General features: G+C 61.7%; 2 protein-coding genes and 2 long non-coding RNA genes across 20 annotated transcripts; 2 read left to right on the forward strand and 2 right to left on the reverse strand.

The window, feature by feature from the left end:
- Positions 1-1,328: 1,328 nt before the first annotated feature.
- On the reverse strand, positions 1,329-63,604 carry SARDH (sarcosine dehydrogenase). Of its 6 annotated transcripts, none has more exons than XM_045470271.1 (24): positions 63,587-63,604; positions 62,427-62,540; positions 61,963-62,013; positions 59,911-60,270; positions 58,432-58,610; positions 57,199-57,378; positions 56,143-56,266; positions 55,848-55,948; positions 47,985-48,089; positions 46,743-46,872; positions 46,276-46,359; positions 44,191-44,277; positions 43,790-43,880; positions 40,414-40,555; positions 37,326-37,409; positions 35,499-35,612; positions 30,515-30,653; positions 28,765-28,878; positions 23,539-23,686; positions 19,288-19,381; positions 6,697-6,859; positions 6,035-6,203; positions 4,264-4,399; positions 1,329-2,815 (listed from the first exon to the last, which is right to left on the reverse strand). In XM_045470271.1, exons 4-24 carry the CDS (start codon positions 60,239-60,241, stop codon positions 2,690-2,692), a joined length of 2,841 nt encoding a protein of 946 aa, XP_045326227.1. In that variant the 5' UTR covers positions 60,242-60,270; positions 61,963-62,013; positions 62,427-62,540; positions 63,587-63,604; the 3' UTR covers positions 1,329-2,689. The 6 variants fall into 6 exon arrangements, with proteins under 6 accessions (XP_045326227.1, XP_045326226.1, XP_045326228.1 ...); XM_045470270.1 differs by lacking the exon at positions 63,587-63,604 and adding an exon at positions 62,629-62,743; XM_045470272.1 differs by lacking the exon at positions 63,587-63,604 and adding an exon at positions 61,555-61,746 and having other exon boundaries at positions 62,427-62,726.
- A 5,272-nt stretch (positions 63,605-68,876) lies between these two features.
- LOC123593535 lies at positions 68,877-69,903 on the forward strand. Its single transcript, XR_006710369.1, has 2 exons — positions 68,877-69,178; positions 69,418-69,903. It is a non-coding gene; the product is annotated as an uncharacterized LOC123593535 (long non-coding RNA).
- Positions 69,904-71,817: 1,914 nt separating this feature from the next.
- On the reverse strand, positions 71,818-236,865 carry VAV2 (vav guanine nucleotide exchange factor 2). Of its 12 annotated transcripts, none has more exons than XR_006710367.1 (30): positions 236,536-236,854; positions 204,765-204,881; positions 149,629-149,687; positions 130,270-130,338; positions 114,103-114,205; positions 112,326-112,340; positions 111,204-111,302; positions 109,170-109,238; positions 107,813-107,913; positions 100,281-100,380; positions 99,237-99,332; positions 98,540-98,608; positions 96,780-96,866; positions 94,912-94,997; positions 94,056-94,188; positions 92,259-92,273; positions 91,172-91,281; positions 90,174-90,275; positions 89,657-89,745; positions 87,428-87,444; positions 86,552-86,573; positions 85,962-86,089; positions 85,118-85,192; positions 83,746-83,798; positions 82,740-82,856; positions 80,525-80,612; positions 79,473-79,596; positions 78,708-78,760; positions 77,625-77,779; positions 71,818-74,100 (listed from the first exon to the last, which is right to left on the reverse strand). XR_006710367.1 is itself a non-coding variant. In XM_045469541.1 (30 exons), the coding sequence occupies exons 1-30, from the start codon at positions 236,737-236,739 to the stop codon at positions 74,053-74,055; spliced, it is 2,634 nt and encodes an 877-aa protein (XP_045325497.1). In that variant the 5' UTR covers positions 236,740-236,854; the 3' UTR covers positions 71,818-74,052. The 12 variants fall into 12 exon arrangements, 11 of the variants coding, with proteins under 11 accessions (XP_045325497.1, XP_045325496.1, XP_045325501.1 ...); XM_045469541.1 differs by having other exon boundaries at positions 78,708-78,794; positions 111,204-111,299; XM_045469540.1 differs by having other exon boundaries at positions 78,708-78,794.
- On the forward strand, positions 199,790-202,231 carry LOC123593534. The gene is made up of 3 exons (XR_006710368.1): positions 199,790-199,952; positions 200,589-200,758; positions 200,947-202,231. It is a non-coding gene; the product is annotated as an uncharacterized LOC123593534 (long non-coding RNA).
- Positions 236,866-244,492: the final 7,627 nt, after the last annotated feature.

Genomic DNA, 244,492 nt, shown 5'->3' on the forward strand with positions numbered 1-244,492 from the left:
TGCCCCCCCCACCTCCCATTTGCAAATGGCCTGGCTGAGGCCCAGATGAGGCATGATCCTGGCCCTGGTCACGCGGCAGGTCAGACCCACCCCAGGACCTTAGCACACGATGGGCTCCTCGTCCACAGTCACTCGGGGTATGATTCTAGCGCCTCTCTTTCCCCAGCACGTCCGTTGTCCCTTCTATCTGCCGTGCTGGAGGGAGGAGGGCGCGTGCCAGCTCCGGGCATGTGAGGCATCTGGGAATGGAGTGAGCTGGGGGTCACCCGGGCATTCTACTGCCAGGGCCATTGGTCCCCCCTGGGGAGGCGGGCACCTCCTCCCTGCCAGCTGGGCTCCTCCCCACTCGCCCCTGGAAGACCAGAGGTGGCGGGCCAGCCGCCTGACGCACGAGCCACTGCAGACCCGAGCCGTCTCCGGCAGCCCAGCAAGACCGGCACATAAGCGGGGGCCTCCCCACCTGCCCTCCCGGGGGGGCACTGCGCCCCCCCCCCCCGGGGCCCCCTGAGCTCCAGGGATGGCTGGGGCCAGCACACAGGTTGAGTCTGAGGGCCCCTCTCCTCTCGACTCCCAGCCAAGCTCAGCCCAGAGTTCCTGCAAGGCGGTGCTCAGCCACCGTGAGGGCCATGGTGTCATCGTCCAGTAAAACCTTCAAAAACAGGGCAACAGGTGTCTAGACCGGGGGTGAGAGAGGACTGGTCCGGGGACACTGGCGTGGGAACGCACGCACCCTGCCCTAAGCCACCGAGGCAGCACGCCCGGGGCCGTGGCCCCGCCTGGACCTTCCTGCGGCTGGCAGGAGAGCCTGGGAGGTGGCTCCCTGGCCTCTCCCACGGGGTGACCCGATGCCCTCCCCGGAGCGGCCGCATTATTTCCCCGCGGCAGAGAAGCAAACGTACCAACAGCGAGGGCTCGAGTCAAAGCTCCTGTCTCTGAGCTCAGCCCCTGAGGGAGCGGTCAGAGGGGAACTTGGATCGCCCCCCGCCCCTCACACTTAGCCTCCCCCTACCCAGGACAGGCTGTGGGGGGAACACGTATATCCCGGCCCAATCCAGGGCTCTGGGGCCAAACTGCGGAGCCCGGGGAAGCAGGCCAGGCCTTCTGGGAAGCTGTCTCCCCTCCTCTCCACTTCTGGCCCCTCGGCGTCCACTGGGCTTCCCCCAGACTCTCTCACGCGGGAGCCAGGCCTGCGTGTAGGCCGGGAGGCTACAGGTCTCTGGGTCTCCTCTGCCAGAGGCGCGCAAAACCCCGGAGGCCCAAGCTCCGCAGCCTGTGGTCTGGCGAGGGGGCCGAAGAGCTTTCCAAAGGCCATGTGAAACCCAAACACCTTCCCACGACTTCGACTTTATTAGCCTGACCTGTTCCAGCGCGGTCCACGGTGGGGCTGTGTACTATGTGGGCATCTGAAAGCAGCCGGGGCTCGCCAGGGACTGCCCCCTACCCCAGTGACCGTGCAGCTTCTGCGAGCATCTGCGGGGACCCTGTCCTCCTTGTCCCCCGCACGCCCGCCACCTCCTGCTCCCTAGAGGGTCAGGCATGCCAGGCAAGGCCGCATGGGTGGCCCCCGGGCTGCCTGGTGGGGGCCGAGATCCTGCTGGGGTGAGCCGGAGAGGTGACAGGGGAGGGACCGGGGACGGGGGCACGGGGCGGGACACACGCTTATCCTGGCCAGGAAGGCAGGGAGGAGGGTCACACAGGCAGATGTTGGAGAGCTCTGAAGGCCCAGGGAAGGGGTGCAGGGGAGTCACCCCCTTTTAAGACCCTGTGCGAGGCCCTTCCCCGGGGCCACAAGTGGAGAGAGCGGGGAGGCGGGAACCACGTCCCAGTCACAAAGCAGGGACAGAGGCCACAAGGCAGGAGGGGTCTGTCGGGTTTTCACCCGGCAACACGCCGCTCCTTCACGGACCTAGTGAACGACGTGCTCTTGGGGAAACTGAGGCAGGAGGTGGGGCTTCTGCATGGGCGAGGGAGGGCACCGATGTGAGACCCACCCTTCCCACCCCCTGCTTCTGCTCACCTATTTCACCAGCTGGTGGTGCTCAGAACCCTTTCCCGTGTGAGAAACAGGTCAAGGCGGGAAGAATTTGCTTCCTGGATCCCCTCCTCGGCCAGCCTCTGGGAAACGGACCATCCTGCCCAACGGCCTGGCCGCAGGGACCCAGCCAAGCTGGCACCCCTGCTCTCTGCCTTTAAACTGCGCCCGAGGCAGACAGTACTAAACAATCCTCACTCTGTCCCTAATTCCAGATGCACCTGGAAACTCTCCAGCGATGCTCTGCTCTGGACAGTCTGCTCGTCAGGCAGGTCTGGGCTACCAGGCAGGTCCCTTTGCTTCCCTGCTTCTATACTGGGCTTACTAGGGGTTAACTACGCACCTTCTCAGAAGCTTCTAGAGGGCCGCATGGCACGCTCCCTGAGCCCAAGACCTTGGAGCTTTGTTTTGGGGGCTAGGGGTGGACTAGAGGCCAGCCTCTGGTCAGTGACCATAGGACAGGCCCTCTGGGTCTCCTGTCCGCTCGGGTGGTATCTGTTTGGGGGGCGAGCAGCTCTGCACTGGGAGGGCGGGGAGGACCCCTGCTCTGGCCGGGTCCAGTCCTGGGCCAGGGCGGCGGGCCCCGTGGGGCGGGTCAGCGAGGGACGGAGCAGGTCTCAGCCTCCTGATGCACCGAGGCTCCGCCCCGCGGGGGCGTCAGTAGATTCCCTTCACCCTCTTGTTGTCAGGGTCGAAGGGAGACTTCAGGTGAGCCCGGGCAGGGTAGGCCACCCCCATCCGCTCCAGAGCATAGTCACCACTCTTCACAAAGTCCAGAGTGACCTGTTGCAGAACACGAGGGGGTGTGGGTCACCCGTTACCTGGCGGGTGCTGGGCTCCTCTCCACCTGCTTCCCAGAGGGCGGGCTCGGCCTCACTTGTTCCCTCTGGGCAAACCCATCTCTTAGCCACGGGCCCTCCTCTGAACCCGACAACCGCCCTGAGCCCGTAGGAGCCCTGACTTGGACTTGACCGCCTGGGGCCCCAGCAGAGCCGCGGGCTGGCAGCCCGTGGGGACACCTCCAGCTGGAGAAAGTGTGGATCCCTGCGAAACCGGGGAACTGGAAAAGGACCATGTGCCTAGACCCTGGGCACACTGGCTCCGCATGGGGATCCTGCCCTCTCCGTACAGGGGCCGCACCCAGGGCCGGCCGTGGGCAAGGCACCGTGGGCTCTGCTCCTAGAGATCTCTTCTCTCCCAGCAATGCAGGACAGGCAGCCCGGGTCCCAGGACCCCCAGAGGCCCAGGGTGGGAGCCCCCTGCCCAGGCCTACATGCCAGGCCCGGCACGTCCCTGGCACCCCTGCGCGGGCTGGTCTGACTCACACCCGCCTCCTCCTCGCTCGTTCTTCCAAGTGGATCTCCCTCTGGGGCCTCTGCTGGCCGCACGTGGGGGGAGCTGCAGCCTGGGGTCCTCCGAGTGTCTAAGGCTGAGGCTGGAAAGCTCAGCCCCGGCTGGGTGAGCATCTCAGCCCCCACGGCCAGAGCCTTTCAGTGCCTCAGTTTCCCGGCTGCCACAGGGCTGATGCAGAACTCCAGGGAGCAAGGCAAGCAGGCCGGGCCACAAAGGTGCTACGGCGGTGAGCTCCTCCCCCTCCTCGCTCGCGTCACGGCGTCCAGCCCATGCCACTGACACCCTTGTGACCAGCCAGCCCGTCTGGCAAGTGCTTCGAGCCCCCTCCCCGGGCTCTGACCCCTGCAGGCCCTCAGTGGGCCCTTTCTCTGCCTCTGCGCCCCCTGCCGATGTGCAGGGAGGAGCCGGGCTCAGTGTGGGTCACTGGGGTTTGCAAGTGGTCACGTGGCAAAATGTGTCTATGGCCGCACGTGTCTGTATGTGAGTACACGTGTGCGTACATGCGTGTGCAGGCACACGTGGGACGAGGAAAGAGAGGAGAGGAATGCGCTCTTGGGAGGATGAAGTCCAGGCCTCTGCTCTCCCTGGCGCCCACCCCAGCCTCGAGGTTTGGGTCTCTGGCTCCAGGAGCAGAGGGCGTTAGCCCTGGCCCAGAGCCTCTTTCTGACCAAGAGAAGCCTGGAGCTCCCAAAGTCGGATTTTTTCAGAGAGAAAATACAGAAATAGCCACTGACCCCGCCAGAGACGCGGCCCCATCAACCGTGACCTCGCCGCACCCGGTCGCCCAGGTCCAGCATGGCGCAGGGGTGCGGGTGGGAGCCTGACGGGGAGCCGAGCTTCCCTGAGCAGAGCCAGGGTGGGGGGTGGGGCGGACTCACCGACTGGCCGCTGGGGTCCCGGATGTAGCCGTAGGCGAGAGTCTTGTCAACGGCAAACCCAAAGTCAGCCCTCCGGACGTGGCCTACCACCTGGCCGTTTCTCCAGATGGCCTCCAGGCCAAACATGGGCACTTTTCTGGAAGAAGCAAGAGAGAGCTGGGGCCCCGGAGCCCCCAGTGGGGAGACCCGCGCCCTGGGGCCTGGAGCCATCCCAGTGCCCGGCCCCCAGGTCGTCAGGCACAGCGTCCAAGTGGATGCACGAACGAGAACAGACCACTGCCGGGCCCTGACTTCTGCGTCTGCAGGGACAGACCCCAGGTATTTGGGAAAGGCCCGCCTTTTAACTTGCTTTTCCTTGACTTCTGAATCATTGAAAGCCTTATGCCCCCGAGGCTTGTTTTATCGTGGTTCTTTCTCCACAGAACGCTGCATTATCTATCAAAAGGACTTTTCTTTAGTATGAATGCAGACTATAACATTTCTGAAAATTCAGAAGAGAAAACGCAAAGATTAGACTACAATCACAGATGCTCCAGCGCCCGGAAGTGCCTGGCATATTTAGTGCAAATCTCTGCAGACTCGTGCCTCTGGGTGTTGGGTCGGTGTTTGTGGAGAGCCTGACGGGTGCCCGGGGCCGGCCGCCCCCCCAGGAGAGGGTGGCGCAGCGGCGTGGATCCTGCCCTGGGCAAAGGCGCGGGGACGAGGCGTGGGGGCCTCTGGCTCTGGGCCCCGAGTGAATGAGGGAAGAGGGTGGGACAGACGGCGGTTCCGCCACAAATCCCTGCCCTTTCGTCCCACCCTGTCCTGTGGGGCACATGCTGTTTGCACGTGAGAAAACAGGCCGGGGTAGGGGGCATCCTGGCCGTGTCCTTCCTCAGGACCGGAACCGCCCTGGCTGCCTTGGTGGCCCTGCAGAGAACACCCGAGCGGGGCCGGAGGGCTGTGGCGGGTGCATCTGAGGCTCCCGGAGCCAGACAGACATCAGGCTGCAGGTGCTTCCCGGAGGGCCAGGTGGCAGAGGGGCTCTGCAGGGCTCTGCTCCGTCTGCACCCCCAAACTGGAGCCTGGGCTGCTCCCCAGCAGGTGGACAAGCGGCGTGCGGGGGGGCCGGTCTGACCGGAGCCCCGGGGAGAAGCAGCAGGGAGATGACAAGCCACAGCTCGGCTCCCCCTCTGCCCCCCTTCGTGTCTCCTGACACTTCTGTTGACGGCTCCAGAAATCCGGGAGAATGGCCGCGTTCGTGGGAGCCTGTCAGCCGCAAATCAGCAAAGTCGAGCCGCCGTCCTGGAGACCGTTGCTACCCAGGTTCCCGTGAAGACACCAGCCTGGGACTGTCATTTCAGAGTCACCCGCCCAGGTGGAATCCTGGGACAGCACGGGCCAGATCCCAAGGACATAACTGAGCCATCTGCTCAAAGCCCGCTCCGGGAACAAGTGGAGGGGTCGGGTCCCCAGAACGGGCTCTCCCTCCTGCGGCTGGGTTACCCCATCCCTTGGCACCCCAGGTCTCCAGGCCGCGGCCTGGCCTTCCCTCCACCATCTGTCGTGGGGGGGATTTAACCGGAACATGGTGAGAAGTCACCACACGGTGACTGGGAAGCTGGGCCCTCAGCCCGGGTCCACCCACGGGAGGTGGCCTGGCGGCACCTTTGTCTTTCAAAAGCTGTGTGTGAGGAGGGTGTGTCCCAGCCCCCCCAGGTCCCCTCGGGCCCTGCTGACCCCGTCCTACTGGACGGACAGACGGACAGACGCAGGACCACAGGCCACTCACTCGTCCACCGTGAAGCACACCAGACGCCGGTGGAGGCCCTCGGCCCGCTGCTTCTCCAGGGCCTCCCGCCCCAGGAAGGGGACCGCTGACTTGAGCTTACAGGTGAAGGCCAAGCCCGCCTCCAGGGGGCTGTCGTCGGGGCGCAGGTCTGCGTGCCAGTGCCGGTAGCCTGAGGGGAGGACACCCTGGGGTCGGTGCCCAGCAGACGTGGGGGGCGGGCTCCTCCTGCACCTACAGAAGGTCCCCTGGGCGAGGCCCCGGGAGCGGATGCCCCTTCCAGCCTCTGCCCTGCCGGTGAGCTGTCAGGCAGGGACCCGAGCAGCCCTGCCCTCACATCCTTCCAACCTCCGGGGGAAACCCAGGCACCCAGTCCAAATCCAGCCCCGGCCCTGCCCCCCCAAGGCTGGGCAAGCACCCTTCCCCCTCGCCCTCCAAGTGCTGCTGTCAGGGACCCCAGCCCCGGCCCCAGGCCTGCGTGGAAGCCACGCTCTGTGGGCAGTGCAGGGGTTGGTGGGGGGAAGGCTGGGGAGGCGGACAGAAAGGGGCAGGCGGGAAGGGGAGTGGGGCAGGGAAAAAGCACAGGGGCCGACACCCCCGGCCCCCCCACCGCCTGCAGCGTGGCTCCGGGCAGCCCGGAGGCACCCTGTGGGCCCCACACACACCTTTCTCGATGCTCAGGGAGTCGATGGCCCGGTACCCGGCGTTGACGAGGCCGTGCTTGGTGCCTGCAGCCATCACAGCCTGGTACACGGCCACACAGGCTGGCTTGGGCACATGAAGCTCCCAGCCCAGCTCCCCCACGAAGGAGAGCCTCATGGCCCGCACCTGGGGGCACAGAGCCCGACTCAGACCCAGGCTAGGGTCAGGCGACCCAGGTCGAGCGCCTACTGTCACCATTCTCACTAGCTGGCCCCGGCCCTGGCCGCCCAGCACCCAGGGATGGGGTCTCCAAGGACAGAGCTCCAGACTGCTCTGGAAATCTCTAGGGGGAAAGAGGGGTGTCAGCACTGGGAGCAGGAGAAAGCGGACACACGGTTCCCAGGCCTCACTCTTTTAAGCCACTGTGCACGTGTCCTGGGGCAAGCCGTACCAAATGGCCACAGACCGGGGACTTAGAGGAGCAGAAATGTGTTCTCTCCCAGTTCTGGAGGCTTGAGGCCCCAAATCAAGGTGGCAGCACTCTGTGCTCCCCCCAGAAGCTCTGGGGGAGGGTCCTTCCTGCCTCCTCCAGCCACAGGTGCTTCCTGGGCTTGTGGTCACATCCCTCCAGTCTCTGTGTCACACGGCTTCTCCTCTGTGTCTTCTCTACTTTGGTCTCTTATCAGGACACTTGTCACTGGAGCCAAGATCCACCCTGGTCCTGGACGATCCTGTCTTAAGATTCTTACCTGAGTCACAACGTCAAAGACACTACGTCTAACTGAGGCCACACTCGGGTTCTGGGCGGGGGGCGAGGACGCAGGCACCTATTTTGGAGGCCACCATTCAGTCACCACAGCGACCTTTGGCAAGTCTCCTGGCCTCCCTCTGGCCTCAATTTCGCCATCTGTAAATGGGATCAGGAGCCCGGCTGTGTCTGTTTTAAGAAGCTCTGAGGTCTGGGGCGCCTGGGGGGCTCCGTCGGTTAAGCATCCGACTTCGGTTCGGGTCACGATCTCACGGATTGTGAGTTCGAGCCCCGCGTCGGGCTTTGTGCTGACCGCTCGGAGCCTGGAGCCTGATTAGGATTCTGTGTCTCCCTCTTTTCTGTGTCCCTCCCCAGCTTGCACTCTGTCTCTCTCTGTCTCTCTCTTTCAAAAATAAACACCAATCAATCACTTAAAAATAAAAAAGAAGCTCTGAGGTCTGTCTGTGAGGGGGAGTTGCTGGCAGGTCGGTGGCCCAGCTCAGGGGTCACTGTGGCGGGGAAGCAGACAGGTGCTGAGTCGGCACTGTGATTGCTCCCCGGCCTGGTCAGCCTTGGCCAGATGCTGGGCTCTGAAGACACACACAGCCTCTGCCCCCACCCCCGTCCCTGCCCCGGCCTGGAGTCTTAGAAGGCCAGAGCCAGAAGCACAAGCCAGTTCTCTGGCAACCACGCTCAGGGTGGGCAAGTGTTGGGCAGGAAGGTGCCTGCCTGGGAGGGCCCGGCCCGGCTGGCAGGTGACAGAGCTTCCCGCTGCAGACAGGCCTTCCCGGAGAGCAGGGGCCAGGGCACCGAGCTGGAGCAGGTGTGCAGGGGAGGACAGAGAGAGAGGGGCATACAGTGGGGTCGAAAGGACCTTTGTGAGGACCACTTCAGTGACAGCTGGGCCCCGGGGGCCAGCAAGGGACTGTGCGTCCCCAACGCCCCGGAGAGGACAGTGCTGTTGACACAGTGTCCCTGGGCTACATCCTGCACACACATTCCGTCACTGGAGCACTTCTCCCACATGGTGGCAGAGACCCATGTCAATAACATCCAGGGGATGATGCGAAAACAGAGGCCCAGAGGCGCCACGCGTCTCTGATGGGGCAGCCGGCTTCTGGGTACCAGGCTGGCAGCTGTGTGGGGGCCACAGCCAGCAGCGGGCAGCGCCCTGCCCGCTGGCCTGTGACCTGTCCTGTATGGTTGGTTTGCTTACAGGTCATTCACAACCCAGCCACAGTGCCTGCTTCCTGGCCTCCGGGCAAATCCTCGAGTCCACGGGGTCCCCGGGGGTAAGGCCTGAGCCCGCAGCTCCAGGACCGTCCTTGTCCCAAGAGGGACATGGAAAGTGCAGCCAAGTGCAGAGCTCACGGGGAGGAAGGAGCCTACCCCATCGCTGCCGCGAGCCTGTGAGGCTCCGACTGGATTACTGTCTACACAGGAGGGGGCGGAGGCCACTCTCCCGAGCACAGACCCAGCTCCTTACAAGCCTGACACTGTAATCACATTGCTGCCGAGGGGTTGGATTCTGAAAGCTCTGGAAACAGTGAACATTTGCTCTGAGTTGCCATTTGCCCAGGCCTCTCAAAAAAACTCACAATCGACACAGAAAACGTACTGTTGACATTTCCCTGCTTCCCTAGTGCAAGCCGTGGGCCCCTGACAAAGATTGCCTGTCAACGGGGTTCTAATTTTAGACAGCCCACGGAGGAGCTTGGGACTCAACGCCAATCTCATTTTGAAATAGGAAAAATCATTTTTAAAGCTCCCCCATTAATGGTCCAGGTTCGTGTCAGACACACACGGTCCCAGTTAAGTGAGAGGGTCAGGCCCTGGGGCTCCGTGATTTCATCGGCGGAAAGCCTCTTCCCAGCCTCTTCCACGGCTCCCAGGAACCCCACCCCCACCCCCCGCCCCACTCCCCGGGCCAGGGGCCGGCTGCCTGGCTCTCTACTGCACCCTTGTGCTCAGGTTCAGCACACAGTAGGTGCTAAATAAATACTTCCCAAACGACGGAGTAAAACAGGGGCAGATGGACCTCTGCTTCTGGCAAATTGAGGGAGTTTGGGGAAGCCCAGGTGCATTTCCAAGTTCACAGAATTGCTGGTTTTCAAGACGTCTTCATTTGTTTCCACTGAAGCAGTGGATTTGGATTTCTTCTGAGCAGGGACACACAATAAAGAGGAAAAGCTAAAAATGAGGATAGCCAGATCATGGGCTCTGGTCAGCCTCTCCTCCCTGCCTCAGTGCCCCCATCTGGTAGATGGGAGAGGACAGTGCTTCTGATCATCAAGTTCAGGGGAAGCATGGTGCCTGGGACACAGTCACCTGCCAGCAAAGACTGGGTTGGACTGACTTCAAAAGCAAGCCCCACACCGAGGCAAACCCCCTTGCAAAACAGAGCCCCACTCTCTTACAGGAGCCACAGGCCCTGGATGAAGTCACAAAATCATGGAAGGTCATCAGGAAGGACCTTAAATCAGGACCTTCTCTCACCCTAAAGACCCCCCCCAAGATACTGTTGGAATTAATAAACACAGGCTCAAAATCAACACACAAAAATCAATGGGGTTTTTATACCTTAGCAATGAACAATCCAAAAAGGAAATTTTTTAAAAACCCCATTTATAATAGTATCAAAAAGAACAACATACTTAAAAAGAAACCTAACTGTGGAGGTAAAAGACATCTACACCGAAGACTACCAAACTTTGCCGAAAGAAACGAGAAAGGATATAAATAAATGGGAAGACATCCCATGTTCATGGATTGGAACACAGTATCATTATATCAATACTACCCAACGCGATGTGCAGATTCACTGTATCCCTATCAGAATCTCAGGGACACTTTTTGCAGAAATAGAAACATCCATCCTAGCATTCGTACGGAATCTCAAGGGACCTCACACAGCCAAAGCAATCTTGAAAATGAGTAAGGCTGCAAAACTTGCAGTTCCTGATTCCAAAACTAACTACAAAGCTCCCGTAATCGAAAAGCGTGTGGTACTGGCATAAAATCCGACAAACAAACCGATGGAATAGAAAAGTGGGCCCAGAAATAAACCTTCACGTGTGTGGCCAAACGATCTCCAGCAAGGCTGCCAAGACCACTCAATGGGGAAGGGAGAGTCTCTTCAACAAACGTGTTGGGAAAACTGGACCTTCACATGCGGAAGAATGAAGCCGCATTGGCGCCATATACGAACATTAACTCAAAATGGATTAAAGACCTCACTGTACGTCTTAGAACTGTAAAACTCCCAGGAGAAACAGGGGAAAGTTTCATGACCTTGGACTTGGCAATGATTTCTTGCATATGACACCAAAGGCACAGGTAACAAAAAGCAGAATTAGTCAAATGGGGCTACGTCAAACACGAAAATTTCTGTGCATCGAAGGAAACGGCCAACAGTGAAAAGACAACCTACAGAGAGGGAGGAAATATTTACAAATCATATATGTAACAAGGGGTTAATAACAAGCATACATAAAGAACCCCTACAACTCAACACCAACAAAACAACCCGACTGAGAAACAAGGAAAGGATAAACAGAACTGGGGTCTATCCATACAATGGAATATTATCATCCAATAAAAGGAAGATTTTGACACCTGCTACAACACGGATGAACCTTGAGGCCATCGTGCTAAGTGAGATAAGCCAGACACAAAAAGGCAAATCCTGTATGATTCCACTTCCATGGAATTAAACTAGTCACACTCATAGAGACGGAAGGTAGCTGGTGGTTACCAGGAGCTGGGGACAGGGCAAATGGGGGTTGGTGTTTAATTGATATGGAGTTTCAGTTTTGCCAGATGAAAAAGTCCTGGAAATCTGTTGCACAACAATGTGAATCCAGTTAATACTACTGAACTACATGCTTTAAAAAGGTTAAAATGGTAAGAACAGAACAAACACCCTTTTCCCCATGGATGGGCACCTAAAGCCCAGGGGGACCGGGGGACTGCTCTCTTAATGTTTTGGGTGCCAGGAGCAAGGGAAAGGCAGCAGACGCTCGTGCTGACACTGGTCCATGACGGGCCAGCCACCCACAGAAGCGGCAGGCACCATGGTGGCCGAGAGCGTGAGCTCGGGTTTAAATCTGAGTCCCCAGGGGCGCCTGGGCGGCTCAGTCCGTCGAATGTCCGACTCTTGATTTCCGCTCAGGTCGTGATCTCACAGTTCGTGGGACTGAGCCCTATGTTGGGCAAAGCATGGAGGCTGGCTTAAGATTCTTTCCCTCGTCCTCTCTCTCTCTCTCCCCCTGCTCCTCCCCCCTCAAAATAAATAAACTTTTAAAAATAAAAATAAAAAAAATAAATAAGTAAATAAAAAAAGTCCCCTGGTGACTGATGTCCCTCTGAGTCTCTTCTGCAAGCCCAGGATGATAACAGTATGTCCTTCATCGGGGCACCTGGGAGGGCTCAGCGGGTCAAGGGTTCAACTTTGGCTCAGGTCACCATCTCTCGGTTCGTGGGTTCGAGCCCCGCGACGGGCCCTGTGCTGACAACTCAGAGCCTGGAACCTGCTTTGGATTCTGTGGCTCCCCCTCTCCCTCTCCCTCTCTCTCTCAAAAATAAATAAACATTAAAAAATTAAAAAAAAAATAAAAACCCGTATGTCCTTCATAGGCTCATGGGAGCACTCAACAGAATCATCCCCATAAAGCCCCAGGCAGGGTGCTCACCACGGGGGAAGTGGTGTTACCGGCCCAAATAAGGAAGCGGGGACTCAGGGGGAGTTTGGTCGCTTGCCCCAGGCCCGCTGATGTCCCGGGAAATGTTTGATAATCCTCTCCCGGGGTGGGGCGGGGGGTGTTCTGTAGCACTGACCACTTTCCGTGGTGTAAATGCTCCTCCCGCTGCTGGTGATTTCACTGTGGCTCACTAGTCTTCCTACAGATTTCACCGTGGCTCTCCCGCTGGCACCAGCCCGCCCAGTACTCGGGGGAGGCCTCGCAACTGGGAAGCGGGCAGCACGGGGGGGCCCCGCCAGGGTTTCCAAGTGGAGAGCCCGTGCGGGTGCCGTAAGATCCACACTCTCTGCCCTGACGGACTCACTCGAAGATTGTTGGGTGCCTGGGTTCTAGCAAGACGTGATCCAGGGGCTTGCCTCCATGCTTGGTGACTCAGGGCGCTCCTGCCGGCTTTCCGTGGACGGGACGGGAGTCCGGGGAGGTGCTGGGCCGCCGCCTCGGCTCAGATCAAAGGCCACGCAGGGGCCCCCAGGCAGGGGAGGCCACGTGGCTCCCGTGGGATGCCCTGGGCACGTGCGTCACCAGAACAAGCCCGGAGTGTGCCTTTCCGGGTAAATATCGCAGGAGGGCTCCGGCAGCTGTGCCCACGGACTCAGGCCAGCATGTCCAACCTTTTCAGATCACATTAGCTCATGGCAGTCTTACAAGTTTCCAGGCGTTTGGTTGTGTAACAGCACCCCCAACACACCATGCACATCCTTCCAACTCAGCCATCTCTTACATAAATGAGGATTCCCAGGGGGTGGGCAGAGATCAGAGCATGGGCGGCCCTCTGCAGGGGCCTGGCGTCCTGAACCCCCAGGAAAAGGGGAGAAAATGTTGGCGACAGGTTCAAGGATCTTCATTTTTCAACCTCCCTGGAGGCTCCCAAGACATCCTCGATTCTAATAATGACCGATCTGCAGGGGGGATGTGCAATTTCCCCCAGCGGTCTGGTCCAGAAGGCTGGGTGTGCAGTGGGGGTGGTGGCTCTGGGGAAGGTGGTTATGGTAACAAAGATAGTGGTGATGGCAGGAGTTGGGGGGCATGGTGAAGGGGGTGGGGGTGGGGGAGAGGATGTTTGCAAACTGATTTCCAAGAATAAGAATAGATAAAAGGTATGATGCTCAAATCACACGTCAAAAACTTGACCTTCGGGGCGCCTGGGTGGCTCAGTTAAGCGTCCGACTCTTCATTTGCGGCTCAGGTCATGATCTCACGGTTCGTGAGTTCGAGCCCCACATCGGGCTCCGCACTGACAGTGTGGAGCCTGCTTGGGATTCTCTCTCTCCCTCTCTCTCTCTGCCCGCCCCCCCCCCCCCGCCCCCATGTGCACGCTCTCTCTCAAAATCAATCAGTCAACAACAACAACAAAGTCAACAACAAGTCAACAACAAGTTGACCCTTTCCGAGGATCTGAAAAGCTCCACAGAAGCTGTCCGACCCTCGGGGTCCTTCTTCCAGGCCCCCGGAAGGCCGGATGCGCCACAGACCCTACTCTCTGCGCTCCTTAGCGGAAAGCACACCTCGCCAGCCAGCCGCCCCTGCAACCGCAGATTTCAAGCCACCCTGGATAGTCCCTGAGCTGTCCACACCACAGAGCACAGTAGTGAGAACACCACTCATTCCCTGCAGAGAAAGGACAGAGCCCTACCCCAGGGGAGCTTCCAGAACCTCTGAAGCTCCTGCCCCGGACGCCATCCAGACACGTCTTCACCTCACGCTTTCACGGCAAGAAGCCACCCGGTCCCCCAGGGGGTGCCTTGAACAGTGGCTGTGGCCACACGGCGGCTTTCTCCACCACACCCACGGGACCCGCCCCCTGCCCCCCTGGCTTCCCAGAGCCACGGACGAATCTGGGCATGTTGTGCGAGGCGACTTCTTAGGCAGCCGCTAAAACCCCACTGTCAAATGAATACAGGCTCTGAGAAGCTACGGGCGGCTCTGTATGCAGGTGGGAGAACATTCCATCCCGAGCTAATCGAATCCCAACGCTGCCACGGCGAGCCCTTCACACCGTCGGGAGGAGAAATCCAATTTCCTTTTGACCTGAAATTAATTTTCAGAAGACAATCACTTTATCACTGTGCCTCGTGACGGGCCTCGTGATGAGCTTCCAGAGGGGGCCTCCCGTCCTCGGCCGAGGCGCCAGGAACACCACGTCTCCCCCGGTAACCACGCTGGGAAAGCGCTTCCCACTGGGACCCTCGCTGGCCTCGAGGCCAACATGTGAAGGCAAGGACATCTGGTCAGTTTCCTGCCAAGGAGACGCTTCCCTCCTCCCTGCCCTTCCTCTAGGAATGCGAGGCTCAGGGAAGCTGGGGGCCCGAGATCTTGGGGACTTGTTGCAAAACCAGGACGCGGCTCAGCCGGGGTCGTCGACCCGTCTGTCGGCCGTGAGTGTGGGTCACGGCGGGCGGTGGCAGGGTCCCGCTCGCCGCCCTGGGCCCCGGCTGCGGTCGGGGCTCCGGCCCCCAACATTCCGCACGTTGTGACCAGGAGGCCTTGCCGGCTACACATTCGTCTTCTGCATCTGCTTGGCCGGAACCCAATTACCTCCCGTACAACTTGGCCCGGCCCACGCTCTGGCCCAGCACCTTTTCAGGCGGAGGGATATGGCGTCGGTACGTGCTGAAGCCGGGGCAAGATATTTTTTGGGAGAATATGAAATCCCCCTGGATTCACAGAGAGTTCAGGCTGTCTGGACAGACTTGCAGGGCAGCCCAGAAAGGATTTTAGACACCGTCCAGGCTTCGTGCTACAGGTGGGGAAACCGAGGCCAGGAGAGGTGGTCCCAGAAGGCCGGGGCAAGACTAGAGGCTCCCAGCTCTGTTGAGCACTGGGGTGACTTTGTTCCCGAACCCTCGGGTTCTGTGCCGATCCAGCTCCCGCCCCTCCCCCCGCCCCACCCCCCCTGCCTGTGAGGCCACCACGGGGCCGAGGGCAGCTCAGGTCCCACAGCCTGAGGCCCGGCCAGCGGCTGACTTCCCCACTCCCCTTCCTGGACAGTGAATGGGGAGGCCATTGCACCCTAGGCTTGGACCATCCTGGAACAGGGGGCCTGGGCCATTCTGAGGTCAGCAAACCCCGTCACATCACCACTAAGGAACCTCAGCCTTTGCTCCGTGTGGCCCACGCCTCCATCGCCCGGGGGAGGGGATACCCGGAGGTGGGATTTCGGCGCGTCCGGGGCCCCAGCTGGGCACCAACCTACCCCACCCTCTTCGCATCCGTCGAATGTTCTTGCCCCGTTTCTGTCATGTCTAGGAGTGGGCCCACCAGGGCCCCTGGGGGACTCCCAGCCCCTAGGGCAGGATGGGGTCCTCCCGGTAGGCCACAGGGCGGGCTGCAGTGACCTCACCTCCAGGCTATTTGACGTGACCTCCAGAGCAGCAGGGAGGAGGAGGGACCAGAAGAGGGCTGTGTGACACAGCCAGGCGCCAGGCAGACTCTGGGCTCTGCACTCGCCCAGCTGCCCAGCCCCCTAAAGGCACCGAGCATCCAAGGACACACACACACACACACACACACACACACACACACACGAGTGACCCGCAGGACATTCAATCCGTGTGTTTGGAGACTGGCCGCTCTTCCTAAGGAGCGAGGCAGCGTCCCCCCCGCCCTGGGCGCTGGCTGTCACATCCCCTGTAGGAGCCGCTATGCGCTTCTAGCCAGGCAGTGGACAGAAAGAAGCCTGTGCTGGTCACCCCCAGGGTGTGTGCTCCTTTCGTCCTGCCAAGGGGGACAGGGGGCCGTGGGATGAGGGACCCCTGTCCCGGGGCCGGGCCCCTCCCCAGCCGAGAGGCCCGAGTCACCCTGTCTTCCCTCGCTTGCCCTGCCACAACTCCATTCTCCCTCCTGGGAACCTGTTCCTGGGACCTTCCTCACTGCCATGTCAGCTGCCCGGGGAGCGACCAGGCCCTGTCTCCAATGCAGGCGGGGCTGTGCTGCCGAGTCCTTTCTGCCCCCACCCCCACCCCAGCTAGGCTGTGAGCCAGGCTGTGGAGGAGGGAGGGGCGCATCCCAGGGCCTCCGGGTCCGGCTTACGGGGCCCGGCACCAGTGAGGGGGTTGCTCCCAGCCAACAAGCCCGGAATTAATCCTAGAGCCAGGTGGGGGCGCAGGGGCTGGGTGGTAGAGGGCAGAGGTGCGGGGAGGAAGGTCAGCATCGGGACTAGAAGCTGCGGTGTGGTCAGGACTCAGAGGAGAACCCGAATTGGCCAGTGTGAGCTGAGGATGCCAGCCTCTCGCAGGCGGGACCCGGCTTGGCAAGCTCTGAACTTTTGCGCCCCTGGGACAGCGCGGGGCACGGGGAGGAGACAGAAACTAGCAAAGGACCCCACCATGGAATGACCCAGCGGGCCCGGACTGTGTACCTGGGACACCTCTGGGTCTGGGTCTGGTTCCGGTTCTGAGGGACCTGCCGTAGGTCAACGATCAGAGTCCTAAAAGGGCCACCGTCAAGGGGAGCTCATCCCCAGGCTATTCCCAAGCACGACGCTGCTCGAGGAGCCGAGAGACGACCACAGGGGTTTTCAAAGTGGCTCCTGGAGAATGTTTAAAGGGACCGGAAAACTGTCACCACGGTCGTCAGAGAAGAAACCTGCGCACACACGCTGTCTTCTGTTTTAAACCTTACAGACGCAGGTCGGGGAAAGCAGACGCGATGTCAACCTGCTGACCTCGGCTCTGCCGCGGGCAGAGTCACAGGGACCTCCGTGTCCTTGCTCTCGGTTTACAAACGTCCCCAGCATCTACAGTGAGACCCGGTGCCCACCATCCCCTCAGCCGGACTCCGGCAGGCGGGCTCTGGGCTGGCACCTCGTGCGAGGCCCCTGCTCACGCACCAGCCACCCCTGGGCCAAGGGTGGAGGGAAGACACTCAGACAGGTCCAAGGTCACACTCAAAGGGGTCACGCTAGAAGGGAGCTCTGCCTCCAGGCCCCTCTCCTTCTTAACCACCACACCGAACATTCATTCATAAAGTAATAAAACACCTTTTGACAAAACCAGGAGGTCAGTTCCAGAGGAGACAGTGAGAAGCCGCCCCATCGGTGTCCTGTGCCTGGACCCGGGCATCCCATGACACCCTCACCTTGTGTCTGGCCTCTGTTACCCTAGGGAGGGGGGTCATCCCGGAGTCTGGCCCCGCTTCCCCTCGGCCCGAGACCTGACCCAGCCCGGCTCCCCGGCCCTGCCGGCCAAAGTGCAGCCAGACGGCCACGGGCCAGACCTAGGGAGGCAGCCAGGGCTGAGAAGGGCCGGCCCCCGGGGCGGGAGACGGCGGAAGTACACTGGCCAAGAACAAGCCCCGGGTGCCTCGTTGGAGCTGCCTGGGCTGGGAAGGGAAGTGCTCCCCTCCTGGTGCTCTCCCCCACTCCCCCACCCCAGCCACACGCGGGCCGAGCGGACACCAAGCCTCTCAACTCCCCTTCACACCTCCACAAGCCAGAACCCAATCCCAGGTGGGGCTGGACGCTGCATGGACCCCAGGGGGGCCCACAGCCCAGCTGCCGTCGAGGCCCGCTGGATGCCTGCCGGGGCCTGGGTCGAGCTGTGCCGCTTTCTTAAAGCACCCACCCTCTCTGGTCCTGGCAAGCAGCTCTGCACAAAGGAGGCAGGAAGCAAGCTAGACAGAGTAGACAGAGACCCCTCCGCCCCCAGCTTCCTGTCCCTCAGCTCCGCCTCCGGGGAGTGAAGGTCAGTGCTCCCCTGCTCTGCACACCCGCCTTTGTCCCCATCCTCTCTCTGGCGGCCTCCTCAGGACCCAGTGCTAACAGGACCCAGGTTGGGCCCCGAACTCCAGCCCCTCTGCAGGCCAGGATCCCACTCTTCCACGACCCGGACGAACATGGAGGCAGAGGGAAGGGAGAGGTGCACCCCCCGCCCGGCTGTCCATCCACCCCCACCCCACCCCCCAGCCCCCGCCTGATGGCCCTGTCCGTTTTGTGGACGCGTATCTATGTGCTTTAATGCTTCACTAGCTGAGGGCCGGGGGCGCTCTGCCCAACCTCTCTGAGCTCAGTTCCCTACATCATGAGCTGCCGTAGGGCCTGGGCCAGCGCACCTGGCCGTGACCCTGACCACCACGCGGGATGATCCCAGACTAGCTGTTCTCCCTGGGCGATTCTGCCCCCTGGGGACACTGGGTCGCGTCTGGACACATTTGTGGTGGTCACTGCTGGGGGCGCTCCTGGCATCGAGTGGGTGGAGGCCAGGGGTGCCCCTCAGGCCAGCCTCTGGCCTCCCGAACGTCCACAGTGCTGAGGCTGAGGAGCCTCGTAATGGAACCTCTGGGTACTTGTGAGCCTTGAGTGGGACACGCGCACGCCACGCGCTCAGAACGGGGCCTGGTGCCCAGCAAGCCCCCGGCAAATAGTGGCCGAGGCTCCCTTTACTGTCCGCTCCTTCCCTTGGCCTCGGGGAGTCAGAACGGAGACCAGGATGCCTCATTTCCAACAAGGACGCTGAGGCGCCGGGAAGGGACGTGCTGGCCCAGAGCTGGACCCAGCCCCGGTCCCCCCTGCCCACCGCCCCCACCCGCCGTGGTCTCCGAAGAAACCTCCTGCCAGAGCCGGGTCCCATAGAGCCCCGACACCGGCCACAGTGCTGGAAGCCTTGGGTCCCGGGACTTGCACTTTCTGGAACTGGGAGCAGCTCGAGAGGAGCACCCACACACATCCACAACGCTACGTGGGTGCGGGGTGGGGGGTGGAGAACGCCAGGGAAGGCCAAGTGCCTCCCCAAAGGCCACGGAGCCCAGCCACGGTAGCAAACCGCTCTGCTGTCCCCAGTCCTGTCGTTTCCAACGCGGTGGAGGAAGTACGTGCCACCCTGACCCGAGAGGACACAACGCCCCGTGCCTCTGACGAGGGGACGCTGAGGGCGGCTGCGTGGGTGTCGAGGCTGTCTTTCCCGGCGGAAGCTTGGGGGTGAGCCCCCCAGCATGTGCGGGGCACTGGGCAGAGGCCTGACTTGGACCCATCTCCCCTCTGGAGTCCGAAGAGCCCGCGGGCAGGGCCATCTAAGTCCCCACGGCGAAGTGGGGCACAGAGGCTCCCAAGCCCGAGCCCCAGGCGCCCTGGCACCACCCACCACCCAGGAGAGGCTGCCCGTTGGACCTACCAGGTGCCCGGCGGCTCTCACCAGCTTGTGGGTGGAGAAAGGAAAAGCCTCGTCGCTCAGGTCTGCGTCCAGCACCTCCTGGAGAATGGCCCGGCTGTGGGCAAGAACAAAGTCGGCTGGTCAGTCACCAAACTCTTGCTGAGCATTCGTGGGTACGGGCTCTGGGCCAGGAAGGCACTGGGGACAGAGCAGGGAGCAGGACGAGTCTCCCCATCGCCGTGACTCAGACGGATAACGGACAGGTATCAGTAACAGCACACCAAGAGAAGCACCTGCCAAAAATCCAGTCCGCAAGAAAGCCCGTTCAGCGGGAACGATGATGGGCAGTGAGCCCAGCCCGGGTAGAGACCAGACTCACCCGAGCTACTGGGGCAGTGGCCTGACCATCTAACGCCCCCAAGTGCCCCCCAAGTCCCAGGGCAGGAGCCTAGTTTGCGAGTTCCCTGAGGGCAGGGGCTGCCCTCCTCACCTCCCGCACCCCAGCACCGGCACCCGGGAGTCCGGCTCTCGTGCTTGAGGGGTGACCTGAGAGCTCGCTGGGCCCAAAGCTCTCACTACCCACGGAAACCTTCACTTCTTGGGCCCCTTGCGCCCTTGTCTCCCTCCAGGACTTCGTTCACTCCTTCCTGCACGCCTCGGCATTGCCACCCGGGTGCCCTGCCCCTGGTTAAGCCTTTGTCATCCTTCAGGTCTTGGCTTGGCTGCCACCTCCTCCAGGAAGCCCTCCCCGACTCCCTGAATCTGAGGCTCTGATACATCTGACGGGGCACCTCTCACATGGCTTGTCCTTGCTCCTGTCCCAACGTGCCCGGCACAGAGGGCACACGGTAAATGGAATTGAGTGACAACAGCCTGGCTCTGCACCCCAGGGTGGGCTCCCCGTTGGCAGGAGACAGCTCCCCGTGGGGGTACCAGCGGGTGCTGGGGCTGCTGGGTACCGCTGCTCAGAATGCTTGCGGCCCACCCTAATTCCCGCCCCCACGGTGCTGGAGCTGCCCACCCACACCGGCCCGAGATGCCTAGCACGCTGCAGGCTGCGAGTGCCTTATGTAACACACACCCCCGGCCCCCACGTGCTGCCAGCCCCCAGACAGCCCACCTCCGGTCCTCGAGGAGCACGGCCCCTCCGTAGCTCTGGGGGGTGGCCGGCGTCTTCCCTGCCTGCATCCCGGCAGGGGCGGGAGCCTGGAGCTGCCGCCTGGGCCGGGCCCCAGGCCGAGGGTCTGTAGGGGGTCAGCAGGCACCAATCTACCTAACGTGGGCGGGGGGCGCAGGAGGCTGTCCCTCCACGAGAGGGACAGCAGGTGGCGCTGGAGGGCACGGGCCAGAGACGCAGGTTCAAGTCCTGGCTCCCCTGCTCACCCCTGGCCTCCCCCCGCCTCCCCATCCTCTGCGGGGGGGGGGGGGGGGGGGCAGAGATGCCACCTCCCAGGACTCCGGTGGGGAATCAGCGAGAAAGTACCTGCCGAGCGTCTGGACGTTGATGACCGTGATAGCGAGCACCCACCAGCCGCCTGTGGCCGCTTGGGTTTCAGTTCATTATGATGAAATATTCGGTCTCTCCAGACACCTTTCAAGGGCTCAACGGCCACCTACAGCTTAGCGGCTGCTGTACCGGACCCACCTAATTGCGGAACGCTTCCAGAGAGTTCTACCGGACAGCTGGAAACTTAGCACCGCCCACGGTCCGGGTGCCGGGCTAAATTGCTTCCCACCTGACAATTCAGAAGGTCCAGCCCCCCCCCCCCCCATGGTGGTGGTGCCAGTGAGGCTGTTATTCTACAGGAATGTGGGGCTATTCTTGAAGGAGAAGACACATCGAAGCAGTAAGTAAAGAAATTTCCGGGGGAGGGGGGGTGAGGTGGCCGTCACCACCACCCTCCTGGAGCGGCTTCTAATGAGGCAGAGGAGGGGGCCTGTCCCCTGGGGGCGCTGCCTTGATCTGAGTGCCCGCACCCTCCCTCCCCTGCCCACCAGCCTCCCCCCGCAGTAGAAAAAGCTCACGCCCCACCGTGGGTGCTGTGGCAAGGGGGCAGAGGCTGCCGAGGGCCAGCCAGGACCCCCGGCCCCGTTGGGCCCACAGACGGGGAGCTGGCTGGCCCTGGGGAGACATGGAAACCACCCCACGGTATCTGCTGGGCGAGCCGGGGCCCTGGGTGATCTCTCTGGGCCCCACGTCCCTCCCCGTAGCCGTGGCCACCAACCTCTGCTCCGCTCCGCGTTCCTCTCCTCCCTTCCTGGCTGCACGTGCTTCTGCCCAGCGGTCCCGCAAACCACCCTCAAGCCCACCAGAAGCCCCAAACATAATGCTCCGCTTTGGATCTTCATCCCGCTTGGCCCCACTGGCCACCTGGACATGGCTCATCGCTCCCTCCTGGAAATCCCGGCTTCTCTGGCCCCCGAGGCTCCTCACACACCTGCTGGCCTCCTAGCCCGGCCCAGCATCAGAGACCCTGTGAAAGCCCAAGTCTGACCATGTCTCTGCTCTGCTCAGTCCCCCTCACTCACAGCCCCCTGGACCCATAGGCTCTCGCCTCCTCTGCTCCCCGAGCACATCTCCAGCCGCCCTGCTCCAGCCGGCCTCCCTGTTTTCCTTCAGCCACACAGGCACATCCCAGCCACCGGGCCTTTGCACCTGCTGTGTCCTCTGCCTGGAACACCATCCCTCCAGAGAGCTCCAAAGCTCAATCCCTCACTTCTTCCAGGGCTTTGCCCAAACGTCCCCTTAGTGGATGTTGGTTTTCATGGGCAGCCTGAGGGCAAACACTTGACAGATGCCGATCCACGTTAACGTAGACGATGTTCTCAGGTTCTATTCATTCGTTCCGCAAGCACGTACCTGCCGTGTGCCCCTGAGCAACGCCCACACAGAACCAGCTACAACACAGCCTGGGAGGGAGGCCAGCCAGTCTAGGACCCAGCCGGGGAGCCTCAGGCTTGATCAGCTCCAAGGCCCTAGGGAAGACGACCCTACGGCCGGTCTGAGCACGCCAGCCGGGATCCCGGAGGGACTCTTGGCTGACAGGGACCTCACCTGGACACAGCGTGCTTTGTCAGAGCACGCAGCCTGGGGATATCTGGCTGCAGGCACATCCCCCTCCCCTCCCCCTCCCTCCCTCTGCCTCCAGCTGTTCCCGTCATTTTCCAGGGACACATCCTTCCTTGAACACGGGGCCCCCAGAAGCAGGGGCCCTCCTCTCCCGCTTCTTCTCCTCTCTGGTCTGGCAGGGTCCACCACCCGCGAGGAGTCTCCCCACCACTGACGCGTGCCTGGGCTCTGGGGTCAGCACCCACAGCTGGTGCGTCGCCACAAAGAGGGTGTGTAACTCCCCGGGAAGGGCAGTTGCGGGCGCGCGGCTGTCTGAGAGCTCGGGGGGAGTCCGTGCCCACCCGCCCTGGCACTGGTGAGCTGCGCGACCCTGGGCAAACGTCTCCCCCTCTGTGTGCCTCTGTCTCCTCCCCCTCAAGGAATAAGAACAATTAGGACCGCCTCGAAGGGCTATTATCAGGATTTTCGGGAGACGCTGGCACAGAGTTTGGCAAATCACAGGTGCCCAGCTGGTGGCTGTTACCACGATTATCCTTCCCCACTGGTCCCCCGCCCCCGAGTCCCTTCCCGGAGCCCTGCTCGAGAGACCTTTCCAAGCACGCAACTGCCCAGGTGCCCCTTTGCCTAGCCCCCCCCCACCCTCCACCACCACCGTGGCTCCCTGCACAGGCCAGCGTCTGAGGGTTTGCAGGCTCTGACTCCTCATGGGTGGGAGTGTAGCTCAGCAAATATTTACGGAACGGACCCATGACCGACTCATCCACCCGGAGGTGTTCGGGGCGGGGGGCACGGGCCTCTCGGTGTTCGGTATTATTCTCAGCCCAGGTGTCAGGTAGAACCCCGGCCCGGCTGTGCCCACTTGGAGGTGGCATCAGCAATGCTAGACCGTCAGTGACCCGGAGACACCCCCCCCCCGCCCGCCAACACACACAGGCCCTTCTGTGACCCCTGAACCCTCAGGCACAGATTCCTGTCTGGGTCTGGCGCTCCCACTGAGGGCTCGTCTGTATTCCGGGGCTTTGAAGGTGAGTTATCTGGCGTGGCGTCTCTGGGTTCATGAGAGCCTTTAGCTACCCGGAACGTCCCATTCTGGACCAGCAGGACGAGCGGCTGCTTCTGCCCACGGGTGCCAGCTGGAGGGACCCGGGTGTGGGTCCCAGGGGCTGGGCACCCGGCTGCTTGGCTCCCGGTCCCGTCCTCACCTGGCCGGGCCCTGGATGCTGATCAGACCCAGGTCCTCGGAGCTGTCGATGAGCTGGCACCGGAACTTCTGATCCTGCAGGACCGTGCTGATGTGAGACCAGTTGTGCTGGGCCACAGCCCCGCCCACGGCCAGGTAGTAGCCGTCCCCTGGAAGAGAGGTGGCGAGGACTAGCCTCTGGGTCGAGGAAGCACCTGCTCTTTCCCGGAAAGTGAAAAACACAAGCCAGAGGGCAGTGACCCTCCCCAGGGGCACCGGCTGCTCTCTGGGGGCAGGGGGTGGGGGCCGGGGTGGGGGACCCCTGGGGGCTGCACACGCCAAGGGAGCGCTGTTCTGGGAGAGTCTGAAGCTTTCACCCACTTCTCAAAGGGCTCCTGACCAGGAGAGGGGGGCAGCTCCCACCCGGTCGAGGCCCGAGGCTCTGTGTGTCATCAGTGCTGGGCAGCCTTGGACAGATACCTTCCTCTCTGGCTCTGCTCTCACTCCGTATGCCCCTGGCCCCCCGGTCTCTGGATCCCCCTTTGGCCATATCAGGACTTGCTGGGGCCAGGTACCGGGCCGGGCTTTGCCAGTAATACCCCCTTGATTCCCCCCTCACAGGAGGCTGATTCTCATCACCACCCCAGGGTTTCACAAAAGGAGACCGAGGTTCAGAGAGGTCACATGGTAGAAAATCAGACTCTGTCCAGCTCTGAGTCATGGCCTGGGCCACACTGCCACCCAGGTTTGGGTGAACGGAGGGCAGCCCGCCTCGGCCCAGCGTCGGGGGAGAGTCACTGCCCTGGGGAGCTGGGACAGCTGTGTGGCCTTGGACCCATCACACAGCCTCCCTGAGCCCCTGTGCTCTCATCTGTCATGGAGAGTCTTTGTAGCTCCTCTGCAGGGGTACTGTGAGATCCAGCCACTGCCTGTGCCTGGGGTGGGCGGGCTCCCACCGGTCATTTGCCCATGATCTCTGGAGGAACCGGGGGGGGGGGGGTGGGGTGGGGAGGGAGACGGGAGGCCTCCTTCTTCTCAGCTTTCCCTGGACCTCCCCTCGCATCCCCCGTCTTTCCTTCCTTATTAATTCTCACAGGGCTCCCCCACCCCGGAGCAGAGGTCCCCAGGCCATCCCTGACCCCTCAGCCGCTTCTCCGTCTGTACGGTGGGAATATGGGACTGGAAATGCCCTCACAGGCCGGGTTCCCACAGCTGCTGCCGGCAGGGCCCCAGGGAGGGGCGCAGAAGGGTCTAGAAGGCCTCCTCCCGTCGGGGTCCCCTGGCAGCCGCCTCTGTCAGCCTGGGCATCACTGCCGCGGGCTGGGCATAGCGTGTGGGCACGGATGGAGATGGGCAGGGGGTTCCCTGCTGGAGAACCCTCCTGGGTGCCCCGCCCCCCCCACACCCCCCACCCCGCAGCTGTGGTAATAGACGCAGCCACCCACCGTGATCGAAAAGCAGTCCCGCCTCACTCTACCCTTCCCTGGCAGAGGAGGGCCTGGCTGGTGACAGAGGGCTCGGGGTAAAGGGCACCAGGCTCTCTCCGTCTCCAGGAGCAGCTGCTGGCTAGGCTCTCGTGGGGGGGGGGGGGGTCCCGGGCGGGGTGGGGCTGGGCTGGGACCACCGGCTGGAAGCTTGGAGCTGGGGCCCGCCTCCCCCCCCAATCCCGCCTGGGAAGGAGCGGAAGCAGGGGATGCGGTCCTCAGCTGCCTCCTCCCACCCTTGTCCAGGCGACCCCTTGGAAGCTCCCCACCTTGTCACCCCACATGCTGTGTGCTCCCCTAGGTCCCACGCAGAGGCCTTAGCCTCCGGGAAGCCCTTCCTGAATATACCAGGGCAAGTGGCCAGCGGTCCCGCCGTCTCCTCCACCCCCACATCCCGAAGCAGCCTCCAAGCTCCTCCTCTCAGCGCCCGGGGCAGCAGCACCTCTGGGCTGGATGGCCGGACCCGTCCCCTCCTGGCCCCAGACTCCAATCCCACCCCCAGTCCTGCTCACCACATCTCGATCGCCCTTGCTCCCACGGCCCTCAGGAGGGTCCGAAAGCGCTCCCCTCCCCCCGCCCGTCAGAGCACCGACACGACCTCACCGCAGTGGCCTGCCCCCTTGCCCGTGCCCGGGGACCGCGGCCGTCCCGCGTCCACAATCTCCCTACAGCCAGGACCGTACCCTGCACCCACCTTTGGATCCTTTGGGCCGTGGGGCTGGGGAAAACAGGCTACCCCCCAAATCCCTGTGGGAATACTCTACAGGGATACTACCCCTCCCCACCCCCGAGGACACCGTCTGGGAATCACATAGGCCTTGGCATCAGACCGGCCTGGCCGAGAGGTGGCTCTGTGGCTCGACGCCCTCACTTCTTACTTCTCTGGGCCTCCGTTTTCTCATCTATAAGATGGGCTGAACCACACCTGCCCCCATAGGACCGTTAACAGCATCCACTGGGTTAAAACGTCTACCAGAGCACTGGTCAGGTATGATCAAGTCTCCTCTCTTCCTCCCTCGTCTTAAGCCGATGAGCACAAAGGGAGACAGAAGCCAAAAAGACAAGTCGGCCCCCAAAAGGGCCCCCCCGGCCCCTGGGCCGGGGGACTTTTACAGGCCGCGTCCTCCGCGTAGCCCCAGGGGTCCGAAGCCACCCAAGGCCCCTCCTCAAGGGACAGGAGTTCCGGGGGCCGCCTGGTGCCAGGGCAGCTGCTGGGCCCGGCGTTCTCCGGACAGCTGTCCTCATCAAAGACCCAAAGTGCCGGGTCCTGAGGCCGCAGCTCCAGGCCCAGCCTGCAAGTGGCCGTGGCAGCGAAGGCGGTCAGTGGGCAGAGTCCAGGGGCTCGGGCTCCAGCCGGGGAGCTGGGGGCTGCGGGGTTGACCTTGCACCTCCCTGTATCGTCAGCACGTCTCCTACAAGCACGTCTTCCTTTTGGGATGCAAAAGATGGTTCAAGATCACGTTTGGCATCGACAGCTGCTTTGTACACAGCCTCGCTCGCGTGCAAATCACCACATCCTCTTGACGTCGTGGCGCCCTGACGCAACGGGTATAATTAACCCGCGTCTAAAACATGCATATTTAACAAGCATGCATATTCATGGAAAGAACAGTACAGTTTTTAAGGCCGAAAATAAAACACGGTCCACATGCCGCCGGTCTTCTCGTGTTTGGCCGTGTCCCCGGGCCCGGCAGCACGTTCCAGAGCCTCCCGGGATGTGACTCAAGCGTCACGGCGCCTCCCTCACGACGCGCCACGCGCGCTTCCGCTGGCAGGCCAAGCAAGAGCCCGTCCCCCGCGCCCAGGCAGCCATGCGGTTGGACCGGGAGGCGCCAGAATCTGGGAAAAACGCCTCCCGAATCATTAGCACCTTTCCCTTGCCTCTGCTCCACGGCCTGTTCTGGCCCCCGCCCTGGCAAGGCGGGCGCTCCTCGAATCGTCAGGGCCAGGAATCCCCCGGCACCTTCCAGAAGGTCCCCGTTCTCCAGATGGGGAAAGTGAGGCTCAGGGCTGTGGGCCGCAGAGCCAGGCAGTGGCAGGACCTGGCCCAGGATTTAGATGACCTGTGCCCTCACCGGGGTCCCTCCGTCCCTCCTCCCCAGCTACACCAGCCCTTCTCCAAATGGCCCCTGCTCCTCTCCAGCCGGCTCCTTACAGGCACCTTTCCAGCCGGCACCTCCTGTTCATCCACCGGGGCTCAGGCCAGAACATCACCTCCTCCAGGAAGCCTTCCTCACCCTGGCTCAGCTACTTCCAGAGCCTCCATAGTCCTGCTCTTTTCCATCCCCTTGCTTTTCCACTCGGTGTTCGAATGGTCTCTTCCCGGCCCTGTCTGTCCCTACCGTGAGATCTTGGAGGCCCGCCCAGCCTCCTTCACCTGCTGTGATCGCTGGCTGCCCGCATCTGTCTTACCGTAAAGGCTTTTTGTGAGCGCTGGGAGAAGGAAGGGGCGGACAAGTTCATTCACACAGCACAGGCGCTCTGGTTGAGCCCACTGCTTTCCCGGCTTCTGCACCACCAGTGGCAGGAGGGAAGGGCCCCCCCAAGCTCCAGCTGCCGCCAGTAAGACCGCTCACCCGTGCCCACAGCCTCCAGTCGGCCGGTGCTGCCCCATGACGATGTTTTCAGCAGTCAGAGACTCAGGAATCCCACCCACCCTCGGCCCCCAAATCCACCCCAAAGGAGTCTGTGGCCGGCAAAGCAACCTTGTCCGTCCCATCGCCCCTGCACCCCCACCCAGAGATATAAACTCCACGGGCCAGAACCTCCTGGGTGCCTCAAACAGCCTGGGATGCGACAAGTGCTCAGCAGGTACCGAGTGCACCTGCCTGGCTAATGCGCCCTCCTTCTCGCTCGCCTCCCCCTCCCCCAGTGCCCTGGGAGCTCGCCCGCCAACCCCTGGGGACCCTCACCGAGTCTGGGCAGCATGGAGCCAGGCCCCTGGAGGCGGGGGCTGCCAGCTTCTCTGAATGGGCTGAGTTCTCGTGCTGACGGAGCCTCCCCCTGGAGGGTCTCTCAGAGAGACACCCTCTCCTCTGCAAATCCAGTCTCTCAGAGCGGCCCCGGGGCCTCCCTGGAGAAGGAGGGTGCTTCCCACTCTGCGGATCTCAGCCGTCTCTCTTCTCCCTAGCAGGGACGGCTACAGGACTAGAGATGACCTTGCTCCGTGTGAACCAAGGGGTAGGGTCGGGGAGCTGAAGGGACAGGCAGCACATCTGGCTCAACGTGGCCGTCAGGGCTGTGCAAACAAGCATTACAGGTAGTGAGCTGCCTGTCACTGGAGGCATGCAAGCAAAGGCGAAGGAGCTGCAGAGGGCAACCCAGGAACAGCTTGAGCACTGAACTGCACACCTTCTAAGGACCTGCCCCGGCCTGAGACGGGATTCAGCAGAGATCAAAGTTGGTTCCGCATAGATGTCAGTGGCAGAAAGGAGCTAGTATGTCCAAGCGGGAAGCACGGCCTCCTCCGTGGCTCCCTCTGTTCTGGGCAGGCACGCTGAGTATGCCCACGCCCTCGCTGTTCTGAAACTCCGCGGTACGGACAGGTTCAAAGACATAATCACGGAGTACTCAGAGCCCACATCACTGCCTGAACAAAGCCGACCGCCGGCCTGAAGCGACACCTCTAATCTCCCAAGCCCTGACCGCTGCGGGCACCACAGGTAATTACAGAGCGGCCCTCGGCAGCCCGTCCCCGGCCACCGCCGGTCACCGGAACAAGGGCTGCAGTGACAACATCGCTCAGCCCGTGGGGCATCTCCTACCTTCAAAGGCAGGGGCCAGGGCGGAGGCCTGGGGGCCGGGGGCCAGGCGGCTGACAGTCAGGTCGCTTTCGGTGCCGCCCCTGTGGTTCAGCATGCAGGTATACACGGTCGAGCCTGGGGGCAAGAGGAAGAGCCGGAGTGTGGGAGCTGCTCGGCACAGCCCGGCACACACAAGTCTGGGTAACCGCTCGACGGGATGCCCTAGCGCAGGTGACCTCAAAAGGCGACGTGACCACGACCGGGCGGCCCAGAGCGGGAGGGGCAGGTCACCCAGCACTGCTGCTCCCGGAGGAGGAAGGGTCAAGAGTGGGGCTTCGGGGCATCTGGGTGGCTCAGTCGGTCGAGCATCCGACTTCGGCTCAGGTCATGATCTTGTGGTTCGAGAGTTCGAGCCCCGCGTCGGGCTCTGTGCCGACAGCTCAGAGCCTGGAACCTGCTTTGGATTCTCTGTCTCCCTCTCTCTCTCTGCCCCTCCCCCACTCATGCTCTGTCTCTCTCAAAAATGAATAAAAATATTAAAAAAAAAAAAAAAAAAAGAGTGGGGCTTCTTTCTTCTTGAAACACCTCGGCCCGGGACGTGGATGTCCCCCATCCCAGCCTCCCACCCACCCCCCACATGCCAGAAAGTTCTTAGGAGCAGGATTCCTGTCTCACTCACTCTGGTGCGCCCGTGCCTGCTGAGCAGAGGCTCCTGACGTCTGTCCGCATAAACGACTTTGTGGATGGATGGATGAAAGGGGGTGAACGGGAAGGTAGATGGAGGGGTGCTGGGGCGGGGTTGGGGGGACGGGGGGTGTGGGTCAGGGGGAGGTTTAAGAGGAGCAGGTGGGGTGACTGCCAGAAAAATGGTGTCACGGGTTGAACTGTGTCCCTGAAATGACATGTTGACGTCCCAACCCCGAGTACCTGTGAACGTGAGCTTATTTGGCAACAGGGCTTTGCTATGTGATCATGTTAGGATGGCCATTATGGCGGGCTCTAATCCGGGATGCTGGTGTCCTTACGAGGAGAAGCAAACGCAGGGATGTGTGATGTCAAGGCAGGGGCGAGATTGGTGCCCACCCCCACCCCCTGGAGCCAGAGAGGCAGGAAGTGTCCCACCTCCGGTCTCAGAGATGGCACAGTCTTGCTACCTCTTGAGTCTGTACTTGTAGCCTCCGGAAGGATCAGACAACATGTTTCCATTGTTTAGAACCAGCCCATTTATGGTGTTTTGTTACAGCAGCCCCAGGGAGCTAATACAGACGGGTGGGGGGGGGGGCGGGTAACGTAAAAGGAGATGAACATCCCAAATATTACATGGGACACACTTAAGAGGAAAACATCGTCCATTCTTGAGACTCAAATCTATCTGACCTTCCTGTATTTTTATTTAATTCTGGAAACCCTCTTTGGGGAGAGTGTTCCTGTGGGGAGTGCCCAAAGGGGCTCCACATTTACAGAGAGCCTCCTGCCTTGCATCCTTTCTGGAACAAAGTAAATGGAGAAGGGAGGGAGGGAGGAGGGAAAGGAAGGGCAGGGGGAGGGACAGTGGAAGGTGCTGGGGGCCTAGGGCCTGAGGTGTGGCAATGAGGGCAGAGAGATCTAGACGCAGGGGTCCAGGGCCAGGCCGGGGGGCAGAGCCCTGAGCTGGAGAAGCCTAGAGGGGACAGAGCCAGCTTGCCGCCTGGTCTCAGCACCCAGGGCTGTGCCCAGGGAGTTCTTCCTGGCACCAAAGTGGGAGAGGGGCATGGCCCTCTGGAGGTCGTACCTGGGGGTCGGCTGACATCAGCAGAGAAGAGCCAGTCGGCAGCCTTCCTCGCATCCAAACCCACCAGGTAGAACTTTCCGAAGTAGGACATGTTGAACACAGCAGCGGCCCCTCTGCAGGCCAGACATTCCTTCTTGATCTGAAAAGTTCCAGGGAGGAAGGCCGCCATGAGGGCTCTGAGCTATGCCTCCTCAGAGCGCGGCACGCTGGGCTCTCCCTGGCACACCTGCTCTGAGACCCCCTCCCCACTCCCAGCTGGGAACACAACAAGACCACTCTTCAGAAGCACAGGGAATTATACCCCACAAAAGAAGACAACAGATTCAACAGCATGTTCTTGGACCACAATGGAATTACATTAGAATCACAGCAGGAGGAAACTTGGGGAGTGTGCATATAAGTGACATTGAACAACACATCCCCGAATAACCAAAGAATCAAAGAAAACACTTGTGGGGGGAGGGCTGGGAAATACTTTGAGAAGGAGGGAAGGAAGGCAGGGCCTTGCTCACAGAGACCTTGCACCTGCAAATGCCTCCAAAGTTCTCAATCGATGCCTCAGCTTCCCACTTGGAGAAATTGGAAAAGAAGGGTGAATTAAACCAGAAGCAAGCAGAAGGAAAGACTTAATAAAGACTAGAATAGGATGTAGAGGAAATGGAGAATAGAGAAATGGAGAAAATCGGCAAAAACAAAGCTGGTTCTTTGGAATGATCAACAAAAGTAGCAGACTCACAAAGAAAATAAGACAGGAGACACAACGTACTAAAATCGGGAAGGAAAGAGGGGACATCACTACCGACCTTACAGCAGTAAAAGGATTGTAAGGGAAAACCATGCATAACCGCATGCCAGCGTGTGACACGTGAAACGGACACATTCCTAGAAAGACACAAGTTATTAAAACTGACTGAAGAAGAAGGGTTCCCTGGGTGGCTTGGGTGGTTGAGTGTAAGACTTTGGCTCAGGTCATGATCTCATGGTCCGTGGGTTCGAGCCCCGTGTCGGGCTCTGTGCTGACAGCTCGGAGCCTGGAGCCTCCTTTGGATTCTGTGTCTCCCTCTCTCTCTGCCCCTCCCCTGCTCCTGCTTTGTCTTTCTCTGTCTCTCAAAAAAAAAAAAAAGTTAAAAAATAAAGAAAAGAAAGTAATTCCACCTACATCATCAAAAAGAATTTAAAAATACCCACAAATTGAACAAAAGTGCAAAACTTGTACTCTGAAAACTCAGCAATATTTTTGAAAGAAATTAAAGAAGGCCCGAACGAGTGGAAAGACATCCCATGTTTACAAAACGAAGACTTGATATTGCTAGGATGATGTGCTCTCCGAACGGATCCAGATTCAACACGATCGCCGTTAAAATCACAGCGGGCTTCTTGGCAGAAATTGACAAACCGATCCTAAAATTCATATGGAAATGCAAGGGACCCAGAATAGTTAAAACCATCTTGAAAAAGAAGGACCAAGCTGGGAGACTCACGCTTCCTGATTTCAAAACTCACTACAAAACCATTGTAATCAAGACACTAACACAAGGATACGCATATAGATCACTGGAATGGGGTTGAGAGTCCAGAAATAAACCCGCACGTTTATGGTCACTGCTTTTCCACCAGGATGCCAAGGCCGGGCGAGGGGGAAGCCACGGTCGTCAACACGTGCTGCCCGTGCAGCTGGACAGCCACACGCAGAGAAGGAGCCTGGGCCCCTACCTCACACCATACACGAACCATAGTCAAAGTGGGTCCTAGACCTAAGAGTAAGAGCTAAACTATACGATTCGTAGAAGAAAACATGGGAGTAAGTCTTTGTGGTCTTGGGTTAGGAAATGCCTTCTGAAATATGACCCCAGAAACATAAGCAACAAAACAAACAATCCCTAAGTTGGATTTCACCAAAATCAAGACCTTTTGTGCTGCCAACAACACCATCAAGAAAGGGAAAAGACAACCCACAGAATGGGAGGAAGTATCTGGAAGGCATAAATCTGATAAGAGGCTTGTACCCAGCATATAACAGGAACTCTTATAACTCAATACAAAGACCAGTAACCCAATTTAAATGAGCAAGGTGTCTGAATAGACATTTCTCCAAAGAAGATGTACGAAAGGCCAGTAAGCACATGGGAAGACGCTCACCATCATTAGCCAGTAGGGAAATGCAGCTTGAAACCCCAGTGAGATCCCACCTCACACCCACTAGGATGGCTGGGATCAAAGACAGAGAATCACCAGTGGCGGCGAGGACTTGGAGAAGTCACAACCCTCACCCACAGATCCTCAAGATGTTAAGCATCGAGGTCCCATGACCCAGCCACGCACCTGCCAGACATCTACCCGAGAGAAATAAAAACCTACGTGCAGACAGAAACCCGTCCGGGCATGATCGCAGCGACGTTATTCCTAACAGGCAAAAAGCGGAGCCAGTTCGAATGTCCGGACACACTGCCGAGCATCCACGTAACTGAAAACCGCTCAGAAAAGGAAGTGACGAAGCACGGACACACCCCAAAACGTGGATGGACCTTGAAACTACGGTGCCGAGCGAAAGAAGCCAATCACGGAAGACCGCACGTTGTAGGACTCCATTGATACGAAACGTCCCAGCAGGTAAAGCTCCAGGAACCGAAGTAGCTTTAGTGGCTGCCTGAGGGGAGGATGGGGTGGGAGAGGGTGGGGGGTGGGGGTGACAGCTGGCAGGTCAGGGTTTCTCCTGGGGGTGGACAAAAACGTTCTAACATCACATCGTGGTGACGGCTGCACGGGCCCAGGGGGACACTAAAAACACTGCCGAATTGTGGGACACCTGGGTGGCTCAGGTTGCGATCTCACAGCTCGTGAGTTCGAGCCCCGCATCGGGCTCTGTGCTGACAGCTCAGAGCCCAGATCCTCCTTCAGATTCTGTCTCTCTCTCTCTCTTTCAAAAATAAACATTAAAAAAATTTTTAAAAAGCACCAAATTATACACTTTAAGTGGATGCATTGTGTGTTATGTGAATTCTATCTCAGTAAAGCTATATATATATATATATATATTTTTTTTTTTTTACACAAAGAACACAGCATGCCTGCTGGCCGGTATACAGATGCCCCTGCCAGGCCCTCCAGGTCCCGAATTGTCCATCCGTTTTTCTCCTCCGTCTCCTGTCCCGGAGCCACTGCATCTTTGTTCTACACACATCACCCAGCCGCTGAGGGGAGGCCCCACCTTTGCTGCTCATTGAAGGAAAAATTGTGGCAGCAAAGCTACCCCTCGCCGAGCACTGGCTGTGCATCGGGGACCTGTGTCACCTCCTCCACCCCGAGGTTCCAACACCACTTCCCACGAGGACACTGCCCTCTGAGGCCCGGGGAGGGGACGCGCGGTCTGTTGGGGGCCAGGCGGCTAGAAGATCGCGGAGCCGTGCATCCGGCCCGTGCCGTCGCGGTGCCCCAACCCCCCCACCCCAGCTCCGCGTGGGTGTATCGGTGTGAGCGGTGAGAGCATTTACAGCGGGGAAACCGGCCAAGGCCCCAGTCGGGCTTCCCCGGGGGAGCTGGCACCCCGCCGGAGCCCCAGATGCCGCGACCCCACCGCCCTGCAGACACCACTGTCCTCTGTGGGGCTCCCGCGACCCGTCAGGCGCTGCAGGACCTTCCCCGACACTGGGGCCGCAGAGCAAAACCCGACACGGTCTCCGGGCTGACTCTCGTCTCCCCGTCTCCCCGGGCTGGGGAGGCTGCCAATGCTGAGAACAAGTGTGTGTTTCATGCTTTGGGACTGTTCAGGCGCGTTTGCGGAGGCTGGATGAAGCCACCAAGCCAAGTTGGCATCCCCTCCGGGCTCCCACGTCCCCGAGGGCCAGACGTCCTGCAGGCCCTGGGAGCCGCGGGAGCCGAGGTGCCAGACTCGAGGCGGTGCCAGGGACCCCGGAGCCTGGGGACGCACGTGCCTCCTGCTTCCGCCGCCCAAGCCCCTCCCCCAGTGCCTTTACCACCAGAGCCAGCTTTGGGGGAAAGCACAGGAGGGACTGTTTCTTTCCCCTGGGGGCCGGCTGCAGAATTTGTGAGGCCTGGTGCAAAATGAAGCCGTGGGCCCCAGTTCCTAAAGTCTTAAGAGTTTCAAGGTGACGACAGCGGAGCGTCAAGCCCCACTCAGGGCCCTTCTGAGCCAGGCCCTGGGTGACCTCACAGGCCGTACACCCAGGAAGCTGGCCGGCTGCCTTTTCCCCCGAGATGGTGCTTCCCAGGCGGCCCCGGGCTGGGCACCCACATCAGGGGGCAGCTGAGGCCTCTCTCGCTCTCTTGGGGCAGCCACGAGGCCACGGCTCAGCCACGTTCTGCTGGGTGATCCCTTTGCAAAACGGCGGGGCCGCTCAGCGTGGAGGCTGGCGTCGCTCTTTCTGCCGAAGCTGCCCTCAAGAGCACCTCTGCCCGGTGCAGACTGCGGGGGGCGGCCCGGCCCCAGGCCTCGTCACCCCCACCCCGGCGGGAGTCGGGCCCAGGCAGCCCGGCCGGGGCTCTGACCAGCCTCGTCTGCCCACTTCTGGAGCCAGAGGGGCAGCGAGCAGACCCCAGACCCCAGACCTCCTGCTCGTCCTCTGGAGGGGCCCGTCTTGGGTCTGTGTGTCCTGAATCTACTCTGCGAGAGAGCCACCGACAGCAGCCCTAAGGAAGAGCTCGTCACTCACGCCTGTCACAGGAGCCTCAGAACAGATCCAGGGCAGGAGGGAAGGAGGCCCAGAGAGGGGCGGCCCCTGGCCTGCGGCCACACAGTCAGCCCCAGCCCCCACCGCCCGTGGCGAGGCCTCGGCACAGAGGGGGGCAGAGAGGAAGACATCACCGGCTTGCTCCTCAAAACTGAGTCAGCCCGAAACGGGGGGTGAACTGGATGCAGTCCAGAGCCTCTGGCGGGACTCTCGGCGGGCCCCCGGGGGTCAGCCCTACCGGGAGCCCGACGTTCTCCTCCATCAGGGATGGGGGGTGGGGGGACTCAGCCACTGACCACGTCGTGGTGGGGCGGGAAGTCGAACGTGTACTCGTCCCCCAGCAGCCGGCCGTAGGCGTGGTCCTCGTGCATCCGGTTCCCATACGCCCCGTAGTAGTCGTACCGCAGGACCTGGGAGGAGACACGCTCGTCACCGTGCCCCTTCCTCCCTCCTCCTGGTCCTTCCTTCCCTCCGCCCCCGCCCTACACTCGCACGCGCACGCGCACGCGTTCACAAGGGCGCACACGTGCACACACACGGCTTGGCGGGCAGAGAGCCGGGTGGAGCAGATCTGGCCTCACCCGGCCGCCCTCGGGAGGGCTGTGCTGGGGGCACGGCCTGGGGGGCGGTGAAGGGGTTCAGGCAGCCCACAAACCCTTGCACAAATAACACCCTAACTGCCGCGGTGGTGGTGCGGCTGAGGGCCGGTGGGGAGGCTCGGCTGCGTCAGTTGGGGCCCAGAAGGATGGAGAAAAAGTGGGGTGTGCTCGGGCTGGGGAGAGACGGGCGGGTCACCTGGGACCCCTGGGCCACCGTCAGGGCTTTCAACTCAAGGCTGGGGCAGCGGGATGAGACCCGGAACCAGCTCTCTGAGGAAGCGGGTGACGGAGCTGGGGGCCGGACGGCACTGTCATGGCAGTCAGGACTGAGCCCTGCTCCGGTGCCTCGAGCTTCTAGGCAGGGAGATCCTTTCTACAGGCGAGAAACTGAGGCAGAGAGATGAAAACTCGCCTGATGTCACAGGCCTGGCACAGGCCTTGTGGCACGTGGGCCCCAGAGGCTGGCTCCTCGACCGCCACTGGCCGTGGCCTGTCCTGCCCTCTGTCAGCGGCTCTGAGATGCCCACATGCCACTGGGCCCTTCCCCAGCCCTGCCCCTACCGAGGGAGCCAGTCAACTGTCCCTCCCCAGCACGGCCAGACTTGCCCAGCCTCTTTTCACAGGTGAGAGGGCACAGAGCCTGCCCATCTCCAGACCAAGGGAATGTTCCCGATCCCTGATCCAGGGTCCCCTCCTCACCCAGGGGCCAGGGGCTTCCTGGGAGAGGCCAGCTGGGACACGGAGGGCTTTGCAGGGGGCTGTTCGAGCCCCACCCTGTCCTGGTGGCTCCAGCCTCTCAGCCTCCTGGGGACAGGCTGCTCCCCCTGGTGGTCTTAGAGAGCCCACTCTTGCCTAACGATGCCCTGGGACCCGCCTTGGGCCGAGAGTTGCTATGGAGATGGGAGGTGGTTGCCCTGGAAGGGGACTGGTAAATGACAGCAGCAGAAGAGGGGTGTTAATTTGCATAAATCCGGATCAAATTCTGTCCCCCGCCCGCTCAGGGGACCCCAGCCCACGAGTTTCACAAGCAGGCTGGTTGGGTTCTTCTCTGACAACCTGGGCCCGTGGGAGGCACTGGGGAGTTGGGGAGCCCCCAGGAGGGCACCCAGAGGCCGGGAGGCTGTGAAATCCCAAGTTACAAACCAACGCGGAACGCATAATTTTGTGCTAAATGCTCCTACTAACATAAAATAACAGTGGCATTTGCCAAAAATATATGAGCAAAATTATGGGAAGATGTGCTAATTTCTCTGGCACGGCGGGGGAGTCTTGCGCGCGGCCCCCTCACTGTGGAACACCAGCTTTCCCGGGGGCCCCAGGCTTATCTGGGCCTTGGAAGGCCTGGCTGCTGTGGGCGGTGAGTGACGGCCCTGCGGACTCTGCAGAGGACGGGCCCCGTGCTCACGGGCACATCTACAGGGGGCTCAGCCTTCCCGCCCGCAAGGTGACTCACCCGCCCCGCGGGCCCCGCCTCGGGTGGTGTGGACGGGAGTGGGGGTGGGCTAGGCCCGGGTGGCCACTCACCGGAGCTGTGCCTTTCGGGGTGAACCATCCCGGCCGCTCCCAGCCCTGTCGCTCCTGGAACACGCAGCCTCGGGCCAGTAGTTCCTGGGTAGGGGTGGGGAACCGGCACCCTTCAGGCCCGGCCAGACACCCCCCTGCCTCCCGCCATGCAGGGCAGTGAGTGACCGGATTCCCCCCAAGGGGATACACCCCAAGGAGCAGAGGGCAAAGAGGTCCTGAGGCTCGGAGCCAGGACCCAAGCCCAGGCTGCAACTCCTACCCCAGAGCCCCACCCCCAGCCTCAAATTCCTGCTTGAAGCCCTAACGCCCCCAGTGTGACTGAATATGGAGGTGAGGCCTTCAAAGAGGTGATTAGGGAGGAATGAGGTCATGGGGTGGGGCCCTGATCCCAGGACAGGGGGACCCAGGGGACCCAGGGAGAAGGCAGGCTTCCAGACAGCTAGGGAGGGGGCCCCAGCTGGAGCTGCTCAGTGTCCAGACCTGGGAGCAAGGAATTTCTTATGGCTTCTCCCCCCCGCACCCCCGGTCTGTGCTATTGTTCCAGCGGGAGCAGGCTGACCCAGCACGAGACCCGGCGATCCCCCTCCCCCCCGCAGGTGCACCCCTGAGAGAACAGGGAGGAAGCAGGTCTCTGCACACCCAAGTTCACAGCCGCCAGCAGCTGGAAGCAACAGTGCCCACCGACCGATGAAAACAGATGAACACGCCTGGTGGACCCACACGGTGGAGCGAGACCGGGCCTTAAAACGCAACCGAGCTCCGACGCATGCCGCACCACAGACCAGCCTCAAACACAACACGCGTGTGACCTTCTCTCGTGACCCTTCACGACCCACTTACATCAAGCGTCCAGAGGAGGCGAATCCCCGGACAGAAAACAGATCAGTGGCCTTTCTAGGCTGGGGAGAATGAGGGATCACTGCTTCGTGGGCACAGGGTTTCCTTTCGGGGTGATGAAAATGCTCTGGCGCCAGAGAGTGGTGAGGGATGCACAGGACCGTGAATGTACTTCATCTCCCTGAACCGTAGGCTTCAAGAACGGCTAAAATGGCAAGTTTTACGTGCTGTGTGCTTTAGCGCAATACGAAAACGTAACGGACTGAGTTCGTTTCCTGGGCCCAGTCTGCACGTGCACGCGTGTGGGGACCTGCCACACAGCAGCAAGCAATTCTCCGACCCCGGCAGAATGTCCCAGAAGCCAACTCAACTCTGACACTGTCTCCCCGAGGACGACATCAGGTTCCCCAGGCTGGGGACTCAGTCCCACAAGGCTGCCCCCATCTCCTACTCGAGTCCCTCCAGGTTACCTAGACTGGTGACCGACCGGCTATAGAGCAGGCCCCCTCCTCGGGCTGGATGCATTTGCCCGAGCCGCTCACAAGACTCAGAGAAACGTTTTACCCACTGCATGGCTGGTGTTTCTAGAAGGTTATAGCTCAGGGACAGCCAGATGCAAGAGGAAAGTAGCTCCAGGTGTGGGGAAAGGGCGTGTGGCTTCCGTGCCCCTCCAGGTGCCACTGTGCACAAACCTCCCGGTGCTCACCAACCCAGAAGCTCTCTGAGCCCCTCCTTTTGGGTTTTTATGGAGGCTCCGTGATACGGGCACGGTTGATTGCCTCGGTGGCCGCTGGTGACTGAGGCCACCTCCGGCCTCTCCGTCTTCGTGGCCCTCGCCATTTAGGAAATTCCAAGGGTTGGGGGAACTCTGTGCCAGAAACGGACTGGACGAAGACTGAATTCCTATTTCTTATCAGAAGTCACAATATCACACGGACACAATTAAGTGACATAATGGCAGATTTCTTTGTGAGTTCGGGTTGGGGAAAAATGATCATCTCCGCCCTCAAGTTTGGAAGGGCCCCGTGGCCACGGGCAGCCTTGTCGGACTGGCAGGAGGGCCCAGAGCCCCGGGCCGAGCAGCTTCGGAAGCTGGGTCTGGCAGAGGCAGGCAAGTGCGCAGGTGCCCGCGGCCCCCGACGGGCTGTATCCCGCTGCCTCCCGAGGACCCACCCACACCCTGAGCGGGCAGAGCAGTGGCCAAGAGGACACTGCCAACGGTGGCACCAAGACATGTCCTCCTCGGACACCCCAGGGGGCAGCACAGGGGCAGTTCTCAACACAAGAAAATCCCCCGGCATGAGTGATGGGGTCCCGTGGATCGAGGAGGAGGTCACCTTCCCAGGGAGGGAAAATAGGGGCATAGTCACCTCTAATAAAACCGGCCGTGGCTGGGGGAGGTGTCGCGAGCAGGGCTGACCGTGCGGACAAGAGGTGGGCGCTTCTGAGCCCATCTCCTTCCAGCGCAAGTCAGGCAGCCCCTGTGTCTGTCAGGGAAGCTCTGGGGCTGTCGGGACAGGGTGACCCGGGACGGCAGAGGGGAGCCGGGGGTCACCGTGGCCCGAGATCCCAGACGGCCCACTAAGCTCAGCTGAGGGGCAGGGCAGTGGACACCGGGTCCCTCTGGGGTCCAGGTGCTGGAGTCCCGGACGAAGGAGGTTCCTTTATGCAGCTTCAGAGCTGCCTGCCTCCATCCAACGAACACCCCTGAACACGTATTAAAAGTCAGGCTCCGTGCTCAGTGCTCGGAGCCGGAGAGACTAGGGCACAGCTCCTGTTCCCGGGGCCCTGGATGAGCACAGCTTGCAGCACAAGATGGGGGCGGGAGAGGGGACACGGAGGTGGGTTGGGAGCACGAGGAAGGGGACCGTCGGGGGCTTGGGAGAGCGCCAAGGCTGGGCTCCGGGGAGGGCAGCTGACAGCGGGTTTCGCCATTCGAGTAGAAGCTTGCCGGGGAGGAAGGGCATCCCAAGCAGGCCCCACGCGCAGGACGCATGTCTCTGGGGCTATGCTGCTCTCTGTCAGTTCCCGTCCCCGATGGGTGACCGCACACACCGGCCGGCGCCCCCGCCCCCCACGACCGCCGTCGGCAGTTAGGGAAGATGCCGGGGTGTGCGCTCTGAGCACGCTCCGTTGGTGAGAGCTGGGAATGGCCGAGCCACCGCGTCACCTCACCCGGCCCAGAGCACGCCTTTCCGTCGCCCCAGTGCCCCGGACTCCCCGAGAGTGGCCGCTCGTCGGGGTGTGGTACCTCGTGCAGGGGGTCTGTCCTCATGTTGCGCCCCGCCAGGGGCTCGTCGTGGGGGAACACAACAGAGTAGTTCTTGGCGTAGGACTCGTGGCTGCGCTCGCGGATCCAGCGGCGGTGGTCGGTGAGCAGGTGATGGAAACGCCTGTGGTGGGCGGAGGGGCCGGTCACTGCCTCGGGGGCTGTGAGGGAAGGGCCGGCCAAGGACCCGGGGCCAAACCGGACCCTCATCCCTCCACCAGAGTCCTCCCTGGGGCATGGGTTCGGGAGGGGGTCCGGGCTCTAGTCTCCCACCCTGGAGCCTTGGGCAGCTAGGCCTCCTCACTGCGACACTGCCCCCCCCCTCCCCCCCACCGGGTCACCTGGCCTCTCCTCCAGCCAGCAGCTGGAGACCCCCAACCGCTTGTCCTCCGACGGCCCCGGCTGCCCGAGCCGACCGCGTAGCTGCTGGCCCACCTGGGTCACGGGCCCCCGGCCCCTCCCACACACAAACCCACCTCTCAGACCCCCAGACCAGCCTCCCCACCCGTCCCTTCCCTCACTGTCCACCCGCTGGCATCTCACGCGCCCTCCCGGCCCTCCTCCCCATCCACGTTCCATCCTCCATGACGCCTGTCGGAGCCTCACCGGGGCTAATTGACTCTCAGTTTGCACATAGTTCTAGCCAGCACCATGTTCTGATGGGGGCAGGGGGGCAGGGCTACGGATGTGAGTTTATCCTTATGGATATTATCGCGAGTCGCTGCGATCGTCCAAGGGGCCCCTTCCTGCTGTCGGCCCAGGGGTGAGTGCTGTGTGCGAGAACCTGTCTCAATCTCCAGTGCGGCCTCACGCCGCCCCCCGGTTTGACTCATTTGCACACGAGGGGCGATCCAGCCTGCACTGAGCCAGGAGCTTCTGGGAGGAGCTGCAGGGCAGGGGAGGGAGCCACAGAGCCAGGCCAAGGGGTCTAGGGAGTTCCTGAAGGAGAAGCGTGCTGGGGTGCGGGGTTTGGAAATGCCTGGCCGGCTTTGGAGGGGCTGAGGCGGGGAGGAAGGGGGCTAGGAGGCGGATGGCCACTCTGGTCAGATTCAGCCCCGGTCACCAGGAGCTGGCACGGTTCTCCCAGGACCGGACTGGTGGCCTTCCTCGCTGCTTTGAGAGTCCTGGCTGGGGGTGGGGAGCGGGAAGTGGGAAGGGGGAGTCCTGGATTTCCTTCCTCACGCCCCCAGGACAGAAGAGGAAGCTGGATCTGGGGCGGGGCCGGGTGATCCCTGCAGACAGACGCGGCCCCTCCACGGCCCCTCCGGCAGGTTCCCCGTCGCCCAGGACTGCTGCCTCGGCTCACGTCTCTGCACACGTGTGCATGGCAGGGGCGTGGGCTCGAGCTCAGCCAGAGCACGACCAGGGACCGGCAGGGGAATGGGCCCCTCCCTGTGGCCACGCAGGCTGGTTCCTGCACTCCTCCTGTGAGCAGGGGGCCCAAGCCGGGGCTAGGGTCCGGCCACCCTCAGCGCTCAAACGATGACGCCTCCTCCCGGTTACTCGGACCCAAGGGCTGTCACTAACAGTCACGGCCTACACCCCAGACCCTGCCCGTGCCAGGCACCGTGACGCGTACAAGCGAGTCCCAGATGCGCTCCCCCGAGAGGTGAGTCATCACCCCCCGTTTCACAGATGGGGAAACCCTCTGCCTGAGCCACAAGGGTGAGTGGGCTAGTTCGCTGCCCCCCCCTCTACCCCCCCCCAGGCTCCAGCTCGTAGGGGCTCCCCGCCCCCCCTCTCCCCCCACCATACCATCTGTCTCCCAGCCTGTGACGCCCAGGCCCAGCCTCCCCGCCACGAACCAGCCCACAAAACACTCCTGCCAGGCAAGGCAGCTGACGACGGGAGGCCCAGACCCGTTCCTAACCGGGCAGGGGTTTCACAGGCAGCCTCGGGGCTTCCTGCTGAATCCAGGACTGTGCACCCCCTCCCCGCCGGGCCTCCCCCAGCCCAGGAGGGGGGCAGGCGTGCCAGCCCCGTTCTGCAGCCGTGGACGCTGTGGCACCGGGAGGCCACCCGCCGAGGCCTGGGGTGAGCCCTGACGCGGCGGTCTGTTCCTGTGCCGGAGCCCTCGCCCCCGAGGGAGGCGAGGCGCTGCGTCCCTGCCCGCTCTGGCGCCCGCGCTGGGCGACTTCAGACAAGCGGCCTCCCGCATCGGTGCCTCTTCTCGCCGTTTGTAGCAGGAGGGGCTTGGACCGGCCCATCCCCGAGGCCCCTTGAAGCTATCATTTCTGGAACATTCCTCTCTTGGGAGCGCGTGGGCGCAGCCCCAGACGGGCTCGGAGGCAGCCACAGAGCAGAGCTGTGCCAGGCGCCGTGGAGGGGGTGGCCGTGGGGGAATCTCAGTGTCTATCTGTCTGCCTCTGTGGGGGCCAGACATCCCCCCGCCCCTCCCCAGCGGGTGTAACGTCTTCAGCAGGCCAGGAAGGGACGAGGTTAGCAGAGGAGCAGGGGGCATGTTGAGCGGAACCAGCACCCCAGCACCCCCCCCCCGACCCCGGGCAGCTGGGGTCTCCCCAGGGAGGCTGTCTGCCAGGAGCAGTAACGGAACGGGCTGCTTGCCCACAGGGGCGCCCCTCCAAGCCGTCGCCTCGACTGCCCCCTGCACGACACCCCGGCCCCACCAACACCCACCCTCCGGACCCTGCCTGGGAGTGAGTGCCTTCGCCCCGCCTGCAGAGGGTGATGGAGACCAGGACCCCCTCCCCCTGCTCTGACGACAGCACCCCCCCACCCCCACCCTGGCTCAGGCTTGTCTAGCGTTTCCTTGCAGACGTGACGCAGAGAGTTGTGCCTACACAGACGCCCTGGCTGCCCCCGACATTAGCAGCACACGCGTCATTACCCGGGGCTACGGTGAGGAGAGCGCCGGGCACCGGGTCTGATGTATTCCCGCCACCTGGGACGTGAACGCTCAGCTGGCATCTGGGCTCGGGGCCGTCTGACTCCCAGCTGCTGCGCACGCACTGATCATAACCACCCAACTCAGCCTCACTCCCTGGGCAACGCGCGGGGTCCCCCCTGCTCCCCAGGCCTCAGTCTCCCCATCTGCCAAATGGGATGAGGCGATCCCGCTGCTGATCCTGGAGCCATCCGGCGGGTCGAGGAGGACGCTGGGACAAGAAATCCCGGAAACTGTCAAGGGCCGTGAATCTGCCAAACCCCGGGCACCTGCAGAACCGCCCCTGCTGGCAGCCTTCTCCCCCTTCTTCCCTTACTGGCGCCTCTTCCAAGAAGCCCTCTGGATTTCAGAGAAGGCTCCTTTCTAAATAGCCCTCGCTATATACCCGGCTCTACCTAATCCCAGGGTACCGGTAAGCAGCCGCCCCGCCCACGGTCTCTGGTGCACACTCGCCTGATGTCATAGCTGTACATGTCCTTCTCTGGGCGCCCGTGGACGATCCAGTGGGCCAGCTCCTGCCCACAGCCGCCGCCCAGCATCATTCCTAGAAGGAGTAGGGCCAGAGGTCTGCCGTCCGCCCCGGAGCCCCCACCCCAATATCACGCCCCTTCCGTGTCCACAGCCAGCATCACCCCCCGAACCCTGGATCTCACACCTGGGGTGCCGTACTGCTGCTAACAGGACCCCACCCCTCCCTGCGGCCCTCCTCTGCCCTCACCCCTGCCAGGGGCCGCTGTGCTCCTGAGCCCCCCACACTCTGCCTGGGGAACCTTTTTTTTTTTTTTTTTTTTTTTTGCCTGGGGGAGCTTTAAGATCAGGGTGGTGGGGGTCAAGGAGGGGCCTCTCACACGCACCTGCACTGTTGAAACCGCAGCCCAGGAAGAACCCTCGGAGCTCAGGTGCCTCCCCCATCAGGGGCTTGTGGTCAGGTGTGAAGGACTCTGAAAGGGAGGGGGGCCTGAAGCTCTCCCCGGGCCATATGCACCCGGGGCGGGGTCTCCCGAGAGGGCAGTGATTGGAGCGGGGTCTGCCGCTGACCTTCACCCAGACCTTCCCCATCCTCACCACTCCGCTCAATGCCACTTCCTCCAGGGGGCCTCCCTGACTGCTCCTGCCACGCTCCCAAGCTCCTCAGCATTGCTGGGACCGGGTTCTGCTTTGCAGCATCCAGATTTGCCTCCTGCTGAGGAGGGGCCTTTCCCTCAAGCCCCCGTCACAGGGCGCCACCTTCCTGCCGCGTCACTGCTGGTCATTCTTGCCCACTGGAGCACGAGTGCATGAGGGCAGGGACGGGGCTCCACTCAGTACTGTGTCCCAAGGCCTAGCATGGGGCCCGGCAAACAGCAGGTGTTCGATAAATGTCCCTGAGTGAAGGGCTGACCCCAAGTTCTCCGGGAGAGGGACGGGGGCTTCTGCTCTGTTGGCCGAAGGTGTGTCACAGGCGGAACCCAGAGCATGGAGGGCAAGGGACCCTTGGGAAATCATTATAAAGGGCTGGGCTTTGTAGCCACAATCCTAGGCTTGAACCCTGCTTTACCCTTTCGTAGCCCTGTGACCCTGGCCGAGTCACTTCACCTCTCTGAGCCTCAGTGTCCTCATCTGTAAAACGGGGATCATGGCACTGACTTCACAGGGCTGTGAGTTAGCCCATCTACAAATACTTGCCGCCCCAAGGCATGTGCCCAGGGCTCGGCTCCGACCATGACTGCTCCCACCCCTCAGGCAGCTGACGAGAGGGGACGGTAAATACGCAAATAAGCAAAACAGAGAATGTCTGGGAAGAAATGACGACGGGAGGAGGGGCGGTGTGAGTGACCCTTCTGGTAGGCACCATGGTCACTAACTATGGAACAGATGCAGAAACTGGGTCACTCTGCCAGTGAAGCAGGGAGCCAGGAGCCGGCTCAGGGCTGCCTGACCCCCAGCCGGAGTTCTCAACCTCTGCGCGGGTCTGTCCCGCGTGGGATGGGGACGGACGCGACCCCGTGTGAGGAAGGTCGGGAGCTTCCCGGGCCCTGGGGGAGGAGGGGGGGGGGGTCTGGTGGTGGCAGGGGGCACAGGGGCGGCGAGGGCGAGGGTGACAGTGGTGTGGCTGGGTCACCCACCCGGGGAGCGCTTCGGGAGGGCTGGGGATGTTTCCAGGCGGACAGGAAGGTGAGGACAACCTCACGGGGCATCTGAGGAGAGAGCTTCGTCGGGGGGGGGGGGACGAGAGTCTCTTGAATGTTCAGCCAATGACTCACGACCGAGCAGCTTGGGGATGGATGCAGAATGATGGGATGTTTGGGCAGCACAGACAGGGGCCCCCACCTTGGCCGGGACCCCTGGGACCCGGAATGGGAGCTCTGCCCGCCCCCGGATGCCCCGGAGTCAAGGGGGCCTGGGACTTCCCAGTTCTGTTCTGGAAGCCAAAGACCACTGACCGCTCTCGTCCTCCCTGGCAAGGGGAAGCGCTCTGTTCCCCGCGAACCCTCCCCCATAGGCCGGAAGCCAGACACAAGATGTCTTCACACACACATCCCCCCCAGATAGGACTCCCTGGGAGCAATGACTCCCCAGTCTAATTAAACAGAGGATGTTCCCGGGTGACTCGGACCCCTGGGATCGTTTCAGGCCTGTGCTTCTCATTGCCAGCCCCACGCAAGCCCGGGGAAGCTGTGGGGGAAGGGCAGCGAGCCTTCGGCCCCCTGCCCACGCCCTGCACCCCGAGTCTAGCACTCAGGGGCACGTCCATCCTGCCCACCGCGGCTGGGCCGCCTCATGAGCCCAACAGATTCCAGCGGCTCCAGGGGCACCGGGCGGAGAGGGCTGGCCCCCCCCCCCCCCCCCGGCAGGCCACAGGCCCCTGGGCATCAGAACCTTCCCCTCTCCTGTCCTGGCCAGCCCCTCACCCCCTGCATGGCTGTGGATGACCCATTACTCTCCGGCCTCCGGCGAACCCCTTCCCATCAGGACTGATGGCATTCTGCTGGTCCGGGCTGTGCCCTGCACCTCACATGTGGCTTCTCCTCCTTGCTCCACTCCTGCTGAGTAGGTATGTTGTCACCGATTTCACAGACGAGGACACTGAGGCACCCAGAGCCTCAGACACAAAGTTTCCTCTTTGGACAACACCGTATCTTTCCCAACCTATCTCCCCAGGCCTGATACGGGGCAAGGCCGGCCCTACCCGTGTTTTTGCCTTGACTGAGGATTAAAGGGACCCCGTGTGTGCCAGGAAGAAAGCGGGGGGGTGGGGGAGATGCCCAGTGGGAGTCCCAGTGCTTCTGCTGGGACGGCAACGGGGCTATCGTGTCTGTCCTGCGCGCGGCAGGGACAGCCCAGGTCCGTGCCCGACACAGGCCAGCCTCGGTCTCGGGCAGAAGGACCCAGCATGTCTGCCTTTGCTTCCAGCCTCCTCACTCACCCGGGCCACAGACTGTGGACTTGACCCCCGTCTTCTCCAGCACTGGGACGCGGTTGATGGCGCCTTCGATGTGCTGGGTGAACACGTCCCAGTCCAGGTCAAAGAGGCCAAAGGCAAACTTGTCTGACACCTGGGGAGGCGGGTGGGGGGAGCCGCCCAGTGGGAGCCGGGCCCGGCCAGTCTCCCCCGGGTTGGGGGGGGTGACAGGGCTGGGCCCCTCAGGTCTCCTGCACCAAACCATCACTGGGGCCCGTCCCCTCCCTTCCCCCGTGCTGGCCCAGGCCCCCCAGCTCTGCGCTGGACTGTTGCAATGGCCTCCACCTGGTCACCCTGCCTTCCGACCCTCCTTCGACCTTCTCCTAAGTCAGACCATGCCCTCTCTTGCTCTCCAGCAGCCCTGTGGCCCACCGAGGCCTACAAGGGCAGGCCCTGCCCCCGTCTACCACTGGCCCACGGCCACGCTGACCTTCCTTCAGTTCAAGGACAAGCTTGGCCAGACCTCAGGGCCTTCACCCCCGGTCTGAGGCAGCACCTCACCGACCGTGCTCTCTCCAGGGGGGGGTTCTGCTCTGATGTCACCTCCTCGGGGGCCCTGCCTGACCACGGCGCGAAGGATAGCCCTCCACTCTTAGGAGGCTTGTTCCCAACCTGCTGGCTTCCTTCAGCACAGGTCACCGCTGCTTGTCTGTTTACTGTGAGTCTCCCCGCCCAAACACAGGCACCCCGGGACAGGGGCTTTCGTGCTGCGCTCCCTCTGTACCCAGGAAGTAAAACAGAATCTGACCCAAGGTTGTCACTTAATCATTCGATGGCACGAACCCAGGAGCGAGGGCGGCCCAGGAGTGCTCGAGGGGGCCGAGGGGGCCGCCCGACTTCCATGCAGCCCCAGAAGCTGCCGGGAGAGCCGCGGGGCCTGGACAGACGCCACTGCCGTGGGTCCGGGCTCAGGGTGGTTTGCTGTGGACACAGGGTTTTAACGTTTTTGTCGTCTTCCAAAGCTGTGATTTGACATCTCCGCAGCCTGTGAGTACTGCTGTTTGAGTCCAGCCCTCTCCCTGCCCCCTGTCTACCTGTGTGCCACGTTCAGAGAAAACCGAGTTGACCCTTCTGGGGCCAAGGGACCTGCCATTTCTCAGGTGTGCACCCGAGGAGCTTCAGGAAGGTGGGCTTCCTGCAGGAAGGCTTCTCCACACTGAGACGCAGCCCTGAACCACCCCCCTCCCCGATCCCTCTGTGTCTTACCTCCTCCCAGAAGATGGGGTTGGTCTCATAGCCACCCACAGACAAGGCATCTCCTTGGAGGCGGAGGTAGACAGAGGCATCGTGGTCGCGGACGTTCGGCATGTTCTGGAAGGCAGAGCAGAGAGGCCTCAGGGTCAGCCAGGGCTGGGCCGTGGGTCCAGGACCTCCGCCAGGGGGCACAGGCCCACGGTGGACTATGGTGCCTCCTTTTTGTAGGAGGGCAGAGTGGACCCGGGGTCTCAGGCTATACCGTGGACAAACCACCCCCGCTCAAGTCTCCCCTTCCCCAAACCCCATAAAACAGCAGCCGTAAGGAGAGCGAGGCGGGAGGGATGAGGTGTAGCCCACAACGCTAGGAGAGCCGCAGGGGGACAAGCGCACGCAGGAGAAGGGGACCAACGCTGGAGGGTGCGGAGCGGAGGCCACGCCCCAGCTCGGGTTGGGGGCCGGGGAGACTGCACAAGTCGAGCCAGTGCCACCCTCCATCCCCTCCAATCAGTAGAGACCCAGCTTGTGGCAGCCCAGCTCCCTCTGCAGGGGCCGATGGGCAGACTGCATGGTGTGTGTGCACACACGTGTGGATGTGAGAATGTGTGTATGCGTGCGCACATGTGTGAGTGGGAGACAAAGAGAATGTGTGTGAACGGGAAGACAGCCCAGGGTCTCTTCAAAGCAGTGGGCCCAGATCCCCTCCGTCCTCCCCAGCTAAGGCCCGGCCTGGGGACAGCCCCACGGGCTGGAGAAGTGAGTCTCCAGGTTCGGGGTGGTGAGGAGTGGGCTCTTGTTCCCCCTCGACAGCAGCCTGGGGACCCTACCGTGGAGACACGAAGTGGCCCGTGGAAGGCTCCAGACGCTGACACCAGGGCCGCTCGCCAAAAAGGATGGCTCACCCTCACCCCCTGTGAGATGCCCTCCCTCTCCAAGCTTCCAGTCGGCCTGTGGACTTAAAAGCGAAACCAGGAACTTCGGAGCTGTGACAAGACTGGGTCTGTGAAATAAGGTGCCATGGAAACGGAACAATCCCAGATCAAGAAAGAGGTCTCGAAACAGGAGATGATCATCAAAATGAAAAATGCAACAGGTGGGTTGGATAAGACCATCTTCCGTATAGGAAGCTAAACAAGATGAAGAAAGGGAAATCAGGAAAGTAAAAAATAAGGAAATCACCTAAAGGTCCAACATCCACCTTATCGGGGGTTCCAGAAAGACAAACAGAGGAAATGGAGTAGAGGAACATCAGAGCAATGAACCTGGACAGCTTCTCAGAGTGAACGTCATGAATCTCCGTATTAAAGGAGTCCTATCACGCCCCATGAACGGACAGGCCGGCACCGAGGCATGCTGGGGTGAAACATGGGAATAGCATCCTGGAGGCTGAAGGACCTGGAGCAGAGTCTCCAAAATTCCACAGACAATTTTATTTTATTTATTTATTTTTTATTTATTTACTTATTTTTAATTTTTTTAAAAACATGTATTTATTTTTGAGACAGAGAGAGACAGAGCATGAACAGGGGAGGGGCAGAGAGACAGGGAGACCCAGGATCGGAAGCAGGCTCCAGGCTCCGAGCTGTCAGCCCAGAGCCCGACACGGGGCTCGAACTCACGGACCGCGAGATCGTGACCTGAGCTGAAGTCGGATGCCCAACTGACTGAGCCACCCAGGTGCCCCATCCACAGACAATTTTAGATGGAGAATTCTAGACCCCGTGAATCCCTCAATCAAGTGTCCGGAAAGAATTAGGATTATTTCAGACATGGATGAACACAAAAACATTTTACTTCCCATGTGCCCCTTCTCAGTAAGCAACCAGAGCATATGCACACCAAGGATCCAAATAGAAGAGGCCCCAGGGTCAGAGCCGAGCAGAGGCCAAGAGGCAGGCAGCCCAGAAAAGAGCCACTCAGAACAGCAGAAGGCTTCCTCTGGGGCGGGGAGAATGGGACATAGAGACCATATGTGATTTCTCTGGTGTGCACGAGTTGTGCAGAACATACTATTGAGAGCTAATTGACAGACACGTTGAAATGTTGGGGGGAGGGGTGGAAATGTGACAGTTACGAACATACATGCAAATAACCTCAACAAAATACCAGTCAACTGAACCCAGCAGCATACGAGAGGAGTGTATGCCATGACCTAATGGGGGTTATCCCAGGAATGCAAGGTTGGCTTGACATCTGAAAAGAAATCCTTGTGATACACCATAGCAACAGACTAAAGGATGAAAACCAATCATTTCAACAGATGCAGAAAAAGGATTTCCAACACCCTTCATGACAAAAACACTCAGCAATCTAGAAATAGGAGGGAACTTCCTGACAAAGGGTATCTAAGACACACCCACAGCTAAAACATACTTATTTTCAGCTCTTCCTTTAAGGTTAGCCCAACGACAGGATGTCTACCTCACCACTTCTACTCAGCATCATATCGGAGGTTCTAGCTGAGACAGCAATTAGACAAGAAAAAATAACGAGAGGCATTAACATTGGAAAAAGAAGTAAAACTATCTCTTGTTGCAGATGACGTGATCTTGCATATAGAAACCCCTAAGGAACCCACTAAAAAACTGTTACAACTAACAAAATAGTTCAATAAGGTGGCAGGATACAAGATCAATGCGTAACAGACAAAAATTGTTGTATTTCTTCACTTCACTAATGATGAGCAAAAAAAAAAAAAAAAAAAAAAAGAAATTAAGAAAATAATTCCACCTACGTCATCAAAAAGAATTTAAAAATACCCACAAATTTAACAAAAGTGCAAAACTTGTACTCTGAAAACTCAGCAATATTTTTGAAAGAAATTAAAGAAGGCCTGAACGAGTGGAAAGACATCCCATGTTTACAAAACGAAGACTTGATATTGCTAGGATGATGTGCTCTCCGAACGGATCCAGATTCAACATGATCGCCGTTAAAATCACAGCGGGCTTCTTGGCAGAAATTGACAAACCGATCCTAAAATTCATATGGAAATGCAAGGGACCCAGAATAGTTAAAACCATCTTGAAAAAGAAGGACCAAGCTGGGAGACTCACGCTTCCTGATTTCAAAACTCACTACAAAACCATTGTAATCAAGACACTAACACAAGGATACGCATATAGATCACTGGAATGGGGTTGAGAGTCCAGAAATAAACCCGCACGTTTATGGTCACTGCTTTTCCACCAGGATGCCAAGGCCGGGCGAGGGGGAAGCCACAGTCGTCAACACGTGCTGCCCGTGCAGCTGGACAGCCACACGCAGAGAAGGAGCCTGGGCCCCTACCTCACACCATACACGAACCATAGTCAAAGTGGGTCCTAGACCTAAGAGTAAGAGCTAAACTATATGATTCGTAGAAGAAAACATGGGAGTAAGTCTTTGTGGTCTTGAGTTAGGAAATGCCTTCTGAAATATGACCCCAGAAACACAAGCAACAAAAGAAACAATCCCTAAGTTGGATTTCACCAAAATCAAGACCTTTTGTGCTGCCAACAACACCATCAAGAAAGGGAAAAGACAACCCACAGAATGGGAGGAAGTATCTGGAAGGCATAAATCTGATAAGAGGCTTGTACCCAGCATATAACAGGAACTCTTATAACTCAATACAAAGACCAGTAACCCAATTTAAATGAGCAAGGTGTCTGAATAGACATTTCTCCAAAGAAGATGTACGAAAGGCCAGTAAGCACATGGGAAGACGCTCACCATCATTAGCCAGTAGGGAAATGCAGCTCGAAACCCCAGTGAGATCCCACCTCACACCCACTAGGATGGCTGGGATCAAAGACAGAGAATCACCAGTGGCGGCGAGGACTTGGAGAAGTCACAACCCTCACCCACCGTGCGTGGGAACGTAAAACAGTGCATGTGCTTTGAAAACAATCTGACGGTTCCTCAAACAGTTAAGCATAGAGTTACTATGTGACTCAGCAATTCCACTCCATGATATCCACTCAAGAGAAATGAACACATATGTCAACACAAAAACATGTACATGAATGTTCATAGCAGCATTATCCATAACAGCCAAAAAGTGGAAACAACTCAAATGTCCATCAACAGATGACTGGACAAATAAAAGGTGGTCTAGGATAGAATATTAGTTAGCCATTAAAAGGAATGAAATTCTGATATATGCACCACATGGATGAACTTTGAAAATGTCATACTGACTGAAAGAAGTCAGACGCAAAAGGTCATATATGGTATGATTTCATTTTATTAAATGTCCAGAATAGGAAAATCCAGAGAGATAGAAATCAGATTAGTGATTATCTAAGACTGAGGGTTGGGTGGGAAATGGGGAGTGACCGAAAATGGGTATGAGGTTTGGGGGGATGAATGTAATGTTGATAGATAGATAGATAGATAGAAAGAATTAGTGACAGTTACATAGAAAACTGAGCAACCGGAAAACAATAACTCCAGGAAACACAAAAGTCAGACACTATTTTGCTCAGGAGTTAACAATATTTACATTGTCATTATATTGCAAACACTGACTACTCATTTCACCAAAAACAAACCAAAATCATTTTAGAAAGTGACCAAGAGTCAGGAGACGCCACGTCCCCTGCTGTTCTCTGGCTCTAGAGGAGCTGCCTTCCCTCATGGACCACTTACCCTGGAGACGACGGGCACATGATGTGGGACTCCTCTGCCCCGTCTCCACGCAGAGACCAAAAGGGATAACCTGGTGGATGCCCCTCCCTCCCACTCCAGTCTCCTAGTTAGCTGGACAACTAGGAGGACTGTTGTCGAAGACGACAGTCGAAGGACTGTTGTCAAGAACGTGTGAGAAGGTCTCCGTAACGGAGCACTTCGGAAACAGTAATCATCATGTCATTACTTCCATTGTCACTACAACTCTACAAACGAAACAGAAACTCTGGAGCTCCATAGAGCAGGACAGTGGGGACACCTGGTGGCCAGGGAAGTCCCAGACTTTTGCTCCAGCAGGATCAGTGTTCCCAGCTCCTGGCCCCAGCACACTGAGCTGCCTTGAGTGCCCAGCACATGCTCAGTTCAGCCCCAAGGCGTCCTCTGGGCACTCTCACTGCCATCTCCACACAGGAGCACCCCCCCCCCCCCGCCCACAGGTATGACCCTGTCCCACTGATGTCCCTGCCTCCGGACCTCAGCCCACTCCCTTGCATTATTTCTCCTGCCCCCCATCCATCCAAAACCTGTTGGCCACTTCCTCTGGGAAGCCTTCCGGATCGTTCCAGCTTTCCCTAATCTCTTCCTCTGAAGCACCAGCCGGCCAGACCCCTCTGTGCACCCTTGGTCCTGGTCATCATCATCCTCACCACCGGCTACAGGCCAAGCACCGTGTTTGGCCCTTCACCTCACGCAGCCCTGTGCAGTCCATATGGTTATCGCTCGTTTTGCAGAAAAGGAAACTGAGGCCCACCCAGCACTATGACTTTCCTGGCTGCGTCACTGGGGGCTGAAATGCAGCCCCCGAGCCTGGGCTTTCCCATCGCTCGGTGCCCGAGCAGAATAGCTTCTGCAGAAGCAGGCAGAGGTTGGTGGGAAAGCCAGACCAGCAGAGAGCACCGCGCACTCTGTTTGTCAGCCACAGACACCAGGCCCAGAGAGGGAAGGCGCCAGGTCATAGAGGAGCTGGGGGCAGTGCTTGGCCTGGACTCAGGCCTGGGTCAGACCCTCAGGGGTGCCCAGGGTAGCACAGCCCTGTGGCCACCCAAGGAGAGTGATCCCTCCCCGGGACACAGCCCCTGTCCTGCCCACAGGCTGTCCCCAGCTTTCCCCAGCTGTGGTCTGAGCCCACGGTGGCCTGAGGGCGACCCCTGGCGGCCACCCGGGGAGTCCTCCCCACAGAATCAGGGAGCACGTGGCACAGAGCAGCCCCGGCGGGATCACATTAAACTCATCCACAAACAGGGGCAGGGGCAGGAGTGGTGGGGAGGCCACCTAGCAGCCAACCACTGACGAGGGAAGCCAGGCTCTTCCAGGGCAGGGAGGAGGCTCCCAAGACCCTCTTTGCGGGGTCCCACCTCCCACTCTCCCACCACCACCGTCAGGCCCCTCTCTGAACTGCCTGTGGGTCCCGCACCGCCCTCCTCCTGCCCTCTTCCTGCACTCCCTCCCTGGGCTGGGAGTCCCGGAAGAAGCCCTGTGCCGGCCTCCTCAGAGCCCTGCCCCACCGCTGCCATTGCGCCCCCATCAGCCTGCTCCGGATTTGCTCCTTTGCCTGTCCGTACCTCCCCTCGCTTCACCCAGACAAGAACTGGGTCCTTCTCTCCGTCACGTCACAGCCCTGGTGTCTAGGATAGGGCCTGAGACGCAGCGATGTTTGCAGGGTGTGAGCAGGGTGAAGGAGGGAGGGTTACATGGAATGGGAGGTAAATGGGTTAATAAACAGGTGGATGATGAGGGAGGGAGGGAGAGATGAAGGGGTAGAAGGACGGAGGGCTGGAGGGCGGGAGTGAGGGAGGGGTGGAGGGGTGAAAGGAGGGAGGGGCGAAGGGAGGGGGAGGAGTGGAGGGGTGGAGGGAGGGAGGGGGGAGGGGTGGAGGGAGAGAGGGGCGAAGGGAGGGGGTGGGGTGGAGGGGTAGGATGGAGGGCTGGAGGGTGGAGGGCTGGAGGGAGGGGTGGAGGGAGGGAGCGGAGAAAGGGAGGGGGGAGGGATGAAGGGGTAGAAGGATGGAGGGCTGGAGGGTGGAGGGCTGGAGGGCTAGAGGGCTGGAGGGCTGGAGGGAGGGGTGGAGGGAGGGCTGGAGGGAGGGGTGGAGGGGTGGAGGGAGGGGTGGAGGGGTGGAGGGAGGGGCGAAGGGAGGGGGTGGGGTGGAGGGGTAGAAGGACAAGGGCTGGAGGGTGGAAGGCTGGAGGGCTGGAGGGCTGGAGGGAGGGGTGGAGGGAGGGGTGAAGGGGTGGAGGGAGGGAGAGGCGAAGGAGGGGGGAGGGATGAAGGGGTAGAATGATGGAGGGCTGGAGGGTGGAGGGCTGGAGGGCTGGAGGGAGGGGTGGAGGGAGGGCTGGAGGGTGGAGGGCTGGAGGGTGGAGGGCTGGAGGGTGGAGGGCTGGAGGGAGGGGTGGAGGGGTGGAGGGGTGGAGGGAGGGGCGAAGGGAGGGGTGGGGGTGGAGGGGTAGAAGGACAAGGGCTGGAGGGTGGAAGGCTGGAGGGCTGGAGGGCTGGAGGGAGGGGTGGAGGGAGGGAGGAAGGGGTGGAGGCAAGGGTGGAGGGGTGGAGGGAGGGAGCGGAGAAAGGGAGGGGGGAGGGATGAAGGGGTAGAAGGATGGAGGGCTGGAGGGTGGAGGGCTGGAAGGCTAGGGGGCTGGAGGGCTGGAGGGAGGGGCGAAGGGAGGGGGTGGGGTGGAGGGGTAGAAGGACAAGGGCTGGAGGGTGGACGGCTGGAGGGCTGGAGGGCTGGAGGGAGGGGTGGAGGGAGGGGTGAAGGGGTGGAGGGAGGGAGAGGCGAAGGAGGGGGGAGGGATGAAGGGGTAGAAGGACGGAGGGCTGGAGGGGTGGAGGGGTCTCCCTTGGGGAGGACCTGAGGGTGGGGAATCCTTGCCAGGACTGGCACCCGGGGCATATCTGGGGGAGGCAGACGCACGGGGGTCCCCGGAAGAGGTACCTGGGGCACAGAACATGCCAAAGCACTGACTGACTGCACCAGGCAGGACAACCTTGGGCGTCAGTGCGGAGCTGTGCCCCGAGGGTCAAGGGAGTCAGCACCAGCAGGGTCACACCCGTGTTACTTCATTTAACCGTCACCCCACCCCAAACACCCGGGGTTACGATGCCCATTTCACAGATGAGGTGGCTGAGGCTCAGGGTGGCGAGCCACCTGCCAAGTGCGAGGGCTCAGAGCCAGGTCGCTGCGCCTCCCACAGTCTATGTACCTGGATCCCCTCAATGCGCTCGGTGACGACGTAGGCATGGTGCATGGCCACCAGCGGGACCTTGACTCCGGCCATCCGGCCCACAGCGCCGGCCCACACTCCTGCGGGCAGAGCAGGGATAAGTCAGCACTGCTGTGCCTGGAGGGGCGGCCGGCCAGGTGGGGCGGGGCGCCTGTGCAGGCACTTCTGTCCCGGGGCAATTCCTCTCCGTCACACCCAGGCCCCTCCCTGCCCCCCCAGAGAAAGGCCCGGCTGAGGGAGCAGCCAGCGAGAGCCAGGGGACAGTCCTGCTCACCTGCACAATTGACCACGCAGGGCGTCTGGATGGAGCCGTGCTCTGTCTCCACGGCTGCGACCCGCCGCACCCCGAAGTCGTCGGTCCGCACGCGGATGCCGGTCACGGGGCAGTTCTCGATGACCTGGGAGCGAGAGGGGCTGCTGCTTCCAGAGCCATGCCGGGCTCCCCGAGGGTGCTGATCACCCCTGATGTCCCCCCGCCTCGCCTGGATGGGACCTGGGGCACCGTCGGGGAAGTGGGGAGACCATGGCGCTGGAAACTAGCCCCAGGAGCTCCTTGACTTGGGGAACTTGATCCCAGACCTGGGGCCCTTTCTCACAAAGTGGCTTTTAAAAAGCAAGGCTTGGGGCACCTGGGTGGCTCAGTCGGTTAAGCGTCCGACTTCGGCTCAGGTCATGATCTCGCGGTCCGTGAGTTCGAGCCCCGCGTCGGGCTCTGGGCTGATGGCTCAGAGCCTGGAGCCTGTTTCTGATTCTGTGTCTCCCTCTCTCTCTGACCCTCCCCCGTTCATGTTCTGTCTCTCTCTGTCTCAAAAATAAATAAACTTAAAAAAAATTTTTGAAAAAAATAAAAAGCAAGGCTCAAGTCGCTAACGGGTGTCTGTGGTCTAGGCCTTCGGTAAAAAGGTCACCGATCAGTGTGGCTTGCTTCCACGTTGTATACAAGTGTATCTTCCTAAACACGTATTTGGGGTCAAACTAAAATCTCAACATTTTTCCCCTCTGGGTGATTTTCATTTCTTCTCTTTTGCTTTTCTGTCCTTTCCAATAAGTTCTACAACTCTGTGTTTATCTCGGATGAAAGACGAGAAACACAAGAAGAGATCTGGAAAGGACTCCCTTGTCTAGCACGGCCAGAGCCTCGGGGAAGGAAGGAGGGCTGACATCCCCCGAGGCACCGCCCACCTTTGCAGGGGCAGATCAAAAGGCTCAGAGAGGCTGTCCCCGGCCCAAGGTCACACAGCAGAGAGAATGGCACCTGTTTCCTTTCCTTGGGCTCTTGGGGTTCTTGGGGCCAGGAGCGGGGGGCACAGGGCCAGGCGGCCTCTGGTACCTGGGCTCCCCGGGCAGCAGCAGCCCTGGTGAGGGCGGTACACGTGCCGGCCGGGTCCATCGTACCGTCGTGCGGCACATACAGGGTCCCGTACAGGTCGTCCACGTTCATCAGCGGGTACAGTGCCTTCGTCTCGGCCGGGCTCAGCACGTGGGACTCCACGCCATACGCCTTGCCCAACTAGAGGGACCCAAAGGCAAGTAAGTCAGCCCTCGGGGAGCAGATATCCTCTGGCCGCTCTCCTCCCGGTCTGGGCCTCGGAGCTGCAGCTCCAACCTTGCCTCCTCCAGGAAGTTCCCCTGGGGACATGGGGTGATAATGGCTTGTGTGGTTGACACCCCTAACGGGCTCAGACCAGTCTCCGGTGAGGAAGGGGCTTCTTACAGAAACAAACATTTTGGGCTAGAGGACCAGATTCCCCAGTCGGACCAGCTCCCAGGAGGCCAACCGGATCCTGGGTCCCAGGCCCCTGGTTTAGCAGGACTGGCCACACCGGCACATTTGATTGGCCCACGGGCAGCCAATCAAGTGTCCCCAGGTATCACAACGGGACAGGCCCCACCCAACTAGAAAGAAGCTGAGCCAATCGGATTCTCTGTCTCAGAATGAAAGTGGCTGAGGCTTCAGGGAGCTGCTGGGAACTTGGGCTGGAAGGTTGGGGCCCGGGCTTTCTTTGGAGGCCTCGGTCCCAGCTGACGCGGGAGCCCAGGGGCAGGATGAGGCCGAATGGGGCCAGCGCCTCTGCCCAGGAACCCACACCTGCCCTGGTGAAGCCAGCTGCCCCTGCCTCCAGCCTGGGGTCCCAGAGGACTCAGCATCCCTGTGACAATGAGCCCCTGCTGGCCACACTGCTCACTGCACCCTGAGCGGGCATTCAGTCGGCGCTCTATAAGGGGACCGATGGCTGGAGAAGCCGGCCTCACCCATGTCCCCACCTCAGTACAAGGCCTTTCAGCAGCATAAAGCTTTCTCCTTGTCGGGGACGCCTCCTGGTGAATGCGACCTCCTACTGATCCTGCCTCCCCTGAGCACAGCCCGGTGACGGTAACAGCTCCACTGTGGGGCCTCCCCTGTGTCCGGGGCTCGGCGACCGTGCTCCACAACACGGTCCCATTTTGAAGGCAAGCATGCCAAGGCTCGCCTGTCCCAGGCGGCCCGCCAGCAAGGGCTCCTTCCCTGAGCCATGCTGCCCCGTCCCCACCCCACCGGTGCCAGGCCCGAGCTCCCACCCACCGACATGAGCCTTTTGTACTCATCCAGACGCTGCCGGTTGGATGCTATGAACAGGCCCCCATTCTGGATCCAGCCCGTGTGCAGCCCCGTCTCCTCCTCCAGGTCGTGGCTCACCACACGCCGGGTATGGGCCAGAAGCTCCACCTCCACGTCGCTGGGCCGAAGCTGCCACAGCAGTCCTGGCCGGGAAGGGGCAGGGCACCATCAGTTCCCGGCAAGGCGGTGGGGCACCCCTTCCTCCCTCCCGGCAGGCCCCGGGCTCCCAAAGAACAGGCGGCCGGCCTGGGTCTTTCTCTGAAGGCCATGGGGGACTTGGAGAGGCAGATGAGCAAGAAATCACAGCGCCGGGCGCCTGGGGGGCTCGGTCGGTTAAGCATCCGACTGGGGCTCAGGTCACGATCTCGTGGTTCGTGAGGTCGAGCCCCACCTTGAGCCCCACGTCGGGCTCTGTGCTGACAGCGAGAGGCCTTCCTGGGATTCTCTCTCTTTCTTTCCGCCCCCACCCCACCACCACTGTGCACGCTCTCTCCCTCTCTCTCTCTAAGAATAAAATTTAAAAACAAATCACAGGGTCCAAGATGATTTGGGGACGGGGCTCCTGGCCCCTGGGCACCTCAGATTGTGGCACTATCGAAGATCCTATTTATGAACACTTTCTGCGTGCCAAGCCCAGGGCTCAGCCTGTCACAGGCTGACAGAGCAGCCCCTGGGGTCAGCATGATTAGCTTACGGTGACATTAAATGGCACCAAACAGTTCCACTCTCAGGACAGCAGAGCAGGTGACGATGGGGCCAGGACCCCGACCCAGGACCGAGAAGCCCAGGTGCAGGCTGTCGAGCAGCAAAGCTGCTCCATTCAGAGCAGAGCGTGGGGCGTGGGTGGCCAGGGCTGAGGCCGGTCTCACAGCGACGGGACGGTGGGAAGGCAGAGGCAGCGGTGTGCAGGCCTGAGCGCGAGGCCCGGACTGCTTCCCAGCTCCACGTCCAGTGACCTCACGCTGGCAGCATGACATTAGTCAAGGTGGGGGTGTTTACCCCCCAGAAACTGGCAAACTTAACCCAGGACCCGGGGTTAAGGCAGAGGGTCGGCTGCGTGCATACCGTAGGCGCTTCATGCGTGCCCACTGGCTAGCTAGCAGGTTGAGACTCACGGACGCACCTGGTGCCCACGGAGGACACCGCTCTGCATCACCCCGATGGCTCCTTCCCCGTCTGTGCTCTAGACCCGCCGGAGGACCCCCCTCATCCACGGTGGCTCTGTCTGGGGAGGGGTGTCCGCTCTCGGAACAGACAGCTGTCTGGGCCCCCAGCCCTGCTCCCTCCTCCCCACTGCTGCTCTTCAGAGACGTGGGGGGCCAGGAGGACCCCCCACCTTCGGGTGAACCCGCGTCTTCCGCGTCCCTCCCCCTCCAGCGCGGCTGCCTCGGGTTGCCGACCCGGAATCAGCCCCTTCCAGCACCCCCCTGCCCCGGCCCCCACCTGCCGTGTGCCAGGTGGTCCCGGAGGTCAGCCGCTCCCGCTCCAGCAGCACCGCCCCGCTCACGCCCAGCTTGGCCAAGTGGTACAGGGTCTGGCAACCCAAGCTGCCCCCGCCGATGACCACCACGTGGGCCGTGCCGGGCAGGGGCTGGCTTGGGCCCCGGGCCACCGTCGAGGGGCCCTGGGGGTCCTTCAGGGTCCGCCGGTACGGCACGCTCTTCTCGGCGGTGGGGCCGGCCCGGCCGGTCAGGGCGCGCAGCCCCAGGCCCCACGTCCGGCTCCGGCGAGGGCATGTGGCGGCCACACGCAGGGCTCTGCTCAGCGAGGCCATGGGGACTCCGGACTCAGCACCGCAGGGAGCTGGGGAGAGAGCCAGGGCTGGCTGGGGCGTGCAGGGGTGGGGGCAGCACCAGGTGATACCCGGGGCGGGGGGGACAGCCTCCCATACCGTCCAGGCCCTCCTTCCTCCGCCTCCCCGGGGCCCCGAGTGCACCTGCAGCCCAGTGCTCAGGGACTGAGGGCCTGTGGGCATTGGAGAGCCCAGGGCGACCGTGGTGGGAGGCAGGAGGTCCCTGCCAGCCCAGGGGCGGGCTGCTGGAGTAGGTCATCGAGGGGACAGGACTGCAGGGTGACCCACGAGCTGGACCCAGGCAGTCAGAGGCCCCTCACCCCCTCCCCCATCCCGGGAATGTACATTCTGCCCCCCTTCCCACAATGGGAGCCGTTTTCAGGAACGAAGGCTCGAGGGAGCAAAGCGTCGCTGAGACCCTCTGGACAGTTCGAGTGACTGAGCCCCGTAAGGCCGCTGTAGAATCTAAGATCTGGCAGGTGGGTGCAGAGACCCACCGTCTCCCGGCCCCGAGACGGGCCTCGTTGCGAGGCCCCTTGCTTGCTAACCCTGCCACCTGCCACCGACAGTGGCCTGCTTCTGTCCGTCTCTCCTCGCCCTCTGTGGACGGACATGGACAGTGAACCGGGCTGTGACCGAGCACCGGCCCTGGGCTGGGGGGGGGGGGGTGGGGGGAGGGGAAGCCCCCTCCCTGCCCCTCTGCCTCCTCCTCGGTGTCCCCCGGGGGCCTTCAGGGCTCACCTCAAATCCCTCCTCCTTCAGGAAGCCCTCCCAACCAGAAAAGCCACATAATTACAAGAACACGACAGGAGGCCCACCTCCTAAGGAGCGAAGGGGCCAAGAGGTGTCTCCCTGGGGGGGTATCCTGCCCACCACAGGGAGGACAGGACCGCTGGGAGGGGCCTCCCGGGCCCCCTTCTGGGGTCAGTAGGACAAGCAAGGGGGATTTAGTGGTGAATGTGAGGTGCACGGGTGCCACCTACAGTCATAGTCATGACGGATATTTATGACCTCGTTAATTTAATTTAAAAAGTCGACCTCTGGGGCGCCTGGGTGGCTCAGTCAGTTGAGCGTCCGGCTTCAACTCAGGTCATGATCTTGTGGTTTGCGAGTTCGAGCCCCGTGTCGGGCTCTGCGCTGACAGCCCGCAGCCTGGAGCCTGCTTTGGATTCTGTGTCTCCTCCTCTCTCTGCCCCTCCCCTGCTCATGTTCTGTGTCTCTCTGTCTCTCAATAATAAATAAACGTTAAAATTTAAAAATAAATAAATAACAAATAAATAAAATAAAAAGTAGACCTGTTTCCAAGAGTGTGCCAGGTGCCAAACTTCCTCCTTCAGCAATCGAGAAATGCTCTCAGGTCAGTATGACTGCTGTCCCCATTTTACAGGGGAGGAGAGCAAGGTGCTGGAAGGCTAAGGTGGCCAAGGTCACAGGGCGGCGGAGTGGCCGAGCACAGCCCAGGCCTGCAGGCTGTCCCAGGACCTGGTCTGGGGGAGGGGAGCCTCGCTGCCACACCTCAACAGTGGGGACGCGGGTGAGGGGCCCAGCTCTCCGGCTGCTCAGGGCTGCCCCGGCGCCCCACCCCCCAGCGGGGTGGGGGCGACAAGGCATCTCAGTCCCTCTGCCCCCCTCTGCCCCCCAGTCTAAAGGCCCACCTGCCTCCTGCCCACAGAGGGGCTCCCCGGGCACGTATCTGAACTTACCTTCTGTCTTCAAAGTGCCCTAATCTTCCAGGAACCCCCAACAGTGGCGCCCTGCCAGTGGAAAGTCGGCGTCACGTGGCTGTGGGGCACGTTCAAGGCTGGGCATCCGCCCCCGCGTCCGCCCGCGCTGCCCCGCACCGCTGCTCGGCCTCCTTCCCCGCTCCCGTCCTACCAGCTCAAGTGCCTCCCGCCCCGGGGGCCGCCACGTGCCCCCTCCCCACCCTCCGGTGGCCCGCGGGGTCTCCCGGGGGCGGGGACGGGGCCTGGGGCTCTCCCAGTGCCGCGGGGTCGCCGGTGCTCCCCCTACCCGAAGCAGCTGCTTCGACGTGAACTCGCTCTCTTGCCCCGCTGACCCTCTCCGCCCGGTCAGCAGCGTGGCCCGTGCGTTCCCCGGGGTGAGGGCGCAGGGCAGCCCAGGGAGCGGGGGCATTAGGACGGGGTGGGGACTTGAGCGACAATGTCACCTGAGCTGTGAAGCCGGAGCCAGAGGAGCGCTCCTCAGAGGCTGTGGGGTGAAGGAGGTTGACGGAGCCTCCGCCTGGTGAAGGAGGGCTCGCGCCCTCGCAGCCCGAAGGTTTCTGCAGCCAGAGGCGGAGAGAAGTCTTGATCTGTCCCAACCCCGCCCGCCCAGGGGAGGGCCCGGGCCCTGCCCCTCCCGGGGGGGACCTCCAGCCGGCCACTGCTCCGCTTGGCGCCCCCTGCCAGTGCCCGGCCCAGGGGCTGCAGGGTGCCGTCCGTTCCTTCCTCCTCAGCAGCAGCCCAGCCGGAACCGGGCTGCCCGCCCCCCGGCCCGCCCCCGGCCCGCCCCCGGCCCGCCCCCGGCCGCACAGCCAGCCCCTGCCACCGCCCCCCACCCCGCCGGGAGGGACCGCCCACCGCCTCTGGCTTCTTGGCTGCCAGGGCCGCAAGCATGTGGGCGGCAGAGCAGTGCTGTGGACCCTGAGGCCCCATTAACCCTGGGTGTTGGGGCGGGTGACCTCACCTCCTCATCGCTACAACAGGGGTTACAGGTATGCTCCGGTGCCCCCGTGCACCCCTGCCTGCCCGTGCCTGTCTGTGCTCTCCAATGCCCCCAAATGAGCTTGCACAGGTGAGGTGGGCAAAAGTGCTGGGTAAGCAACAGGGTTGTGCCAGGCCCCGTGGCTCGTGAGGGCCCCTGGGGAGGGGATCCAGGGCCTTGGCAAGCACCTGCCTGTCCAGCTCCGGCTTGCTTGCTCCCGGGGGAGGGGTGCCCACCGCCTTCAAAGGCAAGCCAGAAAGTCTGGCTGTCTGCACCCTGCCCTCCAGAACTCCTGGATCCCTCCGTCGCTTTCTGAGATGTCCCTGAGCCTCTGGCTTGCCAGCTGCACAGTGCCCAGCTCCCCTGGGCAGGAATGCCTGCCTCCATGTGACTGCTGGGGACCTTGGGACCCGGAGAGGGGCGTCAGCCTGCCTTGGGCCACGCAGAAGCCTTCGGTCTGACTCTGGACCTAGGCCGTTCAGTCTCTGCCCAGAGGAGAGACCACTCACTCCCCTGCTCGCCCCTCTCCCCCCCCCCCGCCCCCCACCAAGGAAGGTCACCCCACAGGTGCAAGGCTTCGCTGGATGGTGCTCAGGCCAAGGGCAGGGGGCCCAGCCTGCTCACTCAGCACACGGTGGGCCAGGCCAGCAGCCTGGGGCCAGGCTGCATCACTCAGTGAGGCGAAGGACAGGTCAGACAGAGTGAAGACGGAGCGTGGCCATAGCGTCCTCAGAGCACTAGACATGAGGTTGCTGTGGCCCCAAGGCAGCGGCCGAGGCAGCCCGGGCCTCTCCTGGCCCTGCACTCAGAGACAAGCAGTGGTTGCAAAATTGTCCCAAGCCAAGAGAGCAGCAGAGTTGCCCTGGACTTTGGACAAGGGGTGGTGGCTGGCAGGCCAGGCCTGGCTGTGGGTCAGCATTATAGGATAGGTGATTGATCAGGCCCGGCTCGGGTCCGGGACAGGTGGATGGGCCACCTCGTCTCCCCAGGCTGCTGGAGGGCACAGCTCCAGAGGTGGGCAGGCTCCAGCCAGGGACGCCGAGGCAGGGCTGGTCTCCTCTGGCCGAGCCTCAGTTTCCCCATCTGGGGCGCAAGGACTATAACCCCTGTAGTGTCAGTTTTAGGGAAGTTTTGTAAATTTCCCTATGTTACCTTTTACTTTCAGTGCCCTTTGAAGAGAGCCGTGGTGCAAAGCGGGGTGACAGTTGACCCTTGAGGGTGAGGGGTCACCCCCAGTGCCAGCCCTCCCCCTGTCCCTGGACCGACACCCTGGCGGGCTGCCCCCTGCCCGCATGGCCTGCATGCACCTGGGCCAGCACCCTCCTTGCCCGGGCGGCCCTCCCCACAGGCCCTGGCCGGCCCTCCGCCCCCACCCGCTGGCCAGGCCTCCAGGACAGAGGGAGGCGCCTGCAGGCCGCCCTCTGACTGGGCAGACGTCCAAGGTGGAGCAGGGGGATGGGCCGGGGGAGGAGCCTCCTCCAGAGAGCTCCCTGCGTGGCCCTGCAAAAGAGAGACACTAAACAACAACAGGGCAGCACTCGCTGCCATCCGACCCAGAGGAAGGTAGCACCCAGCCTGGCCCCAGTGGCCTCTGTGAGGTGCCCCGGGGGCCTCACTGGGGGACGAGCCATGAGCGCTCTACACGTGTCACCTCAGAGAAAAGAAAAGGCCGCTGCCATTGACTGAGGCACAGCACAGCCAAGGGGTGTCAGGCAGGGCAATCCAGGGAGCAGGGAAGTTTCCAGAAAGACTTGGAGGGCTGGAATTAGAACGCTTCCAAGATTTTCTTTTTCCAATAGAGACCCTACAAAAACATCAACTCCCCCCATGCCTTCATGACGACAGGGTGTTTCTTCATCCGGGCTAAGGGGTGGTCCTCCCCCCAGAGGCAGGCGGCCCCCTCCCCGCCCCTCACACTCAGGGCTGCGGCCACTTGGGCACAGCTGTTCCCAGCAGTGGGAGGCCGAAGGGTCCCTCCACACCCCTGGGACCCACACAGCGGGAGTGGGCAGCTCCGTGCAGGGCCCCAAGGCTCCCTCTTCACTCTGATTTGTTCCGCAAAGTATTTGTGAGCGAAATAGTGGGGGGGGGGGGGGGGGGCAGGAACTGGTTGCTCCTTCTGCCGGGCCAGGCCGACTGAGGGTTTCACGGGTCACCTGGGGCTGCCACACTGAGCTTCAGGCACCACACTGCCCAGGGGAGGGGGACAGAACGGAGCTTCGGAGGGAGACCCTGCAGAGGCTGTTGGAAGCGGGAGATGGAAAAGCAGTGACCACGGACACAAGAACCCCCCCCCCACACACACACACACACCAGCCAGGCCCCCTGCCAGGTCAGCCAAACCCTCTAGGCTCTCACATCAACAACCCCCGGGGTCAGGAGGCCTCCCCCACCCCCCACCCGCCCACGATTCAGGCTGTGCTTACGGCTTTGTATGTGTTACCCTGGAGATTTCCTACAAAAATGCAGATTTCCAAGCTCCTCTTGAAAAGTTGAGAAGCTGGGCCACATGGGCCACCCCCCCTCCCCCCCCAGCCAGATGCACTTAGATGGGCCTGTTCTGTCCAGTTGGCCACTGTCCCCACCCTGCCAGTTTGCCCTTTCACATTTCCTGCTGGCCTCGGGAAGCTTTGCCCAAAGACTGGGAGCCCCCAGGTATTGCCCGAGGCAAAGACAATCTTCCTCTCTCCAGCTCAGGGGGCCAGAGCTCCCGGAAACAGGAACCCACCCAGGGAAACGGGTCTTGCAGTGAGCAGAGAGTGAGGGGGCTGTGCGGTGCTGTCTTCAGCCCTGGGATCTGAAAGGCCTCTGGGAGCTTAGGCGAGGGCAGCAGCTCCCCGTGGATGGAGGGCTTGGCCCCCGCCCCCGCCCCAGGAGGCTGAATCTTTACAGAAACACCGCCCCCTGGTGTCCAAATGTGAGTATGACACCCTGGGAGAGCTGCACCCCAGACCAGGACCCAGACCCAGGATGGGCACTATTGCCCCAAGAGGGAACCCGCAGGCAGACTGGAAGGTGGATCCCCCCACTGGGACTGGCATCCTGGGCTCCTTCGGGCTCTCACGCTGTCCTCACGGAACACGCCCCTGGCAGGGAGCTTCCTTCCTGATTGCTATGGGCTTTGTCTCAGTTTCCGAGATCAGCTTGAGACGCGCCCTCTCCTCGTGGGATGTGTCCATTTCTCCCCATAATTCGGCCAGCTTTCCTCTTATAGATTTTCAGGCTCTGTGGTGAAGTGTGTTAAGCTCCAGGATTGTTCTGGCTTATCATTTCATTGTCCCTTTTTCTCATGAAATAATGAACCTCTTTATCCGGGGGTGGGGGGGGGTGCTGCTAAATATTTAACATATTTGGCTCTTGAGGTGGGGAGCGTTGGCTGATCCCTTTGATGTAAATACTCCCGCCAGCACCAAGTTCAAGCTGCCAGCGGGGAGTCGCTGAACCCAGAGCCGGAAGGAGGCCCACAGGACCGAGCACGAGCCACTTGTGGCCACCACTGTTTTTTTTTTTTTTTTTTTTAATTTTTTTTAACGTTTTTATTTTTATTTTTGAGACAGAGAGAGACAGAGCATGAACGGGGGAGGGTCAGAGAGAGGGAGACGCAGAATCTGAAACAGGCTCCAGGCTCTGAGCTGTCAGCACAGAGCCCGATGCGGGGCTCGAACTCACGAACTGTGAGATCGTGACCTGAGCCGAAGTCGGATGCTTAACCGACTGAGCCACCCAGGCGCCCCTGGCCACCACTGTTTTTACACGTTAACGCTTTTTGCCCCAAAGCAAATATTGGTCTGATACCAATATTGTGCTCTGCGCTCTGACACCTGCCTGGTGCATCTTTTCCCATCGTCTGCTTTCAGTATTTCTGTGACATGATGTCTCAGTGGTGCCCAGCACATTCCTACTTTAGAGTGTGACACAAAGCTGTGACCTCCCACCACTGGGGACGGCGGCTTCTCCCAGGAGCCGACAGAGCAGAGTGCGGGGCCCACAGACAAGAGGCTCTCACCCGGCCCGGCTGCCGGTCTCCACCCTGGGAACACACTTTGTCCCTTTTCTGCTGAACTCGCTGAGCCCCCTAATCGGGGTCAATGCGCTTGACACGTTGGTTAGGGTTTGGGGTTTAGAGGGGGTGTCAGAAGACAGTTCTAAGAAACAAAATACATCAGACCAGGGGCGACTGGACGGCTCAGTCGGTTGAGCCTCCGACTTCGGCTCAGGTCATGATCTCGTGGTTTGCGAGTTCGAGCCCCGCATCGGGCTCTGTGCTGACAGCTTGGAGCCTGGAACCTGCTTTGGATTCTGTGTCTCCCTCTCTCTCTCTCTGTCCCTCCCCTGCTCTCTCTCTCTCCCTCTCTCCCTCTCTCTCTCACACACACAAGTAAACATTAAAAAAGGTTTTTAAAAAATGTCAGACCAAAAAGTCATTGGGGCAGTTGAAATAGAAACGTACGTTCTCTCCCAAGTGTGTGTGCTTTACTCCCTACACGATGCGGGTGTAGCTCACTTGGGTGAATTGAGTTATTCGGGGTGTTGTTCATATCCGAAGTGGGAAAGGACTGTGGAGCATCTGAGGAAGTTCAGCATTCTGTGCATTTTCCCCATGAATCAAGATTATCCAACCATCACCAAGACATGTCTCGAGGGGGCCTGACAGCCCGTGTTTGCCCCACGGACCCCTCATGGCCACTGGTCTCTGTCTCCGTTGGCAGAGGCTGCTGTCACCTCCTGCTTCCCCCCATTCTCTTATCTTTCTCTGGTAATCAGACCAGAATAAAGACTGCATTTCCCAGCCCCCTAGGCAGCCAGGTGTGGCCATCTGGCCAAGTTATGGCCAGAAGGTGTCCTTAAAGAAAGATGGTCATGCCCCTTCCCTGCTCCTTCTCCTTCCTATTGGCTGGAAGGTGGATTCCAAGGCTGGAGCTAAAGTCCCGTCTGGGAGCATGTGAAGCCACACCCAGGAGATCAAAAAGAAAACTCGGAAAGACCTAGGTCCCTGACAGTGTGAGCCTGGGTCGCTACCCAGACTATTAGGTGAGCAAGAAATGGCTATTTCCATCTCTCGTCTTACAGGCTGCCCATCATCCGTGGCCAGATTGTAACCCTAACAGCCCAAGGCTTGCATTGGGGTACGGCTTCAGAGAATTGCGGGTGGGGGTCTTGCTTCAGCCATCTCGTCACAGCCCCAAGGGCACATACATAGGTGTCAAGATGTAGAATGATTATCCAGAGAGAATCCAGGGGAACAAAACTCCCATACAGATCCTATAGGCACGTGTAGGCTTTCTTTTTCTAGGGAAATTAAAGGATCAAAACTAAATTGTTAAGAAAAGAAATACAGCGATCACGACTAAAGACCAGGAGTCTAACTCACAAATGTAAAATCTTATGGGACCTCCCCACCCCGCCGCTACCCCCTCCTCCAGTGGTGGGGCCAGCCAGTCCCCATGGCCAGTCAGAGCCATCCAAACGAGAGCTGCAATTGGAAAACCCTGTGATTTGTGCACATTTAATACATTTGTAATTTTCTACTTGGAAAATCCCATTTTAAATAGATCATTTGAATGGAGACCTAAAACTTTTGTTCAAGGAAGTCATGTTGTGTTTGAGCCTGTAAGAGGGAAAGCCTACCTCCAGTCCTCAGCTTTTGCACTACGAGCTATCAAGGTCACCGGTTTCCGGTCAGGTCCCATTTCAGTAGTATATTACAAGTTGTGCTATCAAATATTTCTATCCTTTAAGAATAAATTTGAAATATTTTATAATTTCCTTTTTGATTTTTATTTAGAAGTACGTTTCTTTATTTGCAAACATATGGAAGTTTCTCGTGTATTTCTTATTACTGATTTCTACCCTCGCTCATTGTGGCGAGAGAAACTAGTCTGTAAGGTGACTTGAAATCCTTTGAGATCTGCATTATGGGCCGGTACGAGGTAAATGTTCGTGGAGATGATGTGTACTCTCCAAGGGGTCACAACATTCTGCATATGCAATAGCTAATGGTTATTTTTCTCTTACTGTTTTTGTTTCAATGTCTGCTTCACTTTTCAGTTAGAGACAGAAAGAGAAAGTTGTATTAGACCTTCCCTTGTATGATGGTGGGTTTGTCTCATTCTTTGTTCTTCTGTGAATTTTGCTTTATGAATTTTGAGGTTATAAGGAGCATACTACTTTAAAACTGTCATGCTTTTCTAATAAATGAGAATTTTAACTCATTAGGTAACAAGCCTTTTTTTTTTAAATTTTTTTTTTAACGTTTTTATTTATTTTTGAGACAGAGAGAGACAGAGCATGAACGGGGGAGGGTCAGAGAGAGAGGGAGACACAGAATTGGAAGCAGGCTCCAGGCTCTGGGCCATCAGCCCAGAGCCCGATGCGGGGCTCGAACTCACGGACCGCGAGATCGTGACCTGGCTGAAGTCGGACGCTTAACCAACTGAGCCACCCAGGCGCCCCAGGTAACAAGCCTTTTAAAACAATTTTAATTCATTAGGTAACAAGCCTTTTAAAACTCTGGTGATGCCTTTTTTTTTGTTTGTTTGGTTTGCTTTAAAATCTGTTTGGTATGACATTAACTTTTAACTTGACTACACTGTGAATTTTTTTTTTTTTTTAACATTTATTCATTATCGAAAGATAGAGACAGAGCATGAGCAGGGGAGGGGCAGAGAGAGAGGGAGACACAGAATCCAAAGCAGGCTCCAGGCTCCGAGTTGTCAGCGCAGAGCCCGACGCGGGGCTTTGAACTCACAAACCGTGAGATCATGTCCTGAGCCGAAGTCGGATGCCCCACCGACAGCCACCCAGGCACCCCTACACTGTGAATTTCTATTTTTCATCTTTGAAGTCCAGGGTTAACTACACTGTGTTAATTTGTCCTGGGGCAAACCAATGCCTTTACATTGTTTTACTTCTGGAAAGTTAACAAACTGATTGAAACCTTTGTCCTATTTGGTGTGTTAATTTCCTTTTCACGATGGGGGTGCTCCTGGAGATGCCCAGCTTTACGCAGGAGGCCAGTTCCGGCTCCTGGCCTCCGAGGTCCTGGGGCCAGTGTCTTGAGTGTTGGAATCCCTGGTCTCCACCCCAGAGGGCTTGAGATCCTCGAGGCTGCCCTGGCATAGGCTCCCGTATCTGCTCAGGTTTTGTGTCTCTCCTTTCTGGGACAGGCCACCTTGTTCCAAGCTCAGTCGTGCATTCTCTTTTTATATGGCGTTCCTGCGTTTGTGGTGCAGCGGTGGGAGAGGCGTCCTCCCCACCTCAGAAAGTGGGTGGTTCCCATCTCGTCCAGGGAGCTTTCCTAGAGCTCCACAGGGCGGCCTCTGCGGCTGCCCCACCCAGGAGTGCCCACACCGTCAGATGAAGGGACATGGCGCCCTGGCACCCCGAGAGCCCTGCGGGCAGCAAGCCCTCTGACCAGGGGTGCGTGGCTCCCATCAGCTTTCCTACATCCCGGGGTGACCTCAGGCGCCAGCCTCCTCCTCCCTCCAGGCCTCCACCCTGGTCCACGCGTGGGCCCCTGAACAGGCCTGGGGCTTCCCACCCTTCCTGGGTCTGGGCTCCACAGCAGGTGCTTTGAGGCCCTCCCTCGAAGCCTCCCTGCCCCTAGCACCCCCAATTCCACCTGCACTTCCCCTCACGCCACCGTGGCTCTCTGCAGCTCGCTCGGCCCTGCTCGGGGCAGCCGGGGACCGCTGACCCCAGGGCTGCTGAGGGAGCGTCTGTGCCTGTCCATCCCCCACGTGGGCGTGAGAATTCAGAACTGCAGCCGGCTCTCTCGGGAGGTGGGGTTGGGACAAACCAGGCCTCTCGGGGCCTCGGGCCTGAGAAACTCATTGAGAGAGGGCTGGTCCAGAAAAGGCGGGCCTCCCATCGGGTTCTCAGGGGCATCACAGTGAGCCAGACTCCGGGGCTGTGGGTCCTGGAGACCAGGGCTGGGTGAGCTCCAACACTCTATCTGTGTCACCTCAAACATCGGCACTGGCCTCCTGGTTTGCAACAAAATCTGAGTGCCGGCTGTGTACCAGGCTCCAAGTCTCACTTGATCCTCACCACCTTGAGGTAGGTTCCGGGGCGGGTCACCCACCCCGTCAGCTATGCCTCTGTCTCCTTAGTAACAGGACCCCAACACTCTCCAGGGAGGCCATGTGTCCCGCTTAAGTCCTGCAGTCAGTATGAGCCTCCACTGCAGGCAGGAGTGGCCACGTGCCTCAGCTCTGGGTAAGGAGGGGAAAGGGAAGCACTGTGCCAACCTCTGCCTCTGCCTCTGCCCGTGGCCTCGATGGCAGGAGCTCCAGCAGCCACCTTGGACCATGAGGCCACAGCGAGGATGGACGCACAATGCTGAGGAGGGGAGGGGCCTGGGTTTGGGGATGGGGCACCAAACCATCCCTGGAACCTTGTCTGGACTACGTCTCCATGAGGGAGAAATAAATCTCTCCCTTACTGTTCTGATTTTCTGTCGAAGGCCACAGACCCACTCTCTGGAGAGATTATTTTTTATCTCCAACATATACCTACAAAGAAACTGGCTGGCCTGAAGGACATACCCGAGAGGCGGCAGGGCTAGGGTTGAATCCCACCCAATGGGAAGACTGTCTCTGATGGCCGCGGGAGGATTCTGTGGGACACGGCGTGGGAAGCCCATGGCACGGGGCCAGCCGGGAGGAGGCGCCCGGGCAGTGGCCCTGGCATCACGATCTATTCCAGACCCACAGCCTCTTGCCTCCCCAAGGCCTCTATCTGACCCAGGCCACAGCATCCTGGGCTCACAGTGTCTGGGTGGGGCAGATTCTGCTGGACACTGACAGAAGAATCCAGCCACTCCCTCCTCCCTGGCATGAAAGGCCAGCCACTCCTGCAGAAAAGAACTTAGGTTTATTTGCAGTAAAAACTGTGGTCTGAAAAAACCTATTGGCAAATGTACAGTTTGCGTCCCACTGGGGGGTCGTCACCAGCTGTGGGACCCCCAGACCCCTGACCCGCATGCACCGGGCTCCTAAGTGTTCACAGCTAATGTCAGGCCCCGGGTCCAAAGCCCCTCCGGAGCTCGTCCTGTCTCCTGCCGAAACCCCCCACCCCCGCTTCCCAGCCTGCCCCCGGCCTGCCTCCCCTCCGGGTTCATGCAGTGCAAACCCAAACCAAACACGTTTCAAAACAAACGAAAAACAAAAACAAAACATTCACAAAAACCAGCGTTCTAAATTATGTTTTCTCAGTATCCTGCGTTGTCGTGACGCCTCGTTTCACGATAACCTCAAATATACATCATTTTCTTGCTCTTATAAAATATCTTCCTTCTTATTCACAGATATATAATGGGAGCTTTGGAGGAAATAATTACAAACGGTTTTTTCCCTTAAAAAACAAACAGGCCAAACCGGAAACAAAACAATCGAAACGAGAAACAAAACCCTTTTGACAACAGTAAACACGAAAGGGGCCGGCTGGGTCCCCCCCCCCCCCACCCCCCAGGCTCGTGGCTGCGCCATCGGCAGAGGGCTGCGTGTGCAAAGTGCTGGATGTGCCCTGACGATGGGGACTCGGGGCTGCTCTCTCCGAGGCCAACTCTCTGCTTCCCTCCCCGTGTCCCTCTGCCCCCCAACACGATCCTGTTCACCCTCGCGCCTCAAGCCTCTGCGGACCACCTTCCCTCTTCCCCTGGCTGCTGACTGTCCCCGACCCCTCCCTGCCTCCTCCCCGGGCAGGGACACTGCGCGTGTGAGCTGAGCCTGGAGGCCACACGGCTGACTTCAGAGGAACCCCAGGGTGCAGCGGGGCAACAGCAGCCACGGCAGCAGGGGCTGGCCTTCCCCACGCCCGGCCTTGCCCGGTCCCCGCGCCCTGCAGAGGGCAGGGCAGCCTGGCCGAGGGGCAGGGGACACACAGCCCAGGTTTCACCAGCAGCTTTGGCACGGAGCTCGCAGGGAGGTGGCGCCGTTAGGTCTCATGCAACATCCAGGCCGAGGGAGGGAGAGGGTCTGGACGAGAGAGCCAGAGGTCAAAGGCCAGGGGGAGTCAGGAGGGGGAGTTCGGGGGGTAGGGGGGCCACCCCCAAGAGCACTTATTTCGAGCTGGCCACAGGCCCAGTTCGGGGTGGCAGGAGGAAGTCTCGCAAGGGCCGGTACCGGCACCGGTGGGGAGGCTGGGAGGCCCCTCAGGAACCACCCCGCATGACACAGGAGACTCCGGGGTGGGGGGGGACCAGGGCGGGGGGGGGGCTCCTTCTGGAGAGGAATGTGAACAGCAGGGACCGAGCGAGGGGAAAACTCTTGTTTTCTTCTCACCCACATCAGGGTTTACAAAAGGTGTATCCACCTGACAGCAGGACAGGACAGACGCATTCCTGGGGTTCAGGGCAGGAACAGTACCATTGGCTGGGGAGGAGGGTCGGCCCCTTCATCGTTCGCTCAGGCCCCCTCCTGAGAGAGGGACCCCCTCCCCGGGCGGAGCCTGCACACCCCTCACGCGGAGGGCCACGAGGAGTCAAGGGGGCCCGCGCGGACCCCCTAGCGATGCTCTCTTCTCCTACACCTGAGCACAGCTGGGGCTGAGCACGGGCTGGGGCAAACGGCCTGGCTCCGGTCCCTTCTGACTCTCTGGGCCCGAGGCTGCCCCCCCGGGAGCGGCGGGAAGCAGGCAGGCTGAGCGTCCAGGGCTGAGCAGAAGGGGCTGGGGGAAGGCCCCCTCTGCCGTCCCAGTCCTCCCCGGGAGCACCTGCTGTTCAGACCTCGGCTCCCGAATGCCGTCTCAACAGGACAGGGGCCAGGGGAGCTCTGGCCTCAGCTGTCACCCAGAGCCTGGCTCAGGACGCCCCAGGCGCTCCCTCCCCTCGGCGCTCTGGTGGTGGCCGTCACGACGGGGCTGGCCCGGCTCTCCTCTATGTACAAGTAGCGTACCCAGGACAGGCCACCGAGGGCAGACTGAAGGTGGGCCGGTTTGCATGTAGGATTTTGAACACCCTCCCCATCCCCAGGGGCTGCTGAAGACTGGAAGGTTGGCGGGCGTGTCCCCTCTGAGTCACAGAGCTGGAGACAGACTTCAGAGCTGGACTCTTCGAGGAAAATCCACGAGCCCTGTCCGTGTTGTTGTCGTCACTGGATGCCCTCCTCTTCTACGTATGTTGAAGGAAACCAGCCGATCTGAAAAAGATGGCGGGGTCACATGAGAGAGCGCGTGCGCACGGGTCTGCGTGTGTCTGCACACGTATGTCCACGTGTCGGGGTGAGCGTCAGCAGAGGCTCGTGGAAATGGGGGATCCTTCAAAAGACTGGAGTTCGAAGCCAGGCTTACCCCAAGGCGGGGGGCCCCGGCAAAGACTGGGAGCCTGGGGGAGCTGCGGCCCCGGGGTAGGAATGACCCTCAGATGCGCCCGCCCCCGGCAGCTCAAGATGACATACTCTCCCTCTACCTGCCAGCCAGAAAAAAATTAAACCCTTCCTGGAGGAAAATAACATCACGCCAAGCCTCTGTTCTATACACAGGCTCGTTATTCAATCAGGACCTGGTGACAGAAAGTAGGAGAAAATGCAGGTAACGGAAACGGATTACTACCGGATTAGTAGTAATCCCCTGGACAACACTATCCAAAAATGAACTTGACACAGTTCCTCACAAAAAGGAAGCAGGTCTCGCTGGAGGTACGACTGATCCCTCGGGGGATGACCGGGAGAGGGGAAAACTGTCTCTTAGCATAGCACGTCCCTCGATGGGTGTTCAAGAAACAAGGGCCAGAAAACCACTGTTTTTCAACCATGATAGAAAGAATTGACCAGACAAAATTCATCAGTAAGTGAGATTTCAAAGTGTTACCCTGCAAGGTACTCATGAATAACAGTAACTTCATGGTGGAGAAACTCAACAGATAATCGCTTTAACCAAGTCATCAAAATTAACGTTACAACAACAGGGCAAACTGACCTCATATACCTCTGGACGGGACACTGCAGTACTGAAAGGGATACAACACCCACATTATGTTCCCACCAAAGATATATGACCTCAACCTCATCACGAAGAAAACATCAAACAAACCTAAACGGAGGGATAGCCTACAATAATAACTGGCCTATACTCTTCAAAAAGGTCAAAGTCAAATAAGACTGAGAAAGGCTGAGGAATCGTCCCAGAAGAAAGAGAGTTAAGGGCCATGGCAAGTAAATGCAGTTCCTTTGGGTAGACGAGACACGGGATAACCGGTGACATCTGAATATGGACTGTGGGTTAGAGAGTCATATTCTTTTTTTTTTATTAAAAAAAATTTTTTTTTTCTCAACGTTTATTTATTTTTGGGACAGAGAGAGACAGAGCATGAACGGGGGAGGGGCAGAGAGAGAGGGAGACACAGAATCGGAAGCAGGCTCCAGGCTCTGAGCCATCAGCCCAGAGCCCGATGCGGGGCTCGAACTCACGGACCGTGAGATCGTGACCTGGCTGAAGTCGGACGCTTAACTGACTGTGCCACCCAGGCGCCCCTAGAGAGTCATATTCTATTAAAGGGGAATGTCCTTGATTGTAGGACACTGAAGTACTTAGGGCTTTAGTGGCGGAAAGGGTAGGACTTCTATAATTTACTGTCGAATGGTTAAGAGAAAAACAAGCAGAGAGCGAAGGAGAACATAAGTGATAAATGCACAAACGACTCTTAATTGGTAACTCTGGCACAAAGAGCTACAGCAACTTTTCCTTAAGCTTGAAACTGTATCCAAACAAATCAGAGGGGCGCTTGGGTGGCTCAGTTGGTTAAGTGTGACTTCAGCTCAGGTCATGATCTCACAGTTCATGAGTTCAAGTCCCACGTCGGGCTCTGCGCTGATAGCTCGGAGCCTGCTTGGGATTCTCTCTTTCTTTCTTTCTCCCTCTCCCTGTGTCCCTCACCCACCTAAAATAAATAAACCTAAAAAAAACTGTAAACATTTCCTAATAAGAACATTGAAAAAAAGGAAGTAAAACAAAGAGGTGTTCAGATTCCACAAAAACTGAGAATTTATTAGTAGCAGACTCACCCTAGAAAACATACTTAGAAGAAGGAATTTCAGGCAGCAGGAACATGCTTTTGGGTGAAAATACAACAGAGCAGGAAAGAATGGGGAGCCTGGGGCAAGGTAAACAGGTGGGAACTCTAAATGAAACTAACTGCTTAAAACAAAAATAATGTCTAATGGGACTAAAAAAATATGTAGAATTAAGATACACGACAACACCTGTGCCAAATTTGGGAGGGGATGAGTACGGTCAGAAGTTGTAAGGTCCTTGCATTATCTGGGAAGCAGTGAAAGTAATTTAAAATAGTCTCTCAGAAGTCAGAGTGCACGCTGTAATCCCTGAGTAACCATTCAAGTAATAGGAAAAGAATGTGTAACTCACCAACCAAGGAGGCAGGAAGTGGAATAGAAAAAAAAAATTGCTGACAAGTCAAAAGTAGGCAAAAAGAAGGAGAAGAAGGAGGAGGAGGAGGCAGAAGAAGGAAAAAAAAGAAGAAAAAGAAGAAGAAATGGATGTGACAAACAGAAAATAAACAGAAAGATGATGGATTCAAATCTTTGCTCAGTAATTACATTAAATGTAAATGGGCTAATGCTCTTATTAAAAGGCAGAGATGGTCAGATCAGACTGGCTTTAAAATATGTGTAACATGACATCTTATCTTATCTCTACCTTGAATTTAAGAATACAGAAAATTTGAAAGTAAAGCATGAGACAGTGAAGTCTGCCACGCAAAACATTAACTCCTTCCAAACAAGCTGGGCTGCTCAAAGAGCAGACAAAGTAGACTTGGAAGCAAGAACTGCCAGAGACAAAAAGAATCATTTCATAATGGGGCCAAAGCAACAGGAATATCTAGTCACACTCTAAACCGGTAGTTCTGAATCACCTGGGAAACTGCTTTACTCATGATCTGGGTGAGGAGGACCTAAGTATACAGCCCCAGGAGCCTCCAATGTTGGTGCCCCGAGGGCCACTTTGAAAACCAGTGGTTCGGCCCTCCAGTCAGCACCTAGGACTCGGTGGCCTCATGCTTCTGAAGGGCTGTCGGGTGGAAAATGGATCTGACCCGAGGCCTCCGAGGGGCAGACAACATGCTAGGTGGAAGCAGACCAGCTCCACCACCTGACAATGGAATGATGAGCCATGGGAGCCAAGGCAGGCGAACCCTGCACAGCCCGGTGTGCCTGCCAAGGGCAGCTGCCCCATGCGAGCTCCAGGACCCTGCTGGGTGAGTGCTGACAAACCCGGTCAAAGCCAGGGGGTCCAGAAGGGGTACAGGAATAAGGGGCCATGGAATGCTGCAAGGTCATGGGGTAGACAGGGAAGGGCGTCCTCAGGCAGAGTGGGGTGGGAACACAGTGTGCCCCTTTCCGTCTCCCCAGCGTGTAAGGGAGGCCAGTGAGGACACCTGAGCACCCTGCTGTGGTCCTGCGGCCTCTCTGCCTGCAAAGAGGGCTTGAGTATGTGCAGGTAATGTGGAGCGTGTGTGTAAAACACGTCCCCCTGCAGTGGCCACAACCACGGAATGGGACCGAGCACAGATACGGGGCCAGACAGGCCTGGATCCAGCTCCAACCCAGGCAGCTCGGGTCTATGGCTCAGAGGGGGCGTCACAGTGCTGGGGCAGGTATGCTGAGGTGCCAGCCTGCCCCAACCTGGCCCGGGCTGAGCCGCTTACCCGTCCGTTGGCCTCGCCCTTCCACCAGCCCTGGTCCCCGCCAATGCGGCTATATATCTTCACCAGGTCGCCTTCCCGCAGTGAGAGCTCACGCATATCCCGGGCAGCAAAGTTGTACCTGGCCACGGCCGTGCCGATGACACGGGGTGTGAACACTGTTGGGGGAGATGGGCAGGGTCACACAGCCGGCGGGGGAGGGGGGGCCAGCTTGGTCCCCCCGGTGCCCGGCCCTGTGCCCAGAGAGGAGGGCTGTCCGGCAGAAAGGCTCTGAAGGGACAGGCTACTCTCCAATTCCACCCAGACCCGCAGGCCATGGCCCACGCGACCCTCCCGCGAAGGCACTCACACCGAGTCACAGCCAACAAATGTGATTGTGGGCTCAGAGAAGGTGCTGAGGTTCTGATCACTGCGACTCACGTGGGCCCCACCCCTGCATGCCTGGTGCACGAGTGTCACCTGCCCAGTGGTCACTCAGCTGACCCAGCCTGCGTGCTGACGGAGCACCTGGGGCCAGACCCCAGGGTGCCAGTGCCTGGCTTCCAGGTCCCCAAACCAAACTGGACACGGGGCTGGGCCAACTCGGTTGGGGACCCAGGAGTCCTGGTGGGCAGGGGACAATGACCGTGGTGGAGGGGACAGACGCAGCGGCCAGGGAAGGGCTCTGACTCTGGCAGCGGAGGGCCAAGCAGTCGGGCCCAACTGAGACCCAGTCCCCCTGTCTCCAGGGCCTGCCCGGGGGGGTCCGCCGGTGTGATCCCTCTGTCACCCTGGGGGCGGCCACCCGGCTCTCCACCGCTACCAGAGGCAAAGCCCTCAGCGAGCGAGGGGGGGCTAGGGGGTGACAAGCTGGGGGGTGGCCGTCGGGGTGAGCGCGTGAGAGAGGTGACGGCGGTGAGGAGGGTGGCACCGAGCCTGACCGCGTCCTCCGCCCTGTCCCCGCCGGCCAGGCCGTCCCTTCCCTGTGCCTGTGCCCTCGGCCCTGTCCCGTGCCGGGCTACGGGCAGCTGCGGACGCCTTCCGGCGGGGGCCGCGGGCCGGCGGGCGGCAGGCCGGGCCCCCCCACGCCCCGGGCACCAGCGGTACCTGACCAGAAGGGAGCGGAGGAGCCCTGGGAGGCAAAGCTGAGGCCCTGAGGACTGAGAAAAGAAAAGTTGTAGGAGGCACAGGAAGCTGCAAAGAGGCGAGAGAGAACGTGAAAGGGGCGCGCAGGCCGAGCGCAGGGGTGCGGGGCCAGGCCTGCCGGGCGGGGCTGCCCCTCCCGCCACCTCTCCGTGCCTGTTGCCTGGACAACACGGGACCCCCTCCCGGCGGGCGGGCAGGCCCCAGCGTGTCTGAAGCCACCTGTCCAGCACTCACTAGGTGCGCACTCAAGGGCGCGTCATGGGCGGGACTTCAAACACGCTGGGCCCACCCTGCCTCTAACTCCAGGCGGCCTCAAGCAAGACGTGGCCCTGTCCCTGTGGAGTCCTGCCCGCAAACGAGGTGCCAGATCTGGCTCCCTCCCAGTGAGGACCCCGGGGGGGCTGCGGGTCAGGGAGGGATCTGAGCGCAGGTGGGACCTGCCCCGTTCTCACCCCATGCTGACCCCCGGGCAAGGGCGCCAGGACAGGGAGCAGCAGTCCAGAGCTGGCACTCCCTACCCGTCATCACAGGGACCACGAGGACACCCTGGCTCGGGGGGGTGCTTGTGATGGGCTGGGGGGGGAGGGGCGCCTGGGCCAGTGGCTTGGGTCCCCCAGGAAAGCCTTCCTCGAGGGCAGGTGGGCAGCGAAAGCCAGGGCCATGGGAAGCGGGCAGAACGGACACCTCCGGGTGAGCACCGGTGTGCCGGGCGGGTGCGGGCGTTACCTGGGGACCGGCTGGAGGCCCTGGAGGCCGCGCGCTCCCGTGACTTGTAGGGGTACTTGAGCGTGGTGTCCAGCTGCTTGAAGCTCTCCTTGAGCGAGTGGCACTGATAGTACTCCACCAGCTCCTACGGGACACACGTGCTCACCGCCGCTGTCACCGCCTCCAGGCAGTCCTCCCAGGCGCCCTGGCCTCCCTCTCCCGCCTCGGTTTCACTTGGGGGACTTGTGTTCTGGGCCCCCGAGGGCTCCCCACTCCTGCTCTCGGCCCAGCACGCCGCCCAGGGTGGGCGGTCAGAATCCGAGGGGCCCCTGAGCCAGTAGCTTCCCTCCAGCTGTTGCTACGGGAAAACCAGGGGCCGACGCGGAGGATGGCGCCGGGATGCCCCGACAGCAGGGAAGGTTCCAGAAAGAACAGCACGCGCCAGAGACCGAATGCCCTACGATTACCGGCGTGGGGAGGAGAGGGCTGTGCCAACGGGGAAGTCTGCCTCGCGGAAAGTATGCGAACGTCATGGGCAACAGTTCTGTTTCGAAACCGTAGATACGAGCCACACCCCAGCCATTGTGACAGGTGGAGGGGCCTCCCCTGAATGCTAACACGGGGTTTGGGGCGGGGCAACTGGGGATACGTTTCTCTACTTTGTGCTTTTCTGTGGCCACAGCGGCCTTGTCTAAGAGCTCAGGTCATTGAGGAAAGACACAATAGGCCTAATTTAAAAATCACGTTAAGAACTGTGCCTTGGGGCGCCTGGGGGCCGGGCTGCGGGGCTAGGCGCTGGGGGGGGGGGGGGTGTGTGGCTGCAGTGATGCATGGCAGGCCAGGCCAGGTCCTCCCCTCACTGTGCACCGTGGTGAACCCACCGGGCCCTCTGGGGGCAGAAGCCTCGACGCAGGGGCTGTTACCTAACTGTCCCAAGGTGCCCTCCAAACCCACTTCCCTGATCTTCCCTGGTGGCGGTAAAGCGCAGCCGACAGAGGCCATGGCGGCAGTGGGGCGCCCGGGCCCTCCCACGACTCTGCAGGCCAGGCCGAGGGAGCCACGGGATCACCTACCAAGAGGCTTTCAAACTTCTTCGCTTCTGTAATGTGGATCCAGCTGTCTTTCTCCACCACCTTGATGTGCTTCACCTCATCATTGAACCTGGGCAAACGCGTGGGCCTTGGGGTCACCACTCGGGCCACGTGGCCCCCGGCCCCCAGGGGTCCAGGCTTTATTACCTGTCTGCCCTCTTACCCCCAGCCCCCCGCCCTTCTGGCCCACCCCCTCCTGGGCCTCTCCAGGGTCAGCCAGCAGGGTCTCAGGCCCCATGCAGCCCACGGGGGCCTCCTGTCCTGGGATTCTGCTCATTCCCCTCTCTGCACGGGGGACGTCATCCTTCTCCCTGTTTCCCCGTCGCCTGGCGAGGCCTTCACGGCTTGGTTTATAAAGTCAAAGGTCTGACCATGGCCCCCTGAGGCCCCAGGGGAGCAGCCCGCCCAGCTCCGATGCCGCCTAACATTGTCCTCTGCACCCTCCACTCCGGCCGACGGGCATCCCCAGACAGGCCACACGCACGCCCACCAGAGCTGCCCCTCTGCCGGGAAGGCCCACCCTCCCGCCATCCTCCCCTCCTGAGCTCGAGTCCTCAGGTCTCAGTTCCAATGTGACCCTGTCGGAGAGCCTCCCTTCCCCCCCGAACACCACTCCAGACGAAGACATCACGGGAAAAGGAAACGCACCAACACCTCTACAGATGCAAAAGTCCTCGGCAAACTGAATCTCTCCCCACGCGTACGTCTATCTAACCCGAACAGTTAAAAGGACCTCACACCACAGCCAAATGGGACACTCCAAGAATGCAAGGCCGGTTTCACAACCGGAAATCAGTTAGTGGAATAAACAACCGGCAAATAATCAGGTGCCGGCTGCCCAGCATCCTCTCCCGAGGGGCCTCCGTCCACTGCCCACTGTTTCTCAAGGGTTCAAAGTCGGCCGTGCACGCTCACCGCACCCCAACTCCTTGGGCCGGTCTCAGCCCCAGGGGGAGCCCTGCAGGCCAGCCACACAGAAGGTGCCAGGTGAACTCCTATCACTCCTATCTGGCGAGTGATATCTCTGTCACCTCCGCCACAGACCTGCCAGGGCCCTGCTGAGGCCGTCACAGCCCCACCGCACGGTCACACGTCGCAAGGCTCCCCTTGGCCACCGCGGTGCACGGCAACCTCAGCTGGGGAGCAGGCCCTGCCTAGCGGGTGGCCTGGGCCGTGTCTGCCTGTTTCCCCGGACGTCTGTCCCTCCCAACGCCGGTCTTCCTTGTTCTCTGTAATGTAGAGCCAGCGTGCTGGTTTCTGGCTCCAAGCATTTGTGGAAAGGCTGGGGCAGACTCCGACCTCCAGCAATCCCACCTCTGGGGGCCCTCAGCGCCCGTCTGCACAGGGGCACCCAGGCCCTGGATGAGCACGGGTCCCCACCCACCGTCCTCTCTTGGATTTGGAACAGGGGAGGGGCATTCGCACACATGCACATGCACACAGGCGTGGTGGCCGACCGCATGTGAGGGCTGTCCCCTCAGGCCGGGCTCTCGGCCCCCACTGGGTCCAGGTGCAGAGGAAGGGGCTTGCTAACGCTGGGGTGTGAGGCTGGGAGGGGACTGCCCCTGGACAGAGGCCACCCTGTGGGGCGGCACACAAAGTAGACTGGACCTTGGGGGTCACCACGGCAGACAGACCCCTCTATTTGCTGGCCTGTGGGCTGTCGGGGGCCTGACCCAAGATGCCCATCTCGTGGGCGTCCTAGGCCGAAGGTGGCTGCCCACCGGTCAGATTCCATCTGTTGAGGGGGCGGTGGCAGCCAGTGCACGAGGGGGCGGCCACTGGGCAGAGGGACACCCAGGCCAAAGGCTGAGGCCACAGGCCTCAGCGGTGTGACCTTCCCCTTCCCCCGAAGCCCACTGGTGCCGGGAAGTCCCTGACCTTGTATGGCATCCCTGCCCTGGCCCCGTCCCACTCTGCACCTGAGCCTGCGTGGTCCCCGCAACCCGAACAACAGGGGACTGAGCCCACGGGGTGGCTTTGGGCGGGACGTTTTCACCCACGTCCGGGGCCAGCCACGTTGTGCAGACCCACAGACACTCTCCCGTCTCTAAAGTGTCCTGCTTTGGGCAATACGGTCCATGGCCACTCCCAAACCCAAAAGAGCACAGGACCTAGAGGGACGTGGGCTCCGTGGTCCAGAGTGGCCCCGGGGCGGGTGTGGGGGGAGGTCTCCCTGACCCCGGCCACCACGTACTTGATGCTTATGGCAAAGCGCTCCGCCTCGGCCGGCCGCTCCCTGATCAGGTAGGTCCCGCTGGCGTGCGATTTCAGCAGGTTGTCTGTCTGCTGTCTCTCCATGTTGCCTGCGAACCTGGCGGGTGGGAGGAAGTGGATGGTTAACACCGGGACAGCCGAGGACGCCCAGGCCTCGGCGACAGCGCTGACCTGCATAAGGAGCCGTCCGGGGACGAGGCTGAGCCCCTGCAGGAGGGGCTGGCGAGGGGGGGATCTCCGGACCCCAGACCTCAGCCCGGCCCCAAGGGCTTTGCTGCAGAACCCGGCCTGCGAGAGGCGCGCGACGCAGCACGTGCATTGGAGCGCATTCCTGGGTTTTCGCCGTTGAAAACGCGGTAACACATAAAAGCTCACGTGTGGGGTGGACCCGCGGCATCTCCGACGTGGAGGGAGAGGCCAAGCCCACGTGCAGAGGCCGGGACACCAAGCACGCAAGCATCACGCCGCTGGGCCTGTGGGGCGAGCCCCGAGTGCAAATCCCAAGGCCAGATGCTCCCGGGGTAGGAGTTTGCCCGCCGCTCTGGGGCCACCACAGGGCACAAAGCACAGGGACCTACTACTACCGAGGCCGCCCCGGGGCGCCCAGTGGGCAGAGCAATAAAAGCTGGACCCCAAGTCCGACTGGGGTCTGTGCCCCAATCCTAGAAATCCCGGCTTCGTGCTTTTGTCCGTCCAAACAGCCCCACTGTTCTCCTATAGCCTTAAATACACCGCTTTCGTATAGTTTCTACGACGAAGCGCCATTAAACTCACGTTAAAAAAAAAAAAAAAAAAAAAGCTTCGTTCTCCCCGTGACCTCTTTTAGCCGATAGGAACACCTGTCCTGGGGAACAGAAGACCCCCCCCCCCACCACCACCGCCAGGCTCCCAGAGACACACAGCCAGAGAGGGCTCAGCCACCCTGGGGCCCCGCGTCCCAGCCTGCTCGCGGGCAGGGGGGAGGGCACCGCGGCTGACCCACTCACCAGGGGTATTCCGTGTAGTCGATCTCCCGGGAGGGCGGTCGGCTGGCGGGCGGCTGGCAGGAGAGGACATACACGTTAACGTCCCCCCAGGGGCTGCCCCGAGTGGGGCCAGAGGGGGCTTGTCATCAGTGACCCGACCCTCGAGCCCAACACTGGCTACCAGGGCGTCTGTGGACTCAGCCCTGGAGCCACTGGATGGGGACGTCCCTAAGGGCAGCAGCCGGGACTCGCTGTCCCTGAGTAGATGCTCAGGGGGTTTGGCTGACTGATGAGACTGAACGAACAGCAACCAACCGACAAGGCACTTATCCCCCAGGGAAGGGGTGACCGAAGACCACAGGAATTTCAGAGCAGTGACAGGGGGTACAGCCTACAGCTGAGTTCTCTGCCACAGATGGGTTCACAGCCCCAAAGGCATCCAGGCGGCAGGCCACACGCAGGCCGGGCAGCCCGAGACCCCACGCCTGGCCTCCCCTCACCGTGCCACAGGCTGGGCAAGGCCCTTCACCACGCAGATGGGGAAACTGAGGCCCCGGGCAGGGCCTGAAGGCTGTAGCAGGGCTCCTGTGCTGTCTGGGACCCGCCTCCTGCTCCCTCCGGAGAAAGTTCCCTCTTGTACTTTTAAATGCCTTTGGTGAGGGGCGGGGGCGGGGGGTGTCGGTGGGGGGCTCAGTCAGTTCAGTGTCCGACTCCTGATTTCAGCTCAGGTCATGATCCCAGGGTTGTGGGATCGAGCCCCGCGTCCAGCTCCATGCCGAGCCTGGAACCTGCTTAAGATTCTCTGCCCCCTCCCCCACTTGCTCGCTCTCTCTCTCTCTAAAAATAAATAAAATGAATGAATGAATGAATGAATGAAATGCCCTCTTGGGGGGTGGGTGGAAGTAATTAAATTATTCAAGGCTGACTGTGTGATGTCTTCTGTAGCAGAGGAAGGCTTGGTCCACACTACTCGGCCGAAAGAAAGGCCATACTGCCTTTTTTCTAAACACCCTAAAGTCTGGCTCTGAATTCTGACGTCTGCGGGAGTCTTCTGCTCCCTGGGGGCTGTGCAATGGTCCCAGAAGACGTACAGAGTCCCCAAAATTTGGAGAAAGGCAACCTTCTTGGTCTTCTGTCCATTACGACTGCTGCTGAAATGCCCGTTTCTGTGTTTCTAAAACCACGAGAAACGCAGCACCCAGCCCCCTGGCCCTGGCCCCCCCACCCATCCATCTGCTCTCCGGGCCCAGTCCATAGCTCTGGGGCCAGCTCACAACAGCCAGTTAGCAAGGGCGTCCTGAACGAGCCCAGACGCTCCGAGTGAGGAGACAGCCCGCAGAGCCCCCAGGCTCCTGGCCACTGAGTTCCAGAAGCTTCTGTGCAAAGTGCTCACCCTTCCATCCACGGGGCAGGGCTTCACGGACGAGCTAGGAAAGTAGCCTGACTTTCTGGTCTGCACCAGCCGACCCTGGAAGGAGACAGACGATGGGGGCTGGGCCTGGCCGGCGGGAGTGCGTGGGGTAGGCGGCTTAGCCTAAGGACTGGGCGAGGACAGTTCCCAAGAAGATCGCGCGTTGGTACCACTTCCTGCCGTAGCCTCAGCTGACCTTATGACTGTCAGGCAGGAAGGCACATGGTGTCCCCACTTCACGGATGGGAACGCTGAGGCCCGGGGTTGGGGCTAGAGCCCCACCCCCAGCTCTCTGCTCTACAAGGGTGTTTCTACACGGAAGGGGCGTGTGGACCGGTGGAAGGCAGACGCTGCCTGGGAGGGTCTACAGGGGCCGGGGCTCGGCCTTCGCTCTCCCCTCTGCCCGGGACAGCCTCCCAATGTCCTCCAGGCAGCTCTGCCTCCCCTCCCCTCCCCCATCACCTCAGCAAAGCCGGTCTGCAAGGCCACCCAGAACCAATGGTTCTGGTGACACACGGGGCAGGGAACCGGGCAGCTGGGGTCAGAGTGGGACAGAGACTTTATATCACAGACACCCTTCTGCACCTTCCGAATCTCCAGTTCTGTGAAGGCACGGTCTAGTACAACAAATTCATAAGTAAGTATGTAGTGACAAGGACCATCACAAAACAACGATGACGGCCAAGGGGCAACCACAGTCCTGCCAACAGCCTACTTCCCTCTCCCCGGGACGGTCCTTCACCCCCACACCTGCCCCTTCCGGGCGACAGGACTCTGCACACCTGCCCCAAGGGGCTTCAACCCCCTCCGGGTCCCCAGGACCCACCTCCCACCATTGAGACTCGGGGTCGCCCCTCAGCAGCTCGATCACATCACCCGTCTGGAAGGTCAGCACTGGCTTCCCAGGGGGAGCAGGGTTGCCATGGTAATTCTGCACGGCCACCATCTTGGGACCTGCGGATACAGGGCAGGAGGGGGATCCTCACTCAGCAGCTTGGTCCCGGCCGGCAGCCGGCCCATCACAGTTCTGGCTGCACCGCTCGCGAGGCCTCCCGTCCTCAACGGTTAAAAGCCACGTTCCTATCACGCGGCGCAAAGCAGGGGGAATGAGGACACGGGGCACATGGGGAACGCGGCCAAGTGACAGTGGAGGGAGGGGCGGGGGGAGGGGGTCTCCGGCTACAGCCCCTCCCTCCTGAAAGGACCCGACCCTTCTCTGCAGCTCTGTGGCTCATCGGAACCTGATCGGAGGGATATAGTTATATACTACGGAGACCGGGCCGTAGAGGGAGCACACTCCCTGCGAGCCTGGAGTCCGGAAGGCTGGGCCAGGCTGGGTGAGGCTGGCAGGTCACCGTGGCCAGGCCCAGCTCCCAGAGTGACCGCTGATAGAGGGCCCGGGTCCCACAGACTCACCCGGTCCTGCTCCAGAGGCGTCCTGTGAGGGCAAGGACAAACCACGGTGATCAGGGAGGGCGGCCAAACATCGCCACTCCCTGCCCCCCACACCCCCAGAGAGAAGGGTTGCGGCAGGAAGCGGGGGGGGGAGGTGAGGGACACATCCAGACACCCACAGGTAGATGTGACACTGGTTCACTAGGACACCCCCCCCCCCATTCTCACTTACACCTTCCACCATTGTGCCCCTCCACAGCCCTGGGACATCCATCCCTTCCTCTCCCATCCCTTTGCATGAATTCCCACCTCCTCCAGGAAGCCTGCCCTGACCACGCCAGCCCTGGGACCTCCCTGCTCTCAGCCTGGAGCTTGTCATCTCTCTCTGGGACATGTCCTGCTGCGTGAGACTAAATGCTATGTCTTTCCTCCTCCGTGAGGGTGTTTTTGTACCCCCCACAAGGCCTAGTAAGCACCCTCTAAGTGCTAGTTAATCTGACCAGATTCCACAACTGGGGTGAGACGTGATGTCCACACCCCATACGTGAATTCAGGGACACCATCCTTAAGTCAGCTGAACAGAGGGCTCTAAGCCAGGATTGGGGGCAGGTGGGCAGACGCATGTCACAGAGCTGGGCACCCACAAGCCACCAGGCAAGCAGAGTGGGGGTGCTGCCCGGCCAGGGCGATGGCTGTCAGGGGCCTCCAGCTGGCTGTGCCCGGGGACCCACGAAGGAAATCAAAGGCCCCCGGTGACCAACAGTGGCCTGTGTGCTAGCCAGTGTGGCCCCGGGGTGGGGGAGGGATGATATCAGGAAGCGCAGGGTGTTTTGGGCTCAGGCACACGGGCCGTGTGGGGCATGGAGCAGCGGGAGGAGAAGAGTCTAGAAGACTCACCAGGTCTGCAGGAGAACCTGAAAAGGAAGCAGGAGACACATTGGCAGACAAGCCACCAGCCCTGGGGACCCAGGTGGCTCCCGCCCGCATAGCAGGAGCTGCCCGGGGTGCCTAGGTGGGTAAGCAAGGCAAAGGTCAAGGCCACTGGCTGCAGACATGGGTCACAGGCACACACAGCAGGTGACTACAAAAGTCTCTCAATTCCTTCTGCTGGCGAATTCTGAGCTCTGGCTTTAGGGGCCCCGCGGGGGACCCCAGCCTGGCACACAGGTTCCCTGCGTGGGCCAGGTCTGCTCCGACGGCCGAAGCTGCCTGAACCACTGGGGCCCACGTGGGCTCAGAGGCAAAGTTCCCACCACCGATTAGTGATGCCCGCCATGGCCAAGTGACAAGAGATGTCAGGACGCGTGCTACCTAGTGGCCGGTGTGCTCGCTCACGGGCATGTCAGACGGAAGGCGGGTGTTCCCAAGATCCTTTCTGCCTGCCTCGGGGTGACCCCAGGGGAGGAACAGTCCCAGGCTGGGCCCCAGCCATCTGACAAGCTGGGCCACCAGTCCGCCACCGGACAAAGCAGGGACCACGATGCCTAAAGTGCGTGGCTATGGTGACCTCCACGCCATCCGACACGCACGTGGCCGACTGCTGTGGATGGTCGCCGACAGCCTCTACAGAGCAGAGGCTACAGACCCCGTGGGCATCGGGCGGGGGGGAGCGGGTGATGCGTAGCAGCCACCCACACAGGGGGAGCCAGCAAGGCTTCCCACGGGAGAGGCCCTCTGGGAGTGGCCGGCACCGTTCTGGGACATCCTGGCCCCTGGGGCAACAAAGAATTAATCTGCCTTTCCTCGGGTCAGGGGCCCAGCCCGGAGCCAGAGCTGACGAAGGCCAAGGAGTCCTGTCCAGAGCCCAGGCCCGGCACGAAAGGCCCGAGGACCAGCCCAGCTCAGAACTCTCCGGAATAAAACCAGGCACCCACCGCAGGCTTTTAATGACATGGGGCAGCTGGTCATGAGAACTTGGGCTTGCAAAAGATACGAAGCTGTCCATCTGGTGACACCCCAACTATAGGCGTTATGAAAAACACACAAACGTAAGAAGAGACTGGGCAGGCGGGCGGGTGCGTGTCTGCAGAGGGAAAAGGGGTCCGTGAACGGCGGTGAGTCTGTCTGGTGGGGTTGTGAGGAGGTCATCTTCTGCTTCACACTTCTCTACTTTTCCCACGTTTTCTATGGGACATGACTCTTTAATAACCAGGAGACTAAAAACCCAGAAAGATTCATTTTAAATCAGAAAAGTTAGAAGGAAATAATAGATCAAGATACCACCTTTGGTTATTTCTTGGTAAGTTCAGGGACGATATCTACTTTCTTCTTTGTTGTGTTTTTTCTCCCCCCGCCCCCAAATCTTTGGTAAGTAAATATGTTACTTTTAGGATCAGAAAAAAAAAAAAAAAAAAAAAAATGCCAGAACACATGAACTGTCCCGTCGACTAATGTGATGGGCACGCTGCCACCAGAGGGCGGTATCGAGAGGCAAAGCTAAAAAGCTGTAGTTTGCGCCTGTGGACTCCGGCCACAGCGGTTGCAGGCTGGGAACTCCCCAAAATTCACCCCTCGCAGGAGTCCGGCTGATACCCGGGCAGGTTCTGGTCCCTTCTCCTCCCTGAGCCTCAGGCTCCCCCCTGACCAATGGGCACGGAGAGAACGAGAGTGCTGCAGGTGCTGTGCCTGTGTGTGCACACGGGTGCACGCAAACCGTCTGCTGAGGGGGCTGTCGCTGTGGCTACGGAAGGCCAGTCCTCTCCGGGTACAGGAGAGCCGGGGACAAGGGACAGTCACTTGCATGCACCTGCCACGAATGTTCTGTGCCCGTTTAGGGTAGAGAGTCTCCAAGTTGTAAACGAGTGGGGCGGTGGGGTGGGGGAGGCAAAGAGGCGGAGAGAAATGCTGGAGCGCCCCAGGAGGGAAGGCCCCGGCAGCGGACAGCCCACCGGCTGGGCCTCTTCGTACTGTGTGACCCGGGGCAGGTGTCCTCTCCTCTCTGGGCCCCGGTTTTCTCATCTGGTCCTGGCCCCAGGGGGTCCCCGCGGTAGGAGAGGAGAGTGTGTGAAGGCAGCCGGGGCCCGGAGGGAGGTACCAGGGCAGCTGTGAGCCATGGGGCCCTTCGCTGGGAGCGGGCAGGGGGCCCCGAGGACCAGCCCCCGAGGCAGGGCAGGAGCTGGTACTCACTGATCTTGCAGGGAGGGGTCACTTCCAGACATTCCTTGTGTGCCCCGACACCACACTTGGTGCACAGGTAGCCCTGGTAGAAGGTACCCCTGCGCAGGGGGAGGGTGGGACGTGAGTCAAGGGCAAGGGCAAGGCCCGAAGTCCACCAGGCCTGCCTTGCCCGCCTTGCCATCTGCCCCTCGCACGACGCGTCGTCCCTCAAAACTCCAGGCCCCCACGACCCTGGTGCTGGCTCTCTGCCCAGACAGCTCCCGGCCCTGTTCCCGCCACGCCGCAGAGCAGGCCCTGGGCACCCACAGGGACAGCCATGTTCCCTCCCGGCTCGATCCGGAACACCCGACGGACGGATCTAGTGACGCTGAAGGGACACTCCCCAGCCCCTCTGGGCCCAGCACAGCACTGGCCTGGTGGGTGGTAGGTGGTCGGGGTGACGGGACATTGGACAGACACGGCACAAGGCTCCCCTGAAGGCGGGCTGGGGTTGGGGGAGGGGGAGGGGCCGGGCCAGGGGCCCCACCTGAGGAACATCCTGCAGGCTTTGCAGTTGGTGGTCTTGTCAAAAGTATACATCTGGAAGCTGTGGTGGTTGGCATTGGCTTTGTCTGGCTTGATGTTTGACCTGACGGGAGGGAAAGAGGGCCGGGCTCCCTGAGCTCCACCGAGGCAGCAGTGCCTACCTGGGGACCAGCCAGGCTCAGGAGCGAGAGGCCAGGACTCGCAGCCCGGATCGGCCCCGACACCCCGGGCCGAATGAGGATCCGAGTGGGGGCTTTAAAACGGGGCCGCGCCGGCACGAGAGCCTTCTGGGAGGATGCTAAGGGGCTGTGTTTAGGCGAGGGTTTGTAGGCAGGTGCGGGATTTGTCACAGCTCAGCCGACGTCTACTCAGAGGCCTCGCTGGACGCAGACCTGAAACTGAAAGTCTAAACGGTGTACTGACCTGAGTACAGATGGACGACGGGACGTGACACAGTAAGGCCAGGTGTTCGAGACAGAGCCCGAAGTTGTTTACAGGGAGGGGAGCGCACCTGCCCGGGGGCCCCCAGCCTGCCTGGCGGCAGGACCCACGTGCAGAAGGACCCTGCCACTCTGGCCTCCAGGTCTGGTGTGTCTGGGGACCCCCGATCACCTTTCTCCGTTGGACGTATTGAGGCTCCTTCTAGATTTCATGGAGAAAGAGCCCCGTGCCTTCACAAAAAAGTGACCATCCACCAGCCTGTAAGGCCCTGAGGACCCGGGTTACCGGGAGTCCATTGGGCACGGAAGCCGTCCCTGGCTGCCCACTGCTCTGCTGGGCACCTGTGCCAGGCTGGGCCTCAGGGGCCTCAGGCTGTCCCAGAGGGAGGCTCTCCTGCCCCAGGCAGAGTTTAATGCAGCTGGGGTGCCACCGAGGTGCGCCTGGGGTCTTGGTGTAACAGAGCCTGCCCCAGTCTCTGGGTGTTTGCAATACCCCGGGTCTGTGGGGGTCCTGGATAAAGCCCACCTGGGGCTCCGCCGCGGCCGCCCTTGAACTCACATGGCCATCTCAAACTGTTCCATCCATTTCCGCTTCATGTCCTCTGTCTTGCAGAAAAACTGGAAGCCCTGCTTTCCTTGGAGGTGGATTAGATAGAAGCCGTAGGACCACTGCGGGAGGAGACGGGGGACCAGCTCGCAACTGGCATGGGCTTGGGCACGAGGACACGCACGCACGCGCGTCCAGGTCACCCGTTCCTGCACCTGTGTGCACGTGTATGGCGCACCCATGCCTGTGTCTGCACGTGCACACGCACGTGCACACCCCTCTCACAAGACGTCCAGGGACCCCTCTCCTACCCCCTCCGAGGTGTGCCCTCGACTGAACTCTCGGCGGGTTCAGCCAGGGCCGTCTCTAAGGCTGGAGCTGGGTCCCCAGGGAGCCTGTGCTCAGAACGGGCCTGCCCACTTTCAGTTCCTAAATGTGATGCTAAAAAACTCACTGCTCTGAAGCAAAAGAACAGAAACCAAACAAAACAAAAGGCTGGAGAAGGCCGTGGGCTGGGGGAGGGGGGGGGCCTGCAGCAGAGCCAGCCCACAGCTGCCCTGACCACCCACCAGGCCTGGCCATCTCTAGGGGCTTTCTAAGAGGCCCAGAAAGAGTGCGGAAAGTCTGAGCCCATTTGTGTTAGAAAAAATGGAGGAAGAAAGAAATGAGGGAGGGAGGAGACGGGGAAGGAGAGAAGGAAGGAAGGAAGGGGAGAGGGGGGAAGGGAAGGAGGGAAGCAGGAAAGGGAGGAGGGGAGGGGAAGAAAATAGGACAGACGCAGAGTGAGAATACACAAAAGCCCCGCCCGCTGAAAGACCACCTGTGGTCCTTCACCAGGAGGGACCTGGGGGGTGGGTGGGGCCAGGGCAGGCAGGTGGGCCTTCCTTCCTACCCTCTGTAATGGCATTCTTCATCATGAATGCACACCACCTTCCTGATGAAGACACCGAGGGCGGGACCAAGGAAGAAGAAAGCCAGGAGCCTGGCCCTGGCCCTGCTCGGGCCCACCTGGGGCCCCCACTCCCGCTCAGGCTCAGGAAGGAAGGGCCGGCTGGGCCCCGAGGGAAGGAAGGCAAAGGAAGAGGGCCCGGGTGCTTACCATTTTCCCATGAGACTAGGAAGCATGAGGAGAGGGGAGGAAAAGGGGAGACAGATGGTTAAGAGATTCAGCCTGGACCTGTGCTGGGCACCACAGCCCTGGACCCGCCACTGCCAAGGGCAAGGTCCTGCCTCCCAGAGCCAGGGGCTGGGCCCGGGGACTGTGCCTTCAGCCCCGAACCTGGGGAACTGTTTCAGACATCGGGTGGGGATGAGTGGTTTACCCCCAATAGCCCTTCCAGAAGGTAGCTGCATTCTGTACTGCAAGCTCTGAAGTCCAGAGTCTGGAATTTTCAGCACATTGGCTCCTGGTCCCCAGATCTAGCCTGGGATGCACACAGTAGGTGCTCAAACACTGAATGCAATAGCCTCCGAACCAGACTGAACCAGGGCGGGTGGCAGCCCCGCCCATGGTAGTCATGGCCCCACCCACTAGCAGTCATGCCCCCACTCCCAGCAGCAGTCCCCCTCCACCCTCCAGGAGTCACAGCCCCACCCCAGCACTCACGGCTCCACCCCCGGCAGTCACGGCCCTACCTTCCAGCAGCCTTGCCCTCACCCCCAAAAGCCAAGCCCCACGCCCAGCAGTCACAACCCTGCCCCTAGCAGCAGTCATGGCCTCCCTCAGCAGCCATGCTCCGCCCCCAGCGGCCCCGCCCTGCCCTAGCTGCCAAAGCCCCACCCCCAGCAGTCCCACCCTGCTCCTAGCAGCAGTCATGGCCCCCCATCAGCAGCCATGCCCCGCCCCCAGCGGCCCCGCCCTGCCCTAGCTGCCAAAGCCCCACCCCCAGCAGTCCCACCCTGCTCCTAGCAGCAGTCATGGCCCCCCATCAGCAGCCATGCCCCGCCCCCAGCGGCCCCACCCCCAGCAGTCCCACCCTGCTCCTAGCAGCAGTCATGGCCCCCCATCAGCAGCCATGCCCCGCCCCCAGCGGCCCCACCCCCAGCAGTCCCACCCTGCTCCTAGCAGCAGTCATGGCCCCCATCAGCAGCCATACCCCGCCCCCAGCGGCCCCGCCCTGCCCTAGAGGCCAAAGCCCCACCCCCAGCAGTCCCACCCTGCTCCTAGCAGCAGTCATGGCCCCCCATCAGCAGCCATGCCCCGCCCCCAGTGGCCCCGCCCTGCCCTAGCTGCCAAAGCCCCACCCCCAGCAGTCCCACCCTGCTCCTAGCAGCAGTCATGGCCCCCCATCAGCAGCCATGCCCCGCCCCCAGCGGCCCCGCCCTGCCCTAGCTGCCAAAGCCCCACCCCCAGCTGTACCGCCCCGCCCCTAGCTGCCAAAGCCCCACCCCCAGCGGTCCCGCCCCACCCCCAGCTGCCAAAGCCCCACCCCCAGCAGCCACGGCCCCACCCCCCAGAAGCCATACCCCCACCCCCCATAGCCACAGCCCCGCCTCAGCTACCACAGCCCCCTGGCTCGTCTTCGTCTTCGTGTCTGAGGACCCACAGTGAGGCCCACTCGGACCCCTCCTCCAAAGGGAAGGCCTGCTTACTGCAGGGGGAAGGTGGGCTGGAGTCGGATGGCCATGGTCTCAGCTTGGCTCTCTCCAGAGCCCCTCTGCATTCCCCTCACCCAGGAACCATGATCCCAGGGGCGTCCCCGCCCCGAGAAAAGTCAGACAAAGGGCCAGGGAAGCGCCGGACTTGGCACGGAGTGAGCGTGCTGTCCTCAGAAGTCAGAGGGACAAGAGGGTGACAGATGGGACCTCCGGGCCGGCTCACGCCGTTCTCAAGGCCTCCCCACGACTCCTCCCTCAGCCCAGAAGGCTGCCGGCCACCGGGCGGCCCAGGGCCCACCTTCTTGACGTCCTTGTTGTTCATGGGGTCGTCGGTCATCTTGTGGAAGAGCAGCTCGATGACCTCCTTCAGCTCATAGCTGTAGCCCCTCCTCTTGCAGACGATGACCACCTTGTCAAACAGGAACAAGTACCTGGCCCAGTAGTGAGGCCAGGGGGCCCGTCAGTGCGGCCAGCGCCCCGTGCTCCCAGGCCCCGGACAGCCAGCGTGTGGCCGGGGTGGGCAGCAGGAGGGCTGATCCCTCACCGACCCGGAGCCCCACCCCTACGCCTGGCTCACCTGCCATCTCTGACCGCCCCCCGCCCCCCGCCCCCCCCACTGGCAGGTCTCAGCTTCTCCATACAACTCCCCCAGGAAGCCCTCCTTGGCTACCTGCCCCCATGGCCCAAGGATCATACGGGTCCTCAGGCCCCCACGCTCCACCCTCCACCAGACTGGAAGCCTTGTGGGGGCAGGATCCCTATCTACCGTGACCCCAGCCACAGCCCCAGGCCTCGCACAGAGTAGGTGGTGTGGAGGGCTCTGAACCAGCAGGGGCCGTGCGAAGCTAAGCCCTCCCCTGCAGTCACGCAGCAGGGAGCTCGCGCAGCCTCGCTGCCCATGCCAGTCCCGGGGAGCCTGGGAGCTCGCACGCCAGGGCCTCTGGCTGCCCCCTAGCCTAGCCCGGCCCAGTGCCAGCTGCGGGCAGGGCGGCCGCTGGCCGGTGTGGTGTGGACGGTCTCACGAGAAGGAAGGAAGCGACTGAGGCAGGACACAGGGCCGACCGGGCACGCGGCTCCTTCCCCGGGAAAAGCTGCTTCCAGGCCGCCGGGGAGCGGGTGCCCGACCACCCCGGGCTGCCACCCTGCCCGCTCACCTGTCTTGCTTCGTGTGGTTGACTATGGACCGGACCTTCAGTTCCCCGTCAATCTTCGGCCTCCCGAACTCCTCTAGTTTCACCTGCTGGAAAGAGAGGGCGAGGCTGTGAGCCCCAGCGCCGGAGCGGGGCGGGCGCCCAGGCGGGCCTGCTTCCCACGGACACGGGAGGCAGAACCGAGGGATGGGAGCCTGTGCCTCCCGGCTGGTGCGCAGGGCAGGGATGGCGGGGGAGGACCGGGCCCCCCCCCCCGGCCCCGTGGAGCACTCCCTTCAGCACGGCGGGAACAAGGAGCCATTGACGGCGTGGGTCAGGGCAACGGGAACAGGCTGCTGTTGTGTGCGGCCCGGAGCGGGGCCCTGGGAGGGAGGGCCAGGGACACCGAGCTCAAGAGAACAAACAGCGCCTATCAGACGGGGGCCGGCGCTGCGTCCGCCGCAGGAAGAGGCCTCGAGTGGAAGCCCTCTCCGCTCTGCTGAGATCTCATTTCGCTGGGCTTGTATCTCCACCCCGCTTCGATTCAGGGAGGGTGCGTCGTGACGCGTTCCCTGCGTGGCTCACAGAGGAAGGGTCTACCCACGCCGGAGAGGGGAGGAGGGAAGTGCTCCAGCACGTTGGCGGGGCCGTGGCCGTGGCGCTACGACGGCCGGTTCTCTGTGAGATTCCTGAATTCTGCACGAGCCGCCGGGCCGAGGCGGAGAGCCCGGGGTGGGGGTGGGGGGCCAAGCACCCACGCGGCCGCCAGCCCCGGCCCGCGTCCCACCTCTGATGTGCCGAAGCCATCGGACCACGTCCACCTGCCGGTGACGGGGTCCACGGGAGAACCGCAGGGCCGGGCACACGCCCGGCCCAGGGGACGCTCCACGCTGCTCAACACCGCTGTTTCATTTTTGTTATTTAAGGAACACGATCAATCACATGTAAAAACTTCTTTAAAAAAAGACCCCAAAACATCGGTGATCAGGTGATCCCAGGGGAGGACCCCACCGGGCACTTAGCACCACTGCCAACAGGCTGGGGCACATCTACCCTTCACCTCCTCGGCCCTCGGCATTTTTCTCTTTCTGAAAACACAGAAAGGTGGGGTTGCTTCATAACGCTGTTTGGCAACATCTGTTCTCAGCTGACCACACATCAGGAACGTGTCCCGTGCCACACGTGTGTACAGGTGGCCCGGTGGGGGAGGGACGGGCCAAAGGCATCCAGGGGCTGCTCTTGCAAAAGTTTCTGTGTTGATTTGCCCCTGACGGACTCACCCGGACTCTGCCCAGTTCAGGGACCCGACAGTGAAAGTGATTCTCGGCCAGAGTAACTCTGTACTCGGGGGATATCTGGCCACGTCTGGGCCCCCCAAGGGTGGGGTGCTACTGACATTCAGAGTGCCCGGACAAGGGGTGCTGCTCGAAATCCTACAATGCACGGAACAGAACCCAAAACAAAGAACGTTTCCAAATGTCAACAGTGTCGGGGTGCAGAGAGCCTGGTTGAAACATTCAGCAGATCTCGGGGCACCTGGGTGGCTCAGTCGGTTAAGCAAGCGTCCGAGTTTGGCTCAGGTCACGATCTCGTGGTTTGTGAGTTCGAGCCCCGCGTTGGGCTCTAGGCTGGACCCCAGAGAGTCCTTGGTCCAGGCCGGGGGTGGGGGGTGGGAGGGGTCAATACCATTCCTCCCCAGACCCTGCCCCTCAGCGAGCGGGCCACCTTCGTGCCCCACAGAGCGTGTGGGGTGGGTGAAGTGTGCACGGACAGACGGACAGAGTGTGTTCACCCACCTGCTTACTGAATATCAGGATCGTGAAAGTAATTTCTAAAATGCGTGTATACGGTCGTAATTAATCTCCATGCTTTGGAGAATCAGCTACACTTACCAAGTTTTCTATACAACTCTGAAATTCACTGATTTTCTTCAGGGTCTCCTTGTCCCGCTTAACTTCGTTTATGTACATCGCCAAGTCCTGAAAACAACGAGGCGGGGGAGGGGTTGGCGGGCTGCCAGCCACCGCAGCTGGCGGCCTTCGGGACTCCACGGGGGTGACACACGAGTAAACTAAGGCAGGAGAGGTAAAACCGACCCCAAACGGCACGTGTCCCTGGGCCAAGAACCCCAAGTCCCTGCCTCTTAGGACAGTGTCTCTCTGCCCTGTCACTCGACCCCCTTCTAGCTCGGACAAAAGGAAAACAGTCAGCGACCTAGACTTGACCAGCCCGCTCCTTAGCTCGCGGAAGTGGGCACCCGGCAGGCCCCGAGCTCCCGCACAGCCTCACAGAACTGGGTGACCCCAAGGTCTAGCTCCGGCCGTCCACGTGCTGCTGTCCTCCCAAGGGCCACCAGGGGGCAGTGCCCGCTGCAATCCAGGCAGCCGGCCCTGACTGGGGGCCAGAGACCCAAGCCCAGCAGGGGGACGGGCCGCCTTGGGTGGAATCCCTGAGCCAGGCCGAGGTGGGGAGCCGGATCCAGCCTCCCCTCCAGCACCTCCTGCCTGCTCCTAGAAGGACCCCACTGGCGGGGCAGAATCTGAGACCTCGAGGCAGAAACGTTACAGGATAGGCCTGGCTCATCAGCGACACCCCCCAGCACAGACCGCCCAAGGGCCAGGGGACGGGGTAGAAGCCACAGATGGAGACAGAAGGCAAAAGGAAGCCCAAAGCCCAGAGGAGACAGAGGTCAGGTGTGCACCCTGGGAGGTGCTGGGGGTACTGTCCCCCGACCCTGGCCAGCCGCAGTGCTGAGGGGACCTATCCCGTGCTGGGTATTGGGCCCAGCCTGGGGACCCAGGTGAGCGTGATCAGGGGGCAACGGGCACAAAAGGGGTGACAGCCAGCCCCAGGGGTCAGAACCGTGTGGGGGGGGCAATCATCCTGGGAAATGTCACCTTGCAAAGACTAGAGATGTACAGGCCATAGCCAGGTGACAAGGAGAAGGTCCAGCCTGAGCCAACAGAGATAGAGAATGATGGGGAACGTCATTTTGGCCTGGGAGTGGCCACGCTCACCTGGAATTTCAGGCATTAGTGGCAAACACAGCCGCAAAGCTAGGCATGCGTGTCTGTGGAGGCCCGTGTGCCCAGACGTGGAGCCTGAGCCCGACTCAGTGGGCACTGGGGAGCCATAGAAGGCTTTTGAGCAACGGGGTGGCATGAGCTGAGCTCTCCTTCCAGGGACTTACTGCACAGTAGGCTTCCAATGGACATAAGCAGGAGGGGAGAGGAGGTGTGGCTGGGTGGAAAGGGCGTTTCAGAAGCAAAAGCCACAGGACTGGGCAGTGGGCAGCCCAGGCCAGATGGCCCAGACCGAGTCCAGTGCCTGGGAACTGGCAACAGCCCTGATGGACGGTAGGGAAGGCAGGAGGAAGGCAGGCCCAGGGCAGGCACCGCAGGCCGGACAAGGTTAGGGATCTGGACACTTGGGGCAAGGGCCTGAGGCTCCCTCTACCCACCCTCCCTGCCCATGGGTGCTTCGCACCCACCTCCCTGCCCCTGCTCTGCCTCTTGTCTTTCCAGGAAAAGCTACATCTCTGGCCACAGAACAAGACTTGTGAGTGAGCCCGACTCCAGTCAAAGGACACAGACCGGGTACCTGCAGCCCCAGGTTGGCCGGGCCCCTCTCCTGCCTCAGTTTACCCACCCACCTGCATGGCTTCCAGTGCCTCTTTGAGCTGCTGTCTCTCGGGCCGATCCGCGGAGTGGCTCAGGAGTTCCTGGACGTGTGGGAGAGGAGTCACGGGTCACCGCTCGGGGGTGCCGGCCTCCGCCCCTGCTCCCACCGGGCACAGGGTGTGGGCACAGAGCAAGACCCTCGGGGCAGACTCCCTGCCCTCCCCCTCCCCCCCGGCCCCAGGCTCTGCCCTGGCTCGGCTGCAGCAGACAGACAGCAAGGCCCCTCCCGGTTGACACACTGCCTCAGGGTGAGGGGTCCCCAAATTTTGTGCAGAATGGCAGGGACTTTAAGGCCGCAGCGTAACTGGCTGATTCACCGAAGAGCCTCACACGGCACAGAAACCAGTCTCTCTGGCGAGTCTGTGCACAAGGGCTTCCTATTTCCACTGCTCTCCTGCCTACCAGGAAGCTCAGAGCCTGGGTCAAGGCATCAAGGACAGGCCATCTCCTAGTGCTGGTGCGAGGACGTTCTTTGGTCTGTTTCCCGGTTCTCTTACTGATTCCGATCCCAGTCTCCCTTCGCACGTTTACTGTGATGAACGTTCCTAATACAGCCGCACGGCTCGCTCGTCTGGACAGATTTGCCTGCTGGCTTCTCTGTGACGCTGGCCCACCCGGGCCCCAATCCCGCTCCCCGGGGGCGGCCGCGGAGCTCGCACACCATCTCACCTTCAGGAGCAGGTGATACTTCAGCACCCTCTGCATGGGGACCACGAGCAGGTCTTGAAGCTTAAACTTCCCGTCCTGGACCTTCAGAGTACATTCCTGGGCATCGGGGGGAGCAGCGAGGGGATGACCGACATCCTGGCCTGGACCGCGATCCCAACGCTCCCACCCCCAGCCGCGGTGGGGGGCAGACTAAGCCCTGAACTGGGGCCAAGTGTCTGGTCCTGGCCTGGCCGGGGTCCCCAGCCCGGCGGCGTCTCCCAAAGCCCCTTCCCAAGTCGAGTGTGTGCAGAGGGGTGGGGCTCACAGCAGGCAGGTGGGGGGCCCACCCCTCTCTGTAGCCTCAGGAGTCTGCGGTGGCCACGCCAGGGCTCTGGGTTTCTGAGCGACCCCGGCGCTGACCGGGTCTGCCCGAGACCCCCAGGGAAGCCAGCTCACACCATCGCGGGGCCACCCTCAGGAACCAGGGGCTCCCCACCGGTTTCCCGGACACACAGGGGCACCATGCGTCTCCAAGGGACGTCCTTCCCAGCGTCGCTACAGCAAAGGGACCCTGAGCCAGGATTCACCCTGGAAAGGGTTTGACTGGCCAAATACACCACGGGACCCCCAGCCTTGGGGAGCAGCTCAGGTGCCCCTGACAAGGGGGAGGGGGAGGGGGCCTGGAGAGGGGCTCACGTGGGAAAGTGGACAAGTCCCAGAGACTGGCCCTGAGCCTGGGCGGGGAGTGGGGACAGGTGACGAGAGAGGGGGTCTCCTTGGCTTCCAGCAAACATCTGTCACCTGGAGTCCCCGAGGGGTCTGCACAGGCCAGCACAGGGGCTCAGTCACAGCCCCTCGCCGAGCCGGATCGGGCCCCGGGGGTCTGCCTCTGCCGCACCTCCCCCTGCCGTCCCCACCCCAGCAAAATGCCGAGGACAAACAATCACCATCCCGCCAGTGCCCTCACGTCCACCTTCCCGCAAAACGGGCAAGCGAGGGGCCGGTGAGCTGCAGCCTTGGAGACGCAGGGACGGCAGGGGGGGCCAACCGCCAAGCCCCCATTACCTCGACCTTCTGTCGGAAGTCCTCCCGGCTGGCGAGGAGCTGGTTCAGCGTGTTCTGGGCGTGCTCCATGTGGCTGCAATATTCCCCGTAGATCAGAAGCCTGGGCAGTGAACACACATACGTGCACAGTTAGTGACACGCTGCGGCTCCGGGGCCTGGGTTTAGATCCCCGCGGAAGGCACAGCAGGGGATCGGCAGACCCGTCCCCCCCCCCACGAGGCAGCTCCTCACTCGGTAACCTGCTTCGAGGTTCCGTTCTTCCCATGTGGCTGCCTCCTCCCCCTCCCGAAATGCTGCCAGGCCAGGGGGCTCCCCCACGCTCTCCGAACCCAAGGAAGCCCCCTTCTGTGGTTCTCACTGCCACCCCAATCCTGCCCCGGGAAACGCCAAAGTCAGACAGGAGAGAAGCCCCCTGCCTCCCCCCCGCCCAGGGCTGGGGGACCCCAGGAAGGCTCAGACTCCTCCTGCCTGTAGGTCTGAGCACGGAGGTCCATCCTGGCTCTGCACCTGCCCGGGGTGGTGGCCCCTGAGGTCAACCCTTGTTGCTTCCATGTGACGCCGACGCTCTCTGCCAGGGTCCTAGGCACCCCCTTTCTCAGGGCAGAGTGGCGTCGGCCCCAAACGCCCTGCTCCACACCTGGAAAATGGGCATGGCCGCCGGGCCTCGGAATGCTGGGAGGAGCCTCGGGCCCTCTCTCCTCCCCCCGAACACCCTCCAACACCACGACCGACCCCCCCACTTCACAGACCGGAGCCCCCGGCACTCTCTGGGCCTTGGGCTACCGGCCTGAAACTTCATCTCCGAAAGCCTTGTCACCCGACTATGGGCTCGGCCCCGGGAGCACCACATAGGTGACGACGCTGGTTGTGACAAGCAATGACGGCCACTCCTGCCCGGTGCCACACGCACAACATCGGGACCCCTTCACCCACTTGTACGGGGAGGAGAAGTGAGCCCCACTCCTCAGGCAGGGAAACCGAGGCCTCAGTGAACGCGCTACAAGGTCACCAGCTGATAAGGGGTGATGGCCCCGCCCTCCAGTGACGCCCTGCCAGGTGCCAGAGATGCTGTGTCACAGCAAACGGCTGGAGGCCCCTCCTGGCCGGGCTCTGGAAGCTGGGGGCAGTCTCTGGGACACGTCAAGACACGCCGGGACACACGGGCCTGTCCACCGTGGACACTGCTCCACCGCGGGGCCCCTGGCCGGGTGCTCAGGGCCGGCAGCTGGGCCCGTTGCTGGCTGGTACTTGAGACGAGGCATCCTGGTCTGGGGGGCTCCCCAGGCTCCCGCCGTGGGGCCGGAGGGGCCTGGGGACAGACGACACCCACATTCCTCCCAGCTCTGGAAGGGCAAAGCTGCATGCCCGGAGCACGTTTCCAACCCAGCGAACCGTGATCCCGGAGCGGCCCCGAGGTGGGCAGCGTCTCCCAGCCCCCGACAGGCGTCTGGGCTGTGCCGTGTCGGCCCGTGCTCGCAGGCTCCAGGGCGCAGACGCTCGGCCAAGCTGCAGCCACATTCTCAAGCCACCCTGAGGACTTTGGCCGGTGCCAGCCTGCAGGGAAGCTTCCGGCATCGACAGACTGAGATTCCGCGACTCTAGTGAGAGACCGATCCAGTCCTGGACCTCACACGGGAGCTCACCTTCCCGGCCACTGTAAAGGAGAACGCCCCACAGCCGGGACCCGTGTCCGCAGCCCCGCAGAGCACCCGGCCCTGGCTGTGCCCTGGGACACGCTGACCGGACATCGCTTGGCATGAGAACCTGAGCCCTGGTTTCCACTTAAATGAGCCGGTTATCGAATTGAGAATTCTAGTATAAAAGTTGATTAAAACGCATCATCTCTGGAAGCATGGGGGGGAGGGTAGAGACTCCAAGGTTTCTGCCAGATTGTTTTAGATGAGCAGACCTGGCAACAGCCCAGCTGCCCCCGTGGAGGGAAGTCTGCGTGGGCAGTGAAGCCGCCTCTCCTAAGCACCGGGTGCTTACAGCTCTGGGTGGGCCAAGCCAGCCCTATGGGTTCCCCTCCTCAACTTCAGAACTCCCCGGGCTCATCCCGGCCCAAGGCTGTGGACAGAGCGGGTCCCAACCCTGCTTTCACAGCATGCCTCCCATCCCCAGACTGCACACTGCACTTCCTCCGGCCTCCTCCAGCCAGTGAACTTCTACTCATCCCTCAAAACCCCACCCCATCATTTCCAGCTCTGCGACCTTTCCCCTCCCAACCCTGTCCCCGGGTCCAGGGAGGTGAGACAGAAAAGCAAGGAGACAGGTAGGGAGCCTCTGGGTAGAGGCCTGTCCAAAGCCGAGTGACAATCTACCCTCTGCACCGGCTCTGAGCTCCAGAGATGGGTCTCATTTGTCCCCACACCGCAGCATTGAGCCCGGGGACCTGGCCTGCCCAGAGCAGCTGCAGCCGATTCCGGGGGGGCAGGGGAGCCACTGCAGGGAAGAGAGCAAAGCTATAAGGACCTAAAGAGGCCGGGCCACGGGAGGCACTGACACCCGAGCTCAGCCTGTCCTCGTGAAACACCACTCGTAAGACAGCGGCCCTGAGGCTCTGAGAGGCGACGTGACTTCTCAAGGTGCCCAGCAAGACCCCAAAGTGCATCCATGAGGCCCCCAGACCAGTCTTCCAGGCCCCCATCCTGGAGTCCCAGGCTACCCCGGGGCTGTACCCTCGTTCACCTCCGCCGACCCGGTGGGCGGCCTGGGATGGGAAGGGAGCCGCAGGGGGGCCCGGCTGACCGACCAGAGATGGCCTGTCGGGCTGAAGAGTGACCCCGAAATGCAGGCGCCCTGGAGCCTCAGAAAGCGAGCGTATTTGGAAATCGGGTCTTTGCGGTTACGGCAAGGACGGAGAAGATAGCATGCCAGATTCGGGTGGGCCCCCAAACCACTGAGAGTGTCCTTGTCAGAGAGAAGAGAAGAGGCCTCATAGGCCAGAAGCCGCATGAGGACAGAGCACAGACCGGAGGGGCAGGCCCCAGGCCAAGGGACACCCAGGGCCACCAGCAGCTGGAAGGGGGGGAAGGCCCCGCCCCCCCAGAGCCTCGGGAGGGAGCGCCGCCCGCCCACATCTGGATTTGGGCCCCGTGACACTGCGAGAGTCCATTTCCGCCCCACACGCACTCAGACCTCTGGCCTGCGTCTATGCCCTGCCCCGTGCCGGGCGGGAGACTGCCGGGGTGCAGACGCTCGCCGCCCTGTCGGAGAGGACACCCCAAACGGTGTGCGGCTGGCGGCGCTGCCTCGGTGCTGCCTTCTTTTCGCGCTGACTCGGCGCAGGGGCGAGTAGGTAGGTAGGTATCTGACACGAGCTGGGGTCTCTCTGTTCGAGGGCTACGTCACGTAACTTCCTGAACGTGCAACTCGGACCTCGCTATGGAGGGGGAGTAGATGCATCTATCAGGGGGACCCTCACCTGCCCCCCGGGTGACCGCGTCACTCCGTCCCTTGTCACAGAACCCCAAGGGACGCAGTGCCCAGGGACAAGGCCAGAGCAGGTCCCGGACACAGGTGGCGACACAGGCACGAGTCGGGACCACGGCCAGGTGGTGGCCAATGCTCTCCCGCCCTCAACCTCCCCGCCTGGGAAAGGAGGATCAGGAGGCGGGCAAAGGCCTCTCGGGGTCAGAGGGTCCCAGGCAGCCCTGTCGCGGAGGCTCGAGGAGCTCGGCCCTGGGCGGGCTCCCTCCCTGCAAGCGCTGACAGACTGACAGGAGCCACCCAGCCTCCCGAGACCCAGGCCTGCGGCGGGAACCACAACCAGAGAGCGGTGCGACCCGGCCCAACACCCTGAGCAGCCAGAAACCGCAGAGTGCAAAGCGCCCGCCTCCGGCCCAGCCTTTCTCTCGAAGCGCCCACGGGTCTGGGCGGGTGGAGATGCTGTCAGTCGTACTCTGACGGCTGCTCCTTCGAAAAGCACTTGTGCAAAAAGCTCCAGAGAGTTCCTCCTAAGAGCCAGACTCTCGCCTTCTCTCCGGGACACGAACTCGCTGTGGCCAGTTCCCTTTGTAGTCCCGCCCCACTGACCTGGCTTGGCCACCCCCAGCCACATCTCTGTTCTATCCGCATCTGCAAAATGCAAACCCTTCCCAAGGCCCAGGTCCCACCGTGTGGGACGTGTCCCCTCAGGTCCACAAGGCAAGGCTAAGAGGAACATCTATCTGCTTTGTCTGAGGACTAAGGCTGTATGAACAGAAGTATTCGCTCCAAAAAGAGGGAGGGGTCAGGTCCACAAGGCAAGGCTAAGAGGAACATCTATCTGCTTTGTCTGAGGACTAAGGCTGTATGAACAGAAGTATTCGCTCCAAAAAGAGGGAGGGGATTGTCCTCTGCCACTTTGCACGCTAGTCCATCCTTTATCCGTGATGAGCTGCCAGGATCTTGCCACTAAAATTCCTCAGTGGCTTCTTCCTGCCCTTGTTAAAAAAAAAAAAAAAAATCTAAATTCCTATCTTGATCCTCTAGGCTCTTGCAGAAGCCACAAGTCACTCCTTGGACAGTCTCTGCTTTGCTCACTTCAGTCCTGCTCCTCTGGCCTCTGCCAGGTCCCAAACAGTCCCGCTCCTGCCTCTCCCGGGGCCTTCCCTGCGGCTTTGCCCCCACCCTGCCCCCACCTCAGGGGTGGTGGGCTCTCGCCCAGGCCCTCAGCGCCCCCTCCTCTGCCACGAGCCCCTACTGCCCCCACCCTCTCCCTTTCCCCGTGCTCTCGAGTCCTCTGCCTGTGAACTTGCTTCCTGACCTCCCCGCCCAGTGAGAGCAGAGCCTGTCCTGTCTGGTACACAGCAGGCACTCTATAAATGCTCGCCGAATCGCACATCGGGACCTCAGGTGTTGACTCAGAGACGAGGAGGCGAAGGGGCAGAAAAGATGGACGCCGGGACAGATCATGAGGGCTGGAAAACGAGCTCTGATGAGACGCAGCCAGCCCCCTCCCCAAACGACCCAGACTCCAGGGCCTGGCCTCCAAAGCCTTGCTGGGCGGTGACAGAGAGCCCATCTGCCGAGCTCCCGGTGCCGGAGCACGATCCAGTCCCTGCAGCCGCTCTGGCCGTAGACACAACGGTCATCCCGGCAGAAACAAGGCCCAAGATGGGGCGCCTGGGTGGCGCAGTCGGTTGAGCGTCCGACTTCAGCCAGGTCACGATCTCGCGGTCCGTGGGTTCGAGCCCCGCGTCGGGCTCTGGGCTGACGGCTCGGAGCCTGGAGCCTGTTTCCGATTCTGTGTCTCCCTCTCTCTCTGCCCCTCCCCCGTTCATGCTCTGTCTCTCTCTGTCCCCCCAAAAAAAATAAATAAACGTTGAAAAAGGAACAAGGCCCAAGAGCCCCGTGAGGCCCAAAGCTGAGCACAGAGGACGGCAGCCTTGTAAAGGGCAAACACCGTGGGGCAGGCTCTTGGGCCGGAGGGGGTTCCTGGGGAAGGGCAGTCTGTCCCTTGGCCACTCGGCCTGGGGGTGGCTCCACAGGTCTCAGAGGCCTGGTCCAGCAGGTCCGCGGTCTCCCCCCCGACCCGTGAGGATGAGGGTCGGGTCTGAGTTGGCTTCCCTGGCACACAGGCTTGTAGCCAGGTAAGAAGAAAGCATTGCTGGGGGCAGGGGGCGGGTAAGGGAGCCGCCTGTCCCCCACCCCGGGGCCTGCCAGCATGCCCACGTCTGCCAGTGCCTGGAGAAAGCCCATCCGCCCTCTGGCCACATCTGCCACCTGTCCTCAGGCACTGCCTGCTCCCTCGTGTCTGCCTGGGGCCCCACCCGTGGCCCCTAGAAAGTGGGCTCAGGGATCCCTGCCCGTGCGGAGGGGAGAGAGCCCCCTGCCCGGAGCCACAGAGCACGCAGGGGAAGCCGCTTCAGGGGCTCGTAGAGGCCCCAGAATCCAGCCCTGGGATGGGCCGCCTGGCCAGGAGGACACGTGAGCTGAGCTGACTGTCACCTGGCAGGTGCTGCAGGGGACCTCCCTGCAGATAAGGACGAGGTGGACCCAGGGTGCCCACCAGCCGCCCTGGGGCCTCCGCCTCAGACCCTGCAGAGTGGACCCCGGAACTGGCGTTCTTAACAAGCTCCCAGGTGGCTCGGACGCCAGGCGGGCAGAGGAGCCGTGAACACAGAAGCTGGGGGCGCCTTCTCCAGAGTCCGAGGGGCAGGAGCCAGGGCACCGCCTCCCGATGGGCCTCCCGAGACTTCAGAGACTGGAACAGAGTCCTCTGGGGCTCCCGCAGCCCCGGGCATCTGGCTGAGTCCTTGCATCGTCTCGTTTCGTGCCCGGCTTTAAAGACGCCGCTGCCCAGGCTCCAGGAAGAAGGCGGGGTCTGAGACCTTCGCCGGGACGGCAGAGCCACAGAAGCTTCCAGAATCCCAGTCCTCCCCTGCCGGGCTCCTGCAGGACATTCGGGGCACGGAAGGCATCTCCACACTCTCCCATCCACTGGGTTTCACAGGCAGAGAAGCTTAACAACAAACAGGTTCGTGGAGGCCTCCCGACAGCCACGTAATTCTTCGAGAAGGTTCCTGCGCTGGTTTCTAATGAGTTGCCAGTCTCCTGCCCCGACGATACCGGTTCCGGACGAGGGGCCCGGACGGTGGGAGGAGCCACATTCTGCATGTTTCTGGCAGTGGGGAGGCCGACACCGTCTGTGAGTCTAGACTCAGCCTGACCCCGTGGGCGCCAAGGGGAGGAGAGACACTGCCTCGGAGGCTGACGGGCAGAATCTTTGCCCCCTCGGGCTTCACAGGCACTTGCCCCGACGCCGCGGACACACGATCGACCCAGGCCTGCGCGTGCCTGTCCGGAGCCCCGTCTCCCCACACTGAGGGCTGCGGCTGGCAGAGGCCAGGATGGCCGGGTGCCCGTGCCCACAGCTGCTGCTGCCTCCCCGCCATCCCGCCCGCCTGTCCGCCGGGTCCCGGCCACCGGAGCCCTTCAATGGCCACAGACAAGCCGCGTCGGCGATACGGGCCTGGCCTCAGTTTACCCTCGGGGCACCACGTGGCACAGACACCATCAGCGTCCCTCAGGGACAGATTAGGAAGTCCCGGCACCGTGACACACACCGTCGAGGAAGCGGGGAACTGGCCTCACCCCTGGGCACCCAGAGCCCGGAAGCCCCTTCCTCGGACCTGCGGGGGCCGGTTCGGGTCCTGTCGTTCAGCTGCCGCCCGCCACCCGTGCAGCTCGAGGGGCAGAGTCTCCCAGGTGCCAGGTTCCCGGGGGTGCACCGTGATGGTGAGAACGGCCTCCAGCCACCAAGACCCCCAGGCACAGAGGCAGAGGGAGCTGGTGGAGTCCTCGGGAGGCCCTGCTGGGGAAGGTCACCCCTCCAGGCTGTGACGGCGGGAAGGGTGGGCAGCTCTCTCCGTGTCCCAGCGAGGACAGGGGTGCACAGGGGCTCACAGGGGCACAGCCACCTGCCTCGAGGGCCTCGCCGTGAGATTCCCACCTGAGTACCGGCACCCGTGACCATCCCCAGGCCGGAACTGGAGGCCCCGGGCGCTCCCGAGGCCCCGCGGACAGCGAGGGGCGGGCCTGTCACTCACCTCTCCTTGAAGTCCAGGAAGACCTTGGCCAGAGTGCTGCCCCCTGCCATCATGGACACGTCAATGGCCCGCAGGAAGCTGTGATGCACTTTGATTAGGTCCTGGGGAGAGAAAGCCGTCGGTGCGTGAATGGGCACACCAGGCCGCCCTCTAGAACGGTTCCCATCTGCCGTGGTGAACTTAGAGAGGCCCGGGCGCTGGGCGTGCACCCCACGCAAACACTAGAAGGTGCTGTGGTGCCAGACGTGTGAAGGGACCTCTCAGCCGGCTCAGACACAGGGTGGGCCACCGGGGGCAAGCCCTGGTGCCAGAGTGACAGCGATGGCCCCCCGGGGGGCTGTTCCCACTCAGTATCCTTGTACCGTCTTGCTGTGTGCAGGGACAGAGGGGCTCTCTGCCCTGATCTTAGGTTCTGCGGGATGGAGTCCCTCCATGGGGACAGGTGTTCCTCCACGTTTCAGAGCAGCTGGGTGACCGGCAGGCAACACCTCAGGGCTCCCCACGGCCCCTGATCTAGGCTCCTGGCCCCCTGGGACTCGCCATGGCCCCTGATACAAGTTCCCAGCACCCCGGGGCTCCCCACGGCCCCCGATCCAGGCTCCTGGCCCCCTGGGGCTCCCCATGGCCCCTGATACAAGTTCCTAACACCCCGGGGTTCCCCATGGCCCCCGATCCAGGTTCCCGGCACCCCGAGGCTCTCCACAGCCCCCGATCCAGGCTCCTGGCCTCCCAGGGCTGCCAAGCCCCCGATTCAAGTTCCCAGCACCCTGGGGCTCCCCACGACCCCCGATCTAGGCTCCTGGCCCCCTGGGGCTCCCCATCATCCCCAGTCCAGGCTCCCATTCTGTCCATGGCCATTTGTGCTGGCCACCACCCAAGGCAGGACAGACTCTGAGTAGGGGGCACAGGGAGCTACAGCCTCCCGAGTCTGGAGTCTGGCTCAGCCTCAACCAGGAGACCAGCACCCACCTGTTGAGGTGATAAGGGGCTGAGGGAGCCAGGCAGGAGCTGCTGCACCAGCTGCTGGCATGCTGCACCCATTGGGCATTCCTGGACGAAACCCACCCACGTGTAGCTTCTGGGGCCTCATGCCAACCCTCCCCACCCTGCTGACAGAGAGGTTTCTGCTGAAACCCTGTCCTCCGGTCTCCGAACACCAAAGTTCCTGGAGGGCAGGGCGGCTACTCCCCTCCTACGCATCTGTCCTAAAAACACCCGTAGTTCCGACCAACCATGCAGCTGGCAGGGACGCAGCTCTCCAGGACCCATGGGGACAGTCGGGCTGGAGCCTGCCTGACATCCGAGCCGGTTGGAGACCTGGGCCTGCACACGGTGAGCCGCAGGCCCGGACCCTTACCTCCAGGTTGATGAAGATGGCCGTCATGTCCGCCGGGCTCAGCACCGGCCTCAGCGGGGCCATGTAGTTCTGGAACAGAGAAGCCCATCACCGTCAGCTCGCCTGGAGGGGGCCAGCCCCCTTTGAGGCCAGAGCCACCGACGGGAGGGGCTCAGACCACCTCGCCAAGGTCCAGGGTCCAGGGGATGGGGGTTCTCCGCGGGGTGGTTATGCGGGCCTGGTGCAGTGTTGCTGGAGAATGTGTGCATCCTAGGGGGGGCGTGCTCCATTGTGCAGGGTGGTGGCAGGACGGGAATGTGCAGGGGCGGGCGGGATTGGCCTAAGCACCCATGCCCACCACACGGGCAAAGCTCCGACGCGTCCAGCAGATTGGACTTGAACCCTGCTGCAACCCGGGGTGGGAGATGCTACCGCTGTTCGAGACATTTCCAGGAACGGAGGCCAGAGAGGTGAGGGCATCACCCGTGGGTACACCTCTGGACAGTGACAGGGCCACACTTCCCACCTGAGCCTAGGTACGGCCCTAAACCTGCCATCAAAAGAGATACTCCCTGACCCGGTAGCCCCGCTGGGGCAGGGAGTGGTTCTCCGGAGTCCTCCGGGCCTGGCCTCCGAGGAGATGCGCACAGGGGAGACCGTCAGGTGGTGCCCCAGAGGCCCTGTGGCGCAGGACCTGCCACCTTTCTCCCCATGGGGTCCTGGCCCCTTGGGCTCCTCCTCGGCCGCCGTGCAGAGCAGGAGAGAACCATCCAAGTGCACAAGCCTCTTCCCTGGGCCGAGGACGGGCTAGCACTCGGTTTTCTCGCGTGGGACGTGGGGGAGGCAACAATGACCTCGACGGCTAGGGGAAGATTAAAATGTGACTGTCCCCCCAAGTGCTCAGCACACCGCGTGCCCTGGCCAAGCACACTCCCTGCTTAACCCGCTACGTGCATCACGCCTGGGACCAGCAGCACCTGCCCTCGAAGGCTGGCCACGTCCCAGGGTGGAGACAGACGGCCGCAGCTTAGGACTTGGGCTGTGCGGAGGGACTGCAGAGGTCTGCAGGGCCCCGGAGGGAGTTGGCCTGGGAGCTGGGACTGGCGGGGGGAGTAGACTGCCCGGGGAGGGGCCAATGGAGAGTGGGGGCCAGGGCGTGCAGCAGGGATGGGGCTGGTGTGTTTGCAGCAAGGCCGGTGGCCAGTGGGGTGGGAGGGCAGGCACACAGGCCTGGCTGAGACTGGAGGCGGGGGCCTGGGGCCAAGGGGCATCGCAGGACTCCCGGCTGGAGGCCCCGCCGTCATGGCCACACTTGCCCTACGCTGCAAGCAAAGAGCCACAGAGGATCCTTAAACAATGTGGGATGTTCACCCAGTAAGCACCAGCAGCTGGCAACAAGGACCTTCAAGCGACAGGGAAATGTCATTGAGCCAGCGTGCACGGGAGGCCAGAGCAGGGCGGGGGGGAAGGAGGAGGCCCATCCGTGGTCCTCTGGGAGCTCAGGGGGCCAGCCGGGGAGAGAGGACTGACCAGCCATTCAAGGGAGCACAGGGCGCGCCATGGGGGCTCTGCAGGCTCCCATCAGGGGGCCTGACCATGCCCCGGGGGCAGGACACACACAGCCATCTATGGGGTGGCCTCGCTGTGATCCCAGCTCACAGAGTGGGATCTCACGGAGAATGTCTTGGGTGAGAAGGAATACAGAAAGCACTTAACCTAGCGCTGAGTCTGCATGAAAGAGTACACAGAAGGAGGTTAGCCCAGTGCAATCGGGAACAGAAGCTGTAACGATACCCAGTTTAGGCCAGAAAGAGCAGCAGAGACCAGTTCGGGGTGGTCCAGGGCCGAGCGGTGGGAGGTGGGATCAGAGACAAGGGTGACAGCCGACGAGGGCACTGGCCTGTGTGGGGAGCAGAGGCCGAGGGGTGCCTGACGGCAAAGCCGAGAGGGCCACGAAGCCTCTGCACCTGTCACTGCTGCCCTGTGTCCCTGCCTGGGGACAGCACCGCCCCAGGGGACCGGCGGTCCCAGGACGGCACCAAGGCCCACACCCACCTTCTCAATGTCCTCCAGGGTCCGGTAGTACTTGGCCTCGGTCTCCTGAATCTCCAGCAGGCAGCAGTTTCTCTTGTCGTCCTCGGACATGCCCATCTTCTAAAGGAAGGACACAAGACGTGAGCCGGGTTCCCGCCGGGCCCACCGCCTGCAGACCGCCGAGGCCTGGCCGCCGAGTGGGAAACGGAGGGGCCGGACAGGAGGCAGAAGGGGGCCCGAGCCCTTCCCCTCCTGTTTGCAGATGGGGAAACTGAGGCACAGGGAAGGGATGGGCATGTGCCTGGGGGCTGGCGACAGCTCGAGGAAGGCACGGGGCCTTGTAGAGTCTGGGCTCCCGCTGCCCTCTGTGAATCCTAGCAGACCAAGCACGCTCCAGCCCCCCCAGCATATACAGCAGGCGTGGCATGGCTTAAAGCACCCACTCTGTGCACAGGGAAAGGCTCTGACCAGCTCCGAGGACCCATGCCCACCAGCTGAGCGACCTGTGAGGGCCTCTGACAAAGATGCCAATGCCCTGCAGGCCTGGGCCTTCCCAGTGTCCCCTGGCCTCCACTCGGGGTCCTGAGGGAACAGCTCATTGCAGGGGTCACTGGGGACACGTTTCGGTGCAGAGCCTGCTCCCCAGCTCCTATGGGGGGGGATGTGGCCAGAGGCGGGATTGACCAGGAGACCGTGTGGCCACAGGGGGTAGAGCCCCCAGGTGGGGGAACTGTTCAGAGGCAGCCATGGATTTCCAGACACCCCCCCTTACGTTCTTTTAGGCTGAGCGGGCCAGATCTGTCCCTAAGTGAGGCTCTGGGGAAACAGTGCTGGGCCACGTGACATGCTATTTGGACTTATATCTGCCCTTACGCCATCGTCCTTCATCCAGATGGGGCACATCACCCAGGGGCTTCTTCCCGAGCCCACTGTCCCACCGGCCGGGGTGCTACACTGCTAATGTAGGGGCTTCAGGGGGATGTTGGGGCCCACGATCCCCTAAAACGGCAAAAGTGTAGTGCCTGATAGCATCTCCCTGGGGACAGGGAGGCTTTTCCCAAGAGGTCTGAGACCTTCCCCGAAAGGTGGAGGAAGACGGTGCTGGCAGAACTTACCCCGGGTCCCCCTCCACCTGCCACTTACCTGCATGTATCTGATCTGAACGCATGGAGGAAACAAACCACAGACAGAACCAGTTAGCAGTGCTCGTTATCCGGGCCCTGCTCGGGAGGTGGGGGCAAGCCAACAGCCCCAGGGACACATCACGACCGCCCGCCCGCTCCAGCAGGAGCCTGGCCGGGTGGCGAGGGACAGCACGGGGACCCAGCACGTCGCCAGGGTCTCCTTCACATGTGGGGAGCGACACCTGCCTTCCCTTGGCTTTATCTTCCTCTGGAAAGGTCTCCATCTACCTTCCACTCAGGCTGTTCGGACAGCTCCAGACATGACCGGGGAGGAAATAAAGCCAGCTGTTTTATCTCAGAGGACGGGCAGGAGGCCCGCCCTGCCAGATCGACAGGACAGCTCGAGGGCAGCAGCACGGAGCGCTGTTCGGACACTAAACAGAGTGGGGCAGGTGGGACGCCAGCTTGTCCCCTCACAGCCCCCCGCGGGTCCTGCAGACAGCCAGGGTCCGGCCAAGTGTGCTTCAGGACCAGGGACAGCAGCAGGCTCTGGGGACTGCCCACTCGGGGGCCTCTCAGGGGCGTCTCTGGCCCGAAGGCAGGGGATCCTCCAGACAAGTGCAAGGGCCATTGCCTTCACTGCTCCGCTTTACCCACAGGACGCTGGACTTCTAAGGGCTTGGGAGTGAGCTGGCCCCAGACCCAGAATGCTGGCTCGGCTTCTAGGCAAGGCAGAGGACGTCTGTCAGCGGGGCCACGGCTTGGCTTTCCAGCCCCGTGACTGACCTCCTGGGAAGGCTGAGGGGCAGAGCCGCCCCACTGCAAGGCTGTGGGGGGGGGGGGGGGAAGGGCAGAATTGGCCCTGGGCAGACCCGGGGTCACAGAGAGAGACCCCTGGTAAAGATGGGGACCCTTCAGACCCTCCAGGGACAGAATGAGAAACCCTTTCTGAAGAGCAGAGTTTGGGGGCTGTGAGGGCCGCAGCCACGCTTCTCTGAGGCCGGGGGAGGGCAGGCGCCCCCAGTGTGGGAAAGGCCTCTCTGAAAGGCCTTGGAGGGGAGCCGTCGCCCCCGCTTCGTGCCCCCCCACCACCAACTGGTCACTCCCACACTGGAGGAAAACGCTGAAATCTGCCTTTTGAGAAATTCCTCCCACTTCTTTAGGGAAAGCATCAAAAAGCCTCCACAGTCGGCAACTGGCACCTCGACCAGCCCCCGGGAGTGCGGGGACGCAGGGGGTTGCGGCTGTCCCCTCCAGGGCCCCCCCCCACCCCCATCCCAGCCCTGCGGGACCCCCACCCTCCACACAGCAGCTGCTGGCAATAAATCCGCCCTGCAGCACACTGGTGTCCGAGAAAGTGCTCGCCAGCGCCGGTCGGAAATAAATATCCTCCCACATAAAAGACGCACAGCTGGCTAATTGAGCCAGTGGCGGTCTCCTCGCTCTCCGCACAAAGGCGTAAAATGAGGCGCGCTGTGCACGTCTGTGAGCATCCAGTCACTATGCTCAGACTCCCCAGGCAGGAAGGACTTGGAATCCCGCACACCTCTGGGAGAACTCCGCGACAGCGCCTCCGGGGGTGTGGGGGGGGGGGGGGGCTCAGTGGCAGTGGGGTCACATCCCGGTCTCCTAGAACGTTCTGGAGGCAGGACTGGGCCCAAGGAAGGGGAGGAACCCCGCGGGGGCCGGGAAGGACTGGGGTGCAGTCTCTGGGGCTCCCGCAGCGCCCCCGCCCGACCCCCGGTGGCTGGGAGCGCTGAGAGAGGGGGCTGGGCTGCGGGCGACGGACGGCTTACCATGGGCTGTTGTACCTCCACCTTGATGATGTCCTCGTAGATGTCGTCGCCCTCATCCTCGCACGGGACACAGTCATAGATGTCTTCCCCCAGGTCATGCTCGCTGCGCGGGAGAGAAGCGGGTCAGGCGGGGGGAAGGCAGGTTCCGGGGGCGCGGTGCAGGGGGCCTCCCCGGGGTTTCTCGGAGTTTGAACCAGGCAGCACCGAGAGCATCCCCTCGTGCCGTGCCTGCCGTTCTTCTAGAAGGACCTACCGTGATCACACCCCAACTCCTCCACCCTTTGGCCAGTGCTGGGGACTCGTGCCGGAGGCCCGGGGTGAGTCACTGCCTGAAGGGGAATTCTCACGTGGCTCGTCACCCGGAGTGCCCTGCGCTGGGGCCTCTCCCCGGGTCAGCCCAGGTGTGGGGGTCAAGGAGCAGAGCTCGCACCTACCAGGGGGTGCGGAAGCACACGGAGTTTGGGGTGCAGCTTCCCGAACGAGTGCCAGGAAGCCACGACTCGCTTTATAATGCAACCGAGCCTCGTTTCAGCGCACGACCATGCTCTGATTCCCCTCTAACAAGCTGTCCTCCCCCACCTGCCCCACCTACCAGACTCAGGTCGTGGGACACCTCCTCCAGGAGGCCTCCGGGGATTCCCAGCCCCGTCTGTGACCCAGGACCCACCCCCACCCTCCTCTCATACGAAGTACATCCCTCCCGAGCTCCCGTTATCTTGTAAGTGCCTGAGGGTGAACCTATCTCTTCCCTGGACAAAACCCAACTGCTTAACCCCGTCGGGTCGCCCTTCCTAGTAGGCGGTAGGTGTTCACGCATCGGCAAACGAGCCAGTCCAACCACGTGCGGCGGGGTCACTCTGTCCCAGGCCCAGAGCCGACCGGCCCTTCCGTCTGCTGCCGTGGGGCCCGTCCTCGTCCTCGGGGCAGGTCCTGTTCACAGGCCAGCTCGCCCTGGAAGCCCACGCCATCCCTACCTGTGCCCAACACCGGAGACTCAGAGCCTGGGCTCAGAGCAGCACCTGGCAAAGTTGGCTTCCGGAAGGCACAGAGATCCAGTAAAGCACCTCTCCTCCCCCACGGCACCGGGCGGCCAGAATTCAAGGTGACAGAGACAACGGCGGGGGACAGAGACAGCAGAAATGACACCCGGCGGCTCGCCAGGTCTCAAACCCGGCTTGTGAATATTAGCTGTCATCGGACAGGCTGGGCGGGCCTGAGTTAGGGAGGCAGCGCCTGTATTCAGGAAAGGCCTCTGGAGCCAAAGACCCGGGTACCTCCCCCTGAGACTGAGCACGACCAGGCCCACACGTCTGGGCTTCCCTCTGGGGGGCCCTGGGGGGCCGTCAATCAGCTCCGGACTAGAGGAGGGTCCCGCGAGCAGCCCATACGCCAGGGAAGGAGCGGAAGCTGGCTGGGGACAGGTCACTTGGGGCTAGACCAGCTAACAGACTCCCTAACTACACCAACAGACACCTGCCCCCTGGCGAGCCCTGCGAGGCCCTTGAAAAACATTTATGCTTTTTAACCTCACAAACCCTGGGAGACAGAGAACACCATGGCCATTTCACAGATGACAGACACACCCTGAGGCCCCGCAGCAGGCTGGGAGGGGAGGGTTCGCCCAGACGTAGCCTCCTTGTACCCGCGCCATCCCCCCCGCCGCCCCGCCCCGCGGACCCCTGTGTGGGTCTGGATGGCTGCCCCGAGGCCTCACGCGGCAGCACGGTGCCCAGACGGTGACAGAGGCCCTGCTTGGAACCAGCAGGGAGCAAAGCCGGGATGGGTGCTTGCGACTCACGGGTGAGAACCCACCGACTCCGAGGCCCGTTGCCCTGGGTGGGCCCGGGGAAGGGCCCCTTTCGGAGACACAAATCACCTTCCGTGCCTCTCCAGACTCTGTCCCCAAAGGAAACAGCTCGGGCAGCTGTGCCCGCCAGGTTACCGGGTGTCCAGGCAAGTGCCTGCCCGGGTTCTCTTTGGCGGGTGCCCACCACCCCAGATGTTTGTCGCACAGCAGAGTGAGGCTGGTGACAAAGCCACTGTCGGGAATTCTGACGGCGTGGAACAGAGCAGAGACAGGGAAGCTCGCGGGCTGCTAAATTAGACAAGTTCAAAGGCAGCTGAGGCCATCCATGCCGTCTGGAGACAGATCTCGGCTCTGCTCTGATGGGCTGGGGGAAGGGGGTGGGGGGACCGTGACAGTTAAATACGCTAAGCGCTGATGCAATGATAACAAAGACTGAAAACAGGCCTGGAGAGGGGCCTTGAGGTCACCTGGTTCAGCCAGCTGTCAGCACAGGGGTCCCCCTCCTCGGCCCACGTTTGAGGGGGACATCCTAACGGACCCCTGGACTCTCTGTGCCACCCGCTCAGAAGGGAAGACCTCGGCACAGTCCCACCTCAGATCAGCCACAACCCGAGCTCCAGACTCAATTTCTTCGCTTTCGCCAACGAGCCCAAGGCTCTCTGTGGCAGAGACGAGTGAGCCAGGGTGCATGGCGCCGGGGACCTTGCCAAGACCTTCCGGATCTTCTGGAGGCCATTGTTGCGTTGTGCTGCCTCCCGGCCAGGTGGACCGGTCACCACACTTTCTTTCACCGAGTGACTGATGACATACCAAGCTCTGGAGTCGGCACTGAGGCGCATTCAGAGTTAAAAACGAGGGCGGATCTATGGATCTCGGAATGAAGCAGGCACCAGCCCCATTACGAGCCCTAAGATGAGCGGTAGTGTTCTAAGAGGAAAAAGGATGGTGAGGGCTGGGGAAGCTTCCTGCACAGGCTGAACCTGGAGATGCTTTGAGCAGCTGGGTCCCGGAAAACGTGTTTCTCCGCCCCTCTCTCCCCGGCACCTCCTGCAAGCCTGAGCTCACTCGTCCGCCCAGGCACACCCCACGTCCACAGAGCACTGCCGTGTTTCAGGCATGGCCGCAACGCCCCACAACGGTTTTCCACCGGGTTTTTGCTACGGCTTCCACAGATCAAGACGCACGCTCACCATACCCTGTGACAAATGGATACCGCCGTGTAACTCACACTGTCCCTTTATAGAATGTTCTCATCTGCCCCGAAAAGTTCCTCCTCTTCCTGATCAGTCCCCTTCCCTTTCCCCGTGACCACCCTTCAGACTACCCTTCCCCAAAGACTAGCCTTTCCTGTTCTCAAACTGGACATCCTTGGCATCCTGTGTTAGGATCACTTTTGTGTCTGGCTTCTTTGCCACCGTCGTCACATCTCTGCGGATTCATCCATGGTGTTGCTCACACAGAGGCTCATTCCTGTTCATTGCTGAGTACCAGCCACTGTATGAACAACCCACAACTTGTCCTCCACCCACCTTTCGATGAACGCTTGGGTTGCCTCCAATTTTTATCTTTTTTTTTTTTTTTTTTTTTAATTTTATTTTTGGGACAGAGAGAGACAGAGCATGAATGGGGGAGGGGCAGAGAGAGAGGGAGACACAGAATCGGAAACAGGCTCCAGGCTCTGAGCCATCAGCCCAGAGCCTGATGCGGGGCTCGAACTCCCGGACCGCGAGATCGTGACCTGGCTGAAGTCGGACGCTTAACCGACTGCGCCACCCAGGTGCCCCCAATTTTTAAAAAAAATTTTTTTTAATGTTTATTTTTGAGAGAGAGAGAGACAGATAGAGTGCAAGCCGGGGAGGGGCAGAGAGAGGGAGACACAGAACCTGAATCAGGCTCCAGGCTCTGAGCTGTCAGCACTGAGCCCGACGCGGGGCTTGAACTCATGAACTGTGAGATCATGACCTGAGCCGAAGTTGGACGCTTCACCGACTGAGCCACCCAGGTGCTCCAAAATCTTTGTTTTCTAAGCTGCAAAGCTTATATTTTCTTCTAAGAGCCATATAATTTCAGTGCTTACGCTTACAGACCTCTGATCCGGCTCAGATTTTCATGTATGGCATGGGGTAGAAATTGAGGTCCATTTCTCCTCAGGGATACCCGGGAGTTTTCAGGACAATCTGTTGAAAACTTTCTTCTTCCCGCTGGATTCCTTTGACCAAGACCAACTGACCACATGAGTGTGGGTCTACTTTGGAATTTTATAATCTATCCCATCAACCTATTCACCTGTGCTTATGGCGACAGCACTCCGTTTTGATTACTTTTTTTTTTTTTTTTTATAGAAAGTCTTGAAACCAGGTGGTTTAAGTTCCTAGCTTTGTTCTTTTATGCGATTGTTTAAGGCTATTCTAAGGTCCTCTGTATTTCTGTATAAACTCTATAATCACCTTGCCAAAAAAAAATTTAAAAACAAACAAAAACAAACACACACACACACACACAAAAAGCCCCCTGGGAAGACAAGCATCTTAACAACATACTCTTCCGATCCATGAACATGGTACACACGCTGCCATTTCTTAGGTTTTGTCACCTTCTTTTCCTGCCTCATTCTCTTTCTCTTCTCCTAGGACTCCAGTTACACCTCCGTTGGACCCTTCTTTTCTCTGTTACTTAGAGTGTATTACTTCCGCCGTACGATCTCCCAGTCGGTGACTCCCTCCTGCCTGCCTTCTGTTAAAGCACATCCACGGAACGTTCATTTCAGCGATCATGCTTTCCAGTTTTAACGTGTCCACTTGGCCCTTTTCGTAGGGTTGTCTCTTTCTCTGCTGAGGCTCCCCATCTGTTCATTCATTTGGCACAGATTTTCCTCGAAGTTCCTGACCCTGTCTACAAAATTGCTAATGGTAACATCAGAGTCATCTCAAGGTTGACTTTTTCTTCCTGAATATGACTCTTGTCTGTTTCTTCACAAGTCTGATGACTTTTTATTGGACATCAGACCTGACCGATGACCCGTTACAGAGGTTCCATTGTTCCTACCAATCAATACATGTTCTAGCAGAGAGTTAACTGGACTCACGCTTCAAACTCTGTCTTCCCAAGCAGTGAGCAGCCAGCCCAAATGGCTGCTGAATTCAGCTTCTGGCTGCTGCATTTTTCTTTCTTTCTTTCTTTCCTTCTTTTTTACTGGAAACCTCAGGGTCTTTCTCGTGTGATGAGATTTAATGGCCAGCTAAGGCTTCCGGCAGATTATTAGATTTGGCGGCTTGGGGCTCCTCTTCTCCTGGGTCCCTCCCTTCCAGCATTTTCCTCCTCTTTCCTCTGACATCTTAAGCCGGCATGACTGCAGCTTTCTGCTTGGACCAGGAAGCACCCTTGGGCAAAGGCTCCCATTCCCTCCCACAGTGTGCGTACCTTGAAGAACCTCCCCGGGTTCCTCCAGGGGAGAGTGATGGGACACAGTTACTTCCCTGTATTCAGAAGGGGCAAGACGCCACAGACTAGGGCCCTGGGAATACACCCAGGGCGGCTACCCCAACACACGTCGACTACCAGGTTCTTAGCCTGTTTCCTTTGTCAAAAGCAATAAAGAGAAGGACCGTTCATTCATGTGGGGGCCCTTTCCCATTCACCTCTTCTGATTCACACCCTTTCCCATTCACCTCTTCTGATTCACTCAGGGCCCTGCGGCTGAAAACAGGCCCCTGGAAACCCGAGATGAAGAGTTGTACACTTGTGTCTTAACTTGCGACAGAAAAATCTAAAAAATGCAGACACCGTCCCTTGTCTCTGCTGGGCAAAATGTCTGTTACCCAAAGCTTGCTGAAGACTGGGGAAGTGACTTGTCGGTCACCTGACTATACTGGCCTCAGTTTCCCCTCCTCAAAGGGTCCTCATCCTACGGCCGTAGACCACTCACAACCCCACACTTTCTACATTTACCTTCCTTTCACTTACGAAAACACTCTCCCAAACGCTGTTTAATGCAGGCCAATGAAGGTCCGTGCATATTATCTGAAACCACAAAATAGCGGCATTAGAATGACACTTCAAGCACCCTCCGTGTTATGGGAGAAGGGAGGGGAATACACGAAACAGCAAAGTAGAGAGAGGGTTTCTTCTTAATACAAAGTTATGAGGGCACCCGGCTGGCTCAGTCGGCAGAGCATGTGGTTCTTGATCTCGGGGTCACGAGTTCGAGCCCCATGTTGGGTACAGAAATTACTTAAATAAACCTTAAACAATTACGAAAGTAAAATCAAACATTCGTTTAACTCGGCAACTAAGAGAAAACACCTATCAGATTCGATTGGTTAAATCAATACCTATCCTAAGACCGATTCTGTGCCAGCAACTTGACGAAGGCATCGACTCTATGCCGTGGATCTCACGGTCCAGGTGGGGAGACTGACAGGGCAGCAGTCATGTCTGAGATACAGATGCTTCTAGAATACAGTAGGGGTGGCAAGCTCTGCATCCCAACAGTTCAGTTCCTCTGGCCAACACTGGCACGGACATCCCACCATCACCTTGGTTTTTAGCAAAGGCATCGTCTCCAAGAGTGAGTTTCGTGAACAGGGTAGGGGCCAGATCACGAGTCTCAGGCATCTGTTGAAACAGATTCATTTATGTCATGACCAGCTGGGCCCAGTGCACCTGACGGCCGTGGCTGTCGGAGGGGAGGAAAAGGAAATGACAGATGGGGGGTTGGGGAGTGGGGGGCGGAAGGTCCCCCGAGTGTCAGACTGTCCGGCACGTAGAGCCGCCCGTGGGAGGACCCTGGCCTCTGTTCTCTGGTGACACCGCTCCCTGAGTGTCTGGCTATGACCCAGGGCCTGCACACGGTCCCACGGGGGAGGGGGCCTCCCACCTGGGCCCGGAGTACTCGACCCAGCCCCAGCCCAACTGCCCCCAGTCCTGCAAAAGCCGGAAACGCCTTGTGCATCAGCAGGGGGCCATTCCACCGAGCTCCGACTGGCTTTCGTTCTGACTCTACCTTAATTCTCTGCGCATCGGCCCCTCGGGCCAACAGAGACGTACCTTGTGGAGGTTGTAAGTTACCAGAGGCTACACTTCATGGAAAAACTCAGCGTCCCTGTCACACCAGACCGTGTGGCTAACAGCACTCGATCAGCACTGGACAAGAGCCGACAGGTCCCCGCCTCCTCAGGCCAGACAGGGGCACACCAGGTCTCCCTACTCAAGTTGGGAACTTGACTCTCACTAGTCCCCCCTCCACGCACCCCCTCCCCGACCCCGAGGTGAAGCAGTCAGGCGAGTCCCAGCTGGGTGCTCAGCCCTGCCTGGCTCTGTCACTCTGGGCAGGAGAGCCTCAGCCTCTGTTTCCCCATCCGTGAAGTAGGAATAACCCCGACCCCTCGTTGGAAGGATCCACCACGATGCAAATGGCTAGCTGAGGCCTAGCAACCAGCCGGTGCTCGGTAAGCGGTGGCTGCGGCCTGCCTGCCTCTGCAGGGGGTGGGAGGGGAGGTTGGATGGGCCCATATTCGGCACAGGGGCCCGCACTCAATGAACAGACGCCATCGGCATTAAATACGCCCAGGTTTTGAAACACAGAGGTGGGGGGTCCAGACCCCAGGCATCAGTGCTGGCCTGGGCCTCACGGGTTTCAGAGATGGCCCTTCTCTGTCCCCGCACCTATGAGCGAGCCCAAGGACGGTGTGAAGGGGCGGGTGGGGGGGGGGGGAGATCCTGGACCAAGTCTGAAAGGGCAGGTGAGCCTCGGGGCCCCACGCCCCAGAGAGACCTGCCCGGTTCCCCTCGGCCTCCCCGGCCCCCACCCCGCCGGGGGCCAGTGACCTGCATCCCCCCGCCCCCTCCCTGTCTCCCCTCTCCCCTCCCCCCATCTTTTTGCTCTGCAGTTTTCCAGCGGGCAGCTGCTCTGACAGATGCTAAATCCCGGCAATTATTTTCGTCCTCACAATGGCCCGCGGCCCCTCCCGCCTCAGACCCCGGGGTCTGGCCCCCAAAGCCCGGTCCGCCCGCCCCGATTTTGTTACAGAAAGTCAGCTGCTCCGAGAGGCCCCCGCCGCCCCCGCCGCCTGAGGAAAATCAAAGAACGGCGAACAAACTCTCCGCCATCCGCCCCGGGCGAGCCCGCGTGTTTACGCGGACATAAAACACTGTTGACAGGCGCGGAGGTGCGCCAGCCCCGGGCGGTCTGATGCTGGGAAGCAGGGATCCCGAGCCACCCTTAACTTGTTACTTGGAAATCGAATCGGACACTTCCTGACCCCGGTTTGCGCCGGGCAGCAGAGAGAGGGGGCCTCCGAGCTGTGGGCTGCACGGCTGCTCGTAGGGACACACAGACAGACAGACAAGGGACCAGACGCTGCTCCCACGCCAGGAAGGCGGGCCTACACGCCTTCGGCAGACCCTCACCCCAACCCGCGTGGGAGACGCTGCCGTTCCCACAGGTGGGGAAGCCAGGGCCCAGAGAGGGCAAGACAGTCCCCCAAGGTTGCCAAGCCACGTAGGAGCACATCAAGACGAGACCGCGGCTCCCAGGGGAAGCCCAGTTCACCAGCGCCGTGCTCTCTACCGAAGCTCTCTCTCTTTTCCAGGGATACAAAAGCATCCCCACCCCCTGAGCTGGGTCATAAGGGGAAGCCAGAGGAAGGTCCTGGGCCACAGCAGCAGATGGCTCAGGGTTTCAATCCCCACTTTGCTCATGTCAAGCGTGCTGTGTGACCACAGCCAAGTCACCTACCCTCTCTGAGCCTTCATCTCTTCAACTGCAGAACGGGGGGGCAGGACCACCCACTTTGCAGTGTTGCGAAAGATCAGGGCCTGGCACTTGGGAACTGCGCTCCGGTCCTCAGAGCGGAAAGAGCAAAGGCTCGGGACCTCCCCCACTACCACCCGGCACGTTCTCTGTGCCAGCGTGCAGGGCTCAGGTCAAGCTGCCCGCCCTTGAAGGGGAGCTCACTTCCAGGGGTGGGGGACAAACACGGGGAGGCCACGACAACACAGTGACAAAGAAATCCTGGGGTGGTTTTTAATCTTCTAGGGAAGAAGGACTTCATTCAGCCGAGTAAAGCCAGGGTGGCTTCTTGGAGGAGGCGACCTCTAGGCTGGGTTTTGTGGGATGCAGTTTTGTAATCGGGGACAGCAGGTACCTCCACAGGACAGGACTTTTTATGATGCGATCCAGGATGTTAGGCCTATTCGTTTTGTCAGGCATGATTGAACACAAGAGACATGATGTCAAGGAGGCCTAGTCTTTAATACTCATGGCGTCCCAGAAGACACTATCAAGAAAGTGATTGAGAAAGGCCCTTGTTAGACAGAAGGGGAACCTCTCCTTCCGGCCAAGCCCAGCTGGTCCCTGCTTCCTTCTGGGACCAAGCTGAATATTCACATCTCGAAAGCTTTCCTTCTGCACTGGCCTCCCCACCCGCACAGACTGTTAAAGCAGGCCACGGAAGCGCTATGACCGCCTTGGTCCTGAAAAGACCGGGCCTAATGAGGTGTTAAAAACAGAAATTCACAGAAGCCTGTGTTCTATCCGCTGGCCCGCATACGTGAATCTCTAGCAGGGCAGGGTGGCAATGGGGCAGCTGGGCGGCACTCACTGCTAAGGGCCCCCCCGGCCCGCTTCAGCATAGAGCATGAGCAGACTCCTTTCCCGCAGTGCTGGGGTCGGGGAGCAGGGCTGCAAGGCCACCGAAGGCCCAGGCCAGCCAGGGCAGCTCAGGCCCGTGCACGGAGAGAGCGAGGTGTTCCGGGGGCAGAGCACGAAACCTCAGAGCTGCGGGGAGCACGGCGCTGGGCGGCCGGTCTCGCCAGCTGTGGCCAGTCGTCTCTGTCACCAGAATGACAGGATGGTACTTGAGCCTGTTTACCGGGCAGGGCTCAGACGGACTGCCCTCTGCCCAGCTCTGGAAGGGCCGGGGCGGGAGGGGCGGGGCATCAGGCGGCTTGTCCAGACCACAGGGGCAGGAGAGAGAGGCCAGGGCCCCAGTGCTGCCTGCCCCACCACCGGGCCACACATTCAAACGGGGTGACTTCGGGGACAGGACTGCCAGCCCTCAATTCCTACGTGACAGACGGACACAGCTGAGACCCAGATGCTCCCGGGACCCTGGCCCAACATGAGGCGGTAACCAGCCCGGTGGGGGTGGGGGAAGGTTTCCTAAATCACACGCCAGCAAATCCTATGCTCCCTCCCTCAAGGTGTACTTCCAGCAACACCTCCTCCAAGAAGCCCTCCCGGTGCCCCGGGCCCCGTGGACAGAACCTGGATAGCTCGGCAGGAGTCACAAGAGCAGGTCCAAGGCGGGCTCTGTCAGACGGCCCTGGGGCAGGGAGGGCGGTGAGGCCCATGGCCCTCGGGGTCCGACCTGGTTCAAGTCGAACCTCTGCCCTTTAGTCGCTGCATTCGGGCACCTTTGCCTCTTCTCTGCATCCAGAGGGAAGGCTCCGGGACCCACCTGCGGGGCTCTGCGTGGGAAAAGACCCGGCGTGTACCCCAGGGATGATGGCTTCACACCCTCCACTTGGCCAGGCCTCACGGAGCTCACAGGAGCACGGGGAGACCCTCCGCAGGGCCTGAGGTGCCACGTGCTGCCCAGGAGACCCCGGCTGGGGCCGCACGTGCCCGGCACACAGTTGTGCAAAGGAAGCCCGAACGGCCAGGTGAGAGGAGGCTGGGCCAGCACGGAAGGTGGCCTTGTCGAAAGAGGGCTGTGCCCGGCTGTGCCCAGCTGTCACCGCCTCCCCAGCCCAGAGCCAGGGCACTGAGTTCTGGAAGGCGCCCTGGGGCAGTGAGACACCTGCACAGACCCTCCCGCCCGCCCCCGTCCCCTCCAGCCAGGCTCCTGTTGTGAGCCCAAGGACGGCGGCCTCCCAGGATGACCCAGGAGGGCGTCCACCCACACGTCCACCCTGGGGGGCCTTTGCCTCGACCTCCTCCAGACTGTGAGGCTGTTCTTCCGGGTCCTCCACAGGGGACAAGGGCTGGGGAGGGGCTGCCCCGCAGGACTGGGGGCTGCTATTTGTTTTTAACGGGACTGTTCCTACATAGTCTGTTTCCAAGCTTGTCCCCTCTGGAAAAGCCATCCTCTGGGGTGAACAGCAGACGTCCCCAAGCCTGCGCCCCCGCCCCCGACACAAGGTGGGCATCCCCACACGTGCAGGTCTGTCCACGAGACACAGAACTTTCACGCAGGTGGCTTGAACATCCGTGAACTGGGGACAGGTTTCGAATAAGCTTTCTTTGTGGCTGGGAGAGGCGGACGGGCGAGGACGGAGGGTGGGGATGCGCTGTCACTCGGGTGAAGGTCACGGTCGGGCACAGCGACTGTTCTCATCCCCTGCCCACAAAGGGCACCTGAGGGTGGGACAGGAGAAGCACAGCGTCTGCCCCCCACCCCTGTGCGCCCCACCTTCCTCCCGAGGACGGGAAAGCCCCCGTTGCAAGAAGACATCCTCGTGTCATTGAAGGAGCATCAACTTGGGACACGCCTACATTTTACGCATCTTAAAAAATTACCCCAGGGGCACCAGGAGGGCTCAGGCGGTTGAGCGTCCGACTGTTCATTTCGGCTCAGGTCATGATCTCGCGGTCCATGAGTTCGAGCCCCATGTCGGGCTCTGTGCTGACAGCTCAGAGTCTGGAACCTGCTTCGGATTCTGTGTCTCCCTCTCTCTCTCTGCCTCTCCCCTGCTTGTACTCTGTCTCTCTCTCAAAAATAAATAAGTTAACATTAAAAAGAATTATCCCAATGATGCCAACATGACACGTTGAAAGCCGCAAAGTGATTTTAGGACTCGGCAAAGCACGCAGCTATACATTTTCGGGTAAATTCTGCCCCTACACCACAGTTACATTTGTTTACGCCTGAAAGTCACCACCACCCCCAGGGAAGCGACGAGGGGCTGAGCACGGGGGGGGCTCCTTCGGGCTCCAACGGACCCGCACACCAGCTGGCTGCTTTCATCTCTGAGGTGGGGAAACTGAGGCCCTGAGAAGGATTTAACGTGTCCCAAGTAAGATGGAACAGTGCCTTCGCTGCTCCTCTCGGGCTGGAACGAGCAGGGGCTCGCCCACACGGTGGGAGTCAACGGCACCAAGTCACCGGGGCAACGGAGGCCCCTGGAAAGGACAGGGAAAGTCACCGAGCGAAGCCAGAGCCCGGTCCCGAGTCCCAGGGGACAGCAGAGAAGGAGCCCAAGGCCCCGCGCCGGTGATCTCTCCGAGCTCCTGTCCCAGGGGCTCAGGAGGTGGCCGGCACGGGCGGGAGGACAGCCCTTCCAGTGGGAGCCCGCACATGTCAGGGCACCTCGGCCTCACCCTCCCGCACATCTCCCGGGTGGCTGGCCCACCATCTGTCACCGTGGGGCTTGACACGCCGTCCCTGCCTCCCACCCCCACTCCCTCAGGCAGGGCCGCTGAGCAGAGCCGGGGTGTCCTGTGGCTGTGACCCAGCCACCCACCCCCTTACCTTCCAAAGGTGCCATGTCCAAATGTGGGGCGGGGGACCTCGAGAGCACAGCCCCCAGCCCACGGTCAGTAATGGCGCCCCGGGAGCTGGAAACAGGCCATTTGAGTGGCAACATTTTGCGTTAATTTTTGCAACCAGCTGCTCTATCATTTGATTATACATTATTCAGGGATCTCGAAAGTGAGCTTGGAGCGCTTGAGAGCACGACGACCGTCCATCCAAACGTGGGGAGGGCTCCGCACCGGCTCCTGGAACCACGTGCTGGATCCGCGACCCATGCTGAGCTCACAGGGGCCACCGGCCACACGTAGGCTGCGAGCTCACAGACGTGGCCCGGTAAACTGAGCTGTGCCGTCGGCGTCTAACACGCACCAGACTGGACTTTGTGTGGCACGAGAGAAGGCAAGCTGCCTGACGATCAGTCTCGCTGACCACACACTTTGGGCCCGTGGGGTTAAAGACACGTTCTTAGAATTAATGCTGCCTTTTTCTGTTTTGATGTGGCTACTGGAAAATCTGCAGTCAGTCATGCGTGTGGCTGTGTCCTCATTCTCCCGGACAGCACTGCCACAGCCATTTGGAAACTGGGGGGAAAAAAGCCACAATCTTGGTGAAATGGGCAGATGGGGGGGGGGGAGGCTCGCGATGTGCCCCTGGGGCGCGGCGCCACCCGCAACATCACTGACGGTCTTCCCGAAGCAGATCCTGACACCGCGTGGTACACAGAGGGAAACCGAGGCACAGAGGCGGGTAACTTGGAAAGACCACGCAAGTACGTGCCAGAGCCGAGGCTCCCAGGCCCGTCGGATGGACAGATTCTCCCCCACAGTTGATGCACCTGTTCCAGGGGGCCCAGAAGGGGGGCTCTCGCTGCGGAGCCTGGGCTGACGCTGCAAGGCTCTCAGGAACCTCCTGGGCACACCGGGGACAGTGAAGGTTCTGGACGCCCCCAGTGAGTATTCCCAAAGGCCACACACGGGAGGCCCCCCTCTCTCCTCCAGCGATGCCAGGGGCAGGTTCGCCCCTCTTGCCACCCTCACCACGCTGACCCCAAAATGGCCCATTAGCTCGTAAGTGACGCCACCCTCTGCCGAACCCGGGGTCCCGGAGGCAGGAGCTGGGTCTCCCTCCCCTTTGTACTTCCAGCTCCTGGCCCCGAGCTGACACACAGGGAGCGCTTGTGTTCAGTGGACCGCTGAACACGTACGTGGCTGACCGATGGAATGAAAGCCGTCCACGGGGCCACGCACACAGGGCGGCCCCTCACCCGCGCCCCGAGAACCACGCCGGGTTCTCTGACAACCTCGAACGGCGGCCAAGCGTCTGCGGTCGGGAGGCTGGGAGGCCCTTCAGCAGCACAAGGAGATCATCACTCCGGACACCTGGCCCAGAGCCCAAGGCGAGGAATTAGCCGGCTCCACTCCAAATGTCACCGCCTGCTCCCCGCCACTGTCAGGACGGACCCGAGCCACTGCCCCGGCTCCAGCCCGGAGGACGCGTGGCCACCTCCCGTCCCCAGCAGGGCCAGGTAGGAAACGGCAGGTCGGCTTGGGTCTTGCCAACTGCCATAACGGATCAACGTCAATCCCGAGCCCGCAGAGATGAGATGCGAGGAAAACGTGCTTCTCGGTGAAAGGAGAAGGGGGGAAAGGAGCAAGAAAAATTTATTAAGCTAGAAGCTGGGACCAAACCGCAAGTTAAAGACGCAGAGTCGACCCGTCCCTGTGATCTATGACTTTCGTTGGCAGCAACTGCGTTCACGAGGAGCTCAGTGGACTGAGGAGGTCCGCTCTTAATGTCACAGAGCCACCCTGCTGAACTGCGCGAGGCCAGGCGTCCCCCGCACCGGCTTCTCCGTGTGAGAGGAATCGCACCCCGTGTTTGGTTCTGGAGGTCGGGGGGCAGCGGGGTGGGGAAGGGCGGCCGTGGGCACCCCAGGGCCACCGCCGGACTCCACGCACAGGAACCCTCGATACTGAACGTGCACCGCCAGCCATCAGAGATAGGCAGGAATCCTTGTCTGTGACATGGGGAGCCCACAGAGCGGACCTCACAGAGACTTCCTAAGGAGGGGAAGCCCCAGCAGTGCCTGGCCCCGCAAAGGGGCACCCCCCCCCCCCCCGCCAGAACTGGCGTTACCGCTCGGGACTTGCCGTCACACCGCGTGCAGGAGGCGTGTGCAGCTGGGGGCGGAAGGTGGGGGGCATGGAAGAGACACAGAGTCTGACCGCAGAACCTTCCAGTCTACGGAAGACAGACACTTCACCGTCCAACCGTGATGCACCCCACGGACGGCCCAACGGCAAACAGGGCTGTGGGTGCCCTGTGGGGTCGGGGAGTGGGTACGAGAGGCTTCCCCAAGTGGGGGATGCTTCGGCCCAGATGTGGCAGATGAGAAGGACCTCCTAGGCCGGAAAAGCCAGGAAGGGAGGGTGAGGCGCAGTTGTAGCCCTGAGTCGAGCAGCAAGGGGGCCTGCCATCAGCAGGTGGGAGACGGGGGATGGGCTGGGCCCTCAGCCCCAGGGGGCCCTCCCTCCAGCTGTGCCTCTCTGAGGGTCGGGGGAGCAGCCTCTCACTCAAGCCGACACCCCAAGAAGCCGGTGGGGTGCAGTCGACAGCCAAGTCCCTCTGCGATTCCTGAGACCGGTCAGGGTGACCAGTGGCATCCGGGGGGGGCGGGGAGGGGGTGGTCCAGGACCTGGATGTGACTCGTGTGGGCCCTGACCTCCGCTTGCCTCCTTCAGGGCACTCTCCAGACTCTAACCCGAATGGGGCCAACCAGGCGCCCCCAGGAGCCCCACGCTTCACTGCGGGGTCCCCCCAGGGCCCCGGGGACCAGCCCAGCTTCAGGAAGGTGGGCTGGGGGGGGGGGACGCTGCTCCCACAGGCCGGCGAGGTGTTTCCTTCGCAGACTCCCATGAGGCTGGGCCACCAGCATGGTGCTGACACGCCGGTTTTTGGGTGACTCAGATCGCTTACATCCATGGGAATCCTGCAAAAACGGGCCACACCCCTCACCCTAGAGGCAGCCCCACACGAGAGGGAGGGCAGCAAACAGCGCCCCCACGCGGCAGGCGCACAACAGACCCTGGCTCTTGTGCTCCCTGGATTTCGGGTTCAGTCTGTTGTAAGAGGAGGGGAGAGAGATGGGGAGTCCCCCCGACAAGGCGATGTCTGCTACCGAAGGGGAAAGAGGGGCGCAGTCAGCCGGCAGGAGCTGGGAAGGGCAGGGGGCCGACCGGGGCAGAAGCCACCAGCCGCCACCCCAGGGCCTGGGCGGGCCCATCGCTTCTCGGGCCTCCTCGCCCGTGGTCGGGGCACCCCAGCTCCCCCACCCCACGGCCCCTCCTCGGGGAAGCCGCCCGCTCCCTTCTCTGAGCAGCGGCCGAGTGACCCTCGGCCACAGCTGGCCCTGCAGGGCCGGACCACCTCCTCACGAAGAGCCACCGCCCCGGGGCTCCTAGCTGGTCCCTGGGGGCCCTGGGACAGGGGGGCCAGGCCGGAAGCAGACACAGAGCAATGCAAGGGCGGGGCCGCAGAGCAGGGGGTAGACGCCCCCTGTGGCTTCAGGTGACCTGGTCTCAGCCCCTCGTCCACCCCCGTCGGGCCACGAGACAGCCCTGAGCCCACAAACCGCCTCTGCTTGTAGCCTGTGCTCCAGGGGCCCCTGCTTCTGGAAACACCAGCTCTCCCCACGGCCAGCGGGAGCCGGGAGGCCTCCAGAACCCGGAGGGGGGCATGAAGTGAAGACGTGCTCATCCGTCTGAGCTCTCACGGAGGCCCGAGTTCTCACTCTGGCCTGGGGGAGCCCGAGCAGAGAGGCCCCGGGCAGGGCAGCCGGGCGAGACTTCCCTGGCCCCGACCCACCCCTCCCTGCCGGTTCCTTACTCCGCCAGCTCCTCCAGGCTGCGATAGACATCATCGTCGTTTTCCGCGGTCTCCTCCGAGGGAAAGGGCCTGTGGAGAGACGAGAGAGGGGTGAGCAGCTCTGTACGGCCCGCCGGGCGCCCAGCCTCAAATCCCCCACGGGTCTGCAACGCCGGGCTTCTGTCTGCCCTCGCGGAAGAGGCAGGGTCCGCACGACGGTGGCACGTGCATCGGGACCAGCCAGGTAGAGGCGTCAGGGGTGAGCACGGCCGTGCCCAGCTTGGCCCTGGGACACTGGTGGTTGGTCACTCTCCATGGGCCCCCGCGGCCCTGTTGGCAAATGAGGGAACAGCGTCAGGGACGGCAGGGAGCCTTCACCGGTGTGACAGCGCTGGGGCTCTCCGGGCGCCCTCGTGGTTAGCACCGCCTGGAAGGACTGTCAGCATCATCCTCCCGGAGGACAGGACGAAGGACGGGATTCTGGTGGGGACGGGGGAGCTTCTGGAACAGGGACAGGGACAGGGGCGAGGACCAGCATGCCGTGTGGGAGGCTGCCCATCACGCTGGGCACGCGCCGTGGCCTGTAAGAAGGCTGGTGCTCGCCCGCGCCCCAGGGCCTGGCTCGGGGTCACAGCGTGTCCTCCTGTCCCCGCTGCCTTCCCAAAGGCCCTGCCTCCCTTCTGGAAAGGGAGCCACGAGGGGAGGAGCCCCAAGAGGAGCACGGCAGTCTCTTTAATGTCTTCTCAATGGCCACACCGATGCTCCGTCCCTCCTGGGTCACCCCCTGGGTACACAGCCCCTTGGTGCCACACCCCGGACCCCCAGCACCTGCCACGTTCCCCTCCCTCGGCCTTGTGCCTCAGGAACAGTCCATCTGTCTCTACTGACAGCTCCCCCCCATCACCTCCTCTCTGTCCCTTCAACTTGCATCCACTCCCCCAACGAAGCTCCTCCAGACAAGGGTGAGAGAGACCCTGACACCGTCGAATCCGAAGGCTGATTCTGGAGGTGGTGAACCCCTGATTTTTGGAGGGTGTGGGACAGAGTTCCTGGCGGGGGGGTGGGTTGTGCTTCTCTGCCGCGGGCCTTGTCAGGGCCTCTCGCATCAGTCCAGCAGACAGAGTGGGCCGTGAGTCCCAAGCTTATCTGGACTCGAGGCCCTTTATTTTCTCATAGTTCCGTACTGGGGGGGGGGGACCCCAGGGTCCCTACCAACTGTCTTCCCAAACTGCATCTAGGAGAGAAGGGGGGGCGGTCAGCGGGGGCAGGGCCGGCGGTGGTCCTCAGCACCCAGGTGTCCACCCGGGCAGAACAGAATCTGCTTCTTTTATTCTAACGTCCCCGTCCCGGGCCACAAACCCCCTCAAGAACGGGGCTGCAGAAGTTCATTTCATTTCTGCCACAGCCGGAGACCGGCGACGGCCAGGGTGGGCCAGAGCAGGAGAGGGAGGGGCGGCCACCTGGCTGCAGGGGGGCTGGCCCTGAGACAGGAGTACCCAGGGTGGGGGCGGCCTTACCCCCGTCCGCCCTGCCCCCAGCCCTCGTGTGCGCCCTCCGTCCTCCGTCCCCGGCCCCAGCCCGTCCCCCCGAAGCCGAGCTCCCTTCAAGGTTCAACTCAAGCCCCACCTCAGGTGGGAAGATCTGACCACGCTCTCAGCCTGGGTGCACGTCCGCCCAGCACAGAGCCTGGCACTAGAAAGGCATGGACAGACGGACGGACAGACGGACGAATGGGTGGACGACGGACAGATGTCACGTGGTCTCGAGCTGCTCTCTGCCCCGGGAAACAACAACAAAGGGCAGCGGTGAATGAGACGCGGGAAAGCCCCGTCGGGAGCTTAGAAGAAACCACGCACAGGTGTTCAAGTCACCCACGAGTCGTGACCCCGCGGCACTGACCCTGGTCTAACACTGGGGACGCCCATTTACACAGAGAGCACCTGAGCTGTTTCCGGGGCTACGTCCCAGCTGTGCCTTAAAGCTCGGGCGGGGCTGGAGCAGGGGCGACTGGGTGGGCACTCTGCCCCCAGTGCTGGCTCTGTCCCTTCTGTCTCAGGCACCAGCTGACGACCCAGATCCCCCGGGCCGCATCTGCCCCCCATCCCCCTCCCAGCTCAACGAGACATCCAGAGGTTAACAGCAGAGCCCGTGTGCGCTTTAAGAGGAGGAAATGAGACGGAAACACAGAAATGATGGCGAGCCCCCCCCCCCCCCCCAGCCTATCGGGGCAGGCTGGGATCCTCTCGTCCCATCCGGCCCTTCCTGAGACCACACTTCCTGGTGCCCAGCTTCTGGGAAGCCAAGTTTCCCACCTGGACCACCAAGGGGAGAGAGGGGATGGCCGGGCCAGAAGCGTCAGGCAATGTCTCCTCCACCCCACCACACCCCCCTCCCGGGGACAGGCAGTGACAGGTGCACACGGCTGCTTCCGGAGGAACCCCCCGCAGATGACACCTCCCCCGCCCCAAGTACGATGTCCGCATCCAGCACGGCCACATCTCGCCCAGGACAATCACAGCCCCAGTGCTGGGGGCACAAGGGGTCACCAGCTAGAGAAAGGGGACACTGAAAACAGGGCACCCTCAGGGGGCCTGAACCGAAACCCCTGAACAAAGAACGGACGAGGGCCCGACTCCTGTTTCTAAATCCTCCTGCTTCGTTCTCCTTCATTCATTCACTGGTACTTCCTGGGCACCTGCTCTGAGCGCCAGGGAGAAGGTGCGGCTTGAATCTAGTTCTGGAATTCAGGCTCCGGTCTTCGTCCTCAGGACTTCTCCAAGAATCTGCTAAAAAACTATGGCCTCTAAGGGCATGACACGTGCCCCCCATGTGCCCACAGGTCCATGGGGAGAGGATGCGTGGTCTGAAAGGGGGGCAGACTACGCCCTGGGGGTCCTGGAGCTGAACGTGGGCTCAGGTCCATGCCGGCTGGGACTCCAGGAGCTCAGGCAGATGGTTCAGGTTTGCTTTCTGGGAAGGACCTGAGCAGTGGGCAGCCAGATTTGCTTTATAAGACAAAGCCCAAACCAGCCAAAGAGAGGACCTCCAGACACAACACCCTCCTTGAGAAGCAGGTTCCGGGTCTCTGACACAGGAGGACCAGTTAGCTTCACATCCTCCTGTGCTGTGGTGAGGGCCGTGGGACCTGGGTGGTGGGACCTGGGCCGTGGGACCTGGGCGGTGGGACCTGGGATGTGGGACCTGGGCCGTGGGACCTGGGCGGTGGGACCTGGGCTGTGGGACCTGGGTGGTGGGACCTGGGCGGTGGGACCTGGGCCGTGGGACCTAGGCCGTGGGACCTGGGCAGTGGGACCTAGGCCGTGGGACCTGGGCAGTGGGACCTGTGCTGTGGGACCTGGGCGGTGGGACTTGGGCCGTGAGACCTGGGCCGTGGGACCTGGGTGGTGGGACTTGGGCCGTGGGACCTGGGCCGTGGGACCTGGGATGTGGGACCTGGGCCGTGGGACCTGGGCCGTGGGACCTGGGCGGTGGGACCTGGGATGTGGGACCTGGGCTGTGGGACCTGGGTGGTGGGACCTGGGATGTAGGACCTGGGCCGTGGGACCTGGGTGGTGGGACTTGGGCCGTGAGACCTGGGCCGTAGGACCTGGGCGGTGGGACCTGGGCGGTGGGACCTGGGCCGTGAGACCTGGGATGTAGGACCTGGGCGGTGGGACCTGGGCGGTGGGACCTGGGATGTGGGACCTGGGGCGTGGGACCTGGGTGGAGGGACCTGGGCGGTGGGACCTGGGATGTGGGACCTGGGCCGTGGGACTGGGCCATGAGACCTGGGCGGTGGGACCTAGGCCGTGGGACCTGGGCAGTGGGACCTGGGCTGTGGGACCTGGGCGGTGGGACTTGGGCCGTGAGACCTGGGCCGTGGGACCTGGGCCGCGGGACCTGGGATGTGGGACCTGGGTGGTGGGACTTGGGCCGTGGGACCTGGGCCGTGGGACCTGGGATGTGGGACCTGGGCCGTGGGACCTGGGCCGTGGGACCTGGGCGGTGGGACCTGGGATGTGGGACCTGGGCTGTGGGACCTGGGTGGTGGGACCTGGGATGTAGGACCTGGGCCGTGGGACCTGGGCAGTGGGACCTGGGCCGTGAGACCTGGGCCGTAGGACCTGGGCGGTGGGACCTGGGCGGTGGGACCTGGGCCGTGAGACCTGGGATGTAGGACCTGGGCGGTGGGACCTGGGATGTGGGACCTGGGGCGTGGGACCTGGGTGGAGGGACCTGGGCGGTGGGACCTGGGATGTGGGACCTGGGCCGTGGGACTGGGCCATGAGACCTGGGCGGTGGGACCTAGGCCGTGGGACCTGGGCAGTGGGACCTGGGCTGTGGGACCTGGGCGGTGGGACTTGGGCCGTGAGACCTGGGCCGTGGGACCTGGGCCGCGGGACCTGGGATGTGGGACCTGGGTGGTGGGACCTGGGATGTGGGACCTGGGCCGTGGGACCTGGGCCGTGGGACCTGGGATGTGGAACCTGGGATGTGGAACCTGGGCCGTGGGACCTGGGCAGTGGGGCTCCAGGAGAAATGATCCTCCTGTCCGAGTTGCCTGAGTACTTGTCCAAGCAGCAGCCAACGGGAGGGAAGGCGGGGCTGTGCCCAGGGCTGGTGTGCCTCCCGCTGCCTGATTCCTCTGTGTGTGTGGCATGTGCCCGTGGCCCGTCTGGTGGCTGGTGCCAGGTGGTGCCTCCTCCACATTATCACCCCTACTCCACACTCCACTGTGCAGGGCCACACGGGGGCTCCTGGGCCTGCTTCCCAGGGTGGGGGGCGGGGGGGAGGGTCCTTCGCCCCAGACCAGGAAGCCCGGGAACATGGCAGGTGCACCTCTCCTCACCGAGCTGTGTGTGCAGGTGGCCCAGCCCAGGGCCCAGATGCGCCGTCCCCCAGCTCTATCCCCAACACCCCGGAAGCCAAAACAGAAAGCCACGTCTATCAGCTTCGTTTTAGAGGAGGCCTTGAGGGCAGAGCTAAGAACGAAGATCCGGGTTCAAATCCTGACTCTGCTGCAGGCTCACTATGTGGCCCTGAGCAGGGCACGCTCTTCTCTGCCTCAGTTTCCCTAATTGTAGAATGGGAGTAGCAGTCACTGAAACAAGTTAACACCGTGAGCCTCTAAGGTCAGGCCCTTCTACCCAGCGAGTGTCTGGAGAGTATCTGACAGGACGGGTCACCCTTCCTCCCCTCTGGGTGGCCCACCCCAAGAGCCCACCTGCCCAGTCCAGGGCTCAGACACAGACAGTCCAGTCCCCAAGGCTCCCGCGGCCTCCTGCCCAACAGCTCCCGGTGCTGACTCCCGGAGCCAGCCCCAGCGGGCAGCCCCTGGCCCAAGGTCAACATCATCACCGGGCCCTGCTCCCCACCCCCAGAGCTCTTCTCCCCCACCCCGTGCCTCAGACGAAGGACATCGTCTGGAAACAAAAGTTGGCACTCAGGAAGGTAAGAATGTTCCGGGTCAACGTTTGGCTCCGACGTGGGTCACTCAGCACTGCTCAGAGAACGTAGGACACGGCGTTCATTTTCCCACGTTCTGCGGGCGTTCAGATGAAAGGGACCCAGGGCCTGAGACACAGCCGAACTTCATCTTTCCCTTGGTGCCTTCCAGAAGAAAGGACAATTCTGACTCCCTGCAAGTGACCTCCAAGGGCCGGGTTTACTGGCAGGGTCGCGGATGGCTCAGTCCTCCTTGGCCGGCCCGCCGCGCCCCAGAGAAGGGTGGGGGCCAGAGCCCTGAGTCCACACCCCGGAGGGGTAGACCGGCGGACGGGGCCCCAGAGGCCCAGGGGCACCCAGCACCCAGCACCCAGCACTGCCCTGCAGCGGGCGACCGCCATCCGGTTTGCCCGGAACCAGGGAATTTCAGTGCTGGCCTCCTAGTCCCGCACGCGGGAGACAACGGTGCTTCCATCTGGGGCACGGGTGGGCAGCCTACATCTCGGCCCGGCCTCAGTTTCCTCTTCTGAAGCCGGCCTCCAAATTGGGTGTAGTGGGGCTGTGGGAGAGCCTGGTACCAGGACACCATCGGGACTGGCCACATCTCTCCACGTGTACCCGGGTGTGCGCACGTGTGCCCAGGGGCTGGTGCGAAGGAAGCGGCCCGCATGGGGGGTGGGGGGGGCAACACCCCCTCTGGCACCAGTTTGCCAGGGCAGCGGTGGCCGGGCACACTTGAAAGGCACATCAAGAACAGCAGCCTGGAGGACGCGACGGGCCCGTTTAATTATTGAGAGAGTCACCTGGGTGCCGTCCGCTAATTGGCTGCGAGGCCTTGAAGCACCCAGGGTTCCTTATTAAAAATGGCCCTCCCGCCACACAGCACCGATTGTCAAAACAAGCCGACGGATCCGGTTTCTTTTCTCAGACGGCCGCCGCCCAGCGCAGACGGGCCCTCGCGTCAGGGGGCAGCGCCGGCCGTGCACCCCGCCCACGCCCGCAGCCGGTGCAGGCCACACCCCGTGTCGGAGACGAGGGTGACCCACACGGGGTTGAAGGGCGCAGGGAGCCACAGGGGCGCAGACAGCAGGAGGGAGTCCGGGTGGAAGGGCAGTCCTGGCCTGGGGCAATCAGGAGGGCTGCTCACAGGAGGTGGCGGGGGTGAGCTGGCTTGGAGAGCAAAGTCTGATGCTGATGCTGAGTGCAGGGTCCCAGCCTCGTGTAGGACGGGGGTCGGAACTGGCCGGTCTCCTAGCCCGAGAGCTTGCCAAAGGATCCGAGGCCCGGCCTCGATGAACTGGGCTGTAAAATGGGGATTAATCCCCCCTCTCTGCCTCCCGTGTGGCGGGGGCTTGGGAAGCAGGGACACCAAAGTGAAGCCACATGTCCATCACAGCCGCGGCAGGCCCAGCAGACGCCAGGCTGAGTGGGGCAGTGGGGTGACCCGGGGAGATGGCAAGCATCCCCCCCAGAGGGGAAGCCCAAGCGATCCCCAAATCCCAGCCTGTTTCCGCCCTTGCTTCCCAAACCCTAGCAGGGCGGAGGGAGACGCTCTGACCTCGTCCCGGCCGGGCCATCCCACCGTCGGGAGGCAGGGGCCCGGAGCGGCCACTTCTCAGCAGCCCCGAAACTCAGTGTATTTTTGATTTTCCGGCACACTTCTCGGAACGGCAGCAGTTAGAAGCGGAAAGGCCGGGGGGTCGGCAGGGCCCAGCCCCCACAGCCACTCCGCTGTTTCCTCCCATGCCTGGGGGGTGGGGGGCAGGAAATCCCCGCGGCCCGTGCCCTGCCCGAACGGGACAGTCTGGCCGTGTCCACCAGGGGACGGGAAGCGTCTCGGAACTGGCCACAGACCCGCAGAGAGGGGGTTCCCAGAGCCACCGCCTGCCTGGCCCCTCTTCCCAGTCTGTGGGCTGAGGCCTCTGCACACCCCCATTTGTGCCAACAGAAACCCAGCGTGCCCGCTCCGCGCAAAGCTTCCAAACTGGGGACGGATGGCCCAGAGCCCCTAAACGTCCTCTGGCCTTGGCTGGGGAAGCCGTGCCCAGCTCGGACACGCCGGGCGGTGGGAGGCACACGGGGCCGGCCGGGGCGGGACGGTAGTCAGGGATGGACAGACGGACGACAGGCCCGACTCCCGAGGAGCAAGCAGGCCTGGCGGGATGGCCGTTCGAAGGCTCCAGAGCCCACCAGCCTCCAGGCCGGAAGCTCGATAGGCTCCCTGCTCCGATGGGGTCTTTACCAAACTGCTCCCACCAGGGCAGCTGGGAACACGGACTGAAATCCACACCCCGCGGAATCCTCTGGCAGCTACTGGAGATAGAGACTCTTCCCTTTTCTCCTTTGCCACGTCCACATCTGAACGTGGACGTGGCTCTCTGAAATGACCTTTCCGGTCCCAGCACAGGTCTGTAATGCTGGGGTGGAGCTCAGGCCCTCCCCGACGCCCCTCTGCTCCCTAATTACGTGACCCAGTGGCACTGGCACGCAGAAAATGGCAGCTTGTCCGAGCCTGTGGCGGACGCACTAGCGGGAGTGGGGTCAGAAAGACACGGAAACGTTCATTCGCCGTGCCGGGGGTCAAATGCACGCCGCTGGCTCCAGAAGGAGGCCAAGTCGGTGGGTTAGCAGACCTAGATCTCCTCAGGAAATACGCAAAAGCTGGGAGACTAGATGGGGACCCTACTGGGGAATCTGACTGACCAAGTCGCTGTGTGACCTCAGGCAAGATCCCTCCCCTCTCTGGGCCACCATTCTCTCCTCTCCAAGAACAAACCGTGTGGGCGGAACGGGGGATGGGGGGGGTGACACCAGGGTGACACAGAGCTGGAGGCACTCTTGTGCCCCTCCCACTTCCTGCCTGTCTCCTGGGAAATGCTAGCTGCGAACCCCAAAGCACCGAGACCCTAGAAGGCCTGTGCAGGCCCCCCGGAGCCAGCACCCCCGCCCTCAGTGGATCCCCCTGGGCGGAGAGGCCAAACCAAGGCCGGCCTGCCGGCGCCCCCTCCACGTGACGGCATCGCTGATCAGCCACGGTCAGTGGTGGGGTGGATCGCACTCCGGGGGGAAAGCCTGACCCGTGGGCTCTGGTTAGAAAAGCAGGTCAGCGTCCCGGGGAGCTCTGGCCACCCCTCCATCACGGCACCTAGGGCCCAGACGCAGGGCCGGTCCAGGGCAGTCCAGTCAAGCCTCCACCTGCCGGCCGGGGGTGTGGGTGAGGTGGGGCACGCATGAAACCGGAGCCCCCCCCTCCCATTCACAAACAAGGGGCCCGGGAGGCCTCAGGACAAGGAGGGGGGCGTCCTCAAGCTCCCAGTCAGTCATGACAACTGTCCACAAGAGGGGGGTGACCATCTCATCACAAACGAGGACATCAAGGCCCAGGGAGGTGAAAAAAGCTGGGCTTGGAACCAGGACTGCCCCCAAGAGGGGCTAGAGAACGCAGGAGACACAGGCAGGAGCAAAGCCCATGCCCCACCCCCCCACCCCCGCCCTGTGCCCGGGCATCCGGCCATGGCCGCCCCTCACCGGTCCTGGTGGGAGGGTTCCAGACAAGATCTCAGAGGCCACGGCCCCGCTGAAACCCCTCCCACTCAGAGGCTCGGAGACCCTGTGCCCTGCCCATCCCTCCCCACGCGGTCTCCTTCCCACTGTCCCTGGCCCCTCTCCATCCCCCAGGACACCAAGTGTGTTCCCTCCAGAAGCCTCTGCCGGGGTGTCCGCTGCCCCAGGCCTGCCACTGCTCACTCCCTGGGGCTCAGCCGGATCGAGGTGCCCTGCCCAGGGCATCTGAGTGCCCCCCCCCCCCCCGGAGCCTGGGCCTCAAGAGGGCAGCACACACTGGTGACAGGTCAGGACAGGGGAGAGCCGTAATCAGCTGTGTCCCCAGCAGCGGGCTGCCCTGGGCCCATGCGAGGACAAGGACGGACCGCAGCCCTCCCACCGTGCCCCGTGGACTCTGGCGTGGGCACTTGGGATCAGAACCGGGCCTCAGCCCTCCTGGATGGCGCCAGCCCTGGGTCTGAAGGTCGCTCTGGGTGTGGAGCCGCGTGTGGGTCATCACCCACCCTGGCGTGTGCAGGGCCAAGGGCCCAGCCGAGCTCCGGGGCCGGGCTCCAGGCCTCGGCTTTAGGAAATAATAATCAGACACCGATGCCCCGGCACTGCCCTCCTCAGAGGGGCCACGGCTGGACACTGTTCCGCCCAAACCCTGCTTCAGGACTGCCGGCCGGGTTCCCACGCCGCAGTGACGTCCAGGGCCCCGGGACCCGGGGGTGCTCGAGGAGGGAATCCTTCCACATGGCAGAAAATCCAGCTTTCTGCAGCCACCAACCCCACCGGGGACGGGGGACAGAGCCAGCAAGGCGCCCGTGCCCCGAGCAGCTCGGCATCAGGGACGCCAGAGCCTCCGGGCCAGGTCGGGGTAGAGACGCGTCCGGGTCTCCCACCCAGTGTCCGCAAAGCGGGGATGGAGCCCTGCAGGGAACTGAGGCTGGTAGGGCTGGGGTGTCCGGCTCAGTGCAGGGCCAGGCCCCGGGACCCCCAACGCCCCGCTGACTCCCACGGGACGGGGTCCCGGCCCCACCACCGACCGGCTGGGACACCGGGCCGGAGGCTTCCCTCGGGGCCTCCCCTCTGCAAAGCGGGGCCGAGACCCCCGACTCCCGGGTGGGGGTGGGCATTCCGAGCGCTGACCCACAGGGAGCTGTGGCGCGGGGGACAGGGCCCAGGGCCGCAGACCTCGACCTGATGCGTCAGAGGACGGCCAGAGAAAACAGCGAGTCCCCGGAGCCAACCTGACGGACTCTCTTCGTTAAACGTCCAAAACGAGGAGGACTAGACGAAACTACACGTGAGATCTAGTAAAACTAGGACCAGGCAGGTGGTGGGTGCGGGAGCAGGGCCGGGTCCTGAGTCTCCTGGGGCCCTGGGAGCTGGAATGTTCTAGCTCCCTGGGTGGACTGGAGGGCTCAAGAGGGCTCAAAATAATTAAAAGTTAAATGAATAAACAGAAGGGGCACCCGGGTGGCTCAGTCAGTTGAGCATCCGACTTCGGCTCAGGTCACGATCTCGCGGTTTGTGAGTTCGAGCCCCGCGTCGGGCTCTGTGCGGACAGCTCGGAGCCTGGAGCCTGCCTCGGGTTCTGTGTCTCCCTCTCTCTCTGCCCCTTCCCCACACATGCTCTGTCTCTCTCTCTCTCTCAAAACTAAAAATAAACAGAAGACGAAAAGATCAGAACAAACGGGGACTAAGAAGGCCAAGAAAAGGTGGTCCATTCCAAGACCCCCCTCTCTCCTGTCAGAATACTTACTGCCACGTGTTGGCCAAAAGGGGGGCCACGTGGTGGGGGTGGGGGGGGGGGACCAGCGCATCTCGGCACGATGAACAGCAGGTGAGCGAGATCACCACGGGTGGCTGGGAGGGCTCAGGGCCCGGCTCAGCTCTCCCGCTCCCTCGTCACGAGACCCCCTCCCGCAAGCCCCTCAGCCTCCCGGCCTCAGTTTCCTCCTCTGTGAAAGGGGAGCAACAGTCCCCCACCCCGGGGACGAGCAGCGTCGAGCAGCGGGAGAGGCTGAGTCCCTGTCACCAAGCATCATGGCTTCGCCGACAGGGCACGGTCCGCAGGGGCCGGCGCACGAGCCGTCGGGGCCGCGTCCCTGCCGTGACGGCCGCGCTGTTCCAGCAGGAGGCCGCCCACCGGCCTGGCCGTGGGAGCAGGTGACGTGGCAACGCGTGGGCAAGACACAAAGGCTGGCTGCTCTGAGTCACGGGCCTCGGGGGCTCTCCGTTGCCACTGCAGAACCTGGTCCAGCCTAACACAAGCAGCCGGTGGCGAGGAGGGACAGGACAGACGAGAACCCCCCCTGAGGCAGACACCCCGGGTGACGTCTGGGGGAAAACGGTGCCCCTGCTGGTGAGGACAGGTGCGGGCTGTCCCCACGCTTGGGAGCCGGGTTCACGGCTGTACAGAGCACGACAGACCTCACCCCGGAGCTGGGCTGGGGGACCCTGCTAACGACAGCGCCCCCCCGCCACCGCCCCCCGCCAGGCCACAGTCCCAACGCTGCCACCGTGTCAGGACGTCACGCTCTGCTCCACGGGCGCTTTTGACGACCGCACCTCCCCTCTGCACGCGTGTAAATCCCACCGCACGCCGACGCTTCCTGCTTGGTCTCCGAAAACGCGCCGATAATGTCGCGCAGCTGCCCCGATAAATTTTTAATGGTGACATTTGCCGAAGAGGCAGGCTTTTATTGTCTGGCTTGCCACAGAGCGAAGCCATCTTCGCTCCCCAGAGGGAAGGGCAGGAGTTGAGAGGGCTCTGGACCCAGTACGGGTGGAGATCCTCACCGCCCCCCAACAACGAACGCTGTTGAAGAAGGAGCCCCCCGTCCCTGCTAACCACGGGGGCGTCTCTGAGCCCCCCGTCCCCGCCGTGGGCAGGTGTCGGTGGTTGGGGCTCGTGGGGACACCGATCAGCCTCTGGGAAGGGCACTTTGCAGCTCCACACACCAGGCATGCTGGAGGCTGGGGCCCCCACCTGGCCCCTGCCCCAGCGCCCGCTGCCCAGCCAAACCCACTGCGTGAGAGTCCTGCAGCTGCCAATAACCAAGTACCACAAACCGGGAGGCTGAACACAGCAGAAGTCCATGCTTTCAGCGCTAGAGGTCGGAAATCCCAATCGAGATGTGGGCAGGGCCGGGCAAGGCTCTGGGGGGGGGGGGGTCCCTCCTGCCGTTCCCAGCTCCCGGGGGCCCCGGTGTCCCTGGGCTGTGGCAGAGGCCTTCAGTCCCTGCCTTCGTCTGCACACGGCCCCTCTGCCTGCGTCTCTCTCCCACGCGTCTCTTATAAGGACATTGGCCATCGGATTAGGGCCCCCTGGGTTTCCCTAGTGAGCTCACATTCACAAGTCCGGGGTGTATGTTTTTAAAGCCACCGTTCGGCCCACGCCCACCCGGTCTGGGCTCTCCTTCGAAGGCGTCCTCAGGCCTCACCTGAGAACCACTGCTCGGGGCTGCTCGGGCCCTGGGCCTCACCAAGGGCTCTGACCATCGGCCAACACGAGCCTCCCTTTCAGAGACCAGGAAACAGGCTCAGGGCTAAGGCACCTGCTGAAAATCCCACCGGCAGCTGGACCCGACTAACTCAGGCCTGCCCTTCACCCTGTGCCTCCGGGTTTCAGGTCATGTTCCCCACTCATCCCGCCCTGCCCCGCGGCCTGCTGTGGCACAGTCACCTGCCTGTGACCGGGGCCCTGTGTCCAACTCCCTGCCTGAAGCAGTCAGTTCTGGCTGTGTCCCAGCACCTGGCCTGGGGGCAGACATCATGAGGCACAGACAGAATGAACGAATGAGCAGATGAATGAATGACTGCTGACTTCCTTGGGTAAGGGACCTTAGGAAAGGTCCTCTGGGCCTCAGTTTCCCCTCATGTAAAAGGAAGGATGAAGGGAGCCGGGCAAAAGGTCTGAAATTTGTCCCTGGGGACCTGATGAATCTGCAAGGGTCACAGAGAATATGCCAGCCCCCCCCCCCCCCCCGTTTTCTGTCTCACTGCCTGGCGCAGACAGGTCCTCGGCCAGGGAGGCAGCTCACCCTCCTGGGGTTTTCCTCAAGCAGCGAGTCTCTTGTCTCGGCACCAGGAACGTCTGTCAGCGAGGACAGGCCGATGCAGCCACCAGTGACATCTCCCGGCCATGACTCTGAACTTGCCCCAGGAAGGCCCGGCGGGGACTGGGGCGATGCTCCTGAGCCACGCACTGGAGCAGACGCTCGGGCTTGGATGCACACTGTCCCCGACTGTCCTCCACGAGCACCTCGAGCGCGGCGGTGACCCCGGGCTCTCGGAGGCGTGAGCATTGCCAAGATCGTCCGCAGGCAGGGCCCATGCTCCCTCCACCCACGTCGAAGCAGGAAACTCACGCGCGACCTGCTTTAACCCACTCAGCCCTCCAGGTGGGTGTGGGCAGACCCCTGTTTACAGATGAGGAAACTGCCTACCACCTGTCAGGGCCTGTGTGGAGGGCTCGACGGAGGTCGTCTGAATGTTCACAACAGCCCAGGGGGGTCGTGAGCTGCTTTGCCAAAGGGTCCGTACGGGCTCAGGAGCAGGAAACGGGCTCAGGAGCAGGAAACGGGCCCAGCATCTGGCCACCACCCAAGTCAGCTGGGTCACCCCTTTGTCCGCCCCCCCCCCCCGCCCCCCCCCCCGGATAAAACACGGCCGAGCGCCTGGTCTGCGCTGGGGAGCAGACCGGGCCTCGCCTTAGCGCTGCCGGGCCTGGACCACGGCACGAGGCTGTGACCTTAACCACATCACAGCACCGCGCTGAGACCAGCCTGCCCACGTTCACGTGACATGGGCAGAGGGGGGATGGAAGGACATTCGGGTGGGTAGAAGGATATGGGTAAGCGTGCAGACGACGTATCGACGGAGGGACAGGTGGACAGATGGGTGGATGGATGGGGGGCAGAGGGACAGATGGACAGATGCAGAGCCGACTGGTCGCATGAACAGAGGATGGGAGGGCAGGGTGGGGGAGGGAGGGCCGAGAGATCAGCCGGCTGAGTGCGCTCTGTGGGCGAGCGGACGGCACGGGGGCTCCCCACCCCCACCCCGCGAGCCCCGCCACCAGGACCAGAGATCCGGGAGGGGAGCGGGCGCCATCGGCGGCCCTCTGTCCTTTTCGAGACCCTGCCGGCCGTGGAGGCTCCAGCTGGCGGTTCACGGCCCTCCCGCCGGGCAGCCGGCCTGCTCCTCCTGACTGTCCCCAGCGTGAATCAGCTCCCCGCTGTCCTGGCACAAAACGGCCCGTTAATACATTTTGAACAAGTGTGTGTCCTTCCAGCTCCGGTGCCCCCAGCGGAGTGGCGGAGACAAGTGCACCGAGGGTTCCCCGGGAATCCCGTTCGGGGGTGGGGGGGGGGCAGTGACAAGAGGAGGCAGGGTCCCTCCCGGGGTCTTGGGAGAGATTCCCTGCAAAAGTCACCTGGCTGCCGTTCATCAGGTGCCAGCCACCATGCCCGGCTGCCCGGCTTTTCTACTTGGTCCTGACACGGTGGCCGGATCTCACCTGCAGGTGACAACCACTCGGGTGTCCAGAGGAAGGACGGTGGGCTGCCTCCCGGGAGCTCTGTCCTGGTGGCCGGTGTGGACAGGACACGGCCTCAGTGCCACCAAGGTCAGCGTGTCGTTCTCCTCTCTGCCCTGAGGCCTCCCCTCGTCCCTTACAGTGGAGCATCGTCACCAAGTTGGGGAGAGAGGGGACAGGAGGCTGGAGGGAATGGCGTGAGAGTCCTTCCCAGGAGGGGCTCCGAAGCAGGACAAGCAGGACGAGCTGGTGTCACATTGTCAGGTGAACGGAAAAGGCACCCTCGTCCCCACTGGGGTGGGCCCTGTCCTGGCAGCCCCTCCTTCTCGGAGGCAGGTTCTGTGTGACACACATGGGCCAGCCAGAGCTGAGCCACACCCACATCTGCCCCCCTGCCCACGCTGGGGCCTGGCCCACACAACACAAGCCCCCTGTGCTGCATGAAGCACCCCCCACCCCTGCAGTGACGGCCCTGTCACCGGCCCGGCTGCCACACCAGCTCCGGGACCCTTAAACCAGAAGGTCCCCCCCCTCCCCCTGCCCATACTCTCTCCTCTGACACTGCCCAGGCAGGATGGCCAAACACCTCTGCCTTCCTTGCCTGCCCACCTTTCTTCCCACCCCTGCCTTCACCACTAGGCATGCCATCCCTTCTAGAACCTTCCACGGAGCCCCGAGGGAGGATCTGGAGCACTCTGGGCCCCCGCCGCCCCGGCTGGCACGTCCACGTGCAGGTTCAGCTGCCGGCACGTCGATGGACAAGACACCAGGATGCACATGTGAGTGGGTGGTCCCAGCGCGGTGTGCGAGAAAACACGCAGGGAACACGCCAGGCACACGTGCACACACACGCGCGCGCGCACTGACACGGCTCATTCGGCTGAAGCCTGGAGACCTGAGCAGCGGCCCCGGCAGATGCGGAGAGTGAGGGGGCAACCAGGCCAGGCTGGGGCTCTGCACATGACAACGACCAACGACCTCGCTCACCCTGGCGGGACGAGTGGGGCACGGGGTGCGGGGCAGGCACCAGCCGGACCGAGCTGCCAGGGGAGGCCGGGCGCATCCGAGACCCCCAACAGCCCACAGGTGGCCTCATGGGAGCCCCTCCCGGGAAGGAGTCTCGTGTCTTCCAATGACTCCCCCACGGCCACTGCAACGGTGCCGGCCCTGCGGTCATCGTGAAAGGAGAGGAACGTGGGCTCTCCACTGAGGACAAGTGGCCAGGTGCCTGGTGTCACCAGGTGGGACCATTAAAACCATCTTGCCACAGAATGAGCTATAAGCACGTGAAAATCGCCGCTTTCCATCCGAGCCTCTCTCGTGCACAGTCCCGTCACCTGGAATTAACCAGGTGGCACCAGATGAGAAAGGGACATCGGCAGGGAGGGGGACAGTGGAGAGAGCTGGGGACTGTGCCCAAGAGAGCCACGGCCGACGTCACCGACACAGGGAGCCCCACGGCAGGACAGAACCTTTACTTGGGGAGGAGCCCCTTTGAGGATGGAGGGAGGTCCTGCCTCTCCTCCCTAGAAACACAGGGTGCACAGGATCCCACAGAGACGCTGGCTTCAGGCTAAGACGGGACGTGCCCTCGGGAGACCCCTCAGGCAGCAAGGCTGACCCCTGCCCGAGCTCCTTCACCTTATGTCTGCAACCCAGGAGAGCATCCGGGGTGAAGGTTCACTCCCCGTTCCCCTGACGCAGGAAGACCAAGGACAGGTCCTCAGCAGCCAGCGACGGGACAAGAGGGACTTCTTTGCAGTTTCAGAACACTTTCCCGCACTCAGATTTGGATCCGGTGTGTCTGACATTCTGAGAATTCACTTGAAATTGAAAAAGGACGTCCCAGCTTGCTGGGGCCTGGGGGCAGACGGGTCTCTCCCACCCCTGTCCCTGCCCCCCCCAACCCAGCCACCCTGCAGCCTGCCCACAGCACAGCCCCCTTCAAATGGGTCTGGGGTCTCTCAGACTGGAGGAAAAGACCAAGCATGAGGACCCCCAGGCAGCCCATATTAACCTTCAAAAGCAGAGTTGTGGGATCACAAGAACAGGCAGGAGGCAGTGTGCTGGGGGAGCCACGGGGCCAGTGGCAGTGGCCACGCCCCCCTTCGTGGCCTGGCAGCTCCCTGCCTTTCCCTAAGACCCCAGCATTCCTCGGCTTGTGGCCACATCGTCCCAACCTCTGCTCTGCCGTCTCGTCTCCTTGTTCCGCTCCCACCCTCCTGCCCCCCCTCTTTTCCTTATGATATAATCACGTCTATAACAACCTGATTACACCTGCAGAGAACCCCTTCCCTGTCACATTAGGGCCAGGAGCCAGGAGGGGGGTGTAGCTTTTGGGGGCCCCCTGTCAGCCCACCACCCCGGCCAGCGCCTTGGGCGCCCACGGGGTGTCAGGTGCCGTGCAGTGAGTAGGCTCACGGTGACTCTGCCCAGCAGGGGACCCTTCCCAGCTACAGAAGAAGAGACAGAGGCCCCAAGAGCATCCCTGCGTAAGGCCACTGGGCGAGCAGGTGGCTGGCAGAGGTGACCTTCGTGGGCTGGGGGTTCCTTGGCCTCACCTGCCAGCTTCAGTAACAGGGAGAGTTCTGCCCTTTGCCCTTTCCTCTGCCCGCCATCCGGTGATGACCCCCCACGGGACGTTCCTCACTCTGGACGGCCAGCTCTGGCTGTGACAAGGCCCTCCACGTGCCCCCCCCACCCCACCCCAGCCTCACTTCTGGTCCTCCGGCCGGCCCCAGGGTGGGGTCCTCAGATTAAGTCCCCTATTCATCAGCCTCTGAGAAGTATAATCGGGGCTTTTACGGAAAATCAGCTCATTATGCAAAGTGCAACGGCTGTAAAAATGATCATTTTTCTAAAGGAGCACGCTGGGCTCCTATCCAGCCACGAAACAAACGGGGAAGACGCTCTTCAGGGCTGCGGGCTTGGTGGCTGGCTTTTCAAAACGGGAAAGGGTCTGGCCAAGCCGAAACCTCAGGGAATGAGTACCACTGTGAAATTGCTCCTAAATTCACAGGAGGTGCAGAGCACTGGTGGTTCCCAGAATCCCCAGTCACCTGTGGGAATCCCAGCCTGTGCGGGGGACTCGGCGTGCTGTGCCCAGGCAGCCCCACCGTCCCGGGGCCACGAGCGCAGGAGGGCGCGCAGGTGAGAGGCGGGAGCTCTCTCTGCAGAGGGTGCCGGTCCACGGAGGTGGGGGGGGGGGGGGGAGGCCCTGACCTTTCTTGCGCTGCAAATGCCTCCCCCCTACCCCTCACTTCCTCCTCCTCCCGGTGCCCTGAAGGGTTAACTCGGCCCCGGGCTCTGGAGGCATGGGCACGGAGAGCCTGGAAGGCAGCAGGGCGGCCCGTCCAGGGCAAAGCCAGGCGGGTCCGCGTGCCCCCGGATGTAACCGGGCTCCCCGCGCCAGGCCTGCCGCGGGGAGAAATGGATACAGAGAAGAGATGAGGCTCTAGCCTTCCCTCAACGAGCAAATGACGCGACTAAGTGCTGCTGCACGGACTTCACTCGCGCCCACGTGGGCACGCAGACACGCGTCCAGGCGAGAAACATACTGCAAGTGGGACGGCAACACCACGTAGCGGCTCGGGCTAGCGGGAGGGCCGCCAGCGGGAGAGCCGACGGACGATCGTTTCCAGAAAAAAGCCAAAACACCAAAACTACGTGCTCCTTCCTATCCAGAAACACCACACTTACGCTGAGTTAGCGGTTTTGAACTGTCCCTGCTGCGGACCTCACAGAAGCGACCCTGAATACCAGCGGGTGGCGCCGGGGGGGAGGGGCGTCCAGGTGTCACTGGAGTCCCAGGGTGCGAGCCTTGTCTTATGGCGTTACCCTAAACGTGTTATAAATGCCCTTTTGTATGCATTCAGTGGAGAGTCTAGAGACATTTTTGAAGAGCCTATCCTGTCTCTGACTTACAACAAAAAACAAAAACCCCCAGTTCAAAGGACTCTCTCTCTGACAACATAACAAATGACATTCCAGTGATGGGGGGGGGCCCTAACCTTTGCATCTGTCCCGGTGACTCTCTGAATCTGTGCAAACAGCCCCACCGGGGGGCGGCTGGGCTGGCCTGGTCCTGGGACCCCAGACTCAGGCCACACAGCTGCTGGGAAGTCCCTCCCGTAGAGACCACCCTCACGATGTCGCGGGCACCCAGGCGTGACCCCACGGCACTCCACCCTCAGATGGGGCTGTTTCGGGTTCCCAAACCTCTCATCCCCACCCTTTGGGCCCACGTCCTCCAGGGACACTGAGGAAGGGCACGTCCTCTGCTTGTCCCCGCCCGACCTGGAACCTGGTCCCCACTCAGACGTCTCCCTGACCCCGCGCCTGCGGGCCAGAATCTCACTGGGGCTGCCCTCCCCTGTCCCGGCTGCCTGCATGCCCGGTCCCGTGTCGGGGACCAGAGGCCAAACCGCAGGGGTACCGGGAGTGAGAAGTCCAACCCAGGGACTCGAGGCCCCCCTGCGGGACGGGTCCCCACCCTCACGGCCGAGCCCCCCCCAGTTGTGATGCGTGGGGAGTGTGCTTAGGTAGGCAATGATCTGTGAAAGGATTAATTTGCTGATCTTATTACCGACATCGAAAGGGATTTCGCAGCCATCAGTCGAACACGCGTGCAAGATCTCCCTGGTGGGAAGCGGAGGGCCCCCCCCCCCCCGCCACCCCCTGCCGCCGCCCCTTCCTGTTGCCAACAGGCGACACGAGACCACGTTGAAAATTCATGATAAGGCCACGGGCTGAGGATATCTGCTGAAAACTCTAATATCTGAGGCCAGGCACGCGGGTGGCGGGGAGGACGACGGGGCGGCACTTGTCAGCGCCGGTGAGCTCACCTGATCCCTTTGTTCTGGGCCACGTGGTGCAGGGAGAGTCTGGACACGGCAGAGATGACCTGGGGAGACCAGAAAGATGCTTCTGTCATTCCACGAGAAACCAGAAAGTCATCGCAGAACCACAACGAAGGGTATTGTGCACAGAGAGTTGTTCACTAAGCACATCTCGTCTTGGTAGAAGAACAATCCCACACACACCGTGTAACGTTTGCGGGCTGGATACCTATGTTGCGTATGGCACAAAACGTGTTGCACACCCAGGTTCGCCGAGGGCCGTGCGGAGGAGCGGGGCCGGGCTCACCCGTTCCGCCCTCCGGGCGCCAGCTATTAACCCCAGGCAGGGCCGCGTCCTCACCCACAAGGGGGCTGACCTCGTCGGGGCTGCTGACAGTCCTAACGGGCGTCATGCTTACCAAGTGCTCATCCCATGCTGCTGTTCTGGAAGCTACCGGATGATTCACAGCATGTTCCCAGTAGGTGCTGACCCAGTTCAGAGATTGGGAGAGGTCCAGAGAAGTCAAGCGACTCGCCCGAAGTTACACGGCAGCTTGGGGCGCAGCGCTGACGTGGTGCTCCCTCCCCTTTGGCCCCTCCTCCCTCCATTTGACCTTCTAAACTGATGCCTGGCCCCCTCAAAGGGTCAGGGCGAACGGAACCAGGCTCAGCCTGCATGAGGGGATCCGAGCGCTATCTCCCCAGACCAATGTGCTTGTCAGGACAGAGGTTCTCAAGTGCTGAACCATGAGCAGTGACCGTTCCTTCTTAGCTGCCCCGGGCCACACCCATCCTGCCCTGTGCCCCAGGCAGCCCCCTCCAGACACATGGGGCCCGCCTGTCCCCCAGCCTCAGAAGCCCCAACACAGTTACACCCAACAGGCAGCAAGCAGGCATGAGGCTCCACAGAGGGTTACGGGGAAACTGAGGCAGAGAGAGGGGAGTGGCCGCCCCGGAGCACAGGGTATAAAACGCATGAGGGGCGCCTGGGTGGCTCAGTCAGTTAGGTATCTGACTTCGGCTCAGGTCGTGATTTTGCGGTCTGTGAGTTCGAGCCCTGCGTCAGGGTCTCTGTTCTCAGCACAGAGCCTGCTTGGGATCCTCTGTCTCCCTCTCTTTCTGCCCCTCCCGCTTGTGTGCGCTCTCTCTCACTCTCTCTCTGTCAAAAATAAATAAATATTTTTAAATAAATAAAAAAAACCACGGGGCGCCTGGGTGGCTCAGTCAGTTGAGCGTCCGACTTCGGCTCAGGTCATGATCTCATGGTTTGTGAGTTCGAGCTCCATGTCGGGCTCTGTGCCGACAGCTCGGAGCCTGGAACCTGCTTTGGATTCTGTGTCTCCCTCTCTCTGCCCCTCTCCTGCTCACACTGTATCTCTCTCTCAAAAAATAAGTGAACGTTAAAAAAATAAACTGGTTAATTAAAAATAAATAAAATAAAAAAAAAATAAAATAAAATAAAATAAAATAAAGTAAAATAAAATAAAACGCATTGAGCTGCTCACGATTCGTTACAGAATTCACGGGGCACCTGCTGTGCCAGACGTCACATGCTGACGAAGCAGACGCAAGCCTAGGCTTTGAGGCTTCCTTGTGTAAGTGTGCATGGGCCCGCCTGTGTGTGTGTGTGTGTGTGTGTGTGTGTGTGTGCGTGCTTGTGTGTGTGTGTGTGTGTGCGTGCTTGTGTGTGTGCGTGTGTGCGTGCTTGTGTGTGCGTGTGTGCTTGTGTGTGCGTGTGTGCGTGCGTGCTTTGTGTGCGTGTGTGCGTGCGTGCTTGTGTGTGTGTGCGTGCGTGCTTGTGTGTGTGTGTGTGTGTGTGTGCGTGCTTGTGTGTGTGTGTGTGTGTGCGTGCTTGTGTGTGTGCGTGTGTGCGTGCTTGTGTGTGCGTGTGTGCGTGCGTGCTTGTGTGTGTGCGTGCTTGTGTGTGTGTGTGCGTGCGTGCTTGTGTGTGTGTGTGTGTGTGCGTGCTTGTGTGTGTGTGTGTGCGTGCGTGCTTGTGTGTGTGTGTGTGTGTGCGTGCTTGTGTGTGTGTGTGCGTGCTTGTGTGTGTGTGTGTGCGTGCTTGTGTGTGTGTGTGCTTGTGTGTGTGTGTGTGTGTGTGCGTGCGTGCTTGTGTGTGTGTGTGCTTGTGTGTGTGTGTGTGTGTGCTTGTGTGTGTGTGTGCGTGCTTGTGTGTGTGTGTGTGTGCTTGTGTGTGTGTGTGCGTGCTTGTGTGTGTGTGTGTGTGCGTGCTTGTGTGTGTGCGTGCGTGCTTGTGTGTGTGTGCGTGCGTGCTTGTGTGTGTGTGCTTGTGTGTGTGCGTGCGTGTGTGTGTGTGTGTGTGCTTGTGTGTGTGTGTGCGTGTGCGTGCGTGCTTGTGTGTGTGCGTGCGTGCTTGTGTGTGTGTGTGCGTGCGTGCTTGTGTGTGTGTGCTTGTGTGTGTGTGTGCGTGCGTGTGTGTGTGTGTGCGTGCTTGTGTGTGTGTGTGTGCGTGTGCGTGTGTGCTTGTGTGTGTGTGTGCGTGCTTGTGTGTGTGTGTGTGTGTGTGTGCGTGCTTGTGTGTGTGTGTGCGTGCGTGCTTGTGTGTGTGTGTGCGCGTGCGTGCTTGTGTGTGTGTGCGTGCGTGCGTGCTTGTGTGTGTGTGTGTGTGCGCGTGTGTGCGTGCGTGCTTGTGTGTGTGTGTGCGTGTGTGCGTGCGTGCTTGTGTGTGTGTGTGTGTGCGTGCTTGTGTGTGTGTGTGTGTGCGTGTGTGCGTGCGTGCTTGTGTGTGTGCGTGTGTGCGTGCGTGCTTGTGTGTGTGTGTGTGCGTGTGTGCGTGCGTGCTTGTGTGTGTGTGTGTGTGTGCGTGCGTGCTTGTGTGTGTGTGTGTGTGCGTGCTTGTGTGTGTGTGTGTGTGTGTGTGCTTGTGTGTGTGCGTGGGTACAGTCTGTGTGTGTCTGGCGACAGGGCCCATGAACATGGCCCACGATGACCACCGGCTAAAGCCACGGACACCCCTGCCGGCTGCCGGCTGCCCCAGGAAGCGAGCCCATTGGGCCTTTTACGTGCACCGTCCTGGGGAATCCTCGCCCTACCCGGCCAGGCCTGCTATGCACATTTGGGAGCCTGGGAAACTGAGGCAAGGTCTCTTGCCTAAAGCCCCCAGCTGAGATGCATTTCACAGACTTGTTTTAGCTGCAATTTTCTGAACGGGAGGGAAAAACCTGAGCCGTACAGAAAGCCCCTTTGCTCAGTCCGCGACCTCGGCCGACGAGCTAAGTGCTGTGAGGGGTCTTCCGGGAGGTGGCCACACGTGAGAGGCCGGGCCGTGGGAGTCAGGAAACCGCAGAACGTCGGGGTCCTTCTGTGCCTCCCCAGAGAGGACTCGGCTGGCCCGGCTACGGCCCCGCACCCATGTGCTCCAAGGGCGTTTCGCGAGTAATGAGCCTCCGGGCTCTGGCTGTTAACTCTCAGCTCGTGAGAGCTCCAGGCGTTCGGGGAGAACAAAAAGTAAAGCATTATTGCTATGTGCTTATGGTTATTTGCTAGAAGCTAGGAATGAATGGCAGAGCTTGAAGGGTTCGGGGGCACAAGCCACCCGCTCCCACACCTCCACGGCTGACGTTGTTAATCCCCTGCCGCACTCCTCCCCAGCCGGCCGGACAGGGGCCAGAGTCCTCCTGGCAGATCCCACGCTCGGCAGCCATCGGTCAGCCCTGGCCCAGGAGACGGAACCTGTCTCCTGACCTGGAGTTAGCACAAAGCCTCTGCCCCATACAGAGGGAGCCCCAGGCACGGAGGGGCTGCCGCGGGGGAGCGAGCCAAAGCCAGGGGACAGGTCTCTGACCTGTCCACGCGCCCACCGTCCCAGTGGAAGACACAGTGGCTTCTCCGCCCCGAGCCCACAGACACTCTGCTCCAGGCTGGAATCTGTCATCGGCAATGTGAGGGACTCGGCTCTGGGTTCCCGTCGAGCCAGGGTCGACATCTCTCCCGGAGGTGCCCTGGTCCTGGGTCTGCCTGGGCTGCGCAGGGACCCCCACTGCAGTGACCGAGGGCAGGGGCTGCCGGGAGCAGGCGTGGGGCCTCCCGAGACCGTCGTGGGGTCAGACGAGGGGTGGCGGCAGCCCCCCGGGGAAAGACAGGGCGCAGGACACACCTCCCTGCAGGGGAGCAAGGAGCCTGCGCGGGCCCCACAGCACCCCTGGCCGGCGGCCCCGTCCCGGGACGGAGGGGCTGGGCGATGATCAAACACCTCCCAGCCCACGGCCCCTCCAGCTCTCCTGAAAACGTAAATGTCAAAGGATGACATTTTCCCAACTTGTATCTCCACTTCTCGCCTGCCTCTGTTCATGAATGGAACGGCTTCCCCTCCTCCCCGTCCACAACTGGCTCAAGCCTTTGGGCTCAGCAATCACCGACCACTTCACTGGGGCCAAGGAAGGTGTGCCCAGGGCGGGGCAGGGGGGTCACAGCAGAAGGAACGCGTCCCCAGAGGCCCAGGCCCACTGGGAGGAGCCACATGCGCGCCCAAGGAAGGGGCAAAGGGTGGATGGGGCAGCCCAGGGGACACCGGGCAGAGGTGTGGGCTGTGCACCCGGGGTGGAGGTCTTGGGTCTGTCCCCGCCCAGCCGCGGCCCGCTCTGACCCCACGCTCTCCACCAGCTCCACTCTCGGGCGGGACACGTTCCCCGACACCAGCAGCCCATTAGCTTGCTCACTCACTGGCGGAGTTTCGGAACGCAGACCCGGCACCCCAGGCCCACCTGCGGAGGCTCTGGAACGGAAGAGAGCGGGGCCCAGGAATCTGTTTAGGGCCCCGGGTGGCCCAGATGTGGGGCCGAGGTTGGGCACCCCGGCCCCAGGGACGGCGTCCGACAGGCAGCCCCTGCAGGTCAAGGCCTGCAGAAGGGCAAGGAGAGTGACCCGGGTATCCACCTCCGGACGGCCTGAGAAGCACAGAGCCGCTGAAGGGAATGGACAGTCAAGCAGAGGGGGCAGAAGGGACTTCTGGGGAAAGGACACATGGTCTGGACCCTGGGAAGCTAAGGGGGGATCTAGGGCAGACCTCGCCGAGCCTACAGTTCCAGAATGGGGCTCCCAGGACCTCTGCCCCGGGGGTCCCCCACCTTCCCCCACAAGCAACGGGCTGACGAAGCTTGTCCCGCTAGCCCCTGAGGAACCCCGAATCAGCACCCCAGGCCAGCCTCTGTGCTTCAGCTTATAATCTCGCTCAGGCACGGAGAGGCGGGCAGGCAGCCTGCAAAATGTGTCCCCGAGGGGCACCTGGTTGGGCCTCCAGCAAATCCTTCCAAGAAGGGCGGCGGAAACCATCCAGCTCTCTGGCCAGGAGGAGCGCGTCCGCGCTGCCCTGGTGTCATTAAGATGACTCTGAGTCCCCGCTCTTGGATATGGGGAGCCATTTCGTTCCGGAGGTGCCCCTGCAGCAATCTACAAACGCTGCAAAAATCCACCGGCAGCCTGACTGGCCAACACCAGGCTCGGGGAGAAACAAAGCCAGACACAGCCGCACAGGGGATTCTGAGCCGCCGTGCAAACTGATGTCGCGGCAGGGAATTTGTTGATATAAAACATATTCACGAATCCCTACGGTGAAAGAAACAAGTTGTAAAACACGTACAATTGACAGACTCTAATTTTTAAAATTATATACTCCTTAAAAAGAGACGGGCGGAAATGCACAACACGTTAGGCAGTGACAGAGTGATTGTGCAGTTTGCTTCCTTGGCTGTAGCTTTATATTTTCCTACAAAGTACAGTGGGGGCAGATGGTATTTAAAAGCAACAGTCTGCTGGTGCCCCACCCCGGGTGCAGACCCTCCCTGAATTGTCCTGTCAATAAAACGTGCTATTTAAACCAAAAGGCTCTGATTCTGGATGTGAAGGTGGAAATACGGGCCGGGTTTACTCTCACTACACCACAGCTATTGCAAACTGGTGGAAAAACACCGCTCTCCCCCGCCCCCCCCGACCCAGAGGGCACAGCAGCAGGGTGTCCACTCAAGCTGCAGCCGATCAGGACCCTCACTGCTGTGAACCTAAGGCGTACTCGACACAGGACCTCCTTGAAATGTATCAGCATGTGGAGCTGCGCCTTTGAACTTTATATTCCGAGTACCTGCACACAGATGTTACCTGGCAAATGTTGATGTGCCTAGATGGATACATGGGTCCATGGAAGGAAGGAAGGAAGGAAGGAAGGAAGGAAGGAGGGAGGGAGGGAGGATGGGAGGGAGGGAGGATGGGAGGAAGGATGGATGAATGGACGAATGGACGGATGGATGGACAGATGGATGGAGGATGGATGGATGGATGGATGGATGGACAGACAGACGGATGGACGGATGGATGAATGGACGAATGGACAGGTGGACAGATGGATGGATAGATGGATGGAAAGAAGGGAGGATGCATGGATAGATGAATGTATTGTAGAAGAAAGACAGACAGATGGGAGGAAGGAAGGAAGGAGGGAGGGAGGAAGGATGGGAGGGAGGGAGGATGGGAGGAAGGATGGATGAATGGACGAATGGACGGATGGATGGACAGATGGATGGAGGATGGATGGATGGATGGATGGATGGACAGACAGACGGATGGTTGGATGAATGAATGGACAAATGGACAGGTGGACAGATGGATGGATAGATGGATGGAAAGAAGGGAGGATGCATGGATAGATGAATGTATTGTAGAAGAAAGACAGATGGGAGGAAGGAAGGAAGGAAGGAAGGAAGGAAGGAAGGAAGGAAGGAACAACAGAAGGAAAAAGTGAATGACCACATGACAGCGGAAGGCTCATAAGACTCCTGCAGCCCCAGAGAGGGGTTTCCACACCACTCTGGTCTGCGAGCTCCTTGAGAGTTGGAGCCAAGCTGGCTTTTCTCAATGATGTAATCCCCAGTGCCTTCACAGGGTACACCCACCACCTATAACCCCTGCTAGAGAAACCAGAGGCTTTCCTGCAGTCCTTGTGGGTGGCTCAGTAGGGACCCTACTTCTCAGGAGGATCTCCTGGGTTCTTGCCCACCCAAGGCCTCAAATTCACTTCGGACAGAGGCCAGGAGAAGGGGGAGCAGGATGGAGCAGTCAGCTCTTTCTCACATTCCACTGCCTTGTTCACGTTAAAGTCCCACCTGGGGAAATTCTCAAGGCGGCCACAGGGCCACAGGTACCCTGTCCTGCTGAAGGGAACACTGGTCAGCACCCCCTTCCCAGCCCTGCAGCTGAGAGCCTGCCCGGGGGCACAGGACTGTGCTGACACAGCTCGGGGCATTTCATGAAACTTCTGAGCCCCAGGACAGCTCCCCCCATGAGAGACACTAGACTGGACTGATTGCTTGCCCATTTCACAGACAGGAAACCAAGGCCCCAAACCAGGGAACTTGCTCAAGCTTACACGCTGGTCAACAGCGGCTGAGAGAGACACTCCTATTACCCACCCCACTGAACCTTTGAGGGGGAGGGTCTGCAACAAAATGTCTTTCAACCTCCACACTCCCCCCTTTCCCTACAGGTGGCAGAGACCATGGTTCCAAGGGTGCAGAGGAACACAACCTGGCGGGCTATGCCCTCTGCTGAGGATGCCCACGGCTACTCCAGCCCACGGCTGTCAGGGCCTTCTGGGCACCTGACACAGCTCATGTGCCTCATGAAGCTTTTTCCACGCTCTTTTGGGGCTAGCATCACATTTGACCTTCAAAACCAGGCTCTGAATTGCTTCTTCACTTCATGGGTGAGAAAAACTGCAGCCCACTACTGACTTTATACGACGGGCTTGAGACACAGAATGACCTTAGAATGCTCAAAGGATGTCTGGGGATATGGGTGCGGGGATAAATGGATGGGCGCACACATGTATGGATGGGTGTGTGGGCGAATGGATGGGTAGATGTGTGGATGTGTGGATAGATGGATGGGTGCATGGGTGAATGGATGGGTGTGTGAATGAATGGATGGGTGCATGGGTGAATGGATGGGTGGATGGGTGGATGGGTAGATGTGTGGGTGTGTGGATAGACGGATGGGTATGTAGATGAATGGATGGGTCTGAGGGTAGATGGATGGATGCATGGGTAGATGTGTGGGTGTGTGGATAGATGCACGGGTGCATGGGTGAACGGATGGGTGTGTAGATGAATGGATGGGTGTGTGAATGAATGGATGGGTGAATGGATGGGTGGATGGGTGGATGGGTAGATGTGTGGGTGTGTGGATAGACGGATGGGTGTGTAGATGAATAGATGGGCCTGAGGGTAGATGGATGGGTGCATGGGTAGATGTGTGGGTGTGTGGATAGATGCATCGGTGCATGGGTGAATGGATGGGTGTGTAGATGAATGGATGGGTGAATGGATGGGTGCATGGGTAGATGTGTGGGTGCATGGGTGAATGGATGGGTGTGTGAATGAATGGATGGGTGCATGGGTGAATGGAAGGGTGTGTGAATGAATGGATGGGTGCATGGGTGAATGGATGGGTGTGTGAATGAATGGATGGGTGCATGGGTGAATGGATGGGTGTGTAGATGAATGGATGGGTGCATGGGTGAATGGATGGGTGTGTAGATGAATGGATGGGTGCATGGGTGAATGGATGGGTGGGTGGGTAGATGGATGGGTCTGGGGATGGATGGGTGGATGAGGATAAACTGGGTACGTGGATGGATGGGTGGACAGACGGGTAGATGGACAGACAGGATCAGCAGCAAAGGACCCAAAGAGAACCTGCCTCCCTATTCCCACCTCTTAAATGTCAGAACACGAGCTACCATTTCTCTAGCACTTAGTATATACTGTGCACTAAGATACGCACGACACAAACATCATTCCCGTATGTGTTCTTCCCTTCCCCCAACTCCCCATTATTAGAGACAGACCCTGGGGACTGGACTGAATAAGGATCTTGTCCCAGGTCACCCAGCAATAAGTGGCCGATCCAGAAACCAAACCTACATCCACATGACCCAAACCTGCACCTCTACCTGCTGTCCCCACCACCCCGCCGGAGCCTGCAGCTGGGCACAAGACCTCATACCCCTCCTTTGGGGCCTGGCTGGACATTTGCCAGCCTCTCCTGCGGTTCCCGAGGGCCACGCAGTGGATGGGAGCAGACGTCAAGGGGGCCACTTGCGGGCCTGGCTCACGAAACGTCCCGCCTCTGGGCAACCTCACAGTGCCCACGTTAAAGGTGGTGAGGCCTCCATCAGCCGGGTCCCTGAAGGTCTTCCTGGGGCAGAGACCACGCAGACACACACACACGCACGCACACACACGTGTGAACACGCTCTGCCCACCCGGAACTTCCCTGAAGGTTTGCTGTCTCCCGGGCGAGCCTCCACCACACCTCCCTCTTCCACTGGGACTCGAAACGTGAGCCAAGGTTTTCCGTGTTTGTTTTCTGCTCTAAAGTCTTCTATGATCCCGAATGTAAAAGACAGAAGTCCTCCAGGGTATGAGCTCTTTATGTGGAAACGCTATTTCTCTGCAAGCGGAAGAATCAATACCCCTCGGAATAAAGGCTGACATGCTAACACGTACCATAAAAAAGTAGTTTGCAGAGCTGACAAAACGCCTACGCCACGAAACAGGAGAACAGACGCATCACTGCCACGGGAAGGCGATACGAACGGGACGCTCAGGAACCACAGTACGGGGACCGTGTCACGGCTAGCATTCAGCTGACACTGCTAGGTGGCACCCAGCAAGGCCACCTAGGTTCCCCGAGGTCCTCGATGAAGAAGCACGGGCAGGAAGGATCCAGAAGGACAACAAAGACAGATGCGAGCTGGCCTTTAAGAGGGACCCGGGGCTGCTTCGTGCCGACGACGAGGTGGGCGAGAGCTGGCAGACGTCTGTGCCCGTCACACCCAGCTTGCTCGCAAAGCCCGTACTGGTCAGGAGGGCTTCCTGGCCCCAAGGCACTTGCTGTCATTAGGAGTCAATAAGCAGGAATCGCACAGACCAGGCTCAAGCCCACAGACCTTCCTTATCAGCCATTACCACACATCTGGAAACACACGCAGACACGCGCGCACACACGCGGCTCAACAGAGCCAAATGGCAAGACTGCAAACCTCATTTAAACGCGTTGCCCCGGAAACTCCCCTATCTGCCTGGGAAATCTGCGGCTCACGCTGCTGCATATGCAGAAGTAAATCGTCAAGAATTGCGTCCCCCCTCCCCCCCGCCGCCCCGCTCGGCCCCGCCGTCGCCCTTCTGGTTTCTTCTGCGTTCACAGGGACAGCAAGGTCAGAAGAAACTCAGCGCTGCTGCCTTCGGGATGAGGAGCGGCCGCTGGGGTGTGATTCATCACAAACCCCTTAGTCAGGGTTTGCAACCACCCCCCCCCCGCCCCCGCCCGGAGCAGCCAGACAAACCAAAGCAGCCGGGAAGCACGGCCACCTGCCAGCCGCTGCGTCCCGCACAGCAGCAGACACAGCCTTCCTGCAAGGGGCCGAGTGCGCGCAGGGGACAGGGGTGAGCCGGGCCGCAGGCCCCAAGACGCCCAAGCGGCAGAACGAAAAACGCCACTCACGGGAGCCGATGAAAGGCGGCAACTTCGGGGGGGGGGGGGGGGCGGGGAACGCACGGAAGGAGGGTCTGGCCGTGCTAGAAAGAGGGTCGGAGCTCAAAAGCGAGTTTTAGGAGCAAAGAAAGAGACAGGACAGAGGCAGACTCTGTGGACACTGCGGCCCCGGCCCTCTCCTCTTTCCTGGGCTCGAACCGAGGCTTCCGCACGACTCGAAACGAACCCCCAAATCTAGCTGCACGTCCTGTGCTCACTGGAGGACGGAGACCTCACAAGCAAGCGGCAGAGGCCGTCCTGAGCCTCAGGAACCAGCAGCCCTGGATCCTGGACTCTGTGGGAGCCGACGGCCAGAATAGCTACGAATGAACGAATGATGCGAACGGGACTCACACATTGAGCGCCGACTTGCGCCGGGCAAGTTAGAGAAGTTGTTGTAATTAACTTGTAATCGTGGGTACGGGGCAGAGAGCCACAAATCAGGACAAAATGCCAGAGGCGGGGGTTAAGTCCTAAACCCGCCACTGACTATTTGAGCCTCGGTTTCCCCATCTACGGAATAAGGGGAACACGATACGCAGGAGGCGGCAAATGCTTGCCACACGTCACTAATCAAACGCAGTGCCCTCTCCTGCTCAAGCCAGAGGCGGCCTCTGAAGCTTTCTCTACTGACAGGCGGTGCTCTGAGCCAGCTCTGCCTGTCAGAAAGATCCAGCAAATGCAAGGAGAGACCCGAGCCCAGCCGGGGAAACACCGAGACCTCGAGGTCTCCAGAGTCCCTCTGAGCACTGACTGTCTACTCTCCCTGATCCGTAACATCGGTCAAACGCTCTGTGGTCACCGGGCTGGGAGAGGGCGTGAACTTCAGCTGTGCCTGGCCAGGAAGATTTGCAGGAACCAGTCGGGGAAACTTAAAATCCTGGGTGGAAAAAGCACAGTGACCACCCGGCCCAAATGGGAAACCTAAACCCGGCCAGGAGGTTGCAGGTGATCTGCGAGGGCCCCCCACGAACTTTCACGAGATCCCTCTGGGGCTCCAGGCTCTTGGCCTCCCTGACACGGCTCCATTAACAACTAGAGCTGTGTATCTGGGTCTCTACCAGGCCCGTTTCATTTTATTCCCCCAAGCCCTCCAAGAGACACTTCTGCTCTCCCCCCCCCCCCAATTTTACGGAGGAGTCACTGAGGCCCCGGGGGTTCGAGGCAGACAAGCAGGACCTGAGACAGACTCGGCTCGTCCAGCCAGCTGTGGGCCCCCCCCCCCACCCACTCTCTGGCCCAGCCCTGCCCCGGAAAGGACAGCTCCGGACGTGGGCTGACAGTGGCGGCCGGGATCAAGGGGGGCCCTGCAGTTCCACGGAGGCCAGCGAGCCCCCCCCCCAGCCACGACGGGGAACTTCCGGGAGCTGGCGGGGTGGGCCACCCGTCACCTGTGAATGCGCGCCCACTGCAGCCGCGGGAGAGCACAGACCGCCTCCTCTCCCTGGCCAGACAGGTAAGAGGTGGGACAAGGGTGCGCCAAAACGTAGGAGGCGCCTCAGACAGACAAGCGGCACCACATCTCCCCTCTGATCCGAGGAGGAGCCACGAACCAGCTGCCCAGTGCTGTGAATCATCGCCCGAAGGTGCAAAAATCCCCACGGCCCAGGGCTTCAGATGCCAACGGCATTACAGACACCACAGGGCGGGGCAGGAGGGAGCCCCAGCCCCGCGTGGAAACCTCGCCCTGTCTGAAAGGCTCTGGCCGCACGTTTCCTATCCCTCTTCCTTGCAGCAGAGATGGCGAGCCGAGGGTCAGAGAGCAGGTGTCTCCACAGCCTTGCCTGAGCGGGTCCCTGTGCCCCGTCAGCCCACGCCAGCCTCTCTGCCTCTTCCACTGATCGTGTCCAATCCTGGGCTCCACCCCAGTGGTGTGGGGTCAGGGCCATCTTCCCCATTTCCCAGATGAGGAAACTGAGGCCCCGACACAACCATAGTGGCGGGTCCGGGACGGAACCTGTCTCTCCGACTCGGCCCTTTCTGAGCACCTTCCGCGTTCTCTCACCAAGAAGTGACGTGCCTCCCGCCTTGGATTTAAACATCTGCCACACACAAGGAATGGATTCCTCAGGGTGCCCACGACCAGCCCTGGGGACAGCTGGGGGCTGGGATGGGGACAGTCCTCCAGGTACAACCCCAAGGGATGCCAAGCCACAGCCCCCACAGGCTGGGGTCCGCATTCTCAAGTGTTTACTCGCCAACCTGGCAATCCCACTCCGCCATAGCTCAGGAGCAGTGCTTGGAATACAGTACTCCCCAGAACCTACCTGAATGAGCCGATGCTAAAGCGAGCCTGAGCCCTGACCATGAACCTGAAGCCTAACTTTGAGCCTGAGTCTTGTTTGTGAGACTGATTCTTTTTTTTTTTTTTTAATTTTTTTTTAATGTTTATTTATTTTTTTGGGGACAGAGAGAGACAGAGCATGAACGGGGGAGGGGCAGAGAGAGAGGGAGACACAGAATCGGAAGCAGGCTCCAGGCTCTGAGCCATCAGCCCAGAGCCCGACGCGGGGCTCGAACTCACGGACCGCGAGATCGTGACCTGAGCTGAAGTCGGCCGCTTAACTGACTGCGCCACCCAGGCGCCCCTGTGAGACTGATTCTTGACAAGGAGCCTAAGCCCTGACCACCGTGAGCCCAGCCCTGGGCTCAGTCAGAAGTTACCCTGCTGCCTCACTCAATCCTCAACTACCCAAGGCAGTCAGTGCCACTGTGCCCCTTGTCAAAACCAGAGGATCAAAGTGGTCCCCTGTCCACAGTGGCAGATATGGCCAAGACCTTGGATGGCTGAGTTGTGCTCACTGCGCCTAAGAAGGAAGCATCCAGAAGAACAGCCTCAGCCTCCCGTCTGAGCCTCACCCTGGAACCCCCTCCCTCAGCACTTCTGGCTCAGCCACTCCGGTCTGGGCCCCCACCATCCGTCAACCCCAGCTTGTTAACAGGAAGAGGGGACGGCAGCCATTACCTGGAGGGGGGCCGACGGGCTTCAGAATGCGCCACTGCCTTCCCTGATTAATGGCCATCGTCACAGAAAGAGGAACAAAACCCGTACCTCTCGCACCGTGGCGATAATTTTTCAACGTACACGCTTATCTCTAGAGCGATGACTCGGTTAACTCGTTACTAAGCGCAGCGAGTAAGGGGACTGTCTCTGCCAGCTCGCTTCCTCCGGGGCTGGGCCGGAGCGCCTGGGAGCACCTCCAGCACCCTGCACCCCGCGAGCTGACGGCAGAGGGGGGCGCGGCCCCGGGGCGTCAGGACCCTCCCGGCGGCGCCCGGGGAAGGCGGGCGAGCATCTCCACCGAGCTCGGAAGGAGGGGAAGGGGGCTCAGGCCGGATCAGGAACAGCATCCACACCGCAGCGGCCACGGACGCGACGGGACAAGCTGCAAATTGGGCATTTTCACAGCTGTGACACGCTGTGGGTGTTTCCGGAAAGATCTGCCGGGACTGAGCATCAGAAAGAGGTCTGCCATCCCCGGCCATGGAACGGAACGGAGTCAGTCTCCCCACCTGGGGAGTGGGGGCCACAGAGCCCCACGTGGTGAGGAGACCACAGGAATCCACACCCTGTGGCTTCACCCTGACCTCACCGTCATCCGGCCCCTCCCGTGGTGCCAAGCCACTTCCGCCACCAAGCCCTCTGTGGCTGTCACTACACAGAGGCCAACCTTTGCTATGAACTCAACGTGTTCCCCCAAATTCCTACGTTGAAGCCCTAACCCCAGGGGGAGGGTCTCAGGAGGTGGCGTATTTGGGGGTGAGCGGGAGGGACAGGGGTGGAGCCCCCAAGGGCGGGATCGCTGTCCCTGCTGGAAGTGACACAGAGGCACGATCTCTCTGTCCCTGCCTGTGAGCTTGCAGGGAGAAGGCCCCCATCCGCCCACCAGGAAGAGGCCCTCACGGGAACCCGACTGTGCCAGCATCTTCCTGATCAGGCGTCAGGCCTCCAGACACGTGGGAGATGCATGCCTGCTGTTGCAGCCGCCTGGTCTGTGGTGTCTGTTAGGGCAACAGCCCCCGTGGACGGACGCAACCCTGGACAGGCGGCCCCTGCCCCCCCCCCCCCCCGGTCCCGGTCCGATCCCCAGGAAGCCACACCTCGGGGGACTCCCGTGGCAGGAGTCCGCACCTGGGCCAGCGGCCCTGGGGGCGGGGCGGGTGGGGAAGGGCCGGCAGGGCAGCCGACGGCTGGGTGGGGACCACGCACGCACCCTGCTCCGCTCGCATCATGAGGATTCAGGTGGGGGGGTCTCCCCCATCTCGGAGCCAGGTGCCTGCCCGCCCCATCCCAGGGCACCCCGTGGCACCGCCTTCCAGGGGGTGCAGAGAGCCAGCTTGGCATCACTAACCCCGGCTCGGCACCCAGCTGCAGACTCTCCCCGAGATCTCGGCAGCGCCCTAAAACCCTTGGGGTCCCGGGCCCTGACCTGTAACGTGGGGACGAGTACCCCGAGGACGGTTCTCATTTCCTCACCTGTGTGTTCAGTAGCATTCAGTGAGCATCTAGGTACTGAGCCCTGGGGAGGAGAGGCCAGACGCGGCTTCCTGGAGCTCACAGGACCCGCTGTGTCCTCGACGCTTTAGGGCAAAGGACGGATGAGCCGGTGGGGCGGAGGGCCTAACTGAGGGGGGCATCAGGGAAGGCTCCCTGGAGGAGGTCAACCCGAGGGATGAACGGGGTCAGCTGGGCGACGGGCCGGTGAGTGCCAACACATGCACAGTGGACTCATCATAAATGAGGGCAACCTTCCCACAGCATGGCCTCGGGGGTGGCCCCAGGGCCCTGCCGTGCCCTCAGCACCTGGCCCTGCACGGCACCCTCTCCTTTCTCAAGCCGTATCGGCCCAAGAATGCGACTGCGCCGGGCCCAGACACCCGATCTGTGCGAGGCTAGCCCTCACCAGGAAAAAGTCTAAAGCGATTTTTCCTTTTGTACACTGTGTGTCCAGAAACAGATGGAAAACAGCCACAGACAAAGCTCCAGACTGCTTCCGAGAAAAGGAGTTCGGCTTAATCCTGGCCCATCGAGGAGGGACTTCCCGCGCCAGTCGCCCCCTGGAGCGTCTCCTACCTAAGGGTAGGGTTCAAACGTGCCTTTCGCCCAGAACAGATTCCCTGTGACCACAGGGGAGAGCGCACGTAAGAAGCGGGCCAGTCCGAGGCGGGGGAGAAAGCAGAGTGATGTGGCCCGGGCAGGATGGCAGGGGACAGACCCACCTGCTGCCCCCCGTGGGCTCTGGGCACCTCTGCACCTCACTGGGCACCAACCACGAGGAGACCTTTCCAGCAGGAGTCTTGTCTTTAAAATTAAAAAGAGGGACAAAACAAAAAAAAATTAGGGGCGCCTGGGTGGCTCAGTCAGTTAATCGTCTGACTTCAGCTCAGGTCGTGATCTCGCGGTTCACGAGTTCGAGCCCTGCGCTGGGCTCTGTGCTGACATCTCAGAGCCTGGAGCCTGCTTTGGATTCGTTGTCTCCCTCTCTGTCTCTCTCTGTCCCTCCCCTGCTCACACTCCATCTCTCTCTCTCTCTCTCTCTTTCTCAAAAGTAAATAAAAATATTAAAAAAACAATTTTTTTAAATGCTGAAAGAAAAAGGGGGGCGCCTGAGTGGCTCAGGTCACGATCTCGTGGTTTATGAGTTCAAGCCCCGCATCGGGCTCCGTGCTGACAGCTCGGAGCCTGGAGCCTGCTTTGGATTCTGTGTCTCCCTCTCTCTCTCTGTCCCTCCCCTGCTCGTGCTCTGTCACTCTCCCTCTCTCAAATATAAAATACAACATAAAAAAATAAAAATAAAAATAATTAAGTTAAAAATCGGGGTTTCCACCTGTCACAGCCCAGAGGCGCCCCAGGGGACATGATGACGAGATGTAGTGTGGGGACCTGACGGGATCCCGGGCAGAGGAGGTTCACCCTGGTCACCAAGCAGCCCAGAGAGAGCCAGCAGCCTGTCCAGGCCCACGGCCCAGAGTGACTGAGCCAGGCAGCCCAGCTTCTCCCGTCCTTGATGCGGCTGGAAGAATTACGTCCGACAAAGCACCACCAAGACGCGGGCTCCGGAACACGGTGGGACAGAGCCCTCGCGGGACCAAGCCCTTGCCTGCTGACAGCCGGGCAGACTCACGAAAAGACCCTTGAAAGTGTGTTCTGGGTCTCACGAGCACAACCCGCAACGCAGCAGCCCTGGGGAACGCAGCCGGGGGACGCGGTTCTCTGCACCAGCTCCATGGGTCCACGCCACGGCTCGGGCCTCTAAGGCTTGAGATTCTCCTTCAACAAGTTCCCAGGAGGCTCCAGGAGACGGCAGGTGGAGACGGGGGGCCCCCGCAGGACCCACAGCTGGGAGCACGGGGGAGGGAGAAGGCAGGAAAGAGACCCGGCCATCCTCAGACGACCTCCCTGGGACCAGAGGGTGGGTAGGGGTGCGGGTGGATGGGGCCGGGCTTGGATTGCACACGACCAGCTAAGGGGCCTGGACTTCACCTTGGAGGTCACGGGAAGGCAGGAAAGGTCACGAGGGAGGAACAGGATGCGGCATGGAAGAGACACCCAGGGCGAGGCCCTCCTGGGGCACCCCGCCACGAGGACAGCCCATGCATCCTGCACCCCCGCTCAGCCCAAGAGTGCAGGCTCCCCAAGCCCAAGCACCCCGTCCGCTCCGTCTTCAGGGCCCCCGAGGGGCAGCCTGTCAGTGCCTAACACAAAAGACGGGTCACCCGAATGCACTGCCACTGCAGCCAACGAAGGCCTTATACTGGGTTTGAGGGTCCCCAAAACTCACGTCCTTCCCCGACTCAAGCAGTGGCCTTATTTGGGAAAAGGACTATTGCGGGCATAATCAGGATGAAGTCATTCCGGAGTAGGGTGAGCCCTTCATCCAACGTGACTGGTGTCCTTATGAGAAAGGACACAAGGGTCACAGGGAGAAGAGGAGAGGCAGAGACGAGGGAGGGAGGGAGGGAGCAGACGCAGCCCGGAGTGCCGAGAGCGGCCGGGAGCCGGGAGGGGCAGGCAGAACCCCCCCCCCCCCAGGAGCCTCCAGAGGGAGCGGTCCTGTGACCTCCGGTGGGGGGGGGGGGACTTCCAGCCCCAGAACTGGGGAGAAGCAATTTCTGTTGCAAGCCCCCAGCTGTGGTGACTGGTCACGCCAGACCCGGGCACCGATCCGAGGCTGACAGTCACAGGCCCCAGTGCCAGGATTGAGGACGCTCAGCCCCTCAGAGAGGATGGGCTCCTAAGTGTTCAGGGAGAGGACGCCACAAGGCGACACTCGGGGGCCCTGGGGACCCCCGAGCGGCAGAGGGCAGTCAGCCACCGAGGCAGGGGTCCCAAAGAGGTGACGGCCGAGGCCCAGACAGACCAGGAGAGCGCTGCCCAGGAACGGACGGGCCAGCACATCACCATGACCCTGAACATCGACTCGGCTTTTCCCGGAGGCTCCTGGCACCCTGAGTTTGACCAGCATCCCCACATCCACCCCACGCCGGGGTGACCCTCCTTCGCCAGGAACATCTCCCTCAGCACCGTCCCCGCGCCCCCACCCCTCTGAACCCTGTGGATCCTTCCCCGAGTCGTGGTAGGGAGGGGACGGTCCCTGACCCCGCAAAAGCCCTGACCTCCCCACACAACACTCCTCAAGCAGAGGGGCCCTTTATCATTTGCTCATGTTATGCTCCCCTAATGATTGGAAAAGAGCCCTCCTGACTGCTAATGTCGCTCTGCACAAAGTCCAATGGCTGGTAAGACCCGGAGACATCAAGCAGGGAGACAGTGTGCCCCTGCCCCGTGGGGCAGCTGGCTCGGGGCTAACGGGTGTGAACAACATGAAGGGGGAGAGGATCTGGCAGAGTCAACGGGGAGGGGGGTGGAGCGCAGAGCCAGCTGTGGACCAGCTGTAGATGCTCAGGCACTCAAAAATTAAGAGGAACATATCGGAATAACGTGGAGCCAAGAGCAACCCGCTCAGCCGACTGGCCCGGCGGGGGCCGCCGTGCACGATGCAAGTTCGGGCTCTGTCGGAGCAGTCCGTCAGGGGCACAGGCTGCAGTCTGGGTAGTGAGCACCCCGTCACCGGGGGTATGTAAGGCACTGGTGCTGGCACCGCACGGGCGATCAGAGAAGACTTCCCCGGCCAGTGCTCCTCCAAAGGTCAAGCGCACCCCAAGCCCTCACCTGAGGCCCACGTGCTTAAACGGGTTCTAGCAGCTGGCACGGATGAGGAAAGAGAATTCAAACTGAAGGGGAAGCTTTCAGGACACTAGTAATCGAGCCAAACCAAGCCAAGCCAAGCACACACACACAGACACACACGTGCACGTGCGCGTGCACACACACGACCCAGCCAGCAGGGGGGCTCACGGAGGCACCAAATGACCCCAAGCGGGTCACGCACCTCCTCCATGCACCTGCCTTTTGCTGCACTGGACCTGTGCCTCCTGTCCCCTTGGCCAGGAGTGCCCCCCTACCCCGTCCCGGTCCGACCTCAGCCTCCTCCAAAGTGCTCCTCAGCCCCTCCCTGGTGGGCTGGCCGCCCCTGCTGTTGTCCCACCACATGGAGTGGACCGACTCCTGCAGCCACCACCCTGTACGGGGGGTGGGGGGGGGGAGGTTATGTAGTGACAGGTCACCAAGCTGTCCACCTAGGACAGACGCCTTTTCCTGTGCAAGCAAGATACTTCATTAGAAGTTTACCTTAAAAAAACAAACAAACACCCTCCAGCTTTAAATCTAGAAACTCCAGAAACGCTAACTGGCTTTATTCGTTTAAACATTTAACTGGGGTGCAGCTGAGGGGCAACCTGGGACGGCCCTCCTCCTGAGGCACGGCCCGTGAGCGACAGGTGGCATTCCCCCGTGTCTCCTCCACGCCCTGTGCCCCACAGCCACCTGACGGCTCAGAGACAAAGGGCCTCCGTGGTCCGCCAGCAGCCCCGAGGTACAAGCAAGCATGTGCCCCACGCGGGCCCGACCTGGCGTGGCACAGGGACCCAACACAAGGCTGACCTACGGCTCCGTGGGGTGGAAGAGACGGTGACACCCGTCCAGCCTCCGAGTACCCTGCTGGCCCCCACAGACCGAGCGGACCCGCTCCGTCTCCAAGCCACCCGCCTGCCCAGGTGGGCGCGGTAACGACCCCTCACAGAGATGACAAGACCCAGAAGGGCCAGCTCACTGCCTCCAGAGTTGCTGTGCTCACAAGGCCACGGGGGCCCGGGACCCTGGCCGAACCAGTTATCTGCATCCTGTGTTCCTGCCGCCTGGCACGGAGGCTCCCCTTCCCGGGATGGGCCCTCGGAACCCAGGGGAGGCAGCGGCCCCCAGGCCCACACTTGACACATCGGCCCAGGGCTTGCCCGCCACCAGGAGACGCCAGGCCGGCTGAATGAACAGACGGGCCAGTGCTGTACTGAGTCCTAACAGGCCCCGAACTACCTGCACGGGCTCCTAGGAGATGCAGAAATAAATCGGGGCCCCATCCTGGCAGCCAGCAGCCAGGCCACTGCCCACCTCAGGCCAACACCCGCACGGGGTCCCCGTGTCCCAGCACCACCTTGGCCAGAAGGGGGAATCGGAAGGAAAACACACAGGACGGGGCTCCCTGCTAACCCCCTAGCTTCCCGTGGAGAGGGCACTGGCTAGCCCCCTTAGCACGGTTGACTCACATGCAGTGAGGGTGATAAATGGCCCACGGTCACCCAGCTAGAAAGCAGCGAATCCAGGACTCAAACCCTGTCCGCGCTCTGGCCGGGACCCAGCTCAGGCCTGACTGCAGGCGAAAGGCAGTGCCAGATGCAAAGACACCGTGTGGCATCCTCTCTCGCCGCTCGGCCTGGGCCCTGGGTCGGGGTCTGCAAGGCCCGAGTGTCGGGCTGGTGCAGATCCCGAGTCTCCTACTGGAGACAAGGACCCTGGACGCCCATGGGAATTGGGGGGGGAGCCAGCTCGGCTCCCGGGACACAGCAGGTACTGCATTTATGGGAAAAGCTGGCAACACGTTGTCCAGAACCCAGTGGATCCGTTAGTAGCTTTCAGTCGCCTAGAGAGGTGGGTTGCCCAAGGGCAGAGCCTGTCTTCATGCAAACACTCCAGGAGATCTCCTGGGGTCTCTGAGCCACGTGGCTTGGGGCAAGGGGCAGTGCGGGGATGCGGTCAGGTTTTCCAAAATGCAAAGGTCGGGGCCCCCGGGTGGCTCAGTCGGCTGAGCACCCAGCTCTTGATTTCGGCTCAGGTCACGATCTCACGGTTCGTGAGTTTGAGCCTCACGTGTTGGGCTCTGTGCTGACATCGCGAGCCTAGCTGGGATTCTCTCTCTCTCCCTCTCTCCCTCTGCCCCTTCCCTGCCCTGTGCACCCATGCTCGCTCTCAAAAGAAGGAAAGAAAGAAAGAGAGAGAAAAGAGAAAGAAAGGCTATAGTCCAAACAGTGGGATGCCATTGCTCCTGAGTCTAAAAACAAAAACAAACAAAAGTAAAAACCACAGAGACCAATTTAGGGGCTGACTGCTGAGAAGAAGCCTTTCTTCCCCAGGTCACACGGAGGGTGGGCTCCAGCAGGGACTGGGGGGAACGCGGATGATGGGGGCCACCAAGGCAGATGCTAAGGACCCTGAGGCCCATCCTTCTCTTCCCCAGCACCTGGGAAGGCGGGGGGGGGGGGGGAGGCTCAACGCAAAGGGGGTCGCTGGGGCTCAGGCACACTCAGGAGAGAGCCAGCCGGTAACCTCCTTGGCCGGGGCCAAGGACAGCAGGGCCCTGTCCGTGAAGTCACGCCCTCCTTTGGGTGGGGGTGGGGGTGGGGGCAGGGGTGGGGTGGGGCGGGGGCGGGCCCATCTGCCGCCCTTCTGCTGGAAGTGACCTCTCCATCCCACAGAGGATTCCCTGCAGAAACTAATTGCCTGGAAGCATAAATAACACGCCCCAGGGACAGCCTGGGGGCGGGACGGTGAGGCCCCCACAGGCCCCCGAACGGGGAACAAAGCAGGCCTCAGCTGCTCGGAGCCCACCCACCCACCGTTCCCAGGGAGGGGGCGCTGGGGAAGCAGCCAGGATTTCAGAGATGTGGACATCTGGGCCCAGGGAACTCTCTGGGTCCTATGAACACACCTCTCTAACAATAGCGACTGCCAGCCAGCAGCCCCGGCCCCACCAGACCCCACTGCCAGCCCCAGACACACACACGTGCCCCACCTATGTCCCGGGAGGTGCCAAGAGGGTCCACATCCCTTGGTCAAGCCCGCAGCACCGTGACCATACTCAGCACAGGCAAGGGGGCTGTCCTCAATCCCCCAAAGTCCCCATAAGCCCCTGGGGGTGGGCTGAGCCCTCACTGGAAGACGAGGGGACTGAGGCCAGAGCGGATACGAAAGCCCAAGGTCATCCTGGGTGTGGGGGCGACGGATGCTCTGTCCCTACCCGGGACCCCCAGCTCCCACCCGGGATGGGCCCCAGACGCAGCCTGGAGAGGAAGGCTGCCTCCTGCCACCCGGCCCTGGACGGAAACAATGAGAGACCCTCGGAGGCAGAGAATGGACAGTGCACCCTTGCGGCTCCCCCAGAGACCAGGCAGAAGGGAAGTCGGTGAAGTGTGCACCCCACCCCACCCCCCCGTTATTCTACTATCCGATTATTCCGATCAGCCCCAGGGGGAGCACGGTCACACCTGGGCTCGGGTCCTGGCTGTGCCACCCGCAGGCCACTCACCCCTCTGTGCCTCTGGGTCTCCGCTGAGTTGGGATGAGCACATCATGGGGTCCCCTCCCAGGAGGCGGAGACACCCTGAACGTATGGACGGGGTCCTCAAGCCCTACGATCCCCCAGGTGACGTCTGGTCCCCTGGCTGGGCTCCGATGTCTCTTGGCGATTTTCTATCCCCAACCCCACCTGCTCCCAGGCTCTAACTCCCCAGCTGCCCGTGCTGTACTCGGGGTTGAGCCCGGTGCTACGCTGAGGTCTCTTGCCCACTATTTATTTCCGTAGTCCTGAGATACCAGCTTTTACCACCGTAACTACCGTCCGGGTCTGGTTCTTCTCCCGTGGACGGCAGTGAGGGCTGCCGGGCGTGGAGGTGCTCAAGGCCGCCCCACTGCGCGCTTCGACGGGGCGGGAGGGCGCACCTCGCCTCAGTGTCACTTACCGCGCCACGAAGCGGCCGCCGCGAATGAACACACACCCCCCCACCCCCGCCTCCCTGCGCGCTGGCTCTTGAACAAAGGCCAGGGACGCACTGTCCCTCCTCCCGTGTCCCTCGGGGTCTCCCAGAGCGGCCTCTGCAGAAACCGCTGCGTCCGCGTGCGAGGCGAGGGCGGGCTTCCCTGCTGTCCCCGGCTTTCGGCAGCAAGAGGAGACCGGCGTCCTCTGGAGCGTCAAAGCTGAACAAACCCGGACTGTCCCCCAATTGGTATCACGAGCCTGAGCTAATTGATTCGTTCCAAGGGCGCCATCCCATCAGCTGGCTTCAAGGTACTTAACATCTGATTTCCAGACCCAGAGAGGCTGCCATTAGTGAGATCAATTGTAGGTGTGCACAATTTAACCCTCCCTCGTCTCCGCCCCACCCCCGGAGAAACAAAAGTGACCCCTCGCCCAGTAAAAGGCTGAGGGGCCCTGGCGAGATGGTGAGTCACTCAGGAAGGAGACTGTCACCCGCATTTAACTGCGGTGCATTCTGGGCAAGTCCCTGCCGGCCCCAAGCAGGGGGGCCAGCCTGAGAGCCACGGCCCCAGGAGAATTCTTCTCACCTCCGACGTTCCCCCGGTGAGGCCAGGGGGGCCTGGACTGCGGGCCAGAAGGAGCAGCACCGTCACCCACACTCTGCCCTCAACTTGGGAAGTCAAGGCCCAGAGAGGCAAGGGCACAGACCAGGGGCCGGAAAAGCCTGGAACGGATGCCCCGGGACCCTGGAGAAGTCGGCTTTCCATCTCCTGGCCTCGGTTCCTCATCCGGGAGATGGGAACAACTATAGCCCTCACCTCTTCGGACGCAACGAGGACCAAAGGGGTTCGGGAATATGACGCCCAGAGCGTCCCCGAGGCGCCAAGGCACAGACATCTGTTTATAAGGCATTTCATTTAGAAAAAATGTTTCTTTCCTGTCCCCATTAAACCTCATCAGGCTTTCCAGACGCGACAGCGCTTTACCGAAGCTTCCAATGTTACTATCGATGCAAGGCCGGGCATCGACCCGGCGGCCTCTGCCAAAGAGCCTGAGCTGGAATATTAGTATTGCCTGTGAATAATACGTGACCCGGAGGGGCCACTCCTGGGATGACCCCACGAATTATCATCTCTGCAGCCGAAGGAGATGCCAGCCTGGTGGGGCGGGGGGGGGGGGGTGCTCTGTGGCTCATGAGCGGCAGCTGGGCGTGTATTCGCGGGGAGGGCGCCCCCGAGAGCCGTGGCAGGCACGGACGCCCGCGGGAGGCCTGAGGAGCCCCGTGCGTCCACGGAGCTCTGGGCACAGGCCGAGGTTTTAGGGGATGAAGTAGGCCGTGAGCCAAAGCCAGGAGCCCAGGCAGTGGTTCCTTCCGTGGAGTCAGGCAAGCCTGGCCTTGAATCCACCCCTGCACGACCACACGGGGCGCTCTCTGCCTCGGGCTCCCCGTCCGTGCTAAGGGGCTGCGGGTCCCCACCTCGCACCATTTCGAGGAGCGATTCAGGCAAACAAGCCCAGCAGTGTGAACGTTGTGGTTTCCCAGCTCCTGACGTGATGTCTTCCCTTCGAGAAAAGCAGGGAAAAAATTCTAATAGAAAAAATTCTATTCTACAGGAGTGTAACTGTCCCCACCCGTGGCAAAGACACTGGCCAGCACTGCCCCCCACAGCCCTTCTCCCTCTTCACGGAAGACGAGCTCAGGGGGGCCCACGGCTGCCTGGGTAAAGACTCCACTTCCGTCCGCGCTGCAAGGTGCGGCCTCGGAAATGCGTTCTGGACAGCAGGTGAGAACGCGAGGCCGTGAGGAAGGCCCCCGCGCTTCCACCAAAAGCGTCGCCACACCCCTCTTCTTCCCTGACGCACGGCACAGAAGGTAGATGCGATGGCAGGGGTTGAGCAACCATCCTGCACCGCGAGGCAGGAGGCCACGTGCCGGGGACGGGGCGGCGGAGCGAGGGGATGCTGGGAGCTGAGCCGCGCACCTGCCCGGGCTCCTGTACCGGAGAGACGGCATCCCGCTTGTTCCTCCACTTTTACAAGGTCTCCTGCTTCAGCGGCCTCGCGCTCCTCACCGCTGGCCCCTTGTCCTCCCCAGTCGGCAAAGACCTGCCATCTCTTCTATCCAAAGTACAAAAATATTCAGATCCCTAATACCCGTCTGGACATCTTCCAGTTTGAAAAGAAGTTCACCAGCAGGATGAGGGACCCCAGCAGGACCCCAGGCAGTCCCTTCAAGGGGGCACCCCGGGACCACCAGCCACCTCCTGGGGTCTGGACCCGCCGGCCCACTCCCTAAACCTCCCCTGTGGTCAGCGTGCCCGTGAGCTCCATGCAGGTGGCCCAGAGGGCCAAAGGCTGTTGGTCCTACCATCAGTGGAGAACATTCTGGAAGCAGTGCCCACACCTCACACCAGGACTCGGCTTCTCGGGGGCCAGGAGCCACAGCAGAAGCAAAACAAAGAGGCAGGAGAAGATCCCTGTGGCCTCAAGAAGGGGAGCCATAGCCATGCTATAAGTGGGCTGCACCCCCCCCACTCAGGGCCCGGGAGTAGCAGCAGGGAGATACAGGGAGGACCAGCAGGGAGCCAGTGCAGGGAGCAAGGGGTGGTGGTACAGAGGAGGAGGACAGGACGGAGAGGACGGATGCAGGGGAGGGCTGGGAGAGAATGCCGGGCAGGACAGAGGTGTGGGGTAAACAGGAGGGATACAGGGGAGGGGGGAGGAGGGATGCAGTGGAGGCTGGGGAGGATGCAGGGGTGGGGTGGAGGGGAGGCGTGGAGGGGAGGGACGGGAGGGTGGCGAAGGATGCAGGGGTGGGGTAGAGGGGAGGAATGTTGGGGAGGATGCAGGGGTGAGGTGGAAGGGAGGGATGCAGGGGAGAGTGGGGAGGATGCAGGGGTGGGGTGGAGGGGAGGCGTGGAGGGGAGGGACGGGAGGGTGGCGAAGGATGCAGGGGTGGGGTAGAGGGGAGGAATGTTGGGGAGGATGCGGGGGTGAGGTGGAAGGGAGGGATGCAGGGGAGGGTGGGGAGGATGCAGGGTGGGGTGGAGGGGAGGGACAGGAGGGTGGCGAAGGATGCAGGGGTGGGGTAGAGGGGAGGAATGTTGGGAAGGATGCAGGGGTGAGGTGGAAGGGAGGGATGCAGGGGAGAGTGGGGAGGATGCAGGGGTGGGGTGGAGGGGAGGCGTGGAGGGGAGGGACGGGAGGGTGGCGAAGGATGCAGGGGTGGGGTAGAGGGGAGGAATGTTGGGGAGGATGCAGGGGTGAGGTGGAAGGGAGGGATGCAGGGGAGAGTGGGGAGGATGCAGGGGTGGGGTGGAGGGGAGGCGTGGAGGGGAGGGACGGGAGGGTGGCGAAGGATGCAGGGGTAGGGTAGAGGGGAGGAATGCTGGGGAGGATGCAGGGGTGAGGTGGAAGGGAGGGATGCAGGGGAGAGTGGGGAGGATGCAGGGGTGGGGTGGAGGGGAGGCATGGAGGGGAGGGACGGGAGGGTGGCGAAGGATGCAGGGGTGGGGTAGAGGGGAGGAATGTTGGGGAGGATGCGGGGGTGAGGTGGAAGGGAGGGATGCAGGGGAGGGTGGGGAGGATGCAGGGGTGGGGTGGGGGGAAGGGGAGGGGAGGGAGGGCAGGGGGGAAGAAGGGAGACGCTGTGTGAGGGCCTGGCTAGGGGAGAGCTCGGGTGGGACGGGGAGGCAGGCCCAGGGTGAGTGAAGGGGCCGCGCAGTCTGGCTGGTGAGCAGGGCAAGCGGACTGAGAGCCGGGAGTGTCCCCTGAACACAAACAGGCCTCTGTTTATTTTGCAAACGTGGCGGAGGCTGAGGCGGGCAGGGAACACGGACACCTTCGGAGAAGGCTCGCATCGCGGTCTATAAACACACACTCCCACGGGGATTAAGCCGCTTGCCCAAGGTCACTCGGTGAGTCGGCCCCGGGGTCCCGAAAAGGCAGCCTTTGACTCTTCCCGGTTCCCAACGCTTCCCGCCGCCCGACGCGGGGCCAGACCGGAGGGCGGCCAGACGTCCCGCGTGGACGTCCGTCCCGGGTCTCCGGGCCTGAGCGAGACACCAGGCGCGGAGGACAGGGGCCCAGGACCACGGCACAGGCCGGACGGAGGGGAGGAGGCAGAGATGGGGCCACACAGGGTCGGCTTCGGAGGCCACCGGGCGCGGACACCAGGGCCGGGCCCGGCTCGGCCCTCGGGAAACCCTTCTCGGTTCTGTGAAGGAGGGAAGTTCAGAAGCGGGGCGCCCGCACAGCCCCCCGGAGTTACCACCCGCACGGTGCTGGACGGGGTGTTCCGTGCGGCCCTCCCTTGCCACCAAGGCCGCCGTGTCCAGATGCGCAGTAACGGCGGCGGCGTGGGCAGTGGTGGCCGCCGTGACACTGGCAGTGGCAGTCGTGGTGGCAGCGGCGGTAGCCGCGGTGACACCAGCCGCGGTGGTGACATTCGGTAGAGCGGGATCGACGGGAAAGGGGGACCGCATCCTACCGGCCCCACTCCACCGTCCGTCCAGGGAAGGTCACTGGCCCGGGGGTGTGTCTGAACCAGGAGTCTGCTGTCCCGACGCCGGTCCTCACCGAGTCCCTCCGGGCCCCCCCCCACCGATGATGCCGGGCAGAGCGGGGACGGGGGCAGATGGGGAGTCGGTGCCGGGACCCCTGCCCGATGTGCCTGGCAGGGCTCTGTGGGGCCTCGTGCCGGGAGGGACCTGGGCTGAATTCTGGGAAGCGGGACGGCTGGAGGCCCCGGGGGTCATCTCGCCCATCCCCCACTCTATCCCTCCCACCCCGCTCACTCAGGAGCCACAGCTCGTAGAGGTTCACGGCCCCCCAGGAGGACACAGGGGCTGCCAAGGCAAAGGTGACTTGCCCGAGGGGACACTGCTGACACAGCGCCAGCCACGGCCAGGCCCGGGCCTGCTGTAACTGACCCACAGAGGACACTGAAGCTCTGTCACCAAAGGCCACCAACGCGGCCAGCAGCAAGCCACGGGACCAGAGCGCCCCGCCAAGGCAAAAGCCGCTTCACTCCATCTGAGCCCAGAGGGACCCCCGAATACCGCTGGGGCCTCCCCGGCAGCTGTTGTAGGAACCGGATCTGTGGAGGATCTTCTAGGACACCCCCCCCCCCCCCACCGCCACACACAGGTCTCCCAAGGTGAGAACAATCCACCTGAGCCCAGCCAAGTTCCAAAGCAGGCAGGGAGTACGGGGAAGGCCACGGCTCTGGCAGGGTGCGGCCGGGAGAGGGGCAGACGGCCACCCCGTCCCCACGTCCTCCGGGCGGATCCTGAGCCCCCGCACGAACACAGCACACTCAGGAGGCCCCAGCCCCCGGCCCCCGGGGAGGGAAAGAGCCCAAGACCCGGGACCCCGAGGAGGACAACACCTGTACGGGCAGGTGTGGTCACGGCTCTGAGCGCGCCCCGCGCTGTCAGCGGCACCGGCCCCCAGAGCAAAGCGCAGAAGACCCCGTGGTCAGAACCAAAGACAATCGATGCCGTGGGTCAGATGGGGGAGGTGGGGAGGATGGGGGCCAAGGTTCTGGAAACAGCACGGGGGTGTCAGGAGAGAGGAGGGGGGCACAAAAGAGAAGGAGCAACACTGAAAACCACAGAGGAAGCCAAATTAGCAGAGCCGCCGGGGAAGGGAGGAGGGTAGGTGCTGACGTTCCAGAGCAAAAGCTAGACGCTTGGGGTCAAGAAATCGAGAGCTAGGGCGATGAGCACATCACTGGGGGTCACGAAGGTGACCCAGGGGGAACTGAAGACAAGCTGAAATTGCAGCCCCTGGAGGGGGTGGGGGCGGGGGAGGTGCTGGCGGTGGAAGGGGGAGGGGACCGGGACCCTGCTTTTCATCCCCAGCCTTTCCGTACGAGTGGATTGGGTTTTTTGGCCGCGTGCAGGTATAATTACTTGGGTAAAAATACCAACGTAAATAAAAATCGCGTGATGAATCCCCACAGCCATCCGTGACCAAAGAGAGACCCGAAATGTGGCCAATGCACACGTCGGAAGGTGACGCGGCCACAGCCTTAAACACTGATGAGGCACGGACGCCTCGCGACATGGACGAACCTCGAAAGCACCACACCGAGTGCAAGAAGCCGGGCACGAGAGGCCACGTGCTGTGGGAACCCATTTACAGGAAGCGTCCAGAGCAGGCAAATCACGGAGACAGAAAGCGGATTCGTGGCTGCCGGGGGGCCGGGGTGAGTAGGGACGGCTAACGAGTCCCGCGTGTCTTTGTGGGGTGATGGAAACGTTCTGTAATTGGTGGTTGCACAACTCTGAGAAGATACTAAAGACCACTCAACTGCACGCTTTCAGGGGGCGAACTGCACGGTATGTGAGTTCCACCTCAGTAAAACCGTTATCTTAAAGAGCGAAGATGCGGCAAGAACACAGCCTCGGAGGGCTGGAACCGGGGCTCCCGGCGGCTCAGTCGGTCAAGCGACTGACTCATGATCTCAGCTCAGGACATGATCTCACGGTTCGTGGGTTGGAGCCCCGTGTCAGGATCTGCGCTGAGAGCTCAGAGCCTGGAGTCTCCTGCGGATTCTGTGTCTGCCTCTCTCTCTGCCCCTGCTACGTGTGCATGCACGCTCACTCTCTTCCTCTCCCCAAAATAAACAAACATTTAAAAACAAACAAACACGGGGCTTGAAAGGCCGGAGCCGGGGCGCCCGGGGGCTCAGTCGGTCGAGCGACTGACGACTCGTGATCTCCGCTCAGGTCATGATCTCACGCTTCGTGGGGGTCCTACTCCCAGGTCCTCAGGACGCGACCTGATTTGGAAACAGGGTCTCTAGAGAGGTCAGTGGGGTGATAGGAGGTGTCTCGGGCAGGACGACGGGACCGTGTCCTGCCTAAGAGGGGAGACTGGACAGAGACAGACTCGCACGGAGGGAAGAGGTGAAGGCACAGGGAGGAGACGGCCGTCTGCAAACCCAGGGCAAAGGCACCAGCTCCCGCTGGGGGGCCTGGGGGCTCCAGGAGCCTGAGGAAACAAACTTGTGTTCAGGGCGTGCGGTCTGCGGTGCGTGGTTAGGGCAGCCTGGGCAGTGGGAGGCCCACAGGATCACAGGCAGCCAGAACCTCTGCCTCTAGACCTGAGCTCCCCATCCCTGGGGTCCGTGTGCCGGGCAGCCGTCTCCCCCGTCCCCTCTGTGGTCCCTGAGGCCACCCCCCGCCCGGTGGTGCTCCCCGCTTGGGCCCTGTGCCCCCCACGCCTGCATGAAGATTCTCTCCTCTCCGCCACAGCTCTGTGCGGTGCGGCCAAGCCGGCCTCGTCCCCAAGGCCACTACTGAGTCAGCCACTCGGAAGGGCCCGTGAAGCCCAGTTCCCCAAGAAACCTCCGGAACACGGAGCTGCAGGAAGAGGGCCTCTCTGGGCCTCGACCTAAAAACACTTCCTGCACCCAGAATCAGGGAGATTTCCATGCGGGCAAGCAAGGGTCTGCTCCGCCCTCCCGGGACCCACCCCAGGTCGGCTGGCCAGTGAGCGGCCGAGGGGCGGGCCCGGCTTGGCTCCTGGGGTATCCGCACCTCACGCAACCCTTCCTTCCACCACGGACAGGATGCCTCCCGAAGAATACCAGGGAGACAAGCGCCACCTGCCCAGCTAGGGCACGGGGCACAGCCTGCACGCGTGTCCTCTGTCGGTCACAAAACATCAATCCCATGTTCGGGGTCAAGGAACCCCACCAACCCACCTCCAAGTCCAAGGAGGACCCTTCCTCCCCCGGAGCAACTAAAGACCCCCCACCCCCACCCCGTGTGCCATCCCAGAGGCTGGCCACCCATCCCTGGTCACTGCTTCAAATTCAGGCTGATTTTGGCCATGCACCTGTCCCCCAAGCAGAGGGCTCAAGTCCCCGCAGCCTCGCCCCTGCTGGCCCAGATGACGAGGAGGCAGGTGGAGACGTGGGGGGAGGCTCTTTGACCCAGCTGGTCCAGCAAAGCCAAGAGACTGACCAGGTCCCAGGTGGCTAACTCCAACCTTGCCCAAGTGGCAGAGCCCCTCGGAGAGGATTTCTGGGATGGGAGAAGCCTCGCAGGCATCAGGACTGATTTATACACTCTGGAGGGAAGGCTGACATTTCCTAGATCCCACCGCCATCCTCGTAAATCAATTCCCGCTCTCCGCGTTCTCTGTCGGCTTGGGCCGTGCCAGCCTTTGTAAATAAATGCCAGGCTTAATGAGTTTCAAAACAACCAGGCTGAAAGTAACAAAGAGAAGGGCAGTCGTCGGGCAGTCCCGCACTTGGGGTGATCACAGAGGCGCAAACGAGGCAGCGGGGAGCGCCCGGGGGGACGCCTTCCTCCCACCCCCTCACCGTCACCCCAGGGAGCAGAGGAGGGCGGAGGCCAGGGAGAGGGGCCCGTGGTGCCCTGGCTCCCTAGTCCTGCTCCAGTGGGCAGGGAGGAGGGGGGAACCTGCCCGACAGTGTGGAAGGCAGAAGGAAAAGCCACCCGAAAATGGGAGGTACAAGCCCCGTGTCCTCCCTCACACCCTCTTTGCTGCCCTGTCACCCTCCCTGATGCCCCCAGCCTGTCCCAGCCCCCCTGGCACACCAGCGCTCTGCGGTCACTGCACCACTGACCTCTCCTCCCCACTCCGTGCTCCCAGAGAGCAAGGCACGGGTCCAGTCCAGAGAAGGGAAATGACTAGGAGGCTAATCCCTTTTCCGTCCCCTCTGTGGCCTGTGGCCCCATGGCCCACGATTGCCACGGAGGGTGAAGCTTTCTGAAACGGTTTCTGCTGAGCAGGACGTATCTCAACACGGAAATGGCAGGAAACAAAGAAGGACAAGCAGGGCGCTGGGCGCACCGCTCACAGAGAACGCCGACAGGGCCCAGGAGGGAAGAGCGCCCCCCAGGGTTGTGCGGTCAGGAGCCCCGACGATGGGAAAGCGGTGCCCAGTCGGACCCTTGATGGAGCCCAGGCCACGTCCCCTCGGGAGGAACTGGGACCAGGAACACCGGCTTCTGTTTCCACATCCGCCGCCCGGAGCGCAGAACCCAGTGAGCATGGAGTGCCAGTAAGGGCCCCCGGGCGGGTCCCGTGTCCCCCCACCCCCACCGTCTCTCCCGAGGCGTCACTCGCCTGGTCGGTTTCTTTCCTTTTACGCTGTGTGTTGCTTCACGGCCACTTGAGATCGTTTGCACAGCGAAGGGGGTGCTAATCCGTGAATTGCTGAGTCCCACTTTCTTCCAGAGGCCACGTCGGATCTGCTGCGTGGGCACTGTGCGTGTGGCGTCGCGGAGAAGCACCTGCTAGCACTTCCCCAAAAGCCGACGCTGTGGTGGCAGGTGTGGGGATCAGCGTCCACGCGGAGCTCCCCCCACCGCCGCCCCCGCCAAGAGCAATGCCAGAGAGCGAGTGGGGGGGACACCGCCTCAGTCGTCACCTCCCCCAGCGGGGCCAACAGGCTCCTGAAACAGCAAACCCCCAGAGAGCTGTGCAGCCACACGAACGCCTTCCTGGAAAAGCCTGGAACCTCTGAACCTGATGGCCCAGGAAGATGCGGGGAGGGGGCGGCCTCAAGTCAACTCTGAGCCCTGAAGGGGACCGTGGGGAGGGCCGCTCGGACACCCTTTCCAGCTCTGGGTCCCTCTGGGGCGGCACGTCGGCAGCTCGGGTGGCGGGAGCCTGCGTCCCGCGGCAGCAGCAGGCCCCCTCGCCTGGGCTGGCTCGGCAGCCCCCGCAGCTCCAAGGACACCGTGCGGGGCCCGGTCACCAGTAACGGGACAAAGGACCGCCTCCGGGATCCCGAGGTGAGCACGCCAAGTGGGAGGGGCTCAGTAGAAACACAGGAGAAGCACACGAGCTGGTGTGAACACCGGACTCAAAGGATCCACTTCGAGTGGGAGCACGGCGACGTCCCGCCCAAATCCAGGCACCTGCAGGGATCGTGGTGACCGTCAAACCTGCTGGGCCCCACCCTGCGGAGAAAGCACGTTATAAAAACCGGCCGTCGAATCGGCCGACCATCATCTCCCGCTGGAGACGAGCTGGACGCTCGGAAGCTGGGTCGGGCTTTCTCGTCTCGTCTGTCTTCCGCAGGGTGGGGTGATGTGGCCGCCCCTTCCTGGCCGGAAGGCCGCTCACGGAGCTGAGTCCGGGCCCTAGAGCCCACCAGCGGGTCCCAAGCGGGTTCCCCCGCTGCTGAGCCGTGTGACCCACGGACCGGCAGGGCAGTCGATAACCCCCGGGGTCTCCGTGTCGTTACCTGCAACACGGGTCAGGGCGCCCGGCTGCCACCGACAACGAGACTGCCCACACACAACCCAGTTTCTCTGCCGTCCTTGCCACGGGCGAGGGGGCAGGCCACAGCGTGTCCCCCTCCCCCCCCCCCCCCCGCCCCCGTGCAGGTTCCGCCGGCCTGCCCACGGCCATGCGTCTCTGGGAACGCGGTCTCGCGAGGGGACCCGCCTCAACAAGCTACACACACACAGAAGTGCAAAGAACAGTGCCCGGCACGAGCGTGCTCACTAAACGTCGGCACGTGTGGACGGAGGCCCGCAATCCCGGCCCCGGCGGACGTGCTCTGGGCGGGGGACGGGGGGGCATGCGGGGGCCCGGGCCACAGGAACACTCCGACCACACCTGCTCTCCTCGACTCCGAAGCTGCTTCCACGGATCCTACTTCTGTTTACTAACATGTCCAAACACGCGTTAACTCTAGATTCCTCGTGGACGCCAACACGGACGAGCTCATAAATCACTCTCCCCCCTAAACTCAGCTGCTTGGAGGGCAGGGACAGCTGGCGGCCTCCCAGCTCTGTCCTCGTCTTCAGCCTCACCAGGTGCACGCACGCGGTATCGGGGACAGCCCAGTACGAAAGTCCCCATTTCCCAGGCCCCCTTGCTCCCTTGTAACCATGTGACCACCCTCTGGCCAATAAAGAGAAACTAGAACGGGGAGGGGTGTTTCTGCAAAGTCTGCTTAAATGAGCCGGCTTCCCCCTCACCATCCTCCATACTGCCTGGAATAGAGAAGAGACGGCTGGAGCTCTTGCAGCCACTTCAGACCATGACCTTGAGGGCAGAAACCAGTGATGAGGAGGCGGGGAAGAAAGATGGAGGTGCCCGGGTCCCCGATGATCCCATGGCACCGTCATACCCGCTCTGCACGGTGTACACCCAAACTTCCTCACAGGACAAAGTAAATCCCAGTGGGTTTAGGCTACTGCTGGGAGGGACCTGGTTATCAGCAGCCAAGCCTATTCTAACTGACACAGCCAAGAGGCAGGCTCGGGACTTCCATGTGAAGACACAGGACCGAAGGAGCACCATGCTGTGAGCTCCCTAATTTAACCTGAACTGACCCCCCCTTCGCAGAGGAGGGAACCAGGTCCAGTGAGTCACTTGCCCAAAGTCACGAGAAAACAGGGGAAGTGAGTGGAAGACGTCTGACGAGAGCCCCCGCGAGCACAGAAGAAGATCTGGGGAAGCCTAACAAACTCCCGCAAAGAGCAAGGCCATCCTGAGACATCTGAGGTCCGCGTGCTTATTTAGGGGTCGCGGCAGCGGCGGGACACAGCCAGAAACGGACCGTGGTCCCCGGACTGTCAGTGTGGGCTGGTGGGAGGCTGTGGGAGGTCGGGCAGGGCAGAGCCGAGTCTCAGGAGCACAGGGTTGGTCTCTGCTGTGTCGACGCTTAATGACAGGAGCGTATTCACAAAACCATCAGTGCAACTGGAGGTAAACTGGTTTTAAGATCTTATTTATTTTTATTTTTTTAATGTTTATTTTTGACCGAGAGAGAGAGACAGAGCATGAGCGGGGGAGGGGCAGAGAGAGAGGGAGACACGGAATCCGAAGCAGGCTCCAGGCTCTGAGCCGTCAGCACAGAGCCCGACGCGGGGCTCGAGCTCACGGACCGGGAGATCAGGACCTGAGCCGAAGTCGGACGCTTAACTGGCTGAGCCACCCGGGTGCCCCTAAGATTCTATTTTTAAGTAATCTCTACGCCCAACATGGGGCTCAGACTCACAACCTCAAGATCAAGAGTCGCACGTTCCACCAACCGAGCCAGCCAGGTGCCCCCGGAGGTGAATTTTCTTCTAAGCAAAAACAACCACAACAAAAAGCATGCCTCACTCACAAACCTGTTCCCAGAGCCTTGCTCCAGAGTGGCACCACCCCTCGGAACTTTCTGGAATGAGGGAGATGCTGGGTCTGTCTGCACTGCCGAATACCGGGTTCGCCAGCCACGCGTGGCCCTTGAGAAAATGAACATCCAACTGTGGCTAATCTGTCACAGATTTACCGAGGTCCGATCAACACGCAACAAGCCTCACGTTTTTCAAGCGTTAAATTCGATCGGTTCTGACAGTTACACACCCGTGAAAGTACCAACACAACTGAGACAGTGAGCACATCCATCACCCCAAACGTTTCCTCCTGCCCTTTGCTCTCCCCTCCCAATTGTACGAACAGGGTGGTCCCGAGGGTCCTCTGGCCCCCAGTCCAGGGCCAGCGGACGCTTTAGCTGGCCATTCGCCCCCAGCCAGCCTCCTGGTGGAGGAAGACGCCTGCAGCCCAAAGCCTCACGGCAGGGCTTCCCCAGGACTGATTCTCAGGCCCAGCCTGTTGCACAGCCTGGGTGCTGGTACAAAAAATACAGAGCCTGGGGCCCCAGTCCAGGGGTGCCTGGGTGGCTCAGTCAGTTAAGCGTCTGACTTCAGCTCAGGTCTGATCTCATCGTTTGTGGGTTGGAGCCCCGCATCGGGCTCTGTGCTGATGGCTCGGAGCCTGGAGCCTGCTTGGGATTCTGTGTCTCCCTGTCTCTCTACACCCCCCCCCCCTCAAATATAAATAAACATGAAAGAATTTTTTTTAAAAGAAACACATATTCGGTCTTTGACCCCAGATCCTGACACGGGGCTCCTAAACCCCTTGGAACTTCCTGGGTGATAGGGACACCTTTTGTTTTAATGAGGTGACCCGGGGCGGGCTCCTGGATGGCTCGGGATGGGGACTGGCCACTGGAAAGACCACACCGTGGTCAGAAGCGTGACACTGCAGCCCCAGCCCCCATCCTCCCGGCAGGTGCGTGTGTGAGGGAGCCTCCACCAGATCCTGACGACGGGGTCCGAGAGGGCACGGAGGCTCCCTGGCCTCTCCACGCTGCCCCCTGGGGACCTGTGCCCCTGGCTGCTCCCGTGCCCTTGGTGATACGCCGGGTATCACCAAGAGTAGACTGTCTTCTTGGGTTCTGGAGCCACTCTAGAAAGTCATCGAGCCCGAGGAGGGGCCGGTGGGAGCCCTGAGCTACAGCCGGTCAGTCAAAAGCACAGGTGACAACCTAGAACTTGCAACTGGCACGTGGGGGGCAGGGGGGGCGGGCTCTGGGAGTGAGCCCCCCACCCGTGGGGGCTGCTAAGAGACGCACACACTCGTGGGAACAACTCTGCACACTGGAGGGCATGCTGTCCCCGCTGTGACTTTTGTCCCCACCACAATTCTCCACCAAAAAATGCCCCCTGGGTGGGGTCAAGGTTCCGGGCCCCGTGCGGAGAGTGGCGTTCACCTCTGTGCCGAGAGAGCCCCCACGGACACGTGCCGACAGTGACCGCCAGGGGACACGGTCCCCGCAGGGGTCCTCTGAGAACCGCAGGCTCTGAATGCCGCTGCCAGGACGCCAGAGCAAGCGGACCAGATCCCGTCCCCGCCGAGCTGCCTGACGTTCGACAGCAAACAGAGACGAGATTCCGGTGAGTCGGGGAGGTCCCAGGCAGCCCCCGAGAGCAGCGTCCACACGGCGTTCGGCACGGTGCAGAGGCTCCAGCGCGAGACGCCGAAGTCAGGAAAAGGTCTGCTGGTGCTTCCTGCTTCCAGAGAGATCGTGTGAGCCCCCTGGGGCCCGGCCCCACCTCCCTGTTCTGCCGGGAGCTGTGGGTCTGTTTAATGAGCCCCGAGAATGAACGATAAATGCCAGCTGTGTTCCAGAAAGAACCAGGCCCCCGGAAGGATGCCCCCGTGTATTTGGGGGAGGAAAGAACGACACCGGAGGTCATCTCCAGAAAGTACCGCCACGTCATTCATTCTGCAAACGTTTGTGGGGCCGCAACTACGTGCCAGGCACTGCGCTGGTTCCTCAGATCTATGGGTGGACAAGAGACACAGCCCGGCCCCCGGGGGACCCGCGTTCTCCGGGGAGAATGACATCAGCAACTAGAATAGTTCTCAGTGCTCAAGAGAGAGCGCGGCAGAGGACGGGGACAGGGTGTGGGGGAGGGGTGGTGAGAACAGGGGAAGCGGGTGAGGACCCGACGGAGGTGAGGGTCAGGCCGAGCAGCCATCTGGGGAAAGTGCAATCCAGGCAGAGGACTGGCACGTGCAAAGGTCCTGGGGTAAAAGTGGCCTGGCTTGATGGAGGAGCTGCGAGAGGCCAGCAGAGCTGGGCAAGGGCAGGCAATGCAGGGAGCGATGGGCCTGAGGGACAGGCGTGCCCCCTGGGCCATGATGACCATTGTGGGGGCGTGGCCCTTCCTCTGAGTATGAGGGAACCCAAGGCAAGGTTTGAGCAGAGCAGGGGCACAATCAGACTTAGATCCGGCACGGTCAGAGAACAGGCTGGAGACAGCAGTGGGATCAAGGGCATCAGTAGAGGGAACAGACCGGAAAAGGCTGAAATGACCCAGCTGCGAACTTGGCCCAGCCGCCAACAAGAGAGACGCGCAGCGGTGGGTCTGGGTTATCATTCAGGGTTCCCCAGCCTCGGCCAGTGGCCTCTGGGGCTGTCCTCTACTCTACCCCCAGATGCCAGGAGCATCCCCGGGCCCCAGCTGTGACCACACCAAAAACTGGCTCCAGACGTCAAAGATGGCCCGGCTGAGAGCGGCCCGGTCAGACCCAACTGAGGGGGAGCAGGTGCCACCGGGGGGGGGAGGGGCAGAGCCGGGGAGGGAGGGGCAGAGCCGGGGAGGGAGGCCAGGATCCTGGGACACCGCTCTGGGTGCGTCGCGGGCCCATCAGGCTCTCTCTGGACGGGGAGGGCGGAGAGAAAGTGCCAGCACGGGGCCCGAGGAGAAAACCGCGGGACCCGGGGAGGGTGGCAGGGTGCACGGCGCTCTGGAGTCAGAAGGACAGAACAGAGAGCTGACCACGGATTCAGCGCCGTGGAGGCCACGGAAGGGGCCACGCCGGTGGCCTGGCGGGGACAGAGGCCTGCACGGAACAGACTGGGCAGAGGAATCAGCTGCAGACCAGCTGCAAAGCCACCCAGGTCTGACCAAAGAAGCCCCCCGGCCCCACGGTCACGGCACAGACACCCCAGCCCTGCAGCCCACGGTGCCCAGCACACCTTCCCGCCTAACAGAACCCCATCCCTCTACGACCTTCCTTCCCTGTCCAGCCGGCTGCGGATGCCCCCAGTCGCGCCCCCCAGCTCCTGCGGCCGGTTCAGGGACCCCCATCAGCTCCCCGACCCCGACCTGCTTTCTAGCCACGCACAAGGGTGCACAGAATCCAATGGCTACTGAGGACACTGACCGGGCCTTCCTGACAGAGACACATTTCCCTCCCATATCCTACCCACCCCTATCCCTTCACTGTCCCTCCTGTCCCCAGATGTCCTAGCACAGCCACAGCAGAGGAGGGGTGGGACAGCGCCTGGCCCCACCGAGATGCTCAGATCCCGGAGCCGGGATGCAGAGACCACGTTCTCCAGCCACACTGGCCGCTGGATGGTCACGGAGATGGGGCGGCAGCTAAGACTGCCATTTGGGGATGGCCATGGTGGGTTGTGGGGATGAGGGAGGAGACGGAGCGAGCCCTCGGTAGAAAGGGACAGAGAGAGGACACACCACCACCAGGCGGGTCCCGGGGAGAACGTGACGCCCCTCAAGAAAGCCCTCCTCCCGGAGCCCGGATGGTGCACAGACGTGGCTCCCGTGGCAGGGACGGCCAGCCGGTTAGAGCGTCACAGCGGCCCTGAAGCAAAGCCGCGACCAAGCGACAGTGACAACCCTGCTTCAAGACGTCAGACCCCCAAACCCCGGGAGGCGACCGCGCTGCCTTCCCAGCCAGGAAGGCCCCGGCCCCGCCAGTTAGACACAGAATTACACCCGAAGCCAGCAATTCCACTCCGAGGTACATGCCCCCAAGACACAAAAGCAGGCGTTCAAACAGATCCTTGCACACACGTTCACAACAGCGCAATCCACAACGGCCAACCACCCCAGGGTCCAGCAGCAGCCAAACAGATTGTGGCACATCACGGGAGGATAAACAGGAACAAAGCACTGGCCATATCGATGAACCCTGAAAGCGTCACGCCGAGTGGAAGAAGCCAGGCACAAAACCCGCGTGACACAGGATTCCATTTCCACGCAGCATCCGGAAGAGGGGAGTCCAGAGGGACGGAAGCAGGCGGGCGGTTGCGGGGGGCTGGGGGTGGCTGCCACGGGCCCGGGGCTTCCTTCCGGCCTGATGGACGTCTTCGGAAACTACACGGTGGCAATGGTCACACGCCTTAAAGCGGCTACCACAGTAAGTTCTGTGCCATGGGCATTGCACCACCACCGCCCCAGAGAAGAGGCGGCCGAGGGCTCACGGGCGGGAGGGGGCCGCGAGGAGGCACGCGGGTCCCGTGTGCATGAGCCTCGCAAACACCGGCGTGTCCGGCAATGCCCGCTCAAGGGCCCAGCCCCGTCTTCGAGGCCTCCGTGACCTCAGGACGGTCCCGGGGCAGGGCACAGGGGCTCCACGGCCCCGCTCCTTGGGATGGGGGTCATCACCGGACTCCCCGTTCCCACCCCCCAATCTGATGTTTTCCAGGGGATTCAACACGTCCTGGGATTCCACGGCTCCCACGGCCGGCTTCCGGCTGAATGTCTGCCCAGAGACACAGTCCCCACGACGAGGAACTTTTCATTTGAAGGAAATGCAAAATGGGGGGGCCCTGCCCCCTTTGCAAAGCACCCCGAGACCGTGAGCCCTCAGGGTGCCCCTCGTCTCCGCAGAGAAGTGCACGGGAAAACACTGAGCACGCAAAACGCACACGCCCATGCACACGCGTGCAGACACAACACGCACGCACGCACAGAACACGTGGGCCACGCTCTCCCTTCCCGAAGGCTGGTGGGAAATGGGCAGAGGCCCCAGCCACGCCCATGGGGACAGGAGGGAAGGAGGGGCCTCGTCGCCCGCCTCTCCCTCCTGGTGGGGAGCGTCTCGCTCAGATAAGGCGGAATAAAGGACAAGATGAACTGCCAGCCGGCGCTGCATGCTAACGGACAGTGATTCATTTCCGAAGTTTCTCTCCTGGGGAGGTCCCTCCTTGCACAAAGGGAGGGTTGTGGGCGCTGACAAAGGCCGGGCGGGGCCTGCCAGCTCAAAGCCTGGAAAATGCAAGAACACCTGCCTCCCACCTCCGGAGCCCCGCTTCCTGGGCCCCCGACGGGCCACACGGGCGCGGGAAACAGTACGACTTTTAACAGGGAGCTTGGTGCCTTGAGACGCAGGGGTGGGTGAGCGGGAGTCTCAGTGGCCGGTGGAGAGGGAGAAAGAGCAGGGGGAGGGGGGGAGGGGGGAGGCCCCACACCAGAGGGACAGGGCGGATGCTGAGGGACCGGCCTCCATGGCAGAAGGACAGGCCCACCTCTCCAGTACAGCTGGCTTTCCCGGACCAACCTCAGTTTTGTCGGCTCCCCTGCAAACACGCCTCGGATGCCTCCAGTCGTGCTAAGGCACTTAATAAGTGCCTTCTGTATGCATCCCCAACAGCGTCAGCCGTGTGTCCCGGAGCCAGTCACCCTACCTCTCTCGGGGCTGATGCCCAGCAAAAGCTCGCGGAGTATCGAGAAGGGGCTGCTCCTCTCAAGGGGCCCTAATGCCCCGCAGTCCCCGCCCCTGCTTCCCTCCCTGACTCCCTCAAATGTCTCTCCTCACCAAACCCAAGCAGGCCGCAGGCCAGCCCTCCCTGACCGGGGCTGGCGACGGCCCCGCCGGAGAGCTCATTCCCTTTTCTGCACCCTGTGCCTCTCTGCCTCAGGGGCCCCCAGCTGGTCCTCCCCTTGGAGAGCCCAAGCTCCTTTTCTGTTCCTAATCAGAACCCATTCTCGAGAGAGGATTCAACAAACTCCTCCGTGCCGAGAAGCGAGTGATAAAGCCTAACGGGTTACCTACATCAATAGGAACAAAGTCAAAGGAATGACTCCCTAATGGTAGAATGTCAAGTTGAATATGTTTTATGACATATCAGGGAACTGAGAACCTACCATGAGAGAAAGAGAAACTCTTTTTTTTTTTTTTTTTACGCAAGAAAGGCTTTTTTATGTTCACAAGAGCTACAGATATCATTTCCAGCAAGTTGCAAAGACATAATCTCCGAAGTGCCATTAGCGACTCAAAAACAAAACACTGGCCCCACTGAAAATATGCACACCGTACAAAGGGGCCACGGCTCTTCCAGACGGATCAGACCCAACTCTGAGCCCAGCCCCACGGGGTTGCACTTACCAGGGGCAGGGCCACCCACCCTTCTCTGATGAGGAAACTGAAGCTTACGGAGGAGAACAATCTGCCCTGTCAGGCATCCATGAAAGGGCCAAACTGGGGGCGCCGGGGGGACTCAGTCGGTTAAACAACCGACTTCAGCTCAGGTCGCGATCTCACAGTTCGTGAGTTCCAGCCCCGTGTCAGGCTCTCTGCTGTCGGCACGATGCCCATGTTAGATCCTCTGTCCCCCTCTCTCTGCCCCTCCCCTGCTCGTTCTCTCTGATAAACTTTAAAAAATGAAGGGCTGGCTTGGTCCTGCGCCCCAATTCTAGACAGAACCCAAAAGACCTGGAAGAGAGAGTCCTTGAGACACAAGAGGGCTAGTTGGACCCTGCCTTGGTCCACACCGGCAGCTGTCAGAACACCACTGACCGCCGACAACCACAGAGGATCCTGACGCTGGGTGAGGCCGGCTTCTCGCGGCGCCCTGGGGTCCCTCCCCCGAGGCTCACCCCACGACCCACTCCCCTCCCAAAGCCCCCGTATCCTAACACCTCCACCTTGGGGTGACTTTGGGGGGACACACCCCCGGCCCACAACGGCCCCGCACCTGCTGGCTGAGACTGAGCCCGTGAGACAGAGAACTTACCCAGCACCGTGACAGGGCTGGATCCCACCGGCTGAGACCCCCCCCCCCCCCCCCGCCCCAAGCCCAGCCCCACCGCCGTTCCCAAACCTCCTTCCAAAGGGCGTCAGAATTTCTCATTTCCCTGCTTCACTGGCTCTATCTTCCAAAGTGATTGAGATTCTAACACCATTAAACATGATTTAATTTGCTTTTCCTAATGATATGCCCACAGTATTAGGACATCTCTCCTTTTCCACTTGAAAGACAGGCAGAAGGGCAAAACAGGGCAGAAAGCCTGTCGCTGATAATTGTCTTACTCCTGCGTTTTCAAGTGCCTCTGTCTGTCGACTGAACCCACGTCCAGCTGCCCCGGGCTACCTCCATTACCAGGAACCATCTAGAAATCCAGGCCAGAGGGGCGCCTGCGTGGTTCAGTCGGTTAAACGTCTGACGTTGGCTCAGGTCACCATCTCATGGCTTGTGAGTTCAAGGCCCGCGTCAGGCTCCATGCTGACAGCTCAGAGCCTGGGGCCTGCTTCGGATTCTGTGTCTCCCTCTCTCTCTCGGCCCCTCCCCTGCTCATACTCTGTCTCTGTCTCTCTCTCAAAAGTAAATGAACAATGAAAAACTTTTTTGATTGGAAAAAAAAAAAAAAAAAAGAAAAGAAATCCAGGCCAGAGACGAGGGCCTGCAGAGTGCACCCCTCCACGGCACCTGCTGGGAGGCATTTCTGTGCATTCACTGGCTGGGGTCCTCGACGTGGGTCCCGCACGTGGGTGTCACTCGAGCCTCAGATCCCCACGAGGCTGGTGTCCTATCCACTCCCATTTTGTAGATGAGATGACCGAGGCCAGCGAGCTTCTGTAGCATGACCAAGCTCACCCACTGAATCGGCACAAGGCAGAACCCAAGCCTGGGCCTGTCTGACCCCGTCCCGTCCTTGGCCCCCGGGATCCACAGCGTCCCTAAGATCTGGAGTCTGGGGTCGTGCTTCTGAATCATGTCCACTACTTAACATTCTTATCCTGCCCGTTTCCCTGACCTGCCTGTGGCCCTCATGGTTTACAGCTTCCCTGTCCATAGCGGCCGCCTCCCTGGCCTCCCCTGCTGCCACACTCCTGCGTTTCCAATGCTCCCCGACTACCTGCTGGAGGGTAAAAGCACCCCTGTGCCAGTTCCGGAACCTTCCATGGGAGGAGCACTGTGGCCACCTTCCCGCGTTCTCACTACCAAGCTGCCAAGCGGGACTAATGAGAAATGGAAGTCTCTGGAAAGTTAAGCAACTGCCAGACCTCCCGGCCCGCGGAGGCCAGGCTGCAGGCACCACGGAGCGGTTCCCCTGTGACCTGCCCTGGACGCAGCCCCGGCTGGCGGCCTCCCGGAAACCAGGCACCCAGACTCCCAGCCCAGGGGCTCCCTGTCCCCAGTGGCCAGGAGGGTGAGCTGCCCTCCCTGCCTTCCTCATCCACAGGTCATCTCTGACGTGTGCCCACTCGGCGAGGAAACGCGCCAGGACACCAGACTCTTCCTGAACATTCCTTCCACTTGGGAGGGAGGAAGGGCACTGAGCCATTTTTGCCACCAGCTAAAATATTTCAGTCTCAGATCAAGAAGGAATGCAAACCGGAAACAGCACAGAACTCGGAGCCAGATGGATGCAGTCTGTCTCGGGCAAGCAAAGTAAACAGTCCGCTCTTGTCATCCCCAGGCCCCGGCGGCCGAAGGGGCCCCAGCGTGACCCGCCCTCGGGCCAGGAGAAGCGCAAACATGCAGGGACCGCGCCACAGGCCGGGAGCCAGGGTGCCCCCTGAGATACGCCATCGGCAGCTCCCACGGGTGAGGGGGTCTGCCGTCCGAGGCTGAGCCCGGGGCCTCATCGGGTCGTCCTGGAAGGCTGTACTCAGCCCCCCATCGCCTGGGGCCTGGGCTCCTGGGGCCAGAAGAGAAAGGCCAGTTTCTGTCTCGGACCCACAGCAGGTCACAAAGCAGGCCCGTGTCCCCGTCTATACAAGGGCTGGGCCGGAAGACTGCTCCTTCCTCCCCGGATGCCCGCCCTCAGAACGCCCCGGCTGACCCTCCGGGACCCCATGACACCGAGGAGCCCTGGGGTGGCCTGGGGCTGGGGCTGCCGTCACCCGTCACCCTCTGAGCTCCCTCTCCTGCCTCCCCACGCCTGCCAACCTGCCACGGTGCCCGGTGCTGACCAGGTGTGCCCTCTGCACAGATAGGGGCCCTAAGCGGGGTCCCGAAGGTCACCGTCCCCACAGTCTCCAAGCACCCCGCACACCCCCAAACTGAATATACCCAACCCCTGACTTCCCGCCGCCCCCTTTCCGGCTGGCTGGAGCACACTCCGTGTGGGGCACTGCCACCAGGCGTGGACCAGAAACTCTAATTGGAGATGTAACTCATAATTAGCCTTTGATTAATTAAAAACGGGAAAACTAATTACTTAATAAATGTCGTTGGCTTCATTGGCGTAATATTTGAAAACGTGCGGCCCTAAGAGGAGAGGAGGGTATTCAAAAGGGTCCTTGGGGGATCAAAGCCGGGCGTGTGGACCCAGCAGATTCCCTGGAGCCCTCGGCCCTCAGACCCCAAACTCCTGCGTGCGGGAGAGAGCAACCCCTGCCCGCCCCCCCCCAGACAACACAGCAGCAGACGACACGGGGTCCGTCCCGCTCACAACTCTGTCCCCTGCACCTGGCCCAGGTGGGCACTCCTCAAGTGGTTGTGGAAGGAAGGGGTGGGGGGCACTGAATGTCCAGAGCCGGCTGTGTCCTGCTCCAAGGTCCCTCGCCTCTGGGTCTCAAGCCCAGACACGGCAGGACCCATCTCCTAACCGCTGCCTCCCACAGCCTCACGGACAGAATGAGGGCTGCGGCCGGGCCCCGCCCTGAGCTCACCGCTTCCTGACAGTGACACTGAGCGAGCACGGTGCCTCCGGTCTAAGGAGACCCCGGACTGGGGCGCCCGGGACGTTCCGGCCGTTAAGCGTCCGACTCTCGATCTCAGCTCAGGTTTGATCTCAGGCTGGTTGTGGCCGCAGCCACTTCATCCCCAGGAGGGCCCCGCGACGTCCACCGCGCTCGCAAGGCTGTGCCGAGCCCGGTACGTCCATGTGGACGGCCCAGGCCAGGGGTGCACCTTCCCGGGCCAGTGTGAGGGGGCTGGCCTTGACCTCACGCACCGGGCCTCCTCGCCTGTGACACCAGCCGCATCCGCCTGTGTCCACATCCGCCCCGCATACACGCCGAGCCTCCTCGTGGCCACTGCTCACTAGCAGCTCTCCTTCAGGCGACCCCTCAGCATCCCGGCAGCCACCCTGGGGACCGGGCTCCGACTTCAAAGCCGGCCCCGCCCTGTTCCCACGAGCTCCCCCCACCCCACCTGGCTTGGCGCTGAATCCGGGAGGAAGCCCGGGGCCCGCCGATTATACAAATCGCCGATGATACAAATCTCCACAGAGCCCGTCTGCCGAGACGTTCGCTCTTCTCGGAGGTTCGGCCACGAGCACCGGACGTGAGGGCACCGGACGGGAGGGCTGCTGTAATGACGTCCGCACGGAGTGGTGCACCTGAGTGCTTCCCACCTGCCGGCAGGTGGAGCGGGCAGGACGTGGCACGCACATGTGCCTCCCCGATTCCAACCAGATGGCCAGCGGGGACAGAACGGGCTCCTGGCCCCGTCCGGGGCTGCCGAGGGGCCTGGGCTCACACACCTTGGGGAGGGGCCTGACACCCCCAAGGGAAGGCCGAGGTAAGTGCCTGGTGGACACCTGTCCCGAGCAGGGGCGGTGCTGGCAGCGGGGGGCTTTTAAAGATGGGGGATCTTGAGGCGGGTGAAGCTGGGCCTGACTGGGCAGACTCTTCCCAGACGATCTGACGGATGTGGCCACTCGGTGAACGCTTCTCTCGCTGCCCTGAGGCGGGGGGCTTCTGGCCAACCCTCCGTGGAGGCCCCGTCTGCAACACCCACCCTCCCTCAAATATACCAAGACAGTCCGCTGCAGAAATGACGATCTTTTCAAGCAAGGGCGCTGGGAAAACAGGACCTCCACGTACACAAAATACGGTTTGCACACTTGCTCCCACCATATCCCAAAATTAATTCGAGAGGGGATCAAAGACCTCGATGTAAGAGCTAAGGCCATAAAACATTCAGAAGTAAACACAAGAGAAAAACCTCATGACACTGGATTTGGAAGTGACTCACTGGGGAGGACGCTAAACACCCAGACAACGGAAGAAAAAAACAGCCACATGTGTCTTCATCAAAGCCTGTTATGCATCGAAGGACACTACCAGGGGAGTGAAAGGGTAACCGGTGGAAAGGGGGGGAAGATCCGTGCGCCACGCACCTCGAGGGATTAGTACGCAGCATACATAAAGAACTTCTACAGCTCAATAGGATTGGATGGCTGGATTCGAAGGTGGGCAAAGGCCTTGAACAGACGTTTCTCCAAAGAAGACACAAGGATGGCCAATGAGTACAAGAAGAGGTGCTCAACGTCTCCAACCGTGAGGGAAATGCAAATCAAATCAATACCACAGTGGTAGGATTTCACGCCCACTAGAGTGGCTGTCTCACACACACACACAGAAAACAACAGATGTTGGTGAGGATACAGGGGAATCGGAACACTTGTGCCCTGTTGGCGGGAACACGAAATGGTGCAGCCACTGTGACTATTAGAGCAATTCTTCCAGAAACTGACCACGGGATCCGGCAAATCCACTTCTGGGTATTTACCCAGAAGAAATGAAAGCAGGAACCAAACAGGCATTTGCACACCTGCGTTCACAGCAGCACCACTGTCCACAACAGCCAAAGGTAGGCGTGGCCCCAACGTCCACCCACGGATGACAGAGAGACAACAGGTGGTGTATCCGTACAACAGAACGCTACTCTGCCTTTACGAAGAACTGAGGTCTTTCTAACTTTATATATATATATATTTTTTTTTTTTTTTGAAAGCAAGAGAGAGTGCACAAGTGGGGGAGGGGCAAAGGGAAAGAGACACAGAGAGACAGAGAGAGAGAGAGAGAGAGAAAGAGAGAGAATCCCAAGCAGGCTCCACACTCATAGCAGAGCCCAACAAGGGTCTCAATCCCACGACCGTAGGATCATGACCTGAGCTGAAATCCAAGAGTTGGACGCTCAACGGGCTGAGCCACCGGGGTGCCCCACAAAGAATGGAATTCTGGCAGGCGCCACAAGGGTCCCCGGGGCCCGTGATGCTGAGCGCAAGAAGCCAGACACAAAAGGCCACATGTGACCTGATTCCGGGCACATGAAATGTCCAGAGCAGGCAAACCCACAGAGACAGGGAACCAGTGGGTGGTGGCCAGGGGCCGGGGTGCGGGACGGGAGGGGGCCGAGTTCCCTTCTGGGGTGATGAAAAGGCTCTGGAATGAGAAGGAGGTGGCGGCCGCCCAACACCACGAACGTACTGGGTTTGCACAAAAATGGCCGAAATGATCAATAATATGTTACGTCCATTTTATCACAATACAAAGTTGCTTTTAAAAAATGAAAGTCAAAAAGGATCGTCCAGGATAAATATCCACGGGCTCTGGCCCAAGCTCCCTAATCCTGGAATCGGGGGGAGGCGGGGGGGCCTGCACCCTGCACCTGCAGCACCGGGGGGGGGGGGGGCGGGCAGGGGTGAGGCAAAGCTCTCGGAGGGGCAGTGGTGAGGTCTCTCCTCCCCAACAAGGTTGTAGCCACACTCCCTGTGATTCAGGGGAGCCGCCCCCCACTCTCAGGCCGGATCCTACCGCTGATGCCAGCACTACAGACCCCTCGGTGCCTTTAGAAGAATCAATACCCCCTGAGAAGAGCCTCCCAGGGTGCCAAGAAAGAACACCTTGTTGCAATTAATTATTTGCATTTTGCTATTTTTTTCTCTTCTCTCCTTCATACTCTCATCCAGCATTTTTTGCTGCAAACATCAAACTGTCAGGCTTCCACAGAAACAATGACTTGGGGCACCGGGGAGAAACAATTAGCCAATTAATATTTAATTGACCGTGGACACAGGAAAAAAGGCAGGCATGAGCCACACCACACCCAGCAGAGAAAACGCTCTCAGCCGCTTGGGTGGGGCCTGCAGGGCAGAGCAGACCCAGAGGAGAGGACGACACCCAGGGGGACGACAGGGCCACGCCCCAGAGGCCATCCCGGCAGCGGTCTGACCCCAGATGGGGAAGCCGAGGCCCAGAGAGGCGGGCAGCCTTCTGCCCTGGTGCAGCGAGGCCTCGGCGCACCCCTCCCCAGCCCATCTCCTCCACACCCCTGCTTCTCTGCTGTCAGGTGTGACCGTTTCCACCACATACACCCACGGTCCCCGAATCCCCCTCTCTCCCCGGAAATGAGTCATCGGCAAGACGGGAGTCAACAGGCACGGGGTGCTCGGAGACCTGGCCGGGTCTGGGGGCCGCCACCTGCCCGGGGCCCCGCCCAACACAAAGGCCCAGAGGACGCCCCCCCCCCCCGCCCCACTTCTGCCTCACACCCAAGACCCTCCCACGCTGGGTGGGGGTGGGGGGGACACCTGCAGGGACTCCGGGATGAACACCCAACCGCCCCCACCCCCGGCCAACGGCTCCCGCGGGAAGGGAGCAGAGGACCACGCCCACCCCAGTGCGTGTGCACGCGAGCGTCCCCCGGCGGCCGCATCTTAAAAGTAACTAGTGCGCCGTGGACTCTGTGGGACCAGAGCGCCTGGCCCACGACATCACGGTGGCCGCAGCGTCAGCGCCTGGGGCTCATCAAACGAGCGGCACAAAGGCCTGGAGAGAACACCGAGGACCGTGCAGATTGGTGAACAAACAGGAAGAGGGGACGGACAGACACGTGGCAACGCAGGGCCTGGGTGCAGAGATAAGGGGGTCCGATCGATACCCCGCGGCTGCCTGCTGCCTCCCTCCCTGGCCAGACGGCACCCGGGGGACGTGTTGGTCGATGCAGGCGCTAAACAGAGAAATCAATGCTGGGGCTGGCGCAGCAGAGGCCGGACGAGGGGGCCGGACGAGGGGGCCGGACGAGGCGGGTGCTCCGGCAGGAACCACCGCTGCGCCCGGCCCACGGCCAAGGCTGCCAGCCACCTGCTCGGCGGGGTGGGGACGAGGGCTCCAGACCCAGCACGCACAGCCGCACCCCGCCACGTCCCCCTCCACACTTCTCAGAGGTGGGCCGAGCTGCAAAGCCATTTTACAGATGGGGAAACCACGGCCCCAGGGGGGTGAGGCGACCGGTGCCGCCCAGGCCCCGATACCAGCCCCGGCCCTTCAGCATCACATTCTGTCTCGAGCCCCGAAAGCTGTCTCAGCGGCTCCACTTCCCCCTGGCTTCTAGAAGCACCTGTGCTGCCCAGGAAAGCAGGTAAGAGTAGGCTCACCCGGATTCAGCAGGCCCTGCCCTCCCTGCCTCCTCCCTGCCTCCTGAGAAGGCCCAAAGTGGTTTGAGAGCCACTGCGGGAGGGAACCACCGGCACCCGCTCTGACCTTCATTCCGAAAGTCATGCGTTCACTGCCCCGCATCTTTTAAAGGGCTAACGGTCAGCTCTATCCTGGTTTAGGCCTCTCACGGCCTCTCCTCAGACAGCGCTGTGGGCCTCCACACTGGCCTCCTGGCCATCGATCTGCCCCCCCAGCCTCCACACTGGCCTCTGGCCTAGCTCCCCAGCCCGTCTGCAGAATTCCACAGGGCTGACCTCGCCCTGTCCCTGCACACAGCGGCCCGGCCGGGCGGGAGGGAAGGGGCAGCGGGATGCCTAACAACCGACTTCTGCCGGCAGGACCTGAACAGATACCTCCCGTTCCCCCATCAGGATGCGTCTTCTCTCTGGGCCTCGGCTCCCTCCCTACTTCATGAGGTCCCTGAGGGACGGCGGGAGCTCGTGGACCTAAGGAGGCCAGCACAGCAGCACGGAGCCCCGCACGTGACCACTGCCACTCCTGACGGACGAGGGAAGGACAGCCCAGAGCCAGCCCTCTGCGGCTCCCTGCAGCCTGGGGTTCGCCTCCTGCTGCATGGCGTGGGCTGAGGAATGAGCTCACCCCGGGGGCCAGCGCGCAAGGAGGAGGTGGGGCCACCACTCTGCCACCTCCAGGGACCAAAATGCCAGCAGAAAGCCACAGAAACTGCCAGTCTCACCAGGATCTTCTTTCCCAAAACTCCCAACCGGCTTCCAGGCCGGGGCAACGGCGTCTCTGGAAGGCCCAGCTGATGCGGGCCACCTGTTCCCACGCTGGGCCGTGTGCATCCAACAGGGGGCACGCAGGGAGAAGGGAAGGGTCCGCCTGTGGCAGGATTTCACCAGCAAGCCCCACATTGCCCATGCCCGCCCACCAAACCTGGTCCCTTTAATGCAAGAAACACCCAGGAAGCAACCAGAAAAAGGAAAGACTTCCGGAACCGACTTTCCGGGTCCTCCAGCTCCTGCCGGAGCCTGCCGGGTGACCCAGCAGGAAGAGGGACAAAGTACTTGATCAAGTCGACTGGGGCCCGTCTCGCACTTCCTCGCTCAGACCTCGTATCGATGCCACACGGTGGGTCACGGCGTCTTTGTTGTATGTATCCCTGCGGAAAGGAAAGCTCGAGGAGCCCAAGTAATTGCAAAGCCCAGATCCCACCCGGGGCCTAGCGGACAGGAAGCCCCTCCCTCTCGCGCCGGCCGCCTCCATCGCCTCGCTCCAAAAGAATCCACATGAGAGAAGGTGCTGGAAGGAAGGCACGGTGGCTTCCCCCCCGCGAGCAGGGCTTGCTCCTTGGGGGGCTGGCTGTGCCCAGGGCTCCCGCAGCCCTCGAGGGTCTCCAGGGGTCCACCTGCCCACCACCCCACCAAGGCCTCTGCTGAGGGTCTGCCCGGGGGGCCCTAAGCCAGGGAGCAGAGAACCCAGCCAACGCGGCCTGCCCCTCCCAGCGCGCCTCCTGGGTTAAGAAAACACCTTCTGAAGCTTCGAGGGCCCCCAAACACCAGCTCCCCTCTGCACGTGCCCTGCTCGGCCCAGTCAGCCCCAGCGGAGGCCACAGGAGAAGCCCGAGGGCCTGGGGGGCGGGCTGGGTCTGCACACGGGAAGATCGTGGGAATCAGCCCCAGGTCCGAGCGGTATCCCCGGAGAGAGGGGTTCAGCGCTTCCCTCAGCAACACGGGCCGTGCATTCACTGAGCGTGATCCTCCCTAGGGCACGATCGCGGAGGAAATCCTCCTGGTGTCACGGCTGAGAGATGGGCCAGGGCCGGGCAGCTCCTGGGGAAGTCCCAGGGTTTTCACCTTCTCCTTTCTTCTACCACTGATGGCACAACAGCTAATCTGGGCTCCCCCTTGGAGGGCAAAGGCCATGCAACTTCTCTGGTACGGCGGGTGCTCCACAAACGTGCCGTAAATTAAGTGCTGGGTACACGGGGGGTGGTAGATGGATGTGTGAGTGGGGGGCGGGCGAGTGGTGAGTGGATATGATGATGGACGTGTGAACAGATGGTGGGTGGGTGAGGCGATGGATGGGTGAACGAATGAATGAACGAATGCTTTTTCTCCTGAAGCAACGACTCCAACAATATGAAGGCTTGGGAAGCTGAGAGGTAGCTGTTTAGAAAAGGAACAACAAAACCCAGGACAGGGACAGGATCCGAACACCACAAACCTTCTTAAATAAAAAAAATTTTAAAAACCTGGAAATTTCTAAAGCAGCCTGAGACTAACCGGCGTCTCCATAAGGATCCCTTCCCCGCCCGGACGTCATGAAAACCAGCAGCCAGTGAGAAAGAAACCCGTCTCTCCAATCCCTGGTCCTACGCCCCACCCCCCAGTCCCAAACCCATGCCCCGGAAGAAGCTTCAGCATCCCCCGGAACCCAGGCTCCCAGAAGGTTCTGGTCGGCAGCAATCGCCCAGCTACGGAGATCAGTCCTTTTGCCCCACCGGCCTCACCCGCCCAGGAGACGACGAGTCGGTTCTGATCCTACAGAGCTCGGTGTTCGGTAGTGGGACAGACGCTGCCTCCCTGCTGGCTGGGACTCTCATCACTCCAGGGCCAACCGCGGGGGAGCCAGAGGGAGGGCAGAGCATGCGGTCACATCTTCACGGTCTGACGTCAATGATGGCCGCCAGGCCCATCTGGAAGAGCCGTGGTGTCCTGGCTGGGCTCCTGGAGGCCAAAAGGCGAATCCAGGCCCATGGGAAATCTCAGTAGATGTCTCTGAAGAGATGCATAGAAACTTGGCTGTGTCTCTGTGCCCAGGGACTGACTCTGTCTGTGCAAGAACCTTCCCAGGCCCATCTCAGAAAGAGGTGAATGAGAAACCAGACCAGCTCCGCATCATCACCAGCCCGGGGGGCCCAGTCTGCCTGCTGCGCCCTGCCCTGCCCAGCGCCACGGTCCAGGACCGGGAAGAGTCCCCGTGTGTCCGTGCACCAAGCAAAGCAGGCCGCAGGCGCTGGGGCTTTGCTGGCGGTTTATTCTTCCAGGGTATCCCCCTCCCTGGACACCAGGAGAGGCCAGGGCCGCTACGGGGAGAGCACGACCCAGAGGCCCAAGCCTCCACTGGCCCCCAGCTTGGAAGTGCTGCTAGCCACTCACAGGTGTCCCTCGGCGAGAATCACGTGCAGGGCAGGAGACCCGTAAGGAGGACGCTTGGCCAGATGCATAGCGGGCAGAAGGGGCAGGCCAGGCTCTGCCCGGAGCCCCACGTGCCTCCCACGCTCCCACGCAGCCAATGAGAGGCCAGAGGAACGAGGAGAAGGGAGGTGAAAACAAGGGCGAGCTGCCTGGGACGGGTGCCAGGTGTCAGCACTCCACAAACCCAATTCACTTTCTGCTCAACAGACCTTACTGGGCGGGGGGGGGCTTGGAGAAACGGAGCGACCCGGGCACAGCCGCTCACTGGACTCAAACACAGCCCGCGAGGGTGCAGACTCTGTGCACTCAGCCCTGCGGCCCCGTCTTCCAAAGATGCACACTTACGTCTTTACAAGTAAAATAACAAGGGGGAAAGTAGGAGATCTGCCGCTGATCTGTGAGGCTCTGGTTCTGTCCTGGCCAGACCTGGGGGCGGGGGCTGGACCGCGACACATGCCCGCCGTTTCAGGAGCAGCTACTGACGCTGGGTGCCTGCATAGCCAGGCAAACCGAGGTCAGAGGCACCGTGTCACCTGCCCAGTGGTCGAGCCAGTAAGCAGGGCGAGATTTTCAAGCGGTCTGACTCGAGGGTCACACACGGAAAGCAGAGGCAAGATGGGGGAGCTCTGCCCGAGCCCTGCCCCTCCTGGAGCAAAGGGTCGTCAGTGCAGGGCATGAACCGAGGCCCCCCCGCCCCCTGCACACAGCTCAGCGCCCGGGTCTGGGCCATCACACCACCTCCACACCACGCCTGGCTCCCCACAGCAGATGCCACGGTGTGGCGAAGCATCGCCAGTGACCGTCACAGCGCACGTGGGCGGACCGGAGGCCAGCTGGGAAGCAGCGTCCTCGTGGCCCCTCTGGGTGGACCTGGCACGTCCACCTTGGAGCCAAGCCGCCTCCCTGGAACCGCCGATGAGCGCGAGGGGCGCCCCCTGGCAAACCGCACGGCCACACGGCTGGCGAGTCGCAGGATGAGAGTTTGATCCGAATTTATGTGCGCCTTACATCACTGCATTCAGCTGTAGCAAATGAAAAGCAAAACGGAATTGCAGCCTGGGTCATTTGCATTTTAACTATTCGCCAAGAAATGAACTTGGCCGAGGTTTATCCCGTCTTTTTCTCCATATGGTTATTTTAAATACCGGTTGTGTGCTTGAGTGTATGTGTGTATGCGTATGTGTGTGTGTGTGTGTGCGCGCGCGCGTGCGTGTGATCCCGAGTGTGTATGCACGAGTACGTACGAAAGCATGTGAGTGCAAAGCAGTGTATCTGTGTGAGTGTGCACACAGGTGAAGAGTGTGGGTGTATGTCCGGGAGGCCCCTTTCCAGAGCCCAGGGCACTGCCGCTCCCCAGGAGAAAGGAGAACGGGAGAGGAGATCCAATCCACTGGAAAGCAGCCCCGCGGACTGGAAAGCCCACTTCTAGGAGAGGAAACCTGCCTGGCCCCACCCCAGCCTCAGTTGCCGCTCGGGCACACGCGGCCCGGGGCACAGGGAATTGAGTGAGCTGTTCAAGGGGAAACGGAAACCTCTATGAGGTGCTGATCACACAGACATGGGTTCTTGAGCCGGTCCCTGGATCTCTTTCTTAGAGAATTTCAGAACCAGGGAAGGCGGGGGCGGGGGGACACCATCGGGCCAGGTGGCTTATGGGAAAATCCTCTCTACTGACAGTAATCTGACACTTCATTGCGTCTCAAGGAAGGGTTCCTCTTCGAACGGACTTCTCAGCGCTCGTAACTGCAAATACAAAATTCTCCCTGCGTTTCATAAATCATGTATTCATAGAACGTTTCCTCAAACACCAAGTTCCCGATAATGGTCCTCAGATAGATTAAGCAATAAACATCTCCCGATACTTCCCATCAGCAGGTGGAAAGTGGCTCCCTGGGCGGTCCGGGAAGCGACGGTCTCACAGAGCCCGTGCCAGCGCAGCCGAGGGCAGAGCTCCCCGGTGCTGTCCTCTGAGAGCCCACGGGGCCGGGGGGCCACCCGACTCCAGGCAGCACAGAACAAGGCCTTCCCTCAAGCCCTCGGCCTCCATCCAGCAAACGGTATCATGGTCCCGACTCCAGCCATTTAAAAGGATGTGCTTTCAGATGGCGGGTGATGGACGTCTCTGGCCACTATGAAGGCAGGCTCACCAGGGAGCCAGCTCACAAACGAGCTGAAACGCCCCGCCAGCCTCCGGCCTTCGTACCTGCCTCACCCGCACCAACAGGGCTTCTGCAGGACAGCTGACAAAGGGCGCTTCTGAGAACGCGGGGAGACTTCTGAGCTGTTTGGCCCAGGCCCGGAGGATCACCTCCAGGAACCCTGGGGGGCTCGGGTCATCACCCCCTCCGCGCCCAACACATGCTTAGAGCCAGGCTGCTCTGCTGGCATTGAGCGTAACCGCCACGGATCTTTCCACGAGTAAACGTGCCCCTGCAGCATCTCAGGCGACCCCCGGGCGGGCTGGTAGTAACACCTGCCCGACTTCCCGCGAAGAGTGGAGATTCGGGGGGGCAAGTATACGTCAGGTGCCCCCCCGGCTAGGGAGGCAGGGCCAGGGCTCGGCCCCCGGCTGTGTCCTCGTCCACACCCTGCCTTCCCTCTGCCCTCCCGGATTCCGGACACCTGACCTCACCCTGGGTGCGGCGAGACCCGGAGGAGGCAGGCCTGTCCCGTCGGGGCCCCCCCACCCCGCCCCGCCGCCCCGCACAGAGCCGGCGCTCGGCCACCGTGCCCGAACACTCACCTTCCCAAAGTCTCGGACATCGAAGAGGTCGAAGGGGTCAAACAGCTCGCTGTTCCGGAGTCCAAATTTATCGTGGCAGACTTTCAGGAAGGTGCGGATGTTCTTTAAACACAGGAACTAGAGGAGAGAAGACAAGAGCACTGAGCCCCCGGGGTGGGTGAGAAGAGCGTAAAGGCAGCGGCTGCCGGCCCGGACGCGCATTCCTGCCGTGGTGGGGGGGGGGGGGGGCCTCACCACCGCTGGCCCGCTGGCCCAGACGTCACAGGCGCCCCCGGCTCACCCCGGCCACTCCTGACCCTTTGTCCCGCCCCCCTGCCCAGGGGGACCCAGCACTGACGATCGCAACTGGAAATGTAGTCTCGAATCAGCAAAACCAGCGCGTGAACACACGGGCACCTGCACACGTGCGCCCCTCACATACACACACGCGTGCACGCACATGCACACGCACACACACCTGTCTTCCCTGGCGCAGGTCCGCCCCAATTATCGTAGATGTGATGAAACCAAAGGCCAGAACGGTCCGTGGAAGCCGTCCGTGGCGGACCCCGGGAGTGGACACGCCAGCCGCAGTGGGAGGCTGGGGGCGCACAGGGCCAGGGTTCCCAATCAGCACTGGGGCACCTCCTCCACCCGGTGACCCGGCGACACTGGGCTTGGCAAAGTGACGGGGGCTGGAGGTTCGGGGCTGGGGGTGAACGGGATGGCCGGCTGCGGTCCCTGTGGAGAAGCTGCTGGTGAAGGACACACGGGGGCTGCGGGCCGGGCCTCCTGGAGAGCACCATCCAGAGTGTTCTGGCCCCAGGTTCGAGTCCTGTCCACTGATTCCAACTTACAGGACCAGGGACAGCGGCTTCGGCTCCTGTGGCCCGGTTTCCGAACGGGACGTGCCTGGCTGGGCCGTGCACCGTGATGGCACAGAGTGAGCCATGCTGTGCGAGGACCATCGGTCCACCCAGTTGTCAGCAAGGGCGCGTCAGAGGCAAGGACAGCAACGTGTGGGCTGAAGGGGCCCGGGACTTCAGACCGGTCGTCCCCACCAGTAACCATTCACTAAGGGCCCGGGGGCTCCACGGCAAGAGAATCACAGGGCCAGCGCCAGCCCCCCGGAAACGCAGACGCGGGGACGGATGGAAGGAAGGACAGGCCAGAATCAGAAGGTACGGCCGACCTGGGGAAGCAGCTGCTCAGAGAATGCCCTCGAGGCACGCGGCGCCCTGGCCTAGCACCCACCCTGGGTGCCCTCCACCCTGGGCCGCTCCTCCTGTCCTGGCCAGGGTGGGTCACTGGTTACGGCCGATGCTGACGCACGGGCTGTGTGGGGATACAGTGTTTCCTGAATGTGCGAGAGCAAACCGCAGACATGACCCCGGGACCCCCAAACATGTGAGTGCCCCTAAGGACAAGGAGACCCCCTCCCCCGAGCTCAGCACCAGCGTCCATGTCCGTGAACCAGCGTGGATCCCACACGCCCTGGTCTGCAGGCAGCACGGACTCCCATTTCTTCAGTAGACAAAGGACGACCAAGATGTGTCCAACAGCAAAACACATTCTGGCCTAAGGCCCGATCCCGGCTCGGACCTGATGCTACTGGTCACATCTCCTTCATCCCCATGAGCCTACAAGAGTACGCCCCCACAGAACCTTCTGGAAGGATGGATAAGTTCGAGGTATGTGTTGTCCAGTAGGGCAGCCACTAGACACATGTGCCCCCTGAGCACTTGAAATGAGGTTAATCTGACCGAGAAACTACATTTTTAATTTTTTTCTAATCAATGTAAGTTGCATAGGCATAGCTGTTGGGGTGGACAGCCTTGTCTGCCATTCCTGAAGCATCGAGGCTCGGGCGGAGGGACACTAGGAGTCCACTGACACGAGGCACCCAGAACAGGGAGTCACAGAACGGTGGTGCCGGCCGGGGCGGACAGTGTCTCACGGGGACGGATGTAGCTTGGGGTGATGAACGAGTTCTGGAAACGACAGAGGTGCTTGCCAGGTGACACCATGATGGTTAAAATGGGGGCGCCTGGGGGGGCTCAGTCGGTTGAGCGGCCGACTTCGGCTCAGGTCATGATCTCGCGGTCCGTGAGCTCGAGCCCCGCGTCGGGCTCTGTGCCGACAGCTTGGAGCCTGGAGCCTGCTTCCGATTCTGTGTCTCCCTCTCTCTCTGACCCTCCCCTACTTGTGCTCTGTTTCTCTCTCAAAAATAAATAAAAATATTAATAAAAAAAAAAGAAAAAGAAAAAGAAAAGGGGTGTCTGGGTGGCTCAGTCGGTTAAGCATTCAACCACTTCACTAGGGTCATGATCTCGTGGTTCGTGAGTTCGAGCCCCGCGTCGGGCTCTGTGCTGACAGCTCGGAGCCTGGAGCCTGCTTCCGATTCTGTGTCTCTCTCTCTCTCTCTGCCCCTCCCCTGCTCGCTCTCTCTCTCAAAAATAAACATTCAAAACAATGGTTAAAATGGGGACACCTGGGGGACTCAGTCGGTTGAGTGTCCTACTCTTGATTTCGGCTCAGGTCATGATCCCAGGGTTGTGGGATCAAGCCCCACGTCAGCATGGCACCTGCTTGGGAGCCTCTCTCCCTCGCGCTCTCTCTCTCTCTCTCTGCCCCTCCCCCACTTGCACGCTCTCTCCCTTAAAAAAATAATAATAACAAATAAATGAATAAATAAAATATCAATGGTTAAAATGGTAAATCTTGTACATCCTGTATTTTACGGCGACGGCCAGCAAAACCGCGGAAGCTGGGAGGGGCCCCGAGAGAGAGCCAGGCCCACGGCTCGGCCGGGAAAATACACTTTCACTGCCCTAAGCCCCCCGGTTCGTGGCCGCCAACACGCCGCCCCAGCTGGCACCCGCTCGTCCCCGCTGGTCTCAGACCCTCCCGCCCACCCTGCGGCCTCGGCCGGCTCCGCTGCTGAGCATCGCCTGACGCCAATCTCCCCGAAGCGTCCACTCTATTTCCTCAGCCTCCCATTTTTAGAGTTAATTACACAGCTCCTCGCCATAATCGCAGCCGGCGAGGCCAGGCTTCCTTTCGGGGCTCAGGACGGGCGGGCGCCCCTTGCCCTGCGGGCACAGCGTCTGCCCGCCTGGCCCCTCCCCAACCGCAGCCGCGTGGGCCCCAGCCTTCCACGGCGAGCCCGGTGCCGCTCAGGGCCCACGAGAGGCCGGCCCTGGGAAAACTGAGGCACACAGGCAGGTTCTGACCCCAGAGAGACGGACACGGCAGAACCGGGAGGAGGGGGCCTCCTTCACGGAGACCTCCCCTTATGTCCGCCCGGCTCTGCGGCTCTGCCATGATGCCCTCACTCCCCACCCTCCAATCAGTCACCCATTTCTCAGGAGAGGAAACTGAGGCACCCAAGCCAAGACTGGAACCCACACCTGCTCCGGGATAGGGACGTCCTTCGCGAGGACGGGTGTCCGAGAGTCCCGGTGTTTCCTCTTGGCCAGCGCGCTTAGCAAGTGGGGCACAGTCACTCCACCCCCCTCATCGGCCACGGACAGGCGCGGCGAGGGCGGGTCGGCCCCGTGCCCGGACTCGTGGCTCCTCCCTCTTCCCACCAAGCGGGGGCAACTGCTGTTTCTACAGCTCCAGTCCAATCGCCCGATGGCCGGCCTCTCCTTCCCCACCGCCCTGGGCCCAGGAGGGGCGGCGGCCGAGGCCTGGACAGCCGGAAGCTCACTGTCCCTCGCTCAGACAGCTTCAGACTCTGGGAAAGAGGCTCCCGAGGGCGAGACGGGGAGAGAACGTCTCGGCACATCCCAGCCACAGGCTGAGCGACGGCAGGTGAGGGAGGGCCCAGACAGCGGCCAGTGCCAGGCCGGAAGCTGCCCATCCTTGTCCTGAGGCCCGAGAAGGGCCGGCTGCTGGCCGTGTCCCTGTGGCCTCAGGGACGAGTGGCCTTCTTCTCTTTTCTTGGCCCTCCAGGCCCTCGACGAAGGACGGCCAGACACAGCTTCCCTGGCATCTGGAGGTGAGCGCACGGCCCCAGAAGTCCTGCTTAGCGGCCACAATAAGGGTCTGTCCCAGGACAACTGGCCCTGTGACAAGTGACAGGCGGCCCAGAGCCGAGTAGGCCCCCGCTGTGTTTGCTTAGGGCACTGCCCTGCCCGCTGCTCCCCCAACCCCGGTCCACGGGGAGGGCCCTGGCCACCGTGCCAAGAGGCGGGCCGCCTGCGCAGCGGACTCCCGACCCCTCCGTCCCGCCTACTGAGATCAGATTAGCCGGAACGCCCAGGCTCCGTGCCCAGCCGCCCTCCGCCAGCCTCGCAGGGCCTGCTGCCCACTGTCAGCTGTCATTCAGCCCCCGGAAGGCCCGCCCCAGCGAGGGGATCCCGGGCACCAGACGCAGAGTCGACCCGGAGAGCCAAGACCCCGCGTCCGAGACTCGAGGCCTCTGCACGCCCCCCGGTGTGACCCACGATGGCCACTTCTCTTTGGTGGCTTTGACACCAACCTGCTGATCGGGGAGCCACCGCCTGCCACACACGGAGGAGACACCGGGCGGGGCTGCCTTCACACCTCCGTGGCCTCTCCTGTGACCCCTCGAAGGCGAGCTAGAATCGCAAATCGGACACCCTGCCCCCAGAACTCACATCCACCCAAGGCCCACCACGCACGTCCAGTGCCGGGGACTCTGTGTCGTCCCCACGTCCCTCAGGGGCTGCCTGTGTACTTCAGCACTGAGAGGCAGGTGCACAGGGGGAAACTGAGAGGCCGGGGATGTGCGGTCTGAACGGCAGCGGACGTGCCCCCCTGCACAAACCCACTGGACGCCTGCAGGGGCCCTGGAAGGCGTGGACGTGATTACCCCATTCCACAGACAGACAAAGTGAGGCTCGCAGAGCACCCCTCCGGGTGCCCCCTGACCTCCTCCTGCAGGGCCTGTGTTGGGGAAGCCCCATGACCGCCTCGCCCGCTGGGTCAGGAGGCCAGGGGCCCTGCTGCCCCCCACGGTGATGCTCAGCCGACGGGGGGCTCCCCAGAGACCCCTGACCTTCCCTTGGCCCCTGTAAGTTGTCCCTGACCGGAGACGCTGCTCTCCATGTTCCAGCCCTCCACCAGGGGCAGGACACGGCGGCCCAGCTCCTGACCCGCAGCTGGCCCTTCTGGTGGGGACAGCCCCGGCCAGGCCGTTCCAGCTCAACCTGTCCTCTCCGTGCCTGTTCCTCCGTCTGTAAAACGGAGAGAGAAAATCCTGCCCTCGGACTTCCGGGACCAGCTGACACTGGGGCCACCTCCCTCGGGACATCCTGAAGTCCCTGCTCCCAGAGCCCCTGTGACGCCACGCCCGGGGAGAGTGGACGCAGACGACTGGCCCCCACGACCCAGGGCCCTGTGATCTGCACTCAGGGCCAACCTCCCTCCTGGAGCTGGGGAGCACCCACACCCCAGACGGACCCGGGCCCTTGGTCCACACCTCTGCTGGCCTCTCACTGCTCAAAGCTGTGGCCCAGAGGCTGGGGGAGAGGGAGGGAGGAGGCCAAAGGCCTCCAGGGGGTGGTGTGTCTGAGGCTCTGGGCTCGCAGTCAAGGCGGAGGGACCACGAGGAGATACACGGCACTGTCTCCCACGCCCCCCACGGCGGGAGAGAGCCGGGACAGCACAGCCCCCCGCGGGAGATGGGGTGTGTCAACCTCATCAACACAACAGATGTCCTTTCAAAATCCCTGCATCTTTCTGAGGCAGGCGGGGGCGGGGGGCGGGGCTCCGTATTCGACTTTCCACGGGCATCGCGGAGTGTTCCTGAAATGTCCCAACACGGGACACTAAAGCCGCACCTCACGATGACGAATCACATGCCGTCCCTCTGGAGTGACACCGACCGCCCGGGGCCACGCTGCTGAGGCCTGCGGATCAGATGCCCTGACCGGCGGCTGACGCGTCTTTGATCAATAAAAAATGGGAAAATGAATTAATTTCCTGTCTTATTTATGCCATACTCATTCCAAAAACCTTTTAAAATGGCTTCATTACTATTTAATCGGTGCAGTTTGCTGGAATGGATCTTTCGAATTCGGGGCCCTTGGGGTACATGAACAGGTGGCCTTGAGGTGACAGGCTAGTCAGACATTCCCGTGGGGATAGAAACGGAGGCCAAGTGTCCCCGCGGGTCCCAAACACCTGGGTCAATGACCCGCCGGGGGCTCACTATCTAGTGAAAGAAGGAAAGAAGACGTGACTATGAAGCATGCTTGGGTGTCCCGAGGGCTGGCATTCCAAAGTGGCCCTGCTTCCCCCCAGCAGCCATGACCCGTGAAGGCTTTAGCGGCATCTGGGGCCCCCTGGGCAGGTGCCACTGCGTGGGGGAAGCCCTCACTTCCCGAAGCATCTCTCCCAAAAACAAGCAGGCAGGTGGAATTTGGGGCTGGCCTGACCACTTGTTCCTGCACACGTCCGTACCGCCCGCGGGCCTCCCCGCGCCCGCCGGTGTGGGTCCACTGTGCCAACAACTCTGGGGACGGAGATCACTTATCATCCATTTCAGATGGGGACACTGAGGCCCGGGACGTCAGATGGGGGGCGCAGCCCGTGCGGCTGGTTAGCATTAACCCCGCCGGCCCGGGGCCGAAGCTGCGGTGACTGTCCCGGCTCCACGCAGGCAAAGTGCAGGCCCAGCGGGGACTTATCTGTGCAGCATCTGGGGCTCGGTTACGTCTGCTCGGTTTAACAGGAGCTCTGCCTCCACTCAGGCCACCTCCCGGGCTGCACACGCACCGGGCTGCTGGAGGCACTGGGGCCAGGCCGGGCTCCCCGCCGGGAGTGGGGGCCTCACCCCACCTCAGCCTGCGGGCAGGCAGCCTGACCCACGGCCGCTAGCCTGTCACCAACCAGAGGGATAGAAAGGACACAAGGCAGCAGCGTCTTTCAATTCACCGTGTGGCAAGCCTCCTAAGTGGGTCACACGCAGATGGGCCGCAACATCGTCAGGTGGCATTTCCGCTTTCTCCGGCAACAAACAGCCGCGGGGCCCCTGCCAGGCACTGCGCGGAGCCCGGCATGGGTCCTGTGTGCCTCCCTTCTCAGCACGGGCCGCACGCCGTTCCGAGGTGGAAACACGGCGTGAGGACCGCCTTCTCCAACAGGTGGCCGGGAGAGGGCCCAGGTCTAACCAGGGAGGGTCGGCTGCCGTGTGGGGGGGCTCAACTCGGGCTTTTCTCGGGGCTGATTCCCGCACGGGCCTGGTCCCGGGGTCAACAGGCCCCCGTACAAACTAAGCCCCCGAAACCCAACGCACCGGGCTCCCCACCAACGGCCACGCCAGTCTGTCTGCAGCCCCCGAGCTGTGGGAAGCGGGTTCTGAAAGGTTAGGGAGTACAAGGGGTGTGCTGGTGGCAGGCGGAGCCGGGCTGCGTGGGGCCAGCGTCAGCTGCCAGGTGCTACCTCTCTGTCCCGATCTCCACGCACCTGCTCGTCAATGCTCGGGGGTAAACTCCCCGCGGAAAACAATCCTGGACGAGTGCCAGTTTGGAGGCCTCAGCAGAGCGGGGGCCCATTCAGACCTAGTGAGCAGACACTTAAAAGGCGCCTTCTGTAAGGCAGGCCCTGCCCCGGGGTCCCAAGGCCCAGAGGACACGCCTGTGGGCCCACAGCTGTCTGAGAAAAGAATCTGTGATTTCCGTCGGATACCTGGATGGAAATTGTTCCCAGCAGTCCTCAAAAGGCCCGCCGCTCCGGCTAACGGCCTGTGTGAGCCGGAGGGATAAAGAGTGGCCGGTGTTATGGAGACTTCAAGGTCAGGGTCAAACCAAAGGTTTTCTACAAAGCCAGCAGGAAATTGCTTTTCTAGGATTTCCCTGTGCAGCGGACCGTCTTCCCTGAGCCGGCTTCTGAAGGCCGGAGGGTTCCAATCCTGCCCTCCCTCTGCCTGGCCGGTCCAGGCAGGCCCGGCTCAGAGAGATTAGCTCAGCCGCTGCCTGGAGCGGTGCCCCCCACCCCGAATCCACGGCCCCTCGCCTCTCTCCTGCAGCCTGGCCCAGACCACCACCACCGGCTCGCAAGCCTTCTGCGACATGGCGCCTGCCCCCCTGCCACCTCCCTTTCCCCCTGTCTTCTTCCTTCTAGAAAAGCAGCCTCCGCTATTTTTGCTTTCCTGTTGCCCGCGGAAATTAGAGCCAAACGCCTCCCTTAATGGCCAGCACGCACCAGATTATCGCACCCCCGGCTGAACAAGCGAATCTCATTATCCCTTCCTGCTGTGCTGAAAACATTGAGGGAAAACAGCTTCCGAGACAAGAGGGCGGCAAGAAGCTTCTCCACGCCCTGAACCAAGGCAGACGCCGCCCTTCCCTGGAAGGATGGCATGGCGGGGACGGGCCGAGGATGAGGCCCCTCGCCAGCCACGTGTGCCACCTGGTGTCAAAACCCTTCCCGGAAGGCTGCCCGATGGTCAACCCTTCTCTGGGGGGTGGTGGGAGACAAGAGTGGGCACTTGGGGAAAGTCGGAGTGCAGGGGGAGGGGGCTCTGAGGACTCCTTTCTCTGAAACAGACCCCTCCCACCATGTCCCCAGGTAGGGCCCCCGATGCGCCCCCTGGAGAGCCCCTCCCCGCTCTGGGGGTGCGCACAAAGCCCCAACCATGGGGGGCAGCAGTCACCCACGGGGCAGGGTCCAGACCCAATCAGGCAGCCTCACCTCCTTCCCCGGGCAGTCGACGAGCTCCATGAGGCCCACGGCCAGGAGCCCAGCCTGGACACGGGGCCCGTCACTTCACCTCTCCGAGCCTCGGTTTCCTTCCCTGTCAAAGAGGGTGATACCCACAGCAGCCACCACCGGGGGCGAGCCGCGTTCCCCACACCAGGGAGCCCGCTCGGGCCATTAGGCCAATCAGCTCTGCTGATGTTAACGTGAGCCGTGAAGCACGGACATGGTCCCCAATTTACAGATGAGGAGACTGAGGCTTGAGAACATTATTTACCAAGTGTAGGGGGTTGCACGGCGACCCCCCAAAACACATGCCTATGTCCTGACCTCTAGAATCAGTGAACATGATGTTGTTTGGCAAAAGGGTCCAGGCAGATGTAATTAAGGATCTCAAGGTGAGATGCTCCCGGGTCAGGGAGGCGCTAAATCCAACGGCAAGTGTCCTTTATAAGAGACACAGCAGAGTCACAGGAAGAAGAGGAGAGGCCGTGTGAGGACAGGGCAGAGACAGGTGGGACACTGACCCGAGCCGAGGGGCATCTATCTGGGGCACCAGGAGAGGCGGGAAGGACGGAGGGAGCACGGCCCAGACCCGATCTCGGAGTCCCGGGCTCTGGAGCTGGCAGAGTGGGAGTTTCTGGGGCTGTCAACCCCCAGCGTGTACTCATTTTTCACGGCAGCCCCGGGCCACCCGCAGGGCAGAGGCCGTCCCCGGGCCCTGGACCACCTGCTACGTGACCTCAGCACAACCAGAGATGCCAGAGCCCTCGGGTCCTTGGCGAAGGGCTGTGGGGTGGAGGGAGGAGTGGATGGATGGACGAAGTGGGCTTTGAGGAAAACCTAAGGCAAGAATCCCCATTTCTTCTAGCTGTCGCCCAGCCCTCTGCCGCTCACGCTGCCCACGGAGCTCCCCACGGCCCCGCTCGGCTGGCACACTGACGCGTCCTCCGGCTGTGACTCAGGGCTCTTTGGGGACAAGGGCCCCAAAGAGGCTCTCAGCCAGGTGGGCCACAGACCCTTCTCCCTGCCACCTCCCTCTGAACATCGCGGTGCCTGGTCCAGCCCCAGACACCGCTGAATCGAAGTGTGGGGCCCGGGCGGACCCAGCCAGCTCTCAGGCAGACAGATGTGGGTTCAAATCGGAGCCTTCCTGCTGCTGCACCCTCCCGGGGACCTCCCGCCCCCAGGACCCTAGCTCCAGGCTGAGTGCACTTCTCGGGGGCCCCAGGCCCCCCATCCAGTGGTTGCCTCCATGTTGCTATGGGAGGGCGCCCAGCTTGAGCACCCCAAAACTCACCCCTTGATGTCCCCCCGCTGTGAAAGCCACCCTCTCACCCAGGGGCTGCAGCCCACCTGGGGGCAGCCAAGAGCCCCTCACGCTTGCCCATTACAGCCCGGTCATGCACGTGACCTCCCACCCACGGCAACCCAGTGCGTTACACGAAGCACCTTTGAGGTCCGGCCGCCACGAGCACAGAGGGACACAAAACGTCCTCCTCGACCATGCCAGCCGTGACGTGGTTGCTCATGGAGAATCCCTCCTCCGGTGGGCACACGTCATCTCGAGAAGGGCAAAGTGTCCTGTCCACTTATGACCCCACAGCTCCCGGCGGGGGGGGGGGGGTCAGAGACGAGAGGGGAGCCCCAGGGACTGCCACTTTCCCCCAGAGACACACACACACAGCCCGTCCATCCCCCCATCCCCCCACCCAGAGTCAAGGCTGCTGAGTCAGCTCTGTCACCGTGGGTGGGGACACCGTGGGTGTCTACGAGGAGCCCAAACTGGGGACAGGCCTCTCTGGGCCGCCTCCCGCTCTGCAAGTGCCACAAGCCCTTTCAAGAGCCATCTCTCCCCAGGGCGCCTGGCTCAGGTCACGATCTCGTGGTTCCCAGCTTTGAGCCCCGCGTCCGGCTCTGTGCTGACGGCCCGGAGCCTGGAGCCCGCTTCAGAACCTGGGTCTCCCTCTCTCTGCCCCTCCCCCACTCGGGCCCTGTCTCTCCGTCTCAAAATTAAATAAACACTAAACCAAAATTTTTAAAAACCCACCTCTCCCCAAATGTCAGAAAGGACCCCAAGCGCCCAGCAGAAGGCTCCGGGGGGAGGGGCTCAGCCCTAGTCTGGGAACAGAAGGTCAGGCTGTAGTGGCCGCTGACCGCTTACTGTGCCCCCGTCACTGCCACCGACCCCACAGCCCCCCTGTGTGGGACGTGCAGCCAGGCGGGGCGCACCAGGGGGCGTGTGCAGGTGTGGGTGCGTCTGTGTCAAAACCAGGCACAAATACGTCTGCAGGTGGACGAGGACTCGGGGAAATGTTTCTGAAGTCCCAGCAGGTGGAGGCTCCGACGTAAACACGGTGTTTTCTGTTTCGAGACGCGCTTCATTTCTGCACCAGACACGCAAGCTCGGCCTGGGGAGGGGGGAGGGGGGCACCGCATCCTGCCGCCCCAACAGACGCCTGCCCCGGAAGCAGGAGGCTCCGCCAGGCCTGGGGTGGGGGGCCGGGGACGTCCCCACGGGGGCGGCGCTGAGGCCCCCTCCTCTGAATACCCGTCAGTGGGGTCTCCGCCTGTCGGGAGCCCTGGTCCCTTAGGGACACGATCCTTCCCTCGATCAAACACCCACGCCCCGCGTGTTCCCGCGGCCTTGACGGCCCAGATTAGGGGCCCCGCAGGGAGCCACCCCTCCGTGAAGAAGCCGGGGAGAGGGTCCAACTCCTGATGCTGACACCAGGCGCCCCCACCTCCTCTCCACCCCCCAGCCTCCCTCACACAAGGGACGCCCTTCCTTTAGACACAAAGTCTCAGAGGCGGCTTCCCAAGTCACTTCTCCCCCCATTCACGTGCGGAAGACATTTCTGTTCCCACGTGACCGCTGCCCATTCACGGGCTCACAGAGACCAGCCGTTGACCTCCAAGAGGAACTGCAGCCACTGGGGAGAGGGCCCACGGGGGCAGGGCGTCGTCTCCCCGGACCCGTCGCGGCCGCCCCGTCAGCCAGTGTGGGTAGGTCACCGGAGGCGCACGTACTCTTGGCGCACGGCTCGCTGGGGACGGCGGACAGGTCTCTGCCCCGCTCAAAGCCTCGGTTTCCCCACCCAGTGAGCCTGACCGCAGCCCCTGGGGCTCGGGGAGGCAGAGCCGGCGGGGGGCGGGGGCGGTCTGGGGTCTGCAGCTTTGACAGGGGAGGGAACCAGACCCCAGCTCACTCCCACTAGGTGGACGCTACAAAACGGAAACTAGCAAGCGTAGGCAACAACTGCTATGGAAAGCAGTTCGGCAGCTCCAAACAACGTCAAAAACAGAATTGCCACGTGACCCGCGATCCCACCTCTGGTCGTTCTCTGAAGAACCGAACGCGGAGGCCCGAAGGACGCGCATGGCTGTGTTCGCGGTGGCCAGAAGGCGGAAGCCATCCGCCCGCCGACGGGCGACGGGCCAGCAAAACGGGGGCCAGCCGCACCACGGAACAGCACCCGGCCTTAAAAACGAAGGAGATCCTGGGGCGCCCGGGGCGGCTCAGTCAGTTGAGCGGCCGACTCGTGATCCCGGCTCAGGTTGTGATCCCAGGGTCATGGGATCGAGCCCCGCATCGGGCTCTGCGTAGAGCCTGCTTGCGACTCTCTCTCCCTCTCTTTCTCTCTCTCTCAAACAAGAAATAAAAATAAGAATAAGAAGGAAGGAGATCCTGACACAAGCTACAATGTGGATGGGCCTGGAGGACGCGATGGAAACGGCCACATGTAAAAGGACAAGGATACAGGGTCTGCTCCCGTGAGGCCCCAGAAAAGCCACATTCACAGAAACAGAAGGTAGGACAGTGGAGGGGTGCCTGCCAGGGGGGCCCAGGCGGTCAGGCGGCCGACTTCGGCTCAGGTCATGATCTCACGGTTCCAGGAGTTCGAGCCCCGCGTCGGGCTCTGTGCTGACGCCTCGGGGCCCGGAGCCTGCTTCCGATTCCGTGTCTCCCTCTCTCTCTGCCCCTCCCCTGCTCATGCTCTGTCTCTTTCTATCTCAAAAATAAACAAAACATTAAAAAAAAAACAAAAACCAAATTAGAAAGTAGAGCGGTGGGGTCAGGGCCGCAGGAAGCGGGGAGTGCAGGCTTGTGTGTTGGGTGGCCTCGGTTTTACAAGGTGAAAACGATTCTGGAGTCGGGTGGGGCGGTGGCTGTGCAGCACTGTGAACAGCCTGTCACTGGACTGTGCCCCAAAAAGCGCCTGAGACAGCGGACTTCATGCTCATTTCGCTACAAACAAGAAACCGGTTGGGAGACCTCGGGAACTGGATGGCTCGCCAGGTCCCCCTAGCATGGGACCCCTGTGTGGATGCATCTGGGGGCCGGTCCCCCCAAAGCCGCCACCCCTGCGGGAGGGTCTCTGGCTCTCTCAGGAGCCACAAAAACAGCCTCTGATGGCCACTGTGGGTCTGGGGGCCTCGAAGTCAGTGACACAGGCCTGCCCGGGGCAGGAGTCCGGGGAACTTTCCTGAGTGGCCTCCCGTCACGTTTCCCATGACTGCGCATTACTTTTAGGATTTCTTAAAAAGACCCTGCACTCTGGGCTGGCTGTGGGAGAAGTGCTTTCTTGTGAACCCTGCAGCCGCCTAACCTTCTCCACACTGGAAATTCCAGCCGCACAAGCGCCAGCCCCAGGGCAGAGCGCCGAGGGGGCACAGAGGGCAAGGGGGGGGGGGGCGGGAAGGAGCTCCATTGTCTGCCAGGAGCAGCTGGGCCCTCTCCCCTGAACCGGGGTCAGGAATGTTCGCAGCTGTGGACTCGCCCTCCACCCTCCGCCCGCCCCCCAGCCGGTGGGAGCCGGGCGGGGGAGGGAGGCTGCAGGGGCCTGGGGGCAGAGGCCAGCAGGGCAGGGGGTGGGCGGGGCGGGCACGCCCCCAGCTGTCCCAGCAGAGGGAAGCTGGCCAGAGCTGGTATTTCAGCTAGCTCCAGCCCCAACCCCAGCCCCAACCCCGCCCCACCTGCTCAGGGTGCCGGTCTTTTCTCCCCAGATAGGAACAGCCTCTCCTCCGTGAGGCGGAAGTCTGGAATAAAACGAAACCCCACGTGAGCTCCGGCCCCGAAGCACCACCGACCGCGCGAGGGCTTTTTGTCGTCCAGCCTCTTGACTCCGCATCTTCTGCTGTTACAAAATCCACTGCTGGGAACAGCACGCAGCTCTGGGCCCTGGCATTTCCTCCCTGGCAGTGTGACACGGGGGCCTGGTGTTTGGGAATCTCCCCGGACGCGGGCCACACACCCCAGCGATGCCTCCCGTCGGGCATTCCGGGTGTTTCCAGGGTTTCGAGATCACATTTACGTGACAGTAACTGGCTCTGTCCCTCCCGGGCCATTCCCACAACTGCGCCCCTGTCCGCTACGGGGCGCGTGGAGGCAGGGCCGCCGCAGGGGACGGTCACAGCCCAACGGCCTTGGGCACAGACAGGCACGGGCGGGCTCCACGGACGAGGGCCCTGGGAAGCCCCGGGCAGGCCACCCACCTTCCCTGCTTCGTTCATTCATGATTCACCCCTGCATCACTCAAACGGCTGCCCGGCCCCGCACGGGGCCAGGCACGTGGGCACCCAGTAGGAAAGCGCGAGCCTCTGCCCACCCCCCACGGGAAGAGACGGTTAAACCGAGGCTCCTAGGCTGGGCCTGCGAGGTGCCCGCCCACCCCGGGGTTATTTTCGGGAGAAGGGGGCGGGGAGGGGGCGGCCAAGGGAAGTGAGAGAGCAGTGGAGCGGCTCCGGGTGGGGGGGAATCTTGCGGCCCACCAGCTGCAGACCACAGGGGCGTCCGGGGGCGGGCCAGAGCACGGGGACAGAAAGGCAGGCCCCACAGGTCGGAAGCCTGGTGGGGACACACAGGGTGGAGAAGGCAAGACAGAGGCAGAGACTGGATGATGCGTTGAGAGAGGCCGGGAGGGACCGCGCCCTGGGGCCTTCGACGACGCCTTGGGGCCTCTACCAGACGACGGGAGAGATCTCTGTCCTTGTAAGGCCTCCAGGCTGAGGGGCTGCCCCAGGACACACGTGCCGGGAAGAGCTGGCAAGCCCTGGGGCCCCGGTGGTCGCTGGGTGACCCTCAGCTCCTTCGTGCAGGACGCTGCTCACCGCTCCTCTGTCTCCAGGAAGAGTCAGACAGACACAAAAACCAGCTTCGTGATGCCAACCCCACCAGACAGACACGGCCTGCCGCTGGTGCACGGGGGAGGTCAGAGCTGCCCCTCCCAGGCCCAAGCCGGGCTGAGAAAGTTCTGGTCCGTGGGGAATTTCATGATCTCGCAGCTAAAACACTAACCATGACACTGAGGCTCCCTTCCCCGCCTCCCCGGGTCCCTGGAGAGGCCTCCAACCGCTGAGCAAAGGCCAAGGTGGCCCAGGGGCCCGGGGCGTACAGCGGCCCAGCAGGGAGCCTCGCCCTGAGCTCGGGCCAAAGGGACGTCCCACCGGGAGGATCCCTCGGGAAGCTTCGCCCCAAACCCCAAAGCATCACTGCCAACTACTTCCTCAAGCCGGGAAACCAAGCACCAGCCTAAGAAGAAAGTGGAAGCAGAGTGCGTTCTGTTTCCTCTCGGCCGGGAGCCTGCTGACACCAACAGCCGCAGCGCAGGGAGGCGCCCCTCAGTCAGGGCGAGGCTCTTTCCTCCCTCCAGACGGTTGACGACGCGGGATGCTCTGCCGGCCCAGGCCTGTGGCGCTTTGCCAACCTGACTCTGCGACACCCTCTGTTCAGTAAAGGAGTCTGGCACCCAGGAAGAAGGCGCCTCAGATTCAGAGAGACAGGGTCCAACTCCAGGGAGATGGGAGAGGGCTGTTTCCGGGCTGCGCTGAACAGAGCCCCCGGCCCCCATGCCAGGGCAGGGCAGGGAAAGCCCCCAGGGCCAATGCCGGCTGAGTAGGAGCAGAGCTGTGGGAACACCAGGCAGGGGAGGTCATGGAAGGGGGAGGGGCTGCCTGAGCCCAAGGAAGGGGGAGCAGGAGGCAGGTGCTCAGAGGAGAGGAGCGGTCACCGTCACGAGGCTGGATACCCCAGGGCGGATCCAGGGCTGACGGACCGCAGATGTCGGCTCAGGGGGGGCAGGTAAGCAGAAGGTCCCGATCCATCACCCACCGATCCACACGGCCGCCGAGCAGCCACACCGGGTGCCCCTCCCTGTCCTTCTCGGGACGGCTTTTCCGGCAGGCCGGGCCCAGGACCACATCTGGAACCCTCCACAGATGCCTGGGGGTCAGTCTGTGGCCGAAAAGCCAAGGGCAGCAGAGAGGAAGGAAACGGGGTGCTCTAATGGAGAGTACCGCTCCCCTGAAGACAAGCAGAGGGGCCGAACGCTGCTGTCTGGGGCTGCGGACCCCACCCCAAGGGTCCGGAACCCCCCCTCCGCTCTGGCTGGACCTCAGGAGATCTGGGATAGGAGGCAGCGAGGACATGTGTGGCCCGGCGCCCAGCTCCTTCCTTCCCCGGACCCCACACTCAGGCAGGGCAATAAGCTACTTTTAACAGCTGCCCCCGCTTCTGGCCCCAGAGCCAAACGGCTGGCTTGAGAGGAGACCAGCCAGAAAGGCAAGCTGAGGGTCGGCTACCTGACCTCTGGTTCTCGGAGGGGAGCTTCGGGGACGCACGTCCCACGGCCGACCCCCGGGATGGCTGGTCTGGAGCACTGCTCAACCAGCGGCACCTTGCTCGCTGAGAAGCAAGGACGAGTCTTAACAAGCTGCTCTGGGAACAGCCGCTGAAACCCGTCCAGGAAAACACGCTCGGATCGATGAGTCTGAAGGAGGCGGAAGGGCGGCCTCGGGTCGTCAGAGGCGGCCGCCCCTGGCTCCGGACCCACCCCTAGGACAGGAAAGGGGTGCCGCCCCAAGGACCCGCCCCTGCCCCTGGCTACTCATCCCCCAGCCTCCCGACAACCTGGTCCTGGGATACCTGTCCTGATGGCCCCCAGCCACCCGTGTCCCCACTCCGGTGGCCTCATGGACCTCAAAGGCTGGGCTAAGGTGCGGCAAAACACGGCAGCCCAGTGCCAGAGGATAGGAGGCGCAGGCAGACCATGTGGGCACCCCCATCTCAACTGTGCCCACTCTCTGACCCTCCTGGGCACCTGGGGGGGCAGAGGCTCCAGGACTCAAGGCTGCGCAGAGAGAGGCCTGAAGACAAAAGGAAGCCTCCCCGTCGCCCCCCAGGACCCAGAGGCCGGGTGCAGAGTGGGCTCCATCCCCCACACTCCCCATCCCCCGGGAGACACCCGCCCAGGCCCTCCCTCCCGGCCCCACCCCGACCCTGCAAGGCTCCCAGAACCGCACACACCGCTGTCTCCGTGACGATTTCGTCAACACGGAGGAATCGCAGAAGGCCATTCGGAAAGAGTGCTTGCCAGGTCAATTACTTCCTTGACCGGGTTCTCTAGAAGTCGGTGTTTGGGGCTGTTTGTCTCAACGTTCGTTCCCTGCTGACTAAAGATGCCCTCCCTGCACACACACACACACACACACACACACACACACACATAACCGCGCGGACCTCAGTGCCGGCCACGGCCCTCCTCACAAGGCTCCCAGGCCCACGCTCATTTCGGAGACGTCAGAACACGAAGAAAATACCTACCTTGGAACGGATGAACTAATGTGAACGGGAAGCCACGTGGGGCAGACACAGCAGGGACAAAAGCAGGTTGCCACGTGGGGACTAAGGCAACAGCCCCGGCTCCTCGGGGATGCCCCGGGGACTCCCAGGGGATGCACAGGTAACTGCACAGTGCCCTCCAGCTGGCAGGCAGACCAGCAAGCCTTCTGTACGTACGTGTGTGTCTGGTGCCATCCACACCGGGGCCCGCGGAGGGGAGAAACCTCTCATGGACAGGCCGTGACCGTCCAGGGTCCCTACCCACAGCGCCATCCTGGGAGGCCCGGATATCCCTCCGGGACACCTTAGACAAACACCGGCCCCCCCTCTCCTGACAGCCATGCCAATGTCATGCCATGGTACGTGCTGCCCCCCGTTACAGAGCCTGGGGGCCCTCACTGCAGAGGAAGGGGGTGAGGGGCAGGGAGACCGTCCTGGGTCTCTGAGTCCCACCCAGTGTGAAACAGTGATGTCCCACCCTCTGACAGCCCCCAAGTCCTGGGGTCCGGCCCTGCCCGAACGCGGGCCTCGAGCTCGAGACATCAGACAGCTGCTCCCGTGCGGCCACCGAGCCACGGCAAATTCTCCCCCACGGAACGAACCGGCGAGGCTGGGAGGTTACTGTCCCCAGAGCCCACTGCGAGCCTGTTTCCTGATTAAAGCTTCACTGAATCAATAGCAATAAAGCGCTCTCGAAGAGATCCATGGAAAGCGGAACCCTTTGTAAGAAAAAACACACTTCCCACAGGCAAAAACCACTTAAAAACAACACAAGCCACGATTTTGGGTTTGCGGCCGTCTTGCTGGGTCTCCGCGAAGGCCGTCGTGTCACCTGCAGGTGAATCGCACGCGCTGGGATCTGTGCTTCCCCAGGGAGCTGGATTCACCTGTTTACGACCTGATCAATCGCGATGGCGAAGGCAGAGCTGTTAGCAGATGAGAGAACGTCATCATCAAGGAAGGGGAGTCCAGGATGAAGCCCGGTGCTCGTGGAAGGGGTCTCTTGCTGAGGCCCTGGCCGCACGAGAGGCCGCAGAGTTTGGCACGGCGAGGCCGGGGCCAGCCCCCCGCCCCCAAGTCCAGCCTGGACACCGATGTGGTCAGCCACACAGAGACCGGAAAAAAGGCAGGAAGCTCAAAGCCAGACACAGAACACAACCGGGTGGGGCCGAAACGTCCCGCAACTCCGGTGCAGGGCAGATTCCGGACAGACCGCTGGGCGAGCCGGGCCTTCCCTGGGCCACCGCCAACGGCAGACCTTGAGCCCCACGGGGGGATGTGGACGAGCCCCACTGTCTACACCACTGCCCAAGCCTGACATCAGGGCACCCTCCTCATCACCCCGCCTCCCCCACACCCTGGAGCCGGGAGCTTCTCTCCCCTCCCCCACACCACCCCCTACCCTACCCGGGCCAGGCCTGATCACTTCCCTGCTGGGGTGACTGCGTCTGCCTCCAATCCACTCCCAGCACTGAGGCCAAGGCAGAGCCTTCTTTTTTTTTTTTTTTTAATTCTGTTGTTAAATGTTTATTTATTTTTTGAGACCCAGAGAGAGAAACAGAGCACAAGTAGGGGAGGGGCAGAGAGAGAGGGAGACACAGCATCCGAAGCAGGCTCCAGGCTCTGAGCTGTCAGCATAGAGCCCGACGCGGGGCTCGAACTCACGAACCGTGAGATCATGACCTGAGCCGAAGTCAGAAGCTTAACCGGCCCGAGCCACCCAGGCGCCCCCAAGACAGAGCCTTCTGAGGCCAAATCCAGGACATCACGTTCTCTCCAACCCCCTCCTGTGACACCTCTGCACCCCGGACCAAGCCACCCACCACCCACCCCCCTGCCTCCCTACAGCCTTGAAGGCAGTGGCTCTGGGTTCCTCTAACTTCCCCTTCCAGGTGACCGCTGCTCCCCTCGGCGCTGCCCCCCCCCCCAGACTCTGAGCTCCCGGAAGGAGTCGCCAGGCCTCACCCGTCCTTCCCTCGCACTGAGGGCCAGCCAGGCACGGGCAGTAGGTGCTCAGTAAATGTGGAGCTAGAAGCTCCAAAGATCCTGTGGGGGCTGGAGGAGGCGCTGGGGGCGCCCGGGAAGATCCCTTAACGGAAGAGGAGACCCGACAGGAGGCAGGGAAGGAAGGCGCCCTCCCCCCAGAATCTGGCTGCCGGGACGACCACCACCCACTTCACAGAAAGGCCGGAACCCACATGGAAACCAGTGCCTACTGGGAGCCAGGAGACTCTGGGGACCTCACCTGATCACACGGCAGCACATTTCACAGGTGAGCCGAGGGGGCATAGGCAGGGTGGGGGGAAGGGGTCACTGAGAAGCGCATCCGGGGGCGCACGCGGCCCCATCGGCAGCGGGGCAGGTCTGAGCTCGGGCCCGGCCTGGTTCCCGACCACCACGACCCCCCTTCTTCGGCTGAAGGGGGAAACGCGGCCGGTGGGGGGCCTGGGTGTAAGAGTCCCTCGGGCACGGGCAGGCTGGAAAGACGGGCTCCTCCCCTGAGCCCCGGCCTCGCTGAGCCCGCACAGCTGTCCTCGGGGACCCAACCGGGGCGGGCACACACACTCCAGCCTCCTGCAGCCTGTCGCACCGTGGTCCTCAGTGCCAGGCGCCCCTCCACGCGCGGGTGTGGACGGGGGGGTGGGGGTGGACGGGGGGTGGCTGTGGGGCCTGAGCTCCTGCTGCAAACAGACTGCTTCCCCAGCACTCTTGCGATCGGCCGCTCCGTTCCCCCGGAGCCTCGCTGGCTAACAGATGTTCCATTTAAGCAGCTAAATTACCACCAAATACACCCATGGAGATGGCAGGCCGATTTCTCCCAAGGTTTATTTGCATGAGGAGGGAGTGGTGTGTGAAAATTCTATCTTCTCGTTTTTCAGAAGGAGGAAAAAAATTTTTTTTACCACACACACGAGTTTAGAAAAAGAGGAGAGGGGCTGCCAGCGCGTGAATTACCGCGAGAGCGTGCAGGCGGCTGTGCATCCGATGGCACGCACGGCGCGTGGGCCCGTGGCCACAGGAGGCCACGGGTTTGAGTCCCATCTCCACCCCTCCCGGTGAACGCCGACCAGCTCCCGGACGCCCTGAGCCTCAGCCTCCAGGGCTATCAAACGGCCCCCCGGTCACCCCCGCTCCCCGAGGCTGTCCTTTGCAGGGGTCAGGTCCGTGGCCAGGCGCCCCCAGCACTGTGACTAATTATGATCATCCAGGCATCGCCGGGCAGCCTGGGAGCAGCCCAGACCCAGCCCAGCACGCAGGGGACACCGCCGCGCCCGAGGAACACAGGAAGGGGCTGAGCACTCCGGCCGGATCCACCCCCCGGACGCAGGCCACGTGCTGGCCTGCACGTCCCCACGGCCGCCAGATGGCGAAGCGGCAGAAAGGCTGAAGACCGGAGCCGCTCCGCTGGGCAAGGCGAGACACGGCGGTGACCTGCTGGCCGCCTGGCCGGGGCCATTTCCCACCCCGCAGGACACAACCACCACCAGCCGGACACACTCGTGCAGGGGGGAGGCCTCGGGATGGAGATCCAGAGCCGGTCCAGAGTGTGGTCCCTGGCATGAACAGAACCAGCCGTTCAACAGCCATCGACGCCTGGACCCTGCCCCCTGGCCAGAGTGGGGCGCACAGGGTGGACGGAGCTCTGCAGGCCAAACCCCAGAACCCTCAGCCACCGCCGGGAGGATGGACGCGAGCCCACCCCCCCCCCCCCCACTCTCCGCCTACTGGAGGCGGCCAGCACCGCGCAGACCTGTCAGGGATGCAGGGATGCACAGAGAGACGGCAGGTCGCACCGGCCTCCTGACCCCAAGGTCCACTGGGATTCGTCCGCACGTGCACCCAGTTCCAGAAACAAGTCCCAGAAGTGCAGCCGGGCCTCACGGCACCGCAGAGCCAAAGCAGACGTGAGCTCCGCACACAAGGGCCGCCTGCGGAAGGCGAGGTTTATAGCCTGGATTTACTGACGCCCTTATTCGCTCCCAGACGAGGCGCCCGTCCTCCACGGCCCGCCCCTCCGCTCCCCCGATGGAACCCTCAGGAAGCCCACCGCCCCCACACGGACGCCCGGCCGGGAAGGTCAGCGGGAGGGACGGCAGGGAAGGCTCCAGGAGCGTGGCCGCCAATGCAGGAAAACCGAATCTGCCAGAGACACGGAGAAAACCCGCATCCTCGCTGACCGCCAATGCCGCCCCCGGGTGCGCTTCCGGGGGGCAATCGCGGCTCCAGGGCCGCTGGGCTACTGCAGGGCGGGGAGAAAACGCCCCTCCTTCACCCAGTGGCACAAGGCCCGGGACCTGTCAACCAGAGCGCAGACTCCCGCGTCAGAGGCAGGGCGGCTTCCCGCAGGAGGGATTACGCAGACACAGATCCCAGCACCCAGACCCCGAGCGGCTTCCGTTGTTCACGGGGGACATCAGATGCCCCAGGAGCCTTCCTCCCATCACCCTTGGAGGCACCTAGAGATGACGGTCCCATTTTACAGGTGGGGCCACTGAGACGCAACCTCTCACACGCTCCCGGCCCCCGTCTTCCTTCATCGTACACTCTGAATCGGGTGCACAGGAGGTGGGGAGGAGGGGGGACTTTCTCCCGACACAGGAGCTCAGGAGCTCTCCTGGGCCGTCCTGTCTGAGGCGCTGAGTCAGGAGCCTGGAGCAGAGGCAGCTGCTTCCGGCTCCACTCAAGCCTCACTCCCAGGGAGAGAAGTCAGTCCCGCGGAACCCCCGGGGCACCCAGCCCTGCCTCAGTGCCCCGAGTCCTGCAGCAGCACGGACCCGGGACAAGAAGAGGCCCGAGAAAGGTGTCCTGCCACCACGCAGGGCTGAGCCACTCCCCAGGCACGGCGGGCCAGCACTTGTAGGGCCCAAAGGGGTGCGAGGTCAAAGACCACATTTCAACACATGCTTCTAGTGCCCTTGCCTTTACATCCGCACCGTCATAAAACTGGGCCCTTTCCATCTTCTGTGGAAGAGGGAGGCCACAGGCAAAGTGCGCGGGGCCCGTGGGAGTCACACGGTGGCCCCGAGGCCCCCAGCACAGCAAGCGAGGGTTTCAGGTACTCACCTGCCCGCACCTGCTCAAATGCCTCACATAATCCCCTGCCAGCCCAAGGCTCTAGGGGCGCCCGGGTGGCTCAGTGAGTTAGGCGTCTGACCCTTGACCTGGGCTCAGGTCATGATCTCACGGTTCACGAGTTCGAGCCCCATGATGGGCTCTGTGATGGGTGTGGAGCCTGCTAGGGATTCTCTCTCCCTCTCTCTGCCCCTCCCCTGCTCGCTCTCTGTCTCTGTCTCTTAAAAATAAACATTTAAAAAAAAGGACACGGAACAAAATTACGATTGGTGATTTAGTACACTCACCGCCCGGTTTCCTTCCCCCCTCCCCCCTCCCCCCTCCCCCCCTCCACTCGCCGTGTGTGTCGATTCACCTGCCCTGGAACCTCATATCGCTGGAGTCCCACAGTCCTTACCCTCTCGTGTCTGCCTTCTCTCCCTCCACACGTGCCCGAGGTCCGTCCACACGGCAACACCTGTCAGGCTTCGTTCCTCCCTCTGGTCGCCTCCTACTCCATCGTCTGGAGAGACCCCCACGTTTATCTATTCACCCGCCGAGAAAGATTCCCCATCCTACAGAGGAGGAAACCGAGGCCCCACGACGGTCAAGCTCCACGGCCCTCGGTGCTCGGCAGCCGAGCCAGGACACCGGCCCTGAGCCCTCACCGCACCGACTACGCCCAGACACCTCGAGGGACGGGGGCCCCTTCTGCAGCCAGGAGCACAGAGGCCCGGGGGAGCAGCCGTGTGGTCACACCCCGCTGCCGCGCCTCAAGCCTGCTTCCTCCGAGCTCTGGGGTGAAAACAAGTAAAACCGAGTGTCTCCGTGGCAGCTCTTGTGTGAGGCCATCACCCGCGCGGGACAACAGCTCAGATCCGAGCGGCCTCGTCCCTCGCCGAAATGCCCGTCAGCTGTCCTCTCTCCTGTCCCTGCGGCCAGAGACCCGGGGGGCTGGGGGGCACACAGATGCCCACCTCTGGCGGGGAGGGGTAAAGGCAGAGTGGGAGGAGCTCAGGGAAGGGAGGGAGGGTCTCCGGATGTGGCTGCCGCAGCACGAGGGCCTGACACGGGCTGCGAGCAGACTGCCCTAGGTGCCCCGTGTGCCCGGGACAGGTGGCGATGGCCCCGGAACAGTTACAAGCTGGGACCCCCCGCTCCTGTGGGGCACTGAGGCCTCTCAGCAAGCCGCCTGCCAGCCCCAGGGGCCAGCAAACAGGAGCACCGCCATGGACCACAGCCAGCCCCTGCCGGGACGAGCCAGAGAAGCCTGAACGTGAGCCTCGGCTCTGGCGTGAGGAAGGCGGGGGCGGGGCGGGCCGTGGGGACCCTGGCAGGTGGCTCAGCCCTTGCGCCTCTGCAGAGGTCCCCTCTCCCTGGGGCCACTGGCCGCCACGCGATCGGTGCCCACACCACCCTCGCCTGGCAGCATCCTGCGCCTACAGGTCAGCTACGACGATCGAGTGGACATCTGGGCAACCTGGAAGCGTGTGGCACAGAAAGGGAGGTGCACTGAGGGAGGAGACCACCCAGAGGCAGGGCTGGGGCGGCGGGGCGCGGGAGCAGGCCGACACCTGGCACCCAGGCCTGTCCCCGGCCTAGGGACTCCTGGGGGCGCGGACCAGCACCCTCCCTGCCACCTCCCACATCTCAGGGACGCACTGATCTGCGTGGCAGAGCCATGAATGCGCCGGGAGACAGCTCGGCAGGGACCTGACGTCATCTGACGGTGGAGGAGGGGCACTGAGCAGGGCCCCACGGCCGGGCGGGGACAGGGAGGCCCCCTCACCCTGAGACCCCCCCCAAACAGGCCTCAACTTCACCCCCAAGCAGTGCATTCCCCAGTTCCAGAAATGGCATTTGGGGAGAGCAGGCAGGGCCGGGGGGACACAGGTCAGAACACACGACTGGAGTAGGGCCACTGTCACCTCCCCAGCGTCCCGACAGGCAGCCCCTCGCGGGCCTGCTGGATGGCTTTCTGCATTGGAAAGTGCCCCTTTCGTCTCTTCAAGAACCCCTCCTGCCGTCTCCTCTTCTGGAAGGTCAGGGACACAGTGTCAGGGGTCCCTGTTTCTCTCGCCCGATGCCCATGAGCGCGTGACCACGAGTGGGGAGCAACGACACAGTGAGCCCCCTCCCAGCACCAGGGAGCAGGTGAGGACGGGCCCAGAGCCATGAAGCCACAAGGGCAGGGCCGGGCAGCCCGGGGCCACCTCTGGACTCAGGCCCTGGGCAGCCCCCAGCCTCCTCACCAGTGGGGACCGTCCAAGGGCCGTGGTGCGGGTTGGCAAGAGGCCTCACGCTCCACGCAGCTGTGTGACCTCGGGCAGCCCCCATAACCTCTCCATTAAGGGCCCAACCCGGTGCCTCACGGGGTCTCCTAAGGCCCAGGGGAGGGGCCGGTGCTGGGCAGTCAGGGGACAAACCCTCCCAGGACGGGGCACGGCTGGCAGCAACGATGGAGAATCCCCGGGGCGCCTGGGTGGCTCAGTCGGTTAAGCGTCTGACTTCAGCTCAGGTTATGATCTCATGGTCCGTGAGTTCGAGCCCCGTGTGGGGCTCTATGCTGACAGCTCAGAGCCTGGAGCCTGCTTCGGATTCTGTGACTCCCCCTCTCTCTGCCCCTCTCCCGCTCTCTCTCTCAAAAGTAAACATTAAAAAAAATTTTTTTTTTTTTTTTAATGGGGGCCATCTCTGCAGCAACCGCCCATCTCCAGCCTTCACTTACCTAAAGCCATCCGGCTTCCAAGGTCAGTTCCTCCATGCCCTCCTTAGTCCCTGTCCTCACTGATCCAAATATCTGCATCAGCTAAGGACTGACACAGCCCCAAACGAGGTGACAGCAAACCCTGCAGCTGTCCCCACCTCCTGCACCCACCAGCACTGAGCTTCTGGGAGGGAAGCAGCAGAGAGAGGCTGTGAGACCTTTCCAGCAGGAGCCAGGCACGAGACAGGGACAGCGCCAGGCCCGCGTTTTCCCATCAAATGCCCCCGGCAGCCTGCAGGGTGCCCACGGGCGTCCCCTTTTCAGACGAGGAGACGGAGACTCGGCCAGGCCGGTGACCCCGCTGCCACTGAGGTCCCCGCTGGAGCCGAGTGGCCGATGGCGGTGCGTCCCTCCACCGCCACGTCAGGGCCCTCACCTCGCTCACCGAATGTCCAGGCCCCGGGGGCCCAGCCCCGGCGGCCTCGGCGGCCTCACCTACAAAGTGGGTGATCACGGCCCCAGCACTTGGCACGATTTCTGGCGCAAGATGGAGAAGCTTTGCTCCTCCTGAGCGCTTCCTGCTGCGGGAGCCCGTGCCACGGGCCCCGGGTACAAAGGGAGACAGAACGGCACACTCCGGGAGGGCCGAGCCCGGCGACCAGGGCTCCTTCCCAGGCCCAGGACAGGCCCCAAGCGTGGCAAGGGAGCCCGCTGCCTGGCTCTGCACGGGCCACAAAGCTGAGGCACGTTTCCATGTTTTCAAACGGTCGGGGGGGAAAAAACCAGAAGAATAATATTCGGCGACACATGAAAGTGATACGAAATCCAAATTTCAGTCTCCATGAAGTTTACTGGCACACGGCCACGCTCACCCATTTCCAGATCGACCACGGCTGCTTTCACACCAGGAGGGCAGAGTTGAGTGGTCACGACAGAGACCGTCTGGCCCACAAAGCCTGAAATATGTACCGTCTGGCCCTCGACACAGGACGAGGGTCCACCCCTGCTGGGGGAGAGAGGGGTGGACTCACGGGCCAGTCGGGACGGAGGCCCACCTGGCAAGGCCTCGGCCGTGGGGCTGAGCCTGGGTCTCTGCCTAAACCAGGGCCCCACGCGCCCTGTCCGCCCCGGGGGCGTCCCACCCTCAAACTCAGGAAGCCACAGACACCAACATGGTGGGCACGGCGCCGGGAGGAAGAGGCTGGAGGTCATCACACTGCTGACCCCCAGAGCGGGACCTAGTGCATCTCTGGGAAGGATGAGGGAGTCGCTCTCCAGGGAGGGGACATCCTTGGCCACCATGTATGTCCGCACGCAAGAAAGAGCTCCAACGAGGTGCTGGGGTGGGGGCTCACCGTGGCTGCTCATCCCGGTCAAGCCTCCACCAAGGCCGGAGGCCCCACACTTGGCCCCGGGCTCAGTAGAGCCCCCCCCCCCATTCCCAGCACTGAGACGCCCATCTCCAGGGCCCAGACCGTGGACAGACGCGGGTCCTCCCTCAGGACGGCCTCCAGGTTCCATCCCAGCCCACCGAGGCCAAAGGCAGACCGGTGCCAGCAGCGCGTCCCCCACAAACAACCCGCTGTCCACCGACGGCAGGCTGTGCCTTCCCACGACCCGGGCAGATGACGGCCACGGGCCTTTCCCGCCGATTCCACACCCAGGCCTCGGGACCCTGCTCCACACAGCCCTGCAAGGGCCCCTCCTCCCCGTTGGTCAGGCCAGTGCCAAAGAGGGGACCCCGGCACATCGGCCTCTGCTAGCCCACCCCCACTCCCAGCCCCGCCCTCAGGGACCAGCTATCGCTACCCAGCCGCTCAGAGCCACAACCCTGCCGCGTGGAAAAACCAGTGCTGGCGAAATGCAGGTTTCTTTCTCCGGTTGTCCCCACTGGGACCCTTTCCAGGCACTCTGCATAATCGACCTCCTAATCGACCTCCCGCTATCAAATTTTAATACGACGGAGGAACCGTGTATCTGTTTTGTACTCTATGTACGTCTGTGCTTCACCTGTACATAAAAAGCACTTGATTTCTTTACCCCCAGAGATCCGATTTCCACCACCCTGGGGGCCATATCGCCCCTTGCTGAGAATGCATGGATTAAATAAAATGTGTCATTAAGGGGGCGCCTGGGTGGCTCAGTCGGTTGGGCGTCCGACTTCGGCTCAGGTCATGATCTCGCGGTCCGTGAGTTCGAGCCCCGCGTCGGGCTCTGTGCTGACTGCTCAGAGCCTGGAGCCTGCTTCCGATTCTGTGTCTCCCTCTCTCTCTGACCCTCCCCTGTTCATGCTCTGTCTCTCTCTGTCTCAAAAATGAATAAACATTAAAAAAAATTTTTTTAAGTGTGTCATTAAGAGTAGAGTTTTGCGTCACTATTTACTTTTTTCATACGATCACCAGAAGTTTTTAAACACGGACCGGCTCACATATTTCTGTGGGGCGGCACTGATACACATAGAAAATAAAGACAAACGCAAACGTGTCCAGACACACATATGCACACAGCACATACGTCTACACCTGGGTGCGCACACACACACACACACACACACACACACACAGACCGCCAGCTCTGACCACGGAGAGCGCCCTGCTGCGGTGGGCACCCCTGCACCCAGAGCTTGGCTTCTAAACACCCCTCTCCAAGACGGAAGCGCACGGCTGACTCCCGGCAGGGACTGAGAAGAATAAAAAAAGGAGTCTGGACGTCTCGCGCCGGAAAGGAGGGCAGGGCACCGAAAACACTGGGAACGTGTCAAAGACACACAGAAGCAGTTCCCGGGGTCGAACCCGAGGGAGCGTGAGCGCAAAAACAAATGATGACGGTAACAGACGTTAATGCATGGAATAAAACAGGAAACGGCGATCCAAACTGGCAGAAAGAGAGAGAGGAAGGAAGAGAAGAAGGAAGAAGGAAACGCCCCTGTTTGGGGGCAACGCGCTGACACACTCGGGGTGAGGGACCAAATGACCCATTCACCTCAACTGGGTCGAGAAAAAGTTGTGTGTGGGGCACGCAGAGCTTGCCGTGAGTCCAATGCGTTTTCGAAATTGAAAAACAAGAGGTCTCCTCTTTCCACGAGTATGAGGCTTCCTCTCTGCTCCCCGCTGCCCTGGCATCGCACGCCTCGGCCTCAGGACCCGGGCCACCTGCAGGCCGCTTCTGCGGCCCCAGGCATCTGGGCGACACCTCTGCGGTGTCGCCCGCACTCGCCTGGGGCGTCATGAGAGCAGGACCCGCCCAGCTGGCCCCCGGCCCCCCAGCAAGCACAGAGCCTGCCTTGGGATGATGCAACACAGCGGCAAAGGAACAAAGGGACGCAGGCTCCGTGGGACCCCGAGATGACCTCCTGGAGGGGCTCGGCCCAGTCTGGAGGGCGACAGAAAACACACAGCTCCTGGGCTTTGCAGAGTGCGCAGCAGAAGCGTGGCACCCACACGCTGGGTCGAGTAAGGGCGCGGAAGTGCGAGGTTAGCGACGCACCCAGGTCTGGGGGCCACGGCCAGGCTCGCCACGCCGCGGGACAGGAGAGTGCCATCAGAGGAGGCTTCCCAGAGGAGGGGCCTCTGGACTAGCGCCTCCAGGAAGAATCAGGCTAAGAGGAGGCGAGGTCTACCAGCAAGGGCACGAGGCAGGGTCGGGAAGGAGTCGACGACAGAGGTGTGGGCAGGAGAGGAATCCTGGTAGGTCCCGGGGTCCCACGCCCTCTCTGTGCCGTGTCCCCACCGATGGGCTTCCCAACCTGTTCTCCGGGGAGGAGGCCTGCCAGGGTGGTGCGGGCGCGGGGCGGGCTGGGTGGCGCCCGGAAGGCTCAGACCCAACGCAAGGGCTGGCTCCTGGCATCAGCACCTCAGGCCCTCACGGCCAAAGCGGCTCTGGACACATGTGATCTCTCCTTGGGATCAGCAGATTGTGGCCATACCTAATTAGTTTAATTAAATCCAAGGCGGCTTCCAGGCATTTTGGATTAAAAAAAAAAAAAAAAAAAAAAAAAATGACAGCACCCGACCTGCCAGCTCCAGGAGGCATGACAAGGGGGCAACTTGGATCCTCTGCGAACACCTCCTCGTTTCCAGCTCCGTACCCAGCCGACACTCCATAAGCGCACACGCTCTGACGCTCCTTTGGGGCCGATAGCCCAGCCGAGGTCAACTCAGAGTGGAGGGACATTCCACACGCTGTCCCCCCCAAACCACAACGGCGCCACGCGCAGCCAGCACGGCCTTCTGGAACGAGGGAGCATCGTGGAGGCCTCTGGGCTGGACGGGTCTCTGGCACTCCGGGACGGCAGGGACGCGGGAAGGGCCTGCAGACCCACTTACCTCCACAGACCCCCACAGAAAACAGGCGCACACCCCACACCCCGTCCACGCGGTAGAAGCAGACACGTGGCAGGAGCAACCGACCAGCAGGCCAGGAGCGCCCATGCGAAAGTCAGCCCGACAGCTTCGGGAAGTCTCGCGGAACCTACTTCATTTCAAGTCCGAGAGGGGAGAGCTGAGCTCGTGGTTTCTGATCTGTGTGATCCGGGCCAAGTCGATGTCTCTGAGCTGTGGCGGCCTCGTCTATAAAACAGGGATGGGGTACCCTCCCCAGGATCGAGCCTCGCCCAGGGCAGGACCGGTAAGAAAGGGAAGCTTCGATTTTCCTTGTGATCTAACCACCGTGGGCCGAGCCGACAGGACACCTCTCCCACCTCCAGGGACCGGAAGCTTCCCGATTAACAAAGAGCAGCCACACAGAGAGGCCCCCAAGCTCCTTTCTCAAAAAATGCACAGCCAGACCTGGTACAGAGGACCGTTTCTTTAACTATGACTATAGAGATGCAGCCATCTGACCAGCCCCCTGACCCAGCGAACGCAGGTTCAAGGAGCACCGGCGGCCGTCCCCGCATCAGCAGCAGACACGCAAAGACAGGGGTGACCCACCCCCTCCCCCACAAGGTGACCGGTGGGCTCGAGGTCAGGGAGACCAGCCCTCAGCCAAGAGCAATACCTGCCAGTGCCCAGAGGGCCCTCCTAAAATCACTAACGTTAACTCAGCACTGCACGGAGGACGTTCTCTGCCTTCCCCGTGGAATCCTCACCACGTGGCTATGTGGTGGCTCCCACAGCTGTTCCCATCAACCAGATGAGGAAACTGAGGCCCCGAAGGCGGTCACCTACCTGCAAGGCAACAGTGCCAGGTGTCAATCAGGACATGCCCAGGAAGACACAGAGACACTGGCCCTCCCAGTTCTCCCTTAACATCCATCCCTTCACCCAGGCTGGGGCACAAAGGGGCTGTGCCGGTGTCAGCGTCCTTGTCCCACTGACGGCTCTGTGGACCCCGGGATGTCTGTGCGCTTCCAGCACAGGGGCTGAGCCAAGCCACCTGCCACAGCCAGTGCCTCCTCCCCCCCGCCCCCTGCCCAAACCACGGCTGGAAAAGGGCAGCTCCAGGACCCACCCCAGGCTGTGTCTGTGCCCCAGCCTCCCTGCCAATCAGCCAGGAAACCCGTCAGGAGCCAGCAAGCCTGGGCAGTGTCAGGGCCAAAGGCAGACACACTCTCACCAATGGCCGGCTCTGCTCTCGGCAACCCTTCCTGCCCTCAGTTTCTCCCTCCCAGCCCCCCCCCCCCCCCCCCGCCAAGGGGTGGATGGAGGGGAACGGATTCATGAAAGCATTCTGCAGCAGGGCGCCTGGCCCCCACTCGGGGCTGGTTAGCAAGAGAGCTGGCTTTAGGGGGGCCCTAAGACCTCATGCCCCCACCTCCAGGCTCCCTCACCAGCCCGTCTGCCTCCCCTGATCCTGGGCTGAGTGGGAGCGCAGCCCCCTTACCCTCTCAGGGCACCTCTTTGTCAGCAGCCATCCCCCTCCTCTCCCTGGGGGAGGGGGGCCCCCATCTCCTTGGAAACGCAGTCACAGCCAAAGGGCAGAGGCCATGCAGCCCAGCCTGGAAAAGCCGTGACTCACTCCATCCCTCCTTCTCCCTAGTCTGTTTTCCGATGTCACACATGAATGGCCGTTGTCCACGAGGACTTGCCACAGAGGGCCACGGAGGAAGGGGGCTTCGGGGCTAACAGTTAGGTGGATCCTCAACAGCGCTAGCCAGACCCAGGCTGGCCCCCTGGGCCCCTTCAAACCGGAGCTGGGTGGGAGCTCTGGGACTCCAGGAGGGCAAGACCAGAGCTTCATTCTGCTAAAGTCTCGGCCAAGTTCCCTTTAAGGGGCCAAGAAAAGCAGCTCCTGCCGGCTGCGCAGACATTTTCCTGCCGGCCTGCAGCCACACGCGCTCGGCCACGACAAAGGCCACACTCGAGGGTGCCGGGGGAGCGACGGGGACCCCCGATCTCACCAACTTGTGCGGCCCTGTCCTGGAGGCGGCGCCCGAGCCCACCCGCGCCCTCCGGCCCCCGCTCCCCGCCCCGCCCCGCCGACCCCTCCGACCGCGCCCGCTCGTCGTCCACGGTCCAGTCCACCAGACCCCAAGCCCGAGGGCGCGACGCCGGACGAGGCCCCGGGCGTGGCGGGCTCCCCGGGGCCGGGAGGGACGCGGAGAAGGGTCGGCAGGGGCGGGCGCCCCGCCCGGCCGCGAGTGTCCCCTCGCCGGGGAGGCGCAGACCGGCCCGGGGCGCTCCCCGGCCGTGCCCACGGGCGGCGGCGGCGCGCCCCGGGCTTGGGGGACTTTGGTCAACTTCGCGCCTCCTGGGGCGCGCCCTTCTCCCTCCCCGCGGCCGCCCGCGCGCCCGGACCCTCACCTGGGACATCTGCGGCCGGAAGTTGATGTCCTTGAGGTCGATGGAGCCGGGGGACAGGTTGTGCAGCAGCTGGCACAGGAGGACGCCGTCGCGCAGCGCCTGCGCCAGGTCGAAGACCACCGCCGAGGGCCACACGACCCGGTGGTTGGGCGGCAGGACCTTGCAGTCGATGAGCCAGCGGCCGCACTGCCGCCACTGCTCCATGGCGCCCGCGGCGGCCGCGCGGCCGGGGCCCGCTCAGGGCAGCGCTCCGGCCAAAGTGCGGTGGCCGCGGGGCATCCCGCCCGCCCGCGCGGGGCTCGGCGGCCGGGGCGGGGCTTCGCGCGGGCGGCCCCGGGTCCCCGCTGCGCCGCCGCGCGTCCCCTCCTCTTCCTCCTCCTCCTCCGGCTCCTCGCGGGCCGCCGCTCCCGCCCACGTGCGGCCGCGGGGTGGGCGCCGCGCGGCGCGCCGGAGCCCCTCACACGCGCGAGCGCCCCCGGGCCCCGGGCCGGGCTCCGCGCCGCCCGCCGCCGCAGCGCCCCGCGATCCGCCCCTCGGGGCGCCGCATGCTGCGCTCCGGCCGCCCCGCGGCTGCCGCCGCTCCTGCCCCGCCCGAGACAAAGGGCCGGCGGGTCGCTCGCTCGGCGCGTCCGGGGCCTGGGCCACCCTCGTCGCCGCCGCTTTGTTCAACCCGCCCGCGGGCTCCGCGCTCGGCGCCGGGCGCTCCGACTCGGCGGCGCGGCAGCTCGGGGGTGGGGGGTGAGGGGGCGCGGGGGCGGAGGGGGCGCGGCCACGGGCGGGGCGGGGCGGGGGCGGGGCCGGCGCGAGGGCCTGGCGCCGCCCCGCTCCCCCACTTCCTGCCCCACCGCCCGCCAAAGTTGCGGAGGGCGGGGGCTGCGGCGCCGCCCCGGGCCCGCCCACTCTGTCCGCGGGCGCCGGGACTTTTGGGGAGCTCTGCGCCCCGGGCGAGCGGCCTAGCCAGTAGAGGGATGGCCGGGTCTCGGTCTCTGCGTTGGCCCTGCGTTCCGCTCGTGGCGACCAGGCTGTGGCCCCTTTCGCGCTGGGGACCTCCGCGTGGCCCTTCGAGAAGGACAGACCCAGGAGGGGGCACCGACTAGGCCGAGGCCCCCCGCGTCCCCTCGGTCCACCAATCCGTCCCCGAGGGGTAACTCGATGCCGGAGGCACACGGGCCGGGTATGCGCCCAGAACCCCCATCCCATCCTCTGCTCGGGCCGGGGACCCGCAAGAAGTCCCCCCACCCCACCCGCGACTCCGCACAAAGGCCGGGATTCCCCTGCTTTATGACCCAGAGGCCTGGCCACTTGCAGCTGCCCAAAGGGCAAATCCTGGCGTCCAAGATGGAATATTCGAGATAAGTGAGGGAGGGCTTGTCATGAGGCCCGAGCTGCCTGGGATCTGGGTCGTGGCAGGCCACTCGCTGACTGCGGGGGGGGGGGGGTCCACTGACCCCGCCCTGAAGTCCTTCCTGAGCCACGCCCTGGGGTGGGGGCCCCACGCTGTCAGCAGCTGGCCTCCCGCGACAGCGACACTGCTTCAAGGACTTGAAGAGCCAATCGGCCGATGAAGTGATGTGGATCCTGGCTCAGCTCAGGATGTACTGGGCCACCCTGGGCAAGTCACAGCCCCTCCCTGAGCCGCCCAGCCATCAGTGGGGTGGGGGGAGCAGTCTCTGAGAGGCCACCCACTCTGGACTCTCCTGGTGGAATTCCGGACCTGTGTTCCCTGCCCCATGGCCCCGCCCCCCTCTTCCACTGGGCGCCAACCCCACCTCACTGCGAAGATCCCCCCCCCAGGCCTGCTGCAGAAGGCACACTTGCCCCTTCCCCAACCCGGGAGGAGGGGCAGGCCGGGGGTCTGGCCCACGGAGACAAGTAGGGGAGGAGCTGGCCTCTGGGGCACAGCCCAGGACCTGTGAGGAGGGGCCATACAGGAGTACTCTGGGGACTAGGGTGACCTTCCTCTGAGGAACCCTCCAGGCGCCTTGATGAACCTGTGCGGAAGGAGCCTGCCTCACAGGGTAGGATTGAGCCTGTTGGGGCTGAAGCAAAAGTCGATAATCCCTCCAGCTCCCCCACCTCGGAGAGCCTGTGCAGGCACCTTCCCCTTGCGGCACCCCTCTGTAGAACGTGGAGCCCCGCACCCCATCGGAATCGCTTGTGAGGAGCAAACAGGACACCATCCAGAGCCTTTGCACAGGGCCTGGGGCAGAACGGGGCTCCCGCAGCCCTTCACTTGGGGTGCCCTATTCATGGTAGCCCCTTAATGCCTGTGTGTGTCTCTCTCTCTCCCACAGGTAACCACGTCCGCAAGAAAAGGGCCTCTGTCCTCACGGCCCTTCATGGCCTTCCTGCCTGGGCAGAGACCCAACCCCAGATGATGAACCCGGGAAGGGGACACAGGCACCCAGAGCCGGCCATGCAGACGGTCGCCTGCTGCCCCCTGGTGGGTGCAGAGGGCACTGCCCCTCCGTGGCTGTCTGCTGCCCAGCTGCCCCCGGGGGGGGGGGGGGGGGGGGGGGGGGGGGGGGGTGGAATCTGGGGTTTAGCCTTGAGAATGGTCAAGGCGGGAGACCCAGCCTTCGCTGCTGTCCAGTCCTGAGCCGGTCACAGCCCCTTCGGCATTCCCGACTTCCCATCTGGACACTGGGGACATGTGTGTCTCACAGGGTCCTTGGGAGGCTCTGTAGGCAGGCTGGACATACATGAATGAATGAATGAATGAATGAATGAGTGGAAACTTGGCAGAGACTCTCTCCCGACACTGGTGTGGGTGCGATGAGCAGGTCCAGACTGTCCCAACTCAGAGCATGTATCAGAGAGAGGGACACCTGCCTGTGACACACCTCCGGGGGGGCAGCTCCCATGACATCCTAGGGACCCTGCACCCTGGAGGGAATGGTACCCTCGAGGCTGCACCTCAGCCTGGCCCGCCTTTTGCACAGTCCCCGATGGCCGTTTTCTTCAGCGGGGAAGGCTCTGTGTTAAGTGCCAGGGCAGTCCACAGGAGAGGCGGGGAGCTGGGCCCCCAGTCCAGGGGGTAGGGAGTGCCAATACCAGCCATATACCCCGAAGTAGGAAAGGAGGGTCACAGCCCCCTCTCCCTGCCTCAGCTGCACACCGCTGCCCTTTCAGTCCAACCTCAGCCGCCGGCAAGGACCCAGTGAAACTTTGGTGACACCCTGTCCCTCTCATGGCCAAAGAGGGGCCCTCTGGCTTACACCTCCCTAGAGGTAAAAACGAATTCCTTCCCTAGAAAGTCCCCCATGATGTGTTCCCTCCCTGGATGACTTCGTTTCCTCCTGCAGCTCTCCAGCCACGCCCAGCGGGCTCCTACCCCAGGCCCTTCACACCTGCCATCTCTCTGCCTGGGACTCTTGCCCACACAGCTGCGTGGCTCACACCCTCACATCCTCTGCTACCCTCTGCCCCACACCCGACTCACGTTTCTCTGCACCGGCCACTGCCGCGTAAGCTGGCCGGTCTGCCCAGTCTCATCCCTCTAGACCGTCGGCTCTGTGACAGCAGGGGACCATTCTGTCCTGTCCCCGTCCACGCCCAGCACTGCAGAGTGGACTCGGCCGGTGGGAGGTGGTCAAAAAATACTAGCTGAACGAAATGCCAATGAATGAATCAACAACTTGGCAAGGCACTACAACTCTGATTTTAAAATCCAATATATCAGGGGCGCCTGTGTGCCTCAGTCAGTTGAGCATCCGACTCTTGATTTCCGCTCAGGTCATGATCTGGTTTGTGGGGTCGAGCCCCACGTCGGGCTCTGTGCTGTCAGCGCGGAGCCTGCTTGGGATTCTCTGTCTCCCTCTTCTCTACCCCTTCCCTGCTCTCTCGCCCTTTCTCAAAAATAGATAATCATTGGGGCGCCTGGGTGGCTCTGTCGGTTAAGCATCTGCCTTCGGCTCAGGTCGTGATCTCGCGGTCCGTGGGTTTCAGCTGCGTCGGGCTCTGTGCTGACAGCTCGGAGCCTGGAGCCTGCTTCAGATTCTGTGTCTCCCTCTCTCTCTGCCCCTTCCCCGTTCATGCGGTCTCTCCCTGTCTCAAAAATAAATAAATGTTAAAAAAAAATTTTTTTAAATAATCATTGAAAAATGTTTTTAAATAAAATCCAATATATTCTCTCCTGGAAGTCACAGAAATGGGGTGAATTGAAGCACAAAATAGACTGTGGGGCCCATTGATGTGCAGCCTGTTCTAGCAATGGTTATAACGAATTTTGACATCCTTGCGTGAGTGTGTAATGTCATGTTCCATAAGACTGCACGTAGCACGTGGCCTCCCAGCTCGGTTTATTCTAACGGGGATCATGATCGCAAAAGACAGTCCCATTTCCTGGGTGCCAGGTGACCAGCCCGGGGGGCATCGGACGCTCACCCGGCCTCCTTTAAGCCTCACACAGTGGCCATTATGGTCCTGAGTGGTTAAAGGCAGACACCTACGCACTGAGCACCGTGGTGGGCTGCCCGCGTGGCCCGGCAAAGCGTGACTGCTGTCGAGAGGGGTTTCCGTGCCTGGGACCTTCCTGCTGTTCCTCGACAAGCTGATTCGGACGGGTGGGTGATGAGGGAGAAGGGAAAATGCTGTGGTATCTACGACACATAGCTACTGACTCAGCGACAGAAGCACACACGCTCCCCGCCGCAGAAGTGGGGCGTTAGCACGGCAGGCGAGGCAGAGTTGGCCGGAAGGCGGCTGCTGGGGAAAACAGCCTGTGTCTGGGCCGAAGCGGGTGGGAATGCTTCCATCCAGCCTCGGCTTTCTGGAAGCCTGGTGGCTGTCAGGTCCCTGGGCGTCCCAGAGGGGAGGCCTCGGGAGGAAGGTCAGGCCGAGAGGCCTCATGGGCGGTGAGCCTGGGCTTCCCACTTCTGCTCGGACAGGGCGATGCCGGGAAGGGCGACCCAGCTCGCACTGAGGGACCCTGCCTGCCCTCCAGGCTCTGCACTTAAGTGCACCCACGCCCCAGCGGGGAGGCACCCTAGTCCTGCCCACCTTGGAGGCGGAGCGTCACAGAGCCCCAGTGACCGCGCGCGCGAGTGGGTCTCCCGCAGCACCTCCAGCCGAGGACAGGGCTGGAGGGCTGGCTCGCGCCCAAACACCCGAGTGCTCCCCTTTCCGCACAGGAGAGCCACGCGCAACCCAACTGGGGGCTTTTTCTCAGCCCGACTCCTCCGCCAGCATCAAGAGCTGCTGTGGGGTCTCAGTGCCGGCCCTCCACGGGGCCAGGGCTGAGGGGGCCCTTAGTCCCAGGGATATGGAAGTTCTCCTGCAAAGGTCTCCCCGGAAGCTGAGTCTGCCCACCCCCCCCCCATGCATGCATCCGTCCCTCCTCCCTCTCTCCACCCCTCCACTCCTCCACCAGCCATCCCTCCCACATCCTCCTTCCAGAAGACATCCTCCTTACTGAGCACTGGCCTCGTTCGTGGGGGAAGGAAGGGGCAGAGAAGCCTTTGGTTTTGATTCTTCCCAAAACAACTGGGTGAGGGAATCATTCTCACGTCCAAACCACACGAACACACACATTTTGCAAATTCCATTTGTAGCTACATCATGCAAATTCAGCTGTCACGATTTCCCAGGCAAGTAGAGGTGTAGACAAAGACCATCTGGCCCGCCGCGGACTCAGATTATGCCCCACCGGGTTGCTGGGTGTGGGCTTTTTGCAGTGTGACCAAGAAGGCAAAACAGACACTTGGCACTCTTCATTCCTCCAACTACCAAAATTAAGTCAAATGCCGCGGATCGGACCCCGAGCTGATCTCTGCCAGCTTGCTGTGCACTGCTTGAGGCTCTCCTGAGAGGTGCCGTGAGCTCAGGGGGCAGGTTGCTCAGGGCTTCAAGAGTCTCCAGGACTTAATTCATTGGTGGGCACGAAGCCGAGACGTAGGGATTGGGGAGGGGGTTCCAGACTTCTGCAGGAGCCCCCGTCGCGGCGCTGACAGGCTCCCTCCACGAGGATGCAGGTGGGCATCCAGGCGGCCGCGGGGCAGACCCCGGCCCCGTGCCGCTGGGTTAGGGGACCCGTGAAGCTGATGTGGGGTGCCCGCTGCCCAGCCGTGCTTCTCGGCAGGCTCGGGCGTGGCACGCTGGCCCAGTTCAAAGTCCGTCCGCCCTGACTGGTGCTCATCGCTGCCTTCCAGCCTGAGCGGGAGGCAGACCTGCCCGGGGCCCCTCCGGCCCTCCCGCGGGCCCGCCAGCTCGTGGGAAGGGGAGCTGCCTGCTAGACCCCAGTGTAGACCACAAGGGCCAGAACCCCAGAACATTCCCCAAAAGACGCCCCGTTCCCCCTAACTGTCATCCCCAGCACCCTGCCCGGCCCAGACCCAGCAACCGCTAACCTACTTTCTGGCTCCGTGGGTGTATCTGTGCTGGACGGTCCACGTTAATGGGGCCACCGGACGGCCCGCGTCAACAGAGCGGCTTCTGTGTCTGGCTTCTCTGAGCAGTGTCAAGGCTCCCTGTGCCGTGGCCGGTACCAGTGGCCTTATGCCTTCCTACAGCTGAACATCAGCTCACTGTAAGGGGGATCCATTTTTTTCCTTTTAACATTTATTTATTTTTGAGAGACAGGGACAGAGCATGAACGGGGGAGGGTCAGAGAGAGGGAGACACAGAATCGGAAGCGGGCTCCGGACTCCGAGCCGTCAGCCCAGAGCCCGACGCGGGGCTCGAACTCACAGACCGTGAGATCGTGACCTGAGCCGAAGTCGGACGCTTCACCGACTGAGCCCCCCAGGCGCCCCAAGGGATCCGTTTTAATAACACATTTTATCAACCCCATATACCTGAAATGTTATCGTTTCAACATGCGACCAACCTAACCAGCTCCGATGTATACTTGGCCCCTCGGCCCATCAGCTTGAACGCCCAACAGCTCTCAGAACACCCCGTCTGTCTGTAGGTTCCGGAAGGCTCATCATCCACAGAGTAGACTCACCTACCCAGTAGCCTCGAATATACCTAAAGGTTTCCCCAAAATGAAACTGAGGCATCAAATTGTAAGTTAATGACAATTACACGCCAGGAAAACTTCAGCTCTCCCCCCCGCCCCCCCCCCCCCCCCCCGCCAACCCAGTGGGATGAGCCACGGGTAAAGAGCACACAGCCACACGTGGCTCATGGCTGCTGCTGCGTGGGAACAAGGGGTCTTTGTGAAGCCCGGTCCGCTCCCCCCACCGGCGCTGTGACACCGCAGGAAGGGGGAGACTTCTGCTTCCTCCCCTGCCCGGTGGGCTTCGTGAGACCCCCTCCCGGCATCAGTGAGTCGGGTGCTGGCAGCACGGACACTCTTCGGCATCTGGAAGCAGGCACACCTTGCCCGTCCCCGGGGGACGTGTCACACGCGCGCGGGCTCTGGTGCGCGTGCCTGGAGCCGAGGCGCAGGGCTGTGCGTCACAGCACCCGAGGCTTGACCACGGCTCTCTGGCCTCTCTTCCCCACCTGACCCCTGCAGGCCCCCCGCCACACCCCAGCCGGAAAGACCCTTCGATTGTGCAAGGCTGACCCTGCTCCCCGCTGCCCAAGGCCCGGCCCGTGTCCACACAAAAACTCGCACGGCCGTGTTCACAGTCACCAAAAGGCGGACGCAGCCCCCGGGTCCCGTCCGCAGGTGAACGGCGTATCCGTACGTGGCCACGGAATGTCACTCGGCCGTGAAAGGGAGTGAAGCTCTGACACCTGCTACCATGTGGACAAACTTCTAGAACAGCTATACTAAGTGAGAAAAGGCCAGACACCAGAGGTGACACATGACAGGGCTCCATTTACATGCAATGGCCTGAGTCTGTGACTCTGTAGGCACAGAGAACCAACGGTGGGCACCAGGCGCGGGGGGAGGGGAGAGGGGGGTCAGGGTTCAACGGGGACGGTTTCAGTTTGGAACCGTGAGAAAGTTCTGGAGACGGATGGTGGGGAAGGCCGCACGACACGCTGAATGTGCTTCGTGTCC

Source organism: Leopardus geoffroyi, chromosome D4 (assembly GCF_018350155.1).
Source record: "Leopardus geoffroyi isolate Oge1 chromosome D4, O.geoffroyi_Oge1_pat1.0, whole genome shotgun sequence".
Lineage (NCBI taxonomy): Eukaryota > Metazoa > Chordata > Mammalia > Carnivora > Felidae > Leopardus > Leopardus geoffroyi.

What these genes read in the sequence shown, in the direction of transcription:
- SARDH (XM_045470271.1), bottom strand. Translation starts at nt 60,241, where the DNA reads ATGGCCTCGCTGAGCAGAGCCCTGCGTGTGGCCGCCACATGCCCTCGC. An exon ending in CTGCGGTTTCAACAGTGCAG is followed by an intron (nt 43,881 to 44,190) that starts GTGCGTGTGAGA and finishes TACTCCTTCTAG; the next exon opens with GAATGATGCTGGGCGGCGGC. An exon ending in GGGACCCCAGCGGCCAGTCG is followed by an intron (nt 2,816 to 4,263) that starts GTGAGTCCGCCC and finishes GTTCTGCAACAG; the next exon opens with GTCACTCTGGACTTTGTGAA.
- VAV2 (XM_045469540.1), bottom strand. Translation starts at nt 236,739, where the DNA reads ATGGAGCAGTGGCGGCAGTGCGGCCGCTGGCTCATCGACTGCAAGGTC. An exon ending in CGCTTTGCCATAAGCATCAA is followed by an intron (nt 80,613 to 82,739) that starts GTACGTGGTGGC and finishes GCGTTTGCCCAG; the next exon opens with GTTCAATGATGAGGTGAAGC. An exon ending in CTCCGCTCCCTTCTGGTCAG is followed by an intron (nt 77,780 to 78,707) that starts GTACCGCTGGTG and finishes CTCCCCCAACAG; the next exon opens with TGTTCACACCCCGTGTCATC.